Here is a 208,381-nt window from a genome sequence, read left to right on the forward strand (position 1 = left end):
TGAAGTAAGTCAGAAAGGGAAAGGCAAATACCATATGATATTACTTATACGTGGAATCTAAAATATGACACAAGTGAACTTATCTATGAAACAGACTCACAGACATAGAGAACAGACCTGTGGTTGCCAAGGCGGAGGTGGGTGAGGGAGGGATGGAGTGGGAGTCTGGGGTTAGCAGATGCAAACTATTATATATAGAATAGATAAACAACAAGGTCCTACTGTATAACATTGGGAGCTATATTCAGTGTCCTGTGATAAACCATAATGGAAAAGAATATGAAAAAGATTATATATATGTATATATACACACATATATATATAACTGAATCACTTTGCTGTACAGCAGAAATAAACACAACATTGTAAATCAACTATACTTGAAAAAAATAAATTAAAAAGCAAAAGTAGGAGAGCCCCCGGTGGTATTGTTTGAGTGAGCTAGAAAGATCACGCTTAAAAATATTTTCATTGACACCTATTATCCATCATCAGTAATACCCTCTTTCGGGTCAAACATTTTTCTTTTATTAAGGTTTTTTCTTTTTTTTAAAGGAGTAGTAATTTTAAAACTTCATCCTTGGAGTAAATGAACTTACAAAAATTCCTCCCCCCTCCCAAGAGAGAAAAGATGGAAACCCCGTAAAATCATGAACAGAAAGAAAAAAAGAAGTAAGGAAGTAGAGAGAGAGACAGAGAGAGAGGGAGAGAGAATGAAAGAAGGAGGGAGGGAGGAAGGAAGGGAGGGAGGGAGGAAGGAAGGAAGGAAGGACGGAGGCAGAAGGGAGGAGGGAGGGGGAGGGAGGAGGGAGGGAGGGGGAGGGAGGAAGGTCTATGAGAAATTTTGCCCACAGCACAGTTGTTTGGGACCAAGTCTGATAAGGGCTGAGCCACCTTTAGAATTTCTCGAATATTTGTGGATTATGTCTTACAAATATTTCCTCTCCAACATCCCAATAATCTAGCTTTGTACCTGGCCAATCTCAGTAGAGATTCTACCTTCAAATCTACCCACTGCCTCCCGGACCTTATCCCTTACTCCACCCAACTCCCCCACGCACCAAGTTTCAGAATTCTAAGATTGTCAGTGGGGACGGTAAATTCTGCCAAGGGCCTTCCCCTCTTTACCTGTCAGTGACTTGAGCTCTTATCTCTGCCCTTCCACCTCCGGTTGCTCCCTTAAGCTCATTATAAGATTCTGGTGAAGACAAAATGAACAAAAGGCTTTGTAATTAGGTACTCTTTCCTCATAGCCTAGGGCAAGCTAGCCACTCACCTCAGTTTTTCCACCTGTAGTTTACAGTTTGGGTCTAAACTACCTTCCTCACAAGAATATTGCGTTAGCATAGCACAGAGTTGATGCTTGTGTCAGTCAGAGCCCAGGCTGGACGTTGGTGGCACATTTAATCTGTTTTGAGAAGACTTTCATGAATAAACAATTGATGAAAGTTAAGCCACGGGAGGCCAGACAGTGTTAAACCTCCTACTTTCCTCTAAATGCAGTAAGTTAAAATTCTTGAAGATTATAAAATTAAATATCTCATAATTGTATCATATTAAAGTATCATAAATTATATTCTATTTGTGGAAAATCCGTAAGTTGAATTAAATTTCAATTTCCCCAATTTCTTTATCACTCAAGGACAGGTATATTCCTTGCAGACTTCTCTACATGCAAATACATACAGCCCAAAATGAGTTCATACCACACTTAGTGCTCTGTAACCTCTCTGGGCCCCAGCTTCCTCTTCTCTAACCCTAAAATGGGCCCAGAGGCTTGTTGTGGTTACCAATGCATTATTACATGTAAAGCTCTTAATAAGCACTCAATAAGTAAAATTATTTGTTTTTCACTCAGCAATACAGGAGTTCATTGAGGACATACTATATGCCGGACACTGTACATAAGAACTTCACATCTATTAATTCAATAAATGAGTCCATTAGTAGTGCCTCAACAAGATCAGGGTCATGGATAATAAATAACAATAATGTTCAAATTTCTCTGTGGCTTTATTTATATTTCTCCTTTTATTTATTTATTTTTAACATCTTTATTGGAATATAATTGCTTTACATTGTTGTGTTTCTGCTGTATAACAAAGTGAATCAGCTATACGTATGCATATATCCCCATATCTCCTCCCTCTTACATCTCCTTCCCACCCTCCCTTTCCACCCCTCTAGGTGGTCACAAAGCACCGAGCTGATCTCCCTATGCTATGCGGCTGCTTCCCACTAGCTATCTATTTTACATTTGGTAGTGTATATATGTCCATGCCACTCTCTCACTTCGTCCCAGCTTACCCTTCCTCCTCCCCATGTCCTCAAGTCCATTCTCTATGTTTGCATCTTTATTCCTGTCCTGCCTCTAGGTTCTTCAGAACCATTTTTTAAAATTTTAGTTTCCATATATATATGTTAGCATACGGTATTTGTTTTTCTCTTTCTGACTCACTTCACTCTGTATGACAGACTCTAGGTCCATCCACCTCACTACAAATAACTCAATTTCGTTTCTTTTTATGGTTGAGTAATATTCCATTGTATATATGTGCCACATCTTCTTTATCCATTCATCTGTCGATGGACACTTAGGTTGCTTCCAGGTCCTGGCTATTGTAAATAGTGCTGCAATGAACATTGTAGTACATGTCTCTTTTTGAATTATGGTTTTCTCAGGGTATATGCCCAGGAGTGGGATTGCTGGGTCATATGGTAGTTCTATTTTTAAGTTTTTAAGGAACCTCCATACTGTTCTCTTCTCCGTGGCTTTAGACTTTGTTCTATGTGCTTTGCAATGTCTCCAAAAGTTTTGTTTATTTAATCATGTTCTTGTCTGTCCAAGGTTAAAATAAGTTTCCCTTTGCCCAGAAAAGCCCTCTGAAGAGCACAGATAATCACATGAACTGTAAAGACGTCAGTATTAGGAATAGCAGACATTCTAGTAACTGGAGGTTTGGGTTTCCAGCATGCTTCGCTTCAATCCTGACTCTGTGCCTGGTTGTTTGGTATTAAAGAGTAAGTGTCTCTAAACCCCATTTTCTCATCTGTAAGACAGGGCTATTTTCTATTCTGTCTTACAAGGTTGTTGAGGGAGGATTGTGGGAGAATGTGGATGATAGCATCTTGTTGGACAATATAAAAGTCTATACATATGGAAGTAGTTTATTTAGATCTTGCAACAGAGCCAAGTTCTAGGTAAATAAAAAGGGATTTCCAGCTCCTCCATTTCTCTTTCTAATCACTTCTTCAGCAAGGAGGCCAATGTCCTAGCTGCCCAGTCCACCTTCTCTGGTGTCAAAGCTGGATTATATCATGTACTCCCTATACATATCACCTGGTCCTCCCGTCAAATTGACCGTTGGAGCCACGGCATTGGCCTGAGACAAACTGTGGGATGAGAAAAAGCTGATGTCCTTGCCAGGTTCCTCTTTCTATGTTTCTTTTCTCCTTCCTCAGTATCCTCTTGCAGACAGGGCTGTGATAAATTCAATGTACCAGTAGCCACATCCAATCACCTAGAGTCTCATTAATAGTAATAATCATGATTATAATAAACCAATAACATTTATTAAGCACTTAGTAGGTAACAAGCAATGAGAAGCGTTCTTTACAAACATAATCAAGTTTATGACTCCCAACAACCAATGAAATAGATGGCTTTATTATTTCCATTTCACAGATCTGGAATCGGAGGTTTAGCAAGGTTAAGTAACTGTCCAGATCACACAACTAGAAAGTGAGAGCCAAGAAGCTAATTCAGTGTCTGACCCACAGCTGAGTCTCAGTAAATACCTGTAGAATGAATGTGTCAATATTAATCAGAGATGATCATGGGACACTACTACATTGCATGTCACTATTATTTTTGTAGGGCAGGTGACTCTAAAGCCTGTGCTTGCAACTGCTTGCCAGCTACCTGTCATTCTCCTATATTCCTAATTTATTATTATTCCTTTGACCCCAGAAAGCCCCCAAGTACATGCTAGATATGAAATCTACCCCCACAAAGTATGCAGACAAGTGAAGTTAGTTGGCCTTCCAATATTCTTAAAACAATACTCTTTCTACCCACCACTCACCTCCCTTCTTCCCTCATTCCTTAAAAAAGAAATTGTTACGTCATTGTATTTTCTCACCCAGGAAAGTCTTTTTAAGTACCAGCCATCCTCATTTCAACACCCTGGGATCCTAGGAGTGCCAGAGAGAGGTGTGGTGAGGAGAGCGAATATATCAAAGTGAGGAATCAGTGCCTTCTGAGCTCATTAGCACCCAGGCACAGAGAAGGAAACTGCTATTTTTATCAAATGCACCTTCATTTAAATAAATTTCAGGGTAACTTGATAGAAAAAGAGTTCCTTTGGAAATATGTGTTCCTTTTAATAAGGACTGGTTATCTTACATGCCCTTTCTAGCCTAGCTGTATCCCCAGATAAGTAACTTATAAGTTTTGACACCGGTTTCTTTATGACATCTCCATCTCAGCCACTTGGGTTCTAGCCCAGGCATAGGCCTGACAGGAGACGTATAAAAGCTTGGTGGCTCAGTGGAGCGCCACCTCTGTGCCCAGGAGATAGGGCTTCATGCCTTCCTTGTGATTCACCAGCTGGCTTTTGACTACTTAGTGTGGGTTCCAACCATATGATTCCTTTAGCCAAGGCTGCTTCATGACCCAATGCATGAGCTGGCCTTCAGGATTTAATTATATGCATTTGTTTTCTCACAGCTGTGCCGTCCTTTTATGGTTACTCCAGGATGCTTCCCTGACCTGATTACGCATTATGCTCATCCTCAACCCTTGGACCAAGAATTTTGTCTCAATCTCAGGAGTCACAGCCTCCCAGAGTCTCAGTGTTGACATCTTGTATTTAGAGGGTTAGCTCCCATTACACACACACACACACACACACACACACACACACACACACACACTTACTGATTGTTTTCAATAACAGACAAAAATGAATCTAAAAATTTTTTTTCCTTCACCTTTCCGCCCAAAACAAATTTGAGGAGACTTTCTGTGTCTTCCTGTCTCATAAGCTAGTTTTGCCAGAATCTCAGAAATTACCTGCTTCTTGAACTTTCTCATGAATGACCAACATCTACTAACACTCTCACAGTCACTTTTTGAAAATTTGGCAAAACGTAGTGACAAACGTTAAGTGCCTACTCTGTAATCCAGTTATCCTGAAGAAGCAATCCAGGAAGTGTACAAAGATGTTAACCTCATTATTGTGCATGACAGGACAACTGGTAACAATCCAAATATCCAAAATTAGGGAACTGTTCAAGTAGATTGTGGTACCACCATATTATGGAACATATATCCACTAATCAAAAACATGTTGTGAAGGTATTTTTGATGTGGAAAATACTGACTATCTATTTCCAAGTGGAAAAAAGTCTACAAAATAGTATGGACACTGTGATGTTACCTTTAGGAACCCCGCATCCATGGTCCTGTGTGTACCCATCTCTCTAGCTACTGAATAGAAGTCTTACACAGGTGTACACGAAAGGACAGACACAGGTAACAATGATTCTCTTTGAGTGACAGAATTTTTTTGTTGTGCTTCTCTCTGCCCTGAATGTGCATTACTTTTGTAATGAGGGGAAATAAGTGCTGGGGTTTTTGGAAAAGAAAAAGTGCTGCTTTTCAATTTCCTCTCTCATCTCTGGAATCACAGAAGATAGCTAAGGGGAAGATCCCATGTCAGACCTGGCTACCTTGTCAGGATGCTCACTTCAGCTTCCTCTGGTCTGCAGTCCAGGTGAAAGACTGTTCTAACTGTCCTGAACAAACTGCAGTTCCCAAGGGACCAAGACCGACATCCTTCTCTAAAGACTGGACTGTCAAATTTCCTTGCAACCTCTTTGGAAGTATAGGAAACCACTTTCTGAGAATATATTCATTTCCCTCCTTACATTTCTAGATATCTCTCTTGACAATCTAAAGCTTAGCATTTGACTAGGCAAGATGGAAAGTACATCAGATTATAAGAGAACAGGGCTCTGTCTCACCTGTATTAAAACTAACAGTGGTTTTGGACAAGCCACCAAAACTGAAGCTCTGAGGTTTTGTTCCTTTAAGGAAAAGCAAGTACCACCCATTCTGTCCTCTGCACACTCCATAAACAGGGGTTGCAGAGACCCAATAAGACAGTACACAGGGAAGAGGTGAGAAAAGGCATCTACTCAAATGTTTACTATCACTATCATGACTGTTAAAATGGTCATTATTATCACTATTACAGCTCTTATAACTGAAGAAACCAATAGCTGGTATTATAATTTGACTTTAGTTTCTGGAAAGGGAGAAAAAATATCCCTATGTCCAGTTCACAAAGTTATCTTTGGCCTACAGCATCAATTGAGGTTATATTCTTATATTTTTATAAAAGAAAAGATTGACTTTTGGCATCAGATGCATATAGTCTGCTTGCTTCTCTAAAGGAAGGCTCTGGAACTCTATTGCTCATGCTCTTTTCCATCTGTGATTGGCTGTCTCTCACCTCTGCCTTTTTCCTTGTAAAGAAAGACCAGCCCCAAGCTGCTTCCTTTGGTTTTCTCTGACATATCTTCTGTATCCTTAGTGCCTAGCTCAGAGCTGAGCGTGTATAAATACTGCACTCAGTATATATGTGTGAAAATAATAAATGAATTTTCTGAGTTCCTGTTAGGCAAAGCATAGTGATGGAAAAAATGGGGCAGGGAGAGAAGCTTCTAAACAACACTGGGAAACACTCGCCAATGAGCATGCAGGGCAGGTCATCCGTGGGCTCCTGGAAGAGAGAGAGAGAAACCTGCAGAGAACCTGCAGTCAGGATGGGTAAGAGTCAGAGGTATTCTTCATGGCCTAAGGGAGCCTGAGCTCCATCTGTAACCCCCCATACTGACCAGGGGTTCTGGAAGAAATGTTCAAGAACATGGTCTCTCAGAGTAGGGAGTGTGGAGATGCCCAAGGTGCTCCCAGAGATAGACGTTTACCCACATGCACAGCTGGGGAAAAAGCCCATAGGTCTGTGGCCTTGAGTTAATCCTCTGACCTGGATCAAGCCCAGGAATATGGCGCCTCAGAGCTGGATGGGCCATATGCTTAACCAAGACAAGATCTCTTTCTCTCCAACACTGTTGCCAACTCATGATTCTCATGAGCTATGCTGGGAGAGATATGGGCTAGGAGTCAGAGGACCTCTGACTTTGCAAATAATTGCTAGCAACCTTTGTCCACCCAGGCTATCCTTTCCTGACAACTTGACAAGCTACTTTCTTAATCCCACCCTGCCTCAACTTCCATCTAACCTGGAGCTCTTTATTCAGGCATACTCTCTGGAACTAAGTTGTATCTACAAAATGAAGAAGTGAATGGAATGACCTTTCCCATCCCACCTCAAGGTGATTTACTTACTCAATCAATAGACATTTATGAAGGCTTGTTCTGTCCGGACCAGGAACTGCAGAAACAATGGTGACTATGATGTGGCAATGCCTTGGAAAACCTCACAGTCTCAGGTTGCACCAAGAAAAGAGCATTTGGTGTGGAGAAGGGGGAGGAGAAATGTCCCAATGAAAGATGTACTGAGAGAAAGGTAGCAGACCACGACACCAGGTTTCCTGAGACCTTATCCAGTAGAGCTTTCTTGATGGTAATGTCATGAAGTGTTAAAACTTGGCTTCAACATCACATTGCATGGGCTGAAGTCTAGACATAGCCATGGACTAGCTGTATGCCCTAGGCAAGTTGACTTAACATCTACATATTTTGGTTTCCTCATCTAAAAAATGGAGGTAATCATAAGTAGCACTCTTCTTTCAGGGTTGTTGTGAGGGTTAAGGAGGAAGTGTTTAACATGTATTTGCTATTATTGAGATCATGAAGAGAAATCTTTAGACCATTCAGATTTCATATAAAAAAACATTCAGGAATTTTTTCTTTTATTATATTTGGGAAAATAGAAAATATGGAGGGAAGGAAATAGAAAATTAATCAAAAAGGAAACAAAAAGATTTTTTGGAGAAAGCAATTCATTTGCAAAAAGCTTGGTCCCTACCTGGAGACAGGTACAAGCGATAAAATTTCCCCAGATCAAATGTCTCAGAGGTATCGAAATTCACCAATTCTATATTTAGGTGCCCATATGTTCCCACTGGCCAGAGTTGCCCACAAATACAGACATTTCAGTGCACAGGGCAGCAATTTTCAAAAAGATTTCCCTTTCAGGAGAGGGAGATGATACAAAGCTTAATCTGTTCTAAGTGATTCTGAAATATTGTATCAATTCACAGCAGGAAGGTCATCGTGGTAAATAAATGAGGATTCTGCTCAGTGTCTGGGATTTAGCTGACTAACTCCCACTAATGTTAATGGAGCCATGCTGCCAAATCCCCAACCTTCACCCTGGATATTTGTTCCAATCCTTTACTGTTGAGATTGACATGTGTTTTCCAAATCAAGGCTGATCCTGAGATGGAATCTCAGCTTGGTCAGAAAGGGACAGTATGGCTGATGCCTGGGGACCTAAAAGGACTCAAAACGATGGCATTAAGAGGCTTTGCTGAAAGGTGTGTCTTCACATTTCTCCCCAATTCAGTGCAGCTTCCTTTCCCCGGTGTACAATGTGGTCCACTCCGCTCACCTTCCAAACTCACTTGCCACCACTTCTCTCTGTGAAGTCCAGGCAGAACAAAATACCCCAGTTCTCCACTATGTCCCAGACTTCTCTGCTGGAGGTGAATGTTTATGTTGGTCCCCACTTCCTTCTTTATTCTTCAAGGAGACCCATCTCAATACCACCTCGATGGTGACATTTTTCTAGACCTGCTCCCCGCCTTCAACACACACACATACACACACTGGATGTGACGGCTCCCTCCTTAGATCTCAGAATACCTTGAGCCTTGAACGTGGCGCTTCACATTCTGCCTTATGAACTTGTCTTATTTCCCTCAGATAAACTGTAGGCCCTGTGAGGCATCACACTTGTCTTTAAATTTCCTTTAACACCTAGTCTAAGCCCTTGCACACCATCAGTGCCCAAGAAAGCAGTGAATTGAATTGAATGACTTTCTATCGCATGATGTTTTGGGGGACTGGAACTTTCAGGGAAGGGGTTGGGTATGGGGGAGCTGGGGTGTAGTTATAGATCATAGGTCTTTTATTTATTAAGTTAAATAAACATGATTTAGAGAGCATCCTCGTCTTTGGAGTCAGAGAGAAGAACTGATCCATTCCTCAGAACTGGTTTGCCCCAGCGGACAGACACTTAGAACACTGGCCTGGGTGAACCAAGGATCTGATTCACAACAGCAAGTTGTGCATTGGTATTTGGCACCAGTGTCCTCTCAGACACCTCTCTATACACTCATTTGGCTTACAGCCCCAAGATCCAAAGCTGACAAGAGCCACTGAACACACTTTAGCCACAATACTCGTTTGGGCTGGGTTCCACCAGGTCTTCTTGAGCTAACACGCCATCTGTCTGGTGTGTGACAATCTCCTAAAGGAACGTAATCTTTGAGCAGTCATAAAGCTGGCTCGCCATGCCTGACTGAGTATCAGAGGCCTGGCTGGGATGGGATGGATAATTTACCCTTGGTCTGCTCTGATTTTAATTGCTTCTATGGAACCTGCAGGAGGTCTGGAAGTATGAAAAGCAGAGGATGGTCTGTGCTCACCATTTCTTCTTTCTCACTTCGCACTCACTCACTCACCAAGTCTAGTGGATGGTTTCGAGGCCTTTAGCTATCTGGTATTTAGCTATTTTATCTAGCTGAATGCTTATTAAAGTTGCATACTCAGAACAGGTCTTCTTCCTTGAGATTCCACCTCCCTGAACTTTATGAAACCACTTTGCAACTTGCCTTTGCAACTTGCCCTTTCACCCCCCAAACTGAGCTTCTCCTCCTCTGTCCACTCCAGGTGCTATCCTTGGTCAGCCCCTCTCACCGCCAGGGCCACTGCTTCTACTCCTAAAGTCTGAGAATTTTTGCTAGCCTTCCATCTAGAGCATCTCATCACTAACCTCGCACGTGGCGTAAGCAAGGGCAGCTCTGTTGTGAGGACCTCACACTTCCCTTCTGGCCCTTTCCCAATTTCTCCTCCAAATATCTGGTTGTCGTAATTTTATGCTAATGTCTCTGAATCCCTAGTCCTCCACCCTGACTACACATTCGATCCCCTAGAAATTGGAAAATAAAATACAGATGCCCAGGCTACAGCGTCAGAGATTCTAATTTAGGTTGTCTGGAGTGGGGCAAAGGCATTCATATTCTTTAAGTATTATTTTCCCATTATTCCTGACATAAAAGTTTATCTGTTTGTCTGAGAAGCAGCCTTGACAGCCCTTCTCAAGAGCTGAGACTTAGGTGTTATTATCTCCAGGGTTCGAGGCCCTGGAGCAGGAACTCAATGGCAGTGGATTGTCTTAAGTAAAGTAGCCACACAACTTGGTTTGCTCAGGACAGATCCAGTTTACACCCATTGTTCTGGTGTTCCATGCAATTAGCTATCTGCCCCTTTCATTCTCAAAGGTATCCCATTTTGTACAATAAATTATATAAGCCTCCCCCCTGGAACCATAAGGGTACTTAAGGTTTGAAAATACTTAGTATTATGGGCTAAATTGCATCTTGCAGGGCAGAATGTGACTGTATTTAAAGATAGGGCCTTTAAAGGGTGATTAAGTTAAAATGAGGTCATTAGGGTCTTCCCTAATTCAATCTGACTCATGTCCTCATAAAGAAGAGGAGATTAAGACACAGAGAGAGACACTAGGGGTGCACATGTACAGAGGAATGACCACATGAGGACACAGAGAGAAGGTGACCACCTGCAAAGCAAGGAGAGGTCTCAGAAGAAACTAATCCTGCCAACACCTTGATCTTGGACTTCCAGTTTCCAGAACTGTGAGAAAATAAATTCTTGTTTTTCAAGTCACCAAGTCCGTGATATTTTGTTATGGCAGCCTGAGCAGACTAATATACTTGGTAAAATATAAAGTAAGTAAAACCAATATAAATATTGTTTCCTAAATATTCCAATCCTCCAGGACGAATGCTTACATCATTTTCCAGGAAACTCACTGTCTTGATCTTAAATCTTTCGGTTTCCTCAACCATTCAATAAAGGGCTTGACTTAATGTTTCCAAAGGATGCTTTTAGCATCTGTATATTCTGAGTCTGGAAGACTGTTGCCAGATGGAAAACTGAGGCCCCCATCTCTCTGGTAGTAGATAAGATGGTGATAATGAATGTCACATATGGTTACAGTGGGTTAGGCACGGTTCCCACCCTCAAGGAGCCACACACTGATCTGGAAACATCTCATCTCCACGCAGCAAGGGACAGAGTGACTTTTATGGAGGCTTAGTGCAGGTGCACTTAGCTAGCCTGGAGGAGAGTTTAGAATAAGTTTCTGTGTGAACAGACAGCCAGACTGATTTTTAGTGGGTGAAGAGGAACACACACAGTCCAGTGAAAGGAGGTAGTGGGTCAGGTATTCCCTGCAGAAGAAACAGCATTTTAAAAAAAAGAAAGAAAGAAAAGCAGAGGTGAAAGGGAAACCGTGTTCTTTCTGGTACTTTATTCATTTCCCGCACCCTTGATAATAAATCCAGTCCTTTTCCTCTGCTCTCAGAGGTCAGCGAGTACAGCTATTATCCTTCATATTTTTTAACCCTTTAAATATTTGAGGACTTAAAAATGACAAATTCTGTACTTTAAGCTTTCTTTTCCCCAGGCTAAGTAATTTCAGTCTCTCTAGGCTATTCTTCAAGATTTTAAATTCACAGTTCACACATTAGCACTCATCACCCCACCAACGTGCATGCGCCCACACACACATTCACACACACACACACACACACGACCACACATTGTGCACACACGGGCCAAAAGGGCCTGTGGTTCGCCAAAAGGCTCTTAAATTTAAGAGAATAGATTGGTGTTGTCCTATCAAAAGTACAGGTTAAGGTCACATCCATCACATAGCTATGTGAACCATCAAATTATCAGTGTGTTTCCTTCATTAAATAGAAAGCAAAAGAATCAAACTGACACACATCAGTCATTCTGAGGGATGACTCTATATGCCCAGAGGAAGGTGTGTTCCCTGCTCCACTACCGACAAGTGAATTAATAATCTTACCATTTGAGGGTGTTTGGAAACATCAAAGAGCTGACATAGATCAGCCCCACTGATATGGGATGCATTTCTACCAGGAAATACTATCGTTTCTCCAATCTCACATCACGGCATAAATACAACAGCCCTTGTTTTCCACACAGCTTCCTACTTCTTTCACGCCCAAGCGTAAGCTAAGAGCTCTCAAAAAACACTCTTCCTCCATCTCTGGGAGGTGTCTTAAAACATTTTTAGCTCACCAGATACAAAACAGAGGAGGATCTGTTTCTTTATTCAAGAATAATCCTTTTCAACTGCCTGTTTATACTGCAGATGGAAACCTATAGATTGAAATAAACGTATTTTCATTCTAAAATTGGCATCCGCACTGCAATAGTTAAAGGATGCAACAATTGTGTTTGAAAAGCAAGCATCCAGGAAATTCCACATTGCTTTGCAATATTCAGACAAAGGACGCATTGGAATTAGAAGGTGAATAGCATTTAAGAACTGAGGAAGTGTACTGGTCTACCGAACTAATGGGACCGCATGTAGACAGAAAATGCCAAACATGCTAGTAAAATGTGTGGGTAAAATGTAATATCTTAGGACGTATAAGCAAAGGATCAGTCTCCTTTGAAAGAACCCAATAAGAAATGCTTGATTAAAAGTCTAGAATTGTGCTGTATGATACAGTAGCAACCAACCATATATGGCTATTTAAATTAATTAAAATTAAATGGAATTAGAAATTTAGTTCTTCAGTTGCACTAGCCACATTCTTAGAGCTCAACAGTCATTGTCATACTGAGCAGCAAAGATAGTAGACATTACCATCATTACACAAAGTTGCATTGGACAGTGCTGGTCTAGAAGGTTCTGTTTGACTATTGGGTTAGCATCATTTAAACATCAGGCCTTAAAGAGATGATAGGGAGCACAGCATGCTGCTAGATGTAACAACTGATAGCATGAAAGTATGGTGGAAAGGGAAAAATAATTCCACTCCTGGAATAAACTAATATATTATAGCATTGACATTTTATTACAAGAAATATCCTTAGACAAGCAGAGAAATCTTGGACTAGAATGGAAAGGAGCTAGTAAATACTACTATTTGAATACCTCCTCACACACTTCTATACATTCACAAAATGCACCAGCCTCTTCTCATCTGTTAGTGGCTGGACTTTATCAGTCATCCCTCAAATACTTTTCAACCGTCCTTCACTTCCTGCCCCCAAAGTTCTGTTTTTTTTTTTTTTTTGAATATGTAACAAAACAGTTTGAACATATATTTGAATAAATAGAATCCCAATCAAAATAGAAAATGGCAGACTCTTCCCATTAAAAAAAAAAGGCAAGAACTTTATTTTAAACAGATCCTCAGTTGTGTGTTACACCACGTCCATATCTAAACCAAAAATCATAATGGTAATGCAAAGGAAACAGAGGGCTTCATAAAAGCACGTTAGCCAAATATTATTCTTGGCCAATGCTTTAACTAAATACACAGTGGATGTGAAAGGTACAGGATGGCACTTAAATAAATAGGAGCAAAGAGAAGGAAACATGTTCACAGTCCAAAGCAACAGGTTTTTGAACCTTTGGTATATATCTCAAATAAGCATCCGTACACACGTGTTAGCCAATAGTGTTTAGTTCCAGGTTTCTTAAGCCAGTGATTGTGTGTGGTTCAAAAATAGCTGATAAAATAATAAATCAGGATTGACATGGGCTGATTAAGGTCTCTGGTGTGAGCACACAGGTAAATTCAAACCATGGCAAAACGAAGTGCAGCTGTGTTGCACAGCAAAACTATACAAGAAAATGAGTGAAATACACCAGTTAGAAATTCTGTGGCTCGGGTAGACACCCTTGATATTAACAACAACAACAGCAAATATATTTTTAATGCTGTCCAAAGTCCACAATCTGGAAGGCAGAAATATCCCAAAGCTCATAACCACATGCCTAACAGGGCAACAACCATCCCACAGGACTATTATAGTTGCATATTTCAATTCCCTCCCTCCCACCCAACACCCTGCCCCTAATAAACAGCACCAGTGCAGTTCGAGTTAGAAAACTGGAAATATTGAGACATTCCTAAGGTTTTCATAATGACTAAGGGCCGGTCAGACGGGGCTATAATGCAAACCTCTGCCATGGCCATTCTCCAAAAAGCACCCCATGGAATTCCCTCTAGCTTGCAGATAAACCATATTAGGTCTACTGTAAGGCCAGACTGAGAGAAAAGCTGGCATGCTATCCTGGGCGGAGGGAGAGGGGCATGCTGATGGGAGAGGTACATGAAGGATGCCTCAAGGATGTTTGTCCTGCAGCCCAGGATGGAAGGATGTGTCGAGATAGGTCACAAATTGTGTACCAATAAAATATTTGACTCACGCCATTCACCAGAATACAGAGCTTAGCAGAGCTAAGTCCTGCTTGGTAGCTGTGCAAATCCACTATGATCAGTATCAAACTGGACCACGAAACAAAAGGACTCAAAGAAGTCCAACTCATCCTCTCAGCACTCTATCCAACTGTCTCTGGAACCAGTGGTGTGACGTTATCATTCTACTTTCTCTCCTCTCCCATTGAGGCAAGATCTTCTCTTAACCAGCCTTATTCTACGTCTCAGTGATGACAGCCACATAAATGAGGGCAGATAGAGCCACTCTCCACAGTCGTCTGCCTTGGGGCTACTTGTCATCCCCCAGGCCTTTCCAAAACCTGCCCTTTCACACATAGGCAGAGTCGCTGGACTGAGTCCTGCCAATATTGGGAACACTGACCCGTGGCAGGTCCTTGTTGCGGATCTCATAGACTGATTTCCTCTTGGCCTGGGCCCCTCGCACGGCCAGCTTGATCTTGCGCCAGCCCAGGTGGTTGAGTTCAGCCAGGTTCAGCACCACACAGATGCCACTCACAGCAAACATGAACACTAGAAAGACAGTCTTCTCAGTAGGCCGGGACACGTAACATTCCACCTCCTTGATGCAGGGGTAGCGGTCACACTCATACAACCCTGGGACGCTGAAGCCATACAGAAAGTATTGGCCCACCAGAAACCCAATCTCCAGGGCATTTCGGAACACCACTTGGATAATGTAGAAGCGGGAGATGCCTTCCTGCCTTCGGAGCTTGGATCGTGCTGCAGTGCGCAACCCCGATGGGTGTGGAGTCAGCTCCTTAACCTCTAAACAATCTGGCTCCGTCTCCTTGCTTGTGTTCTCTGTGTTCTGCAGCACCCCATTGACAATGGCACTTTGCAACTTCTTGTCTTCTCGTTTGCCAACACCACTGCTCCCACCCCCAGGTCCTCCAGCGCTCCCCATGGACTCAGGGGGATCTCTGTCCAGGGCTAGGAAGACAGTAGAGTAGCGGCGTTCTCGCTGCTTGGCAGACTGGTGCACAGAGTAAGTGATGAAGCAGAGACTGGGGGTACACACCATTATGATCTGGAAGACCCAGTAACGTATGTGGGAGATGGGGAAGGCGCGGTCATAGCAGGCCTGGTTACAGCCGGGCTGTAGGGTGTTGCACACAAACATGGTCTGCTCATCATCGTACACCGTCTCCCCGACAATGGCCACAATGAGGATGCGGAAGATCACCACCACAGTCAACAGGATCCTGAGCAGTGGACAAAGGAGGGAGAGAGGTTCTCATGGGCTGAGTCACTGACTTAGGAAACCCCTGCCTCCCTTCCCAGCTCCGTCCTTGATTGGGGAGCTATCCATCCTTCGTGGTACTGAACTGGGAATCCAGCAAACATTTTTGTCTCTTCCCTTTCTGCAGGATGTTGGTAGACTGGGAACACTTCATACTACAGGGATCTCAAGCATGTGTACCTCCCTACACTGGACATGGTGTATTTGCAACATGGAATGTAGAGAGGCACAAAACACACCTTCACTCTGAATACGGCAAATGTACATGGACTAGCTGAACACAGAAAATACAAAGTCTACACACAGAATATGTATATAACTACTCCAAGAGGATATTTAGTTTAGCCTCAGTATGAATATGGAACTTAAGCTTTATATAAACAGATAACTATGACTATATATACACATATATACATGAATATATATAGTATTTAGGTATGTGAATATACATATATACACATATAGAGACACATAAAGTGTCAATTGGGTGTGTCGGTTTCTGGCACTGTAAGTTTTAACAGGTAAATCAGTTTAGCTTAATAAATGTTTGTTGGGAAAAGATAACATCTGCTCTGAAGAGCAAATCTGTCTCCCCATTTGCCCTTCTCTGTCCAAATACAATCCTGCCTTCTTTGTAGATTCTATTTAGGGAACCGGATGAAGATTGGCTCCGACTCCAGAGAGTGGGGGGACCACGACGGAGCCAATAACTCCTTTGCTAATGGGAGAAGAGTGAATCCCCTGGTGGTGCCTCATAGGGAAGGGACGAGGAGCTGCCGGAGGAGGAGGGCATCACTGGGCATCAGGCAATCCCTCAATGCCAGGAACATAGGCGCATGGGCCAAGGATGATGGCAAGGGGTCAGAGGATGGTCTGAGGGCTGTCGGGACTCGGTCTGGACTTTAGAAAGGACTCCCGGGGGCCGCCCGACGGGGCCGGCTGATGACCGGCTCGGCGCCCTTACCTCCCGATCATAGTGGAGTGCTGCTGCACCGCGGCTTCCAGCAGCCTCTCCAAGATGGTCCATTCCCCCATCGCTGTGCATCCGGAGGCAGCAGACAAAGACTGGGCAGTACCGGGCACGTCCCCGCTCCTGGCCACTCCCCGGGCCTCACCTCCCGACTGGGAGCGAATTGCCCCCCAATTAAAGAATCAAACAAAATTTTTTAAAAATCCACGATTCCCCTCTCCCTTTTATTGTACTTAAAAGAGGGAAATGGGGAAGGAAACCCAAGCACGCCCAACTGATGGGCAGCTGGCGCGGTCCGGAGGTCGGCCACGAACAGCCAGCGCCGTCCGGGCGTCAGGTCTGGAGCCGGCGGATGCCCGGGCGAGGGGCGGGGCGGAGCGGGGGTGGCCGCGTGCAGGTCCTCGAGCTCCCGCCCGCCCGAGCGAGGTCTTTGGGCCCCACTCACCGCCGGCGGTTGGGAGCCAAAAAAAGGGTCCAGGCCCCAGCCCCCGCGCCTGGCACTTCAGCGGGCACCGGGCGCTCCCGCGCTGCCGCCTGCGAAGCCGGGGCGGAGCGCGCGGAGCCGGCTGCAGGGCTCGGGAATCCGCGGCCGCCGCCTCTAATCCGGCCTTAAGTAGTCTCCGCCTGCGTCACGCCAGGTCGGCGGAGGGGAGTCGAGCGCTGCGGGCGGCTGTAGCTGCGCGCCGGAGCCCGAGGGGCAGGGGATGCGCGCAGGGAGAGAGGGGGCCAGAGTCCTGGGGCCCCGGCAGGGAGTGGGGCGACTTCGAGAGGAAGGATCGCAGCGCCCCTCGGGGCTTCTCCGGGTGCCCAGGTAACCTCACCTGACTGCCAGCCCCCGGCAGGAGGGGCAGCCTGGAGCAGACTCGCGGGTGAGTGGGGAGGGGCGTGAGTAGGTAGTTTAGGGTCTCTCCGCGCATCCCTCACCTTTTGCTTTTTGTCTTTGGTGATACAACTGAAATTCCCTCACTGAATGCAGACGCTGGATGGGGGAAGGAGAGCGGGGGCAACAATAGGACGCTTTTCAGTCTCCCTTGGAGAGGACTGCTTGGCTAAGAGTAAGTCTGCGGTCGGTGCCTTCGTGGATCCGACGCAGGGGTGAGGAAAGCTTGATTAGAGTCCATTTAGGCTGAAGCTTAAATGTAGGTGTGAAGCTGCCTCTGAGGATGGGGGTCTGAGCACAAGACTCTACCAAAGAGGTGCCTAGTTTGAGCGAGTGGGTGACCATGGTTGAAGGACTCGCTTCCACAGCGCAAATCCAGACGCTCTGCTATTCTTAAATGTCTATCTATCTATTATCTATCTATCGATCCATCCATCTCTTATTTGTTTGTTTGTTTGGAGGAGGGGGTACTTCTCGGGTAAACTGTGATCTAATCTGAATCTAAGGAGGCCCAGTATTCAACTAGCAAGAATAGCCACTCACAGTCTCACCCCGCCCTCACTTTCGTTTTCCGACCTCGGCTTTCTCCCCGCTCAATCAGCAGATCCTGCTTTGTGTTTTTAAATTTACGTTTTGCTGTCAGTTCTATCTAGAGCAACCGCTTAACTGGTCACTAGAAAATTAAAACAATCACACCAGGCTGCTAATTAGCTCAGGGGGTCAGTATTAGAAGACATAGCAGTTGAGTGTTTCATGTATATGTTCCAAAAGCACAATGAATAAGTGGTTGTCACCCTTTAAAAAATACAGCTGTGAAAAAGTTGCTGACTTGCTCTAGGCAGGTAATGCAGCCTTAATTATCCACAGGGATCGTAGCACATATATATGTATTGCATAAGGCACACCGTGATGAGCCTTCAGTTTGAGACCATAGGAGTTGCTTGGGTAGCTGGTGGCCCAGCGACTGGGAAGAAGGGTACAGAGCATAGGCTTGAGTTCACTCACAGTGCACCTCTGCATAAAATGATGTGTAAAGGCACAACCCAAGCTTCGGTGAGAGAGGGATCGGTGAGCTCTCGCGTAGACCTGACACCTGTACGCCAAGGAAGCCACTTTTCACTGCAAAGGAGTAAAAGAGTCCACTGACAATGGAGAAAGGCATAGGGTGTAAATGGAACTTTAGGGTTATGGCAGGTGCTCCTTATTTCCTGCTGGGTAGAGAGGAGGTGCAAAGATGGGAATGGTTGGATATCCTATTGTCAAATCCACCTCCAGATGGAATGGTGATCTCCCAACTCAGACTTGGTGTTTTTTCTCAGACTTCCCTCCTGCTCCCTCAGGCTCTGGCTCCCTGTATTCTCTCCTTCTCCAGCAGACTGTTTGGGGCAAAGGATCTCAGACAAGAAGTGAATGAATGAGAAAGTCCAAGGGAAATCTGTTTCACATATTAAATGTCCCAAAATAGGCTGCACAATTCAAAATCATTACGTTTTATATACGTGGCTTTCCCAAACCCTTAAAGATAGTGATCGAAGGACACAGATTGCAGGAAAGACATCTTATATGTTCTCACAGTGCAGTTTTTTTAAATGTATTTACTTAATTTATTTTTTGGGTCTTCGCTGCTGTGCATGGGCTTTCTCTAGCTGTGGCGAGCAGGGGCTACTCTTCGTTGCAGTGCGTGGGCTTAGTGCAATGGCTTCTCTTGTTGCAGAGCACCGACTCTAGGTGCGCGGGCTTCAGTAGTTGTGGCACCTGGGCTCAGTAGTTGTGCTCACGGGCTCTAGAGTGCAGGCTCAGTAGTTGTGGTGCACAGGTTAGCTGTTCTGCGGCATGTGAGATCTTCCCAGACCAGGGCTTGAACCCGTGTCCCCTGCATTGGCAGGCAGATTCTTAACTACTGTGTCACCAGGGAAATCCCCACAGTGCAGTTTTGAAGCACTAGGCTATGACTAAATTGTTGACCATTAATTAGTTTATTATTTTAAAATATACATTAACATGACATAGATTCAACATATGAGCACATGTGTATACATGTGTGTAACACACAAAACACCCATATACAGAATCTATATTTGAAAAAGACTCTTCTATTAGATATGGTAGCCTTTTTTTCTTTAATTATTTTTTATTTATTCATTTATTTATTTATTTTGGCTGCTCCTCGTGGCTTGCGGCATCTTAGTTCCTTTGCCAGGGATTAAACCTAGGCCCAGGCAGTGAAATCACCAAGTCCTAACCACTGAACTTCCAGGGAATTCCCTGGTAGGCTGCTTTTAGATAAAAACCTTATTCTCACCACTACACCTTGAAAACAGTGCCCTGTTTTTATTTTTAAAAATCATTCAGGTCTTCCCTGGTGGCACAGTGGTTGAGAGTCCGCCTGCCGATGCAGGGGACATGGGTTCGTGCCCCGGTCCGGGAAGATCTCACGTGCCGCGGAGCGACTGGGCCCGTGAGCCGTGGCCACTGAGCCTGCGCGTCCGGAGCCTGTGCTCCGCAGTGGGAGAGGCCACAACAGTGAGAGGCCCGTGTACCGAAAAAAAAAAATCATTCATAGATTGTGTTTTACATTACTATGTTGTTTCCTTTTTTTATCTTTAAATTTTTTTTGAAGTATAGTTAATGTACAATAGTATATGAGTTACAGGTGTACAATATAATGATTCACAATTCGTAAGTGTTATACTCCCTTTATAATTATTATAAAATATTGGTTATATTCCCCATGTTGTACAATATATCCTTATAGCTTATTTTATACCTAATAGTTTGTACCTCTTAACCCTTTACCCCACACTGCCCCTCCCCCCTTCCCTCTCCTCACTGGTAACCACCAGTTTGTTCTCTGTACCTGTGAGTCTGCTTCTTTTCTGTTATATTCACTAGTTTGTTGTATCTTTTTAAGATTTCACATATAAGTGATATCATACAGCATTCGTCTTTGTCTGAAATTTCAGCTAGCATAAAGCCCTCCAAGTCCAGCCATGTTGCTGCAAATGGCAAAATTTCATTCTTTTATGTGTTTCCTTTTTTTCAGCCCAATCACTTTTTTTTTTTTTTTTGCGGTACGCGGGCCTCTCACTGTTGTGGCCTCTCCCGCTGCGGAGCACAGGCTCCGGACACGCAGGCTCAGCGGCCATGGCTCACGGGCCCAGCCGCTCCGTGGCATGTGGGATCTTCCCGGACCGGGGCACGAACCCGTGTCCCCTGCATCGGCAGGCGGACTCTCAACCACCGCGCCACCAGGGAAGCCCCCCCAATCACTTTTAATTAATAAATTGTCCTGGTCGTACAGCAATAATATGAAAAGGTTCTATGTAGAGCTAGGCATCTCTGTTTCCTCAGCACATTGTCTCAACCAACTAGATTCTGACTCTCTCAATTCCCCTCTGATTGAAGATCCCATTTAAGTCAGTTGGGAAGTTCTTTCCATTAACTCTTATTTAAAACTCATTCAACTCTCTTAAAGTAATAGTTTTGGATGGACAAAAGTAAAAGAACTCATAGAATAAACTTTGCTGTACGTTAGCCCATGTAGGGATACTTATTACAAATACACATGCTGGGGTCCGCCCCCCCCAAACCTGCTAAATTAAAATCTATAGAAGTGAGGTTTAGGTACCTGCATTTTTACTAAGTTCTCACCAGTGGCTCTGATAACAATAAAAGGTTGTGAACGTTTATTTCCATGAGTATTAGGTCAGGAAGGAATCCTAGAAATCAGGAAATCCTATCCCTTTGATTCATAGTTGTTAAAATTGACCCAAAGATTAGGTATCTCAAGTCAGACAAGTAGGTAAGGAAAAAGCTGTGAAGAAAGTGCTGTTTAAGGGTCCTAGAGAAGAGGACTAAATAATTTTAAAAGATGGAAAATGTGACCTTTAAGGAAGGAAGAAGGAATTAAGGTGGTTTGGATCATGAGGACGTAGCCACCTGCAAGCATCTAAAGGGAAATAATACCTGGATTGCTGGCTTTGTGAAGCCAAGTCTTACCAAGCAGAAATTTCCATTGACAGATCAGTGAAATATTCTCCACGTCTAGTGGAAAAAACTGTAAAGGCACATAGCAAAAGGCATAGTTAAATATTCTAATACAGGGAGGGAATGGAGAGTTACTAAGAATAATCCAATTTTCCACATGAATATATCTGGATTTGCTCTTATCCTTATATGTGCTTAGAATTTTCTTTTTTCTGTTCCTTCTAGTTTTTTTAAAGATACAATTGACATACAGCACGGTATAAATTTAAGGTGTACAGCATGATGATTTGACTCACATACATCATGAAATAATTGTCACAAGTTTAGTGAACATCCATCAACTCATATAGATACAAAATAAAGGAAATAGAAAAAAATTATTCCTGGCGATGAGAACTCTTAGGATTTGCTCTCTTAACAACTTTCTTATATAACATACAGCTGTGTTAATTATATTTCTCATGTTATCATTATATTTATCAGGTACATACATCCCTAGTACTTATTTATCTTATAACTGGAGGTTTGTCCCTTTTGATCACCTTCATCCAACTTCATTCTCCTTTCAACCACAGATTCCCAGGTGAACCTGTTAGCTTAGTAGCTTTAACTATTTGGTAAATGAAACTCCCTAGGAACTTTGTTAAGGTGTAAGAATGTTAGTGAATCCACTAACCTCTCCTCTCCTGGACCATAAATTCTTGGGGAGCAGAGGACATGCCTTACACCTCATGGTGCTTTCCATAGTATCTTTAGCACTGTGGAAACTTAAGTTTGTTGGAGGAACAGGGTAGCTATTCTGGCTTTCTATTCCCCTCAACCTGGGAAGGCTGCACGGTCCTTGAGCAGAGGTGCGTCCTGCCTCCCCCAAGACCATAAGTTACATTCCAACCAAGAAAAGAAAGGTGTTCCCTTTGTTAAGTGAAAGTCCCTACACACTTGGGGCAGCTGGACTGCTCACTAGAAAGCCTTCTTGCTGACCACTAGCCCCTGGTCTCACTTTGTGCTGCTGTCACTCACTGTGGTCCCAGTACCTGCTGAACTAACCCAGAAAATGCTGCTGAGTGTGCAGGGTTTGGGCTACAGCATCAAGGAGGCAGCTTCAGAAAGCTGATCACAGCCCTGGATATACAGGCTCCGGGAAGCGCCAGCATCTGTGGCCTCCAGGATTCGTGTGGCTTAAGAGGGACTGCATTTGGTTTGGGATTGGTCTCTGTGTTAAAGTCCTCCACGTTTCATTCACAAAACGCTAGGATTAACTGAGCTTTATCTCCCCCAGTGGCCTACGTACATCTGTTTCCTAATGAAACCATCAAATTTTCTTCTGACGGGCAAACCCAACCTGTCTTGTGAGACTTGAAAGAACATAAGCGCTCGATGAAATCGACTCCTATTTGCTGCAGAATGAGTTTTCTCTTTTTTGGTGTGTGTGTTTCCTTCCCTCTGTTTAATCCCTGACTTAAATGTTTAGGGAAACACTTTTTGGGTTTTACTGTCCAGACAAAATTTAGAGAGTAATATTCCATACAGGAGTAGAGCTGTCCAATCCACCAATCATAAATACCCCTAAATATGGTGGCTTGATGTGTTGCCTAGGACTGCCCTGAGCCTGTTCCCTTTGAAACCATTCTGCAATGTCATGGACACAAATGCCAAATTATGTTTTAGCCTTAAGAGATTGTATATCCAAATAGTGGGGCAATCTAATCTGCCTGCTAGTCCTTTGAATAAAAGGGTATGTATCCCTTTAAAAAAATCACATGAGCAAATTCCCCATTCCCCACCTTGTGTATAGAGAATATAGGTATGTGTAGTAATATCTCAGGGATTAACGTAATATGACATTGTGGCCAAAGCAGATGTGTGAAACCACAGCAAATAAATTAACACTCATTAAGAATCAAATCAGCACTGCTGACACATAATCTTTCATGTTTATGTCAAGTCGTGATTCCCATTCCCATCAGGAGATTCCCAGGAGGGGCTAATTAAACCTGAAGGAAGAGATTTAAATCAACACTATTCAAAAGTCATTCAGCTACAGTGCAGAAGAGCCTGCCTGGGGTCTGAGCACCCGCCTCTTCACACTCTCATTGTCATGGTCCAGCCAGAGTCCCAGCCACGCAGGATGTAGCTGGGCTTCCTACTGAGTGTGTTTCCAGTCTGTAGGGAAAAGATGAAGAAATTGCAGGGGAAACGCACATGGGTAGGACCTACCCTTGATAGAACTGTTAAGCTGGGAGAATATATGTCAGTTCCCAAAGGCACCCTTCCTGCACTTTTTCCACATCAGAGTGTGCTGCTAAAAGTTGAATTCACCCTGTTGCTTCATATCTACAGCCAAGTTAATTATGTCGAATTGCTATTTGTCCCCAAAGGAACATTCTCTAAGACGTGGAGCTGATTTTCAAGGTTCTTCCGTGCTCTCATAATCATATGTGGGCGCTCCTGGTTGCCTGGTATCTTCACCTCCTGAAATCTAGCCGATTCCTGTTTTTGTCAGGACTCGGCCAACTCAGGCATTATCAACCCAGAGGCTTTTGCGATTTTCCAATTCTCATCAATCTACACGCCTTCTGATCCCTCTTGGACACCAACATCGAAGTCTGGTCCAGAGAGCCTCCTGTTTCTGGAGCTGGTTGAGATTGGAAAGGGGCTTCCACTCACTTGTCACTCACATGTTCAGCTCCCTTACTGCAGTATTTTAATAGTCACCTGAGGGTTTGCCAAGAGCAACCCACCAACTTGCCCATTGGATTTGGTTCACAGTGTTCTCTGACCTTCAGAACCCCACACAAAAATGTATCTTTTTGATATAAACTTATCCTTCCACCTTGACCGTGGACTGCCTTTGGTCATATCTCCCACCCCTGGAATTCACCTTGAATCCACATCCTATTGACCTTTGAGCTTCCCACCATCATGCTTCACTCACTCCCCGCCCCTCACTCATTAAAGGAAAGTAATCCGATAAACAGGCACACCAGGGTGTTAATAACTGATAACCACTTAATGTATTATCCTTCTCAGAGGAATTATCCTCATTTAAGTTGCAAAGCCTTCATTCAAAGAAATGAATTTTTCTAGGTAGTTTTCCAAACACTACACAGAAGGAGAGAATAGCTGTTTGAGGGCCAGGGATGTTCTGAGCCCTCCCAAATCACACCACACAAGTGCTTGCTTGTTTTATCGGTCTATAAAGTGGGCCTCCTTGTGGAAATACAGGAATTGCATTAATGCTGTGGTTCTTAAATTTTACTGCACCTTAGAACCACCTGGGGAAATTTGAAAAATCCCAGTGCCTAGGCTGTACCCCAGATCAATTAAATCAGCATTTCTGGAGATGAGCCCCATGCACTGGTATTTTTAAAGAAAAAACAAAACTCTCCAGGTGATTCCAATATGCAGTCAAGTTGGAGCACAAGTGCGGTTATCCCCACCATCAACTACTTATACACAACAGCCCTCTAGGACTTCCGTAAAATAGGCTTTCTCCTTGTGTTAGGAATGGTGCTTCTGGACACAAAGCCAGAATTTCATACTAAAAATGTGTTCCTGTGGTCTGTAAGGACTTAGTATAATCCATACAGGCTAAGTAGTTAGTTGCTAAACTGCAAACACCCATTTCATTTCATCTCAGTCCACTCCTGGCCATCTGGTCCCCTGTACTCCTATTACAGGGCCATGTGTGTATTAATGAAATGATTGCATCCAATTACATCTTTTATTCAGAGCACAAGAAGAGTCCATGTATTCTCTCCAGCATCACCGTTTCTCTCAGGATGTCAATAATCAAGTTATTCTTTCTATTTCATGCAGAGATGGGATAATCTTCCATTAAGGTAAGAGTATAAATCAAATATGTTGTTGCTTTCAATAAACTTTTAACTTTGCTGCCTGGTATCTATAATATAGATATTTCAGTGAAAAGCATAAACCACTTGTTAGTGGTCTCCATTTTTAAATGTCCATCATAGAGTTCATATCAATAACCACGTTGTGACAGATGGTATACAAGAAGGATCACCTAAGAGCTAAGTTAATCACCTTTTTCTCAGTCTGTCTAGGCTTTGTTTCTGCAGCAGCTCAGATGGTCAGAAAGCCACATGCCTAGACTATATCTTTCTGCCGTTTCTTGGTGGAGGAGGGAAGGGTTGCCCGTGGGAGTGGGGGAACCCACTTCTTAACCTGAATTCTTACCAGTCTTTTGTGTTACTGCAAGCAAGACAATTCACTTCCTAAGGGAAATTATAGTACCAACTGTTCAAAGAAAACAATTCTTTTGACATCTGAATGAACAAAAATGAATGAAAGATGGATGAAGGGATTAATTAACATGCTACTCACACCTTTAACTAGTCATGTACTCTCCTACCCCTTTACCTTCCTAGAGCATATATTTAAACAATTGACAGAGATGCATGTGTATCTACCGTGTGCATATATATGCATTGCTACAATCAAATTCCACCAACCTGTTAAACTTCATCTTTGCAGATAGATTCTTGGCCCTCTCATTTTTTTGTTCAATGGAGAGTTATTCATCTCCTCCTCTGTGCCAGGGGGATACAAGAGTAAGCAGAACCACATGGTCCTTGACCTCATGGAATTGAAAGTCTATTAGGAGAGATATACTAATTAATCAAATAATCTCAAATACTCATGTATAAGTTTAAAACTGGGCTAAGTGCTACCAGTAGATAGCTCTGAGATAGATCTGCAGCCCTGAGTATAGAATGGGGCCAGGGGTGGCAGGCCTACTTTGTGGGGAAGGGTCAGGGGTAAAAGGCATTTTCTAGCTGAGACCTAAAGGAAGAGTCCTAAACCAAGTAAAAGGGGGGAAAGAGGACCTTCTGAGCTGGGGGGACAGGAGTGAACAGACCCTGGGGCTGGAGAAAGTAGCACATTCAAAGAACTGCAAGGGCTAACGTGGGTGGTTCACGGAGCAAGGTGGGGAGGCTGGAGAGGCAGGCAAGGATCTGATCAAGCAGAACCTTAGAGGCCAGGGTAAAGGGGTTGGCTTTTTCTCCAAAAATAATGTGCAGCTTTTGACGGCTTGTAAGAGGGGAGTGACATGATCAGGCTTGTTTTAGAAAGCTCAATCTATTTGCATTATGGAGAGAACAGTTTGGAGAGGCTGGGCAACAGTGGATGCAGGGAAACCGGTGACAACACCAACACTGCTGCTGGGCTACACTCAGTAACACCCATAGGGACTTGCCTTCCTTCCCTTGGAGACTGGGTGGCCACGCCAGGAAATGCCTCTAGTATCTAACCCTGTCTGCTTTCAGGGAAATGAACTAGAGGGCTCCTCAGGAACCATCCCAAGCTCATCAACATCTTTAATTACGTAGGAAATAAACGGGCCCTGGCTGTAATGGTCAACATAATACCTCCATGATTCACTGAATCTTGCAAATTGTGGTGCCCCTTTCAAACATGCTCATCTCTGGGCACAGGAAACAAATTGTAGTGGGTTACCCCTTGGCACTTAACAATTTGAAACAAAAGGTAAGAGTGGGTCCCCCAACCAGGAGGCCAGGGCTCCCTGTTTTTTTGCATTAGAAATTCAGGTTTTGCCCGAGTTCTACAGTTCACTAAGAGCCAGAGCAAAGTGCAGGCGGAGGGCGGGGTTCTTGGAAGGAGGAAAAGCATGTGGAGACGTTAATATTTAAGAACTTCCTGAGATTTTTGGCAGTTCATTTTAAGGAGCAGTGTTTAAAGATGGTGCAAGGATCAAATAGGACGAAGGAGATCAAAACTACTGTTGATAAAATGAATCCTGCAAAGAACACGAATGAAAATTGTCTCCCTAGAATATAAATGTACTCCAAATTTGGTGCCATAACTCAAACTAGTTCTGAGGCTCTGCAGAGCCCCTTGTTAGCAGGTAAGAAAATCCTCATTACTTGAAAACTCACACCTGAACTTTTACTACAAGTTGTATGAGCCACCTTGATTACCCAATTTATTTTCATTAGTGACGTCTGAAAATACGTATTTTAATGAGTCTGAATTTAAAAGAGGGAGGCAAAATGATTTGCACCTGCATCATAGTTTCTTGGCAACTGTGAGCTGGGATTCACGGTCCTTTTGCTTCTCCAGCATTCAAGCTGGAACGTTTCCTTGTGTGGTCCCTTGATATCCAATGGCTTTTGGCCATTTACGAAATCAGATTACCCTTCGAAGAGTGGGTTCACCATCACCGAAAATATTCATACACATATTTGCCAGCCCCAGAGCAAATAACAAGAAGTGAGTTCCTGAAATGTTCTGTGTACTGGTGGCACTCTGTAACGCATACATGGGAACTTCCAAGGGGGGTACAAGAGGAGCTACTTTGAAATAGGTTGTGGTTCACACTGTCAAGTGTGTGTGTTGATAAGATGGGGTGAGAGTCCGCATAGCTTTTTGGATGAATGGACAGATCATACAGGATAGGTTTACCTTTCACTCAAAGTGTGTTTCCCAGGAATATTATTACAATAATAGCCCAACCTACTTACAGTTCTTCATTGCTTCCTATGGCCTTCTGGGTAGGTCAGACTCTTTAGGAAGCTGTTGGGCTGCACCCCCCAGGCCTACAAGCCTTGTACAGTAAGTCCCCTACATATGAACGAGTTCCGTTCTGAGGGCACGTTTGTAAGTCCAATTTGTTCGAAAGTCCAACAAAATCGACCTAGGTACCCAACTAACACAATCGGCTATATAGTATATAGGTTTATAATACTTTTCACACAAATAATACATAAAAAACAAACACAAAAAAATAAAACATTTTTAACCTTACAGTACAGTACCTTGAAAAGTACAGAAGTGCAGTACAACAGCTGGCACACAGGGGCTGGCATCGAGTGAACCGGCAAGAAGAGTTACTGACTGGAGGAGGGAGAGGAGGTGGGAGATGGTAGAGCTGAAGGATCGTCAGCAATAGAAGACAGAGGGCAAGCTGCAATGTCACTCACGCCTGACGTTGATGGAACACACGTTCACAACTTTGAAAGCTCGCAACTTGAAGGTTTGTATGTAGGGGACTTACTGTAATTGCCCAGCCTCAAGTCTGAAGAAAGAGCCTGGAGACAGTGATGGAGATATCAGTGCTGTATCAGAGACGGCATCTTACAAGTCTGAAACAAAAGAGTCCTGGAGTTGGGGGCTTCCCTGGTGGCGCAGTGGTTGAGAGTCCGCCTGCCGATGCAGGGGACACGGGTTCGTGCCCCGGTCCGGGAAGATCCCACATGCCGCGGAGCGGCTGGGCCCGTGAGCCATGGCCGCTGAGCCTGCGCGTCCGGAGCCTGTGTTCCGCAACGGGAGAGGCTGAGCCTGCGCGTCCGGGGCCTGTGCTCCGCAACAGGAGAGGCCACAACAGTGAGAGGCCCGCGTACCGCGAAAAAAAAAACAAAAACAAGAGTCCTGGAGCGACACCCCACCATGGATGGCAAAGGGCAGGCAGGACATGACAACAATCTCCACTCCTCGTGGAGAGGAAGGCTACCGTTTATAGGGGGAATTGACCTCAGGTTGGCTCATCAGTTACCAGGGAAACCAGAAGCGGGGGCACATCCAGCACAGCCACTCAGCTTAACAACCATCCCGAGGGCAGATGTTTCCCTTAAATAAACTAGCAGGTGGAGCCGTTCTGGCCTAAGGATTAGAATGATCACTAGCTGGGGCTGGGGGCAAGCACGTTCACATGAGTAGGGTGCAGGTGAAGCAGGGACTGGTCAAGCAGGGGATGTCCACAGAGCAAGAGAACAGCTGTCTTGAATGGCCTGACCATAAACAAACCAGTGAGGAGAGTTCCTTAGATCTGGCCTGAACTTACTCTCTAGTTTAATGGTCTGTCCTCTTCCCACACACTGCCTACACTCCAGCCTGCCACATCTCTGTGCCGTTCCCCACCGCACCATCCTCTTGCACATTTCCGTACTTTTACAGGTGCTGTTCTCTGCTGAGAGTGCCCATACGTCAACGTTCCCACTGGTTGGCTCTACCTCATTGGCCCAGATCACTGTGCAGTTCCCCAATGCACCATCCTCTCCACATTTCCATTATTTTCATCTCCATATTTCACATTAGAGGCTTTCCTCTTCAGGTGTCTTCTGACTTTTGGTTGTCAGCTCACACTGGCAAGTGAATGAAGCGCTAAGAAACTGATTGAAAACTCCAAGTGCATGAGTGGGGCCTGCTGACTGTGGGCTTCAGTGTAGAGCAGTGCTGCTGGCATCTAGTGCGTAGAGGGCAGGGATGCTCCCAAACATCCTACATTGCACAGGACAACCCCACAACAAAAAGTTACCCTGCCCAAAGTGTCAGTGGTTTTGGTTGAGAAATCCTGGTATCGAGTATCTCATTGGACCAGTTAGCTAGGAAATCCCTGATGGTTTTGTTTTTTGTTGTTTGTTTGTTTTTAATCTTTCTCTTGGGCAGGTCAGTTCTGCAGACAAGAATCTACCAGCCTCCTGCCTGGTGGGGATAAAAACCAGGAATGGTTGGCTGGGGGTTTTAACAGTCAGTGGGCAGAGGTCACTTAACCACTCTGTTGACAATATTGTCTCCCCAGCATCAACTATGGCCACTGTTCCCCCAATCCAGAGGCCCCCCTCCAGAGACTAAACATCCAGTTTTCTGCCAGGGTGAAGGAAAAGCAGTTACTTGGCTATATGGAATGGGAAAGGAAATGTAGAATTTTAGTTTCTTCTTAAATATATTTTTAAACAATCATCCTGATTTTAGCTACATTCTTACCTCCTTTTCATGCCCGGTTCCTAAATCTTTATTGGGCGGCAGAGGTGGGTTTCTGCTAAATAAAATAGTTGCTGTTTAGCTTTTTCTACAGCTGAGCTTAATAATTATCACTTGTCTATCTGCTTTCCAGTTTTCTATTCTCTTTGCCTTTACAGATTATGCCTTCTTAAAATCCTTTTACTGTCTGATTAGTGAGACTTCTGAAGGGAATGAGAGTAAATGAGAGTACATGCATGTAGACCTCCATCTGTTATGTGGAGGTCCCACAATTTTATTTTTCATGCTGAAGCATTCACCGGTATTCTCCATTAAGGGAACCCGGAAAACTGTACGTATACTGAATGCCAGGTAAGATATCTGCATTCCGTTGAATCCCTCATGGCCAGTTTGCATATGCATGTTGCTAAATGGGTTTTTATGTCTAGTGGGTTTTTTTTCCTCATTACATAAATCTACTGACTACAAATAGGAGGAGAAGCTAATTTGGAGCCTATTTAATCTGCAGGATGCAGTGTGATAGGAGCCAGGAAAAAACCATTTTTTTTTAAACCTAAACCCAAGAGAAAACAAGAATCCAAACATAATCTGCTAAAAATAAAATAGCAGCGTGGACTAATTGAGTAACTGAAGTTCTGCGTGAAAAGAATTCAGATTTCTCCAGCTAACCAGCTCCCTGGAAAATGTTAGCTCAGTGTCACTGCCTGTGATCTCTCTCTCTCTCTCTCTCTCTCTCTCTCTCTCAATCTAATTTTCACTGCTGTCCTTTGAAATTTGGTGACTTTGGAGGGGACCTGGATTATGCTCTGGATTTCCATCTCATGCACAGATGCTGCTGTTAAGGCCAACTGGAGCATCATTTGCATTAAAAAAAAATCAGCTTTGAAAACAGAGAGGGGATGTAGCCACACTTCCCAGGTACAGTGGGTGCTGGCTATGATTCTTTCACACTCCAGCTTCAAGTCTTGCATGAAGACAGACATTGCATTCCATCACGGTAAAGAAGAATTTCTAATGTCAAGTAGAAAGCAGGATTAAAAGCACATTTGCATTGAAGGTGTGCAAATAAAAGCTGCCCAGAACAGCTGAAACCTGAGCCTAGAATGAAGAGACTCCTCCATTTTAATATCTAAGGGGATTACTTGTATGGTGCCATGGCAACAGCATCACCTTCAATGGTTCTCCTGAAGAAAATCTTACAGAAACAGGATCAGAATACATGAAGTTTTGGCACTGATTTGATGAGCCGGTGATCAAAGTATTTTGTCTCTTACTGCATTTTGGTGTGAATTTTTTAACTTTTGGGAAATTGCACAAATAATATCCAGCATAGGAAAATTAGAACATGCAAGTAACTAAAGAAAACTACCAGTGGTTTTCCCATTCAGATATAATCACTGCCTTGCAGTTATTTTTCTATGCCTATATACCCAACTATATTAATGATGGAGAAGAAAATATTTTTTTGAGACAAAGAATGAAAGCATTTCCTATGCACAGATCTTCACTGAAATAATTATGAAGAACTATCAATCAAGAAAGAAATTAAACCCAGAGTGGGATGTGAGAAAAAGGTATGAAAAAAGAAAGAAAGTCTCATTTATAGAAGTATCTGCTGTAGATACTTAATGTAGGCAGAATAGGGATAAAAACAAGGCAACTATAACAGGAGGAACATATAAATTAATTTTAGATTGTGCTTAGTTAAATGTGTATTAAAAGCTTTAAAGCAAATAAAAAAAGAGTAGAAATGGAATGTAAAAGTTCCAGGCTAGTAGAGAAGAAAACTACTAGAGAAAACATCAATTCAATAGAGGTCAATGTCTTAGTCTGCTCAAACTGCCACAACAAAGTACCATAGACTAGGTGGCTTAAACAACAGAAATGTATTTTCTCACAGTTTTTGGAAGTCTAAGATGAAAATGCCAGCTGATTGCTAGTGAGGGATCTTTTCCTGCATTGCAGGAATTGTAGATGTCCACCTTCTTGCTATGTCCTCAGATGGAGAAGAAAGAGAGAAAGCAAGCTCTCTGGTGTCTCTTCTGGTAAGGGCACTAATCCCATCCCAAGGGTCCCACCCTCATGAGCCCATCTAACCCTAATTACTCACAAAGGCCCAACCTCCATCACAGTGAGGTTTAGGGCTTCAACATATGAATTCTGGGAGGATACAAACATTCAGTCCATAACGGTCAGTAAAGGAAGGAAAGGAAATAAAAGAAAAAGCATGAAAATGAAAAACACAAAATTCAGTGATAAAAGTATCAAAATGTGATTTATTCACTTGATGGCATAATACCTAGAAGTGAAAAATGAATGAAATTGATCTATATATATCAACAAGGATAGATCTCCAAAACTAAATATTGAATGAAAAAAGCAAGATGCTGCATAGTAAGTAGACTATAACTCCATTTGTATAAATGTTAAACACAGGAAACAACAACCTATATTTTCTACATGGATATTTAGTAGCTATGTGGATAGTTGGCAAATGTATAAAAAATGAGAACTCATGGATTAGAAGAACAGGCACCCATTTCAGGAGACTGTAGGAAAAACAGAGAAGGGGAGTAAGGCTGAGTATAAAAAAAAACTTTTCATTGCATCCAAAATATACGTGGCTCCTGAAATCAGATGGGGGATGTGAGAGAGGTATTAGATGAGAAGTTCTCTTGGGTAACCCAGTTCCCACTCCTAGAGAGTTCAGTTTCTTCATCTGTAAAACAAAAAGCTGGACTGAGTCTTCTCACATCCTACCCAGCTCTACTTTTCTCTATTCTGTAAGGGGCATGGGGTAAAAGGGGAACTTTGAACTAAACCAGGTGAAATGAATGACTCTTCCAGAAAGGCATAGAGCCTGGAGTGCAAGCAGCATCTGTGAGTTTTGCCTAAGTTTTTCTTCCAAACTTGTTTTTCCCAGTAGTTTCCTGTAGCCTCTCAGGAAGACTCCCAATTGACCTGAAATGTTCACAACTCAACCCATTAGGAAGGATTACTTCAATTCTACCTGACGTATCCCTGCATTTGGTAGGGATGGAGAAAAGAAATAAAAATAAATTAGTGAAGGAAATAAATAGGATTGTACTACATACAAAAGACAATTTGGAAACTAGATGAGGATACACAGGGTCTATCTCACTACTGTTGCTATTTTATGTATATTTGAAATTTTTCCTCATAAAAAGTTTAATAATATCTGAAAATTGATCATTGTAAACGGGTGGTAAACTTTTTTTCACCATGATCCACAAAAAACATTTCATGTTGCAACCTAGTGCATATACGTAGAGACTAAACAGAGCTCCACAAAACATTATTTACCCTCACTACATACAGTATACTTTGATATTTTCTATTCTCTGTCCTGCTTGGGTAGTTTGTTTTTGTTTTTGCTTTTGTTTTAATACTAGTCGAAACCTACTCAACTGATTCAAAACTCAATTAATGGGTCATGATCCACAGCTTGAAAAACACAGTTCTAAATGGTGTCAGATCATGGGGTGGGCAGTTAAATATTTTCCTGTTGTCCTGAATCAAGAGAAGAGTAGTGACTACTTTGGGACTGATGGAAGACAATAAATGAAAATTTGCCTAGCCCTTCTTGGAAAAGCCTGACCCTCATCTGGCAAAGGGGTGTCTTCAAGCTTAGCAAAATGAGAGAGTTTCATAACCTGCCGCTTCTTTGCACCTGGGCCCATTGCCCAACTTTTCTTACACAGGTTTGATTCTAGATATTGTACAGCCAGCTAGAGGACATGGCCTGGGCTGCTCTGAGCAGCTTTTCTTCCCACCTGTTTCCTGGTTTTGCCTTCTCTGAGGTTCAAGTCCGTCCTCAGCATTCCTCTAACTTGCCCTGGTTATGAATTTATATCCTGTCCTCTCTTCCCCCTTCTCCATCCCCGAATGGTGACTGTCCTCCCCAAACTCAGTGTCATCGACAAAAGCAACATCTTCCAAAGAGGAGGAATGAGGACATGGCTGAGATTTGCTCAGTACTTAAATCCCATTAAAGCAAAAGTCAGGCCCGGCAAGCAGGGAACAGACAGAGCACCTGATGTCCGGAAAAGAGGTCAAGTGTTCGTTGACTAAAGCGTTTAAGAGAGAAATGTCAGCTGTTCAGTCCTTCAACAAGTAGTAGTTGAGTACCCACTGGGCAGGAAGATGAGAATTTCAGGATGGAGTCAAAGGACATGAAGAAAATACAGACTAGAGAGTACCTTGATCTACTCTAAAATAACCTCAGGGATGCAATTTTACAATACTGGATGAAGGGGCCCACAAATCCAGGAATATAATCCGTGTGAAATTGTCACTGACTGGAAGCAGATGTTAACATTGGATGAACGACCTCCTAAAAAACCCATCTACTCAGCTCATGCCAGTGTCGCTATTTGTGCCGAGAGGAAGGGCATTTCCGCTTCTCCTGCCGCAAAAGCTGCATTTCTTTCAATATTAAGGTTAATGAGGGCTGGGGCCCTGTAATCTACATGAGTAGGTTAATTCTCATGTGTCCTAGATAGTGAGAGAGAAAGAGATTTAGAACTTGGGCTGAAGGATGCACACACTGCCAAAGAGGAAATGAATGCACACGAAGGATGCAGGGAAAAGCAGCCGTAGAAGGGTCTCTGTACCTCAGCTCCTGCATCTATAAGGAAGAGATGCTGAACACGACCCCTCCCTCTCCTGTGCGTGGATGAGAAAGGCCAGTTTGCAGGTATGTGATGTGAAGTTTGATTACATTAGAGTGAGAGAAATAGCTTGTCAAAAATTAACAGAACTGCTATGATATCGTTGGTAGAACACAAGTCTCGGGTATTTTTCAGAAGTAGAGATATGGTTTGAGTTGATCTCATATCTTGTTATCAAGGGCATAGATTTACAAGATACCCTTAAAAATGTCTTCATCAAGGAAACTGAAAGCTCAAAGTTGAAAGCCACAAAACAAGAGAATGAGACTCTTCCTACCTGTTCATTCAAAATGGTAACACATTTTGCCCAAAGGCAAAGGAACGTGACTCCTGACACAGCTTTCTCTCCCATTCAAGGCTACCTTTGACATTGTTGTGATGAAAAAGGTGGGGGCAGGGAAGGCAAGAAAGCAAAAAAGATGAATAAAAGCCTCCTCCTGTTTATTAACCCTCGTAATATAATCCTCACTCTTACAATCAAATATTTAGATGCTTCAATTTTTTAACTTAAAGATGATAAATAGAATGATTTGGGATTTATTCCTTCTGACACTGTCTGGCCCGGTGCTAGACTCTCTGTGCTAGAAAATCAAGGTTTAAAAAAAAAAAAGTCTAGTAGAAACAGAGAAGAAAGAGATAAGCGAACAATTTAACTTATGATTATTATAAAGTTTGAAGATAGAGAAAACTAATCCATAATGACAAAAAGTGTTGTCTGGAGCTGAGGTGGAGAGGGTTAACTCTGGAGAAGCAGGAGGGAATTTGGAGGGTGATGGTGGAATGTGCTATATTTTGATTGGGGTGATGGTTACTGGGTTTGTGCATTTGTCAAAACTCATTGAATTGCATGCTTTAAATGGGCACATTTTATTGTATTCAAATTACACATCAATCAAGTTAAGTTGAAACAAAAGGTAATATAATATAGGATATGAAAGAAACAAACCAAGAGTGGAAGTGAGGTAGGAGTCCAACTGAGATGAGTATCTCAAGAAGGCTTCTAAGGTTCTCAGATGCCAGGAGGTAAGAGGCTGGTGCAGAAGGAATCACACGAGCAAAGGCCCTGATAGTTCTCTTTATGTTTCTTGCAATAGAGGACTTTATTAAGACAAACATCCCATTTTTACTCTTCTCTGGAGAGATAGTATATGCAACCAGATCATCCCACCAACTCCTTCCATGGGGTGGGGGGAACAAAGGAGTAAGAGCTAAAGGGTCTGAGGCTTTTTCTTATCTTTCCTTTTCTTTTCTTTCCCTTTTCTTTTTTAGGACTGAGGCCTCTTTTTAAAGTGAGGAAATGTTCTAAAATTGACTGTGCGATGGTGGCACTTATCTATGAATCTACTAAAAAACAGTTAAATTCTCTAAATGAGTGAATTGTATATGTGAATTATATCTTGAAGCTTTAAAAAGTTAGGTAACATAATTCCATGATGAGGCCAGTTCAGGTGCAAACTTTAAACATAGACTAAAACAAAGTAACCTGGATGAAACCCTTCATTTTTACCTTCTTAGCATCCTACTCACATGTTGAACCAACAAGATGTATCTAGAGTAACTTCAGATAGATTTTCTATTTCATTAACACGCCAAAGAAAAACAAAATTCCATGCCCTCCCCTCCAAAAATGGAATAAAATTACCCAATACTAAACTTCCATTTCTGACAGGGTGGCATTTTGAACACCCTGAACAAACGTCCCTACTGAAATAACAAAAGTCCTGGCTTACATTTATTATTTGAAATGTATTATTCAGCTGGCATGAAATCACCTCAGAGCCCCAGAGCAAAGTGGAATCCTGGAGAGGTGAGTGAAAAGCTGGTGATAACAGTCAGAACAGGCTAAGTTATACAGTTGTACCAAACACAATCTCAGTGGTTTAACAGTTTATTTCTCATTCATGCTTTCTGTCTGCAGGGGGCGCCACTTATTCCAATCCTGTGGGGACCCAGGCTGATGGAGGCTTCAATTCAACATGTGAACATTGTAGTAGATTTTTTAAAAAATCTTTCTTTCTTTCTTTCTTTCTTTCTTTCGCTGTGTTGGGTCTAAGTTGCGGCCCTCGGGGATGTTCATTGTGGCATGCCAGATCTTTCCTTGTGGCACGTGAGATCTTTCCTTGCGGCGTGTGGACACTTGGTTGCAGCATGCGGGCTTCTCTCTAGTTGTGGCGCGTGGGCTCTAGAGCTCACAGGCTCAGTAGTTGCGGTGCACAGGCTTAGTTGCCCCGCGGCATGTGGGACTTTAGTTCCCTGACCAGGGATCGAATCCACGTCGAATCCTGCATTGGAAGGTGGATTGTTAACTATGAACCATCAGGGAAGTCCCTGTAGTAGATTTTTTTTTTTTTTTTTGAGGTACATGGGCCTCTCACTGTTGTGGCCTCTCCCGTTGCGGAGCACAGGCTCCGGACGCGCATGCCCATCGGCCATGGCTCACGGGCCTAGCCGCTCCGCGGCATGTGGGATCTTCCCGGACCGGGGCACGAACCCGTGTCCCCTACATTGGCAGGCGGACTCCCAACCACTGAGCCACCAGGGAAGCCCCCTGTAGTAGATTTTTGATTCCTTGTATCATACTTCATTCTCTTAGAGTTTGAATACATATTTTATATTTTATGTCCTCCCAATTAAGATTTATATTTGGAGTAAACACTCATCAAATTCTTCCTGCTGAATCCCTTATCCCTACCAACCTACAGTTTTCTTTTTAAAAACTGGAATCCTCATGCCATATTTCAGTGATGGAGCTTCCTTTTATGTATTAAAATCAAACCAGTTATTATAACACAATGGAATTGACGCTCCAGGGTAATGGGTATAAAAGAGAATACGGCCACCCCTTGCTGTAGGATTTAAACAGTTTTAAAATAAATTCCTTCAATTTGAGAGGAGGCTCAAAGTGGTATAAAAAGTGCTTCCTACACTGAGAATTCAGGAAGCCAGTTTAGAGTTTCTTAACAGTCCATGTAATGTAAGGCCATGGTGATTATTAATCAAACGCTTTAAACCCTATATCATGAAGCCATACTTTTCCTGACTTCTTGAAGCTATCTAGGTCAGTAACTCCTTTGACAGATGAAGGAGAATCTAGCTCCACAGTCTCAGCCTTTGGAGTATGTGCTCCCTACATTCTCTAGTTGCTCTTGCACTAGTGGGTCGTTCAGTAAGGATCTCTGCTCACTAAACCATTCTGGACCCAGATGCCAGAATTCACCTTCTTCAAATATCATTGAATGAACCACTTCTCAGGAAATGTCATCACTAAACGCACACTCTTTCATATCATCCGAATTCCTACATTCGTCTTTCGATTCTTCCACAATATACACACACACGTGTGTTTAATGTATAATATAAATTATATATGCTATATATAAATATATATAAGTATAATATTAATAACGATTATTGAGCATTAATTAATGTTCCACTATGTGTCAAGGCCTGAGCCTAGTATCAACTTTATCCCATTTAATCCTCACAGCAACTTCAAAGGGCAGTTCTATCATCATTTGTGTTTTATAGGCAAGAACACAGCCCACCTGTGTCTCCTAAACCCATGCTCTGGCCCTCACCCTACAGGGTCCCAATCCTCCTGACTGCTGTATCCCAACACACACTCCCTACTCTAGTCAGCTCTGCCCACCGCCTCCCTGTCCCCAAACCACTTCTGCTCATTCAGTCTTCCTCTCTTTCTCCCAGAAAACACTTTCCAAGACCCAGAGCAAACCCCATTTTTGAGGTTTGAGAGAGCAAAACCTTCCTCTCCAATGCTGGACTGAAGCTGCATTTGGATTACGTTGACATTTTCATTTCCTTGAAAACACATGGTCCACTCAAGCCGGCAGCCTGGGCAGCTTCCGTGGTCCTGCCCTCTTCTTGCCTGGCCCTCTCCAGACCAGCAGCACACCCTGTCTTTGCTGCTTATGAGGCCCATCTGGACCATGTCCACACCACACTCCATCTTCACAGCTTCCCCCAGGTCCGAGCTCCAGGGTCTCCCACCTACATCAGTGGAAGAGCCTCCCGGGGATGTACTTGCCTCCACTCTTGCTTCTCCAATCCAGTTTCCACATTGTACCTAGAATGAGTTTTTTAAATATATGTTTTATATTTCCATGCTTTAAACCCTTTAGCATCACTCTGTTATACTTAGAATCTAAACTTTCATCACTGTCTAAAGGCCCTGTATAATGGCTGTTCTGACCACCTCTCCAGAATCACGTACTCTACTCCCCCTCAGCCCCCCATCACTGTCCATCCACTTGGGTCCTCTCACATCTTTGAACATGATAGACTCTCCTACCTCTGGGTCTTTGCAGGTGCTATTTTCACTGCCTGCTTTTTCCACTCGTCAGGTCTCAGATTTAATGTTACCTTTTCAAAGAGGTTTTTCCTGACAGCCTGATCTAAGCAGAATTCTCCTCTCCACCAGAATCTCCTTTCACTGAACTCTTTTATTCCTTCCTCTGTGGGGTGTTATTCCACCCAAACTCCACCACAATAAAGAAACTGCCTTACGCATACACACATCCCTACCCACGATCCCTAAACACAACAGGTGTGTTTAAGCAGTCGTGTTTGTTTCCTGAGCTGTAACCACTCCGTTTTCTCACTCCTCTCTGCAGGTTTTAGTTTTCTCAGCCCATCTTGGCCACCACCTGCTCTGTGTCAGTTCTGAAAACCACAAACAACTAACAGCCCTGTCTGTGCCTCTTCAAACTAGAGAGGGAAAAAAATGTCTGATTGTTTGCTGGCCCTTAAATGTCCAAGTCCTCATGTCAGATCTATCCTCCTCATCCCATTAGTCTCGAGAGTCATGCATGAAACACACCTGTCTGTTGAGGGTCCTTCCTTTGGGAGGAGCTGTGTGAAACATAGGCCAGGTTCATGGAGAAAGGCCACTGAAGGGATAGAGAATGCCCTCAGCTCCTGATGACTTTCTAGTTCTAAGTTCCCATTCCCTGTGATGTCCTGCCCTATTTTATGTCCTCAGGTTCTAGGAGCTCCTCTCTCTCTCTCTCTCTCTCTCTATATATATATATATATATTTTTTTTTTTTTTTTTTTGCGGTACGTGGGCCTCTCACTGTTGTGGCCTCTCCTGTTATGGAGCACAGGCTCCAGACACGCAGGCTCAGTGGCCATGGCTCACGGGCCCAGCCACTCCGCGACATGTGGGATCTTCCTGGACTGGGGCACGAACCCGTGTCCCCTGCATCGGCAGGCGGACTCTCAACCACTGCGCCACCAGGGAAGCCCTCCTCTCTATATTTTTAATAAACTCCCTTCCTAACCTGAGCTGATTTAAGGGAGTTTCTGTTCCTGACCAGAAGCTGGGGCCAAAGAACGTAGAACCCAAGGCCCGAAAGAAGACAGGAGAAACTTGGTGAGGCTGAAACAGGGTGTGGAGCCAGGAAGCTGAGTGGGGGTGCGATGGGGACAAAGTTCCTCCCTAAGTGCTCGCTCCTGCATGGGTCTAGCTGGCACAAAAGGGGTTACCTGGAAGACGGGGCTTGTGTGACCAAATTCTCTCAGGTCAACTTTTCGTGAAACAGTTGTGCGTCTGTTTGTCTATCTATGCTGATTCTACAGATGCAGAGTAAAGAGTGGAAAACCAGGTTCTTGAACGTGGATGAGAAGAAGGGGTGACGAGGGTGCTGGGAGTTGAAGAGCACAGAAGAACAGAAAGGAAATCCTCTTCACACAGCCAACAGCCTGGCTCTCTGTTCATTGCTTTCACCTGTGTTCTGTGTGGGAGCACACACACCTGCACGTACACACACACACACACACACACACACACACACACACACACACACACACACACACACACACACACACAGCCTCTGCTCCTCCTGCCCAGGCCACATCTCTCTTTAATTTGTCTTCCAAGTCTCCAGGGAAGAGACTTGGTTTCCTCTTTGCCTTCCTTCATTTCCTTATACGAATCTGCTTTAACTGTTTTCTCCCTCCTGTGCTTTCTAGCCCTTCATTTTTCCCATTCTGATTCTTTGGCTCCAGAAAAACTCAGGATCTATAGAAACACCACTGCATCGTGAAGAGATATTTACAGCTCACCTCCCCCTCTACCCACCCAACCCAGCCTCCAAAGTCCATGCTAGAAAGGACGAAAGGGGGAGGGAAGGAAAGTAAACTTTCTTGTTGTTGATCTGGAGCACAAATGCCCTTGTGCTGTGCCCTGTGCTTAGTGTCTTAAATGCACGATATCATCACATTCTCACAACTCTCGGAACACGATTTTAGTTAGCCCCTCTGTTCTGAGGTTCAGAGAGGCTAAGTAATTAATTTACTTAAGGTCCACTCAACTAGTCAATGGCAGAACTAGGATTTGCACTCTAGGATCTTTTTGACTGAAAGCCCATGCAACATCAGTCCTTCAGGTTAGTATAAAAAGCTATACATATACAGGAAAATTATTGTTAAATTATCAGTATGCTCTCTAGTGGGAACGTAAGTTCTAACTTTTCCCCAGGAACATAGATTAGGTTACTAATATCTTAATTAGCATAGTCTGCTCTTGAGGAATGCACGTAAATGACAGGCAAGTAAAAAAAAAAAAAAAAAAAGATATGAGGAGTAAGAAGACTGTCGCAGGTAGCCACCATTGGGCGGAAGGCACTGGAGAAGAAGTCCAAAGGGTAGATCCTAGAGTTAAAGATGTCTTGGGAAAATTTCAATATTTGGCCTAAGGCAGATGTGCTTTTAAATTTCCCACACGTGGCCTGCTGCATCATATCCTACCCTATAGGATGTCACCATCCAGTAGTATTTCCAGAGTTCTTCAAATCAAATTTCTGTGTTCAACACTAAACCTGTTGACTGAATTTCTTGTTACCCTTGACTCCAGAGTCCACTTCTCATCTACTATTAATGCCACATTTTAGTTCAGCTTTACTGCAATCTTCACGTGGGTCTGGTTTCTCTCTGCCTCCCCTCCCCAATGCTGATGCCCATGGAAGCTGCAGGAAAACAATGCAGAACAATCAGCAAAGCTACTGAGGGATGTGCAGACCACCCCTGCTTACATCTCACCTGACTCGGCTGGCTTTCCCGGGCAGGCGAGAGGGCCCAGAATCACCAGGACTCAGCTACGGTTACATGGAAGTTCTATATCCTCCTAGTCAATCTTGCTTACATCTATTGCGTGCAGAGCTGATGAGTGAACTGCAAGGAACATCTTCTAGCATGAGTATACCAGAGGTATACTTTTGCATTCTCCCCAGGAGTTTTTCCCCCTGTCTTCCTAGTGTGAGCTTGGTTGCCATAGCAACAGCCAAGTTCTGCCTGAAGGAGAGATTCCTTTTATTATGAGCCTGGAAGACCTCAGGTTGAATATAGACTTTTGCTATAACTTTTGCTATTTTAGGCCTAAAAGACTCACAATTTCTTCACTACCTATTAGTTCCTAGGAAATATTTATAGTATTTGTATCATTTAATTAGTAAAGTGAATCTGACCTCTTATTTCCTTTTCAACACCTGGCTAATCTGGTCATATAGAGATTGTTGGGTTTCTGGATCCCCGGGCCACAGTGGAGTCTGGAGAGCATCTGATCAGTCACACATGTCGCCATTCAAAGCTTCTTAGTCTCGCCCCCAGGTTTGTTTGGGTGAAGTTATTGCTCTTCTCAAGTCTTGCTCAAGGCCTGTTTAATCCAATAAAATTCCTGAACTGGAAGTTTGAGCTCTCCGACAATCGGTCCCTCCACTACAAACTGCTGTGATTTTTCTCCCACCTTAGATCATTGGGAATAGTGTTTATGCTGTTTTGTTCCCTTCCTTTGGAGAATTACCCGTCCCCCGCTCAATAATATTGATCGGTTTCTATGGTGGGAATGGTATGACTCAGTCCTCAAGCCTGGCCGGACTGAGGCTCCCTGGAATTTTTGTCTGTCAGAACTATATGGAAAGATACACTTTTGTTCCAGAGGCTGATAAATTCAGACCATGAATCTTGGACCATCATATCCAATACATGGAAAAATCTTGTATTAGTCTGCTTGGGCTGCCGTAACTTAATAGCACAGACTGGGTGGCTTAAACAATAGAAATGTGTTTCCTCACTGTTCTGGAGGCTAGAAATCCAAGATCAAGGTGCTAGCAGGGTTGGTTCTGGTGAGGCCTCTCTACCTGGCTTGCAGACAGTCACCTTCTTGCTGTGTCCTCACCTGCCCTTTCCTCTGTATGGACACAGTCCAGGTATCTCTTCTTCTTCTAAGAACACCTGTCCTATTGGATTGGGGCCCCACCTTTATGACCTCATTTAACCTTAATGACTCCTTAAAGGCCCTATCTCCAAATACAGTCACATTAGGGGGTTAGGGTTTCAAATAACGAATTTTGGGAGGACCTAATTCAGTCCATAACAGATTTCGTAGAAGAAATGGAGAGAAAGCACAGTGACATTGTTTTAGGCCCTGGGTATAGTAAACCAATCCTACCCCTCTAAATAGTCCATTTTCTTCAGTTATTTTCCTTTTCTCTCTAACTCTACTCTCTTAATTATTTAAACACATCTACATGATAACCATTGCTAAGAAGTGACCACTTTAATATAGTGTTTGGGGGTGTTAGAAATTAATAAAAGTACTCTTTTCATTATAAATTGAGAAAAATATCATGATCTATATAGGTTCATTACATTGCATCTTAACTAAAGATCTATTGACTGTAGACATCTCAATTACTTTATACAACGTGAAGGTGGCCTTAAGAAAACCCTATTGCCTTAATGCCTTTCTTAAGCACAATTATTACGAGTCAGTTGTTCTAATATCTTACACCCTGTCATCAAGCAGAGATGAGAAAACCTCAGAATTCAATGAGAACCTGTGTACTTACCACTTCTGATACAGATATCAGAAGCTGATTCCGAAAGCTTCTCCTTTTAAGTAGAGACAGTAATACCCATTCCATTTAAACTGACACACAGAAAGAACCACAGGTGATACCCCAGCCAACTCTCTAAACCTCTAGTATTAATAATGTATTTAGAGGATAAAATTCATAATACTTAACATACTCAATTTGAGAAGTGAGGAAAAAAGAGACACAGAGACTGGCTAAATCATATTTCCCCATATATGCTCCAAATCTGTCTCTGGCTGATACTTAGCTTTTTAAAATTATTCTTACTATTTTTTAAATTAATTTATTTATATATATTTTTTGGCTGCGTCGGGTCTTCATTGGTGCACGTGGGCTTCCTCTAGTTGCAGTGAGCTGGGGCTACTCTTTGTTGTAGTGCGCGGGCTTCTCATTGTGGTGGCTTCTCTTGTTGCAGAGCATGGGCTCTAGGAGTGCAGGCTTCAGTAGTTGTGGCACGCAGGCTCAGTAGTTGTGGCTCATGGGCTGTAGAGTGCTGGCTCAGTAGTTGTGGTGCACGGGCTTAGTTGTTCTGCATCATGTGGGATCTTCCTGGACCAGGGCTCGAACCTGTGTCCCCTGCATTGGCAGGTGGATTCTTAACCACTGCACCACCAGGGAAGTCCTGATACCTAGCTTTTATTTTATTTATTTTATTTATTTATTTAATTTTTTGCAGTACGTGGGCCTCTCACTGTTGTGGCCTCTCCCGTTGCGGAGCACAGGCTCTGGACGCGCAGGCTCAGCGGCCATGGCTCACTGGCCCAGCCGCTCCGTGGCACGTGGGATCCTCCCGGACCGGGGCACGAACCCGCGTCCCCTGCACCGGCAGGTGGACTCCCAACCACTGCACCACCAGGGAAGCCCTACCTAGCTTTTAAATCAATCTATCTGTGCTACAAGAAATAGTTGCAGGAAAAAATGAAAATCTCCAATAAAGTTTATCGTATCTAACATAAATGTCACTAAATTTATTTTTTAACCTTAATGCAGAGAAAGACTTCCATTCAGCTGTGCTAAATATGGAACTCTGTAAGCACAGAAAATATGCTCTGCTCCATGTTTGTGTCCCGGACACCTACTACTGTGCCTGGCCCAGAATCAGGGATCAAGAGATGTTTTATGAATGAACGAACATAGGACACAATTACTACCTTGAATGATAATGACATTGGCAACTTATTAAAGCTGTCTGATGAGCTTAAAGTACTCCAGGTTTTGAACCCAGACTCTCAAAACGGTGTGTGATAGAATGTGGTTACTCTTGATAACTATGACTAAGTTAGGAAAGATTGTTTTAGAAGCACCATTAGATTAGCTGTCAAAAAATCTGGGTTCCTGACTGCCTTGGGTATTCCACAAATAAGCTGTATAACATTGCACCCATTGCTTAATCTCTCTGTGTCTTGATTCCCTCATCAACAGATCAAAGTTTAATTAGGTCCATTCAAATGGTCAAACGGTTCATGGACAATTCATTTGAAAGTGAAAAATTTTAAAGCTTCTGCAATCAGGTTGAAATCTCCCTTTCCAAACTGATTTCCTAAAATTCATCAGCTCCCACCAGTCTGCCCTGTGCTTTGTATGATGGCTTCTGCCCCGTTGCCTTCTGCTGAGATTTCCTCCCTGCTCTTCTTACCTCTCCAATTCTTAAACATTCATCAAGACCCAGTCTCATATGTCCATCTCCTTGTAGCCTCCCAGACCACATACACTGGGGGTTTATGGGTAGTGTGTATGTGAACCCCTCAAGGACAGAGCACAATAGATGCTTTTGGATGTACCACTATCCCCAGCATGCTTTGCAAACAGCCCAGCACGGAGTAAAGGGAATATTATGGCTTTCTGCTCCCCTTAACTCCTCAGGATTTTATAGACTTCACTCCATTCGACCCACGATCCCAGGATTTCAAAGAACTGAAGAGACTGAAGACGTCTGTCCCAGAAGTTAGTCACTGATTAGGCAAAGGTATCTGGTGCCTGTTGCCTCACATTTGTTTTGAACATGCCCAGTGGTCTTGATTTATTTAGGGAATATTTGGAATGGAACATGGCTGGGCTTATCTCATCTGTCAGCTGGCCTCCGTGTTTCACTGTTAACATGCATGGTTCTCAGGAAGATAACTGAAGAGAATGAGAATTTAAACTAATCTGTTTAAAATAATCTTTGACTTTCTCATTACCAATATCTACGTGGTTTCTGCAAAGTCACAAAAACAACTGGAACATGTGCTAAGACAACAATTTTCAGTGTCATCATAGAAACGAATCTTAGAGAATTGTGTTCTCCAATTCTGTTTCTCGCTTATGTGGAGCTAAACCTAATCTGCTTTTCCGATATGAAATATCTTTATGATTCTGTCCCAAAGGGTAAAATCAAAATTTAATATTGTAACTCCCAGCTAAAAGTCACGCTAATTCATCTGATAAACTTTGTGGTGCTGTGATATTACAATGCTCCCGGTGTCAAGGCCGCCAATATACGAGTTCACAGATTGAGTACACAAACGCTGGCCCCATCCTACTCCTACCCCAAACCCCAAACCCCAAAAAGAAATAAGAGAGGTTTGCTTTTGTAGGTTGCAAGTCCTGGTCTGGTTTATTTATAAAGCAATAAATATTAGAAGCACAAATAAATTGCACGTGTGTAAACAAACTGTACAATGATTGATGAGAGATGAGGGAGGGTGGTTCAGAAGACTCCAAGAAGCATCATACCGTCATCCTGAACATAAGGTAGACTAAGAGAGAAGGCACCTTAGAAGCATTTGCGGTGGACAATGGATGGTCCTGCCTCATCATACTCTTGCTTGCTAATCCACATCTGCTGGAAGGTGGACAGGGAGGCCAGGATGGAGCCCCCAATCCAGACAGAGTACTTACGCTCAGGGGGAGCAATAATCTGCAGAATGAAAACAAAAACCACCAGTGAACTCTGAAGTTCCAAGCAACAGAGCGCATGTTGGGGAGATTCACAGAAAGTATATTGGTGATCAATTCACTGTAATGTGATACTTCATTCCCACAAATGAATATGGCTGAGTCAAATTTAATGCATTTCCTCTATTTCATCATTTCCACTATCAAAGTCACTATAAAATAGAACTTCCCCACTTCTCTGAAACAGAATATAATGTGGCAATAAGCTACATGCATGGTGGAGGCTAGCCCGAAAGCTGGGGGGGTCTTTTAAAATGTGTTCAAAGATTTAGATATTTTTTTTCCTTCAAAGATTTATTTTTATCCACTGCTTGAAAGTGTTTCCAAGTCTCCTATCTTGGGAAAAGTGCTAGAAAAATCAGAGAAAGTGTTAGAAAAACTAAAAGTTTATGGGAAACGGGAAGCTAAGCGGTGAGGGGAAAGGAGTTAGGAATTCTGCTTGGAATACGGAGAGACCTGTTTTGCTTCCCCCACTCACCTTGATCTTCATGGTGCTGGGAGCCAGGGCAGTGATTTCCTTTTGCATGCGATCAGCAATACCAGGGTACATGGTGGTACCTCCAGATAAGACATTGTTGGCATACAGATCCTTGCGAATATCAATGTCACATTTCATGATGCTGTTGTAAGTTGTTTCATGGATGCCAGCAGATTCCATACCTAGGAACAAGTGTAAAAAAGAAAAATCACAGTGCCCTCAGGCCAGGGGGCCAGGGTAGAGGGAAGAGAATAGTACCCCTCTATGCTGGTAAACTGTCACCATTTGTCTCTGAAACATATGTTCCTCTATAGGACACATTGCAGGGTTTTGTGGAACAGGTGTCTTAAAAGTGTAGACAGTAAATCCACAACGGACTGCCAAGAAACAAACAACTGTGTTTAGCACTTGTTTGGAGGGAACACTTGCTGTACCCATCAGAGTACGGAGATGGATTAGAAAAGGAGGAGACACACATTTACGGTAAATTAATGCAATTCTTATTTATGGACTAAAATAAGGTCCTGACAAGCTTCCTCTTGGAAATCACTCCTTAGGAAAGATATTTGGTGACATACAAAGGTCCAGTTATTACTATGAGTTGGAGTGTTGTTACACTTAATAATGAGTGATGAAAGTAACGTCCAGCTACTTGGTGATGGAACATATCAGAATAAGGCAGCACTCCTGAGTCACCTTCTCTTCCTTGCAGATATGGATTATTCAGTTACTACTCTGTCTCATTCCTTATTTTGAGATGAAGCCAGTGTGTCATCCTTTATCATATCATTGCTACGGAGCGGTGATGGCCATCCCTGTAAGAAGCCATCGGGACCTGAGGCTGAGCTGTGTGGGACTCCAAGCTATGACTTCTTTTAACACAAGGGCCCCTTAATCATTGTTGATTATAATAGCTTTTACCCTGGGAGTCACCAAGCGGTGTTTCTGCACCAGACCCTACAACTCACCAATGAAGGAGGGCTGGAAGAGCGTCTCAGGGCAGCGGAAGCGTTCATTGCCAATAGTGATGACTTGGCCATCAGGCAGTTCATAGCTCTTCTCCAGGGAGGAGGAAGAAGCAGCCGTAGCCATCTCATTCTCAAAATCCAGAGCGACATAGCACAACTTCTCTTTAATATCGCGAACAATTTCACGTTCAGCTGCAGAAATAAAGCGTGTCACAGTTAAGCTCTGAAAGATGAAATCAACCTTGAGGAGGTCAGGGGGTTCGCTGGGGGAGGGTAAAAAACAAGACACATACTACGGCAGATGAGATACACACACACTCACCGGTGGTGACAAAGGAGTAGCCACGCTCAGTGAGGATCTTCATGAGGTAGTCAGTGAGATCCCGACCAGCTAGATCCAGACGCATGATGGCATGGGGCAAAGCATAGCCCTCATAGATGGGGACGTTGTGGGTTACGCCGTCCCCAGAGTCCAGAACAATGCCTGTCAGAGAAAATCGACAAGAACAAGGTAAATCTCTGAGGACACCACTGCTTTAACCATGTCAAAGCCTGCTTCCAATCCTGGCTAAGAGATACTCGCGCTGGGCAAGGATCCAGATAAAATTAGATCCCTTACACATGAAGAATAAAAATGAGCATAATGGATGCCAAATCTGAAGCCAGCAACAGTTCATCCTCTTAAATATTGTAGTAGAAAAATTTTCCCAGGACACTTTCAAATGACCATCCCTCTTACCAGCTATTAGCACCTTATGCAAGCAACCAGGTGTGTTTTTCTTTCCTCTCCTCTAACTTACACGTGTTCTTCTCTTTTTTGACTCAGACCCTGTAGGGATGTTTGCCCAGGGGCTGTGATGGTGTGAACACACACCAATGACTGCTGCATTCCAGGTTGATAGTTGTGCAAAGCCTCAATATGTGACACCACATACTTTAGGCAAGGGGAGGATCTAACTCCGTATCTTTCAGTTCTTAGAAATAAGTGTGCTCTGAGACCAACCTCAGGGTATTATTGTTACCCCTCTCCCTTAGCAGAGACACCTTCCCAGGGAGCGTGAGGAAAGGGATCATTCCTTTCTCACTGGGGAGACCGATTCCCAGCAAGGTCGAAGACTTGGGAATGTAATTAATCAGGGACTATCTCACAATCCCAACACACCTGTGGTACGGCCAGAAGCATACAGGGACAGCACCGCCTGGATGGCCACATACATGGCGGGGACATTGAAGGTCTCAAACATGATCTGGGTCATCTTCTCACGGTTGGCCTTGGGGTTCAGTGGGGCCTCAGTGAGCAGAGTGGGGTGCTCCTCAGGGGCCACGCGGAGCTCATTGTAGAAGGTATGGTGCCAGATCTTCTCCATGTCATCCCAGTTGGTGATGATGCCGTGCTCAATGGGGTACTTGAGAGTCAGGATACCTCGCTTGCTCTGGGCCTCATCACCTACGTAGGAATCCTTCTGACCCATACCCACCATGACTCCCTACAAGAAGAAAGTAATGAGAAAATCAAGCTTCCACCATGTCAGGAATACAATCAATGCCTTATTCATTTCTACGTAACTGTCCAAGTCAAGTGACATCTTATGAATACGAGAAATAAGAAACAATAGGAATTTACCCCAATTCAGAAATATCATTTAAAGTTAATCTTGTACCTTCTCCCCACCCCACCCCCAAGAGGTATAATTCTATTGTTTAGAATATAACTAGGGATGGGGAGAAATGAAGCTATTTCACGGAAGAAGCAGAGCCTCACCTCATTTTTAAAATACCATAATGCCTTCATTAAATTATTAAGCTCATCACCTATGTCAACTGGAATATAAATGACTACACTGTGGAATGACTGAATTAATGACACACTGTATTTCTCCCAAGGAAAAAGTTTGACATTCATCAAGTAAACATAAAAAGATGGACTGATATGCTATTACCATCCTGTCTGGGAAATCCAGCCCTCCTAGAGCTGTCCTGGAGTACGCATGGTCCGCCAACACTGAGGAATACCACTCTCCCCCCTGGCAGCGTGTCTGGCCAGGCACCGAGGCAAAGCCAGAGAGCGTGGCATTTCTTTTAATAAACAAGGTGGTATGTCACTGTCACCACGGCACTTTACTGCCTCTGTCATAACCGGCTTCTAAAAATGCAACAGCCAGGAAGCAGATGGATTACATTTTGGGAACCCTATAAACTGGCTGTGAACAAGAGGGAGCAATGTGGCTTGGCTCCTGGTTGGTTCGGATACGTTGTATTATTCTGAGTTTTGAACAGGACTGAAAAGGGAGGCCAAGGAGTAAAGTGAGATGTATAAGAGCTAGAGAAGATACTGAGGACTAAAAATGCAGGTCAGGAGTGGAAAAGAGAAGCTGCCGCCTTTTCACAGGAGGAAGTTGGACCCCTGGCAGAGCTGTGTCCCTGAAGTGGACTGGGGGAGGGGGGGCGGTGCTGCACGTTTCCTGGTTTGCTGGAGGGTGTGAGTATTGCTTGCCTGGGCTGAGGTTGGAAGCGAATCCAGCGTTTCCTATCTGACCTAATGAGTTCATGGAACAGGAGGGGCAGGTGAGACATTTCCTGGATTGCTGGGCTGAAGAGGTGGCGGGAAGGGGTGTGGAGCGGGGCTGGAGACGGCTCCAGGTGAGGGCAGGCTGTGCGGGGCGGGAAGTTTACCTGGTGGCGCGGGCGGCCCACGATGGAAGGGAAGACCGCGCGGGGCGCGTCGTCGCCCGCGAAGCCGGCCTTCACCAGCCCGGAGCCGTTGTCGCACACCAGGGCGGTGGTCTCCTCGTCGTCGCACATCTTGGCGAAGCTTCAGTGGGGTCTACGGATGGACGAGAGCAAGGCGGCCTACGTTCAGTGCCTGCGGAGCTGGCCTCGTCCGCGTCCCCGGAGGAAGGGACAGGGCAGATGGGGGTCCCCGGGCAGGGGAGGGGGGCGGGGGACGCTGTCGTCTCCCTTCCCCTTGGGGCAGACAAAGGAGGGTGGGAAGAAGCTGCATTGCAGGGGAGAGGAACCGCCCAGGCTCCCAGGCCAGGAGGCTCCTCCCCTGCCCCAGTGCAAGAGGGACGGTCACCCCTTAGCAGGTCCTCCCCGGCCCTTTACATTTTCGCCTTCTCACGAACCGGGAAGCCACTTCGGGCCCATCCACACCCCTATCCATGCTCGAGCCCCAGCTAGAGGGAAAAGCACACGGCAGCGGGGACCCCAAAAGCCCCACTGGGGCCCAAGGCTACCCCTCCACGCGCCCCTCTCCAGTGAAGACCGAGACCCAGGACAAAAGAAGTTCGAACCAAATGAAAAGTTTGGTCTTAAGGAGAAAAAAAGTGATGGAGCGGTGGGGGCGCGGGGCACCGGCTCCAGGCGCGGGGCGGGCGGCGCTGACTCACCGTCCGCGGGGCGGGCTCGGCTCGGCTGCTCGGGCGGTGTGGCAGGCGCTGGTGCCCCGCGCGGGGCGCGCGGCTTTATAGCGCGCTGATGGACGGGGTCAGTTGGAGCCGCCGGGGGCAGGGGTGGGGGGCCCGGTCGGCCACCTTGCCTTATTTGGTCGCCTTCGCACCACTGAGGAGCGCCGAGGCCATTCATGGAGCCAAGGGCAGGGGAGAGGATCAGCCCGGGGGCCCCCCAGACCATGTAAGGAAGGGGAGGGGGCAACCAGGGGGATGGCCAAATAGGGAGCTAGGGAGGGGCAGGCGGTGAAGGGTAGGGGGCAGGGGAAGACCGGGTGACGCCAGCCGGCCCCCTCCCCCTTCTTGGGTGGAGGTGCCCCCTGGGTGTGCTGTGGCTGGCTTCGCCACAGCCCCGCCAGCCTAAGAGACAACAAGCCACACGCAAGGGGGAAGGCTTGGCACCCCGCCCTCTGCTGAGGGGTCCTGACAGCTGGGCCAGGGCAGCAGGGGAGTGACGGCAGCTTCTCATCTTCCCGGACGGAAAGCTGGGGGAGCAGAGCCCTGGCAGTCCTCATGGGCCCAAAGGGCACCACAGCAGCACATTTGGGTGGCCAGAAAAGGGGTGCCTGGAACAGGGCACCCTCCTGGCTTAGTCCCCACCAACCTGCATGACAACTCGGAGAGCTGGGGCTGTGCAGAAAGCTGAGATTAACCAAGGCCACCTTGGTCCCCAATTTACGCATGGCTCAGGGGCTGGTCAGGGAAAGAGGCTGGAAACAGCTGCTGTGAGAGCCTGCCCAGTCTTGTTGGAGGAGAGGGCAGGTTTACCCCAGCTGGGACATCAGGGGGCTCTCCTCCATGATTCCAGGGTTTTTCTCAAACTCAGACTCCTGCCTTTAGGCCAGGAAAGACTCCCCTGCTGCCAAAGGGAATGAAGGAACAAATGCCAAGTGTTGCTTTTCCACCTGCTGGTGGAGAGATGAACATTCATCTTAATAACGCAAAAGCGTTTATTCCAGACAAAGACAAGACTGAAAGAGAAATGTTCTTGTCAAGAAGATAACAGCAACTTCAACCGACTGAACATATCACCGGGATGCACAGTATGGTCATAACCAGGAATGAATTAGAAAAGCAGTCCCAGGCCCTACCCCAGAACTATTGAATCAGAATCTGCATTTTAGCAAGATGCTCAGTTGAGTCATACGTATGCTGAAGTGTGAGAAGCACTGGTATAAATGGTATCAGCTTCTTTGTGGAGGATCCTGAGACTTTGGAGAAAGGGATTACTTGAATCAAGGAGAAGAGAAAGAAACAGAGAGACATAAGGACACAGATCACTGGTTTGCCCTGGGTTGCCCTGTATTCTCAGTTCTTCACTGACACTTTGATTTTTAATGCTTGTGTTTTTCCTCCCCTTCACACCAGTTAAAAATAGAAACTGGGCCCAGGCATTCATCTCTGGAGTGGTCTTGGATTGATATGCTAAGGAGGCCTGCTGATTAGATACTTGTCCAGACTGGGGAATGCTGGGCCCTCCCCGCTGAGCTCCCCAACCATGTTTGGGTTGGTCTGGAGAAGAAAGTATGAGGGCGGCTGGGTGATGGAGCCAGGTGAGGGTCACGCCAGCTGGAATCACCCTCTGCCACACGGTAGGCCTTTCTCAGCGAAAATGCCTGTTGACAGGATGCAAAGAGCGGAGCTGTTTTGGCTCAGGCAGATGCAGAAGAACCAAAAAGAAGGAGAAATGGGACGGGTGTTACAGCCCAACATCCCTAGGTTTGAATCCCGCCTCTGTCACTTACTACCTATTTTGCTCTTGGGCAAGTCACTTCACTTCCATAAGCCTCAATTTTCCCCTCTGAAAAAGGACACAGTAACTCTTTTCAGGCAGAGATGATTAGTTATTGTAATAATTAGAGACAAGTGATATAAGCCACATAGAAGATACAAAGCAAATTGTAACTATTACAATTCAGTAATAATGATACTTTTGGGGGCAGCTATAGCTCTCACTTTTGAAGATTTGGGTCAATGTCATTCACTTATTGATCCAGCAAATATTTATGGCACAAGAACTGTGCTAGTCGCTGGAAGACAGAAATAAAACAGAGCAGGACTCGTACTGCAGAGCAGCTACAGACAAGTCAGAGACGGTTATGGTACACACTAGGAAGAATGAGGGAATCATTGAGATAGTCACAAAAAGAGGGATTCAAAAGAGGGTTCAGAGAAAGCCTTCCTGAGGAAGTATTTCATTATTTTTAAAGCAGAGTAGGACTGAAGTGCATTAACACTTGTGTGAAAGAAAGAGTTTCTCCTTGGGGGTGACTGGTGGCACATTCCCACATTCACTGCCATATGTGTAAAGGGAACTCCTGGAAAGTCTAGCAGATCACTGAACACCACGGTTATTCCCTGAATCCTTTGTAAATACTTCTAGGGCGCAGGAGGCCAATTCCAGTCCACCCACCTAGGAATCAGTCTGTCCGGGAGCAGGGGTGGGTAGGTCAGTGGAATACTGAGACCAGTTTCATGAAATAATCTTCACCCTTAAAATGTTTAAAAACAATTTCACTTTTTCCCACTTAGAGCAAAACATAGTTTCTTATGCACTATATTTAGGGTAAGAACACTTTTTTCCCCTTAAATATCTATGATGGTTCGATATTTGTTCATTGCAATACTGCTCAATTTCCACGTTTTAAAACTCTAAACGCTGTTTTTATATATTTACTTAAATTATAAGTCAATGGAAAATAAGATTCAATGACTGATTTTCATTTGACACAATTTTTTCAGGGATCTATTTAATTTGAAAATTGAGATTGGCTTCTGTCATGTCTACTTAAGTATATAAAAATGACTTAACCTTCTGTGGTGTAGTCTAGACATTTCTCTTTTTTTTTTAATTTCGGTAAAATATACATAACATAAAATGTCCCACCTTAACCAACTAAAATTGTACAGTTCAGTAGCGTTAAGCACATTCACATTGCTGTGTAGCCAACCTCCCAGTTACATTTTTTGATATGAATTGTGACTAAATTGATTTAAAAACCCGAGAATGGCTGTGCCCTGCAGTTTGAGAAAGACTGGTTTGTATCCTATGAGGTAGGGAACCGTTGCGCCTGCTTTGCTCAAGGTCACACGGCTGAGCAAACGGAAGAGTAAGGCTTCAAATCCAGGCACCAGACGACACCCTGTTCCTATCCACCACCCCAAATGCCTTCCAGTCCACTGGGGCTGCTGTTTCCCCAAGTAGAATGCTAGAACCACTTGCAGCCAAGTTACCTCTAACAGCAATTCAGATTCCCAGGTTTCATCCTGGAAGAGTGCATGTGCATTTTAAATAAGTCACCGCCCCTCTTCCCCAGGTAATTCACAGAGGGAGAAACGTGGCGACACTGCCTGGCTGTTCTTCCCCAGGCCCGCGGAATTTCGCTGAAGGCTTCCCAAGCTGCCAGTGCTGGCCCGAGTCCAGCTTGGCTGACCTTGAGCATCCCAGCCGGACGGCGAAAGCCAAAGCCGGGGCGTGTCCCCAAGGCTCTCGAGGGCCGGCGAGGCCCTTCTGGGCAGGGACAGGCCATGAGGGAGACGTGCAGGGCTGGCTGAAGGAACAGAAGGTGGGACAGTTCCTGCTGCCCTTGCCTCGAGGGAAGCCTGTTTCATCCACCATCTGCTGGGATCTAGAAGGGAGAGGCAGGCCTCCTCCTGGCACTGGGGGATTAGCAGTCACTTTTCTCAGCTGTTCTTCCATTCGGAGGTGTCCAGTATTTACAGAGAAGCCAGAAACATACCGAACCTTAATTCCTCCCCAGGAGCCCTCCTGGCTTCTCTTGCAGCCCCTCCTGCATTCCATGGGCTAGGAAGGAGGGGGTGGGCTGTTTCCAGCCCAGACCAGGGGTCGGGCAGCCAGCCTTCCTAACCATGTCTATTTTCTTTTCCTATACATTTGTTCACTCCCACTGTCCTCTGGCAGGAGCTGGGTTTCAGCTTTCATTAAAAGAAGAAAGTGACGTGGCTGTGAGGGATGCGGGCCCACACACATCCTGGAGCTCAGAATTCAACACCGAGGCATGCCTAATCTCCACCACATGCTGCCCCGTGCTTTACGTGCAACCACCGAGGAGATTAACCCAGGCGGAGGGTATTTCAACTCCAGATGAATTCTGTTCTAGGCAGGTTCTGGCAGTCCCTGCCTTCTGACATGATAGGACCAACTGTGATGAACCATTTAATGAGATTTAGAAAAAGAGGGCAAGACGGGGAGGAAGAGGGAAGGGGAGCAGAATGTAGACGGGAGATCCTGCTGGATCTCGGAGTCACCTGGGACTAATGAGCGAAAAGCCAAATCTTCACTCTCTTCTATCCTGGGAAATCCCAAAGGACTTCTCATCTTTTTAACTCCTTAAAAGGAGTCTGAATCTTCCTAGAACGAAGAGCTGAAGCTGGCAGGTTTCTGCTGGGAAGGTTCTCCACTTAGCTCAGATTTGGCTTCCTCCCCATACTGGCTGTAACTATGGAGTTTCGGCTTTTCAAGCATTACCTGGAGCAAGCCTGTCTTCCGTAGAGAGCCCACATGTGGCATCACCCAACTTGAACGCGGCTGCATTTTGAGCTCACACAAGTGCGTGGGAGGTGAGAGCTGTGAGCTCAGAGATGCTCTTGCCCACCAAGTTCACTCCGCTGCATGTGTGGAGCCCACCTGTTCGCCATCAAAAGTAGGCACACATCTGACACGCAACAGTGTGTAGCAATAATACTAATTGCTTACCTTTATTAAGTACAGACTGGGTCCATACACTATCCTGAGACTTCATATGTGTACATGGTCAGATTCTAGATGAAGCTGGACTGACTGCCAGCTGCAGAATCCATTTTTACAGACCTGCTCTTGAATATGATGTCACCAGCCTACATGGGGGCGCGTTGTGTAAGAAATAGGTCACCACCTCTATTGCAAAGATGTTGTCACGGGTGTTCATCACAGGATACTGTCTTCTTTACGAGCGTCTTAGAAGAATTTCCTGTCTGGCTCCAGTTCCAAGAACAAAGGGCTTCTACCAAGTAAATGGTTTGTTTTGATCCCGTAGATCCTGAATCTAGTGACCAACCAGATTTTTCCTTTGGCAGTGGCCAAGAAAAATCTTAGAAAACTACACTTGTGGCCCAATTGTTAACATGATTACAAATCATTATCGTCTATCTTGCACACCCACATCTATTTTTCATTTTCCTTTTTCTTCCACTATTAAATTTTATTTGTCCATCTATCTTTGTAAGTTGTCATACATCTTTTGTGAGAGAAAACAAAGGATGGATGGATAGATAGATAGACAGATAAAAATGAACTCATGGGGACCATGGAGAGAATAATTGAAATTGGAGTGATGACTGTACAAGTATCCAAGAGTCCAAGATGCCTTGCGTATGTCTGCCGGTTTCTTCCATCCCCATGCAAGCATATATTGCTTCATGAAAACACGCTTTGTCTATATAAGGTACTGTATAAGGGATTGTATCATTTTAATTTTCGTCTTAACGTCATGGTATGTATAACTGGGGATCTAAAATAACCTTTCCCTCACTATGAAAATTGTAAGTGCTTGTTGTGGTGAACTAGGAAACACTGAACAGAGAAGGACAAAGAAAATGACATGCCTGGTTGAGGCTTTAAAGCCCTCTATTTTAACCTCCTTAAAATAAAATTAAATGTGACATAAAATTCATGAGGCCTTGCCTTCCGTATCTACTTACAGTCGCTGGGCTGAGAAAAGACAAATAGCCTCCTATTCTGGTCATTTGCAAGAATGTCCACTTGCTCTTTAAAGAGAGACATGCAATGCAAGGAATTTGCATTAACAGCATTTTCTGGTTTTACTGTTATAATCTAACTTATCTCTAGTCAACAGCTGGAACCAAAGAATGCCAAACTGGGAGCAGGCTCTGCCCTTAGGATTATAGCATCCACATTTCACTTATATGTTTTAGAGGGTGGGTTTTAGTTGCCAACTCAGCTGTTGAACTGTTTCCAAATTACAGTCTAAAAAGAGGAATCTATCATGAACATAAAATGAAACCACATATATTACTGTAGGCTTTGTCTTTCTGTGGAGAGTCTGAAAGCAGTTGCTTTAGGGAATATTTACAGCTATTTTATGATGAGTATTTCCAAACTCCTCTTGGTTAGGTCTACAAATAACCAATTCCTCTTACATTTACAGATTCTAACTTAATTTCGTAAATGAAAAAATAATAAAAATAAAGGCTTTCCCTAAAGCCAATCACCCGTGTTAACCAGAGGCAGGAAACCGAGATTGTTCCTCCAAAATAAAAACAGCTGAAAAGGTGTCTCGAGCAGTTACTCGATTGAGAATACTGGCACTCACACAAATAAGTAGGTCGCCGTGTGTGTGGCATTTCAGAGAGACGAGCCAGCCTTTGGGAACTGAGAAAAGAATCTGCCGTTGACCCCTGGTGTGGCTTTGACAAGTGAGCAGAACAATCACGAGCATGACCCAAAGGATGTAACCAGATAAAGCATCATATCACCCAAGACACACCGGCAAGGACTGGGTAGTCCTCAGCTGAGAACATTCTTTATGGGTGAACAGGAAGGGTGTCCTCTGTTCAGTTAACCCTTTTGCAAACTCTATTTAAATATGCTATTTTCCAGGGAGGGGTTCCAGTTGCTGTATAATATTGTAGCTCAATATTTATAACTGTCACAAAAGATTCATGCTAGGCTCATCTCTCCACCAGTGGGTAGAGCCGTCTTCACTCCGTATCCTCTGTCCAGAGCCCTACTCCTGCGGGTGCAGAAAGGGAGCCCTTAGACTGGCACAATCAGTCCCTTCTGTGTCCACTCAAGGATCACATCACTAAACCGCCGGCCCAAAGTGGTGGGAGAGATGAGGAGAGCAGGTAGGGAGATGGTGATGGGGGTGCAGACCTATATCCCCTCCACCCTTCCCATGAGTTTCTATCCGAATAGAAAACGGAAGATGATAAATCGGAAACACATTGTAGATACTGGTACAAGGGCTGAGGCTTTGCTTCCACACCGGGCAATGGAAAACTTTAGGTATACTGTGCTCATTTTGTCCAACTCAGGGGTGTGGGCCCCAAAATGGTAATGGAAGTGGCAAAAGCGATCCCAAGAGGCAGAAACCCTTGTTTATTAGAACAGCTCCAGTGTTCTAGAAGGGCCCATGCTTCGGGCCTAAAGAGCAAACCCTAAAATATTGTTCCATAGTTTATATCTTTGTGTAGTCAGAGTTTTCTTTGATCTACCTGGAAACTAACCTTTATTCTGACTAAACGTGAAAGCTTAAATGTTAAGCTTGCCTACTTTCTCACGTGGAACACGTTTACGTGAAACTGAGAGAATCCGTCATGAGTAAGAGTTTTATTCCTTCTGTTTCCTCTACTTCATAGGGAGATCACTGTGGAGAGACCAAGCACACCTTCCCCAAGCATCTACTTCAGTTGCAATCATGGAGACAGAGTTTTTAAAAAGTTGGTGCTATATACAAACCAGAAATAGACCCACAGACATAGAAAACAAATATGGTTACCAAAGGGGAAAGGGTGGCAGGGAGAGATAAATTAGGAGTTTGGAATTAACATATACACACTACTATATGTAAAATAGAAAAACAAGGACCTACTGTGTAGCACAGGGAACTATACTCAATATTTTGTAATAACCTGTAATAACCTATAAGGGAAAAGAATCTGAAAAAGAATGTGTATATAACTGAATCACTTTGCTGTACACCTGAAACTAACACAACATTGTAAATCAACTATACTTCAATAAAAAAAATAAAATTTAATCAAAAAAAAGTTGGTCTTGGGCAGTGGTTAAGATTGAACAAATGCTCTTTGTTTCCTCAGATATTTGTGGGAGTAGAAGGTCTAGTTAACATTTCATAATGTCACCACCCTGAGACTGTGATGTGTCCCAATATACCTTTTACCAGAAGAAGTGTCTTGCTAGGAAAATATAGTACTGTTTTCAGAGCTTGTGTCATTTCCAATAAAGTATCTTTTACCCTTCCAGTCTCTCTGAACACTATTTTTTTTTTTCTGAACACTATTTAAATTCTCAGCATCGATCAAGAAGATATTCAGTTCTCAGTGACTGATTCTGAACAAAGGACTTCAAATAATTTTGGGAGATACAGGCTTGCTTTCACCTAATGTGGAAACTCCAAAGTGTTCTTAGTCTTTCATTTTACACATCACTTACCAAAATATTTTAAAGGAATAAGCTCTCTGATTTGAAAAAACATTATTTCTAACTAAACAGAATCAAAATAGTGATGCTTATTTTGCAAATGTAGATACGAACAAGAGGAAGAATCCAATTTTGTGGCTAAATGGGGTTCCCTTGAAATCCAGATGTGGTTTATTCAATCAATGCTTTTGTCTTGCTTAGCCAGTGGATATTTCTACATAATAAGCTCCACGTACTTGAAGAAAGACATTGCATCTCTGAGTGCTGTTTAGGATCTTTATCTTCAGTGGTGCTATTTTTAAAACTGTCCTCATATTTGGTCAATTATCTAACTCTGCTCCAAGTTTTCCATGTGCAATAAAATCTCTTTTAGCCAAATTGGTTCGCTGTTAGGTTTCTTGTTAAGTGGAAAACAACCATTGTTTGGAGAATTAAACTCATCTCAGTACACCCACACAAAACGACAGAGAGAATTTAATTTTCTTTGATGCTTCAGGAGTTATTTACAGAATAGTCTCATTTTGAAAGTGAACTCTTGTCACTTACTATGGCATAATATTTATGACACATGTAGAGTATTGAGTGAAACTAAAATGATAACATCATGAAAAGTTGCTTCTGTGAATTAATTATTGGTATCAACATACCTGTTATCTACTTATTCCTCTTAAAAATCAAGTATTGGGCTTCCCTGGTGGCGCAGTGGTTGAGAGTCCGCCTGCCGATGCAGGGGACACGGGTTCGTGCCCCGGTCCGGGAAGATCCCACATGCCGCGGAGCGGCTGGGCCCGTGAGCCATGGCCGCTGAGCCTGTGCGTCCAGAGACTGTGCTCCGCAACGGGAGAGGCCACAACCGTGAGAGGCCCGCGTACTGCAAAAAAAAAAAAAAAAAAAATCAAGTATAGATCAGACTTCTGGTTCTAGCCAAGATGGAGCCTCCCAGGTCCTCCCTCTTATAACTGTGGACATAACACAACAAGCAAACAGAGGAACACTCCAAGGAGGAAAGAAGAAGGTGGACTGCTAGGGACTTTGGGACGGTGATGAGGGATGAGTTTTTTAGGTTTCTTTACTGCCTTCCATAAATCCCAGACAGGAACTCTAGTGGCCTCCATCCTGGAACTGCCAACAGACACAGATAAAGTAAGCTCTAAGAAAAGTCTGTTCCTCCAGTCAAGGAACCAACAAAAGAGAAGCCTCACGTGGAAAGCCTTTGTGGCAATACCCGTCCTACCCTAGCCAGACCCTAAGGGGAAACTTCATCTTGCTCACCCTTCATTTCACTGGGAGCTGATCTCCCTCCCCACCCCACCCATGCAGAGTCAGGCGGTGGTACTCCAATTCTCTTGCCCGGTGGTGTTAGTAGGACTGATCTGGGAGCTGCTCTAACATTTCCTGCCTGTTGGAAGCAGGCAATGCTCCTATTCTCCCACCAGGGTGGTGTCAGCAGGGTGGCATAAGAGATCCTTGTGATGGAAATGTTCTGCAGTTTGGTGGCCATATCAATCTATGTGTGTGATAAAATTACATAGCACTAAATACATGCACAGACACACACATGAGTGCATGTAAAACTAAAACTGGTGATCTCTGAATGTCGTTGATGGATTGTATCAGTGCCAATTTCCTAGCTGTGATATGCTTCCATAGTTAGTTCCATTGGGGAAACTAGATGAAGCGTATGCGGGCTCTCTCAATTGTTTTTTTATAATTGCATGCAAATCTACAATGATCTCAAAATATAAAAGTATTGAAAATAAAATATAAGGTACACCCACCAAAATTCAGTTTTCCATTCAGTCTGATTCTGAATGAATTAGTTCCTATGTTCATGTTACCATAGTTATGAAATTTAAATACTAGCCTCACTAAATATATCTCATTCCCTATATTTATAGCAAGAATACTGGCTGGCCCAATTTATAGATATGGCAGGTGCAGTTAGGCGCCATTTAGGCTGAAGCGGTTCCAACATCCATGGGCAGGTCTGATGAATAAGATGCTGGTGACAGCAGGCAAACCGCAGTGTGATGGAGGAGCTCCAGAAAGAGGGTTTATCCCTACTTAAGGTGGAACCTGGCACAACGAGCAGGCTCAGCAATAGGACCTGAAGATTGGAGAGGGGAGATGCTCCTGATTAATAGCATGGTAGCTCTTTAAAACATTCCAGCTGGGCTTCCCTGGTGGCGCAGTGGTTGAGAGCCCGCCTGCCGATGCAGGGGACGCGGGTTCGTGCCCCGGTCCGGGAGGATCCCACATGTCGCGGAGCGGCTGGGCCCGTGAGCCATGGCTACTGAACCTGCGCGTCCGGAGCCTGTGCTCCGCAACGGGAGAGGCCACAGCGGTGAGAGGCCCGCGTACCGCAAAAAAAAAAAAAAAAAAAATCATCCCAGCTGAGCTACTCCAGGAGCAGGTGAACACCTTGAACTGAAAGACCTATTTTGCAAACAAAGAGAGCCATCCCACAATAAAAGAGCAGAACTTAGAGGATGGGAAGCCAGTTTCCTGCTCTGGTCCAGATCCACCACTGAGCAGTGAATGGTGTTTAGCCTGAGACGCAGCACTGGGACAAGGCATCTATGAGGCTGGGATGTTGGCAGCTGGGAGCAAGTGGCACAGGCTGTGCAAATGATGGCCAGGGTAGACTAGGCATGGGAGTAGCCAGACAGCATCCTCCACACTTTACCCTGAGCATCTACGAGATATCCCCAGGGACTGTTGGGAACCTAAAAAAGGCGGGAGTGTGTAAGGCATAAAGGAACTATCAGTTTTGTGGATAGGGGCTATCTAGCAGACAAAAATCTAGGCCAGTTGTTCTCAATCTTGTCCACACATAGAATCACCTGGGGAGCTGATAGCTGGGTCTTGCCTCCATAGATTTTGATTTAATTGGTCTGGTTGCACCTGGCATCTGGGTTTTTTTTCTTTCTTTCTTTCTTTTTTGAAGCTCCTCAGGTAATGCTAATGACTAGCCAAAGATGAGAACCACTGATCTACTTGTGTGCTTCTCAAACTTACAGCAGAATCACCCAGAGAGCTTGGTAAACCTCAGATTGCTGGGTCCCATCCCTAGAGTTTCTGATTCAGTAAGCCTGAGGTGGGGCATGAGTATTTGCATTTCTAAAATGCTCCTGCATGATACCGATGCTGAAGAAACACTCCGAGTGGCACTGAGCTAGGGAAAATGTTTCTTGAGATAACATTTATACCCACCAGGTGGTGTGGGTGTCGGGGACATTGGATAGTGGGAAGAAGTTTAGAGTACGAGCCAACGAATAGGCTCATAAAGACCTGAGCCTCACCACTGCCTCTGCCACTCCGTAACTACTTCAGCTTAAATAGTTTACTCAAATTTTCTAGACTTAAATTTCCCCACTAGGAAAGCAAGAAAAATTATGCCATCTACTCACAAGGTTGTTGTAATAATTAGTATTTTAAAAGTGCTTTTATCAATGATAAACGCATTGCATACATTTCAACAATTTAATCCCCAACCAGGGTTCAGAGAAGTTAGGTTACTTGTCCAAAGTCACACAGCTATTTAGGACAGGATTAGAATTTGAACATTAGGCAATCTGATTCCCAAACTCATACACTTAAGTATTACACTACACTAGTGCAATGAATACTATTTTGGACAGTAATTACATTAAAAATTAAATGTACATGGAATTCCAAAAACTTCAGATCAGTTTCTTGTTTTCATGAAACAAATATAACACAGTTGAGTAACAGTAAACCTTGGGAATTACTAGGGTTAAATCTACAAACTAGTGTTTCTCAAAGTATATCTTCAGATTACCTGCAAAGGAATCATCTGGAAATTTCCTACTTCACATCTATGGAATCACAATCTCTTGGGGGCAGAAGTCTGAGTTCCATGCTTCAAATTGAACATATTTTGTATTCTCCTATGTCTTAGACTGTTCTAGTGTTCCTCTCAATGCTACTTCTTATGAATTTATAATATATTAGTTGGAGCAGCTCAAGTAGAATGGTCTATAGTTTGAGAAATAATATGTCTTTCCTTTAGGCTTTCATAAGTGTGCAAAGAAAATAATGCATGAAATATCTGGTTTAAAAACTAGACCATTATGGGACTTCCCAATGGTGCAGTGGTTAAGAATCCACCTACCAACGCAGGGGACATGGGTTCGATCCCTGGTCCGAAGATCCCACATGCTGTGGAGCAACTAAGCCCATGTGCCAAAGCTACTGAGCCCGTGATCTAGAGTCCACGAGCTACAACTATAAAAAAACAAACAAAACAAACAAACAAACAAACAAAAACCCTAGACCATTACCATGTACGGTAGCTTGAGAACCCAACTTAACAGATAAAATAGGCACATCATTTCATTTCAGAGAAAAAAAATGAAAGTATAGCTACATTTCTGACCTCCCTGTTGTACCTCCTCAATTTAAACAGCCGAGGAGTTAAGACTTTTTAACATAAGGTTAATTGATACAGTGACATTTCACAGAAAACCATTCCCACCTGAAAAATTCCTCTGATTCTATGTTGTCAATGAACACTTAATTGCGAATGATATAAACCTCCACACTGGCTATGATGGACTAGCATGTTCCCATCCAACACAACTAGGAAAGTTGGATAAAGCATTAAAAAAACACATTTATTTGATGGCACTGAAGAACTATCAAGGAAGGGAAGACTTTAGGGGCCAAGATCATCAGAGAGAAGGGAAGTAAAGAGTATAGCCCGGGGGCTCCCCTGGTGGCGCAGTGGTTGAGGGTCCACCTGCCGATGCAGGGGACACGGGTTCATGCCCTGGTCCGGGAGGGTCCCGCATGCCGCGGAGCAGCTGGGCCCGTGAGCCGTGGCCGCTGGGCCTGCGCGTCCGGAGCCTGTGCTCCGCAACGGGAGAGGCCACAGCAGTGAGAGGTCCGCGTACCGCAAAAAAAAAAAAAAAAAAAAAAAAAAAAAAAAAGAGTGTAGCCCGATATATGTTGCTGCTTTTCCCCTTGAGGCCTTTGCCAATTTGTCAGGGGTGGGGAATGGCAGCTACAGCAGAAGCTGAGAAGAAGGTGGCAGCCAGAAGCTAAGAACTGAGCAGAGATGAAAACAGTCTCCGTGGGCTGGGGTCGGGGAGAGGCAGAGTTGGAGTATAGGGTGTGCCAAGAAAGACTGGCCCAGGAAAAAGTCCGGGCCTCGGCCAAGACCCACAGGGAGGTACTCCTCAGGAGTAAAGCCAGGCTGACAGTAAACAGACTCTGAGTCAGCTCAGTCCCGGGATAGTTTAAAGTGACCGGCCTTGCCCTATCTGTCAAAATCAAAAGGAGGAAGATATACTACAGAGCTTTAAATAATCTCTACGGTTTTTCATACATAATGTCTGGTATGTAATAAAAGAGTACTTGGCAAGACCAAATAATCGAAAACCCACAAGAAAAAAAGTAAGAGACAATGGAAAGAGACCAGCAGGAGATCCAGACACTGAAATTATCTGACATGAATGTTAAGTATATTTTTTAAAAAACTGATTAATATGTTCAAGAAAATAAACGGCAAAATGGAGAATTTCATCAAAGAATTGGAATCTTTGAAAAAGAATGACATGAAATTGTAAAACTAAAGCACATAATAAATATAATAACTGGGATAAACTTAAAAGCAGATTGACACAGTTGAAGGAAGGATTAACGAGCTTTAAGATAGAGAACTGAAGCACAGAGAACAAAAGAATGCAAGGTTGGTTTAACATTTAAAAATCAGTTTGTGTAATTCAGCACATTAACAGAACACAGGGGAGTAATCACGTGATCCATCCAATATATGCAGAAAACACATTTGATAAAAGTTAACACCCATTCATAATAAAAGCTCCTAGTAAATAAAGAACAGGAAGAAAACCCTTAGTCTAATGAAGAGTATCTACATCAAAGCTAAAGCAGACAGCACACTTATGTCTTGTTCCCTGAGACTGTAAAGAGGACAGAGATGCCTGGTAGCATCGCTTCTATTCTACATTATACCAGTGATCCTGAGCAGTGCACTAAGGCAGGAAATAGAGTCAAAGGTATAAGAATTGGAAAGGAAGAAACAAAGCTGTCATAACAGTGAGTGTAAAAAATATGAAAGGATTGGGGTTTCCCTGGTGGCGCAGTGGTTGAGAGTCCGCCTGCTGATGCAGGGGACATGGGTTCGTGCCCCGGGAGGATCCCACATGCTGCGGAGCGGCTGGGCCTGTGAGCCATGGCCGCTGAGCCTGCGCGTCCGGAGCCTGTGCTCCGCAATGGGAGAGGCCGCAGCAGTGAGAGGCCCACGTACTGCAAAAAAAAAAAAAAAAGAAAGGATTTATAGCCAAACTAATTTAATAAATGAATATAACAAAGTCAGTGAATGAAAGGACAATATACAAAAATCAACTCTATCTCTACCTGTCAGCAATAAACAAATTTTTTAAAAAATTTAAAATATGCCATTTCACACATGAAAAGATGCTCAACATCACTAACGATTAAAGAAATGCAAATCAAAACTGCAATGAAGTACCACCTCACATGGGTCAGAATGGCCATCATCAAAAAGTCTACAAATAACAAATGCTGGAGAGGGTGTGGAGAAAAGGGAACCCTCTTACACTGTTGTGGGAATGTAAATTGGTGCAGCCATTATGGAAAACAGTGTGGAGGTTCCTCAGAAAACTAAAAATAGGATTACCATATGATCCAGCAATCCCATTCCTGGGCATATACCTGGACAAAACTATAATTCAAAAAGATACACGCACACCCCAATGTTCACTGCAGCACTATTTACAATAGCCAAAACATGGAAACAATGTAAATGTCTATCGACAGATGAATGGATAAAGAAGATGAGGTATATATATACAATGGAATACTACTCAGCCATAAAAGAGAATGAAATGATGCCATTTGCAGCAACATGGATGCAACTAGAGATTATCATAATAAGTGAAGTAAGTCAGAAAGAGAAAGACAAATACCACATAATATCACTTATATGTGGAATCTAAAATATAGCACAAATGAACCTGTCTACAAAACATAAACAGACTCATAGAAAACAGACTTGTGGTTGCCATGGGGGAGGGAGGTGGGGGAGGGAAGGATTGGTAGTTCGGGGATAGCAGATGCAAACTATTATATATAGAATGAATAAATGACAAGGTCCTACTGTATAGCACAGGGAACTATATTCAATATCCTGTGATAAACCATAATGGAAAAGAATATAAGAAAGAATGTTTATATGTGTATAACTGAGTCACTTTGCTTCACAGCAGAGATTAACACAACATTGTAAATCAATTATACTTAAATAAAAAAATTTTTTTAAATAAATAAAATATGCCATTTAAGATAGCATCAGAAAACATCAATACCTAGGATTAAAGCCAATTAAAGATATTTAAGACCTCTGTACACAAAACTAGAAAACATTAGTACAATAAGTTAAAGAAGACCTACATAAGTATTATCTCTAATCTTTCCTGACAAATCATTTCTCCTTTTCGTCTAATCTCTGTAGGCATTCCCTTTCAAAAGATCTTTCCAGCACAAGGCCAAGCCAACTTGATTCCCAGCACTCCTTCCTGTGTGTCACCCCCAGCCAGCCCCTGCTCTCCCATCTTCTAACGGATACAGGTTGCTTGTTCTATGTTTATTGCAGGTCATAAACACATGCACTTCAGTCAGATGTCTTTAATAACTTCTTTGTGCTTATCCGTTTTCTTCTTTTGAAATGTTGGCTTCCAAAGTCCAGAAACCATAGTGTATTATCTCCCTCACAACCTGCTAATGAGGTATAGTTTTGATTGAGTGAAGCTAAGAAAAATACAACAGTTTTTAAGAATGGTATTTTTATCTGTTTTAAGGAGGAAGTTTTATTCTATATTTTGACTCTTAAGGATATTTGAATGTGAAAAAAACTATTTAAGAATTTAGTTGCCTTTGCTATTACTTATTTTCAACTTACTTCTTTGATGGTCTTGAAAAACCACCAAAGGATTATAAATTTTCTGAGCAATGAACTGAGAAAGAATTCTTATCCTGTGATAAATTATCTCCAGATTCTGTTGAGTTGCTCTGAAAAAAAATTAGGGTATGTGTAAATTGGGGGAAGGGAAGGAAGGGGTTTGTAACCTGGGTGTTTATGTATAACATTGTGTCAGTACATTATAGAACAATTTAACCTTGGCCAAACAAAGGAGGGGAAATCATGAGTGTATCAGAGACTTGTACTGGACTTGTCCCTCTGCCCTGCCTTCGGAGTCAGGGAGAGATTCCTATCCTGTGCTAATTTGTGGATTTTCTCTAGTAGAAAGTAAGATGTGAATCTCACCTCCAAAGTGAATTTGAGATATTCAATTTAGGGACTGCATGGAAACAGAAATAAAAAGCAACCAACTCACAACCAAAGTTCTTTTCATTAAAGTGTCAGCAAGTCTTCAAAGCTGATGTCTCCTATTTCATATAAATGAAAAGAAAACCAGATGACACGAGGCCTAGAAAATAAACACCATGTTTATAATTAGCTCTTCCAGAGATCTGGTCATGTCCATGTGTGACATGATCCAGTCTTAGTATTTCATAAGGCACCAGGAGGCAAAAAAAAAAAATCCTCTCTTCAAGGAAAATCCCTGTACGTGTAAGAAACGTGCCTACATGATCAGGCCTCCCTACTACCTAACTGTGCTGCCGTGGGGGTGCCAGGGAGGGGGTCTGGGAATATTTGCACTGCTCCCTTCTCCCAGTTCTCAAAACTATATTCCTTTCTGTTTAGCTAATTAGAGACTCAGTTGGGATTATCAAGGTATTTCTTTTTTTCCCTTTGCCCCAGTAAGGGTAAGCCTATTGTATTATAAAAACACATTATTCTTGTTTACTTAAATTAGGTTTATGTTATTTGATCATCTAAAAGCAAAGATTTAGATTGGAACCAAATTCAGTTGATCCTTTTTGCCAGCTTGAGCTGGCTGGTATGATGAAAGGAAGGGCAGCAGTGCCACTGGTATTGTCACAATATCTAGTTTTAAAACAAACAGAGAAGAATGATAACTGGCACAGGGGAGGCATGCTTAGAAGACTACTGAGGAACTTGACGGTGGAGAGAAGATTTGTGAAGGCAGAAAATGTGTATTATTTTTATCAAGTGCCCTCCTGAAGGCAACTGTTGACTGTCATAAGTCTGCATAGTTGGAACTCTGCAGTAGATAGACCATACCTCCTGATATTCATTTGAAAAAATAGAAGACACAATCCCCAAGGACATTGTCCAGACAGTTAGTGTTGAATGGAGAAAGAGTTTACTACGGGCTGGAGTGATCAGGGAAGACTTCCTGGAGGAGGTAGTGTTCGGTCTTGAGGTTTGAGTAGAGTTGACAAGGAGGACAGGAAAGGGAGTGGCATCCCAAACAAGAGGCACAGAAGAAGCAAAGCTTTAGAGGTGGGAAAGTTCAAGACATTTTCAATGGAAACTAAGGAACGTGGCCTGGCTGAAGCAGAAATGTTTGGGGATATAGTTTATGAAATGCATTTGACAACTTAATTAAAAGGAGAGAGAGAGATGCATTCTAATGACACGCTTCTTTATCAGAAACTTGTTTTTTAACCAGAAGTAATGATAATATCAGGAGCACAAGGGGTACATCTAAGTCACCAGAAAAGACTGGTTTGGATGCAATCATGAAGTTCAATATTCTAGCAGTACCAGGCAATGTTAGGGAAGCATTAAACAACAAGATGCATGAAAAAGCCTCTTCCCTCTTCAACGAAATTCTGGTTCCTTAGCATTCTGGGCATAGTTCTTTTGCACACTGACAGGAGGCAAGAGCTCTTATCCCTGATGAATTCTCCTTCAGTGCTTCATACACTTCAATGTTTGTACAATTACCAGGGGATCTTGTTAAAACGTAGATCCTGGGCTTGCCTGGTGGCGCAGGGGTTGAGAGTCCGCCTGCCGATGCAGGGGACACGGGTTCGTGCCCCGGTCTGGGAAGATCCCGCATGCCACGGAGCGGCTGGGCCCGTGAGCCATGGCCGCTGAGCCTGCGTGTCCGGAGCCTGTGCTCCGCAACGGGAGAGGCCACAACAGCGAGAGGCCCGCGTACCGCAAAACAAACAAACAAACAAACAAAAAACGTAGATCCTAATTCAGGAATGAGAGGGCGCTGAGCGTTAGCATCCTTAACAGGCTCTGAGGACCACACTTTGAGTAGCAGCAGACCGGATGACCTCGAAGGTCCTTTCCAACTCTGGCTGGAGAAGGTTGGTTGGCCTGTTGAGTAGGACTCTTCATTAACACTCAGCAGTTTTAAGGACTCTAGCGAGGTCTGCCAGCCTTTCAACTCTGTGACCCCACTGTCCTCACCTTTTGCCACATCTTGGCTAAATTGTCGACTAGTACATCCCACCCTAGTAAAGTTCACATCCTCTGCTCCTCACACAGTCGCCTTCAAAGCATTTCTCCTGCTCACCCCTTCTTTCCCACCAACCAACCTCTGGTCCCAGCTTACACTCCCTGGTTCCAGGTCCTTGGTCCAGTTTCTACAGTGCCCTTGGTACATGTGCATTTTTAACTGGGGCTATTTACACGGTGTCCCTTTTCCATTTGTGTTCTCATGCACATAATATCTATTTACATCCTCTCTTGAGTCTTTAAGAACAGAAGTCATGACTTTTCTCCCTTTTGTCCTCTGCTCGGAGCCAGGTATGTGGCTCCACACAGGTCGTCCCAGGGAGACAACATTCATAAGTGTCAACCAGTGTCTTCTAGTGTCTCATCTTCCCTGTTCCTTTTTTAAAATTTTTGTCAGTCCACATAGATAGGTTAATTTTCAAATGCTTTTTATTTTATTATTATTATTATTTTTGGCCGCTCTGCACAGCATGCGAGATCTTAGTTTCCTGACCAGGGATCGAACCTGCACCCCCTGCATTGGAATCGTGGAGTCTTAACCACTGGACTACCAGGGAAGTCTTCCCCCTGTTCCTCTTTAAGTCCTTCCTTGACTGACCTTCCTTTTTCTATGCTTCAAACATATTCTTCCTCTGCAATACGGTATCACTGAAAACGCCAGGGACCCTGGGTCATAGAGAACCATCTCCTTCCCACTTAGTGTGAAGAGCCTGGAAGTGGGGTGAGAAGGTCCTGCCTGAGTTCAAATCCCACTTGCTCCCCTGATTAGGTATGTATGATCAGGTAGGTGATTTTGCCTCTCCAAAATGATTTCTTTGTAAAAACGGGATAGTGGTGCCCAACTCAAGCAGTTGTAAGGGTTTAAGAGAATAATTCATGGGAAGCACTTAACACAGTGTCTAGCATGGAGTAAAAAATGTGCGACCTTAAACTCTCTCAGTCTTGGCTCCTTGTGGGCAAAATGAGAATAATAGTACCCATCATACAGGGTACTTGGGAGGATAAAATGAAGCAGCGTGTGCGGAGTGCCTCAACGCTCCACCCACAGAGGGCCCCCTTGCTTCTCCTTTCCTGCCATGTGCGCAGGATCCTGAGGTCACCCTTGTTCTCGGTGCTTTTTCTCTCCTCTCCCTGCTCCCGTTCTCTCAGGCTTCCTTCCTTCTCTTCTTTCCCTTCATAAGTGTTCATTGACTGCAGTGACAGTGTGAGGGGAGAGTGGAATAAGATTGGTCTCCCTTAAAGAAGTGTAATGGGGGAAAACCATGAGCCTACAGGTAAATGGGGATAGAAATATAAAATAATGACCACTTCTATATTAACTTTTTATTCGGTCATTGAAAATTATGTTATGTGGGAAATATCTGACTCTATAAGACATAGTCCTTCTCTCTAGATGTTTATAACTACAAGTATGAGCAACAACAGAACGTTTACTTGAAATAAGATTAAATTGTGGAAAATTTCAACCTCAAACAGAAATTCTATGGCCTAAAAGCCAATGACCACGACTTAAAATGATATTCTCAGCTGACTAAAATCAGTCTTTTTCTCTCCTGTTTCCATTTTTACTTTGTTGATTGCTTAAAAGAAGAAACTACTAGTGAATTTTGTGTTGCATTCTCTCATCTTACAACGGATCCCAGGGGATATATCTTAAAGAGGAAGTGAAGAATTCGTATTCAAGAATATGTCAAGCTACTGGAAAAGAAGAAAATCCTAAGAAATCCTAAGTCCTTTGGAGAAGGGATACAAAAGATGGAAATTGCAATCTTCTTAGATTCTCAACCCTGGCTGCGAAATAGAATCACTTGGGGAGATTTAAAAAATTATCAAAATCCAGGTCCCGACCTAGACCAATTAAATCAGAATTTCTGGGCATTAGCAGTTTCATAAGTTCCCCAGGTGATTCCAATGTGCATCCTCGGTCGAGAAGTGTTCTGTTAGTTGACCAGCAGGAAACACCACCTGTTAAGCAGATTGGTAAAGGAAGGTAAGAGTCCAACTTCATCTGAGAGCACGCTCTCACTCTTGTTCTGACCTCCAACCAAGGCCTTTTTTCAATTCTCCAAATGCATCAAAACTTCACAAAGGCCCTCTGCCTAGAATGATCTTACTCCCTCTCCTTTTTCATCCATCCCATTCTGGTTCATTCCCAAGGTTCAGCTCAATGACTTCTCAAGGAAGCCTTGGCTAACTTAGACCATAATACCCTATGCTTCTCCTCAGCATATATTGTAAGTAAATAAAGTACTGTGTAATTAATTGTGTTTTACCTTTATGCCTTCCTAGAGCAGGAGTTCTCAAAGTGTGGGCTGTGGACCAATAGCATCAGCCTATCAACTTGTTAGGAATATGCAAATCTTCCAGCCCCACTCCAGACCTACTTAGTCAGAAACTCTGGGGGTGGGGCCGGGTTTTAAGCAGCCCGCAGGGTGATTCTGATGCAAGCTGAAGTTTGAGAGAGCCAATGGGCTAGAGTCTTAACTCCTTGAGGGGCAAGGGTCACACCTGCTTATTTTGTTTTTTTCTACTGCTATATCCTCAGTGTCTGCCTCAGTGTCCTGTGTCAGGTATGCACTTGATAAATACCTGTTGCACGAGTGTAAGGCTCAAGAATCTGAGGTGGAGGTCTCTATGCCTGGCAGTAGGGAGCATATTCATTTAGGTTAAAGATAAACTCTCTGCCACATAAATCCATGCGCGTCGTGGGAACTTATTCATCCTCAGCTGACGCTGTTGGCAAGGGCCAGCTCACTCAGGGCCTTACGTGGCCTTGTTAAGGGTGTTGGTCTTTATCTTAAGAGAAATTAGAAGATATCAAAGGATTTAAACTGTGAGATGACAGGATTTAGAGGAAGGAAGAGGGTACTATAGCTTCCAAGAAGGACGTTGGTTACAAGAGAAAGGGCAGCCGTGGTGACAAGTGGAAAGAAAGGACTCTGGGTGAGTGTGAGAGGAGGGTAGCTGCCCCTCCGATGGGCTGGTGGCAGAAGACCTCAGGGAGAAAGCAGGGGAGGTGGAGAGATGAGACATTTGGATAAAAGGTCTGAGGGGACTGGGGATCTGGCGGATGCTCTGGAGGCACAGGAAGACTCTGGAAAGGAGGCAAGGAGAGAGGGTGCGTGCTGGGCGGAGCAGCACGAATAACCCAATCTCAACAGTCTCCTGCAGGCAGCTCGGCCCTGGGCCTGATGGAGACCCATGGCTTGTGATGTTGCCTGGCAGCCGCAGTTTCACATAGAGTTGTTTGGGGCCCATTTAATTTCTAATGAGGAATCTCGAGTAGCTCAGCATCAAGCGGGACCTCATGTTCTTGTTCTATGAATAGTGCCTGGGTTCTGGCTGAGAACCTTATTGTCCAGATCTAGCATCGTTTTTTATCCTCATAAGTTGCTGGATAAGGTTGATTTTTTTCTTCTTCTCAGTCCTCCCTTCATTCATCTACATACTACGTACCTGGTAGTGCTCTAGGAACTAGGGTTTAAATCTTCCTCTGGAATCCTATTCTCATGGCTGGGTTCCCTCTTCCTACAGCCAGATTTCCTCGATGACAGCTATCAGGCAAGTGACACCCACTGTCACCTCCAGGAGAGGAGTCCCAGGATGTTAACCCACTCCATGGTTCAAAGTCACCAAGAAAGACACAGTTCATGCAGGAACTGGATGGAACAACGTTTCCCTCAAACAGAGAAGAGAAAAAGCAAGATCAGCTTCAGTGTTTGCATATTGGTTCCCCCATGGCCAGTGGGTCTTGCCCTGCAGCTGATGCAGGGTGATGGTCTGCACACACCCTTCTCCTGCTGCAAGAGAAGGACCCGATTCCCTCCTCACCAGTAATGGCTACAGTAGAGGAGTTAACCAGGTGCCATATGACACACAGGCTTACACAGAACAAAAGGAGGACATTTGAGTCTAAAACAGGAAAAGATATTTCCGCACAAGGCAATAGGCCCAGCAAAGGCTGGGAGGGCTTTTTATTTTCTTAAGGAAGGTTTCCAGGGCCAAGGCCCATTCTTATGTGGCTGTGCAGGAGTTGAAAGACCGCATTTCTCAACAACTATCTCACAGAATCTTGGGATTCTTAGAGTTGAAGGAGGTCTTTGGGGTCATTACATATGTTCCCCCATCGTGCTACTTTGTCCATTGTCTACTATGTAGAACTTGGCTGTCAGACGTCAGGATGCTCCATTACCTGTCCCAACTCACATGCCATGTCCCAGTGAACCCAGCCAGTTACCAGCCATTCCTGGGTCTGATTCAAACAGCTGCTAAGCCAAAACTCTGACATTTGAGGGAATGAGTATGTAAACAGCCAACAGTAAAGTAAGACGGTATATAGGACAATAGACCCACAAGATCTGCAGCAACCAATCCAGGAAGCCAAACCTCAACCTCTGTAGCAATCAGCCCAGAAGGATCAGGACTTGGGCAAAGACTGCCAGCTTCCCTACCTTTAATCCCTGCTTCCAGTGCAGGAGCAACCGGAGAAAGTCAAATATGCTCCCCAGACCAATCACGTAAGCTGCCCTGCTTCTAGTTAGCCTGCATCCAGCTTCCACAGGTGAACAGCCTCCAATCGGCACATACCTGAGGCCTCCTCCTTTCTGTACTATGAAGCTTTTCTACTTCCTACCTGCCTTTGAGTCTCTGCCGAACACCACTGAAAGTGGCTGAGTCCCTTACTATAGACAGCTCTGAAAAATAGAGCCACTGTTCTCATTTGGAAGTTCTTTATATATTTCCACACATTAGTGGACAACAAATTAAATAAACTTGGAATTATCTCCTAGCTATCATGGACTTGGTGAAATAAAACTCATAACTAGAAGATGCTGAAAGTAATCTGAGGGGAATAGAACTGCATTTTTATATTTTTCAGTTTCACTGAGTTAAAATTGACATAAAATATTGAATTAGTTTAAGGTGTACAACATAATGATTTGATATAGGTATATATTGTGAAATAATACATATTTAGTTAACATCCATCACGTCACAGTTACAGATTTTTTTCTTGTGATGAGAACTTTTAAGATCTATTCTCTTAGCAATTTTAAAATATACAATACAGTATTGTTAACTATAGTTGTATATAACAAGATAAACACTGTATATTTGAAAGTAATGTACATGCTGTACGTTATATCCACAGAGCTTATTTATCATATAACTGGAAATTTGTATCTTTTGACCACCTTCACCCATTTCTCCAACCCTCTACCCCTAACCTCTGGCAACCACTCATCTGCTTTCTGTTTCTATGAGTTAATTTTCTCTTGGTTTTCATATATAAATATCATACAGTATTTGTCTTTCTTTGTCTGACTTACTTCACTTAGCATAATGCCCTCAGGGTCCACCCATGTTGTTCCAAATGGCAGGATTTCCTTATTTTTTATGGCTGAATAGTACTCCCTTGTGTATGTGTGTGTATATATATATATATATATATATACATACACCACATCTTCTTGGTCCATTCGTCCATTGTTGGACACAGGTTATTTCCATGTCTTCGTTATTGTAAATAATGCTGCCATGAACATGGGGGTGCAGATATTTCTTCAAGAAAGCGGTTTGTTTCCTTCATATACCCAGAAGTGGAACTGATGGATCATATAGTAGTTCTATTTTTAATTTTTTTTTTTTTTTTTTTGCGGTACACGGGCCTCTCACTGGTGTGGACTCTCCCGTTGCAGGGCACAGGCTCTGGACGCGCAGGCTCAGCGGCCATGGCTCACGGGCCCAGCTGCTCCGCGGCATGTGGGATCTTCCCGGACCAGGGAACGAACCCGTGTCCCCTGCATCGGCAGGCGGACTCTCAACCACTGCGCCACCAGGGAAGCCCCTATTTTTAATTTTTTGAGGAAACTCCATACTGTTTTCCATAGTAGCTACACAAATTTACATTCCCACCAATGGTACACAAGGGTTCCCTTTCTTCCATGTCTTTGCCAAAACTTGTTATCTCTTGTCTTTTTTTTTTTTTGTGGTACGCGGGCCTGTCACTGTTGTGGCCTCTCCCGTTGCAGAGCACAGGCTCCGGACGCGCAGGCTCAGCGGCCATAGCTCACGGGCCTAGCCGCTCCACGGCATGTGGGATCTTCCCGGACCCGGGCCCGAACCCGTGTCCCCTGCATCGGCAGGCGGACTCTCAACCACTGCGCCACCAGGGAAGCCCTATCTCTTGTCTTTTTGATGACTGCCATCCTAACAGGTATGAGATGATATCTCATTGTGGTTTTGATTCACATTTCCTTGATGATTAGTGATGTTGAATACCTTTTCAAGTACCCGTTAGCCATTTTTATGTCTTCTTTGGAAAATGTCTATTCAATTCCTCTGCCCATTTTAAAATCAGATTATTATTATTATTATTATTTGCTATTGCATTGTATAGAACTGCATTTTTAAAACGTATTTAAATCATATGGAAATCCATGGTCATGGATAGTCATACAGCAGAGAACACTTGTCTAGGGATAAAAGAAAAGAAAAAGACACATGCTATTTTTGCAGGATATGCTACAGACCATCGAGCCAGAATAAAGATAAGGGTAATATTTTCGTGACATAGATTATAGAACTGGCAAAAAGAGAAAATTCTAGTAAAAGATGTGACTATGAAATGTCTACTAAAAATCTAATTTTTTCCAAAATAGAGAATCAGATGCACTTCTGACTTGCTTTGTTAATATTTCAGGAATAAAACAAACCACAAAACCAAAAAGATTGGGGCTTCCCTGGTGGCGCAGTGGTTGACAGTCCGCCTGCCGATGCAGGGGACATGGGTTCGTGCCCCGGTCCGGGAAGATCCCACATGCCGCCGGAGCGGCTGGGCCCGTGAGCCATGGCCGCTGAGCCTGTGCGTCCGGAGCCTGTGCTCCGCAGTGGGAGAGGCCACAACAGTGAGAGGCCCGCGTACCGCAAAAAAAACCCCCAAAAGATTATGTGGAAGTGGAGGAGGAATCAAAGCTAACAATCTCATTAGAAAGTTCTGAAAATATGGGAGGAATGGAATGAATTGCATTGAATGAACTGGAGAATGCACAGCTCTGTAAGCAACAGACTAGGAAAGATGGCTGGATCTTGGCAGAGTTTTTCTAGAGTCTTGTAATAGTCAGCTGGATCACTGTTGGAAATTTAACAGCCTGTTTTTTTCTTCTGTTCAGCATTACAGCTAAGAGTCCCCACATTTCCATATAAAGCAGCGAGGTCTGCAGTTACGTTATTTTAGCATATGGTCTTATTTCTGCTATGCTAATACTGGTAGATATTTTGGGCAGTTAGGACTAAACACTGAAATAAGAAAAGCCACCACCTACGCTCTGCTACAGTTATAGTTTCCACTTAGAGTTAGTGTTTTCAAATTGCCCACACTTCATTTTAATCAACTTTTATTACTTTACTGAATCAACTTAATGAAGTTTGTATTAAAAAACAGTATTGCTCATGATTTCATCAGCTCAGTAATCAGCTCGGTAACTCAGTAATCCTAACTAGAGTGGAAGAAATGAATCTCAAATAAGGGGCCAAGTCTGAGGTCTTCCAAATGCACTTCTCAGCATGCATGCATTCCAGAATTTTCAGCTATATCTACATTTTAATGTAACAGCCAATACTATGAAGAGAGGATACTGGAAAAAGCATCTCAGATCATAGCTGCATCAAGCAAAGTATTAGCATTGCAGACTGATTGTTTTTCATTGAAAGATTGAAATTATTCTTTTTTGACAGCTAAATATAATTCACTAAATAAATATTTGCAATCATTAAATAAATACTTGTATATCAACTATGTGCAAGACACTGTGCTTGCTACTGTAAAACAGGTTGACTGAAAGGTGGAAGATTTATTCTCCAAGTTTCTTAAGTTTTAAAATGTATTTCCTTGTTTCTACCCATCCATGTTTCTCTTAGAGGCATCCAATCTATATATCTTAAAATGCCATAAAAATGGTTACATATTTGTTCATTTAACCTAACTTCTTTGAAGAAACGTCGATCAAGCCAATTCACCTTTAATTAAATAAATATTTCTCAAATGTGGTATTTTGGGGGGGCTTGAATGATCTGAAAAGCATGTTCGAGGTAGTCCCCAGAAAGCACAACCTGATAAACAGAAAATGTTGATTCTGTGAAATTCCCCACTGGGTTAGTAGGTATGAGCATCTGGGTGCTGATGAAATGCATGCTTGGATGCCACCCCTTCCACCAAAAGTCTCGGTTCTCCATGTGTGCACACAGCACTCCCATGACTAGGAGGCTATCGATTGTAAACCCACCATCAATTCAACAATTGATATTTGGGGAAAAAGAAGCCACCCTATAAAATGTATACATGGTTATAAATGTTAGAGAGAAAGGTACATCTTAGAGTCCAAGTAACATGATTTTCTTATAAACATACATATATATATGTCATACATACATAATGTGTATTTTTTCTCATAAGCATACCTATATATATTTTAATATCTCTCCCTCTCTCAAACACACACACACACACACACACACACACACACACACACCATCGTCATCATTATCTACGTGGGAAAACCTCCAACATCACAGTAAATATATTTCAATCTCACATCCTGATGAACACATGCCACCAGTAGACACACTTCTCACATAAGTGAAACGATTTTCACAGTTTGGGTGCCATTCTCCCTTCTTTAGATATTAGAGTGCAAATGAGAATTTCAGTGCAACGATATCATGGTTAGTTTAAATTTACGGCAGTCAGGAAATTCCCAAAGCAGATGAAGAACTTCTAAACGTCACATGCGAACACAGCTAAGTATAAATAGCAGTGGTGATCCCAACACTGATTTTCATTGTGTTTAGAGGCATTTAAATCGTATCACATACGGGACTGGATTTTTTTTACGTTGATTTATATAATTTTAATTATTTAGGAACAATCACTTTCTAAAACTCAATAAAGAGGTTAGATGGGACATTTGTGGGGGAAGTTAAACATGGCTCCTAACCACAGGAGAAAAATGTACGGCAAAGGAGAAAAGATAAACAAGAATAGAAGATGACATATAGCCATCTGTCAGCTCCCAAAGGATATGCTGGTTCTCATGACAGTGTTTTCTGTTTTCTTTTTCAATGCTTTACCCAGCAGCATGCTGTTCAGTAAGCAACATTCAGGTATAGGATTGGGACAGATACTACTGATAAGAGGTGACTGCCTTTAGGTATCCCTGATATATAACCTGGCTTGTCCCCTAGCAGATTTTGGACAATGGTTTTAAAGCACATGTTTTAATCCAAGATAAGAAGCTCAAGGCTACTAAAGAGAAGATAGACTTTTTACATATAAGTGTGTGTGAGTGTGTGTGTGTATATATATATATATATAAAATATATATATATATATACACACACACACACACATAAATATGTATATATAATATATTTCAAATGCAAGGCAAAAGATACTACAAAGTTATTACAGAATGTAAAGACTTCTGGTTCCAGCAGATGGTATAACAGGATAATCTTAAACTAACCCAGGAAAAACAACTAGAAATGTTGGATAGAAAATAGGAGTATTTTTTAATAAGTGTATAGAAGTCTTTGTAAAAAAAAAAAAAAGAAAGAAAATCTCCAGATGCTAGAAAGGAAGAGTGGGGGGATGGGGGGAAGAAATGAAAAAAAAAGGCAAAAAAAAAAAAAAGAATAAAAGGAAGCGGCAACTGAAAACCTGAGAGGTAAGGATGTGTTCTGATGCAGGGGCTAGTCTAGAAAATGCTATCCACTACAGTAACCTAAGGGCTTGAGTCATTTTTTCCCTTTTAGGTTGACTTAAAGTTCTATAAATTTTCCTGAGAATTACCAATCTGATGCGTACATATTTTAGTGTGTAGCTTGATGAATTTAAAAAATGTTTACACCCGTGAAACCAGTACCCCCAGTCTAGATATAGAACACCTCTATCACCCCAGAAAGTTTTCTTAGGCCCCTTCCAGTCAATCTCTATACCCACAAGCAATTATTGTTCTGATTCCTATCACCATAGATTCCAGTGACCATGTTTTTGAATTTTATATAAGTGGAATCATAACCTATGTATTCTTTTATGTAAGCCTTCTTTCCACAATGGGGTAAGAAGATGTATCTATCTATAAATAACTGTGCCTAAAAGGGTTGCTTACCTCTGACAAAACCTAATGGTAATGCCAAAGGGTATTTTTGGAGAATTTCAACCGACACCCTACTGTACTGTAACGGGAATACAGAGGATTCCAGTACCAATCTCATGCTCTGACTCATGAAGAAGCTGCTGGTAACCCTCAACCAGTGTGGATGGGGAATGAACTCTATTTGGACCCACCTTTACGGTGCAAATTACTTCTGTCATGCAGGCACGGATCTGTGTGCGAATGCTGACGTTTTCTTCAAGGATCATAGTTTCCAGATTTGGTCTTCACTGGATGCACTTATTTGTAGACTGTCTTCAAGCACTGAGTCATTATTATTTTGTTAACCTGAGTAGTCCTGCAGCTCACGTTTCTAACACGGGCATGATGGGTCTTCTATTTCTCAGGAGCCGGGGACAAGGCAAGTTTCGTTCTGTTTTCCTGGGACAAAGACGTGGGAAGGCCTTCATAGCTAGTTTCCTCATAAAAGTCTCTTTCTGTTTGAAGAAGCTTTTGTGCAACACCTTGATGCTTCCTCAAATCAACAATAGCACAGAACTTCTATTTAATTTACTCCCCAGATTGCATGGATTACATACACTGCAGGCAGTCTGGAGCAGTGAGGGGCTGTGAGAGGGACCCTTGATTGGTTTCCTCTCACTCATTCTAAAGGTGGTGGTGATGACAGTGGCCTAGAGATATATTATCTTTCTTTGGCTCTCCAGGTATGGAAATGAATTTTTTTAAATGACTGGGGAGAAGCACAGATACCCAGTTATAAATTCCACCACTTCAAGATTTCATTAGCACACTACATTCAGGTGAGTGAGCATTTGGTGCTTACTAGGTAATGATTGATGCTGACCCTGAGCAACTAGAAAGCTGCAGGATGGCTGGCATCCTTCAGATGCTGCAAACAGATGGCCACAGGATCAGTACACTGTCCCTGTTGAGCTGTTAAATGGCGCTGTGCTAGCTTCCCAGGCTTGAAAAGAAATTCAGTTGGTAACATCCTAGCAGAGCGCGGCGCACATGCCATACAGGTGACTTTAGCTGGTGCGCTTTCTCACAGCTCCTCTCTCAATGCGAATGTCTGTCAGTATGTACACCACTTTCCTCCCAGTGGTCAAATGTTTGACGTTTTAGTTCGTCTGTGATGGCAAAGGTCCTCTTTGTTCGAAGCTCCAGGCAGGGTTTAACCAGAGCAGCTCAGGGCACGGCCACTGGGATTGGATATGTGCTTTGCGATGTCTTCATCTAAAGGCTGTTGGACAGCTTTTCCACCACAGCGAAGGAAGGAGGGAGCAAACATTTCGGCTGGGCCAAGGTGGGCGTGGGAAGGAAAGGAGGTGAGCACAGGCTCCCTGCCCCGCGCAGGAATGCAGGAGTGGAGGCGAAAACAGGCCGGTGAGCACGGTGACTGGGATGGGCCTGGGGAGGGCAGTGAAGAGTTCAAGACCTCTGGCACTGGAAATCGCAGCAAATGTTGACAAGGAGGAGGGGAAAGGGACCCAGGGGAGAGCCTGGGCCGTGAGCCAGAAGCAGAAGAGAAGGCTTTGTGCGCCCCCCAGCACACGCCACCTTAGTGGGATGCGCTCCTGTGCGGATGCCTGCGGCCTCCCTCTCGGCCAGGCACTTGCAGCTGAGCAGTGAGTCAGCGCTGGGCCGTTGTTCATCCTTTTTTGAAGCCAAGTCTCTAGTCATTTCTGAAAAAAGAAAAATGATTGAGGAGGAGCTGGTTTTTCACCTTCAGAACGGATGTGAGTGAACCCATTATGTGTCTTACTAATAAAAGCAATCACGTCTTAAGAGCAGCGTGGGGTTGGGGAATGAATGCTCCTTGAATACCTTTTGTCCATCAGTGATGCTGCCGTCCATGGTGCCAAAGGATAGGTAGAGCTTGCCCAGCAGCGACACATGAGGCTCTGTCAGGGCACCACCGCCACTAGAAATACATTTCAGAAAGCCAAGTGGTGCTTTTGCTAATTTGAGAGGCCAGAGTGAGCTGCTCACCCACTACACGTATTTCAGGAACAGATGAAAATGGACTCCGTGCCTGCTTCCTCTCAGCAGGCCCCTCTCCACTCCCCCAGAGCTTCCACCTTGTTTCCTGGTGGCACAGAACTCTACACACCAGCCGCCCCCTCCCCGTTCCCAAAACGTGGGTCTGCCCTTCTGGGTAGCACCTCCACGCACGAACCAGTCACAGTTATAAGGCCCGTACTCAAATATCCTGGTTCAAATCCTGGCTCCACCACTTACTGGCTGTGTCAACCTTGAATGGGTTTCTTAATTACTTTAAGCTTCGATGTCCTCATCTATAAAACAGGAAATCTATTGCCCTGGGGTTGTTGTGAGAATCAAATGTAACCATCTGTGTAAAACACATACCACAGCATCTGATGTATAAATACTCAGTAAACACCATCATCATCACCATCACTGTCATCATCTCAGGTCTTTTCCCCAGATCATGCCTGCTCTGTGTCAGAAGCAGACGACAGCAGCCCCATCGCATGTGTTGTTCCCTGACATTGTTTTGCTAAACCAACGTATGACAGAAGCGGAGGATTTGGACACTGCCAGGAATAAGAAGGAACCTTCTTGTCCAGATCTTTTCAACTATTTAAAACCATGCTCAGCAGGTTCGGATGTACATATTTATTATACTACTGGTCTGACAGAAGGATGCTGCTACACAGTAAGGATGCCCTAAACATTTTTAGCCAAATAAATGATTCCTGAAAAATTTCTGTCTAGCAAACCAAGTCACATATTCCTTTATATCAGGTGGCTTCAAACCTGCTTGAAACCTGCCCCTCTGGAATCCAATCTAATGTGGGAGAGAAGAAGATTCATAAGCAAGGAACTATAACATCATGTGGTAACACCACCATTCAGGTAGATGATAATCATGGTAATGACAGCTATGATTCACTGCGTTCCCACTACGGGTCTGGCATTATACTAGTCAATCCTGTATCTCCACATACTTAATCCTTATAACAACTCTTCAAGGAAAGTCTTCTTACCTCAATTATGCAGATGAGGAAACTAAAGCGATGTGGGTCAGGGTCACCCAGTGAGCGAGTGGCGGAGCTCCTTTAGGGATTTCTAATTTAGGTCTGCCTGGCAACACCTCCCCCCCCCACACCTGTCTTAAACACCTGGGCCATGTCCTGGGTCAGGGCCTTCCACTGCTATTCTCTCTGCCTCACCCTCTTCCAGCATTTGCTCAGTGGGGCCTTCCCTCACCAGCATGAGTGCCTAGGACACAGGAAGACAGTGAATGTCACAGGAGCAGGCCTGAGGAGCCCACAGAATCTGAGTCACACAGATCAGGGATGAGTATTCCCTGAAGAAGGGCAGACGGTCACCCACAGGCCTGGCCCTGGGCAGCATTTGGAAATAGGTGAACTGCTCTCTAACTCCAGGTACCACAGGCCCTCAGGTACCCTACATCTTTTCAAATCTTCTCTCAGGAAATGTGCTAATAAACACTAACATGTGCAATGCGTTGGCCAACCCAAGTACTTTTCGTCTCACTGTGCGAACAGATCCTAAGCCACAAAACTGAATCTCTAATGGTGGATTTCTATATGTCAGTGACAAATCTGGTGAGGACACACTTCCCTACTTCTCCTACCCCCAGTACCTCATAGGTGGCTTTCTGATCTCCTTATGAGCCTACCAAAGCAATTTTTGAAAGGCATTCGGCAAAAGATAGACAGAAAAGTTCTTTGTGACTAACTCCCCATTACTCAAAAAATTTAAGTGGATCAAACATCCCATCCCCCTTCACCCTCTGAGCATGTGGGTAATCACAATGTTACTGTATAATGTGAAAATTTCCAAATAGAACTAAACTCAGGTCTATAAATATACATGATTAAGGATTCAAATATAGCACTGCTGTATTTTCATGGGGGCTATTTCTGTGTGGTGATTGCCTCGCTGATTTGCAATTTCAGAATACGAATGGCTTTTCTCCATAACTAATGGGGAACTTGGCAGGGTGCTGCACACCCAGGCCCTGTCTGAGAAAAAGTCTGTTGAACAGTGATAAGTGCTCTTCTTCCCAGTTACATAAGCAGAGCTGACAAAAGGCAGCAGTACGACTCCAGATCCTGCTAAGATGAAATAGTGTTTGTTGGGTTTCTCTTCTGGTGCTAGAGGAATACTGACTCTTCTGGTAATTAATAATGAAATGATCATGAGTCTGTATCCCTCTATGATATTTTAAATTAAGCGCACTATGGTACAAGTTAGGAATAAATGGCAATGGAGAGTTCTCTGACACTTGATTCACAAATAACTAAAAAATGCTTAAATACAAATGATGTAAATAAATTCATATCCATGGTGACTGAACCGAAGAGGACCTGCCTGAAGCAAACTTTATGGCTGTTATAAGCAAAACATTATCATCTCCAGCAAACAGAGAGAAAAGTAGATTTCCAACGTGTCCTGAACTCCACATCATAAAGCAACGTTTCCAGTATCGTCACAGACAATGCAACCCCCCTCTGAGCAAGGCCTCTGTGGTTATATTCTGAAAACAGTTTAGAGAATGATGCACTTTAGACTCGAAGCTCAAATCCCAGTTCTCTCACTTATAAATTTTGTTACTTTGGACAAATAAGGCTTAGAGAAGTTTTCTCACCTGTACCGTCCGTGGAGATTTCAAAGTAATACCAAAGCCTCAGGGTTATTGAGAAAATTAAATGAGAGAAGGCATTTAAAAGCACAGTATTTAGCATATAGTAAATACTCAGTAAACATCTTTAATATTTTGTCTGAAAGTCTATCTTCAGTGTCTCTCATTGATTCTGAGCCTCCTTTTCCTGGCTCCATGGTTCTTATTTCTGGAGGACCTTAGGACACTCCTTCCTGCCAGCCACTTTCAGGGAAATAGGCCAGGTAAAGAAATAGAACCCAACTCCATGTCAGAACCCCAAACCTTGTGTGAAAGAAACAATTCTAGAGTAGTTGCTCCTTAAGATAGGGGTTTAAATATGGTGGAGAAAGAAAGCTAGGACCCCAAATTTAAACCAACACCAGAGAGAGTTAGTATGAAGCTAATGAAGGTTAAGTTTCAAGACTCCTCTCTTGCATGGCCCCTTCCAAAGCCTTATACCTAATTTTGTGTTCATAATTTTGCATCCTTTTTCTTAAATATGGCTCTTAAATTTGTATACACTTTGGGCCCACCAAAACCTGGAACTGCCCGTGTCTAGTGAATATGCTCTGAGCCCATCTGGTAGCAGGGGTGACCTGAAGCTGTGGATCACAGGGCTAGCCTTCCATGTCTTTCTTTCACCTTCTTCTAATGAGTCCCAGGATTGGTCAAAGGTCAAGGATAAGGCTATACCTGCAGGTGGGGTCTAAACATTCCTTGATGAAAAGAAGAGTCAGTGGTATCAGGAATGAGGCAGAGTCTGATCAACCCGAGGATTAATGGTAATTCTCTAGAGACTTAGAGTTCAGTAAGGGAAATGAGACAGTACAAAATAGGTACAGAAAGGCATTAAATCAGTGTTTTTCAAATGTGGTCCAGTCCAGCTGTGATGGAATGGCCTGACCAATCCTCACCAAGAACAACTGAAAAAGCTGGATAGAAATTGAGAAAAAAATCTGTCTGAAGGCACTAGAAACCTGCCGAGATAGCCAGGACTTGAGGGGAGGCGACTTATTGAGGTGATCTTGAGTTTTTGCACACTGCTTTACCCCTAGGGGCATGCAATGGACTGAATGGGTATACTCGCAAAATTCTTACGTTGAAATCCTAACTCACAATGTGATGATATTTGGAGGTGTGGCCTTTAGGAAATAATTAAATTATGAGGGTGGATCCTTCGTGGATGGGATTAGTGTCCTTATAAAGGGGACCCCAGAGAACATTCTTGCCCTCTTTCCAACGTGTGTGGTCACAGAGAAAAGGTGGTCCTTTATGAACCAGGGAGTTGGCTCTCACCTGACCTAAATCTGCCAGCACCTTGATCTTAGGCTTCCTAAAGAACTGTGAGAAATAAATGTTTGCTGCTTAAGACACCCAGTTTATGGTATTTTTGTTATAGCAACCCACATGGAATAAGACAGGGCATTTGGCAATTCTCGGTGCAGGGCAAATGGCTGAGAAGTTAGCAGTAATTTGATGGGGCTGGGAAGATAAAAATTGAAGTTTGAAGCTGCCACGGCAATTAGAACATGTAGAATCAAGATCCTAGAGAAGAGGGGTGCAAAAATGTGATCCCAACATCAGCATAAGTTTTCTTCAAGTTATTTACTGATTAAGTTGTGCAGGCAAGAGGCTTAGAGCCAAACAGAAAGTGGCTGAAAAAGCAAAGCAGAATATTTAGCAATTTCATAATGCTATGGAGACAAAAACTGAATTTGGAACCTACCCAAAAGGACTGATCCCCCCCAAATATCTCAGGCCCTCAGCTGGGATGTCTAGATGGTTACACCCTAGGAATAAGTGCGAGCCAGAACTCGACTGACCTTCCCAAAGACAGCACACCAGCCTGGGAGAGGTGTGGCCCCAACTGGATTGAGGTGTGGTCCCAAATGGATTGAGGTGATCTGCCTCCAGGCTGCCTGTGACAGGAGAGGGTAAATCCTCTCTGGAGGGAGAAAACATCATCCAGAGCCCGTGCAATGTTTCACATACAATGTCAGACATTCATTAAAGTACTGCCAGGCATAGCAAGAAACAGGATTGAGAGAAAAACAGGCAAAAGAAACATAGACAGGTAATCCAGATACTGGAGTTATCAAACACACCGAAACCACTGTGATTAATATGTTCAAGAAAATAGATTACAAGATGGAGAAATGGAATTTGTTAAAAGAGAATAAAATGAAAATTATGGAGGTGGAAAATGCAAAAACTAATAGTAGCACTCAATAGGTAGCTTTAACAGCAAATAGAGCAGAGCAGAAGATAAGATTAGTGGAGTGGAAGGTAGATGAGTAGAAAACAACCAGACCGCACACCCTGGCACATGCAAGGCAAACTGCTAAAAATCAACAACAAAGCTAGAAATTGTAAAAAACAGCTAGAGAAAAGAGATATCATTTTGAAAGAAGCAACAAAAGACTGACACCTGACTTTTCCAAAGAGAGATGGAAGTAGAAGAAAATAAAATGACATTTTTTATGTGCTCAAAGAAAATAATTGACAGTTTAGATACATGGGAAAATATCCTTCAAAAACAAAGGTGAGGGATTCCCTGGTGGCGCAGTGGTTGAGAGTCCACCTGCCGATGCAGGGGACACGGGTTCGTGCCCTGGTCCAGGAGGATCCCACATGCCGCGGCACAGCTGGGCCCGTGAGCCATGGACGCTGGGCCTACGCGTCCGGAGCCTGTGCCCCGCAGCGGGAGAGGCCACAACAGTGAGAGGCCCACGTACCGCAAAAAAAACAAAAAACAAAGGTGAAATAGATAAACAAAAACTGAGAGAAATTTGTCAGTAGCACACTTACACTAAAGGAAATATTAAACAGATTTAACTCTTCATAAGGAAAGAAAATTTTCCAGATGAAAAATAAAGATATATGAAGGAAAGAAGAGCAATGGAAAGGGTAAATGTATGGGTTAATCAAAATAAATATTAACTTGCAAAACAATAATAATGTTTTTATTGGAGTGTAGAAAAATTTCTACAAAAATTTATGTAGAAATAAAATGTATAAGAATAATAACACAAAGTAGGAGGGGTTGAATAAAATCAGTATTACAAAGTCTTAGTATCATGTGAGAGGTGGAACAGGTATTAATTCTTAGTAGACTGTAATAAGTCAAGAATGCCTGCTGTCTTTTGAAGATAACAGGTAAAAGAATGTATTATTGGGAATTCCCTGGGGGTCCAGTGGTTAGGACTTGGTGATTTCACTGCCAAGGACCCGGGTTCAATCCCTGGTTGGGGAACTAAGATCCCACAAGCTGAGCAGTGTGGCCCCCCCCCCAAAAAAAGGTGTTATTTACAAACTAAAAGAATGGGAAAAATAAAATAATAACGAATACTTTATATATCCAAAGAAAGGCAAGAAAGATGAGAAAAGTGAACATAAAACACAGGAGAGTAAAATGGTTAAAATAAATCCAAATATAATTTATATAATTTTATAATTATATAAAATAAAAATATAATTTTATATAATTATAAAATAAAAATTTTTAAATTATATAAAATTAAAATGATCTACTCTAAAGACAAAGGTTATATTAATTATACATGTTGCTTACAAAAGAAAAAAATTAAATATAAGGACACAGAAAGACTGAGTAAGGATGGAAAAAGATACAGCATGAAAAATCTAACCCAAGGAAAACTGGTGTAGTTAAAACTAATATAAGGGAAGGTAGACTTTAAGGCAAGGAGCATTACTAGAGTTAAAGAGGGACATTTTTTTCATGATAAAGAAGTCTGCTGATCAGGAAGGTATAATGATTCTAAATATGTATACTTTTAATAAAATAGTCTCAAAATACATCATACAAAAATTGACAGAATTACAAGGAGAAATAAATAAGCTCACAGAGTATCCCAACACGCTCTTGGTGGGTGTGTCAAGAATACAAGGCTGCTCTTCACTCAGGTCATTTCCCAAGAGGGCTGAGTTTGCAGCAAGAAACCTTGAGGGGTGAGGACAACAAACAGGTTTGCTTGCTGCTTACTGTAAAAGTGGGGGATTCCCCAGTGTTCCTCTCCTATAACACAACCCATGACTATGCAGGGACGCGTTAGGGCCCTCCAGGTCACCTCTGTGGGACTCGGGAAGCAAGAGGAACTGATGCAAACAACCATGCTGATGCCCATGCTGCTTGCTGTTCTGTGAGTGATGCAGTCTTTTGCTTCTCACCCAGAAGTCTTGTGTCTTCAACGTATTACTTATAAATAGGTAAAATCAAATCCTAAACCTAAGGATATGTTCCTTACAACAGGAAAACCCTAAATATAAGGACCTAGAAAGTTCAAGTAGGAGAATGGAAAAAAATATGCCATACAGAAAGCAACCAAATGAAAGCTGGTATAGCTATATTAATGTTAGACAAGGTAGTGCTTCAAGGCCAGAAGCATATCTAGACTTAAAGAGACACATTTCTAAATAACTGAAAAAATCCATCCATCAAGAAGGTATAATAATTCTATGTTTGTATGCTTTTAATAACATGGTCTCAAAATACACCAAGCAAAACTTGATAGAACTAAAAGAAGAAATAAGCCTATAACACACTCAGATTTTTTTAAAAACACACCTCTCTCAGTAACTGATAGAACAAGCAGACAAAAAGTGAGAATATAAGGGATTTGAACAAAATAATTAACAATTTATAACACTAATTTATATGTGTGTGTATATACATATGATGGTACCTAACTTCTACAGAATACACAATCTTTTCAAGTGCATGTGAAACATGTACCGTAAAAGTCCTGACAAATTTCAAGGGATTTTCATCATACAGAGTACGTTCTCTGACCGTGGTGGAACAAAGCTAGAAGTTAATAACAAAAAGATAAGAAAGATGCCCAAATGCTTGGAAATTAAGAAACCCACTTCTTAAAAGGCATTCTTGTTTTTTTTTTTAAAAAATTGAGGTGAAATTCACATAACATAAAGTTAACCATTTTAAAGAGAACAATTAAGTGGTATTTAGTGCGTTCACAAGTTTGTGTAACCACCACCTCTATTAAGTTCCAAAACATTTTCAAAGAAAATGAAAAAATGTGTTTAAAAAAGTCCCAATGGAAATTAGGAAACATCTTGAACTGGATGTTAATGAAAACATGATATGGGATGTGCGCGATATAGCTAAAGCTGTGCTGAAAAGTTATTATACATTACTTTTGCCCATATAAATTTTAAAATTCAGCTTAAATGGACAAATTCCTATAAAAACACAACTTACCAAAACCAACACAACAAGAAACAGAATAGTCTTATACCATTCAATAAATTAAATCTGAAATTTAAAACATCACAAAGAAATCTCCAGGCTTAGATGACTTCACTGGTAAATTGTTCCAAATGCTAAAAAAAGAAATAACACCACTTTTACAAAATCTCTTCCACTAAAAGAAGAAAGAGAGAATACTTACAACTCAATTTATGAGGTCAGCATAATCTTGATACCCAATCTGATAAAAGTAATATCATCATCATCTTAATAATTATAGACCAATCTCTATAATTCTCACAGATGCAAGAATCCTAATAAAAATATTAGTAACTTAATACAGCAATTATTTTAAAATTATTAGGAATGTGAGGTCACTTTAATATTTGAAAAACCAATCAATGTGAGAACCTCTGCTTCTGCTCATGAAGTAGTAACTCATCATCCCACTAAAATCAACTAGAAAACTGGACAAAATATACGAAGCAACTATTTTCAGACGTTGAACAACAGGCAGCAAAGGTCTTTGATCCCTGAAAGAAAGGAAACACAACAAAACAAGGTGAGCCCTGTGACTGCCCTGGCTTTTTGCTGAGAGGTAATTTCCAAATGGCAGCACAGGGAAGGAGAACCTAAGTAGAAGCCCAGCAGTCTCACTGACTTTAGGAACTAAAACGTGAGGAGGCTGAGCTGGGTGGAATTTGGGGGCAGAGTCTATGAAAGGAGAGAGTTATGCATAGGAAGAACTCCAGAAGTCTGAAGAGGGGTCCCCTCAAGTCTTTGGCTGAATACTAATCTATACATGCACATGCACAGTGTGAAACTCCATGAAGTCAATTGAATAACAACTGCCTGGGAGCTATAAGCTAAACATTTCCCAGAGCTCACCTTGATGAAAATCAAGGTTTAAATTTCTACCAGCTCGAGTAGAGACACCTCATTGAACACCTGGGGCAGTGACCACAGAAAGGTCACAATTTAGTGAAAGAGCTAAACTAGTCCTAGAGTAAAGTACTCTATACCTGTGTAACAAAGCTTAAAAACAAACATCAAAAAGGTCAACTAATACCCACAAGTCACTGCCTGCTAATAAAGACTGCTTCAACAGTCTTTAAAGGAAGACAACAAAATCCAAACATTCAACAACATAGCACTTGTAATTTCCAGTATTCAACTAAAAATTTATTCGGCATGTAAAGAGTAGCAATTTTGGCCCATGACGAGAAGAAAAAAAAAATCAATAGAAAAATAAACCAAGGGACTTCCCTGGTGGTTAGAATTTGCCTGCCAGTGCAAGGGACACAGGTTCGAGCCCTGGTCTGGGAAGATCCCACATGCCGCAGAGCAACTAACCACGTGCGCCACAACTACTGAGCCTGCTCTCTAGAGCCCGCGAGCCACAACTGCTGAGCCTGTGTGCCACATCTACTGAAGCCTGCGCGCCTAGAGCCCGTGCTCCACAACGAGAAGCGACCGCAATGAGAAGCCCACGCACCACAATGAAGAGCAGCCCCCGCTTGCCACAATTAGAGAAAGCCCGCACACAGCAACGAAGACCCAACACAGCCAAAACTAAATTAAAAAAGAAAAAAAAAGGTTGAAAAATAAACCAATGCAATTCACCACATTAACAGAATAAAGGAGAAAAAGCATATAATCATGTTGAGGATACACTGAAAAAGTATTTGTATAGAGATTTCAACATCCATTCATGTTAAAAACAATGACAACAACAACACTTGGCAAATTAGGCATAGACGGAAACTCTTAAAATCTGATACAGGGTATCACAAAGACCTACAGCAATAGGTGAAATATTAAAAGCTTTGTCCCTAAGATTCGGGGGAAACAAAGATACTCATTTTGATTGCCTCCATTCAACACTGTACTGGAGGTCTTCAATAAGCCAATAAGCAGAAAAGGGAAGTAAAAGGCACAGAGATTAAAAAGGAAATAAGAAGTATAATGATCAAAGAAGAAGAAATAAAACTACCATTATTCACAGATGACATAATTATGTATGTAGATAACCCAAAATAATCTACTGTCATATTATAATAAGTGAATTCAACAAGATCGCTACATACCAGGGCAACATACAAGAAAGATACTGTATCTCTATATACCAGTAACAAATAATGACAAAACATAATAAAATATAGTTTTAAAAGTACCATTTATAGTAGTATAAAAAATCAAATATGAATAAATTTAACAAAAGACGGCCAAAACCTTTATCTAGAAAACTACAAAACATTATTGAGATTGAAGAATGCTTAAGTAAATGGAAAGAAACACCATATTCCTAAATGATGAAGACATCAGTTTTCCTCCAAATTGACCTATAGAATCAATACAATCCCAATAAAAATCCAAGCAAGTTTTTTTTCGCTTTTTTTTAGAATTGACAGGAAGATTCTAAAGTGTATACACAGATTAAGAGTGGCCAATATCTTGAAGAATATAGCTAAGGGAGAATACACAACCAGATGTCAAGGTTTAATGTAAAGCTACAGTAATTAAAACAGTTAAATGTTGGCACAAGAAAACTCTACCAATGGAACAATTCCAGAAACAGACCCACACATATACAATTACTTGATTTATGACAAAGATTACAGTATAGTGTTGAGAGAAAGAATGATCTAATAAATAGTGCTCAGTTAATCTTGATTCCTACCTCATGTTATTACAATCTATGTGAGAAGGCAGACAAAAAAAAGTACATTTTGTACGATTCCATTTTTATGTAGCTCAAAAGCAGGCCAAACTACCCATGCCCAATACTCATAGTACCATGTCAATTTAAGAGAACCACTTGACCAATTTAATTTCTCACGTGTCAATGACAGTTGACATTCATGAGTCTTTTCACCAAAGCTACGACTGTATTTCTGCAGAGGAAACACATTCTCTACTTGCTCAGATGAGCCCATTCATTTAATGAGCCCAACTAGACCAAGAGTTGCAATGGCGACCTCTAAAAAACCGCAACTGATTTCTGTAATTGCATAAGAGCGTCTTGCTTTGAGTTGTTTTAGAAACAGACGTTTGCTCCTGGGAACTTTAGCTCACACAGATGTTCTTTTCAGCTCCCAAATGTGCTAACGTTGGGTTTGCGGCAGGTAGAGTTAAACTGGAAGGCTGAACCAGGCATTCCTCATTTTATTGCACTTCACTTTATTGTTTTGTAGATACTATGTTTTTAACAAATTGAAGGTTTGAAGCAACCTTGTGTCAAGTAAGTCTATCAGCAACACTTCCCCATGGGCATTTACTCACTTTGTGTCTCTGTGTCACATTTTGGTAATTCTTACAATATTTCAAACTTTTTCATTATTGTTATATTTATTATGGTGATCTGTGATCCTGCATGTTATTACTGCAAGAAGATTATGACTCGCTGAAGGCTCAGATGATGGTTAGCATTTTTCTTTTTGCAATAACGTATTTTTAAATTAAGGTATGTATGCCTTTTTAGATATAATACTATTTAGCATACTTAATAGACTACAATATAGTATAAAAATAACTTTTATATGCACTGGGAAACTGAAAAATTAGTGTGACTCTCTTTATTGTGATATTCAATTTATTGCAGCGGTCTGGAATGAACCCACAATAGCTCTGAGGTTTGCCTATAATGGCAATTTAAAGTACAGGTCTTGGTAAATTCTAACTTTTCCCTTATCATATATTACATTCGTTTAAAACTGTTGTTATTTAAACTGTTCTGACTTTGCCCAAAACTAAAACAGCATTAGGATAATTCACATTTTGGCACTTAAATACTACTTACTATAGCCCCTCCCCATTATATGTTTCTCATACCTTTTTCAATCCAAAACAAGTATTAATTTGGCTTTCACCTGTAAGTATAAGCACTGTAACATTAAAGCATATTTTTTCATAGACCTCTTATTTCCTATCCTGATTTTGGCAACCTGGTCTCCTCTCTGGTATTCTAAACCTGAGAGGAATTGTTTAGTAGGCTTGCCTTACTCATCTGTGAAATATTAAGTGTTGCTCCTTCTACTTGGATTTGTTTCAAGCAAATAAGTTTAAAGAACAGCAAGGTAAGGAATTTGCCTGAATGTCAGATGGTGGTTCTGGTCCCAGTTCAACGAACCATAGTGTCCTAGGCAAACCACCCCATGCCTCAGTGTTCTCACCTATGAACTATGGCATTGTTGCCTGACATACAGTAGGTACTCAGTCCATGAATGCACAAGAATTAGATAGTTTCAAAGACACCTTCCAACTTTTTACTATTTTTTTTTTTTTTTGCAGTACGCGGGCCTCTCACTGTTGTGGCCTCTCCCATTGCAGAGCACAGGCTCTGGACTCGCAAGCTCAGCAGCCATGGCTCACAGGCCCAGCTGCTCCGCGGCATGTGGGATCCTCCCGGACTGGGGCACGAACCAGTGTCCCGTGCATCGGCAGGGGGACTCCCAACCACTGCGCCACCAGGGAATCCCCAACTTTTTACTATTTTTAATTCAATTCACTTCTGTGAAAAGTAGTCAACCAGCAAAATAAAATGCAAATTAACTAGCTCTATTCTTGTTCCACTACTATTCTTGGGGAAGTCTGGGATTAGAAGAAATCAGCACTGGAAAGTGCTACTAGAAGAAAATGGGTAATGAAAATACCATAATACAGTAACCACATTTATTGTAAATAACTGAACTAAAAACCAGAAGAAAACTCCCCTCAAAATGAACCAATGAATGAGAGTAGAAAAAGGTATTTTATACGACCACTTCCTATCAAGAACTCTTGACTTTTTTAAAAAGGTCAATAAAATCAGTTTCTCAAAAGAGCCATTTATATTAAACAAGGTATCTTCCAAGGAGAAGCAGTTACCATTGAGGTTCTTGCACTTAGATTTACTGCAAGAAGAGTGTTGGGTCAATGTACGACGTAAGTCAAAGATAGAGAGAGGATGGTGGGGACCATTATCTCTGGAGATCAACCAAGAGACAATTCAACATGTCCTATGCAAGGTAACTTTTGGGGTCCTTTATCTTACATTTTTCTTTAAGGAAATTTTCTTCATATTTGCCTAAATTTTCTTCTATTATCTCTTGTCCACCCCTATTTACCACGCTAAATCTTTTCCCCTTTTGAAACAGACTTTTAAAGAAAACAAACATTTAGAGAACTGAGAAAACAAGACACACTGGAAATACGGACTGTCCTTTTACTGCACAGTAAGAAATGAGAAAAGATTAGTGTGAAATCCTGGACTCTAAAATTAAAATGTAAACAGAGAATGCTCAGTGACCTTTTCTTAGAAGGCTCACACGAACGAATGTCATGGTACATTGATCAAACTTCTATTCATTTGTATTTTCAGGATGTTGCTATTAATACCATGTGACACTCAAAAGTTAATTACACTATAATACGGTATTTTGTCCAAATCACTTCACCTCTACGTTCTTCTTCAGCTGTGCTACTTTAGCCTCTGGTTACTTAATGGAAAAACGATGTATTAAAGTCTTATTTTTGTAGGGGAGGGAAGACTTTACCTTCTTAGGTCTGTACCTGGGGCCTGTGAATTAAACTGTCAAAAGACAAATTAATAGGAGAAACAGCATGCAAATTTAATTGATGTTTTTAACTTTACTTCCAGGGGGGCTACACAGAAAAGTAAAAACTCCCCCCAAAAGCTGTTAGGCTTTGAAGCTTATATATCATTTTAACAAAGGAAAATAAATTATGGAGAAGTAAATAGGCAAAAAAATAAGGGGGGGAGTTTGGGCTTTTAGGGGTGGTAGATTGTGGGCAAGTAAATACACGGGGAAATTAATGGAAGATAAGGGTCATTTTAGTAAGGTTTGTTTATGCAGACTCATTTCACAGCATCATCTCTGTGTCCCATGATAAGGGTTGTTGTCTTCTTCCTGGTACAGGAGAGAGAGGATACCTTTACAAATGGAAATTTATGTCATCTTTACAAAGGGAAATTTATGCCCTGCTTTTAGGCAGAAGCACAAGGACAGAGAATACTTCTTGCATCTGCTGTTTGTCAACTGCCTTCAGCTCAAAATAATCCTTATGACAAAGTAGCATATTGGAGCTGGTATATTCTTATCCCCTTAATTTTCTAAGGGGGAATCAAAGTTCACTTGCTAATGTAAAAATACTGGCTCCCAAACTGTTCTGAGGAACTAGTTCTTTAGAATGTCTTATTTAAAAAAAAAAAAAAAGAAAAAGAAAGAGTTCTATGGTCAAATAAGCTTGCGATAATCAAATGCTAGATTAAACAAAGTTAACATGATTTTTTCCTGCAGGAAAGAACCTTTAATTAGCTAACAATGCATTGTTATTCTGCAAATGGGGAATGATAATTAATTGTGTTCCTCAAACTTATTTGACCATGGAACATGTTTTTCAAAGTATTTTTGAAGACGGGTGGTTTTGTAACATATGTTGAGAAATACTGGGATTAGCCATCTTTTATATGAAAGTGCAGAAGTTTAAGTAGCTAATGAAATAAGTGTAAGCCAAAAGGTAGAGTTGGCAATAAAGGTGGCAGTCAGCAGTAACTGTGCTGCATTCTGAGTCATGCTCCAGGGGACTGAGCTCAGGGTTGTCCCTATGAAGAAAAAAAGTGTCCAAAGCTTCTGGTTACCGCTGAATTAAAACCCCTTCTCGGGCACTGAAGAATAGCAATGGATAAAGAAAAAATGGTCTCATGTGCTCATTTCCATCCTTGGCTCTGTACAGCTCCAGTTGTATTATTCTTAAACATCTATTAACATGATTGCTTCATAATTACAAAGGCTAACTGCCAAGCATTTTTCACAGGAAGCAAGGCACTGCTTGTTTTTAACTGCTCTTCTGGTGCATGCAAAAGGGTCAGCGTTCTTTAAAAAATCTTTTTTATCTTATTTTAATTGAAGAAACACCTCTAAAATACCATGTGAGTACAAGATAAAAAGGAAAAAGCACATTCAAGCTAGGTAAGTGCAACAATATAGATGATCTCGGGGTGGGGGAGTACAGGATACAGAATTGACGTTACCAATATATCCCAAGCACAATGGTACCTACTATCTCCATCTGGGTATGCTGTTCTGCTAGAAATTTTTATTTCAGCAGAGACCATCCTCAATGCTGCCATAGGCTGATTTCGAGGTTTCCAATCAGTAAATTTGACCCTTGATCTTCAAAGGTCAACTGCCACCACGTGTTCCCTTCTTAATCCTCCTCCATACTCCCTGGATAGGGGCATAGCTATGCACCCAAGTCAGAGGACTGGCTGGCAATATCCTACACTGTCTCAAAGATTTGGGGGAAAATGCAGAGGGTGGGACTGGTATTTACCAAGCAACCAGGTGCCAGATGTTTTCATAATCATTACCCCATTAACAAACAAACAGATTGTTTCCCCATTTTGTAGATAAAACTGTGACTTACAGAGGTTATAACACCTGTCAAGGTCAAACCAAATGCTGATGTGATGAGCAAATTACGTAAAATTTGAGTCAGGTCTGGATGGGTCCAAAGTCTGTTTTACAATATCATGTTGTCCACTGATCATAAAAACTTCATTTTTTATAGGAGCACAAATGGCCCATGTATACCATTTCTCTCAGCATCTAGCAAAATATCAACTTTTATCATCGCACTAACTTCAAGAGACCTGATAATATTTAGATCTTCTCATTCATTTGCCCAAATCAATAGAGCTATTTATTCCCAACTGCTGGTAATGTACTTTCTTAACTCAGCATTTTGTGAAAAAAAGTCTAAATACTTGAATTGCTTCATTTCATGCTCTTTCTCTTGGCATGTGACTTTTTGGTCTGCTTTTAAAAATAAACTCCAAAATCACGACATATTCAGATATGAAAAACAGGATGGAGAGCAATGGGAACACTAATCTGAAATGGTCACCTGGCTAGAATACCTGTGTCTGTAGTAATCCCAAATTAAATGGAAAAATTTTGAATTTATGAAGCAATTACTCATGTGTGGTTGATTAAAAAAAAAAGGCACAAAACTGCCCTGGACTATAGATTGGATTCTACCCCAGTCTCCCACAGTTGCCACCCTGGTTAAGACCATCTGATTCAGTTTCCTCATTATTTAAGTTTAGAAAAGATCTCTTAAGTTCCTTTAAAAATTCCACAATTCTATAGTCAACTGCAGTTCACTGGCCTTTCCAGTGAATAAACAATTTAAAATAATGCAAGTCCCACTTTCATCATCCCTTTCTTAATTTGACAGAGGCAAAGGAGTTATTCATCTTGCAGTTAAAATTTTCTTTTTAGTGTGATAGAAAACCAAGCTGCAAAGAAAAACGTTCAGCCACCCAGCTAGACAGAGTGATATACAGTGTTAGGAAAATGGTTTATTTAAGGAGAAAGCAGCACAACAGTTTTGCTTTACTTTGGTTGCAGGTCTCATGAGTCATTTCCTCCAAAGGGCAGAGGGAAAAATCAATCTTTTCCAGGAAAGACAGTAATATGGTAAAGCTTCTTTCCCTCTTGCTTAGCCTGATACTATATATTCACAGATGAACATAATTCTGAGTGCAAGTCCTCATACAGATGCCCATGACACCTGCTTTCAAATTCTTACACTCAGAGAAATTATGTAACAGACCATTTGGCTCCATCCTAACTGATAACAAACAGACCTAGGCTTCCTACATTCGTTTCCTTGGCATTTCACTCCCCTTATTATCCCATCACTTTCATCGTCCCCTTCCCCACCCGACACAATTGTTGATGCTGCAAGAAGCACTGTAAGACAGGAGTCTAAATTTTACCCACCACAGACTGGTAAACTTAAGCCAACATTAGTCACTCAAAAACATCACTGACTTGACATTCTGGGTTTAATTTCCTTATGAATTCATCATTGCTTCAAAATATCAAGATGAGAAGCACTGGTCTGGTCACTGGCAGTGTGCAATTCTTGCTTAATTCTTCAAAAGTTCGTTGGACATGGTCAAGCCTAAAGGTAGATGCACTAGATTTGGGGAAATGCTCCCCTTAGCCACTCTAGCAGATGTGGGAATGCGGAAGAGAACTAGTGGACAAGTTGACCCTTCCCACATACATACATTCATCTCTTCTCTGGTCACCATGCCCAGGGACCTTATAAGCAGAGGTCCATTGTCAGAAAACAGTCATACTCACTGTAAACTCTACCATCATAGGATCACCATTCAACCTCTCACTGATGTGAGGACGGCACAGTAATCTCAGTACAGCGCTCCTAAAACTACAAAGTGCATTTGAATCACCTGGGGACTTTGCTGTAATGCGGATTGAGATTTAACAGATCTGGGGTACAGCCCAAACTTTTGCATTTCTAGCAAATTTCAATGCAACACTGATGCTGCTGATTTGCAAACCACACCTGAGTAGCAAGGCCCTAGTACAGATGCCCTCCCAAATCTGGAGCACATTTTACCTTAAGGTCTCCTTATGGCTGGTTATCTATCAAGAGAACTAAACAGGGCAGAAAACTCAGAAGCTCTGCATTGGAAGAAATCCATCCTGAATACAGGAATTAATTAAGTGCACTGATTTTCACTGCCCGGACCCTGGACCTTTGTTCCTGCCCAAATGGATCTGCCAGATCCTTCTTGCTTAGATGAATGACAAATCTTGGCCCAGCCTCACCAACCTTATCTGATATCATTCGGCCAGCAACTGAAACATTAATTGTGTAGCACCTGCAAAAATAAAAATGCAGGTTCCTAGGCTCTAACCCTGAGATTCTGATTCATTAGGCCTGGAGTGGCCCCCAAAATAAAGAGACATTCTAGGTGATTTTACACATTCTGAGATTTGGGGGAAGGAAATGCATGTCTTCTTTAATGGATCGGAGCAACTTATATCCTATGGTGTTGACACCTTTCCATCAAGGAAGACAGCAAAGAAAGGAGGGATAGAAAGAAACATGACTTGAGCATCTTACATTATGGTAGAAGAAATGATTTCCTCCCCAATTTGGACACTTGCTTGAAGTCATTTGTAGTTAATTCCAGTATATTTTGTCCTTTTCTTTAGCAAAGTTCACTAAAAATGTGAACTATTACTCTGTAGAAAATTCTTTTAATGTAGGTATGATTATAGATATAGTTATTTAATAATCAAAATATCAAAGGAATGGTTATTTATTCTTCTGACTGAACAAATAAAGTTGGAGTTGTTCACACACATTCTTTTTTCATATATACCAGAAGACAAACATTGAGATCAGCTAACAAAAATAAGGACTGAATATTAATTAGTGCCATTAAAATGGCAGAAGAATATGTAAAATACAAAAGGTAACTTTACCTAGACTTTATAAATGAAATGTCCTCCCTAAGAAGGGCTACAGTTTGGCTACTTGGTTTCTCTGGGGGCGGATGTGGCATCTTGAGGGGTGTTATTCTCCGCTGGTACAGCTACAGGTTCTGCCACAGTAGCAGTGATCTCGGATTCAGTAGGGATGGCCTCTGAACTGGAGCTGTCTCCTGTGTGACTGGGGATGGTCTCAGTCTGAGAGGCTGAGGTTTCTTGACTGGAGCTGGCATCTGTTAGACTAGGTACAATGTCAGCTTGAGCAGGCGTGGCCTCTTCTTCTGTTTCCAATTCTGTTTCCTGACTTTGAACTTCTTCACCTTCTTCTAGCATAGCAGGTGGTAGCTGTAATAAAGTCTAAAGAGAAAAAAAAAAAAAAAGAAAGAGAGAGAGAGGGAAGACATCAAAGAATCCAAATAAAAAGACACTGGCTTATAAAGTTAAGTTCTCACATTATCTTCCTAATTGATACTGTCACTGTAGAATTCTCCAAAACACTGCTGGCCATGTTATATTACAGATGTAACAACTCTGATGATAATGGCCTAAGTTTTACTGACTCCATGGAATATGCCTGCCTAGATATCAGATAATAATGATGAGATCATACATTACATCCTCAGGGAGAAAAACAATATCAAAAGCTATTAAATTTTTTAGCAAAGGAATTTATTGTAACACTCTGGAAAAACAGTGGCTGATTAGGACTGACTGCCACACCAACTCAAGAAAGGACCGACTTCAATCAAGGGGCCCTGTGAGGGGTGAGAAGGAACCAAGCCTTGAGACAAGGCCACGGAAGGGAGAGAGCAGCAGGGCACAAGGCTCCTGTCCCACTTAACCAGAACACTGGAGCAGCTCTATATGCCTGGCTTCCCTTTTACCCCATGGCAGTCTGGAGCTAAAGCTGGGCTTCTCTCTTCAGGAACTGTTTCTCTTGTTGGAAACTGAAAAAATTTTAAAGTAGTATTCACAATGGCAGCACAAAATGTGAAATACTTAGCAATAAAACTAACAACATATGTATAAAGCCTGTATGCTGAAAACTGCCAAACACTGAGGAGAGAATTCAAAGAAGACCTAAAGAAGTGGAGAGAGATACCATATTCATGGAAAGAAGACTCAATATTGTTAAGATGTTAATTTCCCCAAATTGATCCTAAGCAGTAATACTCCAAAATCCTAATCAAAACCTCAACATGCTTTTCCTGGGGGTTGAAATAGACAAGCTGATTCTAAAATTTATACAGAAAAGCAAAGGAACTAGAACAGCCAAAACCATTTTGAAACATAACAAAACTGAAGGACTCACATTATCTCATTTCAAGATTTACGATAAAGAAACTCTAATAAAGGTAGTGTAGTAAAGGCAAAAAGGAAAGATGCAAAGATCAACAGAACAGAATAGAAAGCCCAGAAGTAGACTCTCACACACGTGGCCAATTGATTTTTCTACTAAAACAAGGTGAGATCCTAAAAGTTCTCAAAATAAGAAAAAAAAAAAGTGTAACTCTGTGTGGTGAAGGATGTTAATCAGATTTATTGTGGTGATTGTTTTGTAATATATAGAAATAGCAAATCATTATTTTATATACCTGAAACTAAAATTATATGTCAATTATATCTCAATTTGAAAAACTGCTTTTTTAATCTCAAAAAAAAAAAAAAAATGACAAGGCAAGTCAACAGAGGGAAAAGATAGCCTTTTCAGGAAATGGTGCTGAAACAACTGGATATCCACATGCAAATGAGTAAAATGCAACCTTACCTTGCACCATATAAAAAAAATTAACCCACAATGTAGCATACCTCTAAATAGCAAATTAAACTATACAACTTCTAGAAGAAAACATTGGGGGAAAAAATCCCTGTAATTTTGGGTCAGGCTAAGTTCTTTTACAACATAAAAAGCATGAATCACAGAAGAACAACTTGATACACTGGGACTTTGTCAAAATTTAAAACTGTTTTTTGAAAGACACTTAAAAATGAAAACACAGGTCACAGACTAGGAGAAAATATTCATAAAACAAACATCTGAGGAGGAACTTGTAGTCAGAATAAATTTTAAAACTCTCAAAACTCAATAATACAACCCAAAAAAGTGAGTGAGAGGCCTAAACAGACACATCCTCAAAGATATGCAGATGGTAAATAATCACATGAAAAGATGTTCAATATCAATTGTTATTAGAGAAGTGCCAATTAAAACCACAACGAGACCATTACACACCTACCGGAATGCTAAAATAAAAAGACCAAACATAGTAAGTGTGTGTGAGCTCTCATACATTGCTGGTGGGAATATAAAATGTACAACCACTTTGTAAGACAGGTGGGCAGTTTCTTAAAAGAAGTTGAATACATACTTACCATACTATCCAACCATTCCACTCCTAGAAATTTACCCGAGAGAAAGTACAAAGACTTGTAGGAGAACGTTCATAGTAGCTTTATTTGTAGCAGCCAAAATTGGAAACAACCCAAATGTCCATCACTGGATGAATGGGTAAACTTGGTAATCTGTATAATGGATTACTTATTCAGCAATAAAAGGAAAAGGACTACTGATACATTCTGAAACATAAATGAATATCAAAATAATGCTGAATAAAAGTAGGAAAAAAGAGTACATGCTGTATGAGTCTATTTACATAAATGTCTAAAAAATGGCGACTAATCTATTGTGACATAAAGTAGATCCTTGGTTTCCTGGAGAAGGTGGAAAAGGAACTGGTGAGGGAGGAGAGGGATTATCAAGGTGTACGTGGAAGACTTTTGGGGATAATGGATATGTTCATCATCTCGATTATGGTGATGGTTTCATGGATATATACAAATATCAGAACATATCAAACTGTATACTTTAGATATGTGGAATTTATTGTATGCCAAATTATATCTACAAAAGATGTTTTTAAAATATGGATGTTACATGAACAGTAATCTACTTTGGTTTAGCTGGTTTCCTGCAAGGAATCAAATATGTTAAAGATTTATTCGGCAACAGAGAAGATTCTCCAGCAAGAAAAATAAGAGTCAATTTTGAGAAAACTTACCTGATGATAATGATGTGTGGTCTGTATCAAATGCATATACATGTTGTATACAAAGTTTGCCATCTGGGGCATATTCTTTATTATCTGTACTTCATGAGATGGTCTCTCTCCATTCTAGAAGACGGCAAAAAGAAAGTTAAGTATAATCACTTATATGTGGAAATCTAAAATATGACACAAATGAACTTAACTACGAGACAGAAACAGACTCAGAGACATAGAGAACAGATTTGTGGTTGCCGGTGGGGTGGGGGTGGGTGGGTAAGGGAGGTATGGATTGGGAGTTTGGGATTAGCAGATGCAAACTATTATGTATAGAATGGATAAACAACAAGGTCCTACTGTATAGCACAGGGAGCTATATTCAATATCCTGTGATAAACCATAATGGAAAAGAGTATGAAAAAGAGTGTATATTTGTATAACTCAATCACTTCCTGTACATCAGAAACTAACGCAGCATTGTAAATCAACTATACATCAATAAAATAAATTTAAAAAAAAAAGAAAAAGAAAGTTAAGTATAGAGTGAAAGACACTGAAAGCTAACACTTCAACAGAAGCCCATGTCTCCATCTTACGTATGAACACTATTTGACTATTAGGGTTTGGAGGAAATAAGAACAGTAAGAGGACATTAAGATGTAAGTGTTAGAGTCGAATAAGGATTTCATGAAGAGAAGTGATTCAATTTAAATTGAGAAAAGGCAGAGATGAGGAGAGAGCTAAGAGTCACTAGCTTTTAATATAATTTCAAGTTGGTAAGTAAAACATGAGTCTTGGTCTACTAACTAATGTAGAAGAATTCATAACAAATAAGCAATCATTTGAATAGAAAAAAACCATCAACATGGTCTCAAGTAGTGGTCTCCAATACCACATATGCTCCAAAGGCAAGTCTCAAGACTATTCACAAAGAAAATATTAAAATTATTCTTCCCATTTATGTTTTTCTAAAAAATAAGAAGCTATCATTTATTATTACTTAATATATAGACTGTTAGTCATGAGGGTTAATATTTGCCAGTTTTCTTTTTTTGGCCATGCCATGCTGCTTGTGGGATCTTAGTTCCCCAACCAGGGATCAAACCTGTGCCCCCTGCTGTGGAAGCATGAAGTCCTAACCACTGGATCCCCAGTGAATTCCGGCAAGATTTTTTTTTCTTTACTAATAAAGCGTATGGTCAAAAATGTTGGCAAATAGTAGTTTAAGGTGTAAATTTTGTAGTACCCATCAGAACCATGTGGGGAAAGTGTTAAATAACAGAGGCCTGGGCTGTAGCCCCCCAGTGATTTCGATTCAGTAGGTCTGAGGGAGAACGAGGTGATTCTGATGCAGTAGCTTCTGACAACAACCCGAGAAACACCACTCTATCGGTGTAGGTAAAGTGGTAAAGCAAATGAAGAAAACAGAAAATGTGCACTTCTTCTAAACCACCTGAGAATAAAGATTAAGAACTTTCCTATTTAAAGTCAATTGTAAAATTTTTATAAAGTCTCATCCTATCTTACTGTACAATTCAGAAAATCATAGAGGTAAAAAACATATCAAGAAAAAGGATTTCACCTTAAAGTGACAAATTATTTAAAGCACATAAAGTTAGAAATATTTAGTACATTAAATAGCATTTCTCAGAATTAAGCAGGACGGCGGTATTGCACATAAGCAGGTGTTCTTTGGACGGTGGTCACTTCCTGTAACGGTCACAACTTCTGTGTGCAAAGACTGCCATGCTGTTACAACTACAGAATATTGCCTTTAAAGCATGGAAGTCTTTCTGTTTGTTTGTATTTGCATATTTTCTGGCGGCTTTGCTGGGAGCAGCCTCTCCTGAGATTCAGGGCTGCGCAGTCCTCCTCACCCCTCACACTGTCTCCTGAGCAGAGGATGGGGAGATGCTCCCAGCCCTCAGCCCCCAGGGCTTGAGTCCATGGTACTGCCCAGAGCACCACTTTCCAAACCTTCTGTTCCTTGGTATTGCCTCCAGGTGTGTCTGCAGCCCTTGGCTAGGAAGCACCTGGAGAGTGTGTTAAACCTGAAGACACCTAGCCTCTGCCCCAGACCTCTCATCAGCAATGTGCCTGTTTAATAATCAGTCCACAAAAGATTGAGAACCTCATAGCTATAGGACTGTGTCCAGACCTCAGAGCCTGACACTCAAGGCTGCACATGGCCCCACCCCATTGTATCGTTCCATCCTTTCCCTTCTATTCCTCCACAGCAGCATTTCTTTTATTTAAAGGAAAAAAAACAATTAAAAAAAAGTTCTTAACATTATTACAAAACAAACACACAGAATTTAACTTTATTATTTTTTTTAAAGAGGGGTGGGTGGAATTCCCTGGCAGTCCAGTGGTTAGGACTCTATGCTCTCATTGCCGAGGGCCTGGGTTCAATCCCTGGTCAGGGAACTAATCCTGCAAGCCACACAAGTGAGGCCAAAAAATGAAAAAATAAAAAAAAATTTTTAAAAATAAAAAAAAGAGAGGTGGGGAAAAGAAATATACTGTGAACATTTAAGACAGTTTTATTTAAAATTCAGTGGACCTCCAAGACATTTCATTAAATGAAAAACACAAAGCCCAAAAGTCTATAGTATGCTGACCTTCATGTAAGAAAGAAAACAACGTAAGAAAATAAAGTTACCTGCTCCTTTGTGCAAAAGTAAGGCTAAGCCAGAAACTGAAGGGATAATGTTACCTCTGGGAGCTGAGGGTGGGAAAGGGAAGAAAGAAGGGGAGATAGGAGATGGGTAGCAGGGATGAGGAGAGAGTGGCACTTCTGAGTTAAGTGTTTGTGCTATTCCCTGACACCTTCCCTCAGAATGCAAGCTTCTTGAGGGTTCTCCAAGAGTTAAACCAGTTATTACTCTGTTATCAAGTAATTAGTTAAGTTCTCCTTACAAAGCTGAAGAGAGGCAGTATAGTATGATGATGATTAACATGGACTCTGGAGTCAGGCTGTCTGGGTTTTTAAATCTTGGACTCTCCATCTACTCAGATGTGTGGCTTAACTACTTAACTTCTCGGAGCCCCAGTTTCCAACATATGGAAAGTGAGGTTAATAAGAAAACCTATTGAACAGGGCTGTTACTGAGATGAAATGAGATCATGTATGTAATGTAACATTTATTGAGTACTCACCATGTATCAGGCTATTAGCTTTGACATACATTATTTTATTTCCTATTAGTAACCTGTTCAATAGGTTTTATTAACCCCATTTTCCATATGTTGGAGACTGGATCAGAGAAGTTGCCTGATATGTGGTGAGTACTCAGTAAATGTTAGCTGGTATTATTTTTACATAGAAAATATTAATTCAGTTCCTTAGTGTAAGGAGCACTCTAAACCAGTGTTCAGATGATTTATGTGATGATGCTCTTTGCTAATGTGGTCACCTGTAGGCTTACCTTTCTACTGGTTGGGAAAGGTTCTGTTGGAATTATATGCAAATGAAGTGGGCGGGCTGTGAGCTGGCTGAAAGCTGGAGTTAGTTCAAAACAGTTTTGGAAGAGGGATACTCTGGCGAAGATATAAAGTCCAAGTCTGGCTCTAGACATGGCCACCACTAAGCGACGGACATCCCTTTGAGAAACAAATAAAATGAATTAAAATATATCAAGATTAGTAACATATTTATGCAGCCTTTTATTTTTAAAACATATTCCACTAAATATTCCTGTTAAGCTGTGGCAATACTGCCTAGAGCACCACTTTCCAAACCTTCTGTTCCTTGGTATTGCCTCCAGGTGTGTCTGCAGCCCTTGGCTAGGAAGCACCTGGAGAGTGTGTTAAACCTGAAGACACCTAGCCTCTGCCCCAGACCTCTCATCAGCAATGTGCCTGTTTAATAATCAGTCCACAAAAGATTGAGAACCTCATAGCTATAGGACTGTGTCCAGACCTCAGAGCCTGACACTCAAGGCTGCACATGGCCCCACCCCATTGTATCGTTCCATCCTTTCCCTTCTATTCCTCCACAGCAGCATTTCTTTTATTTAAAGGAAAAAAAACAATTAAAAAAAAGAGTTAAGCTTCTTAAAAATTTAAGAGAATAAACATTAAGTTAATCAATGTTATGTAACTAGTTAACCAAGTAAGAAGTTAATGCTTTATTACCAACTTCTATGTTATTTTTGCGGGGAGAGGGTGGGGAGAATCACAAAATAACCAATGACTGATTAAAAAGATGTAAGTTGCTATACTAGTATTACGATACAGTTCGGTTGTCAGTTACCAATTTACTGTATCACCACCATTGAGTCAATTCAAACCAGCCCTTGCTCCATTTCACCTACCAAATTCCCATGCTCTGTCAAAGTTAATGGGTCAAATTTTACTTCCTAGATAACTCTTATCATACTGTTTTATACTTATTTATAATAATAATTACAAATACAAACAGAAATACAGTATGACGAATGATATAACATAATAATACCATCTCTTATTCATGCATTTACTCTAGTACCTACGCCCAATGGCTGGACTATACTAGGTCCCAGTGTTCACATAAACAGTAATAAAAATGCCAAAATGCATGAGCCAGCTATACATGTAGCTGTCTATCTGATGAATGATAGCAGCTTTCTTTATCTTTCAGAAAGAATACGTTCTTAAAACTTTATCTGAATTTACTTGAATCAAATGAACTTATTTCCAAAACAGAAACAGACTTAGAGAATGAACTTATGGTTACCAGGGGGGAAGTGGGGTGGGGAGGGATAGATTGGGAGTTTGGGATTGACAGGTACACACTGCTATATTTAAAACAGATAACCAACAAGGACCATGTAAAAAAGAAAAAAAAAATTACAAAAGAGTGGCTGTGTGTAAAAGGAAAAAAAAATTATAAAGGAGTGGCTATGTAAGTTTAATTTCACTTCACTATTAGTTAGAATGTGTTTTAGTAAGAAAATATAGTTTTGGTTTCAAATACAGAGGACAGCTTGTTTTCTTGAGATGCTCAGATGGCTATTTAAATTTGCCAGTATTCTACAAAAGAGAAGACTTTCATGAATAATAATAAAATCTGGTACAGTCATCCCTAACTCCTGAAAGAAAGTGTTAAAGAGTGTTACAGAGGTCAAATGTTACAAAGATCATATAATAACCAGACAGAGAATCGGGAATTGGAATATTTATCAAATGGCTTTTCTTTGTCTCTGCATAATGCAAGATATTTGGGGAATATCTCTAATTCAGCCTCATTTTCTATTGTGTTTTATGGCCTTGATAAGGATCTAGTTTCCCTTATCAGGAGGGACTGTGCAACATCATATATAATAGCAGTTATGTTGAGGGGGTATCCCCACCTCCCAGCAACCCAAACTAAGAGAAGTTCATTTAGGTATGAGGAGAAAGCATACCCATTCGCAGTAGCTTTGAGGAATTTCTACACTTGTGACACCCTGGATTCACGAAGGAAATGTCACCTTCTAGGTCACTGCAGGCCAAATTGTTTTTACTTCCTCCACATCCCTTAGAAGCCCGAGGGGTCATGCTATAGGTGGGTGGTTCCAAAACTAGTAACTGGATATACAATGCTGGAAATACTTAGCATGAGTTCTCACCTAAGTATTATAAACTTAATAAAAACACTGTTAAAACAATGTTGTCAGGGAAAAAGGTGGGGAGGGCATGGTGGAAGGAGGTGACCTAAGCTGTTGTTTTCATGGTAATCCCTGTATTATGATATTCAGTTCTCCCTTTCTCATCCAGAAGGCTCTATCTCTAGGCAGAGCAGTGACAATGAACCTGTTCCTCTGAGGAACTTTTCCCTCCAGTCCTTAGTACTGTAGGACAGTTAAGTGGCTCTACTAAGCTCGATCTCCACTGTACATGAGGAGAATTAGACTAAAATCTTCTGCAGAATCAAATGTAGGTATTTTCCAAGGACATGTTTAATGTCTCCTCCACTGGATTCTAAGCTCCATGCGGACAGAGATAATGAATGTTAGATTTACTACTATATATCAAGAACCCATCACATTGCCAAATAATGAAAGGATCTAAGAACATCTGTTAAATGAATGAGCAAACACTATAAACATAACAAACTACCAGGGAAAAAAAGCAAAGGGTGGCAGCATGAAAAGCCAGGGTTCCTTGGAGCTGTATCTTGAAACCAGGGCAATGAGAACTACCACCTTTCACAGTCCCCAGAAGATGGCTGGACAGAAACAGCACTGTTAAACAACAAGCCATCACTCTGATAGAGCCCCTACAAGGAGACAACGCAGGAAAGTTACAGTTTCACTGCTTTGCTCTGAACAAGTCACAAGCATTTCTATTTGTAGCTGGGCTATTCAAGTCAGTAGGGACAAGAACAATGAATGTTGGAAAAGGAACCAGAAATGTCTCACTACTCTAGCTTCTAAACAGCTCCACAGTGTCCTAAAACAGGTCTCTGGAACTGACGCTCAATAGCCTGGCTCCTAAACAATCACCTGATTAGTCTATCCTGGATGAAAAAAAGATGTGGGTAAAAGAAGAAAGGCAGGCACTTGGGAAAACGGCTTAGTAGCTTCTTAAAGGGTTAAACACAGAGTTACTATATGACCCAGCAATTCCACTCCAAGGTCTACACCCAAGAGAAAGGAAAACATACTTCCACACAAAACTTGTACATGAATGTTCACAACAGCATTAGTCCTAATAGCCTAAAAGGAGAAACAACCCAAGTGTCCACCAACTGATGAATGGATAAATAAAAAGTAAAAAATTCACACAAAAAATAATGAAATATTATTTAGCAATTAAAAGTAATGAAGTACTGACATATGCTACAACATGGATGAATCTTGAACACATTATGCTAAGTGATTTCATTTATATGAAGCGTCCAGAATAGGCAAATCTATAGACATATAGTAGAATAGTGGCTGCCAAGGGCTTAGGGGAGAGGGGAGGGGAGTAATTGCTGACAGGTATAGGGTGATAAAAATGTTCTAAAATCGTGAAGATAGCTGCATAACTATGAATATACTAAAAATCATTGAACTGTACACTTAAAATAGGTGAATTGTATGGTATGTGAATTATATCCCAATAAAGCTATTAGTAAAAAGAGAAATATGGAAGAAAGTAGGTTTCCTTGGTCTCTTGAGACTTGAAAAACAAAATATTTTACTACTTCCTAGAAAAAGAAAGATATGAAAGATTGTATCTACAAACCAAAAACTTCTATGAGGAGTTTGATAAAATTCTAGCTAAGATACCTAACCTATCTGGAGAGTTGAATTGTAAATCATAGGTCAATTGACTTTTTCCCCTCTATGATTTAATAACACTACCACCACCACCAGCAGCCCCCGAAGAAGGTAGACTTCCAAAAGGGAAGTTTGGCAAATACAAAGAAGACTAATTTATCTGGATAAAGAAAATTTAGATATGTAAGACAACAATGAGATCAGGTTCTTTTTTAAGCCTTCATTTATAAGCATTTTATTATCATCATCTTTCTCTTTATTTTTTTTTAAGTTTCCAGAAGTCAGGTAAAAAACAGCATAGAAATAAAGTCATGGGAATGTGAAAAAGACAAAAAAAGCACTACAGAGTAAGAAAAAGGGAAGAGGAAGAAGCAGTATTCACGTATTCATACTCTGAGTTTGGGTAAGAGATTTTAATTATGTAAATCATAATGATACCCTATGCAGCAGCAGCTATAAATTTCAATGTGGAAATGAAACCGCTTTTTAGAAAAGTTAGTCTCCAAAACATGTTTGACACTTAAGTAAAAACACACTGTATTTTAGAATGCTACAGTATTGAAACAATTTCTTGAAACATTACATCTTTGTTTACTCTTACGTAAAAGTTATCGGTCTAATGGAACCTGATCACTCTGGGTTAAGCACCAAATAGATCTTGACTTAATGACAACATTATGAGAGCTTGCAGAATTTTCTTTTTATATTCATCAAATAGAATAATAAAATGAACTCTCCTTATAGTTTTGCTAGTAAGTCATATGAGATGAACGTTTATATAAACTAAATGGCTGCTTTGTAACAAGGAGATATTATTCCCATAAATCCCCAGCACATAAGTACATCACAATAAATGATAAAAATATATTACTGTTCGTTTTGACAATTCTTAATCATGGGAGAACAAATGGTTCCTTTATCCTAACACTGAAGCTAAAAGACTGTGTAGGGAAAAGTGAGAAATCCTGTGCAATGCAAAGTTTACTCTTAGACTTTTTACCACTTTACCTCCTTTAATTTCTGACATTAAGTTTCAAACAGACATAGGAGATACATACATACATACATACATACATATATATATATATATATATATAATGATTAAATGCTATCTCTGACTGTTCCTGAAGAGTAAAAAAGTTAAAATTACTGAAACATTTAAGATTCAAAAAATTCAGAAGCAATGGCAATGATTAACTAACTATACAAAGAATATGCTACTGCTACAGTCCAACAAAAAGCACCAAAAGTTAATTAATTAAACTTTCAACATAAAATTTAAAACTACTTAGCCACAGAAGCTCAAAATTAAAGCATACAGTAAAGTTCAACACTATTATGAAAATGCTTCCTTACATACCTCAGATGGCCCACTGCCCTGGTTCGTACTAGAGAAAGAAGAATATAATCATTCTGTTGACCTTGAAATCTGTCAACGGTTGTCACCTGAGGCCAAAATAAAGGGGGAATATGGTATATTTTCAAAAGCAAAAACTCTAGAGAGATCATTTAAATAAAGTGCTAGAAATAAAAATCTTATCCTTAAAATAATCAATCCCCAAAGAACATGACTATATACTTGGAATCGAAAGAACAAGTTAATGAACACTATGAAATAAACCATGGTAACCAGATTCGGCTATGTCCCTATGTTATTCACACTTATAGCACTCATCTTTAACTCTGCAGATACCTAAGTAACTATTATATTTGTGGAATTAACAATCTTCCCCCTACTAGACTACTCAGCTCCATGAAAGCAGGGACTAGGATTCAGCTAATTATATACCTGATAAGCAACATTTTAAATGTACAATTTAATAAATTTTGACAATATATACTCCCAAATAACCACCACCACAATCACAATTTCCATTACCTCAGTCCCTTTTGTCATCAAATCTGTATCCCCCAGCCCCAGGCAACCACTGATCAGCTTTCTGTCACTATAGATTATTTTGTTGCCAGTTCTAGAATTCCATAAAAATGGAATCATAAATTAGAAGTTCATACCTTTTTACTGGTGAATAGTATTCCACCGAACGAATACACTACAATTTGTTTATTCATTCCCTTGTTCACGGAATTTGGGTTGTTTCTAGTTTAGGGCTATTTTGAATAAAGCTGCAATGAATATTCATGTCCAAATACTTTTGTATAAATACATTTTTATTGCTCTTGGATAAATATCTGGGGGTAAAATTGCTGGACTGTGTGGTGTTTATAAGAAACTGTCAAACTGGTTTCCAAAGTTGCTGTACACACATTCACTAGCACTGTTCCAGTTCCAGAGTTCTAGTTGCTCCACATCCTTGCCAACACGTGGTATACTGTCAATCTTTATAATTTTAGCCATTCTGTTGGATGTGTAGTGGTGCATCACTGTAGTTTTAATTGCATTTTCCCTGACAACTAGTGATGGTAAGCATTTTTTCATGTGCTTATTGTCCATTTGTATGCTGTCCAATTCATTTGCCAATTCTGTATTGGGTTGTCTATATTTTACAATGACTTTTATAGGAGTTCATATATTCTGGATATAGTCCTTTGCTCTTATGTATGGATATTATACTTGGAAATTCTGTTGTCATCCTGACCATGTGGAGAGCTTGTCTGAGAACTGGGCTCACAGATTGAGGACAGCAGAGCAGAAAGATGAAATGAACCTTGGTCTTTCATGACATCATTGAGTCACACTGTAACCTAACCTGGAGCCACACTACTTTCATCTTCTTGTTATGAGAGAGAGTAACTTTCCTTATTGTTTAAGTTTTTCTATTACTCATAAATAAAAGGACTCAGACACTGAGGTTCTTCTATTTCTAAACTTCCTATATTTCAAAGTTATTAGTTTCTCATTTTCACTCTCTATATCCCTTATGGAGTGTTCTACAGTGCCTGTTCCTCCCCATTCCTTTTAATTTTGTCTCCATTTCTTTGATTTTGTTTTATTTTCTGCCAGTTCACATTTCATCTCTTCCTGGGTTCTTCAATTTCTCTGTTTTGTAGCCTTCCCTCACAGAAATGCATACTTCATTAAGTATCTTAAAATTCATACCCAAATATGCATTCAAAATTTTCATCTATTCTAGGCCAACATGTTTTCTGGAGAATGTTATCTTGTCAATTAGTTTGTTCGGATGCTCTTTCCCTCATTTATAAATTGAGCTTGTGCTAGTTTCCTTTTCTCCTCTATTTTACCACTGATTAGGCGGGTTTCTCAGATTAGCTATGCTCAAGAGGTTAGGTTAGGGTGAGCAGAACTTTCTTCTAAAGGCTCAGTGATTTTAACAACAGATGGTTCTCTTTTTCACTGTTACTATAGAGACGGTGTATTTTTTTCAAATATAGCTCATCTGTAGTCTTCTTTAAATCAGCGTGGAACCAGGAAGGCTTCTGCTCACCCCAATACCCATATCCGTTGCTGAATAATAGGGATGTGGCTCTTATACTTCAAAGTATGCCACCACTTTCAGAAAGTGTGCTTTTGCTGGCACTTTCAAGACCCTAAATTCTCTTCCCATTTTTTCTTCTTGATCTTAGTCACATGTCCTCTCACTAAAAATGGAATTTGTTTTTTCTTCCTCCCATTTTTCTCTTACTTGTGGATGATTTCCAAGAAAAGGTAAAAGAGCTTTTATATAGCTATGTTCACAGCCAAAGTCCTAATTGCATCATTACTAATACTATATTTATGTTTGTTATTCTTTCTAATTGACAAAATCAAGCATCTTCATTTTTATTTGCAATTACTCCATCATATCACATAAAGAAGTATAAAAAAAATCCTAAGTTCTGAATGTACTTTATGATTTTCCTTTAGCCTCAAGAAAAAAACACCCCCCTAAACACACACACAATAAGAAGCAGTACAAATTATACCTTTGTAAGACAAACAAAATAAAAAAATGCTACAATTCCTATTTCTACTATAAAGGACATAAATAATTTCATTAGACATCATTTTACCAACAAAAAGTTTCAGAAGCATTTATTTCTGACTACTGTCAACAAAAATCTTCAATGTGATAGTTGAGACAGACGTTCACAGCAAACTAATAACACTGTCAGAATTGCCAGAGAATGATTTATAGAGTTCCTATTATTTCATTTTCTCACATATTTTAAAAGGAGATAGCAAAGAGACAAGGTAGAACAACATAAATTACTCATAATAAATATAAATCTTTCCATCTTGCCAACAACATGAATAAGAGAACATATTATACTTGTAAAACTACCTTATTTGGTCTTCCAATCAATGGATTGCTCCCGCATCGTCTATTGATGATGTCACGAATAAGATGCTTTTGTCCATTATATGTTGTTAGAATGCTAATCTTGTCAGCAGGGTAACCAAGTAAGCACATGTACATAAAAAGTGCCACTACGTATTCTGCCTCTCCAAGATTCTGTAATGAAAACATTAATCAGATTGTGTATTTATTTCCCTTTATAGAAAAAACAGTTAACTAGCACAATTTGTTCATTTATCACACCTCAAGAAGTGAACAGTTAATATCTTGGACAAGTGAATACCTCTCATAAAACTGAGCAATAACTTATCCTAAACTAACAACGATAAATAAAAATAGAGTATGTGGTAATTACTTCCCTTTAACATTTGCAATATATTTGCAATACATGGAACAATCATAAAATAAGAGTCACCAACTTAAACGCTTAATATTTCTGGGACCACAACAATCACAATACAGATCAATAATATCCTGTTACAGTGTATTGCAACTATAGTTATGGAAAGAAATATTAACATAAAGAAGCAAGGTAACTATCTTAGAAGCCAGCAGAAAATCCAGTTTAACATATACATCCAGCAGTACCGTAGTTGGCTCTCAATTTTGACACAATGTTTTTCCTTTTTCCTTCATACTTCTTAGTTTTTTTGTGTGTGTATTACGTTCGTTCTCTTACTAATGGTTGCCACCTCTACCAGACCACTTCAGATGGGAAGAGGATGTGGCCTCAAATTGATCATTCTGGCCTGCTGTGACCTTAGAGGGTCTAGGTAAAGATGGACGGGAAGGAGTTTAAGACCAAGACTTAAATACACTACTTGAGAGTGAGAAAGCATACACAAGGCTGCTTAGTACAGTTCAACAGAGACTAAATTGAAAGTAACAGATGAGAGAAGAAAGTAAAATGAGAACATAAACATAACATGAAAATCAAAAAAGACAAGAAGCTGGATTTCATGTAAAGGCAACAGGAAAATTACAGGAAGACCTTCGGAAAAATCATTTGTATTCTGGTGACACACAGCTTCAGTTAACTCTTCATCCAAATTTTCTCGTTCTTTGGAAGACAGGAGCCACATGACTGTGTAAATCTTTCCATTTTCTGTATTGATAACAAACTACATTTATCTAAGCATCAGCTAATATAGATAAAAGAACAAATCTTTTGGTGCATATGCTGCCAGATCTTTTTGTAGAGATTATCTGTACATATTTCTATATGTATGTTTTGCTTTTTAAAAAGCAAAACAGGATACTATAGATACACATTGCAAGCTGATTTTTTCATTAATATAGCATAAAAATTCTCCCTGTCAGTAAACCAAGTTATAATGTCACCCTTAGTGGCTATTCAGTATTATATGGAATAGGTAAAAGTGTAATTAAGGTTGTTTCTCCTTTCAAAAATAATTTGCGATAAAAAAAAGATGTGATGAACATTTTAGCATGTAAGTCTTTGCAAATTTATCCATTTTTTAAAGGATAAATTCCTATAAGTGAGAGTATTGCTTTTAATACATACTAACAATATGTTCACCAAATTACTTTCCTACTAGCATTGCATGAATATAGTTTCCCAAACCTAACCCAACATAGGTGAAAATATATTCCAGTGATTTATACTTGCTACAAATCTATATCTTCTTCTGTGAATTGCATATTCTAGTCCTTACTGCATTTTTCTGTTGGGGGGTTGATTCTTTTATAAGTGATTTTAAAGAGTTCTATACACATCCAGACTTCAACCCATTGTTTTTTAAAGGCTGAAAATAAATTCTGCTCTCAATCAAGCAATATTTTTCTTTATGATTTTGGTAATGAGCTTAAAAAAGACCTTTCTTACCCCAACATTATATATTCATCATTATTTTCTTCTTTTTTAGTATGTTTATATAAGTTTCTTTTCTTTGGTGTATATATCTTTAATCCATCTGAAATGGAAAATTGTGTGTTGTGTGTGAGGTGGAGATCTAACTTTGCTTTATTTAATGGTTTGTCCAAGTGGTTCAGTAATACTGATTTAGGTAGTAATTCAGCCAGGAAAATGCAAAATAAACTTAAAAGTTTCCTATTTTTTCTTACCTGATAAAAGTAAGGATTAGGCTCAGATTCTCCAACTCCCTGAAAATCTTCAACATTAATGAGCTGGAAGTCATAAAGCAAGCCAGCATTTGCTGTACTAAACTCCGGCAAGAGCTGCACATGGGGTAGGTTTCCTAGATTCTTGTATCGCCAGTTGTAGAGGTTGCACAAGCTTTCAAAGACAAATCCCCCCCAAAACAGGAAATATTAGCATTGTAAATCCCCTTTTAAAATATATAAGGGGGTTTCTAAGGGATGGGCTCTTCCTGTTAATTTTCATATTATCCACATTGTGCTCTTTTTAACAATAATGCTTTTGCAACCTTTGTCTCCCTGTAAGTAACCAAATCAGAAGATTGATATTACAAGAAATGATAGCTCCATTACGTTCTCTGAGGTAAATGCTACCTTTATTCCTTAAGTAAAAACATCAGGGAAGAGTCTGCACAGTGAAAAAAATTTTGAGGTAACTATGAGAGGGGACCTGTACATTTCATGAACTAAGAATTAGTGTGTTCTCCTCTTGTTCACCTCTAGCTTTAGATTTCAAAATGATATTAATTGTATATCTTTTGGGGGCATGAAAAAAAGGGAGGTGACAGTGAAAAGAAGCTCTTAGCTGAGAAGTCACTTAAATTAATCTCAATGAATAAAATGAAGGATATAATTTGGTCAATTCACACCCCATGCTGAAGGTAATAAAGGTACTTCCCAATTTGTAGATTTGTATCCAGGCAAGTTCCTGGATAACAGATAAGAGTCTATACAGAAGATGTTATTGAATACTTGTATCATCGAAATGATGTCCTTAAATAGAAATAATATCCCTACCATCCACCCTCCCTGGCCCCCGTTGCCCTGTCTCCTTTACCTTGCTCTGGCCCTCCCTTGGGCATCGAGGTCCACAGTAGGAACTCCAACTCTGACAAAGCGAGTGAAGAGAGATTGCTCCATGTTTGAATACTTCTGAAAGGCCATGTTCTTAATGACTGGAGGTAACTGGTGATGATCACCAATCATAATCCAACGTTTTAGTCGGCTAAAACCATCCTGAGGATTCTAGAAATAAAAAGTGAGGAAACGGCAAAATATTCTAATATATTACCCTGTTAATCTCCAATTGATTGCACAAGATTCTTGCTATTCACAAGATGGCTTTAACAGCTTATTAATTCTTGCTCTTCCCCAGTTCCACAGAAAAGAATCTGGCAAATTTACAGAGCGACTTGTATGGGTACCACTGCTCTTGGCTGACAGTGTGTGAGGGAGGATGGAGGGATTGAGAGGCAAGCATGGAATTACCGTACTTTAATATGCAGGGTAACCCAAAGAGGTCTGGGAGACTTAGGTCATAATTAGGCAAAGGGTGCACAGAAAGAAACAGATGCCCAAGCCGGGAAATGGAAAGATGTCAAAGTAAATACCTTGTATCACAATTATGCCAAGAGCCAGTTTGCGAACCCCCCAAGGCAGTAGAAATTATACCTTCTTTAATTGCCTACACTAATACTTCAGTTTCCTACTCTGTCTCCTTGTTCCTTGTAACATATTCTGATAAAATACAAGTCCCAAATAACTTGGCTTTATAAAACAATTTTCGGAACCCAATTTATCTATAAATTAGAGTAGCCTCTATTCTTCAATTAGGAATTCCACATTTTGTTTTTTATGCTCCATAGTAAAGACTATTGTAAAATAAGAAAACATTCTTAAACATCATTTATCTAAAAAAATTCAGGCACAAAATAAAGAAAAGCCATGTACCCAGGGATCAAAAACAATCCCAGAAACAACTCTAAATAAAAGAAATGAAAAAGAAGCTCATCTTCCCTCCAAACTGCCTAACAATGTAATTTTCTTGATTAAAATTACTAAGTCTTTTTAAAACTTAGAGATAAACTATGAATTTTTAAATAGTGCTCCCAAACAATACAAACTACTCAATAACCAGCGAATAGATTAAAATAGAATACCAAACATAATGAAGTTAAGGAGAACACATAATCATAGCAATTAGCACCCCCAAAATGGGTAGTTTTCTGATGCTACCCCCCAGAATTCTTAAAACTCTACTTTTTTAAAAATAAATTTATTTTTGGCTGTGTTGGGTCTTCGTTGCTGCATGCGGGCTTTCTCTAGCTGCAGTTGCAGCTGCAGCAAGCAGGGGCTACTCTTCATTGTGGTGTGCGGGCTTCTCATTGCGGTGGCTTCTCTTGTTGCGGAGCACGGGCTCTAGGCGCACAGGCTTCAGTAGTTGTGCCACACTGGCTTAGTTGCTCTGTTGCCTGTGGGATCTTCCCGGACCAGGGCTCGAACCCGTGTCCCCTGCATTGGCAGGTGGATTCTTAACCACTGCGCCACCAGGGAAGCCCAAAACTCTACTTTCTTTGTCTCAATCTCAGTATCTTACCTGTAGAAGAAGAGGTATAAAAGTTTCTATCTCCAGAATCTGAGCAGCCTCTTCCATTAAAATGTTGTCATACTGAGAAAGGGAGAAAAAAGAAAGCTTGTCAAAAAGAGAGCCTGAAAGCCAAACAGCTACCACCATGACCGTAATAAGCATCCCCAAACCCCTCAAATAATTCAAATCAAAATAACAACAGATTATTCAAACAGGAAGTTCATGATCTTCTTTACCATTATGCTACCGCTTCTCCAATTCAAGTCTTTAACTTTAAGGAAGTGCCCTAAACATACAACTCTACATTAAGGAAGCCTCGTTTATCATTTCTTGGATTGAGATTATCAATTTAGTTATTTTCAGTTCAGTTTTGAAGTTCTATATAAGCAAGAATCAACCTATGATCATATATGAGGTCATTTCCATTGGTACTCTTATCCTAGGTAGTATTTTGCAGTAATTTTTTTCCCTTATGAATCCTACTTGGCACTGAACAATCTCCTTTTGTTCCCCACCCCCGGCATTTAATCCATCACCAAAGCATGTCAATTTTACCTTCAAAACTCCCTCTAGAATCTATTCGTTTTTCTACATTTCTACTACCACCACCACTCTAATCCAAGCTGCTACTCTGACTACTGCCAGCAATCTCTTTACTAGTCCCTCTCCTTCCTGTCTTGCCTCCTCTAAACCACTCATATAACAAGTCATCACATCACGTCACCTGGTTTCTAACCCTTCATTGGTTTCCATCTTTCCTAGGAAAAAAAGACCCTTAATGTGGACTGTAAGAGATGTGTTAACTAGGGCCTGTATTCAAGCTGGCCCCTGCCTTCCTCTCATACTTTACATGTCACCTTCCTCCTTACTCACTAAGCTTCAACTACATTGACCTATTTCATTTTCTCAGAAATGGTAAAACCACTCATGCCTCAGGCCCTCTGAACATGCTATTTTCTCTTCACTTTTTGTCTGCTTGGCTCTTTCTCATTTTTAAAGTATCAGCTTAAAACCCACTTTATCCAGGCCTTCTCTGACTTTTCAATCTAAAACGGGTTTCACAGTACTCTGTGCCTTTGTCTCACGGCACATCACATTTATAATTCTATCTGTATATTTATGTACTTGTTTGATGCCTGAATCTTCCCTCTAGCCCAGTTTCCAGGAATGTTAGGCACTGCACATTTGTAAAATAATGAAAAGTCAAGTCTTTCTCCAACCTAAGGAAATTTCATTCTTTCTTTCATGTACCTGCTCTTCGATGTGCCCAATTTTCTTCTAGATTTATTCTCAACAGGTTTTATCTTATCCCTTCCACTTCTAATTCTGATTGCTACTTATGATAGTAAGATATCCTATTCCTTGTTTTATCGGTAAAATACTTTCTTTGAGACTTTCACCTAGAACAATTAGAGTTCCTTTATTTTCTATTTTCAAAATTTTCTCCCCTTATTTTGTTTTCTAAGGAAGTGGAAGGTAGGGGGAGCATATTTGCTCTTAATACTTAATTAACTCTTTAAAACTAACTGTGTTCATATATCCTCTAATTTCTGTGCTACTCATTTTACCAAAATATGCTTATATTTGTTCAAAACTGGTAGCTGAGCTGGATTTCCACTGTACATGATAAAGTTAAGGTTCAGTTCTGCACTGTTTCTATCGAAACTACCTGAAAGTTTTAGGCATGTGGATGGGTGTCTTCTCTAGCTCTATCTAACGCTAAATTTCCCTATTACAATGATTAATTAGGTCATCCTGGTAGGAATCTAGGAGAAGGGAGAGGTTCAAAAAGCCATGTTTTCTCAGAAGTTCCCACGTGGACTCTGAAGGTGATAGACACAATATGGAAAACAGTGTGGGAACAGCTCAAAGACGACAGCTTAAAGAGCCTCTTTCCTTACCCAGCAATCCCACTACTGGGCATATACCCTGAGAAAACCAAAATCCAAAAAGAGTCATGTACCAAAATGTTCATTGCAGCTCTATTTACAATAGCCCGGAGATGGAAACAACCTAAGTGCCCATCATCGGATGAATGGATAAAGAAGATGTGGCACATATATACAATAGAATATTACTCAGCCATAAAAAGAAATGAAATTGAGCTATTTGTAATGAGGTGGATAGACCTAGAGTCTGTCATACAGAGTGAAGTAAGCCAGAAAGAAAAAGACAAATACCGTATGCTAACACATATATATGGAATTTAAGAAGAAAAAAAAATGTCATGAAGAACCCAGGGGTAAGACAGGAATAAAGACACAGACCTACTGGAGAACGGACTTGAGGATATGCGGAGGGGGAAGGGTGAGCTGTGACAGGGCGAGAGAGAGTCATGGACATGTACACACTAACAAACGTAACGTAGATAGCTAGTGGGAAGCAGCCACATGGCACAGGGATATTGGCTCGGTGCTTTGTGACCACCTGGAGGGGTGGGATAGGGAGGGTGGGAGGGAGGGAGACGCAAGAGGGGAGAGATATGGGAACATATGTATATGTATAACTGATTCACTTTGTTATAAAGCAGAAACTAACACACCATTGTAAAGCAATTATACCCCAATAAAGATGTTAAAAAAAATAAAAGAGCCTCTTTCCTGAGAAATAATTCTGCAAATCTAATGTGATTTAACTTATAAAAACATATCTATAAAAAAATAAAATAAAATAATAAAAATTCTCTGCACCAGATACATTTCATAAGTAACTAACACCCTAGAATATTTACTGAGAAGTTGTCTTTGCTTAAACTTGGATGATTAATGAATAGGTTTTATGGGAATTTACTGTGGCTCTGCTTTGAAAATTAAAAAATTATTTCTAATTAAAAAAAAACATATCTATAGATTCTGTTGAAAAGGAGATTTTAATCACAAAGCAAAATTATGACACAACTATACTGGGTGTTTTAAGGAAGGAAAAGAGTACACAAATGTGCTTGCATGTCTCCTTGGGGACAGCACAGAATCAAAACATATGCCTAATGGAAATTTAACATTCTTTATTGATATAAATGAAAGGACAAAGGAAATACTAGAAGAGTTGAAAAATTAATTAGAGAGTAACAGGGGAGTAGGGGACTGCTTTTTTTTAACATTAAGTAGAGCTACAAAGTTTTTAAGCTCTTACATCAGATGCATGTGTTAGTTTGATAAAAATAAAACTTCAAAATTAAAAATATAAAAGATGTAAGGGATACTATCAGCACTCATGTTAACTATCTTTAGATGTATATAACACAATGTAAGAAAATGATCAATGGAAATGTGATAAGCTACAAGTAATGTTTTGGAAAATATGCATGTGAACAGCTGCATGAAAGCATAAAATGCTCTATTTAGACTGCATCATTTCCCTGTATTATTAAACTGATATACTTTAATATCAATCCAAAGTATATTTTATGTGTCAGCCCCAAGAAAAAAATATTTAGGTGAAAATTTGCAAAAGGTAAGTTCACACCACTAGGTAAGTTCACACTACCTTTTAATAAATTATCATATTTGTCCTACCTTGCAACTGAGGAAACTTTCATCCAAGATAACAATAATTCTATCACCTTGAATTTATTTAGCACCTATCTTCCAGTGAGCTCATAACATTTAAAAATTGTCAGTTATTTTCATCAACAACAAATGCTTTTGCTAACTTTAAATTCAAACCAGTACACAAACACTATAACTAATGACAGATGAAACAGTTGAGGCAAGTTAAATGATGTGCATTAAAATCAGAGTTTAGTCAGTATCAATAGCAAAGTCACAAAGTGTCTGCAAATTCAAATTTACTGCTCAATTATTACATTCCATTTCAACTGAGTAACAGGCTGTCTTGCCCTTTAGCTCTCCAGTCCTTATCTTAAGATGAAGTCATTTAAATATCTCCTTTGACAGTATAAGTAACTGTATTACACATCCTCACATAGATGGCTTTTTATTCACTGAATGAACAAATAACTGGGAGTGTATGTGTGCTTAAAAGGTAAACAAGTGTACATATTTCTAATAGGTGAAAAACGTTGTCAAATATTATTTGTATAAAGCTTTTACTTCTGTTTGGAGATTTTTTTTAACACAGTGAAAATAAATTAATGTACCTTAACAAGTATTAGAAGTTAGACAATCATGTGGTTATAATGTTACTTAAAAGACATATGTCTGATAACTAAATTTAGAAAAATTAGATTTAGAGTTTACTAATCACATAAACATGGGAGGTTATCGTCACTTTTAAAAGAGACATTTTAAAGTAATTATAAATGCAAACTTCAGTGAGAAGCAGATGTCCAAGGGAAATGGCCTAGGGAAGGGAAGGGAAGGGGAGGGGAAGGGAGGGGAGAGGAGGGGAGGAGTGGGGGAGGGGCAGGGGAGGGGGATGGGAGGGGAAGGTAAGAGAACTAACAGCTGCATAGATGAATTAAGGAACTAAAATATAAGTCTTTACCTTGAAGCCTAACTTGACTAAATCATGTCGTTTTAAGGCAGCATGAGTACAGGTCATAGCAATGATTTTGGCTTCTTTCACCAAAAGGTATTTAGATCTGTCTAGTCCACTTCGAAGCAGTTCGGAGGCTCTAAACTCCTATGGAAGTGGGGGAACAATGAGATATTATTTTAGGAAAATAAACAGCTCATGCATATATTCATACAATCCAGTTTATGAGACAATATGAGAAATTAATATAAATATCTCATAAACTAAGCCTAAAGAATCGTAATTCTGTCCGTAATTAATAAGGTACTAATTGAGTTCAAATAATAACTGACAGTCAAGCTACAATTTGGACTGGTTTTTTTGGTATAAGATAAAATATTTACAGTATCAACAAAAATACTGAATAAAATATCCATCACCATTGTGTCTATATTACTCAAGGTCTCTCCAGGAAAACAGAAACTACTTCAAGCATTCATAACAAAGGGAATTTATTGAGGGAGCTCGTTATACAGGTGATGGAGGAGCAGAAAAGCCAACCAGGGAATGGCGAAGTAAGCCAGAGACTGGCAACAGCAGGAAATTATGACCATTCCTAGGCTAGGAAGGATAATGAGGAGGAAGTGCTATCAGAAACTGGGGTACCAGAATAAGCTGGAACTGCGGTGGGCCAGGCCAGCAGAAACTGGAGCCGTGGAAGAGACGAAACCTCAGGCCGAGAGAGCTGGTGCAGAAATATCCTGGCTTCTCTCTTTATTCTATTTTTGCCACATTTCTCATTGGCTAAACCCAGACAAAAGTCAGCTGACATGAGAGGCTGGGAAATTAAAACTCCAAGGACCAGTCTCAGCCCTGACCATGGCAGAGGATCCCCATAGAGGAGAGGAGGGGAATGGACAGCAGATGGACGTGAGGAGCAAACAAGCCGGTGCAGAGCACCTAAGATCAAGTTTTATCACATCGGAACATTATATCATACTTACTTCAGACTTTTAACCATTTTTTTTTTGTTTTTTAAAAAATAATTAAAGCATCACAGGTACAGGTGGAGGTATCCTGTATATATCCCCAGGCAGCTACTAGAAATTATATGTTTTTATCCTTTTACATTCTATTTATGTAATCATAAACATACTATAATACTGTTTTGCAGGTTTTAAAATTTTATTTATCATTATCATACTACATATGTATATACATTATTTATTTATTATTCTGTACCTACCATCCATCCATCTCTAGCCACCTAACTCACACAATACATCAGTGTTTACTGAACATCTATTACGTGCCACATATTGTTGTAGGAAGTAGGGATAAAATCATATCTAAAAGGTACAAAGACTTTAAAAAAGACACAGTCTTTGCCCTTTTTATCTGAAGTAATCCTAAATGTTCTTACTGAGGAATCTGAGCCTGAATGTGATCCTTCTACAGCACTGCTGTAGTCTTCCAATGATGTTTCCAATAAGGAATGAGAAAACTATGAAGCATCCCAGGGCTCCCTGGGTTCCAAATATATTCTTCTCTGTCCCCTTTATATAGTGGTGATTCTTATTTCACCTTAATAATCAGGAACAGTCATCCTGGCTAACATAGCAACCTCATTTTTTGTTTACAGATCAAAGGCATAAAGAACTTAGAATGGCCAAATTCCAAATCAAAGAACCACTGTTAAATCTCCTAATGAAAGCATTCCTTTCTTAATACTAAGACTTTCACACCAGAAAAATGGGGATTCAATTCATATCTTAATTTTTACTTATTTCTTCAACTAGAAAAATAAATGCTTCCAATAATCTCACTTAAAAGTAATAATCTGGTTTGCTAGATTTGAATATTCCACTTACTACATTTAAAAAAAAACAACAAACTAAGCTTAAAACCTTTAAAGGAAAGTTAAAAGAACTTGAGAACCCTTACCTCAAGCTGAGTAAAGATTTTCTTAATATGCCTGAAACATCCTTCAGCAATTTCCATGTCTTCTTCATAAGATCGGCCTTTAAAAATGGGTTGAGGGGCATTTGCAAAGTACTCATGAAAAGGGAAGAAAGTGGAGACTTCAGTAACATCTGGCAACGTGTTACCTTTATTTTTCACTTTGCTGATATACTCTTCCCAACGAGACATTACCTGTAAGAACAAAAGAGACTTGAGGTTAAATTTGCCAGCTCTTATGTTTTAAATAATAAAATAAAAAACGAATTGAGTGAAAATAAGATTTGGTAGGTAAAAGAAAAGGAAAAGAAAAGCAACCTTTGACCCAACAGGACTATTGCTTATCCAAGTCACTGACAGACTGCCCTTCTTTTATAAAAGTAACCTTTAAGACTGTAGGAAAAAAACCTCCTTGATAAAAAATGTACGGATGGGATGGGTAAGAACCTCAGGATCATCCCATGGGACTTTATCTCAGACATTTCAGATTTTCTATGCATATTCAAAACAATTTATGATAGATGATCAAAAAAAACCCACCAAACCTCTCTGGACAAAGAAATTCCTCATTTTTTCACTATCTCAGTTTCTCTCCATATATGGTTAAGTTCAGCTCTAGTAGCTTTTTAATCAATTTAGCACGTGTCAACCCTTCTCCTAGACCTTCATAATTTTTCCAATTCTCTGTAGTATACTTATAAAGAACTTCTGGTTAAGCTGCGTATATATTTGAAAGCTCATTTTATGACTTTTGTGACATAAGTAGTTCAATTACCTCCTGCTATAAATGTTAACTATGGCTCTACTCTGTTCCTACTTAATCTCCATTTTTGTAATTCTCTCAATTTTTCTGTTATAATTTCAGTGTTTCTCAAAGTGTGGTCCTTAGGCAGAATATCTGAAAAGCTAAATAAAAATGTAGATACCTGGTGCCACACCTTACTAAAACAAAGTCTCTGGGGACAGAGCTTGAGAATTCCCTTTTTAAACAACTTTCCCAATGTGATTACTGTGTGTTCAAAACTGTGAGGCCTTCTGAGGCCTCAAGTTCATATTTCTCAAATTTATTACTTAAGGTTCTGTAATTTATATATTATTTCTATTACTTTTAAAACTAGTTTTCACTGAGAGCCTAGTGATTTTTATTTTGTGACAAACATGCATTTAAGCATGATCTTTACTCCATCATTCAAAGTTCTCAACAGTCTGAGTCTAATGCAGACAACTTTGCAAGATCATGCATATGTCCTGTGTTTCACAAGGAACCATGAAATCAGCTCATTCTGAACGGACTCAACTGGTTTACCTGCTTATAATGAGCATAAACTCTTTTTTCATATATATTTTACCATTTCAGTGTTATGATTTATACCTAAAACATACAAATACCATTAGAACAAAGAGAACAAATACAGTTATACAAAAATCTTCATTATTTATGTTTAATCCATTTAAAATTATTAGTAAACCAGTTGACTTTTAAAGTTTATTTTTATTTATTTTATTTGGCTTTACATTTCTCATTAATTTTCACACCCCCAAACAAAAGCAAAAACATGCCTCTAAATTGAAGTCAAAGAATTTTTAACTTAAACTCCTACTTTGAAATTAATTCTAAAACAAAATGTACTTCTAGAAATTTAAAAAGGAAGTATGTTTTTCTTCATTACTTGATTAATATGCATAGCAAAAGCAAGTTAAAGAACTGTATTTGTTACCACTGGGTAGGTAGACTGTTTGGTTATAGTTCTATAGTAATGGAAAAAAATGAAAAAAAAAAAAAAAAGAGAGAGAGAGACTAGAAACTTTGTCAATAGCAAGAAGAAAATGTAATATATATTTATAAAGTAGCAACATTGGCCTTTCACTGAATGAGTCATCAAGCAAAGTTATTTAGCAAAGAAAAGTGAAGGGAACAGGAAATACAAACATTTAACACTCACAAATATAGCTTTGGCAATAGCATATATTTTAATCTACTCAATAAAAAAGTAAGCTTTCAAGAAAGGATCTCCAGAACCCATCCCAGTTTCCAACTGAAGACCATATTACAATAAAGTGTGATTTTAAAACCCTTAATCTCTTACCTGATATAAGAAGAAATAGCCTGCAGTTTCACAAGTATATGACGCATCTCCTGGAACCCCTAGACTCTTCTGCAATCGTTTGACTTCTTCTAAAAGTTCTATTCTTCGAGCTAGGACATAATTAACTCTTCCATACCTAAAAATTTCAATTAAGCAAAAAGGCAAAATTACATAATGAAGAGACTTGCAAGGAAACTGTCAGCCAAATATTGAAGAAAATCATAATAGAAACGATAAATGGCCAAAGAGAAAAAAAGAACGGTAGAAAACATAAGTTTATATTTACTATAAGTAACAGTTCTTGAGTTATTTTATACTAAAGCTACTTAAAATGTACCCTATGGATCAGGGCTGATCTGCAAATGTGTTAGTGGTCTGTGAGACAGGAAAATCAACTACATTACTAAACACACCTCTAGTTTGGCTTTTTTTTTTTTCTTCATAAAAAGACCTTCACAAAAAAGGAAACACTACAGTGCATTCAGGTGCTAGTTCATCTCATAACAGACCAGAATATAGTTTACAGATTAGCTACTCTTAATAGCACTATCATAAAAGTAGGTTAGCTCTAAAGGTTTTGAAAAGTAATTTTAAAATTTATTTGATCATTCTTTGGCATAGAGCATGGAGCTTGGCATCTGGATCAAGTATGTTCATAAATGTTTGCTGAATGAGTAAGAAAACTAAAATCTGGAGAGTACCTGGCCCAGAGATAGGTAGTTAAGAAAAAAAGTGGAACCAGAATTGGATCCCAAAGCCTATGTATACTCTTTCCACTATAAAAAGTGCCTCCTTCAATCCTTTAACACTAATTAAAAAAAAAAAAGCAACATACAATGGAATTCTATGTAATATTTGCTCAATTATTCTGTAAATCTAAAACTATACTAAAAAAAGTCTACTAATTAATTTTAAAAGCAAGGTACAGGAACACCTCATTTTATTGTGCTTCACTTTATTGCACTTTGCAGATACTGCATTTTTTACAAATTGAAGGTTTGTGGTAACCCTGCATTGAGCAAGTCTATCAGTGCTGTTTTTTCCAACAGCATTTGCTAACTTCATGTCTCTGTGTCACATTTTGGAAATTCTTGAACTATTTCAAACATTTTCATTATTATTACATTTGCTATCTGTGATATGTAATCTTTGATATTACTATTGTCATTGTTTTGGGGTGCCACAAACCATGACCATGCAAGATGGCAAGCTTAACCGATAAATGTTGTGTGTGTGTTCTGATGTGCTCCATCAATTGGCCATTCCCCCGTCTTTCTCCCTCTCCCCAGGCCTCCTTATTCCCTGAGACACAACAATATTGAAGTTAAGGCCAATTAATAACCCTACAATGGCCTCTCAGTGTTCAGTTGCATGTCTCACTTCAAATCAAAAGCTAGAAATGATTAAGGTTAGGGAGGAAGGCATGTTGAAAGCTGAGACAGGCCAAAAGCTAGGTCTCTTGTACCAAACAGTTAGTGAAGTTGTGAACGCACAGGAAAAGTTCTTGAAGGGAATTAAAAGTGCTATTCCAGGGACTCCCCTGGTGGCGCAGTGGTTAAAACTCTGCCTGCCAATGCAGGGGACGCACGTTTGATCCCTGGTCCGGGAAGATCCTACGTGCCATGGAGCAACCAAGCCTGTGCACTACAACTACTGAACCTGTGCTCTAGGGCCCATGAGCCACAACTACTGAGCCCATGTGCCACAACTACTGAAGCCCGTGCACCTAGAGCCCATGCTCCACAATAAGAGAAGCCACCACAATGAGAAGCCCACGCACCACAATGAAGAGTAGCCCCCGCTCACCGCAACTAGAGAAAGCCCACGCGCAGCAACAAAGACCCAACACAGCCAAAAATAAATAAATAAATAAAATTTTAAAAAAGTACTACTCCAGTGAACACATGAATGATAAGAAAGTAAAACAGCCTTATTGTTGATATGAAAAAAGCTTTAGTGGTTTGGACAGAAGATCAAACTAGCCACAACATTCTTTTAAGCCAAAGCCTAATCCAGACAAAGCAAGGCCATAACTCACTATCTTTAATTCTAGTAAGGCTGACATAGGTGAGGGAGCAGCAGCAGAAGAGTTTCAATCTAGCCAAGGCTGGTTCATGAGGTTTTAGGAAAGAAGCTGCCTGCAAAACGTAAAAGTGCAGCGTGAAGCAGCAAGTGCTGATGTAGATGCTGCAGCAAGTTATACAAAAGATCTAGCTGTGATAACAAAGGTGGCTACACTAAACAACAGATTTTCAGTGTGGAAAAAATACTGCTTTCTATTGGAAGAAGATGCCATCTAGGACTTCCATAGCTAGAGAGGAGAAGTCAGTGCCCATCTTCAAAGGTTCAAAGGACAGGCTGACTCTCTTGTTAGGGGCTAATGCTGCTGGTGACTCTAAGTTGAAGCCAATGCTCATTCACCATTCCAGAAATCCTAGGGCCCTTAAGACTTATGCTAAGTCTACTCTGCTTGCGCTGTGTTAATGGAACAAAGCCTGGATGACAGCACATCTGTTTACAACATGGTTTACTGAATATTTTAAGCCCACTGTTTGCACCTCCTGCTCAGGAAAAAGATTCCTTTCAAAATATTACTGCTCATCGACAATGCACCTGGTACCCAAGAACTCTGAAGGAGATGTACAATGAGATTCATGTTGTTTTCAGGCCTGCTAACACAACATCTGTTCTGCAGCCCATGCATCAAGGAGTCATTTGACTTTCAAGTCTTATTATTTAAGAAATACATTTTGTAAGACTATAGCTGCCATAGACAGTGATTCCTCTGATGGTTCTGGGCAAAGTAAACTGAAAACCTTCTGGAAAGGATTCACCATTTTAGATGCCATTAAGGTCATTCGTGATTCACTGGAAGAGGTCAAAATATCAAAATTAACAGGAGTTTGGAAGAAGTTGAGCCTAACCCTCCTGGATGACTTTCATGGGATTAAGACTTCAGTGGAGGAAAAAAAAACTGTAGTTGTGGTAGAAGTAGCAAGAGAACCAGAATCAGAAGTAGAACCTGACGATGGGACTGAATTGCCTCAATCTCAAGATAACACTTTAACAGATGAGGAGTTGCCTCTTATGGGAGAGCAAAGAAAGAAGTTTCTTGAGATGGAATCTATTCCTGGTGAAGGTGACATGAAGACTGTTGAAATAACCACAAAGGATTTAGAATATTACATAAATTTAGTTGACAAAGTAGCAGCAGAGTTTGGTAGGATTGACTCTAATTTTGAAAGAAGTTCTATCATGGGTAAAATACTACCAAGCAGCATTGCCTGCTACAGAGAAATCAAGATTCAATCCACATGGCAAACTTCATTGCTGTCTCATTTTAGTAAGCTGCCATAGCGCCCCCCCCCCACCTACCTTCAGCAACCACCACCCTGATCAGTCAGCAGCTATCAACGTTGAGGCAAGACCCTCACCAGCAAAGATTGCAGCCTGTTGAAGGCTCAGATGATGCCTAGCATTTTTTAGTAATAAAGTATTTTTTAACTAAGGCATGTACATTGTTTTTCTAGACATAATGCTATTGCATGCTTAGTAGACTATAGTATAGTGTAAACAATACTTTTATATGCACTGGGAAGCCAAAAAATCCACGTGACTCGCTTTATCGTGATATGCACTTGATTACGATGGTCTGGAACTGAACCTGCAAAGTCTCTGCGGTATGCCTGTACACAATTATAAACAATAGCATAGTTACAGATGATTATTGAAAAAGAGACTAATAAAAACTTGTTTGGGAGAAGTAGCATTATGAGTGATCACTCCCTCTCCGCTATCTTACTAGATACGAAAATTTTTGTTTAGGGAAAGTGATATTAATTTTATTGTGAAACAATAGTCACTATTTTTCTTTTTAATTATGACAAAGAGAGAAATATGAAATAAATGAACAAACAAGCACACACATTATTAACAAGATCTGGAGCTTGACTTTCCTATCAGAAAGCAAAAAGTACGTTTTTCCTGAGAAACATGGTAGCACCTGAAATCATTTTTAAAATTCTGCTGCTTTTCTATTATAATATCTTTAAATACCAGGAACTGAACTGTACCACACTTATAATTACACTATTTAGCATACCATGAGCACCCATACATTCGATGAATTATGGATTGGTAGATTTTAGAGTTGAGCCCACTTGTGTAAGTTAGGTTTAATAATAAAAAATACCCATGGGAAGAACTCAGGGAAGCATTACAAGCTGATCCAAAATTAAGAATCTACAGCCCTAAATAAATTAATGTGTGTTGATCTTGCCCTCTGACTTTTCAGAAGCTAAAATATTTTGGGAGGGGGACCTTCAAGATGGCAGAGGAGTAAGACATGGAGATCACCTTCCTCCCCACAAATACATCAAAAATACATCTACGTGGAACAACTCCTACAGAACAGGTGAACGCCGGCAGAAGACCTCAGACCTCCCAAAAGGCAATAAACTCCCCACATACCTGGGTAGGGCAAAAGAAAAAAGGAAAAACAGAGACAAAAGAATAGGGACGGGACCTGCACCAGTGGGAGGGAGCTGTGGAGGAGGAAAAGTTTCCACACACTAGGAAGCCCCTTCGCGGGCGGAGACTGCGGGTGGCGGAGGGGGGGAAGCTTCGGAGCTGCGGAGGAGAGCGCAGCAACAGGGGTGCGGAAGGCAAAGCGGAGAGATTCCCGCACAGAGGATAAGTGCCGACCGGCACTCACCAGCCATAGAGGCTTGTCTGCTCACCCACCGAGGCAGGTGGGGGCTGGGAGCTGAGGCTCGGGCTTCAGTCGGATCCCAGGGAGACGACTGGGGTTGGCTGCGTGAACATAGTCTGAAGGGGGCTAGTGCACCACAGCCGGGAGGGAGTCCGGGAAAAACTCTGGAGCTGCCTAAATGGCAAGAGGTAGTCCGCCTGCTGATGCAGGGGATGCGGGTTCGTGCCCCGGTCCGGGAGGACCCCACATGCTGCAGAGCGGCTGGGCCCGTGAGCCATGGCCACTGGGCCGGCGTGTGCTGAGCCTGTGCTCCGCAACGGGAGAGGCCGCAACAGTGAGAGGCCCACGTACAGCAAAAAAAAAAAAAAAAAAAAAAAAAAAGGCAAGAGGCCACTGCTTTGGGCTGCGAGAGAAGAGGGGATTCAGAGCACCACCTAAACGAGCTCCAGAAACGGGTGCGAGACGCGGCTAACAGTGCGGACCCCAGAGATGGGCATGAGACACTAAGGCTGCTCCTGCAGCCACCAAGAAGCCTGTGTGCAAACACAGGTCACTGTCCACACCCGCCTCCCCTTCCCAACCCCTGGGAGCCTGTGCAGCCCACCACTGCCAGGGTCCCGTGATCCAGGGACAACTTCCCTGGGAGACCACATGGCGCACCCAGGCTGTTGCAACATCACGCCAGCCTCTGCCGCCACAGGCTCACCCCATATTCCAATTGTAACTATCACACCCCTCCCTCCCCCTGGCCTGAATAAGCAAGAGCCCCCTAATCAGCCACTGCTTTAACCCCCTCCTGTCTGGGTGGTGAACAGATGCCAGAGGGCAACCTACATGCTGAAGTGGGCCAAAATTAAAGCTGAACCCCAAGAGCTGTGCAAACAAAGAGAAAGGGAAACTTCTCCGTGAAGCCTCAGGAGCAGCAGATTAAATCCCCACAATCAACTTGATGTACCCTGCCTCTCCGGAATACCTGAATAGACAATGAATCATCCCAAAATTGTGGCGGTGGACTTTGGGAGCAACTGTAGACTTGGGGTTTGCTATCTGCGACTGATTTGTTTCTGATTTTTATGTTTATCTTAGTTTAGTGTTTAGTGCTTGTTATCATTAGTGGATTTGTTTCCTGGTTTGGTTGCTCTCTTTTTTATTTTTATTATTTTCTTTATTTTAATACCTTAAAAAAAATATATACATTTTTTTTCTTTCCTTCTTTCTTTCTTTTTTTCTCCCTTTTATTCTGAGCCATGTGGCTGACAGGGTCTTGGTGCTCCAGCCTGCTGTCAGGCCTGAGCCTCTGAGAGGGGAGAGCTGAGATCAGGACATTGGACCACCAGAGGCCTCCCAGCCCCATGGGATATCAATCGGCAAGAGTTCTCCCACAGATCTCCATCTCAATGCTAAGACCGAGCTCCACCCAACAGCCAGCTAACTCCAGTGCTGGATGCCCCATACCAAACAACTAGCAAGACAGGAACACAACCCCACCCATTAGCAGAAAGGCTGCCTAAAATCATACTAAGTTCACAGAGACCCCAAAACACAACAAATGGACACGGCCCTGCCCTCCAGAAAGACAAAATCCAGCGCCACCCACCAGACCATAGGCACCAGACCCCTCCACAAGCCACTGAACCAACCTCAGCCACTAGGGGCAGACACCAGAACAACAGGAACTATGAACCTGCAGCCTGCGAAAAGGAGACCCCAAACGCAGTAAGATAAACAGAATGAGAAGACAGAGAAATATGCAGCAGATGCAGGAGCAAGGTAAAAACCCATCAGACCAAATAAATGAAGTGGTAATAGGCAGTCTACCTGAAAAAGAATTCAGAGTAATGACAGTAAAGATGATCCCAAATCTTGGAAACAGAATGGAGAAAATACATGAAACGTTTAACAAGCACCTAGAAAAACTAAAGAGCAAACAAACAATAATGAACAGCACAATAAATAAAATTTAAAATTCTCTAGAAGGACTCCATAGCAGAATAACAGGCAGAAGAAGGGATAAGTGACCTGGAAGATAAAATAATGGAAATAACTACCATAGAGCAGAATAAAGAAGAAAGAATGAAAAGAATTGAGGACAGTCTCAGAGACCGCTGGGACAACATTAAAAGCAACAACATTAGAATTATATGCGTCCCAGAAGAAGAAGACGAAAAGAAAGGGCCTGAGAAAATATTTGAAGAGATTATAGTTGAAAATTTCCCTAACATGGGAAAGGAAATAGTCAATCAAGTCCAGGAAGCATAGAGAGTCCCATACAGGATAAATCCCAGGGGAAACATGCCAAGACACATATTAATCAAACTATCAAAAAATAAATACAAAGAAAAAAATATTAAAAGCAGCAAGGGAAAAGCAACAAATAACATACAAGGGAATCCCCATAAAGGTTAACAGCTGATCTTTCAGCAGAAACTCTGCAAGCCAGAAGGGACTGGCAGGACATGTTCAAAGTGATGAAAGGGAAAACCTACAACCAAGATTACTCTACCCAGCAAGGATCTCATTCAGATTCAATGGAGAAATTAAAACTTTTACAGACAAGCAAAAGCCAAGAGAATTCAGCACTGCCAAACTAGCCTTACAACAAACACTAAAGGAACTTCTCTAGGCAGGAAACACAAGAGAAGGAAAAGACCTACAAAAACAAACCCAAAACAATTAAGAAAATGGTAATAGGAACATACATATCAATAATTACCTTAAATGTAAATGGATTAAATGCTCCAACCAAAAGACACAGACTGGCTGAATGGATACAAAAACAAGACCCGTATATATGCTGTCTACAAGAGACCCACTTCAGACATAGGGACACAAACAGACTGAAAGTGAGGGGATGGAAAAAGATATTCCATGCAAATGGAAATCAAAAGAAAGCTGGAGTAGCAATTCTTGTATCAGAAAATATAGACTTTAAAGACTATTGCAAGAGACAAAGAAGGACACAACATAATGATCAAGGGATCAATCCAAGAAGATAACAATTGTAAATATTTATGCACCCAACATAGGAGCTCCTCAATACATAAGGCAAACGCTTACAGCAATAAAAGGGGAAATTGACACTAACACAATAAAAGTAGAGGACTTTAACATCCCACTTTCACCAGTGCACAGATAATCCAAAATGAAAATAAATAAGGAAACACAAGGTTTAAAGGACATATTAAAAAAGATGGACTTAATTGATATTCATAGGACATTCCAGCCAAAAACAACAGAATACACTTTCTTCTCAAATGTTTACGGAACATTCTCCAGGATAGACCATATCTTGTGTCACAAATCAAGCCTTGGTAAATTTAAGAAAACTGAGATCGTATCAAGTATCTTTTCCGACCACAATGCTATGAGACCAGATATCAATTACAGGAAAAAAACTGTAAAAACTACAAACACATGGAGGCTAAACAATACACTACTAAATAACCAAGAGATCACTGAAGAAAACGAAGTGGAAACCAAAAAATAACTAGAAACAAATGACACGACCCAAAGCCTATGGGATGCAGCAAAAGCAGTTCTAAGAGGGAAGTTTATAGCAATACAATCCTACCTCAAGAAACAAGAAACATCTCAAATAAACAACCTAAACTTACACCTAAAGCAATTAGAGAAAGAACAAAAAAACCCCAAAGTTAGCAGAATGAAAGAAATCATAAAGATCAGATCAGAAGTAAATGAAAGAGAAATGAAGGAAACAATAGCAAAGATCAATAAAACTAAAAGCTGGTTCTTTGGGAAGATTAAAAAAAAATAATAAACCATTAGCCAGACTCATCAAGAAAAAAAGGGAGAAGACTCAAATCAACAGAATTAGAAATGAAAAAGGAGAAGCAACAAGTGATACTGCAGAAATATAAAGGATCATGAGAGATTACTACAAGCCACTATATGCCAGTAAAATAGACAACCTGGAAGAAATGGACAAATTCTTAGAAAAGCACAACCTTCCGAGACTGAACCAGGAAGAAATAGAAAATATAAACAGACCAATCACCAGCACTGAAATTGAAACTCTGATTAAAAATCTTCCAACAAACAAAAGCCCAGGACCAGATGGTTTCACAGGCGAATTCTATCAAACATCTAGAGAAGAGCTAACAACTATCCTTCTCAAAATCTTCCAAAATATACCAGAGGGAGGAACACTCCAAATGTCACTCTATGAGGCCACCATCACCCTGATACCAAATCCAGACAAAGATTTCACAAAAAAAGAAAACTACAGGCCAGTATCATTGATGAACATAGATGCAAAAGTCCTCAACAAAATACTAGCAAACAGAATCCAAAAGCACAGTAAAAGGATCATACAGAATGATCAAGTGGGGTTTACCCCAGGAATGCAAGGATTCTTCAATATACACAAATCAATCAATGTGATACACCATATTAACAAATTGAAGGATAAAAACCATATGATAATCTCAGTAGATGCAGAAAAGGCTTTTGACAAAATTCAACACCCATTTATGATAAAAACTATCCAGAAAGGAGGCAGAGAGGGAACCTACCTCAACATAATAAAGTCCATATATGACAAACCCACAGCCAACATCATTCTCAATGGTGAAAAACTGAAACCATTTCCACTAAGATCAGGACCAAGACAAGGTTGCCCACTCTCACCACTATTATTTAACATAGTTTTGGAAGTTTTAGCCATAGAAATCAGAGAAGAAAAAGAAATAAAAGGAATCCAAATTGGAAAAGAAGAAGTAAAACTGTCACTGTTTGCAGGTGACATGATACTATACATAGAGAATCGTAAAGATGCTACCAGAAAACTACTAGAGCTAATCAATGAATTTGGTACAGTAGCAGGATACAAAATTAATGCAGAGATCTCTTGCTTCTTACACACTAATGATGAATAATCTGAAAGAGAAATTAAGGAAACAATTCCATTTACCATTGCAACAAAAAGAATAAAATACCTAGGAATAAACCAACCTAAGGAGACAAAAGACCTGCATGCAGAAAACTATAAGACACTGATGAGAGAAATTAAAGATGATAAAAACAGATGGAGAGATATACCATGTTCTTGGGTTGGAAGAATCAACACTGTGCAAATGACTATACTACTCAAAGCAATCTACAGATTCAATGCAATCACTAGCAAACTACCAATGGCATTTTTCACAGAACTAGAACAAAAAATTTCACAATTTGTATGGAAACACAAAAGATCCTGCATAGGCAAAGCAATCTTGAGAAAGAAAAATGGAGCTGGAGGAATCAGGCTCCCTGACTTCAGACTATACTACAAAGCTACAGTAATCAAGACAGTATGGTACTGGCACAAAAACAGAAATAGAGATCAATGGAACAGGATAGAAAGCCCAGAGATAAACTCACACACATATGGTCCCCTTATCTTTGATAAAGGAGGCAAGAATATACAATGGAGAAAAGACAACCTCTTCAATAGTGGTGGTGGTAAAACTGGACAGCTACGTGTGAAAGCATGAAATTAGAACAATTCCTAACACCATACACAAAAATAAACTCAAAATGAATTAAAGACCTAAATGTAAGGCCAGACACTATAAAACTCTTAGAGGAAAACATAGGCAGAACACTCTATGACATAAATCATAGCAAGACCCTTTTTGACCCACCTCCTAGAGAAATGGAAATAAAAACAAAAATAAACAAATGGGACCTAATGAAACTTCAAAGCTTTTGCACAGCAAAGAAAACCATAAGCAAGACGAAAAGACAACCCTCAGAATAGGTGAAAATATTTACAAATGAAGCAACTGACAAAGGATTAATCTCCAAACTTTACAAACAGCTCATGCAGCTCAATATCAAGAAAACAAAACACCCCAATGCAAAAACAGGCAGAAGATCTAAATAGACATTTCTCCCAAGAAGATACACAGATTGCCAACAAACACATGAAAGGATGCTCAACATCACTAATCATTAGAGAAATGCAAATCAAAACCACAATGAGGTATCATCGCACACGGGTCAGAATGGCCATCATCAAAAAATCTAGAAACAGTAAATGCTGGAGAGGGTGTGGAGAAAAGGGAACCCTCTTGCACTGTTGGTGGGAATGTAAATTGATACAGCCACTATGGAGAACAGTATGGAGGTTCCCTAAAAAACTAAAAATAGGACTGGCATATGACCTAGCAATCTCACTACTGGGCATATATCCTGAGAAAACCATAATTCAAAAAGAGACAAGTACCACAATGTTCACTGCAGCATTATTTACAATAGCCAGGACATGGAAGCAACCTAAGTGTCCATCGACAGATGAATGGATAAAGAAGATGTGCCAGATATATATAATGGAATATTACTCCGCCATAAAAGGAAACGAAATTGAGTTACTTGTAGTGAGGGGGATGGACCGAGTCTGTCATACAGAGTGAAGTCAGAAAGAGAAAAACAAATACCATATGCTAACACACATATATATGCAATCTAAAAAAATAAGAAAAATGGTTCTAATGAACCTAGGCGCGGGACAGGAATAAAGATGCAGATGTAGAGAATGGACTTGAGGACACAGGGAGGGGTAAGGGTAAGCTGGGATGAAGTGAAAGAGTAGCATTGACATATATACACTACCAAATGTAGAACAGATAGCTATTGGGAAGCAGCTGCATAGCACAGGGAGATCAGCTCGGTGCTTTGTGACCACCTAGAGGGGTGAGATAGGGAGGGTGGGAGGGAGACGCAAGAGGGAGGGCATATGGGGATATATGTATACATTTTGCTGATTCACTTTGTTATACAGCAGAAACTAACACAACACTATAAAGCAATTATACTCCTATAAAGAGGTTAAAAAGAAAAACTGTTGCGTGATCTCTTTAATACAAGAACTCAAAATAAATGCAACATAATAAGTTAACAGTCTTTTAGCTCTTTTGATGTCTATAATCGATTTAGTCAAAAGTAATGTTCAATAGTCAAAGGCTGTATTTATTATGTACAGCTGTTAATTATGCCTATTGACTGAAACTATGCTTTAAAAATGAATTTAAATATAAATGAAATGAGCTATCATAAAGCAACTTTAAAGGAAAAACCCAAAATACTAACAGCAGAAGAAATTTGACTTCTAAAGTTTTAGTCACCTTACAATATGTAATATTAAGCATAAAGTCCAGCTAAACTGGCAATAAGTTCCTGAATTAATATTTACAACCCCAAAGCTTATACTATCATTAATCTCCAACTGCATTTCATTAAATGAATCCAGTTAATTGGTGCCTAAAATATATGCAAATTAAATGTGCAGATGAAATGTGAACAGGAATTGCGTAACGTTGTACAGTTTGGGCTTGGCAACATTAAAAATTACTTCAATAAATAGAAAGCAAATGGATATATGCAATTTAAACAAGATGAAAAGATAACTCTTTTCACTGAAATAACTGTATGAGGGAAAAAATGGCATAAACATGCAGAACTGGAGCAGAGGGAAATCCTGAACAGACTTTAGGTTCAATTAGGATAGCCTAAGTAGGTTACACTAGAACCCTTCAGAATTCAGTTGGAGTATTCACTGCTCTCTTTTCCTGTTCTTTATTAAAGAAAAAGAGGAGAAGGTTAAAAATTCTTTATATACCGTTTCAAAACTAATCCCCATTTGCTCACCTGCTGAAATCTTTCTCCGTCTCCAGCTCTTCTTCTCCATGACCAAGACGCAGGAGGTGACGCTCGTCAATGTCTAAAGCCATGATTTTCTCAAACAACTGGTTCAGGGCCTGGAGAATTAAAAAAAAAAAGAATGATGGAGAATTTTATAGAATCGGTAGGCTCCTTTAAAAGTAACAAAAACTAACAATCAGAAGGATAGAAACGAATGAGCATTGCCCAGTCAGATAAGAATCAAAGTAAAAACACAGAAGGAAACATCTTATATTAAGGCCATTTATAATTTAAACAAAACAGTATTTTTATTGATTTCTGATATTGCTACATACATATACTTGGTCAAATTAGTAACTGGAAATCATAAAAACCATCTATCCATTACATCTCTGATAATTTATGAAAAGAGAAGGCTTTGGCTCAGTATATATTTCTCTCAAGTAGTAAAAATTAGTAAAATAATTAACAATCACATTAAGTTTCATTTTATTTAACAGAATTTCCATGAGTTGCAGAAAACTGAAAAGTTTTTGTGGTTGGAGAAGTCCTCTTAGGAGATGTGTGGGTAGAATACTTCAAAAGGATCACAGAGAGGAAAGGTAAAGTGCAATATTCAAACCTTAGACTGAAAGTCTAAATTAGCTCTCTATACACTAAGAAGCAGAGCACTCATTGCAAACTGTTCTGATGAAAGCCATTTACCTATGAAATGTTCGTATTTGGGGCTCCCTGAAATCCTAGTATTTACTATCTGAACATCTGCAGTTATAAGGTTTTGCAGAAAGGCAAAAGTTTCATTGCATGGAAAGATATGCTAATAAAATGACATTTAAAAATTAGCCCCCACTCAAATATTTCTCCCAATTTACCACTAGTTTAACCCCGCCCATGAGGTCAGCATCCAGTCTTGTAAACATCCAGGCTACGTAAGGTATACAGATATCCTTTGCTATCAAAATTCTAGCAATTAGAGCTCAGAAACTGATGAGATAAACATAAATCTTCAGGAAAAAAATTCACGCTATCTAAACTCTTGGTATTTTCCATCTAAAACTTGAGATGCAATAGATCAGACCACATGGCATTACTCACTGTCCAAACCTTTCCTATCCAAACTCACGAACCACATAGATTTAGGGGACAAAAAATACTAGCACATTGCAATCTCAGAAAAACTGCAAGATTTCTTCGTGAATTAAAGTGATGTTGGAGAACTGCTAGAATTATAGATGGGAACCAAGATCTGGTAAACAAAACAGTTGTGAAATATCAACAATTTGCGTTTAAGAGGATGGTCTGATTATCAAAGGAGCAAAGAAATCTTTGGCTATTTTTGCAAAATAACCTTCTCTATAATTGTGCTACACAAGACAGTCATAAGTAGAGGATACTATAGAAAGTCATTATCAAGTTATGACAAAATTTACTAAAAAATATTATGTTAAAACAACACTGAATAATTCCTTATTCATTCTAAGTACCTGCAAATAGGTAACATTATTATAGACTGAATTTTATTAAATAGATGAAAGAAGTCTTTACACAGTTTGTTTCTTTTATCAAGATAAAGTCTTAACCCTCTCTTGTGCACAATTTTAGTACACCAGGCCAGTTACTTATAAACTTTAAAGAAATAAAAACATAAGTGAATGAATTGGATAGTATTAATTTTAAAATTCTGAGATTAAGTTGATGAATAACCGTAAATAACATTTAGCATTCTAAAAACTCAGTGTTTCTCTGTAGACCAACTTTTTTAAAGAATTGGTCAACTGAAATCACTATTGTTAATATGTATTCAGAGAAAACAAGTACCTTTGGAGATTTAGACTACCATGTGAGTTTCATAACATGTTTCAGAATGTTCTGAGAGCTAGTTCCCTGTCACATTTTACATTAGAGTTAATATCACTTGTTCTTTTTCATTTCTATGGTAGTGACAGCTTCAGAATAATTACCTCAGCACACATACAGATGTAAAGACCATTTTTCATCCATTATTTACAAGAAAGGAGTTTGTTTTCCTTGTTTTAGCTATTTATAAATGCCTTATGTATTGGACCTGCAACCTAAAATTGTCCTTCCATGTAATATACATATTCATATGCATATTTTATAAGGATTTAAAATTTAATCCAGTATTAATATGATCTGGATTTAGTCTTTTAGGAATATCCATTCTACTAGTAGAAAAATACTACTAGTAAAGGGTAATGCTTTTGATCTCAAAGTAAAAGGTCTAGCTTAGCATGGATGATAGGAGAAAAAGGCAATTACCACATATCCAAGTATTCTTCTCAGCTTTTCCACATTTGGACTGCCTCTATTCGAAATAAAAGATTGTTTTTATATTTTTCTCAATATGGTCTGGTCATGACCAGAGATAATCCAAGATTAACTCAATAACAAACACTATGCTCATCAGCCTTTCCTGGTACTCTGTGAGTCCATAATCAGGTTATCATATAAGCAGAAATCTCCACTGTGCTTTCATGCATCTCCCACTCCATACATGCATGTCCACTTCATACATGCATGTATGGAGTGCATGCATGCACACGCACATACACACTCTCTCTTTTACCTGATTGGAATGAGTAACAATCAGAGTCCTCTGCTCTGGGAAATTGTGGTAGATGTTGGATATGATTTGGACTGCCACATCTGTTTTTCCTGTACCTGGTGGGCCCACAACCTAAAAAGCAGATGAACACATAGCAAACTACTAAGTTATCGCATAGTTAGAAAATGGAGATTTTAAAACTGAAAGATAAAATAAATGTAAAAATTCACTGGGTAAGTTCAATGCAGAATGGACAAGACAGAGTTAGTGAACTTGAAGACAAATCAATAGAAATCACCCAACCTGAACAACAAGCAGAAAAAAAAAGATTAAAAAAAAAATACACACAGCCTTGTGAATCTATGAGGCAATATTAAAAGGTATAACATATCTTTCTAATCCTAGAAAGAAGGGGAAAAGCATGCAGTGTAGAAAAAGTATTTAAAGAAATAATGGCTGAAAATTTCCCAAATCTGGCAAAAGACATAAATCACAGATTCAAGAAGCTCGTTTGACCATAAACAGAATAATCCCAAAGAAATCTAAGGCCAGACACATAATAATTAAATGGTTGGAATCTAAAGACAGAGAAAAAAAATCTTAATAGCAACCAGAGAAAAATGATATATTACATATAGCAAAAAGATGTTTCAAATGACTGTGGACTTCTCATCAGAATATGGAAGCCAAAAGGAAGTGGAATAACATTTTTAAAGTGCTGAAAGGAGAAAACTATCAATGCAATATTCTTTGTCCAGTGAAAATATCTTTAAAGAATGAAGATGAATTAGAGACATTCTCATATGAAGGAAAATAAAGGTAATTCATTGCTAGCTGATCTGCTCTTAAAACTAGTAAAAGGGGGCTTCACTGGTGGCGCAGTGGTTGAGAGTCCGCCTGCCGATGCAGGAGACACAGGTTCGTGCCCCAGTCTGGGAGGATCCCACATGCCACGGAGCGGCTGGGCCCATAAGCCATGGCTGCTGAGCCTGCGCGTCCGAAGCCTGCACGTCCCGTGCTCCGCAACGGGAGAAGCCACAACAGTGAGAGGCCCGCCTATCCCCCCCACAAAAAAAACCCAACAAAAAGAAAACTGGTAAAAGAAATCCTCAGACAAAGGAAATGATACCAGAGGATACTTGAGATATCAGGAATAAAGGATAAATGGTAAATATAACAGACTATTCTTCTCCTCTGGAGTTCTTTAAAATATGTTTGATGTCTGCAAGAAAAAGTTCTAATATTGCCTGATGGTATTTTCAGTGTATTTACAGGTAAAACATATGACAACTACAACATAAAAGGGGAAGGTAAAGGGACCTATACAGAAGCAAGGATCCTCCAATCAATTTAAGAGACAGAATACTGATTCTAAGTAGGCTGTGAAAGAGTAAGTATGTATATTGTAATTCTCTACAGCAGCCATTAAGAAAAACCTATACAAGAGATATAATAAAAGAACAAAATAGATAAATATAAATGAAACACTAAAAACTATCCAAATAACTCAGAAGAAGGCAGGAAAAGGGAAACAGGAACACACAAAAAAGGCAACAAACATAAAACAAATAATGAAATGGTAGGCCTAAACCCAAACACATTAATAAGTACATTAAATGTAAATGGACTGAACACACCAATTAAAAGCAGAGACTTGTCAGAATGGAGAAAAAAAACCACACACCAACTATATGCTGTCTACAAGGAACTCACTTCAAATATAATAGGTAGGTTAGAAGTAAACTGATGGGAAAAGATATATCATGTAAACACTAATCAAAAGAATGCTGTGGTGGCTATATTAATATCAAAGTAAACTTTAGAGTAAAGAAAATTACCAGTGATAAAGACAGACATTATACATGACAAAAGTGTCAATTCACCAAGAAGACACAACAACCCTGAAAGTGTATGTACATATCCATAAAGCTTTAAAATACATGAAGCAAAAATGGACAGAACTGAAAGGAGAAATAAATTCACAATTATAGTTGGAGACTTCAATACTCCTCTCTCAGTCAGCAACAGCAATGGTACGTGGAATACCAGCAGGGATAGACAAGTACTGAATAACAGCATCAACCAAATGGATCTCATTGACATAAACAGGACACTCCACCCAAGACAACAGAACACACATTCTTTTCAAGTGCACACAGAATATTCACCAATAAATCATATCCTGGGCCATAAAACAAACCTTAATAAATTAAAAAAATTGAAATCATAGAAAGTATGTTCTCTGACCATAATGGACTTAGACCAGAAATCAGTAAAAACCTTCAAATACTTGGAAGTTAAACACATTTCTAAAGCATTGTCAACAGACTTTTTCTGTACAGGGCCAGCAAGTAAACATTTTACTCTTTGTGGCCCATACAGTCTCTGCTGCAAGTATTTAAACTCTGCTGTGGTGGCACAAAAATGGCTATAGGCAATACATAAATGAATGGCCACAGCGAGGTTCTAACAAAACTTTATTTATGAACATTGAAATGAGGAGCGTCCATACACATAAGATGCCACAATTACTTCTAAACACTTAATTCAGTTGGGTTTTTGGGCTTAAAACAGAATACACGCTGAAAATCTGACACTTCTAGTCTGAATCCATTTAAGAACTTGTAGAACAGTGACTATCTTACCATAGTTAGCCCAGGCTGCATTCCAGCACGGATGGCCTCTATCTGTGTATGAGTGAACTGAATTGTATTCCTTCAAATAAGAGTTGATAAGAAGTTCGTTAAAAATAATGATGGATGACATTAGTGAGAATTTAGACAACAATGACCAGAGGTCTGAACATCTGCTCTATATTTACCCCTTGTTTCCCAATTTCTTCCTCCTCCCAATCCAGCCCTTTCTGTGGGTGTGTGTGCAGTAAAAAGTACATAAAATAAGATATACCCTCTTAACAAATTTTAAATGTACAGTACAGTGTTGCTAACTATAAGCACAATGTTCCCCACAGATCTCAAGAACTTTACATCCTACATGACTGGCCCAATCTCTTCTGAATGACCCTCTTTACCTCCGCCCCTCCACAGACCAATTAAAACTGAATGAATTTTGTGGAAAGAAAAGACTACAGTTATTTTCCAATATGTTTAGCCCAGCCCAGATCTTAACAAGAGTGTCAAAATTCTAGTTCCAAATCTAACACTGAATACAATGCCACTTTATTAGTCATGGCACACAAGCACAAGGGTAGCTGCTAAATGCAACACATGGTCATGAAGTAAGAACCTTGTGCTCACATTAAGGTCGACTGTTAATATTTATTTCTCATAGTACCTGAAAATGTTTCTTTTTGAAATATTACTACAGAATGGCCAAAAATATTACTACAAATGGCCAAAACTAACAGAAGAGAAGTAAACAGGGTCCAGAAACAGAAGTTTCTAAATAATTTTTAAAATCAGAAAAATTTTAAAATATTACTAATCCACTTGAAATAGCAAACTATCATTCATTATTACAATTAGCAGAAATAGTGAAATTACCGTTTGGGCTGGTTGTAAGGATAAGGACCTCTATTAGGAATAACATGAGGTTCAACAATTAAGGTTTTTGCCTCTTCAGTGTCTTCATCTTCCTTCTCTGCATCTTTCCTTTTCTTCCCCTTTCCATTTCTTACTGGAAAAGTTATCCTACAAGACCAAAACCTTGTTCATTTCTACAATTAACAACAATTTACCAAGCACCTATCTTGTGCATGACATTGTATAGAGGATAATCAGATGAGTAAGAAACATTTATAAAGGAACTTACTATCTGCATATAAATTTTGAAAAAAGTATATTTAAAAGCATTAAAATGCAGTTAAGGGTGTTTAGATTAAGAAAAAGTCATCTGATTAAAGGAGAATCAAAGAAGAAACATTTATTTATATATTTATTTTGTTTTTTTAGGGGAAATAATTAACTATTTTTTTAATTGGGGTAATATTCACATAATATAAAATTTACCATTTTAAAGGTTCATTCAATGGGTTTTATACAATGTTGTATAGTCATCACTACTCTCTAATGCCAGAATATTTTAATCAGTCCAAAGGAAAACCCATGCAATTAAGTAGTCACTCTGTATTCCAACCTAAACCCAGCCTCTGGCAATCAGTCTGTCTTTATACTGTCCTATTCTGGACATTTCATGTAAATGGAATCGTACAATATTTGTTTTCTTCTGTCTGGCTTCTTTCACTTAGCATGTTTACAAAAGAAAATTTATATGCTTACAGCACATGCACTGTAAAGTGCCTTACACACTGTCCTTCATTTAATCAGAAAAGGCTTTATGGGAAAGGTGGCATCTAAAATGAATTTCAATAGACATTCCAGGAAGAAAGAAGTAGCCAGTTCTGCTGAAGTGTAGGATACAATAGAGTAAAATAAGGGCTAGAGAGAAAGGCTGGAGCCTTGTTCTGACACCTTTGGAATATCAAGCCTTTAAGGCAGAAGTTCTTAGCCTGGGGTCAGGGATACCTCAGCAGGCAACTTCCCATAGGTACCTGAGGAAGTCAATGAATACCCTAAAATTAAACTGTTAGACAATGGAATGACTCTAGCAGTAAGGCATGTAATGGGTTTAAGCAAGGAGACAGAGGGAGCAAAGACATTGCCATTATAAAGACTGAAGTGTTGGGCTTCCCTGGTGGCTCAGTGGTTGAAAGTCCGCCTGCCGATGCAGGGGACACGGGTTTGTGCCCCGGTCCAGGAGGATCCCACATGCCGCGGAGCGGCTGGGCCCATGAGCCATGGCTGCTGAGCCTGCGCGTCCGGAGCCTGTGCTCCGCAACGGGAGAGGCCACAACGGTGAGAGGCCCGCGTATCGCAAAAAAAAACAAAAAAACAAAAAAAACACTGCTGAGATTTCAAGATGATTTTGCCATTAACAAGATGAGGAAAGTACAGAGGAAGACTAGGTTTGGGAGTTATAAAGCATACATGCTTTTAATATGCAGAATTATTATATTTATATATAACAGTTAATTAAAAATATTCTAATTTGCAACTAAGAAAGTAATTAAGTCCTCTGCTACCACCAAGGTATACTTAGTGCTTCACCACTAATCCATATGACGGAATTCATGAAGCAATCAGCACTTCAGGTACTTTGTTCTTTCCCTACTCAAATTAAACCAAAGCTCCTTTAACTTTGAGTATAACTATATTATGAATATTTAAAATTTGTAAAAGCAATCAGGGTTAAAAGAAAAAAAGAGAATTTTTTCCTAAAACAAAAGAAAGTTCAAAATCACATGGCTATGTGTATTAATTAGCACATATTTCTTCAGTCAAATGCTACAGCTACGTTTATATAGTACGCTTCAGACAAAAAGCATTTACTGAACCCTTGTAAGACATGAGGCTACTTTTACTGTGGTCTTAAAATAGCTACTACACAAAGAATTAGAAATAAATTTATCCCAGTGATTACATGGTGAGGGTAAAGACTATCCAAACATAATCCAGATATGATACTCAAAACTTACTTTAGCTACAGTCCTGATGGCCTAACTCAGACTGACTACAGAAAGCTTAAAAGGAGTATATCCAGTTTTGACTTTACCTGAAAGGGGGTATCTGTAGAGCTGGGTCATCCACAGTTACTTTAACATTATGACCAGGAAAGCTGGTTTTTAAATGCTCAATGGAGAAAAATGTATCATTGAAATCAAGGGTGGCGATCTGATTGGGCATTTTGGAATAATGTGCACTACTTGGATCCCCATAACCTAAAATGATGTCATGCAGCCAGTCAGGTACCACACAATCAGTATTCATCAGGTTCCGAATAGTCTCCAGCACAGCCTGTCAGTAAGAGGACAAAAACGGATTTTGTGAAGACGACATCTCAAACATTTGCACTTCAATGGAATGCCGAGCTGGCTGCACTAACCAGAATTCCTGAGTGTTTCAGGGCAAGAAGCTATTTTCTGCTGACAGGTGCTTGGCTAGACTGAATCAACAGCTATATTTTCAGCTGATACCATACCGTGAGTTAAACAAAAGACCAAACTCAGCAAGAACAGTTTATCCATTAGTAGTTCATTGAGACAGAACGTCATAGACGAGTTTACCACTTGACTTCTGTTGAGCAGGATGAAAATCTGATCAGGTCTACACATTATAGACCTGATGTGGTCTATAATTATAGACCATTATAGAACAAACCCTTAAAAAAATGCTTCCTCTTAGAAATTACTGGAGTTTTCTCCTCTTTATAGCCCATAGTTCCTCAATGCTAAGACCACATACAACCAGAGGCACTTAATGTATGCCTCGATTGTGAAACATATGGTTTAGAAATACTAAAATTAACATTGTTAGAAAAAAGAAATAAAATATAAAGTGAACGATGATAAAAATGAAACGTCAAAATTTCAGAATGAAAGAATTAGAACTACAATGAAAGGTCATTATAGCAGTTAATATATACATTGTCAAGAGTAATTGCTAAAAGTTAAGGCAAATTCTTAAGCTTTCCAAAAATTATTTCAACAAAGTGATCTATGCCACATATGGAAATCAGAAGGCTAGGCTATTAATTTCAAAGAATAAAATAACCAAACCAGACGTTTTTATATCATAAATGCTACACATCTAACAAGATAATAAAATAACAGGATAGTGATGTTAATCACACTTATATTGCCTTATTTTATTTTCTTGCACTTACCTCTACCTAAAATTCTCTTATTCATAAGAGAACTGGTTACTTGTTTATCATTTGTCTAATCCCCATCAGAATACAATTTCCAATGAGAGCAGGGATCTAGAACAGCTTAAATATGGGGTAGGTAAATGGATAGATGGACAGATAAATGAGTATGTTCACATAATGGAGCCCCCAGATGAGGGCTCTACTCCCTAAGGTAATTACAATTCTAGTAGGGAGATAAAATATGTCTTTCCCAATGATACAAAGCAGCAGAAAGTGGCAAATAGTAAAGAATATTATAAAATACAATAGGAAAACAGTTCAAAGTCAGTGAGAAATGGATGTAGTGGAGACTTTTGATATTAGGAAAGGTTTCAAGCAGGACAGTGGCATTTCAATTTAGTTCAAGCAAAAGATTTGTGGAAAAGCTTATTTCACCATTAATGGATAGTCACAGAAATGTTTTGAGAAACAGTGAAATGATCAGGAGAAGTGAATGTAAAACAGGTGACTGACTATGAGGACAATAACAGCAGAGACAGAGGAGGCTATTTAATGCAACTACTTAGGCAAGAGGTAGAGTATCCAGGCTAGGATAGGATACTGAAAGAGAGAAGGAAATAGATGAGGGATGTTGCCCAGCTATATAGTGAAACACCAAAGATACCAAAAGAGTGTTCTTCCTTTTCCCAACATAGGCAAGTTAATCATTCCCTCTCTTCCTTGAATCAGAAACTGAATGCCTCTTTTGAACTTCCATGCATCCTTCTTATGACTTCTAACCTTTCACAACAGTTACCCGTTTATATTTCTAACTTCTCTTATTAGTAGTCTAGGCTCCCTAAAGGTATAAGCTGTGTCTTACTCATCTTTATTAGCTCCATATAACTTATCACAATACTAGACACACAACAGACATTAAATAAAATGGTGAAAGAAATGAATATAAGAAAGAAACTATTTTTCTTTTAGTAAACTAACTGAAATTCACTCATTACTGAGCAATAAAACAGAGACAGGCCAAACAGAGGCCCTGCCCGCATAAGTTTGCATTCTAATGCTAGAGAATTAACAAATATAAAGTCCTTCTAAAATCAGATAACTAACAAATATATAATCATCAGGTATAATAAAAGCTGTGAGGAAAAATAAACATAATTGGATAAGGAACGATGAGAAAGGGAAATGCTACTTTAGATAAGGTTGTCAGAGAGGACTTCTCTTAGGAGGTGACATTTAAACAGAGCTGCCCATGTAAAGTGAAAGGAAAAACCATGTAGATACCCGGGAGAAGACTGTCTAGGTAAGCGGAAATACCATGTACAGAAGCCTGCATTATTAAAGAGGAGCAAAAGGGTCAGTGTGACTGGCATGGAGTGAATACGGAAAAAGTGTTAGAAAATGGTGTTGGAGAGGCAGCCAGAGGACAGATAATAATGGGACTTTTGGATTACGGTAACAACTTTCTACTGTGATGGGAGACCACTAAAGAGTGTGAACAGGGGCACCAAGGTATAATTCACATTCAGTCACTATGTGGAGAATAATATAAGGGGAGGAGCAGTCAAGAAGAGAAGCAGGCATGTGAGAGATGACGGTGTCTTGCACATGGCATCAGTGGAGGTGGTGAGGTAATTAGACTGATTGATGGATTGGATGTGGAGTGTGAGATAGAAAATAAATTCCTCTGAATATGAGATTTTCTTTTTTTAAAAATGGTAATGAAGTGATAATGTATAAGAAGCACTGTTTTGGGGGAGAGAAAAGAAAGGCATTTGTGCAAAAGCTAGTGTTATCAAATGCTAGAACTGCTCAATGTTTAAGTTTTATAGTATAATTTCAAATAATACTTTCAAATTCTTCCTTACTAAAACTCCTTTTCTCTCCATAAAGTTATTATAAAGGTAAAACTCTCTAGCCCCCAAACTTCCCTTTTCCCACTAATGAGTAAAGTATAAATACAAAATATCACAGAGTAATTTAGAACTCTGAGGTTCCACATCTGTACTCTTAAAGTAATTTGAAAATACACCTACATTGGATTTAAAAAAGAAGTCTCAGTAAACAAACAAGCAGTTTTCTTCATCTCAGACTGAAGCATAAACTGAGTATCTAATATACAAAAAGCAAGAAGGGAGGCTGGTTTTTAAAATAACACCTGGATTAATTTATATTTTAAGTTTCCAAACTCATCAAAAGACAAAGTAAGATTTAGCAAATAAATTTACTTAAGTTTTTATATTTAATCTATATGTTAAGAATTTAAGAGATTTGTTTAGAATCTAAACAAAAGCAGTGATCGTTATTTTAACAAATCTTTTTTAACCGAGGATCTACATATTTATGTCTTAAAAGTTATTCAAATTATGAAATACTACTTTTAGTTTATAGCCCCCAAATTACCTTAAAGTTATTTTCCTTTGGTTTTCTCCTCATTATTATATTGAAAGTTTCATACACATCTTCTGCTCCATTTTGTATCGTATTGGTCATATCTTGTTGATACTGGTTTGGATCCAAAAACACTCTAAATGTCCTTGATTCTCCTCTAAGATTGGGTCTGGGTTCAGGTCCTAGACATTTTTTTAAAGTTTATTAAATGAAATATATACTTTTCAAATATCATAGTAAGTTAGCAGAACTCCTTTTCTAGAAATGATGAGTAAAGTGTCCAGATTTAACTCCAGCAATTCCCCCAACTAGAATGCCTTCCACTCATCCATTTTGAGTTCCAAGCTGAAAATATTTTCTCCTTTCTCTAAACTGTCACTATTTCTTCCCAGAACAGTCATGTGACGTTTATGGTGCAATGCCATGAATTGCAATTATTTGTGTATGCCCTCAACTAGAATAGGATCCTTAGAGGTCAAAGAACTTTACTTGTGTCAGTTACTCATAGCTCCTCCTATCGTCATACATATAGTACGTACTCGTCTGATTACTCCTTTTGTCCTTCCATATTCCATGTGTAACATCACTAGTATAACAGGAAATTTCATATACTAGTGGCTGAAAGCTCAGACGCTTTTTCTTGCCCCTTTGCCCTCTCTCCTTTCTTTTTGCCTTAGACCTCCAACTCTGGTCCCAGGACGTGGCCTTATGTTTATTCTACCTGTCCTCCATTCTCTTCTCCTTTTTCTTTTATTCTAGTGATAAGAGTAGCCTAATTTTCAGCCCCTTAGCAATGATTCAATCTTGAAATCACAGGTAGTAGAAGCTGATTCAAGTTCTGACAGAAGTTTCATAAACAAATTGTAAAATAAGCACTGGACGTAGATGCAGTTATAATTTAATAGTATTATCAAAAAAGTCAGGACAACAAAAGAAAGAATTTCAAAAAACAATCAGTTAAGTCTAAGAAATCAAACTGCGTTTCTAAATAGGGTAATGCTGGCATCTTGGGCAGGACAGTCCCTTCTAGAAGACGGTTCTGCTAAGGTACTCAACATCCCAGACCCCCATCCATCAAACACCAAGAGCTCACCATCCCCTTCCTCTACCCCAGCCATATGACATACCACCATGTACTTTGAAACACAGGGTAGTGCTGTTTCCATTTGAGAACCACTGCTCTCATGAATCAAATCAGTAAAACTTAAAAAGGAAAAATGAGAAAAATATATCACTGAACAACTATAAGAGGTGTTTAGAGGTTTTTAAACGCAATATTGTAAAGTATCATATAAGGAAGAATTTTAAATATTGGCAATTCCAAAAGATCCTGTCCAATATCTAAAACAGAAGTTTAGAAACCATATTATTTATTTCTAAAACTGGGTGGTAGGTACCCTACTCACTTTTATATATAATTCTTTGTGTTGACTTAGTATATAAAACAAATTAAAAAAATCACCTAGGACACAAAAAGGAAAAATGGCAAAGACATTTATCATTACGTATACACACTCTTTCAAACATGCATATCACCATACCGTCTTCAATGACACGCCCTTTATCGTCCAGCATGCCCTGGACCTCACAGCCTCTGACGTAAACCAGGCCAACCTGCTCAACAAAAGGTCTCCTCCGGTCAAACTTGGTACCATAAGGTTTTGTGGGACGTACAGTAATTAAAAAGCATACATCATGCTTCCGAAGTCCTAGTAAAACACAAAAGACATTTCCACTTATTAGAATGACATTGCTTTGTCTCCTGTTGGCAAATTCTCATCCTCTTATCTTTTGAAAAGGTATAAAAAGCATTTAAAATATCAGAGGTGATCAATGATTATACGTGCTTTGTAATACGATTATGGGTTTTCCTATAACCTTCAATACTCAATGTTTGACAGCAATAATTAAATAAAAATTTCTCTTTATATTAAAATTAGAAACTTTTATGCTGTATATACATTACTGAATAAGTCCTCCAGATCATGCTACAGCTCCAAAACTGGATGCTTGTCATCATTCTTATTTATAACATTCTTAATAAGTAACCAAAAATATGGTTGGCATGTAATCCATCTATATCATATTTAGCAGGTTTCAAACATCAGTTTAAATTGTCCATCAGTGTCATTTCAACAACAGTCTAATTGTATTGCACCAGAAGAGGTGAATAGAATAATAGAATAATTCATCAAGGCACAAAAGCACTGTTTATAGATAGCATCTTGAGAAGGCAGCTGAATATATATTGCTTCAGTTGGCAAATGTTGAAATTTTTATAAGCAAATGCCAAGAAATAGGAGACTTGTGCCAAAGTCTGTAGTTTCTCAGTCATTGCTCAAATTATGGATTCAACTGGATTCCCAGCTCTATTAAAAATACACACTGGAAGACAAGGGACACAAAATTAGACCACACAGCATATAATGTTACACCACTTAATCTTCATTTTTTTCCCCCGATTCATTTTTTCTTTAGTTTTATTTATTTATTTATTTTTGGCTGTGTTGTGTCTTCGTTGCTGTGCACGGGCTTTCTCTAGTTGCAGTGAGCGGGGGGCTACTCTTCGTTGCAGGCTTCTAATTGTGGTGGCCTCTCTCTGTTGCAGAGCACGGGCTCTAGGCACACAGGCTTCAGCAGTTGTGGCACGCGGGGTCAGTAGTTGTGGTTCACAGGCTCTAGAGCGCAGCCTCAGTAGTTGTGGTGCACCAGCTTAGGTGCTCCACAGCATGTGGGATCTTCCCGGACCAGGGCTGGAACCCGTGTCCCCTGCATTGGCAGGTGGATTCTTAACCTCTGTGCCACCAGGGAAGTCCCCCAAGTCACTTCTGTTAGTCATTGTATAGTATAAATGCAAATTTAAACAGTCTGCTTGCTCATAACCTTGGTAATAAGAGATACAACTAAATCAAATCAGCCATGTAAGTGCGTGGCTAATAGTATTAATTAGCACCATTCTGGTTTGTTTCAATATGGAATAGGGTTTAAGTGTGCTAGAAATAGTAACTGATTCATAATTATGACTTCATTGTTTATTTCCCAACAAATTCTATGTGAAGAAGCAGGAGAACAATGAAAACTAAGGGGAAATGATCTACTATGTGAGTTGTACCACCTATATGACTTCTGATCTGCACAACTCATTAAAACTTCCCAGTCTCAGAGCCAAAGTAGTGGCCCTGAGAAGTAATTTAATCCCTACCAATGTTACCTTTTGGCATCACAGAGGGATGCTGTAGGACATCTTACATCCATGTTAAAAATACCTGTATTACAATAAGCTGAACTCTCCTTTCAACCATTTGCATTTACTCCTGGCTGTGCCTTCTAGGGCAGGATCCAACATTTCAGTTTCACTAATTCTGTTTCCTTAATTTTAAATGGGGTAATGGAGAAGATAAGGGCCTGAGCTTCACACCTTCTTGAAGGGACAACAATGTTTTACAGCATTTAGTTTAAATTCTTCAAAAATTTTCTGTTTTTACAGGACAGTGTTCATTGCTATTTACAGAACCTCCCTCTCATTTTTTACTTGGTTGCTCTATCTGGAATCAATAAAGGGCCTGCATTTTGGCTTTGGCCTCCCAGAAAACACTCTTCTCCCCACCATGCCCCAGATGAATTGCTTGTCCCACAATACCCTATTGTTCCCTATCTTGCCCATCAAAATTTACCCATTCTATTTCTCATCTACCAGAGGCCTATGTTTAAAAAAACAAAAAAGACTATTTGATGGCCTTCTGACTACCAGTCTCCGAAGTGATGGAGGTAAGAGACTCGTAAGGGGTTTGGGATAACAAATCCTTTTTTTTCCTTAACACTATAATGCAGGCTTGTCATCTGTCATCTATACATTTCTACAAAGGGTCTTTTTTTTTCCTTCAAGTTTTACTTCTAGTCATCACGGCTTCTAGGGGTGGCCAATAAGTTATTTCAGTTCATTACCCACTATGTAAAACAGTGTTTATTTTAATACCTCCTTAAGCTCCAAAAGGCGATAAATGTAAAACCTTCTTCAGCAACTGAATGACTTTCTCACAATTCAGCAATAATAAGGGTACCTATTATTCTAGATGTGTAATGCACCAGATTTGAACAATTTTGAAGGATACAAGAGCCAAAAAAACAAACTGTCACAAACTATACCAACTATGGTGGCCACTTGTTAAACATTTGGCCAGCTTTGTTGCTGGCTTCCTTCAGAATTATTTGATAAATATATCATACAGACCCTATGGTTATAAACAGCTATAGTGAGAGCAATAATTTCTGAAAACTGATCCATTAAGGGACTATCCCTTTCCTTCTGGCATGCCAAGAAGGTAGAAGGAGATAAAACCTACCAGCTCCTGTTTCTCATAATGGGACAGCAAGAGCTCTCATAGACAGCTGGGAGAAAAATACAAAAGTGCCAATTAAAAATCAGTTTACATGCCATTTCTGGCACAGGTGGGTGGTATTGATGTTTTAACTCCATTTGACTTAGTAACTTAGAACATATCTGCCTCTATATAAAATTGTGACATAGAACTCCCATCCCTAAAATCTTGCTTAGTAAAGAACAGGGAAAATAACTTCCCTGCAATTATTATTTATCCTTGAATACATTTGATTTCACTGATTTTTTTAATCTGACTTCTTCTCTTTGGTACAAATTGTATGCATCCCTATTCACTTTACTTTGACTGCTTTTCTCTCTTAAAAATACCAATTTTCCTTACTTGTTTTGCATGTGTGCAAGTTATATGTGGCTTTCCCCCCTTTCTTTAGTGAACACAAATATTTTATTCTTTTTATAGTGATCCTATAAATTCATAAACATTATCTTCCTAAATTTTATGATTTAAAATGCTCTCCTCTCAGCTCTGCCAACTGCAATTTTCACAACACTGATATACATGCTATTTTATGCTTTTTATTAGAGTATGAAGGTATTTAATTATTCTTGTATGATCTTTGGTATTTTTACTAGTAGTAACTATAAATCAATTGCCATACTTTAAAACAAATTTTAAAGATAAAATTTAATAAATTTAAAAGGGCAATATCTGGTGAATGTGCTTTGCTAATGCTCTAAGTAGAAGTCTATAAATTGTAACAGCAAAAGGTGACCACTTCTTGAAAGGCAAAGTTACCTTCCCACTCATCTCTGATGTGGTCTCTGACGTTCAGATGGATGCTGACATCTGCGCGAACCCGGGTTGGCCAGTTCTCGCCTATGCTGGGTTTGGCAACCTCCACCACGGTGAACGCCACGATGGGCTGGGCCATTCGCGCCCAGCCACCGAATACCACCCCGCCATACTCAGACTGCCTGGAAACCAGAAGCAGAAGACTGGTTACCCAAGCAAAGATCAACTTTTGCTCAACTTTGGACAAGTTAAACTAGTAACTAAGAATACATGGTTAGCTAGTATTTAAGCTCTAACATTAGTAACTCTTTATTTCTAAACTAAAAAAAACCCCCTAAGTCTCAATATTTAGGAAGTATATATGGTAGGATGAAACAGGCAAACATGGCCCACAAAAGAAAGGGAAGTAGAGGAATGTCCCCCACATTCCCAGAAAAACATATAACTCTATGTACGTAAGAGATGAGCCATTTTGTCGAAGAATGAAATGATCCAGCACATTCAGTTTTATTTTATTTTCTTACCCTCTTCTCCTCTTCATCAGGATAGCCTCAACTGTTTACATTTTATCTTATGTATTATAAATACTTCTATAAGTTGCTTCAAAAATCTTTTAGAACAAGCTAGACCTTAAGAAATTAAAAACAAGCAAATGACAATATCTATGCAAATGCTTTCTTTAGGGCATAATATTTAAAACACTGAAAAGACACTGCTACGGATGGGAGTGTGGGGAATCATCAAGCTAGTTGTAATAACCAGAACCACTAACAAGCAAATATTCATTCTTTCTTCTTATATTGGTGCTTTAGCTTTTACATTAAATAGTGTATTGGGGAAATCTGTAATACAAAAACTGCAGCAACACTCCAAAATTGGAAAGTACTGCCAAAGATGACACGCTTACAAAGATAAAGAAAACCTATATCCTAAGTAAAGGCTTTTGTAAATAACAGAAAATTATAAAACTTCATAACATCAAAGAGTGAAACTAATTAAAAATAAAAGTTCTGCAATCCAATGACTTGGTCAGTACTAAAACAATTTCTAAAAGGCATTACCTTGTGTCTAAAAGCTTTTGTAATAACTTTCTACCACCTCTCCCATTTTTCACAACTTTATTGCAATATAGTTTATATACCATTAACTTCATTCACTGTAAATGTACAATAACTTTTAGTAAATTTACAAAGTTGCGCACCCATCACCACAATCCAATTTTAGAACATCTTCATCATACTTTAAAAAGATCCCTCTTGTCTACTTGCAGTCAACCCTTCCTACTCCCAAGCAACCGCTAATCTACTCTCCCCAATTCTTTCCTCCTTTATAAAATCTACCTGCAACACGAGGCATTAAAAGAGTATAGATTTCTGATCCTCATAAGCACATCCTCTTTTACACTGCTCAGTAGTTTCAGTAGCCTAAAAACATGATTAGAACTACACAATAAGTAAAAATGCCTCTGCTACTTTTCCACCTTCAGACATGAAACAGAAGGAAGCCCTATCCCTCAAGATCTCATAATTTTTTAACAGTTTCCAATAATGGGCAATTAGGAATGAAAATTTAGAAAAATTTATTATCAATAGTTATCTCCCAAACGTAACATTTTCTTCCACTAGCAGAAAATAATGTAAATTAAAAAAAAATGGGGCTTCCCTGGTGGCGCAGGGGTTGAGAGTCTGCCTGCCAATGCAGGGGACACGGGTTCGTGCCCCAGTCCAGGAAGATCCCACATGCCGCAGAGCGGCTGGGCCCGTGAGCCATGGCTGCTGAGCCTGCGTGTCCGGACCCTGTGCTCCGCAACAGGAGAGGCCACGACAGTGAGAGGCCCGCGTAACACAAGAAGAAAATATATATATTTTATTAATAAACCATAAGAACTCCAAGTATTACTGCTTTATTTGGCATTTAAGTAAAATATAAATGAATTCTACTTGATGAGCTGCTAGTTACTAAGTCCCTACTTTGCAAAATGACCAAAATTAGGTCCAGAGTCTGAGCATATAAGTGCAAGGTAACCATAAATTATAAGGCAGCTTTCTGATCAAGCACTCCCCTGGGGTCCAAACAATGGGCAATAATTTCAGCAAAGCTGTGGGCAGAGACGATCAGCCAGTGGGTATACAAATTGCACAGTGCTAGCCTGCCCACTGACTCAACTGATTATTAAGTCAAAAATACTTTGTTGTGTTTTAGACTCTCACCCAGAATAACTTTTCACATAATAATTAATTAAAAACTAGAACTGTGTATGAAATAAAATATGGAAATGAAAAAAACATCATAATCACAGTGTCCATGCAGCTCTCTGTAATTAGTAAGGAGAGAAGCCTGGAAGATACCTGAATCAGTTCACACTCAAAATATGTTAAGCTTTTCACACAGAATGTAGTATAATTGTACATATGTATGCATGGTGTGACAATAATTTAATGAAAATTCATTTTACAGAATTATTTTACTCATTTACAGTCAACTGTGATATATAACTTATCTCCAATAATTTCATACCTAGAATGAAATAGTGAACGAAGGGCATTTACCCAAAGTTAGTCATGTCTAAAAAGCAAAATGAACCTTCACAAATCTTATAATGCAGAGCTGCCTACAACAGAGTGAAAGTCTTTTCTTAGCTAAAGGAGTTCCAGACAGAAGCTAGCAGGTGGAAAGCTGAGTTTAGGCAGAAAAGTTCTTCAAATAACGAAACCTACTCAACAGGCCCTAAAAGTAAATGCTGATGATTTAGTCTCTTCAAGGCAACCTATGGATGGAGGGCAGGGAAGATGTTCCAATGTTCCACTCTGTGCAATGTTCAGCTATGCCCCTCATCTCCTGCCAGGTCCTTTAGAGAGGCTGACTGAGACTAGTGGTGACAGCCACAAGAGCGGCTGGAGTAACAGAATACCCCTTTATCATAAGCTTCTCCCAGGACTTAAGCTGCCCTGCCTAGTACAGGCCTGCTGGCCAGCCCATACCCTTCCCTCTTTACCCTTTTACTAATGCCCAACCTCCTCCCCCCTACATTTCTCCCTCCCGCCCCACTTCCCAGAACAATGACCTCTCTTCTCTTACCCTCAGCCCCACTTCCAACGACCCAGATACATATTTTCTATTTTAGCACTTTGGATATATCTAATTCACATTCAAGAACTTCTCACAGAGTAAATATCTCATATTTTAAAGGGCATCTTCACCACAGATATATTATTTCTAATTACACGTGTGAGGTTTCTGACAGAAGTATGTCAGTCACTGTTTGCATCTCTTCATTGCAAGTGGAACCAATTTACTAACCATGGCTTCATTCTGCTGACACTATCCTCGATGTCCTGCCTAATTTCATAAGTTGATTCTAAGCGGAAGAGATTAAAGTTCCTTAGGAGGTAATCATGAAGAGTCAAAAACTGCAAATTCAACTTGGGAAGAGCAAGACAACCTGAAAAGGAAAATAATATCCATATTTGAATTATTTGTTTTAATCAGACATCTGCTTTATGTATTAAAACAAGGCAGCACAAATTTGTTAAGAATCTAGTTTACTGGTGTCTAAAATACAGCATATTTGATAAGGTCGTATTCTTATTTCCACACAGAAACTGAAACCAAGTTAACAAATGCCATCTGTTAAGACTGGGAATAAAGGATGAATTTCATTAATACATGTTATCTGCACATCAATGACTCATATGCAAACAGTGCTTCTAAAAAGTATTTAAAGATACTTAAAACTAACACAAGTAGTTTAAAAATTCTTTCTTTACCACCTAATCTGTATTTGGCGAATCTCAAAGTAAATAATGCTACCATAAACATAGCCCATGACCAAATTTACCAAGAAAACTGAATTAGTATATTACATTACACAACTCTATCTTCAGTGATCACTATGGTGCTCTGAACCTTTGCCGTTTTGCTAGCCTTTAAGGATAAGGCATTGATTGTATGTTATTCCTGGAGTTATTTCCCTTCTGTGACAACATTAATGAACCATATTCTTTCCATTACCTTCACCTAACACTATTTCCCTGGGATAATAAGTAACCAAGCACTCAGCACCAATATCAAAAAGGTCAAAAAAGAAGAACCCCAGGGACTTCCCTGGTGGTCCAGTGGTTAAGACTTCGCCTTCCAGTGCAGGGGGTGCGGGTTTGATACCTGATCGGGTAGCTAAGATCCCACATGCCTCACAGCCAAAGAACCAAAACATAAAACAGAAGCAATATTGTAACAAATTCAATAAAGACTTTAAAAATGGTCCACATCAAAAAAATCTTAAAAAAAAAAGAACCCCCAAACACATTTTACTAGCAAATCATATTATTTTCATCATCCCTATCCATACTTACCAAAGAAACAATGCACCTAAAAGCAAGAAACATCAATGTACAAAAATTTCACATCATTTGTTAGTAAACTCTGACTTATAATCTAATTCAATTTCTTTCAAGCCAGAAGCTGAAAGCATCTCTTTTGATGGCATACTTATATTAAAAAAATTAACATATCACTATTTTGTAACCCTCCCTGAATTAACAAATCTAGGTATTAAACAGCAATATCACAAAAACAGACACAACTAGACATCACGTGCCTCCTGATGAAAGAATACACCACCACCAAGGATCTTGCCAAAGAGAGAATACCTCTGCCTGATCAAGCCAATTTGTAGAAAAAATAAATAAAGAGCAGAGGAACATGTTGAACTGTACTGTGAGTAGTCAATTAGAAAAATCTAGACTGTGGAAAACTATACAGATCAAACAACTCAGGGCCTTCAAAAGACAAAAGAAAGGGATACAGTTGGTACCCGTAAAATAAAAGGCATCTTAAAATGTACAGGACTGACTACGGTGTCTAGGGATGCACAACTGGGTAATAAAACTATGAAGAAATAGTGAGACAGTGATTGCTATATAAGTCAAGAAATGGTTACTTTCCAGTGGAGGGAGAAAGCAGTAAGTAGGAAGGGGTACACAGGAGGATTCTGGGATAGCTGACAAGGTGATTATAAGGGTTTTAGGGTATTTCCCTTAAGATAATTAGTAAAGCTCTATCTTTATTTTGTGTGGGCTTTCTATATTTCTGTTTATTTTACAATAAAAAGGTTTTAAAAAGGCAACACTTTACAAAGACTTTCTTTACAATTCTTATACTATATTTTTTAAATATCTGCCCCAATTTCACACTTATTTTCTCTCCTTGGGAGCTGGAAGCAGCTTGCATAATTGTGCCGGATTGGCTTTGATCTTTGCCTATCTCACAGCATTGAATACAGAGCCCCACAAGCACAGTTTCACCCATGGTCAGTCAAGAACCATGGCGAGACAGGTACAAAGACAAATTTTGAGAAGTAATTCTTTTAACTTAACTTCATTAATCATAGGAGCGAAAGAAAAGCAACACTTTATACTAAGCAAAACTCAGACCAACTCAGACCAACATCACTGAATAGTACCAAAAGCTAGATATAAGACTGTTTACATTTTCAAGGACACAAACTTTTCATTAAAAAGACAAAATATTCTTAAGTGTTATTCATACATATATGATCACAAATGCTTTTAGTATGAACAAATTAGAAAAGTGAGAAAGCAATGCATTAATCACTGTCAGAATATAAAAAGATATGAAGACTGATTATTCTGAAATCTAGTACAATTTTAGTGCACTGGGTTTATTGGAATTATGGCTCTAGGATATGACTCTGAAGAGACAATTTTCTTTTAAATAAATATACCAATACCTATATTGGTGATCTCTTTAAAATAGCCACATCTCTACTAATCATGACACTGTTGTTCAAAAAACTTCCAGAAATTTTTTTTTGAAATATGCCTTCAAAATGTGTCAGAATGCACTTTGGCATATACTGAATTGTGGCAAATTCTCATCATTAGAGGATAAGCATTTAGAAACAAATCTGTTGAAAGAGGTAGATGAACATACTAGGCAATACTACTCTGGATCAAAACTAAGGATTTATCTTAACTAATGACAATGTCTTTCTATTGAAGGTCATTAGCTGGCTCTACAAGGAATTCAAAAGAGCCTCTAGAAAAGGCTTTGAAAAATAAAACACTACCAAATAAAGCCTGTTACAGTGACATAATGAAAGCTACACTTCTTGTATTATTAGGTCTCCTGAACACACAGCTTTACGGGCACATTTTATACAGGATGATACACACACACACACAAACACACATTTCATTAGGCAATGCTTAAATTTAATAAAAATCCTTAATGTTAAGCATTCAAAACACTGAATAGTTTCTAGCTTCTAAAGTTGAACTTGAGGGTACCAGAAAATTACCCTAATGTATATAGCAGATAGGAGCATGTTCAGTTATATATGATGAATTCTAAACTAAGTTTCATGTTACATCTGAATACTGTACGTCGTTACCATACCTTCCCCAGAATAGTACTCAGTTGGGACAATATTTTCATCCCATATGATTTTCTCGGTTGGATACAAAGGCATCTGGTTCAACTGCTGAATCTGAGAAATTCGACGCTCATGACGAGATACCTAAAGGAAACAGGTTTAGAAAGAAAGTCAGAAGTATCTTTTTTCAATCAAAATAATTTATGGAGAAATTCAACACAAAGTATGGAATGAGAAGTTTCATGTCTTTGAGTTATTGTAGCACTTAACAGAGATTTTTTTTTTCCTTTTTTCATGTTCTCCACAAATCAAAGAAGAAAGAGGTACTGATTGTGATGGACTTTGGAATCCGACAGATCTGAGTTCAACACCTAGCACCTCTACTTATGGGCTATGTGAAAGCTGGGCAAGTTACTTCAAACTCCCTGATTTTAGTTTCCTGTTCAGTAAAGCAGATTAAAATGTCACTCCCTTCTTAGGTTTCTTATGAAAATGAAGTGGAATATTGTAAAATAATGTCAAAGAGTCTGGCACATGCCAAGACCTTAAAACCCACAGCAACACAGCATTCACCAATGTAAGAAAAAAAAATGGGAGCCCTAAGTCCTAGGTTACAGTTTTCATTCTTGTACTAACTAGCTAAATAATCTGGATAAGTTTACTAATAACTTGGCCTCAGTCTTCTTTGTAAAACGAGAGAGTTGTACTTGATGTTCTCTATGTACCCCTCCATTGTTAATACTACAGTGATCTACCTCAAATACAGAAATAAGTTTGTTACCTAATTAAGAGATGCCAAAATAATGATATATTTGAAAAATGTGTCACGTTCTTTTCAGTAGAGATAGTATTGTTTTAGGAAAGAAGACAGTGTGATATCATCTAAACAATATGCATAGTTGAATTTTTTAATCATATTTGGTTGGATATTAGAAGATTCCAAAGCCTGAAAAAACTCCCTTAAGAGGGGGAGGAAATGAAAGATAATGCTGTAGCACTATAAATTTTTAAAACTGTTTTCTTTTCACGTAACTATTTAAATTTTAAGGATGAAATCTTAGCTATAAGACCCTAAAAAGCATAGATAGGATCAACTTTACACTCAAACCTATTTTCCATTAGAAAGGTTCCTGGAAAAGTCCCCATTTCTTTCTATAGTAAGGATTTATTATTAATCTCCAAAACCTGACTTACCAGAGAAGATTTTACATTATCAGAAAACAGGACAAGGAATTTTTAGAAAGCACTTGTAGTCAGAGACAACAAAAAGTGATTTGTAAGAAGGAAGGGAAAGATAGTGACCCAAGACATACATTTCATGCAAGTAAATATATCGATAAAAAAGTATTTTCTATACTTGAGTTAATTTAAAACCCTTCCCAAGGATTTCTCTCCAAATGGCACTTAAACACCTGTCATCAGGCTTAAAACACCTGCTACAAATAGTTTCTTGTTACTACCCCAAAATAAGCATATTATCTTCCTCTCTACAGTAAGGAACTGTATTTTATACCCTGTATTAGAAATATTAGCTTGAAATATGTTACAAAAACATGTGCCCATTATTGTTCCATATGTGTAAAAAAATGTATTTACAAATCCATGCAGTGTACATTTGTATAGGTATAAAAAATGTCTGAAACGTATAAAAGACAACTCAACCTCATAGCAGTCAGCAAACAAAAAATTAAAACAAGTTTTTTTTGTTAACCCATGAGACTGGCAAAATTGAGGCGACTCAGCATCCAATGCCGAAAAAAGCTTAAGGAGACATACTTTAATACACTGTTAATGGGAACATACAGCTTTTGGAGGACAGTTTGGCTGCATCTTTTATCTTTTAAATAAGCACATCAAATAATTTCATTTCTGGGTACCTCTCCTAAATGTCCACATATGGGCACAAAGAGGCATATATTAAGACTGCATCATTATTTGTACTAGTGAGCATGCAAACAACCTAGATATTCATAGTGGCGTATGGTTAAATACTCATCCACTTTATGAAATATCTCACGGAAGTTTAAAAAATAAAGTACATCCCTTCCCCTCAGTTTTGCTATGAACCTGAAACTGTACTAAAAAAAATAAAACCTCACACAAAAAAGTATTAGTTTAAGAGCTGATGTTCAAACTAATACTCATTTCCCAAAATGCTTGAGAAATCCCTTAGAATTCTTAAACCACTAAGTCGGTAATAACTTTTTCTATTTTTAAACATTCCTGAGCTCTCTAGTGATAAAGGTATGGCTTAATATTCAAGGTACTATACTGAAATAATAACTTAAAAATAAACAGATAAATAGATAGATATCTCTGTGTGTGTGTGTGTGTGTGTGTGTGTGTGTGTAGGTATAACTGTGATCTCTTAAAGGCAGGAACAGTGTTGGCCATCTCTGTATCCCCAGTGCTTGAATCCAGTGCCTGACACAGATGTTGCTCGTAAATATCTGATGGAACAAATCCATGCTACAAAGCAGTTTTAAGAGGTAAGAGACTTGAAAAAAGAAATCTAAGAGATGAAAAAGAAATCTGACAAAATCAAATGATGATATAGTTCCCAAACAAGTAGGCATTACCTACCAATTTTTTAGCCCAGAAAAAAATCTGTACCAACCTACATCTTTAAGAATGACTCAAAAAAGTAGGGAAAACCACATGCAAAATTCAAAGAACATTAATATTTACCAACAATTCTAGAAGAAATTCTTTATCAAAAGTCGTGTCTTCACCTTTAGGAAGAGTTGGTAACAAGCAGAGGTATGATGCCACCTGGTGGAGTGTATTTGAACTGCAGAATAAAGAATATTCAGATCAGAATATTTTATTATAATTTAATTCATTTTTGAAACATAATTTTACAGATGGCTTAAAAATTTTTACGTAGAAAATATAATCCTATGACGCAAGCAACAAATATATGAAATCAGCAAAGAGTTAAACCCCTAATACAGAATTCTCAAATTGTCTTCTGCAAACCTCTCATGGTCCCCAAGATTGTTTCAGGGAAGCTACAAGGACAATACTTTTTCATATTAATACCAAGACATTATTAAGTTTTTTTCTCACTGTCTTTACATATACAGTGACAGTGCGATAATGGGTAAAACTGGTGGCATGGATCAAGGCAGTGGCGCCAACCAGTACAATAAGTGGTCCCAGCATTCCTCACTGTGACACAGTTATTAAAACAAACAAAAAAAAAACCCCACCAGTTTTGTTTAAAAATGTCCTTGATGAAAGAGTAAAAAATTATTAAGGTTATTAAATTTGGACTTGAGTATCTGTTTTTTAAAAAATCTGTGTGACAGAGTGGGAAGTACACATTTTGCACACAATTTTTACTTGTGTAAAAAGAATGTTTGTCAGAACGACTGACAAACTAGTTATTCAGAGTTGAATAACAGCAAAAAATCTGAACAAAATAAACCTAACTTCAAGGAAAATAACTGACAGTATATGTTGCCAAAGATAAAATTTGAATTTCAGAGTGAAAAACTGAAATTTTGAAAAACTTGCATTTGCCACTACTTACCTGACAGCTTTCAACCACTCAAATACAGTTTCATTACCCCCCAAAGTCCCTCAAACTCTCTATCCCTGTCCCTGGTAACCACTAATGTGTTTTCAATCTCTATAGATCTGCTTTTTCCAGAAGGTCAAATAAATGGAATCATACATTATGTAGCCTTTTGACGCTGGCTGCTTTCACTCAGCATAATACATTTGAGATTCACCCACACTGTTGTGTGTATCTGTAGTTGGTTCCTTTTAATTGTTGAGTAATATTCCACTGTATGGATATTTCACAATGTGTTTATTTACTCACCAGTTGAAGCATATTTATATATTCCAGTTTTTGACAACTATAAATAAAGCCACTATATATATTTCTGTACAGATTTTTCTGTGAATGTAAGTTTCCATTTCTCTTGGGTATGTCTGTGAGAACACTAGATCGCACAGTAAGCACATGTTTCTGCAAGAAACTATCAAATTTTTCCAAAGTGGCACTACCATTTTGAATTCTCATCAGCAATGTATGAGAATTACACTTGCTCCACATACCGGTCAAGAGTTAATACACTGTTGTTTTTATAAACAATTCTAATAGGTACATAATGGTATCTCATTATGATTTAAATTCGCTTTTCCTAATGACTAATGATGTTAGGCATCTTTCTATAGGCTTATTGAAATTTATATATCTTCTTTGGTGAAGTATCTGTTCAAATCTACAGACATTTTTTTATTAAGCTGTTTTCTTATAATTGAGTTCTGAGACTTCCAGATACCAGTCCATCATCAGACATGTATTTAGCCAATATTTTCTCCCAGTTTGGGGTTTGTCTTTCATTCTCTTAACAATACCTTTCAAATAGAAATTTTTAATTTTGATGAAGTCCAATTTATCAGTTGTTTCCTTTAAAGACCGTGCCCTGGTGTCTACAGAAATCTTTGCAGAAAGCACAATCACAAAGATTTTCTCCTGTATTTCCTAAGTTTTAATTTTGATATTTAGGTCTATGATTCATTTTGAGTTAATTTTTGTATAAGATGTGAGGAATGGGTCAAGTTTCATACTTTGCATATGGCTGTCCGGTACCACTGCTGAAATTATTTCTTTTCCACTGAGTTGCCTTGGCACCTTAGTCAAAACCCAACTAACCGTATACGTGTGGTCTATCTCTGAACTTGACCCTGTTCCAGTGATCTATAATGTCTACCCTGTTTTCAATACCACAGTGTCTTGATTACTTTAACTTTATAGTAAGTCTTGAAATTAGGTAGTGGAAATTCTCCAATTTTGTTCTTTTTCAAAATGGTCTTGACTATTCTAGTTCCTTTGCCTTTCTATATGAGTTTTAGAATAAGCTTGTCAGTTTCTATCAAATATCCTGCTGGGACTCTGACTGGAAATGAATTATATCTATAGATCAATTTGGGCAGAATCCACACCTCAACTAAGTCCTCTCATCCATGAACAAGGTGTATCTCTCCATTTTTAAAATCAATTCACTTTAATTGCACAGACTTCCTTAACATGGTTTCAGATACCACAACGAAACTAACTTTCAAGAAATCTATCAACTGTCAAGTTTTGATATGTATCAAAGAATAATATTCCTAATTACTTGAAAAAGCTTTTAAAATAAACTTCCCTCTGTGTAAGAGTGGATTTTCTTCATTTACTTCAGGCAAAATAACATCTTAAAACAAACTGAAACCAACAACAGATCTGCAAATCCAACTGTCTTTCATTAAGCCAGACATTAAAAAGATATGCAAAACTGTAAAACAATGCTACTCTTCTCACTATGTATTCTTTTTTTCATTATGGAGTATATATTTTTCATTAACAATATGTATGAAATATACAATGGATTTTACTTGATTTTTAAAATAAATTAAATATTTAAAATTCCTCTACTTTTAATTTCTAATGTAGTAAATATAATGGCTATAATCCACATTAAAAAAGTTATTTGTGATCCTCAATGATTTGTAAGAGTATAAAGGAGCTCTATGGACAAAAATAAATTCCCTGGACAGACTATACAGTTATTAAATGTAAGGAAAAAAATCTACAAAAGTGCTTAAAAAATATAATATTTTTGTAATCTTTTGGTGAAGAAGGCCTTCTAAATAAAACATCTGTGGGCTTCCCTGGTGGTGCAGTGGTTGAGAGTCTGCCTGCCGATGCAGGGGACACAGGTTCGTGCCCCAATTCGGGAAGATCCCACATGCCGCGGAGCGGCTAGGCCTGTGAGCCATGGCCGCTGAGCCTGCACGTCCGGAGCCTGTGCTCCGCAGCGGGAGAGGCCACAACAGTGAGAGGCCCACGTACCACAAAAAAAATAAATAAATAAAATAAAACATTTGTTATTGTTATTAAAAAGAAGACTGAAAGATATGATTAAAAATTTAAAACATCTGTAATAACAAAATATACCATAAACAAAGTTTAAAAGGGAGAAACTGAGACAAAATAATTGCAACAGAACTAGACAAAATAATAATATCCAGGTTCCTGGATATATAATATAAAGGTTCCTTATTTTAAAAAATCAATAAAATGACAAACAATGGAATACAAAATAGCAAAGGATAACAACCAGAAAGTAACATACAATCACAGAATGCAAGTAAAACAATGAGAATCTTTTTGTCCTTGTATTGGCAAAAATGAAAAACTAATTTACCTAGTGTTGGAAGGGAGAGAAATAAATCTTCAAACACTATTGATGTAAGTGTATAATTGGCATTTTTTGGGAAGATAATTTAGCAATATGTAACAAAATTTAAACACATAACCCCTTTGAGTCAGCCATTCTGCTTCTGGGAATCAGTACTAAAATTTAAAAAATAGAAGTAAAAAGAATGTTCATTGCCTAATTGTTATAGTCAAAAAATTTTAAATTAAAGATCCGTCAATAGGTGAGTGATTAAAAAATAGTATGGTAGGGCTTCCCTGGTGGCGCAGTGGTTGAGAGTCCGCCTGCTGATGCAGGGGACACGGGTTCGTGCCCTGGTCTCGGAAGATCCCACATGCTGCAGAGCAGCTAGGCCTGTGAGCCATGGCTGCTGAGCCTGCGCGTCCGGAGCCTGTGCTCCGCAACGGGCGAGGCCACGATGGTGAGAGGCCTGCGTACCGCAAAAAAAAAAAAAAAAGTATGGTAGACCTGTTCAACAGAACTCAATGCCATTATTTAAAAGAAGGAAGTAGACGTGTGTGTTACTATAAGTTATTACATATCCTCATATGAAAATGAATGACCAGACCAATCTCAGTTTGCTTCAGTTTAAATAGCCAATTAACTACACATAAATTCTCCCCAGAGTTAAGGAAAATGAGGAGATAACCGAGCACAATGGTCAAAAGTTAGGGCTCAGAATAAAAAAGAATGAAATCTTGCCATTTGCAACAACATGGATGGACCCTAAGGCTATTATGCTAACTGAAATAAGTCAGAAAGAGAAAGACAAATACTGTATGGGTCACTTATATGTGGAATTTAATGAGTCACTTATATGTGGAATTTTAAAACAACCCTCCCCCCCCAAAAAAAACCAAGCTTACAGAAACAGGGAACAGATTGGTGGTTGCCCAAGGCAAAGGTGGGTGAAATGGTAAAGGAGATCAAAATGTACAAACTTCCAGTTATAAAATAAATAAGTCATGGGTATGTAATTGTACAGCATGGTGACTATAATTAGTAATAGTGTACTGCATATTTGCAAGTTGCAAAGAAAGTAGATCTTAGATGTTCTCACCACAAGACCAAAAAGTTCTCTATATATGGAGATAAATGCTACCTAGACTCGTGGTGATCAATTTCACAATAAATACAAATATTAAATCATTGTGTTATACACCTGAGACTAATATAATGTTTTATGTCAATTATACCTCAAAAAAAAAATAATTAGGGCTCAGAAGTCAGACTACCTAGGTTCAAATCCTATCTTTGGGGCTTCCCTGTTGGCGCAGTGCTTAAGAACCCGCCTGCCAATGCAGGGGACACGGGTTCCAGCCCTGGTCCAGGAAGATCCCACATGCTGCAGAGCAACTAAGTCCAGGCACCACAACTACTGAGCCTGTGCTCTAGAGTCCATGAGCCACAACTACTGAGCCCGTGTGGCACAACTACTGAAGCCCGTGTGTCTAGAGCCCGTGTGCTCCGTGACGAGAAGCCACCGCAATGAGAAGCCTGTGCACTGCAATGAAGAGTAGCCCTCACTCGAAGCAACTAGAGAAAGCCCGCGTGCAGCAACGAAGACCCAACGAAGCCAAAGATAAAATAAAATAAATAAATTTATTAAAAAAAAAATCCTATCTTTGCCACTTACTTGCTGTGTGACTCAGGCAAAGTACTCAACTCTTCTGTGCCTCGGCTACCTTATATGTAAAATGGTACCTACTCCTCTCACATGAATATTTTGAGAATTAACTTATTTATATACTAGTAGAGTACCTATCACAAAGTAAATAAATGTATGCTATTATTGCTATTTTCAAAAAAGTATACTTAACAGAGATGCCAGAGAACATTACAATTTAATAAATTTTAAACATGCAAAATTTTTCTTATGCCTAACCTCTAATATCACATAGGATGAACATTTACTGGTTTCTGTTGTATGTTGTTTACGACTGATGGGATACCAGCTTATATTCTACTCTAAAAAAATTTGGGATCTAGGAAAAATATATAAGTTACGAAAAATAAAGATTTTACAATAAAGAGAAGATGCATAATTATATTTAAGTGACTCAAAGATAACAAATGCTAGAGAGAAGCACTAGTTCTAGTTGTCAATAAACAGTAGTGCAACAAGTAACATCACCTAAAGTAGTGCAAAAATAACTAAAACCAAAAATGAAAATTAAAATTCAGTTGTCCTTTCATATTGCCTTACCTAAGAGGTCCAAAAAACTTGATCAAGGATTCCCGAGTATCTACTTCTGCAACATTTGAGAGGGCAAAATCATAGAGCTCAGGGAAATGTGCAAAAGCAGCTCTCTAGAAAAGAACAGAATTAACTAATTAATTAATGCTACATATTAATATAATAAATTACAATTTATATACTGCATAATGGAAAAAAAATTTTTTTAATTAATGCAATTCTCCTTCTTATATGCTTCTCATATGTGACCTCTGCCTTATTCAAAAGCATTAGATTCAATGGGAAAAAAACAAAATTGTTCTAGCTGGAGAGTATAAAGAATCAATGTTCAGTTTCTGATTTCTAAAACTGTATTTTGCATATAAAGGAAAATAGCCAGGAAGGCCAGCTTCACTGACAGGAGAAGAGAAAGAACAAAACAAAACACTTTATGATCAAGAATTGGCCTAACAAAACCATAAGAAAGTCTCAAGGGCAACTCCCAATGAAGATGTATCTCAAGGGAGAGGCCTACAGCATAGTGTGCTTGTGCCCTGCTTTACTTTGGAACTCTGGAAAGAGAGAACCTCGCAGGGTACACCTCCAACCAACGTGGGGTAAGCTGCAAGGAAACAGAAAGAGCAGCATCATGCTGATTTGATTAAGTGTGTGTGAAATAACATTCTTAGTCCTCCATAATGCTCATGTGGCACTGGGAAGATCCACAAGTTTTCACGTGCTCTGTACTGGATGACACAGAAGGTTGCCAAGGTTATCGATGAGCCTGCCATGAAACAACTACAGGCAATGGCAAAATGACCCTGAAACCAAGCCTGAAAGTGAGCTGCCTGAGCTAGGAAATGACGGCGAGTCAGCTCCCAGGAGGACTCCAGCACCATCAAGAACAAGGGCTGGGGGGCTTCCCTGGTGGCGCAGTGGTTGAGAGTCCGCCTGCCAATGCAGGGGACACGGGTTCGTGCCCCGGTCCGGTAGGATCCCACATGCTGCAGAGCAGCTGGGCCCGTGAGCCATGGCCGCTGAGCCTGCGCAACGGCCGAGGCCACAACGGTGAGAGGCCCGCGTACCGCGCAAAAAAAAAAAAAAAAAAAAAAAAGAACAAGGGCTGGGGCCTTGTCAGTAGGCTGACAACCAAGCTCCAAGGGCACAGTCATTGTGCCTTGCTGGTGGCCAAGAGAACAGCCACACACCACACCCGCTGTGGTCACTTCAAGGGCAGAGGCAGAAGGACAAAAACACTAATGTTCTGAGAAAAGCAGGAAAACATGTCTGAGCTGATCATGAAAGACAATTTGAACTTAAGTTTGGCTGAGTCTTTACCCAAAAAAAGACTCTTTAAAATGTAAAGAACTGAATTACTTTAAATTGAGAAATAAAAGCTGCCACCAGACAAAACTGAGTTCAAGAGCAAAATGTGCTCAGTAATAGTAACAAAGGTACTTTTGGGGCACATCTGAGCTGCACTGGTAAATTTCAGTCCCATTACATGTGTTTATCTTTAAAATGTACAAAGCACTTACACATACTTTGTCAAGTTGAAATACCCTTTCATAAAATAAAACTGATACTTAAACACACTACACTGGCCCAGTAACTAATATTTTTTGAGTGTCAAATATCAATATACTGAGTCTCAAGATTGAGAACTATAAAAGAAAGCATCCATCAGAATTAGCAATATTTTAAAAATTCAAGATGAACACACTATGAAATTAGTACCTTTCCTATTTGTACTACATAAAATCTAAATTATTTATGACTCAACTTCATGGAGCAGACGCAAAGGCTATAATGCATTTCAATTACCTGTAGAGAAGTAATTCTATCATAGTGAATCGTAGTCATCTCATTCTCTGTCAGAGCATTTCCAGTCTGATCATTAATCTCAAAACCAGTATAGAACTTAAGCATGTCCAAAAGCTGAAAGGATACATTTAAATTAATAAACTGTGTAAACATGAGAACAAGAAAGCAAAAATACGACAGTATTAAAAATAATAAAATCCACATACCTTCTTAGAGGTACTGAAGAGCTTTGGAATGTAAACATTGCAACAAACATTTCAGCACATATACAAACGTGTTTTATTTATGTGAGCATAAAGTATATGCCTTGTGAACAGACTGTTAAGTCTATTTCATACACATGGTCTACTTCTACAGGAAAGAACTTCAACTGCAATCCCAATACTAAAGAGACATTAAGGAACTAATCAAAGAAAGTCAATCATTTTAATGGAAAAAAAAATCTATCTATATAGAACTATACCATTAGAGGGAACTCCTGAGGTCTTATACCACTTAAAATTTTCTGATGAGGGTTTTGCAATTCACAATTAGAGATACTCTTCTCTATGCTTCTATTAGAAAAAACAGCAAGGTGGGAAAAGCTAAGCTAGTCATTCCTCTCTTCGGTCTCCATGGCCATCAAGCTTTCTTTGGCTTACTTCCTGGTGCTTTAAGAAGGCCTGCTTTCCCCCTGTGCTGGCAGTATCAACAGAATCAACAGAATTTGGGGCTCCATTCGCCCCCAATTTTTATTATTCTTAATTCTAATCTATGGCAGATCAAATATTAGGATTTTTTAAATTAATTTTTATTGGTGTATAGTTGATTTACAATGTTGTGCTAGTTTCTGCTGTACAGCAAAGTGAATCAGTTATACGTATACGTATATATACTGTTTTTTAGATTCTTTTCCCATACAGGCCATTACAGAGTATTAAGTAGAGTTCCCTGTGCTATATAGTAGGTTCTTATTAGTTATCTATTTTATATATAGTAGTGTCTATGTGTCAATCCCAATCTCCCAATTTATTCCCCCCCCAGATATTAGGATTTTAATGTATTTTAATATATGCAACAAATCACTGGGTAAAATTAATAACAGAACAGGAAAAAAAGGAATGCTCACAGATACAAGACAAAAGAATTCTTAGGACAGTGTGCAAATTTTATCTCCAGCTGTTATCTCCAGCTGTTATCTGAAAGGTGAGTGTTAGAAGTCTGTTAGAAGACTTTTCTTCTGGATGACATTACAGGAAATGGGAAACCTTAATAGTGTGTCTTCCTACCCAAGGCAGTAAACAGAGTTCACTTGCCTTCCAACTCAAGGCAGCAGTCTAAGTGTATATGTACTTCCACACTATCAACTGCCTCTGTCACCCTCGTCTTATGCAAAGAGAGCCATGATATTAGGGCACAGTTCACTCGAAAGTAATGCTTATCATCTATTAATAGTCCACAGTGGTTACTGACATAGAATCAAAATATATATGAGTATGTGGGACTACATCACACATAATTTAGTCCAATAATAAAATCACATATGATTAACAAAACGTTTATCTGAATTACCTAATCGCCTCAAATTTAAAATGCTTAATTGTTTTACTGTTTACATTAATAAAATGAATATTCAGAAGAGAAAAAAAGGTTATAATATAAAATTAGTATAGGCCACCTATACAAGAAGGCATCCGTTTTGTATATTAAGACTTGGTTTAACTTTTTTTTTTGGCGGTACGCGGGCCTCTCACTGTTGTGGCCTCTCCCGTTGCGGAGCACAGGCTCCGGATGCGCAGGCTCAGCGGCCATGGCTCACGGGCCCAGCCGCTCCGCGGCTATGGGATCTTCCCGGACTGGGGCACGAACCCGTGTCCCCTGCATCAGCAGGCGGACTCTCAATCACTGTGCCACCAGGAAAGCCCTGGTTTTACTTTAAAATGACTAATGAGGAATTTACATCATTCAATTCAGTATTTAGCAAAATATATGTTGCTACCAGTACTCCCAGGTGCATGGCAAAGAAAGAAAAGATTGACTTAGAAATGAAAACAATAAATATGTTCAGATCCACCAGTGCTCACCTGGGAAAAAAGATGGCCATCCTCTTCTCTACGAACAAGATTGGAAAGGTAACAGTGAACCAAAAGGTGGGAGTCATCCAGGATGGTATTAAACCAGCGTCTTGTGGGGAGTAGGGCCTAGAGAAAATAATCACCACAGCAATAAGTCTGCATGCTCTCCCAGCTACAGGTGAAGTCGACTGATACATAGTGCAGAAGTGCTAATCACATACAAAGTACCCTCAGCCCCCCGAAAGACACTCTGCACAAAGCAAAGGGTCTGGTCCGTGCTGTAAATAAATTCAGTGGTAATGTTTCTAAATAAAATCCAGCACTGGAAGAAATCTCAGATACCCTGGCCACTAGTTTGCAAACAAAATCCTATATGAAATCCCAATATGTATTGTGTGCAGGTTTAAAAATGGGGAAAAGGGAGTGGAAAACCCTAAATGGAGATCCCTTTCTCAGTTTCCTCTTCCCATATCATTCTTTGACAGTCAGAAAGACAATACTGAGAAACTATGACAATCACAGTTTGGAAACCACTAATCTAGTCAAATACCCTCATGTTAAAGGGGAGGTTACTGAGATCCTCAGAGATTACAGTTACTGGCAGAGCTGGAATCTCAATGAAGATCTCATGAATGACTGCGAGTCCAATACTCTAATCCTCATGTCTAGAAACCACCCTAGCTCTCCTGATAAGGAATGAACAGAAAGGATTTTCTTTCAATTTTCTGCATTAAAGAGGGAGAGGAAAGGAATGGAAATGAATTCAATCTGAACTATACCAACTCTGCATCTGAACTCTGTATCAAAATCTTGCACCCAGTAGCATGAAATCTTTTTTAAAAATCTTAATTTTAAAAATTGACTATAGCAAGCAGCTATATCTTTCTTCATCAATAATATTAGGCACATTTAGAAAAGTGAGATGATTAAAGCGATGGCCATAAATCTACAACTTCAGCCCTTTTTAAAACTCTACGTAGGGGTATTAAATATGACACAAAATAAATTGCCATTGCTGGACTCGTGTTTAATAACTACACTAAATAATGTTTTTTATACAAATGCAGCCATTTGACAGTCATCTGAAAACTTCAAGGGTCAATCACTTTTGACTTTCTTCTCTACAAGACATTTTGAAATAGGTACAAACAAACTAAGGCCAGCTTGAGGTGATAAAGAAGTATTTCATATATAGTCACAGGCTTAATCTTAGCCTCCTTAATGATTATGCAACAGAAGTCACTGCACACTTCTTACCTCTAGATCAATCATAAGTTCAATAAATCTTTCACAATAATGAACTTTGTCCATAGTGACAGGTTCTAGACATAACAGAGAAAACATGTTAAAACTTTCTTACTTAGGGCGTTTTATGGTACTGTATCTTAAAATTGGCAGTTATTTAGTTATTTAAACAAGGTTATTTGTCTCATTCATCAGGATTGGACTAACTATGGTTCAGAGCACAGACCTCACATATATTTCAAAAAGGGCAGGCCTTACCCTTACAGTAAGCTCTATAAATATGAGAAAATGAAAAATGCAGCTTAGATGAGAGAAACATTTTAAAAATCAGACGTGCAAAAATATTTTTAAAGTGTTAATTTTTAAAAATGTGTACCAAGTGATTAGATGTTGAAAATACTTGAATAGAAAAACTAGAAAGGCAGTTTTATCTCAGTTATTGACCTACTTTCCTTATTTTCTTCACATACTAAACATCTAGAATTTCTTTCATATGCATAAACACATACACGTATGTGTACCTGTATACACACAAAGATATATATATATCTCTCTTTAAAATGCACAGAAAATGGGTGGGGAAGATACAAAACAAACTAATTAAAGGGACAATTTTTGTGACTTTTTTTCACTGTACATGTATTAACTGACATTAAAATGTCAATGACACGTAGAGCAATAAAATATTTTTTAAATCACTATCTTGTGTTATTCATGAGCATTGATGTACTATTTTTAAAAACATTTTTGTTTTTAAAAGAATTACAAACCTTGTGACATGACATGCTTTCGGATTACAAATGTCTTTTTTTTCTAATGTCAGAAAATGTTCTGCTATTTTACCAGCTGAAACCAACCTGACAAGACTGTTTCAATTGAAGAGGAGATAATTTCAGGGTCCCTAGGCTAAGGACTCCCAGCAGCAAATAAACCAGTGCTAGACCTGTAGAAGGCATCCTACAAATGCTTAAATAAATCCACTCTTTTACTTGTAGCATACAGGAAAATAGAAGGCTTTATGTGAAGAAAGAAATATGAATACTTTTGTAACTAACACATGCCCATAATCCAAACCCTAAAATAACATAACTATAGAATTTCACAGCTGGAAAAGACCTCAGAGAACATCTGTACTACCTCTTCATTTTCCAGGTAAGAAACTGAGGACCAGAGGAAAATAACTTGATAAAAGTATAGAACAAAGTAATGGCTGGTTAGAACTGGAATCCAGGTTTTCTGAGACATAGTCTAGGTCACACAGCCACTAAAACTAAAGAATTTAAAGGAGCGACTTTTAAATTAAATCCATTCAAATCGGTCCTCTGTTGTATCTTTTCTTCCTTATTACTGTCAAAGGAAAATAATTTTGTCCAAAATTTTAAAAGTGAACAAGAGCTGTATTTGTATTTTTATTTATTGCTTGAGAAAATTACTGGCAATGGCCTATTTAAAATTAGAACGTGATGCTTGGTACTCAATTTCTGAGTTCTGGTGGATAAAACAGCATATTTTTACACTAATTGGCCCTACTAGGCATAATTCTTCAGAGCTGAAGCCCTGTTATTTCAGTTTCAGACATCAATATATCCTTATTGTTTGCTTTTTATGTGTATTGTGTATTTTTCCTTTCTTCTGATAGCCGTCCTGACATCTCAGACCACCCTATACAGATTTCCTTTATAACAACTGATATGGACAGGTTGTCTGTAATGACCCTGTAAAATGAAACTACACACAATCTTTTTTACTCTTTTATAAATTAGTTTTCTATTTCCTAACTATATATTCTATCTGTTTTTATGCCCTCTCTGAACTGGCACACTATTTTCATCACCTTGTTGGTTCCTTTGCCAGAAAGTTAACAAATTTTGATTAAAGCTCAAGATCAATCTAAGAAATTTTCTTTTCTGACAATATATTATGACAATGGCAACAGTTAGTAGTTTATAGGATGTTAAAATTACTGCAGGTCCTATATTGTTGTATTTACTTGACTTTCAAACCTTTCTACGTGACATCAATTTTTTTTTTTTTTGGCCACGCTGCGTGGCTTGCGGGATCTTAGCTCCCCGACCAGGGATTAAACCCAGGCCCACGGCAGTGAAAGCACTGAGTCCTACACACTGGACCATGAAGGAATTCCCAAGATGACATCAATTTTTATGACCCTAATTGTTACAGACATTACTGGTTCTCATTATTACTATTTGTGCCAAGGAAACCAAATCTAAGTCTTCTTTCCAGGTTTAAGGTTCTTAACTGAAAGATTTAAATACACAAATATTAAGTGACATAGATTACAAGCATATGACAATTTTTTCTTTATACTGATGCTGGTAGTAATACTGATATTATGCCCCAAATCAGGTACCATAAATTAGCATTTATAGCATTAGTATCTACTCGTCACTGAATTACAGGTGTGATTTTCCGTTGTAAACTATTACTTGGGCGGGGGGGCAGCAACATTTATAAGTAAATAATTGTTGTATTTCAGTTTAAACAAAGCTACAATCTGATTCATATATATGCTATAATCTCTGGTGCATATAAATATGGTACACCTACAGCATTGTTCTTAGATTATATTCCAGTTAGAAAATAAAATATTAACAACCTATGACATATCATACATAATGCTTATAAAGATCTTGCGAACCCAGAATAATGTAATTAGCTCTTCCTGGTACATAGGTCTCTCACTCACACTCACACACACACACACACACACACACACACACACACACACACACACACCTATCTATATACAGTATAATCATGATATATTTTGACATTTATACTCTACATAGCATATATTTATATATGTTTCACCAATAAATGGGGGCCACGATGGAGGAAAATCCTTCCCATCTCATCTTGTAGCTCATATCTCAAAATAATTCTCCTCTTCCCCTCCTAACAATATTTGATATTACTTGAAAACACTACTCAACAAATTGTAAATGCCATGTAGATAGGGTCTGTGAGTGTCTTGTTCACCATGTCCCAGAACCTTGTTCAGGACCTGTGGCTTATAAGCAAGCTCCAAAAATAAATAAATGAACATTTTAATAACCATGCTGGTGCCCTTAAATTACGTGAATTTCTAAGGCAGCCACGATACTCAGACTGGTAACTTATTTGAAAGGGGAAGGACATAACCCCTTGTCAATATAATTTAAAATCACTCTGAGAGCAGTTTTTAGACTAAAGATTAGTAAATACTATATGGGAATCTAAATGGTAACTTCACAAATGAGCTGAGAAGAGGAAGATAGTTACCAGAAAGTGGAACTGATTTCAGTACAGAGATAAACTTCTGGATGAGCTGTGAAAGAAATCTTCTTTCTTGATAGGCTCTAAAATCAGAGAGAACAAACAGTGACCAAATTATTTTTGAGAAATAATTATTTCAAAAGTAAAATTTAAATGCTGAACAGCCTTTCTTACACTGTTCAAAATGTTCCATTTCTCTCTGAAATGAGGACCATAATTTAAACACACAGCTTCTTCTTTGAATGTAAGTACAGCACTACATGAAGAAAAGAAGAGCCTCATTACTGGCCTAATAAACCAGCCAAGAAAGCATCTCTATCTTCTTACTGTAAAAGTTTTCACTTGTGATTTAAAGGTCAGAACTAGAAAGTTTTCAAAATTTCATTTACAGTCTGCTCTTGAAACATAAAAAATCTAACATTTCAGTATGTAGTTAAAATGAGATAAGCAATTACATACTTTAATATGTCTAAACTATTAAACAGAGTATTACGATGTATAAAAATTAAATGTTAGTTCAAAAAACAACTGTTTACTCATTACTAATTTAAGATGCACTATGTACCAACTAATCAAAAAACAATCATAAGGTACTGGATGGCTACAACTGATTATGCCAGTCCTGGTGGAAATAAAAAGGAGGAGAATGACTAAAATATACTTGAAATGACAAGTCATAAAATATAATTAATAGCACAAGCCAGCATTAATAAAACTGGCTGACATTAACTGAGCACTTACTGTGCCAGGATGTGAGCTGTGTTAAGTACATCATACAAAACAGTCTCATACTGACGACAGTCCTACGAAACAGGTACTGTTGTCTTGATTTCACACTGAGGCTCAAGGAGGTACAGTAACTTGCCCCAATTTACACGGCAGGTGAGTGTGAAACCTAGTTAAGTCTGATTGTAGAACCTATACTCTAAACAACTATACATAGTCTAATCATTATGAAAAGACCTGATGTTTCAATAAGAAACACAGTCTGTTTTAGGAGTTCAGAAGAAGAAAGCACTGTGGCCTAGAGTAGTTGGTGTGGAAGAGCATGTAGAAGGTTACCCTTCAATTAAGTGGAGTAGAGTGGAAAGGGTAGTTAGGGAAGGAATGTTTACAAAACAATGAATAGTCTATCGATTTGGAATTAAATCATATTGAGGTAACGGGAAGAGAGAGTTTAAATTTTTTAGAAGTAGTCAAATAATGCAAAGATATCATGTAATTAGCCCAATCAAGAGGCTATTGGTTAGAAAGATACCATGGAAGAGATGAGACTGGAGTTCGAAGTTAAAGAAAGGATATTCCTATTCTGACCCTAATATCCTGTCCTTATAGCTCTCACCTCCTGACTCCCAAACTTGTTTCTCTGATATCCAGCTTTTTTCAGTTCTTCTCATTTTCAGTAATCACCAGCAAAACTCCAAGCTTCACCTCTTTTTGTCCTCAACCCTCTTTTCATAGTTTACATACTCACTACATAATCTCACTCATACTCATGACTTCAGTTACTATCTACAGGTGTATACAGACTACTCTCCTAAGTGGAGGAAAAAATAAGAGTCAGAAGAAGTTATCATAGGCCCAAGGGAAGCGAGTCCTAAGCATATAAGCAGAGGGAAAAAATAGTGAGTGGAAAAGAGCACTTAAAGATGAAGAAAGAAAAAGGATCACTGCTGGAAGATTCAGAGAGTAAATAAGGCAAGAACACAGTTAGACCAGCTAGCCTCAAAGAGAAAGCGGAACAAATCTCTTAGAGTATACAGATTCTTCCCCTGGGTCCTACTAACAGCACTTTGTTTGATGAAATAAATAATTGCTACTAGACTTTTATCCAAATGGTAATACTTACTATTAAAATACCCTGCAACCCTCATCTGCTTCCTTAATTGTTATACTTGATTTATTTTTCTCCTTAGCATGGACCACCACATAATATACCATATAATTCATCTGTTATTTGCTGCCTTCCGCAACTAGAATGTAAGCTCCACAAGAGCAGGAATTACTTTCCATTTTCTTCTCTGCCACAACCCCTATACCTATAATAGTACTCAGCAAAATAATAAACACTCAATATTTATGGAATGAATGAACTGTATAAAATGGAGTGTATTAGTCATTGTTAAGAGTGCAGGAGTAAGAAAAATAAAGATAAGTTGGAATGATAGCCTGCAGACTGTGGAGAAAATTGAGAACCATCCACGACAGAGACTATGATAGACAACAGGCAAGGGGAAGACCCAGTGATACATTTATGACCGGAGCAGAGATAAGGGAAAGGAGAAAAACGTGGTGAAGTTTTGGCTTCTCCCTTGGACCTTTGAGAAAAACATTCCTATGACAGTCTAAGTGCTTCTTAATCATTTATTTGGTTCAGCAGTATGTAAAGGAAACAACAAATCAAGTCAGCAATATCTAAGACTCACAACCCAGCATAAGAAACCAACATGGAACAAAGCTTTGGCAACATACTGTTCTCTTGCTTCTGGATCCATCTTTTCATCATTCTTTTTAATCAAGTTCCAGAATTTTCTTAGTTTAGGTGTCTTTTTTAATTCTAATTCCAATCGTGCCTGAAAGAGTGATGTGACATTAAATTATCAGTAACCCCAAAGCTTACAAGGATAAAGATTAGATCAACTATTAGGTAGTTTTCTAATGTATGGATATAATACAGAGCAATGGGATAAAACCAGAAAGCAACACGACAAAACCTGAAAACTAAGAAACGAATACCTATATTTTAAGGAACTGTTCAATTCTGACACTTGTTAATAGAAAAAAATAAGACAGAAGAAACTGCCTTTTCTAGTCAAGATTTTAAGCTCAATAACACATTTTTTTCTGATTTCTAAAATTAAGGACTTTAATTTGAAAAATGAGCATTAACATTTAGGAGCATTAAAGTTCAAAAAAAAGGGTCTGAAACAATGAACATAAAAGAGCTATCACAATAAGGAAATGCCCACACCGCCACATTCTTTCTTACCGCACTTATCTATTTTTAACTTAGTATTAATTATTTATACGTGCCTGTTTTCACCTTCATCAACTGTACCTATGAATGAGCCTGCCTATCTGGGCATCTACAAAACCACCCAAGAGCAGGAAATGGAATTCTGAATACAGTATTATACTGAAATTTGATAGTTTTAACTTTATTCCCTAAGATCTGATAATACTGGCACATATTATCCAACAAGAATTTGATGAGAAAAATGAAGTTGCTAATACTAAACATAATTCTGATCTTCTCCTATAGCTGTATATACATTCCAATCAAGAAAAATAAAAGATTCAAGTCTGTATTTAGTCTCATCCAAAGACATATATACGAGTAATAATATTTTACTAAATTAACTCCTCTCTGAGCACAATAGATATTACCTTATTTCACCTTACAATAATGAAATCAGGTGAAACGTATGCTAGCTTACATATAAAAACTTTAAAACGGAAAAAACTACATCTATGATAAGTTAATGCATAGTAAATTAGACAAATTTTGTAAGCAGGAAAGGGGACTTTTAGCTACCATTTTATATCCATATTAAAGCTACACAGTCTAAAACCACATGTTCCACTTATAAATATATGTAAGTTTCTGAAATTAGATACTTACAGGCTGTAAGCCCATCCACATTGGAAGGGAGATAAGCTGCTGCACTTGACTCCGTATCAAGTCTACTTCCTGTATAAAGCATGAAGAAACCAAGTATATAAACACACCAGCACTTTAACCTAAGTCTTTACATAAGGCACGTACTGCCTTTTTAAGTCCTGGGGGAAAACATGCCATCAGTATTTTCAAATTAATGATATTTTATTATTAAGAAGTTCAATACTTTTTTAAAAAGATACAGTCAAGCCTCATTATTTGTAGATTCCATATTTGTGAATTCATCCACCTGCAAAAATGTATTTGTAATCCCCAATTCAATATTCCCAAAGCTTTTGTTGTCATTCATTGTCAGTACAGAGCAGAGAAAAACGTGAGCTGCCCGACACACACATTTCCAGCTGAGGCTGGACAAGGTGATGCTCTGCCTTCTTGCTTCAGCTCTCACATTATACACTAGCATCTTTTTTTGGTCTATTTAGTGCTACTTTTTCATATTATTGTGGTTTTGGTTGGTGATTTTGCTATTTAAAATGGCCCCAAGCACAGGACTGAAGTGTCGTCCAGTGTTCCTGGGCGTTAGAAGGCTGTGATGTGCCTTACAGAGGAAATATGTGTGTTAGATAAGGTTTGTTTTAAGTTACAGCACTGTTGACCACGAGTTCAATGTTAATGAATCAACAACATATATTACATAAGGTGACTTTAAACAGAAACACATAAAACAGTTATACGCTGATCAGTTTGTCGTGACCAGAGGCTTGCATGAACCTAACCCTGTATTTTCCCCAAGAGCAATGGTTCAGTTATAGCTAATTCAGTGTTCGCAGCTACTTTATAGAGCGTAGCTACCTCAAATAATGAGAACTGATGGTAAGCTGAAAAAAATCAAGTATTTCAATAATAAGCTAGCTTTTAAGTTAATTAAACCTAGCACCAAACTACTAATACTAATTAAATCTTGGTTTTGTTCAATTGCTGACAAGGAATCACATCTATTTATATTTGCTTTGTTTAATTTAATAAATGTTAAAGAGATAATAGTGACATATCATAAATCTTTTTCTTATGTCTTTACAAGATCCATGTGAGGTACTACATGGAAACAGATAATAATCATCCATCTACCAAGACTGTTTTCAGGGAAAGAAAAAACCCCATGCATTCTCCTGTATGGGTCTAAATGCACTATCAGTTCAGAAGCACCTATCTTTAAATAAATAGGTATATACCTTCAGATAACCACAGTAGAGAAGCACGAATGAAATAGTAATTACGGTAAATATTAATTTTTTAGAAGATAATCCTATGAAGAATGAAAAGTGTCATACACAACCCAAAAGACTTTCAAAGATCATCCATAACCACCCCTACACAGTCAACTCAAAACATAACTCTCCTGCTGACCTGCCAGCTTATGCATGAAGTATGACTGAGAAGTAATGAAACCATGTTTCTGTGTATAGCTTACACACACATCTCATTACTCAATGTTAATATTAGACTCTTTGCTGCTCTACGTCTGGAGAACTTCAGCTCTTATTATCATTTTACTTAGAGGCTAGATAGAGAAAAGGAGTGATCAAGTCTAAATCTATTAAAAAGCAAACAGATCTTATAAAAAGATTTTACTGAGAAGGGGCTGAAATCAAGCTGTTAGCATTATCCTCATTCCCCACTACCATGAAGAGTTGGCTACAGAGGTAATCTCATCTACATTCAACTGAAAAGAACAAGAAAACTTGAACGTTTCCCCAAAAGATAAAGAAAAATTACCAAACTATTGAAGCAATGATCAAGAAAAAGCAGTAAGACTGTCTGTTCATGGAGTGAAAATTCACCATCAGTTTCAGCTAATGCCGCTTTCAAGATACACTTGAAAAAGAATGGGAAGTCATCTGGCTTCTTCTTAAAAGTCTGAAAAGAGAAATAAAAATTCATTTTGAAATGGCTTGCTCACCTCTTCTCCTTTAAGCAAACACTAGTGGACTTTTTAGTAGTCCATTAACAATACCTAATAATTACAAAAAGATTATTTGCTTTCTTATTAACGGTAGCAAGTCAAATACAGGTTTCTGGCAGGACTATGTGAGAGTTGCAGAACCGTTCAGCTAATAAAATAATGGCTTCAATTCCTTTATTTTTTCTTCAAGGATTAGGCTGGTAATTAGCTTAAGCTTTGTTTTCTTATTAAAGATCTAAAGTGTTTTAACTCTTCTAATTTAAACAAAAGAAACAACACCTTTAGCAAAAACTAAAGTCTTCCCACTCTAATCTCAAAGACAGCCTTTCCTTTATGTTCTCTTTACTCTTAACATACAATGTTAAAAAAAAGGTAAATAATGTAAATATATTCCAGCCTCTCTGTGATCTGCCTCCCCACCTAGTTCCTTTCTGTTACTTACCTCTCCCTTCTTTCATAGGCATGTGCTCCAAATGTGTGGCCTACACTAGCTGTTTCACTTACTTCCCTACAACGGGTTTCCACCCACAGCACTCCCTGAAGTTGTTACAGCTGTCAAGTGCAAAGGACTCTTACCAACACTCAGCCCCTTTTCAATGCGCTGAAGGCTCCTCCTCCTTTGTCACTTTACAGACCAGTGTTCCTAGGGTTCTAGCCTCATTCTTCTTTTCCCCCTCCCATTACTTCAACTACCATATGCTAACGATCCTAAATACACATTTTCAGTCCAGGTTTCTCTAGACCCTTAGATTCCTTTGTCTACTAGACAATTTCACCTAGATATTGCAAAAGCAATTTAAACTCAGTAAGTCCAAAACTCAATTCAATAATTTTGTACCCTCCAAAGTATTCCTCAACCCTCTTCTACCTATCTTGGTAAATGGCACTCTCATCCTTTACATTCAGTTGCCCAAGCCTGGAAGGTTATTGGAAATAATACCTCTCCCAGCTAAAGCTACTTCAATTATCAAGTCAAATCAATTCTACTTTCCAAACCTGTGTGTAACCTCGTCTCTTTATCTGTATTGTCTTTTCTCTGTTTCAAGCTCTAATCACCAAAGTGGTTTTTATAACCTGCAAACTGATCAAGTCATTCTCTGGCTTCCCTCTCCCTTCCTTTGGTAGTTCGAAGCAACTTCACGAAATCCCTAAGATCTCTCAATAAGACACAAGGCCCTTAGTTTACTCTGGGTTCTAATCTGCCATATGATGGTTGTCACTTAATGAATATTTCAGTGAAGTGTCCATGGTTTTATCTTAAAGAATGTTAACACCTTTTCATTTTGGAGACCATCCCCTCAAGAGATGAAAAGTACCCATGCCTTTCCTTATTTAAAAAAGTATGACTGGAGGGGAAGAAACTCTTTTGATAAGCTGACCATTTCATGGTGGCCAAAGAAAGCCAAAATTTTGGACCTCTACTAGTTGATCAAGCCTCTACTACAGTAGCACAAAGAGAAAATGTCAGTCTATTAGAAATGTCAAAAAGGGAAAACAGATCCCAAATCAGAGACAAAGAGAAAATTGAAATTACAATATATCTGTCTCAACTTTGGAAACACTACTTTATTCACATAAAACTACAAATATATACCCCCTGCTGCCACTCTGTTTTAAGTTCAAAGCAGAAAAATAACTCCACATTCATAATTTTTCAATTCACAGTAAATTAAAGAAAGTATTGAAACCAAAAGAAATCTAATATTATTTTTCACACATCCATTCTTTTTCTCAACATTTATTATTGGATAAAGTTTTGTTCTAAAAACATTATTTATTATTGGTAAAAAGTGTGCTACTTTGTAATGGCTTAAGTGAGCACAGTAAGAAAGCTATGAAGTAATTTAAATCTGTTACCTCCCATGCAGGGACATTTTCTCTGAACTTCTCATTCACCATACAGCAGATTGACATTAAATAGGCTTTGCTGGACACTTCTGGAGAATAATTCATCCAGAGGTAATTTTCAAGATACTGGCTGTGGAAGAATGAAAAGGCATAGAATATTTCATTAGTTACCACCACTTCTTTGTAATATATCACTCCCCTGAAAAAGCCTAATTATTTATAACTTTTTCAAAATCAATATTTATAGTTTGAGAATCCTTCACAAATTTACCTATAATGTAGGTCAGTGCTACCTACTATAAACATATGTAGCAAATGTGGCTTTGGAGAATGAGTCTTATACTTTTAAAGCAGGAAGACCTCAAAGGTTATTGACATATATAATTATCACCATTAGAGCACTGGATATTCCCTTATCTAAGGCATTTCGTGGAGTAAAAAATAAAAATATCTGGCAAGTATCAGCTCTAAAATGGAATGATATGATGGGCAGCTTCACAGAGAAATGTATCTGAGAAATTAACATGAACTCACATCAGGACCAAATGATTTCTGGAAACTAAGAGACTTAACAAATCAAAAAGAGGATTTGTTACTTAATTTACAAGGTATTCAACATAAGTCAGTTTTCAAGGTAACTGGCATTTCCCCCTCAAGATGCCAAAATTCTTATTCTAAGACTTTGGTGAAAATATTCCTAAACAAAGTAAGTATTTCTGATTTCTAAAACAAAGCTTAGCCATTTCTTATTCAGAGTAATTATAAACATCAGTTAGTGTACGGGGTTGTAAAATACTCTCAAGCACTAATGCACAAAAGGACTTTTTGTTCCCATTTTAAATCACTCCACACGTATTACTTTTCAATTGGTTACCAGTGCACGTGCACATACTTGCACCCACACGCAGAGTTATGCATTTTAGATTCTGCTATAGCATATAATTTTTCTACTTTCTCTTATTCTTCAAAGGTCTGCTCACATTGGTATTTCTATGGGTCTATCTTTAGCAATCATTCTTGCTTAATTTGCAAGAGCCTAGGAAACCGGTAAATAGTATTTTATCCTAAACAATGGCCAAAAGGCTCCAAGTTAGAGACTACTCTTTCATAAATAAAATGCATGAAACTTTGTATCATTCTTTTCTTATAAGCTTAAATTTTTTCCTGAATTATGCCCTTTAGAACTTCCATTACCAAGTCTGTTAATGTGAATCTGTCTAAAATCTCTTCATTTCATGGCAGTTTAGCTGGTGATAGAATTCTTTCTAGGTTGATAGTTCTACTTTTTTTCTATGTACTAGTCTCATACTACTATCTTCTCTATCATTACAATTGAGAAGTCTACAATCAATTTGTTCTTCTTCCTCTTTTAGTAATCTGTCTTTTTCTCTCCAGCAGATTTTAAGATCTTTACCCTGTCACTGTTCCTCTGTTCACAATTTGCTATATATACTTCCTGAATCTAAAAGACTCATATGTTTCAACTGTAGAAAATTCTTAACCATCATCTCTTCTAAAATGACACTCCTTCATTCTCTCTAAATCTCTTCTGAAACTCCTAATGGATCTTCTCATTCTAGCATCTAGATCTCTTAATTGCCTTGTACACTTTCCATCTTTATTTCACTTTGCTATTATTTGTTAATTTCCTCAGCTCTAAATCCCCATTCATTAATTCCCTCTTTAGCTGTGTCTCATCTATTTAATTTGCCCATTGAGTTTTTAAATTTCAATGATTTTTATTTTCATTTTCCCCCAAACTGTCCATTTTTAGTGTCCTGTTTCTTGTTCACATATTCTATGTGTTCTATTATGCCCATAATAATTTTAAACATGATTGGACAGTGTGTATCAATTATATAATTACCTGGGATTTTCTGGGGGTATCTAATTCTATTCTTTATTGTTGCAACTAAATCTTGCTTTAATGTGCTTTGTAATTGGGAGTTTGAACTCATCTTTACCAGGCTTTTAGCTGTAGGATATTTTTGCAGTATAGTTGGAATACATGTCCTTTCAGAGTATCTTCATATTTGTTCCTGCCAGATGCCCCACAGATATCATTGTCTTGCCAGAGTTTTTAACAGTAATGTCTTGGGTATTATCTGACTACACAGCAAACTCCAAACCTATTCTTTACATTTTTCAGATGATGAATCTGAGAATATTAGAGTCAATGATTTGCCCAAGATGATGCAGTTATCTCCATGATATACACATGATACAGAACTGACTCCAAACTACATCTCTTTAATCCAAACGTAAGGATTGTTCAATAATTCCTTGATTCTATTTTGGCAATCACAGCAAATGTAATCTATATAATAACACGTCCCTCTTACGCATTTCATCAAAGATTCAGTTCACTCTCCTGTACCCAGGCACCTCCTCCATGCCATCTCAGTTTTCACTCTAGCAAGAGACCATCAATTATCTCTATTACAAACTTGAGACTCATTATGTCTGGAGGCTGGCACAGAGAAAATGGCATTCTAACCCAGAAATTATTATACATAAAAGCTCCTGGAAGGTAACAACCCCCTTTTTCAGTTATTAAAAATCTTTCACTGGGTTTCCCTGGTGGCGCAATGGTTGGGAGTCCGCCTGCCGATGCAGGGGACATGGGTTCGTGCCCCGATCCGGGAGGATCCCACGTGCTGCAGAGCGGCTGGGCCCGTGAGCCATGGCCGCTGAGTCTGCACGTCCGGAGCCTGTGCTCCGTAACGGGAGAGGCCACAACAGTGAGAGGCCCGCGTACCGCAAAAAAAAAAACAAAAAAAAACTTTCACTGTCACTGATGCCTTCAATATGCTCTGCTGCTTTTCTCCTTCAGTCCCTGCAATTCTCTTGCTATCTGATATTTGCCAGGACCATAGAATTCTGGCTTTATCCTAATCATATATCAGCATCCTCTTGATTTTTATTTACTTTCCTTCTGAAAGATGGCATGATATGATAAAAAGGGCATATTAATCTAAGGGCCAGATGGACCCAATTTCTAGCCTCAGTACTCTCTATAAAATAAGGAAACTCTTACTGGGATTATCATGAGGATTAAATGAGATCAAGTATTCAGTGACAATACAGTTCTTAGGATATAGTAGGAGTCTATTTACAAGTTAATTCATAGCTATAAACTTCAATTTCTCTCCGTAAAAATAATAAGAACACCTACATCATGACATTTTTTGTGAGGATCATATCAGTGTATGTAGAAAGAAACAGTTGTTAATAGAGACTGACTTCTGATGCAGACTAGACCTCAAGAAGTGTGGAGAAGTGGAAAAACCATGAGCTTTGGCATCAGACATTGGCATCCCAGCTCTGCCAATTACTTAAATGCATTATCTTTAACAAATAACTGCTCTGACCTCAGTTTCCTCCTTCACTAAGTGGAGAGTAGAATACTGACTTTGCAGGGTTTCTGTGAGTGCTCTGTATGTAAAATGTTTAACAATGTGCCTAGCACAAGGTTCAATAAATGGCAGATACTACTATCATCCACAGCAACCTTGGCTTTTACTTCCAGTCCACTGGCCACACCTGGTTGTAATATAATCTAAATTGTAACCTAAAAATTATATATTCTCTTCATCTGAAATATTTATCAGTGGCTTAGGTCAGAACAATGCTGGTTTAGTAATAACAAGTTAGCCTGGAAGGAAAAAATGGCTACAGAATGCATTCCAATTTACTCCCATTATCACTAAGGAACCAAAGAAGAGTTCAGAAATTGCTCAGCACACACTATCTTAATTAGTGAAAAACAACTCAAAATACAAGTTACACTAATAACGGAACATCATCTTTGAAAACAAAGGCTATCATACACGTATTCCAAAACAAGCCAATCACAAAAATATAAATCTTTTAAAATTTATAATTATTTTCTTATTCACTCACAGAAATGTACAGAAAACTTAGCTAAAAGTTAAGTCACACTGTCATCTTTAACTTCATCAAAGTAAAGCCTTTAAACTCACCTAAATTCCAAGAGCATTATCTTTCTGATGGCAAACCTAAAAATATAAAAATAGTAAAAATATTTAAATAGAGAAAATAAACATTTCTGAGTTACTAATGCAGATGTATTTTGGAATCTTGTTTTAATTTTGACTCACATATCAGAATAATTATATTTATTTATGCATTGAAAAAAGCAAATTTTCTTTTTATTTTTGTTTGTATTTTGTTTCAGATAGTTTATTTCATTTTTAAAAACTGTCTAAGAACAGTTCCCTATATCCTACCCATATAACAAACACAATCAGCACCATGACATACGAGGATACAACACATACATTAATAAGCCAAGTAATTTTAATCAAAACACAAGTGCTCATCAATATTCATAATATTAGATCACAACTGCCAAAAGCTAGCCTGTCTCAATTTCTTAAACACTGACTAACATTCTTCCATTTAATAATCAAATGAAAACATTCTGCTGAAATCATGGCCTCCTATAAGCACAAGGGACACATGTATCTATATCACAAACATGGGAATCAGGCTTCTGTAGCCTTGACATTAAGTTTAAAATATTAGAAAATTGTGGAGGGAATATCAGATATCTCTTTATATACTTTAAAAATCAGAGTGTTTTGTTTTATATGGATAAATGATGCAGTAGTTACAAGGTATCCTTCCAAAGGTAGGTTCAAACGTCCACTAATTTAGTTTTATCATTTTGTATATTGACAATAAAGTAGCCAGACCAGAACCATGCCACTGGATATTAGCCTCCAGCTTTGAAAATTAAATCAGTATGCATTATAAATTTATAATACCCCAAGAGACCATTATCCCGTCAAAATCCTATTCCACTGATTTCTGATCTCTTAAATAGTTTCACTGAGCAAGCAACGTCAGAGAACTTTAGTGAGAATGAAATGAAGGATCTAACTGTGCAACAGCACAAAGACAGAACACTGCCAAGGCACTGGCTTCTACAGCCAGCAAAGCCACTGAGAGGATACAAAAGCTTGTGTTGGACACTCTCGATCTCCAGCTGCAGGCATTTCACTTTACATGTGTGTTAGACAACAGAATTCAGGCCCTGCTATGCAAATACCTGCACCCTTAATTTCTTCAGCCACAAACAGGACCTCACTGATGAAAGAAAGAAAATCTTGGTTCACGGGATAGATCAGTATTCTAGTCATGATTTAGTGTTACCTTGGCAACATCTTTAAACACCCTGGGACCCAGTTTCCTCATGTACAAAAGAGGTGAAGTGGTCAATTTTTTTTTTCCTGTGGATGACTGGACAAGTGAAAAATCAGTTTTGATGGGTCAAGATAATGCAAAAACACTCAATTTCTCTTATAGCAATCTTGGTGGTATTCATTAAATTGGGGGTTTTACACTTCTGCCGGTAAACTTTCTGAGACAGATAAAGAACTTAACTAAAGGGATACATATAAGATATAAAAATGGGTCTAGAGACTAGATATTATGCCAGAAAATCTTTAAAGATAAGGATGAAAAGTATAAGAAATAATGAGAAATATAAATAAAGGATTTGGGGATGGTTATTTTATTAAGTTACCAATATTTACTGAGAGCATGCTTTGTAAAGCCTGACTCCGGTCAAGGGTTTAACATGCATTTCATTAAATCCTCCCAAAGCTGGATAATTTATGTACAATACGTTGGGTCTATTAACCATATTGTTAACTGGATGATTAAATTTGATAAAAAAAAAAAACAGTGGGGAGGGGTAGTCAAAGGGGGTTTTTTTTGCTGCTATAATTGCCCTCTGCTATCTCTCTTGGGATATGGTTGTGTGAAAACATGAGGTCTGGAGCTGTGGTAGCCCCTTTGCAACCACATAGGGAAAGCCAGAAAGTTTGTTAAAAGGCTGACAAAGACCCTCACATTATGAACTTCTGAACTACCTACTCCAGATTTATTGTTAAATAGATGATTAAAAAATCAAAAAATAATTGTGAACAAAGGAAGCCAGCCACAAAAGAGTACATATCATGTGATTCCATTTATTTAAAGTTTAAAACCAAGCAAAACTAAACTGTAGTGTTCACGTTTGCATACTTACATATTTAAATGATATAGCAAAGGGCACATAAGGGTTTGTGGGATGCTAAAAGGTTGGTTTTTTTTACCTCAGTGGTGGTAAAAATTCAGAAGGCTAAATGTTTCTGTACATTTTATGTGCTTTCTGTTAATTTCATAGTAAAGAGGTTTAAACATTTTTAATAAAAAGAAATATAAACACTGGCAAAAGTAAATTGCTCTAAAAGTCATCCCTTTTTTATCTTTCAGTATAAAAATCACTTGGATGGATTAACAGGATTAATAATCATACCAAAGTGTGTGGGTTAAGAGAGTCCTAAAGGGCAAATGGACCCTGTCCTATTTAAGAACAGAGTATTGGGTAAGAGCCAGAGAACAAGGATTTAATAACCTGGCGCTGTCTGTATCCATGGTAAAATATCTTGGGCTAGTTACTTAATCTCTCTATACCTCAGTTTCATCATCCATAAAATGATAACGGTACCTATCACAGAATTGTTGTGAGGATAAATACGCTGCTATATACAATGTGCTGAGATCAGAAGCTGGCACATAGTAAGCACTCCAGAAATGACAATTACTGTTACTTTTAGTATTTTAAAATCAAACAGATAAAAATACATTAAGACAAATTTACCAAATCTGATAATGGTAAGGATAGCAAATATGAATCTTTTGTGTAATATACCACACACTACAATGGGGACTGAACAATATGGTATTTTAAGATCTACCTAATTTTGAGATTCTAGAAGTGATCATTTATACCATAAGAATATAAGAACTGATTGATTTAATTCCCAGATGCCTCCTAGGGAAATAGGGATGATGTACAAAAAAACGTATATTATAAGAACCTTAATGTATTATATTAAGAGTGCCTTATGGCTATAAACTGCCTATTTTGATAGCCTACAAACAAGTAAATAAATCGTACATTAAGCCATTCCCCAATAATGAAGAAGCTATGAGCATATAACTCTGCAAAACAGCTTCCACAAGGCACTAGTCTAAAAAAAAAAAATGGTCATTTAAATTTTTAAATATACACTACAGTTTTTGTGCTACACAGGTGCATTATTTAACTTTTTGAACTTAAGGATTTGAGGGCAAAATGCAATCAGGTCACTTTTATTCAAGTGTTTAAATGTGTACAAGATGAGAATACGGCTGTTAAGAGTGCTGTGATAAGACTTAGGGAGCCCTGCCAACGACTGTTATTACTTTCAGCAATTAAAAATGACTTAGCCAAGTCTACGTAACTTAAAAATCACCAGCAGCTTTTAGTTGTTAATTATATAAAAATTATATTCAAGGAAGCAATATTAGTAGCAAAGGTTTAAATTAAAAAAAAACCCATAACCCTAAGCAATCCATTGGAGTGAAACCCTGTTCTACAAAGAGGCAGAGAACTAGCTCTGAATGTTCAAGGTAAATTCCAGATTGGTATATCCTTAATATATAATAAAAAAGGGTCCTAGAATTTATCTACCCACTCATCTTCAGTTTACTTTCCTCAGGCAATCTCCTCCATACCCACTTTCAACCAACAAGTCATATGTTACATATCTGCTCAAATGTGATATCTTTATTTTCTTTTATTGGAGTATAGCTGCTTTAAAATGTTGTGTTAGTTTCTGCTGTACAGCAAAGTGAATCAGCTATATGTATACATATATCCCCTTTTTTTTGGATTTCCTTCCCATTTAGGTCACCACAGAGCAATGAGTAGAGCTCCTTGTGCTACAAATTCTGTTCTCATTAAATATCTATTTTATACACAGTAGTGTATATATGTCAACCCCAATCTCCCAATTCATCCCACCCCCTCTTTCTCCCCTTGGTGTCCATACGTTTGTTCTCTACGTGTGTGTCTCTATTTCTGCTTTGCAAATACGTTCATCTGCACCATTTTTCTAGATTCCACATATATGTGTTAATGTACGATATTTGTTTTTCTCTTTCTGACTTACTTCACTCTAAGAGAGGATCTTTGCCTGATCATCAATCTAAACTAGCAGTCCTGTTGCTATACCCTAATCTCACTTTAATTCATAGCACTTACTACCTGCTGATACTATATATATATGTATATATATGTATATATTTTGTCTGTCTAGATAAGAATTAGAACACAGCTTCATAAGTAGAGGCTTCATCTGCCATGTTCACTGATGCACCCTTAGCATTGAAATGGTGGTTGATACAAAGTAGGCTCAACCCAATCCTCTCTTCAGAACTCTACACCTAAATACCCAACTGCTTATTCTACATCTCTCTCTATAGCTCTTTAGTGGCTAGAATTCAACATTTCCAAAAGTGACTAGTGATCTACACCCAATCCCACCACCAACGACAACAGCAAAAGTCAGTAATGGCACCTAATCACCTGACAACCTTTGCCAAAAATTTTGGAGTCATCCTTGATTCCTCCCTTCCTGTGTTCACCACATCCAACCACCAAACACTTCTATCTCTCAGATTGGTAACTCTTCTCTATCTCAACTTTCCATGCTAGTCCATGCCATCATTATCTTCAATCTGACTACAACAATATTCACCTAACTAATTTCCTGCCTCTTGCTCCCTCCAAAATTTAAAAATACCACCATCATGCTTCACTGGTTTCCTACTTCTCTTCAAATTTAAAACAAACTAACAAACCTTAACATGGTCTTTGGCCCAACCTACTTCTACAGGATCAAGAAGGGACTGCTAAAACAAAACAACTAGAGACCTTCCTTGGTGGCACAGTGGTTAAGAATCTGCCTGCCAATGCAGGGGCATGGGTTAGAGCCCTGGTCTGGGAAGATCCCACATACTGACATTAATCATCAATGTCAGTAAAATAGTCTTTTATTTTTAAGTGCTTTTACATATGTTGTTTGCATTCTTAGATTCTTCTTGTCTTCATTTTGCCCGAAAACTTGTTTCTTAAAATAGTTTGCACAGGGACTTCCCTGGTGGTCTGGTGGTTGAGAATCCGCCTGCCAATGCAGGTGACACAGGTTCGAGCACTGATCCGGGAAGATCCCACATGCCGCAGAGCAACTAAGCCAGTGTGCCACAACTACTGAGCCTGCGCTCTAGAGCCTGCGAGCCACAACTACTGAGCCCACGCACCACAACTTCTGAAGCCTGCGTGCTTAGAGCCGGTGCTCCACAACAAGAGAAGCCACCGCAATGAGAAGCCTGAGCACTGCAACGGAGAGTAGCCCCCGCTCGCCACAACTGGAGAAAGCCCGCATGCAGCAACAAAGAGCCAACACAGCCAAACATAAATAAATAAATAAATAAATTTTTTAAAAAAATGACTGGCCTCTTATTTTGACACTGCCTTTACAATATTTAGTAAAATTTACCTCCTAAGACTCAAACACATGAAAAAAATAAAATCTGAGATTTTATAAGGTCTATGACATTCATAACACAAATGTTTCTATGTCATATTAAAACGGTTAGTTACCTTTTAAAATACTCATTGGGCATATATATCTACAGGTGCAGATATGGAAATATGCCCAAGACACATTGTTTAAAAAAAAAAAGTCATGATGCAGAATGGTATGTAGAGTATAAACTCTTTGCTGTTTAAAAAAAAATCAAAGGGGTAGGGAACTGGAACAGATGTATATATAAGTAAAGAAACTGAGGGTTAAGGGACAGGGAAGATGTACTGAAACTTACCCTTTCTGTGTATTGTTCAAAATAATTTTTATTTTTTATTATATATATAGTTTGTACATTATGTACAAAATGCATATTATTTTGTATTTAATTATTATCATGTATATTTTACTTTTCCAATTTTTAAATAATCTTTCAAAAAGATTTATCAGAAAATAAGAAAATTAGTATTAGTTGAACTGAAATTTTAAAATCTCCATATTTACTCTTCCTCACGTTCCTTCAAAAACAAAATAAACCCTAAAGAACTTAATCCCTCTAATCTGAGCCAAAAATTAAAAGGCAAAAAAATATCTTATGCCTCTTCAGCAGCTAGGTATGGTTTTTCTAGTCACCATCTCCTTGATGACCAAATCAAAAGAAGGAAAGTTCCAAGTTTATGATTACATTTAGTTTAGAAGTTCAAATGAGATCCAAGTTAGTCCCATCTATTTCCTATGTATGAAAATTAAACTCATTCCTACCTTGATTTGACAATTTCTTTCTCATATATATCTTCAATCACCTGTTAAAAATATAAAAATGTTTAATATCTCAAATAACTTTTTTTCAGACTCGAAATTGAGAGTTTTCAATTACTGAGATTACATAAAACAAGGTGGTTTAGGAAAGCTATCAAATATCACTGCTATTGAAATAATATTTAAGAGATTTTTTATAATCCCATTATATCCCTCAAAATGTAAAATAACAGAAAGCAAAGCGGTAGGAAAAAATAAATAATAAAATATATCTAAATAAAAATAATTCTAGAAATAATTATTAAAATCATGTATTTATTTCATTTCTAGGGAAAATAAAAATTCACAAGATCAGGATATTTTTTAAAACTTAACGAAGTATATAAATGTTAACAGGCTCCACCTAAGAGTTTTAACAAAGTGCTTTCAAAAACCAGAAAGTAAACTGAAAGTGCAAAGACATAACAGAAGCAAATGCTAATCATTACATCCTGTTTTCCAAGCACATATGATAAAACCTCAGAATTTCCACTTACTTGGGTTAGGGTGGGTAGGATGGTATAATACATAAGAATTCAGGTTCTGGGGTTGGAAGCCTGGTTCAAACCATCCACCTTTACTGCTGGAGACTACAACCTTTGCAAATGCATGACTGCTCTAAGGCTCAGTTTCCCAGTATACAAAAAGGATCTAATAATAAGTACCCCGTGGGGTTGCTATAAGACAACACATGTAAAGAATTCAGTACAGGTCCTGGCACATGGTAAGCCTTTAATAATAGTTATCAGTAGCAGAAGTAATAGTAGTGCTAGTGACAAGAGTAGTTAAAAAAAAAACTTACTCTAAAATTATGAAGTACTTTAACATGGTATAATATAATATTATTTTATGGCAACTATGTCTTTTAACTGCTCAAAATATACTTCTCAAATAAATGTTTGTGGGTGGTAAAGGGAGGAAGACAATGAGGCAAGCAAGTCTTGAATTTGTATGAAATTTTCTGTCATTGCTTTTCTGTTTATCAAAATCCAAATTAAATAATAAAATGATGGGTATAATCTTCTTTAAATACCAACTTATACATAGCTTCATCTAGTGTTAACTAAAATGATCTGAATATAAATTTAATCTCTAAAAACCTTGATCTAATTAAGTTCAACTCAATCTAGTAGTTTCATAAAGATATTTTTGTTATTAATGAAAAATGACCCTAGGAACCCCCAGACCCAACATATACAAGCACAAACATACACAAACAGCATATAGTAAGATAAAGCAACCTGGCTGATAATTATGAGTAATTAAGGTATGTCAAGTTTATGAATATCCTCCTGATGAATAAAATGGGATTGCTGGCAAACAAAAATATATTTATAAATAAAACATTTAAGCTAAACTAATGTGAGAAATTTGGGATTAAGTTCAGTTTTTATAAGAGGGCCTAGATTATCACAATTCAATTTACAATGGCAAACTTAAAGCGAGTCTTCACTACTTGTTAAATGGCATGTGTATGTTAGCTCTATAAGACCTCTCTTTAAGAACCTATGTCAATGAGAATTAATCCTCCATTAGGAATCCTGCCTTTCGTTTATTCTAAATTGTGTCACCTGAATCCTAAGTCCCTTCCCTAATTGAATATGACTGGCCCTCAGTCATCTAATTCTCTAAACAACTTCCACCGCTTCCACCATTATTACAGATCTTTCAGTTCATCAACCTAAAAATAAAAGAGAAAACAATAGATTTTATCCTAGATGATCTGTCAAAAAAACTGTAGGAAGGGGCTTCCCTGGTGGCGCAGTGGTTGAGAGTCCACCTGCCGATGCAGGGGACGCAGGTTCGTGCCTAGGTCTGGGAAGATCCCACATGCCGCGGAGCGGCTGGGCCCGTGAGCCATGGCCGCTGAGCCTGCGCATCCGGAGCCTGTGCTCCACAACGGGAGAGGCCACAACAGTGAGAGGCCCGCGTACCGCAAAAAAAAAAAAAAAAACTGTAGGAAAACTGATGTGTATTTACAAAGATATTCATTACATGATCACCTAATAATGATAAATCAGAGCAATCTAAGAATCTATAAACAGGAAAATCCACACACATTTTTTAAAAAGCTTAAAGGAAATAAATAACTATCTCTGGGTAGTTATTTTTATTTTCTTATGTGTAGCTTCTGTATTTTCCAAATTTTCTATTATGAGTAATTATTAGCTTAGAAAACCATTCATTTTAACTTTTAAAAAAATTATGAAGAGCTTCTGTCGAATTAGCTCTTGAAAAAGATACAAAGAGCATACCTATTCAAAAGGGATGCTGCAAACCAAAAATACTTACCTTTATGTCAAAAGGTGATTTTTTCTTGATATGGGGAGCCCAGTATTTACAAGCTAACTGCAAAAGCAAACAGTATAAACAGTAAGTCATAGATTCATACCACTGAAGATTCATACCACTAACAGACTGAGATCATTCAGAAACAAGCTGTTTCTTAACAGGGCACTACTGGCGCAGGGCGAGGCGATAGAGTAATTTACCTATGAAGGGGACTATATGGGCTTGCAGACCAGTGAGCATCTTCGGGCCCAATCCACTGAATGCCAGTAATGCCCTGCATGGCACCCTGCCACTATGATTTTAAAAAAAACAAAATTTATTTTAAACTACTCCTATGGAAACAATAGGGTGAAGTTAATAACCACAGTCAAACACCTTCAACATAGAGCTAACGAAACCCAGGTCTAGAAAGATTAAATGTGCTGCCCAAGACTACAATCAGTTAACAGGTGAGCCAGTACTAAAAAACAGATTCAAAATCCTCAGGAATGTTGATTTGCAAAACAATAATCTTTAAGTGATTAGTACACATTCAGGCACACCTAAACAAAACCTAAAAAAAATTGTAGTTTATCAGTGGGTTATTACCAAGAATAAAAGAGTCAGTATGTTATATTCCAGCAAAGCAGGTTTTACCTGAAAAATGTGAATTTAAATACATATACAAGGAGACCTCAGAGATGTTTCAGGTTTGGTTCCAGACCACCACAATAAAGTGACGACCTCAATAAAGCAAGTCACATGAATTTTTTGGTTTCCCAGTACATATAAAGGTTATAATTTACACTATACTGTAGTCTATTAAGTGGCAATAGCATTATGTCTTAAAAAAAACAATGAACATACCTTAATTTAAAAATACGTATTGCTAAAAATGCTAACCATCATTAAAAAAAGTGAGATCAGCGCTTCCCTGGTGGCGCAGTGGTTGAGAGTCCGCCTGCCGATGCAGGGGACGCAGGTTCGTGCCCCCGTCTGGGAAGATCCCACATGCCGCGGAGCGGCTGGGCCCGTGAGCCATGGCCGCTGAGCCTGCGCGTCCGGAGCCTGTGCTCCACAACGGGAGAGGCCACAACGGTGAGAGGCCCGCGTACCGCAAAAAAAAAAAAAAAAAAAAAGTGAGATCACAGAGTTCAGATATCTGATCTTCTTAAAACTAAATTTTAACCTCTACATCTTACTTATTCAATAATAATTAAAAAGCCCCTTCTCTGGTCAGGTGTGCCAGGTGCTCAGAAATAATGGAGGAGGAGGGGCAGGGAAATGGTAGGATCCCTTCATACTCTCTGTCCTCATCTCATACCATCCTCCCTCTTACTTCTTAAGTTCGCTCTCCTGGCTTCTTTACGTACACACCATAAGGCATTTCCACTTGCTACTCCCTGGACTGTTTCCCTGCTCTTCCCCAGACTGGCTCCTTTTTTGCATTCAGGTCTTAGCTTTTGCATTCAGGTCTTAGCTCATTCGGGTCTTAGTCAGGACTCTCCTAACTGCTCTTCATAAACCCCACCCAGTCTGCCACAATGCCGTTTCATTTTCCTGATAGCAATAATCACTGTCTGAAACTACACTGTTCATTTGTCTCACTCATCCCTCTAAAATGTAAGATCCCTGAGGGGAGGAAACTAATAACTTTTACCACAAAAATTCAAGCAATGGGAAAAGGGAGTTCTAGTCTAACTTGTCCAGAAAAACCTCTCCAAATTAATGTAGATGGATGACAGTGAATTAACCATATAAGAAAAGATAGGGGAAAAAAATGAAGTAGAGGGAACAATGTTGAAAGGAGGTGCCAGGAGGTGAAACATTGCATGGCACAAATAAATTGCAGTTCAGTATGGCTAAACACTGTGAGAAAAGGAGGAAAAAAAGAGAGGAAATTGGATATAAGCATGGGTCAGATCACAAAACAAGGTGAATGATTCCAGTCATTATCCTAAGGGCAATTAGAACTCTTTAAGAAAGCATTCAAAATGACTCTTATGCTTCTGCCTTGGCAAATTTGCTGAAACAGGGCACAGAGAAGAAAGAAGCAAGTGAGTAATAAGTTCTGTATAGAGTTACTTGCACTCTTATCCAACACCCAAAGCAACAAATAAGGATTAGGAAAGTTGCTCAGCGCTACAGGGCTATGTTTCCCCATTCAAAGCCAACCGCGGTTCACCATGCAACACAATAAACAGGTTTTAAATGAACGCTCTCTGACCACGGGATTGCTCTCTTCGTAGATGCATGTATTTGGAGCAGGTGTCTTGTCAAATTCTGACCATTCCCTTCAAAGATCTAGGTTACTCTAAGGTTAAGGATAAGCCTATCCCTCCTTCGACCCTCAGTTCAGTATCACCTCTGCTATGGAACCTTCTTGCCAGTCTCAGGTGACTGGGGTGGTTCCTTCTGTGAATCCATCTCTCCTGCGACGAACTCTAACATAGAAAAGCTCGCATAATAACTTTCTTTTCATGTGTCTGTCTCCCCCGGAACATGAACTCCTCGGGGCAGAGCCTCTTTCACCACGGTCTCCCCAACAGCTAGCACAGTTGCTGGTACACAGCACGTACTCTTTAGTAAAAAGACTTGAGTGTATGAATTGACAAACGAATGCCTCGTGGGTGCTCCCGTTCCCAAGAAAAATCCCACGTCCTGGCCTCGGGGCTTCAGCGTCCCACCCCTTCACACACACCAGACTCGCCCAAGCGCACCTGGGTCACGAACTCCGCGTTGATCTGGGACACCGTAGGGGCCACGATTTTCTTGGGCTGAGCAGGGGCCGTCATGGCAGCACTCTCCTTCCGCTCCAGTGGAAAACAAAGGACCGCTCCGAGCAGCGGTGAACCCGATACACTTCCCGCTAAGAAGCGACTGCGGCTGCCTAACTCCGAGATGCAAATACCCGCGGAGCAGAATATCCTCAACGCTTACAGACCACAGGGATCGCGTACCGCAGCTTGTACATCCTTCAAGAAGCGGAACAGAGCGGGGCCGGAAGTGCATGCAAGCGCTGGTTTTGAGCTAGAGAGGCAAGGGCTTCGACCTGCCCCTCCTGCTCCCTAGCGGGAAGCTGAGAGAAAACACCCAGGGAGACGGGATTGATGTCTCAGTGACCAGGTAGATGGTGTTGGTTAAGGTTTTCTTGTGGTAGGGTCGGGGAGGGAGAGGGAGACTTGGAGTTTCTTCCAACCCTATAAAAAGTATTAGTGAAAAAAAAAACCAAACGGGGAATGCGAGGCTTGATTTTCACTGTTTTTTAACAGATTCATGGAAATATAAATTAGCATATAATGGACTGCACATGTTTAGGGTGTAAAATTTGATTTGTTTAAAATAGTCATACATATGTGAAACCATCACCAAAGTCATAATAATAAGCATATCCAATGTCTCTAAAATTTTCCTAGTCCCTTTTGCAATCCATCCCTATCCCAGTTCTACCCACCCATTCTCAGGCAATCACTCATCTGCTTTCTGTCGCTATAGATTAGTATCCTTTTTATAGAATTTTATAAATATGAAAATAATACAGTACCTTTTTTCTTTCTTCTTTCACTCAACATAATGATTTTGAGATTCATCCATGTTGATGCATGTATTAATAGTTGGTGCCTTTTTATTGTTGAGTGGTATTCTATTTTATGGACACACCACAGTTTGTTAATCTGCTCATCTGTGGATGAACATTGAATTGTTTCCAGTTTTTGACTACTGCAAATAATGCTGCTAAGATCATTTGTGTATATATGTCTTAATGTAGACATGTGTTTCCCTTTCTTTTAAGTAAATACCTAGGAGAGGAATAGCTGGATCAAATGGTATGTGTATGTTTAAATTTTTAAGAAACTGCCTGTTTTCCAAAGTAGTTGTACCATTTTATATTCACACCAGTAGCATATGAGAGTTCCAGTTCCTCTTCCTTCTCACCCACACTTGATGTAGTCAGTCTTTTTAATTTTAGCCATTTTAATAGTTATGTGGTATACCTCACTGTAGCCTTAATTTGTATTTCCCTAATGACTACTGATGTTGAATGTCTGTTCATGTGCTTATTTGCCATCCATATATATTCTTTGTAGAAGCCTCTATTCAAATTGTTTGCCCATTTTTAAATTGAATTGCATGTTTTCTTATTACTGAGTTTGAATGCATACCTCTACCACTCCCAAATCCATATATAAATTAAACATGTACCTCTAGTAAACTTTCCCTGGATGAACATAGGCAAGAAACCGGTAACATGGTTGCCTCTAGGGAGGAGGAACTGGGGGAGGGGAGAACAGGAGCAAGGGAAGTCTTATTTTACATTTTACACCCTTTTGAAACTTTTGAATTTTGTAACATCTATAGCCCATTTGAAAATAAACAGTTGTGAAGGAAAAAACAAAAAGTGTCTGTAGATATAGAAATTAAATGTGGAATCCTTTTTTCCTTCTACTTGCTATTGTATAAAGTTTATTTATAGAGCTAAAGATGAACATTTGCATGATCCTAATTTTAAATGCAACAGATTTTGAATACATAAAGTATCTAATTACACTTTATTTACAAATGGAGTCTATACAACAAGAGGTAACATAAGATTTTCTGAATAGCTTTTATGATGAATCTTGAAAGGTAGATAAGATTTTGATAATCAAAAACATCAGGGACAATATTTCTAGTATAGTCATAGAAGAGATAAAGCCATGAAAGCAGGTCATGCTGGGAGAATGTTGGGAGTGAGCCATCAGGCTTAACATGTCAAAACCTTAAAAGCTAGAGAAAGGAGACTGTATTTATCTTGGAAGGCAATGGGAAACCACTGATTGGGAATCTACTTTTGGAAGATGACTTTTCAGTAGTTTGTTAGATGGGTTGGAATAGGTAAAGTGGGGATGGGAATACCAGTTGGGAGACTATTGCAAATCTAAAGCAAAAGTAACATGGCCTAAATTTGGGTTCTGGCAGTAAAACTGAAGAGGAAGGAATAAGTATGGAAGACACTGAAGAAACAGAATAAAGAGAAATTCATCCTAAGCAGTTGAAAGAATAGTGGAACCCTGTACCAGCAGAGAAGACAGAAGGTAGAAGGAAAAGATAGTTCCAATATATAGAGACATAGTCTGAGGTAGCAGGAGGAGATCTGGGCAGTGATGAGCAATTTATTTGCCAATTAACATTTGTTAAATTTGTAATTTACCTTATGATTTTGTGGCCAAGAGGATATTAAGCCAATAAGCTCCAGATCATATGTGGATCTAACTATGTGAAAGATTCTAATTTATAATACCTAGATTTCTGAAAAAATGCAGTATCATAATCTTTCTCCTTCTCTCTCTCTCAAACTCTCCCTCTCTCTTTTTCCTGCTCTCTCTTCCCTTCATGTCACTTCTCTTAGCCAAGTTTTGAATGATGGTTTTGGACATCCTAAAATTATAATATGTTCATTTTATAACTTTCATTTTACAAGCTTTCTGTAATGAGTTTTGTAAGTAAGGAAGGGAGAAAGCAAAGAAACCAGGTAATCAAGTTTCAAAACACAAGATTGTCAATAGTGTCAAATGCTTCAAAGAAATCTAAAAGGACAAGAACTTCAAAAAGTCCATGGGTTTGGAAACTAGAAGACCATTGGTGACCATTATCAGTTTGTTGTAGTAAGAAAAAGAAAATTTAATTCAAATTGATATTAAAGTAAAGGAAATCTATAGGTATAAATAAAGTCTAGGGATAAATTAGGCTTCAGGCAGTTGATCAAGCTTCCAGCTCCATTCTTTTGGCACTGCTCCCCCTACTACTCCCACCCTACTCTGCTTTGTGTTTTGACTTCATCCCCAGACTAGCATTCTTCATGGTACCTAAACGGAGAAAACTTCACACTCAGTTCTTCTTCCTCAATCACTGAAATAAGTACAAGGTTTCACTCTGATCAGATCAGCTTAGGTCAGTTCTTCCAGGCCAATTCCTCTGGCTAAGGTAGCACTGTGCATTGACTGGCTTAGTCTTGGGTTACCCATCCCTTTAAGTCATGATGAATATTCTGATAGAGTTAGACTGATCATGACCATTGCTGGAGCTGCAGTTAAGATCAGTCCTACCCAGAATACCTGGCTGATATACAGTGAAAGAGAGATGTGGTTGCAACTAACAATGCCTACTACAATGATCATTGATAGAACAGCTCCCAAGAGGTGGTGAGGAAAACACTAGGTAAAAAAGGGCTTAGAAGCTAATGAACGAAAAGGCAATGGAGGAAGTAGGTGTAATGAATTTTCAATATCTCCGACCCTAAAAGGCAAAGAGTAAAATATAACAGTAACCAAAATAATAGGTAAAACTAAAGTTATTTGGCCCAACTCCTCTCTCTTTTTAAGCTTGGTGTAGTGGAAATTTTGACTGCCTATCCATTCCTCCCTTCTTTCCAAATGCAACTTCAAATTTGACCAGTATTTGTATTATCTTCAGGCAACCTTGTGCTTGAAGGAAGTAGGCTGAGGTCTAGGTCCAGCTCCACATAATTCTATCTCCTTTGTCAGTGGTTGGTTCAGGAATGTGGCTGTGAAGCAATTCTGGCAGGTGAGAGAGGTAATGTTCACTGTAGACTTCTAGGAAACTTATCTTTGTTCTTGGGGGAGTTTCTGGGTCTCTCATTCACTCACTGTCCCACCCTCCCCCCATGAAGGAAGCATGGAGTCCTAATTGCAAACAAAGCATCCTAAAACCATAAGGAAAATAAACTTGTCATTGTGAAAGGCAGAGCAGATGGAAGGAACCAGAATCAACTATATGATTTAACAACCCTAGGGTTTATCTAGTTGCTGGACTTCAAGTCGTATAAGCCAATAAGGTCCCCATTGCAAGAAGCAGTTTGAGTCAGGCATTCTGCTACTTGCAGCCAAAATCATCATAACTGAATAAGGAACACATGAAATTTTCTTTAAGGAACCAACGAGAGGGAAAAACTAAAAACACCAGAAAAAAGAAGGGACTGATGATGAAGCTCCCAGAAGGAGAGAGAGCAAGGAAAAGCTAGCTTCAGAAAAGTGGAAGAATATTATTATTCTGAGATACATGAGAAAAGTAAGGAGTAAAGATAGACATTTTTGAGGGAAGAGGAGGGAAGTTTAGAAAGTTTTGGATTGGCTTTGATCACAACATCTTAGAAGGCAAACTCATTCCAAGAATGAATGAAAGGCTCTAAATGAAATTATAGATTTACAGAGAAGGTAAGAGTTTGTAATAATGACTTCATTCATTTCTTCCTTTATACATTCAGTATATATTTGAGGAGGTAAAAACATTACAGATACTGCTTTATACTTTATGTATAAAACATAAAATCATGCATTCTCTTGCTTTCCAGAAAAATGTAGTTTAGCTCAATGGTTCTCAAAGTATAGTTTCAATATAGCCATAACAGCTAACCTGTATAAATGCAAATTTTCAGGCCCAACTCCAAATATTGAATCAGAAATTCTGAGGGTGTAGCTCAGCAATCTATGCTTTTAACAAGCCCTCTAGATGATTCTAGTGCACACTAAAGTTTGAAAACCACTAGTCAACAGTGACGATTAATAGAGTTATGAACAAAAAGCAGTGGGAGCACAGGGAATAGAGTGCTAGGGTAAATCAAAAAGGCTTCCAGAGGAAGCAGCGTTTAAGCTTAAACTTCAAAGAATGAATAGAAGTTAGCCGATATAGATGCAAAGTATTACATGTTCCATATTTTTTAATAATACCATTGTACCACTTTTCTTTTTCAGTTATCTTTTTTCCTCTAATAGAATTTTGTTCTCTAATAGAATAGTGCTAATAGAATTCTAGCAGTTAGCCCTGAAATTCTAAGCCCTTCTAACTGGCAATAGGAGAAATCTCAACAAGAAAGGAATTAAATGTGTCCTTTCACTGCTTCTAAAGAGCAGATATTCTG

General features: G+C 39.5%; 3 protein-coding genes and 1 long non-coding RNA gene across 7 annotated transcripts; 1 reads left to right on the top strand and 3 right to left on the bottom strand.

The window, feature by feature from the left end:
* Window positions 1–14,179: 14,179 nt before the first annotated feature.
* On the bottom strand, window positions 14,180–17,393 carry GJD2 (gap junction protein delta 2). The gene is made up of 2 exons (XM_067742359.1): window positions 16,773–17,393; window positions 14,180–15,770 (listed from the first exon to the last, which is right to left on the bottom strand). The coding sequence occupies exons 1-2, from the start codon at window positions 16,841–16,843 to the stop codon at window positions 14,876–14,878; spliced, it is 966 nt and encodes a 321-aa protein (XP_067598460.1). The 5' UTR covers window positions 16,844–17,393; the 3' UTR covers window positions 14,180–14,875.
* A 108-nt stretch (window positions 17,394–17,501) lies between these two features.
* Window positions 17,502–28,810, top strand: LOC137226792 (uncharacterized). Of its 2 annotated transcripts, none has more exons than XR_010944536.1 (3): window positions 17,502–17,647; window positions 25,378–25,487; window positions 28,438–28,810. It is a non-coding gene; the product is annotated as an uncharacterized lncRNA (long non-coding RNA). The 2 variants fall into 2 exon arrangements; XR_010944537.1 differs by having other exon boundaries at window positions 25,465–25,487.
* A 17,727-nt stretch (window positions 28,811–46,537) lies between these two features.
* Window positions 46,538–51,901, bottom strand: ACTC1 (actin alpha cardiac muscle 1). The gene is made up of 7 exons (XM_067742374.1): window positions 51,747–51,901; window positions 51,031–51,181; window positions 49,520–49,844; window positions 48,680–48,841; window positions 48,358–48,549; window positions 47,390–47,571; window positions 46,538–46,873 (listed from the first exon to the last, which is right to left on the bottom strand). Exons 2-7 carry the CDS (start codon window positions 51,157–51,159, stop codon window positions 46,730–46,732), a joined length of 1,134 nt encoding a protein of 377 aa, XP_067598475.1. The 5' UTR covers window positions 51,160–51,181; window positions 51,747–51,901; the 3' UTR covers window positions 46,538–46,729.
* An 8,776-nt stretch (window positions 51,902–60,677) lies between these two features.
* On the bottom strand, window positions 60,678–203,482 carry AQR (aquarius intron-binding spliceosomal factor). 3 transcript variants are annotated; one of them, XR_010944538.1, is made up of 37 exons: window positions 203,184–203,482; window positions 200,485–200,541; window positions 198,157–198,197; window positions 191,953–191,988; window positions 187,979–188,099; window positions 185,935–186,075; window positions 184,162–184,230; window positions 183,012–183,112; window positions 180,546–180,622; window positions 177,276–177,340; window positions 176,028–176,144; window positions 173,965–174,078; window positions 172,171–172,274; window positions 166,438–166,540; window positions 163,773–163,893; window positions 160,656–160,797; window positions 157,359–157,537; window positions 153,765–153,932; window positions 152,236–152,405; window positions 148,741–148,982; window positions 146,673–146,819; window positions 145,815–145,884; window positions 143,191–143,301; window positions 140,610–140,719; window positions 128,252–128,387; window positions 126,150–126,359; window positions 124,236–124,373; window positions 119,799–119,870; window positions 118,260–118,447; window positions 117,389–117,560; window positions 115,289–115,459; window positions 112,408–112,493; window positions 107,247–107,421; window positions 103,834–103,947; window positions 100,769–101,131; window positions 80,748–82,259; window positions 60,678–60,862 (listed from the first exon to the last, which is right to left on the bottom strand). XR_010944538.1 is itself a non-coding variant. In XM_067742373.1 (36 exons), the coding sequence occupies exons 1-35, from the start codon at window positions 203,256–203,258 to the stop codon at window positions 100,817–100,819; spliced, it is 4,458 nt and encodes a 1,485-aa protein (XP_067598474.1). In that variant the 5' UTR covers window positions 203,259–203,482; the 3' UTR covers window positions 89,704–90,991; window positions 100,769–100,816. The 3 variants fall into 3 exon arrangements, 2 of the variants coding, with proteins under 2 accessions (XP_067598474.1, XP_067598472.1); XM_067742373.1 differs by lacking the exons at window positions 60,678–60,862; window positions 80,748–82,259 and adding an exon at window positions 89,704–90,991; XM_067742371.1 differs by lacking the exons at window positions 60,678–60,862; window positions 80,748–82,259 and having other exon boundaries at window positions 100,587–101,131.
* Window positions 203,483–208,381: the final 4,899 nt, after the last annotated feature.

The sequence above is a fragment of the Pseudorca crassidens genome, chromosome 1 (genome assembly GCF_039906515.1).
Source record: "Pseudorca crassidens isolate mPseCra1 chromosome 1, mPseCra1.hap1, whole genome shotgun sequence".
Classification (NCBI taxonomy): domain Eukaryota; kingdom Metazoa; phylum Chordata; class Mammalia; order Artiodactyla; family Delphinidae; genus Pseudorca; species Pseudorca crassidens.

Excerpts from the sequence above, each read along its gene's own strand:
- GJD2 (XM_067742359.1), bottom strand. The coding sequence starts at position 16,843 with ATGGGGGAATGGACCATCTTGGAGAGGCTGCTGGAAGCCGCGGTGCAG. Across the intron at positions 15,771-16,772 it reads CACTCCACTATGATCGGGAG|GATCCTGTTGACTGTGGTGG; the intron begins GTAAGGGCGCCG and ends TCCACTGCTCAG.
- ACTC1 (XM_067742374.1), bottom strand. The coding sequence starts at position 51,159 with ATGTGCGACGACGAGGAGACCACCGCCCTGGTGTGCGACAACGGCTCC. Across the intron at positions 48,842-49,519 it reads TGCTTCTGGCCGTACCACAG|GCATTGTTCTGGACTCTGGG; the intron begins GTGTGTTGGGAT and ends TTTCTCTGACAG. Across the intron at positions 46,874-47,389 it reads CCAGCACCATGAAGATCAAG|ATTATTGCTCCCCCTGAGCG; the intron begins GTGAGTGGGGGA and ends TTCATTCTGCAG.
- AQR (XM_067742373.1), bottom strand. The coding sequence starts at position 203,258 with ATGACGGCCCCTGCTCAGCCCAAGAAAATCGTGGCCCCTACGGTGTCC. Across the intron at positions 174,079-176,027 it reads ATGGCCATCTTTTTTCCCAG|CTTTTGGACATGCTTAAGTT; the intron begins GTGAGCACTGGT and ends GTATCCTTTCAG. Across the intron at positions 153,933-157,358 it reads CATCAGAGATGAGTGGGAAG|GACTTCGGAAGCATGATGTA; the intron begins GTAACTTTGCCT and ends GTGTTTTACTAG.